The sequence below is a fragment of the Pituophis catenifer genome, unplaced genomic scaffold (assembly GCF_029215685.1).
Source record: "Pituophis catenifer annectens isolate HBS135680 unplaced genomic scaffold, rPitCat1.0.hap2 SCAF_3, whole genome shotgun sequence".
In the NCBI taxonomy this organism is placed as follows: Eukaryota; Metazoa; Chordata; class Lepidosauria; order Squamata; family Colubridae; genus Pituophis; species Pituophis catenifer.
Window position 1 is genome coordinate 209,409,303 of NW_027256883.1, and position 216,642 is coordinate 209,625,944.

General features: G+C 43.5%; 2 protein-coding genes, 4 non-coding genes and 2 pseudogenes across 6 annotated transcripts; 3 read left to right on the forward strand and 5 right to left on the reverse strand.

The window, feature by feature from the left end:
• The first annotated feature begins 10,897 nt into the window (after positions 1–10,897).
• LOC139315476 (zinc finger protein 850-like) lies at positions 10,898–29,610 on the forward strand (annotated as a pseudogene).
• A 5,476-nt stretch (positions 29,611–35,086) lies between these two features.
• LOC139315475 (zinc finger protein 850-like) lies at positions 35,087–58,833 on the forward strand. Its single transcript, XM_070941813.1, has 3 exons — positions 35,087–35,138; positions 42,935–44,899; positions 56,130–58,833. Exons 2-3 carry the CDS (start codon positions 43,063–43,065, stop codon positions 58,193–58,195), a joined length of 3,903 nt encoding a protein of 1,300 aa, XP_070797914.1. The 5' UTR covers positions 35,087–35,138; positions 42,935–43,062; the 3' UTR covers positions 58,196–58,833.
• An 8,942-nt stretch (positions 58,834–67,775) lies between these two features.
• On the forward strand, positions 67,776–79,558 carry LOC139315107 (zinc finger protein 850-like; annotated as a pseudogene).
• Positions 79,559–88,559: 9,001 nt separating this feature from the next.
• On the reverse strand, positions 88,560–213,674 carry LOC139314498 (peroxidasin-like). The gene is made up of 22 exons (XM_070940149.1): positions 213,511–213,674; positions 136,054–136,125; positions 129,426–129,497; positions 126,734–126,805; positions 124,243–124,314; positions 122,784–122,855; positions 117,416–117,585; positions 113,758–113,875; positions 112,253–112,422; positions 109,330–109,602; positions 107,381–107,497; positions 104,734–104,892; positions 103,409–103,521; positions 101,896–102,052; positions 100,707–100,815; positions 99,502–99,659; positions 96,645–98,148; positions 95,918–96,052; positions 93,900–94,108; positions 90,703–90,817; positions 89,332–89,416; positions 88,560–88,869 (listed from the first exon to the last, which is right to left on the reverse strand). Exons 1-22 carry the CDS (start codon positions 213,672–213,674, stop codon positions 88,771–88,773), a joined length of 4,215 nt encoding a protein of 1,404 aa, XP_070796250.1. The 3' UTR covers positions 88,560–88,770.
• Positions 141,962–142,076, reverse strand: LOC139316050 (U5 spliceosomal RNA). Its single transcript, XR_011600309.1, has one exon. It is a non-coding gene; the product is annotated as a U5 spliceosomal RNA (small nuclear RNA).
• On the reverse strand, positions 196,254–196,368 carry LOC139316054 (U5 spliceosomal RNA). The gene has a single exon (XR_011600311.1). It is a non-coding gene; the product is annotated as a U5 spliceosomal RNA (small nuclear RNA).
• LOC139316055 (U5 spliceosomal RNA) lies at positions 199,440–199,554 on the reverse strand. Its single transcript, XR_011600312.1, has one exon. It is a non-coding gene; the product is annotated as a U5 spliceosomal RNA (small nuclear RNA).
• Positions 201,738–201,852, reverse strand: LOC139316056 (U5 spliceosomal RNA). The gene has a single exon (XR_011600313.1). It is a non-coding gene; the product is annotated as a U5 spliceosomal RNA (small nuclear RNA).
• Positions 213,675–216,642: the final 2,968 nt, after the last annotated feature.

Genomic DNA, 216,642 nt, shown 5'->3' on the forward strand with positions numbered 1-216,642 from the left:
GTTAATGGATTAAATTCACCACAAAAGAGGAGGAAAATATTTCATTACCTGAAACAGTATAAAAATGACATTATATGCTTACAAGAGACACTTATTAGAATGCAAGATCAAAAATATTTAATAAATGCAAGATTGGGGACACATTTTGTAGCATCTGCACGGGAAAAGAAAAATGGTATAGTTATATACCTAAAAAAAGGTTTAATAATTAAATTAATTGAAGCAGATGCACAAGGAAGATATATTGCAATTGAAATCTTAATAGAAGGGAAAAAAACATTATTGATTGGAATATATGCCCCAAATCAGGAACAAGAAAGTTTTTATAAGACTTTACATGCTAAGTTAATAGAATGGAATTATAAAACACATATAATGATGGGAGATTGGAATGGAGTTTTGGATATTAAAAAGGACAAAAAGGATCTCTGCAAAATATCCAAACACGTGCTAGATTGCCTAAATCTTTTTTTGATATGATGGAGGATATGGAGCTGAGAGATATTTGGCGTGAGAGGAACGGAGAAGAGAAAGATTTTACTTTTTTTTCTGATAGACGTCATTTTCCAGGATTGACTTTATATTAATTTCTAATGAATTTTTTTCTAGGGTGAAGAAAATGAAAATATGTCCAAGAACATTAACAGATCATAGTCCGGTTTGGATGGAATTAGAATATGAAAAGGGACCCAGGAAGTCCTGGAGGCTAAATGAAAATTTGTTTAGATATGAGGGAAATGTGAAAGAATGTAAACAATTTATGAAAGAATTCTTTGTTATGAATTTGCATAAAGGTACACCTATGGAAACGGTTTGGGACGCAAGTAAAGCATATATGAGAGGTATTTTAATTTATTTTAATAATAAATATAGACGTAAACAGGAAAAGAAACAGAAGGAGTTAGAAGAAATAAAAAATAAAGAGCAAGTATTAATTTTAAACCCAACTGATAAGAAAACAAAAGAAGCAATTAATTTATTGCGAGGACAATTTAATATGTTGATGGCAGACCAGGTGGCAACTAATTTGCAATATGCCAAACATAACTCTTTTTGTAATGCGAACAAACAGGCAGATGGTTGGCATATTTGCTTAGGAAAAAACAAAAGCTACGTACTGTAGAGAAAATAGAATATAAGAGTAAAGAGGTGTATCAGCAAAATATGATTAAAAAAGCATTTTCAGAATTCTGTACGAAGCTGTATACTAGTGATAAGATTCAAGGTACAGATATAGATAGATATTTACAGAGGGAGAATATTTCTATAGTTTCAGAAGAACAAAGGGAAGGTTTGAATCAATTGATAACTGTTGAGGAAATTACTTTAGCAATTAAACAACTGAAGGTGGGAAAAGCCCCTGGGACGGATGGATTGACAGCGGTTTATTATAAAAATTTGCAGGCAGAAATGGTGGAACCACTTAAAGAATTATTTAATAAAATACAAACTGGAGGACAAGTGCCTCCTTCTTGGAGAACAGCATTTATTTCCCTGATCCCAAAGGAGGATCAAGATCATACTCAGCCAAAAAACTATAGGCCTATATCACTGTTAAATACAGATTATAAGATCTTTACTAAAATATTGGCAAACAGGTTGATGCCAGTTATGCAACGAATGATTCACAATGACCAAACTGTTTTCATTAATAGGCGATATATGAAGAGTAATGTAAGACAAATAGTTAATATATTGGAGTATTTGGGAAAAAACAACCAGGTCCCTGCGGTGTTTATATTCTTAGATGCGGAGAAAGTGTTTGATCGACTGAACTGGAATTTTTTATTGAAAATAATTGAAAAGATGCAATTTGGAGAGTACTTTATACAATCTATTAAGGCAATATATCAGCAACAAACGGCACAAGTAATAATGGTAGTTTAATGGAAACTTTCAATATAGAAAAAGGAACAAGACAAGGATGTCCTTTATCTCCATTATTGTTCATTTTGACTCTGGAATTTTTGTGGAATAAAATACGTGGTTCAGATAAAATAAAGGGAATTAAAATTAGGAATGAGGATTACAGGGTACGAGCATTCGCAGATGACCTGGTTGTGACCTTGACCCAACCAATAAATTCGGTTATAGGTTTAATGGAAATAATTAATCAATATGGACAAGTTTCTGGATTTAAAATTAATGCAAGGAAAACAAAGATAATTAAAAATATGGTTACAAGTCAAAAAGAAGAAATTGAAAGAATAACAGGATTTGAATCCATTAAGAAGGTTAAGTATTTAGGAGTTTATATTACGACATCAAATGCGAAACTATATAAGTATAACTATGAATTGTTGTGGCAAAAAATTCAGAAAGAGATGGAAAGTTGGGAAAAATTGCAATTATCATTGCTGGGAAGGATAGCTGCAGTGAAGATGAATATTTTGCCAAAGTTCTTATTTCTTTTCCAAATGATACCAATACTGAAAAAAGATGGAAATTTGAACGAATGGCAGAAGGATATTACTAATTTTGTGTGGAAAGAGACCAAGAATAAAACGAAAAATAATGCAAGATATACGTGAAAGAGGTGGTCTCAAAATGCCTAATTTAAGATTGTATTATGAGGCAGCGGTGCTCTCAGCAATTAGTGATTGGATTAATTTAACAGAAGAGAGAATATTGAACATTTAAGGGTATGATTTGTTATATGGATGGCATGCATATTTACTATATGATAAGGTGGATAAGAATTGTAAAGTCATATATTAAGAAATGCATTATTACGTGTATGGAAAAAGTATCAATATAAATTAAATAATAAACTACCTGTATGGACAATACCTAGACATATGATAGAGAATATAAGTGTGGAACAGAAACAAGGTGTGATTACTTATAAAGAGCTTCTTATTTTGGAAAGAGGTATATTGCAATTAAAGTCTTTAGAGGTATTAAAAGAAGAAAGGAAAATTCAAACTTGGTTTCAGTATGGACAGTTGTATACTAGATGGAAAGAAGATCAGAAAATTGGTATTTTGCAAAATGAAGAAAACTTAATAAAACAAATCAGGGATCAAAGTCCAATGCATATTAAAAGGTTGTATAATGCATTGATAGAAATAGATTCAGAAACCGAGTTAGTGAAGGATTGTATGATAAAATGGGCACAAAACTTTGGGGAATCAATATCCATGGATGTATGGGAGAAAATATGGGTTAGAAATGTGAAGTTTGGGTTAGAAAATATGGGTTAGAAATGTGAAGCCCAAAACCTAAGAGAAAATTTCTACAAAATGTTTTATAAATGGCATTTAGATCCCCAAAAGTTAGCCTGTATGTACCCGAGTTTACAATCTACATGTTGGAGATGTAAATGTGATGATGCAACGTATTTTCATGTATGGACATGTAAGAAAATTAAGGCATTTTGGATTAAGATATGGTGGATTGTACAAAATATTCTTAAAAGGAAGATAAAATTTACTCCACAGTTGTTTTTATTGGGTATAATTGAAGGATGCACAGTTATAGAGACTAATTTGATTTTGAATTTAATAACCGCAACCAGACTTTTGGTGGCGCAATATTGGAAGAAGGAAGAAATACCTACTATGAAGAATGGACATTAAAAGTAGCTAATTTGGTGGAGATGGCTAAAATATTTGAAGGACCGCTCGAATGAAAGATATGTACTGGAATGGAGAAGATGGATTGACTATATACAAAACAAATATGGGACTAAAAAATTGCAAATAGCTTATGAATGAAATATTTAGATGATTTTTCTTTTTACTCTGACATTTTAGTACCTATGGGGGAGTTAAAGAGGGGAAATTAAGAGCTTATAGTTAGTTTGTTTATGTTAGATTATGTTTGCTAAATGCAATAACCTGTATTTTGCTCTGGGAAGTGGGGGGGGAGGGGGGGGAGAAGGGAATGGGTGGGGGGAGGGGGGGGGGAATTTGTAAAACATTTTAAAACTTTTCAATAAAAAAAAATATTGATTACTGACATAATTAAACCTAAAAAGGCAGGTGTGTGGATACTTACACTTCATGGCCATCTCAAATAGTATGTGTCAACGTGAGCAAGGATTGTATCATCAACTCAAAATATTCCAAGGTATATGAATTTTTGAAACATTTTACTGTACTTTCCATAACTAGTCAGTAAATAGTAACCACAGTTAACATGGGTTTTAGTATTGTTTTATTGCTGTTATATAAAAGGAACATTTTACTCTCTCCTTTATTCTTATGGTTTGTTTAGCTGTTTTGCAGTTCTGTGTTACCTCATAGCTTAATTTGAATTATATTACAAATTATTAAGTGTTTTGCCTTTTTCTTACAAATGAGTCCACATCTTGCAGATTGTGCAAGGGATATAAGTGCAACAGTATTCAATTGTACATTCTTATATAACCATTGCAAATTTAATTCAGTAGTGCTGTAGTTTAATATATTACTTAGCAAGGTGGGCCAGAGTCAGTCTTTCCCTTTCAGTAGTAGAGGTTCATGCTGAAGCCAACCTTCAACAGCAACAGCCCCTTTATCTTCTCTTCCTGGCTCTGTAAATATATCCCAAGTATGAACTTCTTGCATCTCAGCCTTTCCATCTTGGCTGGAATACATCTCCCACAGCTGATGGGCAGCAAGCAGAGAAAGCCAGATGTACAGTATGCCACAGTATCCAAAGCTGCTTCCTTTCAGGTATCTTCTCAGTGCCAAATGTAACCCCTCTCTCCAAAGTAGCTTTGTGATCCAGCTTTAGAGACCTTGTTAAGTTTTGCCAATTACTATATTTAAGGCAACAGAAGGAGGAATGTTTGAACACATGACATAAGATAATCTTACTACCTGTAATTGACTTGAAATCACTTAGTAAGCAGGCAAATCTTACTTATTCTTTCACAAAATCATTAAATTAGTGGAGCAGTGAAATGCTGTGGATATAGTATACTTGGATTTCAGTAAGGCATTTGAGAAAGTAGACTACAGCCTACTACTTGATAAATTATAAAAATGTGGGTTAGACAGCATCAATGCCAGCTGGATTCATATCTTTCAGATAAACCACTCTCAAGACCCAGTCCTTAATGGAACTGTATCTATAGAGTGAAATAAGCAGTGGGGTTCCCCACAGTTCTGTCTTAGGCCCAGTACATTTCAACATCTTCATAAACAACTAGATGAGATATAAGAAGAACTCATCAGATTTGCAGATGACACCAAGCTGGCAGCAATAGCCAACACTCCAAATATAGGCTCAGGAACCAGATGGATCTTGATAGTCTTGAACTCTGGGCCCATGTAACAAAATTAAATTTAATTGTAAGAAAAGTTAAGTTTTACTAGAAAAGAAAAAGCAAATGTACAGGTAAGGAGACCAATAGAAAGCATGTCTTAGTGAGCATATACAGCATATACTTTCCATTGGAAAAGTACAATTAAGACAAACATGCTATTAGCTTGGTTAATAAGCCACATCAAGGGAACTATGATAGAAACTAAGGCCTCCTTCAGAAACTGGATTTTGACTAGATGAGGATGAAACAAAAGTGCTAAAGTTAAACAAATAAGTGATGTAAAAAGAAAAAAGAAACTTTAGAGTGTTTCTATGAGCTATTTTGAAAACGTGTGGAAAGGAGGCAAAGAGGTGGAATTGAAAATAAAGTCCAACTTCTTGCTAATAACTCATAAATGAAGCCAGTCAGGACAGGATCTGTGTAAGATCTTCAAGAATCCAAATGGAGAATTGCTTATGATCGGAGCAAGACAAAGGAAAACAAAATCAAACCAGGTCCTGCAACCCAGAAATAAACTGGGAAAATCTCCCAAGGAAACATGATGTCTAAAAATAAAATTTAACATGGGTCAAGGAAGAACTTGTGAGTAATCTACATTCAGGGTTGGAAAACTTTATTAAAGGCAAAGCGTTAATATGGAGAACACTCAAGATGGCTTCTTAAAAGGTTCACTTATCTTTGAGAGCTGGTAAGGTTTATAAGTACTGGAAATCCTCATCTTAAATCTAGGACAGGTGAAAAAGTTAGCTTACTTTTCCACATGACTTTGACTATGCTAGTATTTTGCAATGACAGCTGGTTTGGTGAAGGAGATATTATAGGGAAAATTTGTTTTGGAAAGAACAAGTGTAATGTTCACATTCAAGGTTGTTAGCACCAACTTTCTGTGGAGATTTCCTTATCCCAAGAGCCAAAGGTAACCTCTATCTAAAATATATTATACCGGCCACTGTGAAGCACAACAGAATAAATGTGGTCCTCACTTAATGATGCAGAAACTCCATTGTTAAGCAAATCACCCATAAGTTGAAAATCATGTGACTATGCCACTTAGGGTTGCCTATTACGGCAGTCCCAGTTCCTGTTGTTAAGTGAGGACTGTGTGGTTATTAAGAAAGGACCTTATGTGACCATAACTTCCAATTTCCTGCTGGGTTCCCCATTGGCAAAAAAAAATCCCAGGACAATGGGATGCTGCAATGGTCAGAACTGTGAGCCGGTTGCTGAATGCCTGAAACACAAATGTGACACTGTCAGACTTCCTGCTGGCTTCCCCATTGATTTTGCTTATTTGGAGTGAACAAGCTGAAAATTATGATCACATGATTACTTGAAATTGACAGTCGGAAGTGTGGAGCGTTCACTGAGCTTCCGAAGCACAATTATGTGGCTGCAGAGATATTGCGAAGGCCACAACTTTGCGGATCAGTCATAAGTACCACTCCTTCAGTGCCATTGTCACTGAAGAAGTGGTCATGAAACAAGGACTACCTGTATAGCACCAAAGACTTTCATACCTGGGGTGGGGCTGCAATTCAGTCTTTTATTTTTTAACCTGGTGCCTTAACCATTATGGACTAAAAATTTTGCTTTAACCACTGGCCTAAATCCCTGCTTTTTGACAACAATATAGAGTTTGGATATATAGACTATTAGGGTATTATTTTTTCAACTTCCTCTTTTACACTGGAATTGCTAGGAGACCCAATTTTTACATCAGTAGGTGACGTGGTAAAGAATTAAATTGATGAATAAATAGCATAATTACCCTTTGCAGCAAAAAGAAAAGGAGGGAAAGGGAGGAAACTTTTGACAGTTTGACACTTAAAATGCTAGACCTGAAGCTTTGATGGCCTCTTTAGCCATAGAGCAAGTATGATACGGGTAGTCCTTGAGTTACAACAATTCTTTTAGTGACCATTTGAAGTTACAAGGGCACTTAAAAAGGGATTTGTGTCCATTTTTCACAGTTATGGCCATTGCAGCATCCCCGTGGATGCTTGGCAATTGAATCATATTTATGACAGTTGCAATGTCCTGGGGTCATGTGATCCCTTTTTGCGACCTGACGAGCAAAGTCAGTGGGGAAGCCAGATTCACTTAACAACTATGTTATTAACTTAACTGCAATGATTCACTTAACAATGGCAGGAAATGTCATAAAATGGGGCAAAGCTCACTTAATAACGGTCTTGTTTAGCAACAGAATTTTTGTGGTTGTAAGTTGAGAACGACCTGTATTTAAAGACAAACTTCAGACTGAAGGAATTAAAATTTAAAAAATTGTAGCAATCAATCACCAGCACAGGTTGAAGCAAAATAAGAAGCAGATTTCGCACATGGACTGGTCAAAAAAGTCAAGATGGCAAACCCAACAGTTTAACAAAGGTCGATCTGTGGAGCAGAAATATGTGGTTTCTGTGTGCAATACATTAAATCTGTCTATCTAATCTATCTAATGTCACCTTGCTGTGCCCAGGGGTAGGGCGTTCTCTGTGGGTGCTCCCACCCACTGGAATGAATTACCTACTGATCTCCGGACGGCTCCTGATCTCCGCTCCTTCCGTTGGGACTTGAAGACTTGGCTTTTCAAACAAATAGGCTGAGACTGATTCCGGGCTTTATTATTTACTACTAATTAATTCTTTGGATTAAATTATGATTTTATTGTACTTGTTTCTTGTGTTCGCCGACCTGAGTCCTTCAGGAGAATGGCGGCATATAAATACATGTAATAAATAAATAATACCTATCTATCCTGATAGTCCTTGACTTATGACACAGTTGGGACCCGAGTTTCCATTGCTAAGCAATGCAGTTGTTAAGTGAGTCACCCCAATTTCTCAAGCTTCCTTTGCCTCCTTTTTTCAAGAGGCAACTGGACTTTTATGTTTTTTCTTTGAAGACATTTCCCCTCTCATCCAAGAAGCTTCTTCAGCTCTGACTGGATGGTGGAGACTGGAATTCTTCAGTCAGAGCTGAAGAAGCTTCTTGGATGAGAAGCGAAACGTCTTCAAAAAAACCTCAGAAGGTCCAAATTACCTCTTGGGGAAAAAAAAGAACCTTTGGGACAACCATGGCCGGGATGACTGAGACCATTTGTTAAGCAAATCCTTGCAGTTTTTAAATGAATCGCTCCACGGGGTTCAGCGAATCCAGCTTTCCCTTGGCTGAGAGGCTCCGAGAGCTCTGAGAGGAGGTGATCACGTGACTCGGGGAGGTTACGGCCATCTTAAATAATACACGCCGGCCGCCCAGCGCCCGGATTTTAATGACGTCACTGGGAGGCTATCGCAAGGCGAGGACTGGCCTGAGGGACACCCGGTGCAGGTACGGCGCAGGGGACGCTTTAAGACTACCAGGCAGAGAAGGAAGATGACGGGGAGCCCGAGGCCCGGCCAGAGAAGCGGGGCGGAAGGATTTCCCTTCAGCCTTTTCTTAAGCTCAGCACAGACCGAGAAAAAGGACAGGCGGGAGAAGAAAAAAAACCGCTCCCCATTTTCCTGCTGAGTCTTCAGCGTTGCAATCCTGGGATACGCTGAAGGCTTTTGGGCGGGGAGGGGGGAGGCGACGACTCGGAGGGTCTGGCTGCCTTCGTGGACGCCCGGTGCAGGTAGCGCGCAGAGGACGCTTTAAGAGGCGTCTCCAACCTTGGCAACTTTAAGACTTACGGACTTCAACTCCCAGGATTCCTCACTCAGAAGCAAAGCGGGCTGAGGAATTCTGGGAGTTGAAGTCCACAAGTCTTAAAGTTGCCAAGGTTGGAGATCCCTGCTTTAAGATTCCCGGGCAGGGAAGAAGGGAGGGAGGCTGAGGGGGAGCCCGAGGCCCGGCCTGAAAGATTTGCCCGCCTCCAGCCTGCCTGAGAGGCCCGTAAGAGGCGGTGGCTTCGGCCTTCCTCCCTGGGCGGGCTTGGGACTCCTCGCGGGGGAGAAGAGAACGAAGCCCTGACGCGCCTCTCCTCCTCCTTCGCCCCTTCAGGAGGACCCACGAGCCCGGCTGAGGAAGAAAACGCCGCCGAGAGGAGCAGCCTCGCCCACCTTTACATCAATAGTAGATGTGGGTAATGAGATAAATAGGGAAAGCCTTCTTGAGGGGTTTATATAGCTATGATGCTCTCTCTCTTCCTTCAATTACATCTTACCTCAGCCTGACCAATCTTGCCTGCTACTTAAGGAAAAGGCCCCTAAGCAGCGTAATATTATACATCTTGTTCACCCAAACGTCATTCCTATACTGCCAGTAGGACTTACATCTTATTAAAATGTATGTTCCTCTTTTTTGAAGGTATGCCCTTTAGAGGTGTTTTTACTCCAACAAAGGATAAATCAGAAGAATCTGGGGGTGAAATCTTTGTAGGTAATGGCAATAAAGAACTAAATAATGAATAAATGGCATTATAATTACCCTTTGCAGCAAAAGGAATGAGAGAAAAGGAGGGAAAAGGAGGAGAGGACCCTTTTGACATTTTGACACTTAAAATCCTGAATTTGAAGCTTTGATGGCCACCCTCCTCAGCCATAGATCAAGAATGATACGGGTAGTCCTTGAGTTTCAAAAATTCATTTAGTGACCATTTGAAGTTACAAGGGCACTGAAAAAAGGGACTTGTGTCCGTTTTTCACAGTTATGGCCATGGCAGCATCCCCGTTGTCATGTGATCAAAATTGAGATGCTGGGCAATTGAATCATATTTATGACAGTTGCAATGTCCTGGACTGATGTGATCCCCTCCATCTGTGGAGCAGAAATATGTGGTTTCTGTGTGCAATACATTAAATCTACCTACCCACCTACCTATCCATCCATTCATCCATCCAGGTAGTACTTCACTCATGACATAGTTGGGACCACAATTTCCATTGCTAAGCAATGCAATTGTTAAGTAAGTCACCCCAATTTCTCAACCTTTCTTTGTTAACCCAAAGGTGCTTTTTCAAGAGGCAACTGGACTTTATGATTTTTCTTTGAATATATCTCTTCTCATCCAAGAAGCTTCTTCAACTCTGATTGGACGGGGAGGAGGAGGTGAATTTCTATTTAATTTATAAATTCCACACCTTCCGGTCAGAGCTGAAGAAGCTTCTTGGAACCAAAAAGCCCAGTTGTTTCTTGAAAAAAAGCACCTTTGAGATAACCCATGACCTGGATGACTGAGAGTCTCCATAGACATCTCTATTTGTTAAGCAAATCCTTGCAGTTTTTAAATGAATCACTCCGCGGTTAAGCAATCTAGCTTTCCCTATGGACTTTGCTTGGCTGAGAGTCTCTGAGAGGAGGGATCACGTGATTCCGGGACGTTGCAGCCATCCTAAATAATACATGCCGGTTTCCAAGTGCCCGGATTTTAATGATGTCACTGGGAGGATATCGCACCGTGTCACTGTGCATCTGGATAGGGGGTCTGGCCTAGTGGTCTCCCGGGTAGGAAGGGATGGAGGCTGACATGGATCCCGAGTCCTGCCCAGAAATGAGGGGCGGAAGGATTTGTCTGCTTCCAGCCTGCGTGAAAATTCTGTGAGAGGTAGTATCTTAAGTCTCCCTCCCCGGGCGGGCTTGGGACTTCTCTCGATGGGAAAGGGACAAAGCTCTGATGCACCTCTCCTCCACCTTTGCCCTTTCAGGAGGACGGACGAGCCCGGTACAGGAAGAAAGCACCGGCCAAGAGGACAGGAGCGGCCTCGTGGAGCAGCCCTGCCCACTTCAGGCGCGGCTTCCCCGGGGAGGCGGCGTAGGAAGAAAATCCCAGCCACTCTGTGGCTGCAGAAGAGCCACCCACAAATAGGATGAGCCGCAGCCAAAGAGGACCACGTGAAAAGGGTATGCCCAGAAGGAGAATCGGGCAGAAGGAGGGAACAAGCGGCGTCCCCGAGACGCTTCCGGAGCACGTAGAATCCTTCAGCATAGACGGAAAACGCGGGAATCCCCATAGAAGAAGAACCCACCAGCGAGAAAAGAAACACGAATGCACAGAATGTGAAAAACTCTTCAAAACTAATCAGCAGCTTCAAAACCATCTGAGAACCCACTCAGGAGAAAAACTATATAAATGCCTGTATTGTGGAAAGAGTTTTACTCAGGGTGGACACCTCCGTGAACATCAAAGAATTCACACAGGAGAAAAACCCTATAAATGCCTGGAGTGTGGAAAGAGCTTTATTGTGGGTGGACAACTCCGTCAACATCAAAGAATTGACACAGGGGAAAAACCGTATCAGTGCCAGGAATGTGGAAAGAGCTTCAGTGTGAGGAGAAGACTTGATAATCATCAAAGAATTCACACAGGAGAAAAACCCTACAAATGTCTGGATTGTGGAAAGAGTTTTACTCAGGATGGAAACCTCCGTCAACATCAAAGAATTCACACAGGAGAAAAACCATATAAATGCCTGGAGTGTGGAAAGAGCTTTACTCTAGGTGGACACCTCCATCGACATCAAAGAACTCACACAGAAGAAAAACCCTATAAATGCCTGGAGTGTGGAAAGAGCTTTATTGTGGGTGGACAACTCCGTCAACATCAAAGAATTCACACAGGAGAAAAACCATATCAGTGCCAGGAATGTGGAAAGAGCTTCCGTTTGAGGAGAAGTCTTGATAATCATAAAAGAATTCACACAGGAGAAAAACCGTACAAATGTCTGGATTGTGGAAAGAGTTTTACTCAGGATGGACACCTCCGTGAACATCAAAGAATTCACACAGGAGAAAAACCATATAAATGCCTGGAGTGTGGAAAGAGCTTTACTCTGGATGGAAACCTCCGTCAACATCAAAGAATTCACACAGAAGAAAAACCCTATAAATGTCTGGATTGTGGAAAGAGTTTTACACAGGGTGGACAACTCCGTCAACATCAAAGAATTCACACAGGAGAAAAACCCTATAAATGCCTGGAGTGTGGAAAGAGCTTTACTGTGGGTGGACAACTCCGTCAACATCAAAGAATTCACACAGGAGAAAAACCATATCAGTGCCAGGAATGTGGAAAGAGCTTCAATGTGAGGGGAAATCTTTATAATCATCAAAGAATTCACACAGGAGAAAAACCCTACAAATGCCTAGATTGTGGAAAGAGTTTTGCTCGGGATGGATACCTCCGTCTTCATCAAAAAATTCACACAGGCGAAAAACCATATAAATGCCTAGAGTGTGGAAAGACCTTTACTCTGGGTGGACACCTCCATCGACATCAAAGAATTCACATTGGAGGAAAACCATATAAATGCCTGGAATGTGGAAAGAACTTTACTCAAGGTGGACACCTCCGTCGACATCAAAGAATTCACACAGGAGAAAAACCATATCAGTGCCAGGAATGTGGAAAGAGGTTCAGTGTGAGAGGAAATCTTGATAATCATCAAAGAATTCACACAGGAGAAAAACCCTACAAATGCCTGGATTGTGGAAAAAGTTTTACTCAGAGTGGACACCTCCGTCAACATCAAAGAATTCACACAGGAGAAAAACCCTATAAATGCCTTGAGTGTGGAAAGAGCTTTACCCTGGGCAGACACCTCCGTCTCCATCAAATAATTCACACTGGAGAAAACCCCCAAAAACGCATAGAGTGTGGAAAGACATTTGTTCGGGATGAGCACCTCCGTCAACATCAAAGAATTCACATTGGAGAAAAACCATATAAATGTCTGAAGTGTGGAAAGAGCTTTACTCAGGGTGTTCATCTCCGTCAACATCAAAGAATTCACACAGGAGAAAAACCATACAAATGCCTGGAGTGTGGAAAGAGTTTTACTCAGGGTGGACACCTCCGTGAACATCAAAGAATTCACACAGGAGAAAAACCATATAAATGCCTGGAGTATGGAAAGAGCTTTACGCTTGGTGGACACCTCCGTCAACATCAAAAAATTCACATTGGAGACAAACTTTAGAAATGCCTGAAATGTGGAAAGAGGTTTGCTCGGGACACCTACATCAACGTCAACATCAAAGAATTGACACAGGAGAAAAACCATATACCGTATTTTTCGGAGTATAAGACGCACCTTTTTACCCCCCAAAAGGGGGTGAGAATTGGGTGCATCTTATACACCAAATGTAGCCCTGCCCACTGTTAAGGATATTGTTGTGTTACCAAGCAGCAGAGTAAGTGCACAGAGAAACGGTACTGAGAGCAATGAATACAATACATACAAACTGGTTTAACAAAGCTTTTACTTTGTAGTGAAAAAACAATTGCGTAGTCTTTTAGTCAATCCAAGTCTTTAGCCATTCAAATCAGTCCGAAGTTACAGATATCTTCTTACCATACAAACAGCAGTAGGTAATAAACAGCAATTCAACGCTGGTAAGAAATCACGATGATAGCAGATCCATCCACTTCTTCACACACGACGGTAACAGTTCCAACCAGCAAGTCAAGCAATTCTGACCAACAATGACTATAGTTCGGCTGTCTCCTTATATACAGTTTACACTAGTAATTATCCACTTAAGATAAGTGGAGTCAGCATGCAATGACTCAACAGTACAATTAGGATAATTGCAGTCAGCAGTCAGTTACAATGACTCATCAGTACAATTACTCAGCATTACATCTTAAAGTTACAGAATACATTTAAAGTTATAGCACACATATATTGCCTGGACAACTTGTTAGGCTTACACCATATTCTAACAGCCCCCACCCTTTGGCCTGTGCCTCGTAGCAGTTACCTTCTTGCAAGCAAACAGCAAGAAAAAACAGCCCCTTTCAACTTCAGCATAGGTTAATTAGCACAAGTTGATTAGATTGGCCTCCCGGCTCTCAGCTGATTTGCTCTCAGCTGTTTTCGGAAGGGCTCTGTTGCTAGCTGCAGAGAGTGCTGGAGCAGATTTTTTTTTCCCTAGGTATGCTGAAAAAACGAAATTGAAAGTAAAGCAGGCTCTTTGCTGCAATGTGACAAAATGAGGCAGAGAGAGATTTCTTTTTCTTTTTGCTCACCAAAAAAGGTAGGTGCAAACAATGGGAAATTTAGGGCAAAAGAGAGTTCAAGATTTTAAAACACAAAAGAAAAAAAGCTCTATTTAACTAGGGAATTGTAATAATTGAGATACTATTAATTGTATATTGTGTTGAAAGCAGAAATGGTTAAGTTGTGGTTTGGAGGAATATATGGGGAAAATTATTTGGTTTATTATTGGTAAATATAATTAATTGATTTGCAAAATTGAATTGCATGGAAATAATTGGAATATTCATGTTCATATTGATTAATATACAAACATAGTTATAACTAATTGATTTATATAAAAATGTTGAATTTGTATTAAACAATTATAATATTAAATAATTATCCAATGTGAGGATGGATATAAAAATGGATGACAATGGGAAGGGGTATAATATAGAATAGAAGGGAAAAATTGAATTTGATTAAGATTAGAGATGAGAATGAAGGGTAATATTGGCTTTTTTAAAAGAATAGATGAGGAATAAATATGGCAAAAAGGAAACATAGAAATTGTAAATTTAATTGAAATGACTAAACACTGTTTAAATTTGTGAACCAGCCAAATACTCTGTTCAAAGAAAATACATTGTATGTTTGTATGTGTGTTTGTCTAAAAAATAAAAACTTAAAAAACAACAACCAAAAAAGGTAGGTGCGTCTTATACTCCGGTGCGTCTTATACTCCGAAAAATACTGTATATTCCTGTAGTGTGGAAAGAGTTTTATTGACAGTGGAAACCTCTACCGACATCAAAGGATTAATCATGATTCACCAAGATTCAACCTCTCACAGAGAAGAAAATTTAGAAATGTACGGAGTGGGAAAAATCCTTAGGAACAAATGGAAATAGCCAAAACTATGTAAGAATCTACATGGGAGAGGAACCTTATAAATGGATACAGCATGGCTGACATGTTTCAGTAATCAGCAAAATCAGTTCAGCTGCAGAGAAAGCCAGATGTATGCCACAGTATCCAAAGGTGCTTCCTCTCAGGTGTCGTCTCCGTGCAAAATATAACCCCACTTTCCAACATAGCTTTCTGATCCAGCCTTAGAGACCTGTCTTAGGCCCAGTACATTTCAACATCTTCATAAACAATTAGATGGGATATAAGGAGAACTCATTAGATTTGCAGATGACACCAAGCTGGCAGTAATAGCCAACACTCCAAATATAGTGCTCAGGAACCAGATGGATCTTCATAGTCTTGAATTCTGGACTCATGTAACAAAATTAATTGTGTGAAAAGTTAAGTAAAACTTTTAAGTAAAGCAAATGTACAGGTAAGGAGACCAATAGAAACCATGTCTTAGTAAGTATATGCTGTATTCCATTGGAAAGGTACAATTAAGAAGAACACGTTATTATCTTGGTTAATAAGCCACATCAAGGGAACTATGATGGAAACTAAGGCCTCCTTCAGAAACTGGATTTTGACTAGATGAGGATGAAAGAAAAGTGCTAAAGTTAAATAAGCAATGAAAAAGAAAAAAGAAAATTTAGGGTGTGCCTGTGAGCTATTTTTGAAAACGTGTGGAATGGAGGCCAAGGGGTGGAATTGAAAATAAAGTCCAACTTCTTGCTAATAACTCATACATGAAGCCAGTCAGGACAGGATCTGTGTAAGATCTTCAAGAGTCCAAACAGAGAATTTTTTATTTATTTATTTATATGCTGCCCTTCTCCAGAGACTCAGGGCGTCTTGCAATGCATTAAGCAATAGCCTTCATACTTTTGTATATTTTATACAAAGTCAGCTTATTGCCCCCACAAACCGGGTTCTCATTTTACCTATCTTAGAAAGGATGGAAGGCTGAGTCAACCTTGAGCCTGGTGAGAATTGAACTCACAGTAATTGCAGGCAGCTGGAAGCTAAATACTACCTTTTTAACAGTAGCATTAGTCTGCTGCGCTACTCAGGCTCCTTGCTAATAATAATAATTGCTTATTATTGGAGCAAGACAAAAGAAAACAAAATCAAACCAGGTCCCGCAACCCAGAAATAAACTGGGAAAATCTCCCAAGGAAACATGTCTAAAAATAAAATTTAACATGGATCAAGGAAGAATTTGTGAGTAATCTGCATTCAGGGTTGGAAAGCTTTATTAAAGGCAAAGCGTTAATATGAAGAACACTCAAGATGGCTTCTTAAAAGGTTCACTTATCTTTGAGAGCTGATAAGGTTTATAAGTATTGGAAATCCTCAACTTAAATCTAGGACAGGTGAAAAAGTTAGCCTACCACATTTTTTACTTTTCCACATCACTTTGAGCATGCTTGTATTTTGCAACGACAGCTGGTTTGGTGAAGGAGAGTAATACTTTCCAAATATACAGAAAGAGAGAACTGAATTTTTATGGAGGAAGCCATAGCCAGGAAAAAGGAGGCAGGAGAAATATATGGACCAAAATGTGTTTCAGAAAGAAAACAGCAGCTTTATTAGTAATTTCCCGGAGCAAAATTAGAAACAGATACACTCCCCCACCCCCAAAAAAAATTTGAGGTGAATCTGCTGGATCCAGAGCCATCTGTGGACTGCGGTGGTGCATGACCAGTTGTGTATTGCATGAACACAATGCAAACCCGGCCTTTGTTGAGGAGCAACTTGACAGACGAATTAAAAAGGCGGTCCAGCATTTGAGGAAGAATTAAACATACGGAGCCAGTGTATATCTGCTGAGAAAAAATTAAATTCCCTGCTTGAGATGATCTGAAAATAAGTCTGCATTAGGGGCATGGGTTTTTTCTCCCTCTAGAATAGTGTCTACTTTTTCAAGTCCCATATTTCAAAAACTAGAGTGGAAAATGGAAAGCCTATAAAAGAGTAAGGAGAAAATGATATGTGTGGTGGGTTGATAACCATCTGTCTACACAGTATTTTTCAAACTCAGCAACTCTTAAAATGCTTGGACTTCAATTCCCAGAATTTTCCAACCAGCATGACTCGCTGGGGAATTTTGAGAATTGAAGTCCACACATCTTAAGAGTTCCTGAGTTTGAAAGACACTGCTGTAATAGCAGGAATTTTTTTACCACAGAAAAAGGGAAAAATAGGAAGATGCGTGAAGGGTTATAAAATTATCCCCAAAAATCCACATTTAAACTGCTAGTTTAGAAGAAAAGGATATTTTAAATGGAACCTCTGCAAGATTGTTACTGTCAATCAAAAACCCTATGTGGATTGTAGACAATTTAGCTGAAGAGTCTTTGGAATTTGAAGATTTAGCTACAGACAATTGATCTCTACCTATAGATGGTTTTTCTGTGAATTCTCTTTCAATAATCTTAAATATCAGGTAACAGAAAAGAATTTTTTGCAGGTTCTTGGGCTTCATTAAACTCTGGAAAATATTATAGGGAAAATTTGTTTTGGAAAGAACAAGTGTAATATTCACATTCAAGGTTGTTAGCACCAACTGCCTGTGGAGATTTCCTTATCCCAAGAGCCAAAGGTAACCTCTATCTAAAATATATTATACCGGCCTCTGTGAAGTTCAACAGAATACATGTGGTCCTCACTTAATGATGCTAAGTAGGAACAGAAACTCCATTGTTAAGCAACTCACATTTATTTATTTATTTATTTATTTATTTATTTATTTATTTATTTATTTATTTATTTATTTATAAAATTTGTATGCCGCCCTATCTCCAAGGACTCAGGGTGGCTCACAACAACAATCAACCAAGCAAGTGTTAAAATCAATAAATATACACAAAAATATGAAAAGTTTAAAAATTTGTTTTTAAGTTTTAAGTTTAAAAAGTTTAAGAAGTTGATTCCAAAGGGTGGGGGCACTCACAGAGAAAGCTCTACCCCTGAGGGTCGCCAGCCGACATTGTCCAGCCGACGGCACCCTGAGTAGGCCCTCTTTGTGAGAGCGCACCGGGCGATGGGCACTTGACACTGGTTGCAGGTGGTCCGACAAATAGCCTGGGCCTAAGCCATGAAGGGCTTTATAGGTTAACACCAGTACCTTGAATCTCACTCGGAGGGCAACCAGCAACCAATGCAAGCCGCGCAGGAGAGGTGTAATATGGGAGTATCGGGTCCCTCCCACAACAACCTGCGCTGCCACATTCTGTAGCAGCTGAAGCCCCCAGGTGGTCTTCACGGGCAGCCCCAGGTAGATAGCACTGCAGTAGTCGATCTGGAAGGTGACTACCGCATGAGTGACTATGGGTAGGGCATTTCGGTCCAAGTATGGGCGCAACTGGCGAACCTGGGCAAACGCCCCCCTGGTCACGGCCGTGATATGATCCTCCAAACTCAGCTGTGAATCCAAGAGGATGCCCAAGTTGTGCGCCCTGTCTACGGGGGGCAACACCTCGCCCCCAATAGACAGCATTGGAACGTCTCGCTCAGCCCGAGATGCCGGTATCCACAGCCACTCGGTCTTGGCCGGGTTGAGTCGAAGCCTGTTACTCCCCATCCAGATCCGTACTGCTTCCAGGCACCGGGACATCACATTGAGGGCATCACTGGGCTGGTTCGGGGTGGATATAAAAAGCTGGGTATCATCAGCGTACTGATGATACCCCACTGCAAAACCACGGATGATCACTCCCAGCGGCTTCATGTAAATGTTGAACAGAAGGGGCGAGAGGACCGACCCCTGGGGCACCCCACAAGTGAGGGCCCTCATGGCCGACCTCTGCCCCCCTGCCAACACCACTTGCGTACGACCCGAGAGGTAGAAGGCGAACCACCGTAAAATGAGCCTTGATAGCACAGTGCTCTAAGCACCCTGTTATTAACACAGCTGCCTGCAATTACTGCTGGTTCGAATCTCTCCAAGGCTCAAGGTTGACTCAGCCTTCCATCCTTTCTAAGGTAGGTAAATTGAGGACCCAGTTTGTGGGGGCAATAAGCTGACTTTGTATAAAATATACAAAAGTATGAAGGCTATTGCTTAATGCATTGTAAGCCACCCTGAGTCTCCGCAGAAGGGCGGCATATAAATCAAATTAACAAAAAAAATGGTGTCACCCACTCCCAATCCCTCGAGGCGTCACAGCATGATACCATGGTCGATGGTATCAAAAGCCGCCGAGAGATCTAATAGGACCAGGACCAAGGAATGACCCCTGTCCCGAGCCCTCCAGAGAGCATCCACCAGCGCGACCAATGCCGTCTCCATGCTGTAACCGGGCCTGAAACCTGATTGGCATGGGTCTAGGTAATCTGCTTCATCCAGGGCCACTGGAAACTGACGTGCCACCACGCTCTCAACAAACTTCGCCAAAAAGCGAAGGTTGAAGACCGGACGAAAGCTGCCCAGAATGGTTGGATCCAAGGCAGGTTTCTTAAGGAGGGGCCTAACCACCGCCTCCTTCAAGGCAGCAGGAAAACTCCCTCCATCCAAGGATGCCGTTATCACTGCCTGGATCCAGCTGCGTGTCACCTCCCGAGCTGCATAAACCAGCCAGGAGGGACACGGGTCCAGTATGCAAGTGCACTCAGCTTCCTCATGATCCTGTCCACTTCCTCCGGGGTAACAGGGTCAAACTCTTCCCAGATAACAAGAACCGCCGCCTCCCCACCATCCGACCCTGCCCAATCAGAGTCCAAGCTGTCCCGAATCTGAGCGATCTTGTCCCGCAGATGTTGACTAAACTCCTTGGCTCGCCACTGCAAAGGGTCCTCCCACACTCTCTGATACAGGAGGGAACGGGATACCCTAAACAGGGCAGCCGGGTGATTATCTGCGGATGCGATGAGGGCAGAGAAGTATGTACGCTTTGCCGCCGCCATCGCCTCCAGGTAAGACCGTGTGAACGATCTTAGCTGGGCTCGGTCAGATTCGGAACGCCTAGTTCTCCAACATCTCTCTAGGCCTCTTCTCCTGCGCTTCATCCCCCGGAGCTCCTCAGTATACCAAGGGGCAAGGCGGGGACTGCGCCGGGTCAGAGGCCTCAAAGGCACGACACGGTCGAGAACCCCAGCGGCCGCCCTATCCCAGGCCTCCACCAGTGTCTCGACCGGGGCATGGGAGAGAGAGAGAACGATCATCCCAAGCTCCGTCTGGAACCTCTCCGGGTCCATCAGGAGCCTGGGGCGGAACCAGATGGTCGGTTCCGCATCCCAGCAAGGTGGGGTGGCATTCTGGAAGTCCAACCGGAGGAGATGATGGTCGGTCCATGACAGGGACGAAATGACAAATACCCCCCCCCCACCGAGCATAACATGCCACTGCTCTGAGATAAAAACAAGATCGGGTGTGTGCCCTCCCTCATGAGTCAGTCCCTGAATAATCTGAGTCAAGTCCATGGCCGCCATGGATGCCATGAACTCCCGAGCCACCCACGCCCCCCCACTGAGGGAAGGCAGGTTGAAGTCCCCCAGCACCATAAGTCTGGGGAGCTCCACCACCAACCCCGACAGGGCGTTGAGTAGGCCAGGCAGGGCCGCTGCCATGCAGCTGGGAGATAAGTACGTTATCAGCAGGCCCAACTAACCCTGTGGACCCCATCTCATGAGGAGGGTTTCGCATCTGTCTATCTGCGGAACAGTGACCCCCCGCAGACTAAGGGCTTCCCTTATAACAACCGCCACCCCGCCCCTCCTTCCCTGGGCCCTTGGTTGGTGCAGCACCCGGAAACCTGGTGGGCAAAGTTCAGTCAGAGGGACACCTCCCTGAGCCCAACCAGGTTTCAGTAATGCAAGCCAGGTCTGCGTTTTCCTCCTCAATCAAATCCCAAATGAGGGGAGCTTTGTGAACCACAGACCTGGCATTAAAATAGACCAACCGGAGCCCAGTGTCTCCGTCTCTCAAACCCCCAGGAAGTCGGATGGAAGCAGGAGGGTCGGAGCATGCCACCGCTCGAAGACCGCAGGGGTGAGCTCCCGAGTTTTGATACGGCCCTCCGTTCATCCACCTACTTTTCATAAATTGAAAACCATGTGACTATGCCACTTAGGGTTGCCTATTATGGCAGTCCCAGTTCCGGCTGTGAGGACTGCGTGGTTATTAACAAAGGACTTTATGTGACCATAACTTCCAATTTCCTGCTGGGTTCCCCATTGGCTTTGCAAAAAAAAAAAAAAAAATCCCAGGACAATGGGATGCTGCAATGGTCAGAACTGTGAGCCAGTTGCTGAATGCCTGAAACACAAATGTGACTATGTCAGACTTTCTGCTGGCTTCCCCATTGATTTTGCGTTTGAAGTCAACAAGCTGAAAATTATGATCACATGACTACTTGAAACAGACAGCCAGAAGTGTGGAGTGATCACTGAGCTTTGGAAGCACAATTAGGTGGCTGCAGAGGTATTGCAATGGCCACAACTTGGCGGATCAATCGTAAGTACCATTCTTTCAGTGCCATTGTCACTGAAGTAGTAGTCATGAAGCAAGGACTTCCTGTATAGCACCAAAGACTTTCATACCTGGGGTGGGGGTGGAATTCAGTCTTTTACTTTCTAACCTGGTGCCTTAACCACTATGGACCAAAAATTTTGCTTTAACCACTGGCCCAAATCCCTGCTTTTTGGCAACAATATAGAGTTTGGAGAACTGTACCCTCTTCTACTACTACTATTACTACAATAATTGTTCATACTATTACGATATTTTTTCAACTTCGTCTTTTAAACTGGAATTGCTAGGAGACCCAATTTTACATCAGTAATAGATGTAGTAAAGAACTAAATGATGAATAAATGGCATAATTACCCTTTGCAGCAAAAAGAATGAGAGAAAAGGAGGGAAAGGGAGGAGAGGAAACTTTTGACAGTTTGACACTTAAAATGCTAGACCTGAAGCTTTGATGGCCTCTTTAGCCGTAGATCAAGTATGATATGGGTAGTCCTTGAGTTACAACAATTCTTTTAGTGACCATTTGAAGTTACAAGGACACTGAAAAAAGGGACTTGTGTCTGTTTTTCACAGTTATGGCCATTGCAGCATCCCCCTGGACGCTTGGCAATTGAATCATATTTATCACAGTTGCAATGTCCTGGGGTCATGTGATCCCCTTTTGCGACCTTCTGACAAGCAAAGTCAATGGGGAAGCCAGATTCACTTAACAATCATGTTATTAACTTAACTGCAATGATTCACTTAACAACAATGGCAGGAAATGTCATAAAATGGGGCAAAACTCACTTAAAAACAGAATTTTTGTGGTTGTAGGTTGTAAGTTGTATTTAAAGACAAACTTCAGACTGAAGGAAATAAAATTTAAAAAATTGTTGCAATCATTCACCAGCACAGGTTGAAGCAAGATAAGAAGAAAACAGCAGGTTTCACGCACGGAGTGGTCAAAAAAGTCAACATGGCAATCCCAACAGTGTAACAAAGGTTGATCTGTGGAGCAGAAATACATGCTTTCTGCGTGCAATACATTAAATCTGTATATCTAATCTATCTATCTATCTAGGAAGTCCTTGACTTATCACACAGTTGGGACCCGAGTTTCCATTACTAAGCAATGCAGTTGTTAAGTGAGTCACCCCAATTTCTCAACCTTTCGTTGTTGCTTTTTTTTCAAGAGGCAACTGGACTTTTATGTTTTTTCTTTGAAGACATTTCCCCTCTCATCCAAGAAGCTTCTTCAGCTCTGACTGGATGGTGGGGAACGGAATTCTTCAGTCAGAGCTGAAGAAGCTTGGAAGAGAAGAGAAACGTCTTCAAAGAAAAACCAGAAAGTCCAGTTGCCTCTTTGAAAAAAAAAAAGCACCTTTGGGACAACCATGGCCGGGATGACTGAGAAGTCTCCGATTGTTAAGCAAATCCTTGCAGTTTTTAAATGAATCGCTCCACGGGGTTCAGCGAATCCAGCTTTCCCTTGGCTCTGAGAGGAGGTGATCACGTGACTCGGGGAGGTTACGGCCATCTTAAATAATACACGCCGGCTGCCAAGCGCCCGGATTTTAATGACGTCACTGGGAGGCTATCGCAAGGCGTAAGTGCGAGGACTAGCCTGAGGGACACCCGGGACAGGTACGGCGCAGGGGACGCTTTAAGACTACCAGGCAGAGAAGGAAGATGACGGGGAGCCCGAGGCCCGGCCAGAAAAGCGGGGCGGAAGGATTTCCCTTCAGCCTTTTCTTAAGCTCAGCACAGACCGAGAAAAAGGACAGGCGGGAGAAGAAAAAAAACCACTCCCCATTTTCCTGCTGGATACGCTGAAGGCTTTTGGGCGGGGAGGGAGGAGGCGACCACACGGAGGGTCTGGCTGCCTTCGTGGACGCCCGGTGCAGGTAGCGCGCAGAGGACGCTTTAAGAGGCGTCTCCAACCTTGGCAACTTTAAGACTTACGGACTTCAACTCCCAGGATTCCTCACTCAGAAGCAAAGCGGGCTGAGGAATTCTGGGAATTGAAGTCCACAAGTCTTAAAGTTGCCAAGGTTGGAGATCCCTGCTTTAAGATTCCCGGGCAGGGAAGAAGGGAGGGAGGCTGACGGGGAGCCCGAGGCCCGGCCTGAAAGATTTACCCGCCTCCAGCCTGCCTGAGAGGCCCGTAAGAGGCGGTGGCTTCGGCCTTCCTCCCTGGGCGGGCTTGGGACTCCTCGCGGGGGAGAAGAGAACGAAGCCCTGACGCGCCTCTCCTCCTCCTTCGCCCCTTCAGGAGGACCGACGAGCCCGGCTGAGGAAGAAAACGCCGCCGAGAGGAGCAGCCTCGCCCACCTTTACATCAATAGTAGATGTGGGTAATGAGATAAATAGGGAAAGCCTTCTTGAGGGGTTTATATAGCTATGATGCTCTCTCTCTTCCTTCAATTACATCTTACCTCAGCCTGACCAATCTTGCCTGCTACTTAAGGAAAAGGCCCCTAAGCAGCGTAATATTATACATCTTGTTCACCCTAACGTCATTCCTATACTGCCAGTAGGACTTACATCTTATTAAAATGTATGTTCCTCTTTTTTGAAGGTATGCCCTTTAGAGATGTTCTGACTCCAACAAAGGATAAATCAGAAGAATCTGGGGGCGAAATCTTTGTAGGTAATGGCAATTAAGAACTAAATATTAAATAAATGGCATTATAATTACCCTTTGCAGCAAAAGGAATGAGAGAAAAGGAGGGAAAGGGAGGAGAGGACCCTTTTGACACTTAAAATCCTGAATTTGAAGCTTTGATGGCCACCCTCCAGCCATAGATCAAGAATGATACGGGTAGTCCTTGAGTTTCAAAAATTCATTTAGTGACCATTTGAAGTTACAAGGGCACTGAAAAAAGGGACTTGTGTCTGTTTTTCACAGTTATGGCCATGGCAGCATCTTCGTCATGTGATCAAAATTGAGATGCTGGGCAATTGAATCATATTTATGACAGTTGCAATGACCTGGACTGATGTGATCCCCTCCATCTGTGGAGCAGAAATATGTGGTTTCTGTGTGCAATACATTAAATCTACCTACCCACCTACTTACCCACCCATCCATCCATCCATCTATCCAGGTAGTACTTCACTTATGACATAGTTGGGACCAGAATTTCCATTGCTAAGCAATGCAGTTGTTAAGTAAGTCACCCCAATTTCTCAACCTTTCTTTGTTAACCCAAAGGTGCTTTTTCAAGAGGAAACTGGACTTTATGATTTTTCTTTGAATATATCTTTCCCTTCTCATCCAAGAAGCTTCTTCAACTCTGACTGGATGGGGAGGAGGAGGTGAATTTCTATTTAATTTATAAATTCCACACCTTCCAGTCAGAGCTGAAGAAGCTTCTTGGAACCAGAAAGCCCAGTTGTTTCTTGAAAAAAAGCACCTTTGAGATAACCCATGACTTGGATGACTGAGAGTCTCCGTAGACATCTCTATTTGTTAAGCAAATCCTTTCAGTTTTTAAATAAATCTGCGGTTAAGCGAATCTAGCTTTCCCTATGGACTTTGCTTGGCTGAGAGGCTCTGAGAGGAGGGATCACGTGATTCGGGGACGTTGCAGCCATCCTAAATAATACATGCCGGTTTCCAAGTGCCCGGATTTTAATGATGTCACTGGGAGGATATCGCACCGTGTCACTGTGCATCTGGATAGGGGGTCTGGCCTAGTGGTCTCCCGGGTAGGAAGGGATGGAGGCTGACGTGGATCCCGAGTCCTGCCCAGAAATGTGGGGCGGAAGGATTTTCCTGCTTCCAGCCTGCGTGAAAATTCCATGAGAGGTAGTATTTAAAGTCTCCCTCCCCGGGTGGGCTTTGGACTTCTCTCGGTGGGAAAGGGAAAAAGATCTGACGCACCTCTGCTCCGCCTTTGACCTTTCAGGAGGACGGACGAGCCTGGTACAGGAAGAAAGCACCGGCCGAGAGGACAGGAGCGGCCTCGTGTAGCAGCCCTGCCCACTTCAGGCACGGCTTCCCCGGGGAAGCGGCGTAGGAAGTAAATCCCAGCCACTCTGTGGCTGCAGAAGAGCCGCACACAAATAGGATGAGCCGGAGCCAAAGACGACCACGTGAAATGGGGATGCCCAGAAGGAAAATCGGGGAGAAGGAGGGAACAAGCGGTGCCCTCGAGACGCTTCCGGAGCACGTAGAGTCCTTCAGCACAGATGGCAAATGCGGGAATCCCCATAGAAGAAGAACCCACCAGGGAGAAAAGAAATACGAATGCACAGAATGTGAAAAACTCTTCAAAACTAATCAGCAGCTTCAAAACCATCTGAGAATCCACTCAGGAGAAAAACCATATAAATGCCTGGATTGTGGAAAGAGTTTTACTCAGGGTGGACACCTCCGTGAACATCAAAGAATTCACACAGGAGAAAAACCCTATAAATGCCTGGAGTGTGGTAAGAGCTTTATTGTGGGTGGACAACTCCGGCAACATCAAAGAATTCACACAGGGGAAAAACCATATCAGTGCCAGGAATGTGGAAAGAGCTTCAGTGTGAGGAGAAGACTTGATAATCATCAAAGAATTCACACAGGAGAAAAACCCTACAAATGTCTGGATTGTGGAAAGAGTTTTACTCAGGATGGACACCTCCGTGAACATCAAAGAATTCACACAGGAGAAAAACCATATAAATGCCTGGAGTGTGGAAAGAGCTTTACTCTGGGTGGACACCTCCGTCGACATCAAAGAACTCACACAGAAGAAAAACCCTATAAATGCCTGGAGTGTGGAAAGAGCTTTACTGTGGGTGGAGAACTCCGTCAACATCAGAGAATTCACACAGGAGAAAAACCATATCAGTGCCAGGAATGTGGAAAGAGCTTCAGTGTGAGGGGAAATCTTTATAATCATAAAAGAATTCACACAGGAGAAAAACCCTACAAATGCCTAGATTGTGGAAAGAGTTTTGCTCGGGATGGATACCTCCGTCTTCATCAAAAAATTCACACAGGCGATAAACCATATAAATGCCTAGAGTGTGGAAAGAGCTTTACTCTCGGGGGACACCTCCGTCGACATCAAAGAATTCACATTGGAGGAAAACCATATAAATGCCTAGAGTGTGGAAAGAGCTTTACTCTAGGTGGACAACTCCGCCAACATCAAAGAATTCACACAGGAGAAAAACCATATCAATGCCAGGAATGTGGAAAGAGGTTCAGTGTGAGAGGAAATCTTGATAATCATCAAAGAATTCACACAGGAGAAAAACCCTACAAATGCCTGGATTGTGGAAAGAGTTTTACTCAGGGTGGACATCTCCGTGAACATCAAAGAATTCACACAGGAGAAAAACCATATAAATGCCTGGAGTGTGGAAAGAGCTTTACTCTGGGTGGACACCTCCGTCGACATCAAAGAACTCACACAGAAGAAAAACCCTATAAATGCCTGGAGTGTGGAAAGAGCTTTACTGTGGGTGGAGAACTCCGTCAACATCAGAGAATTCACACAGGAGAAAAACCATATCAGTGCCAGGAATGTGGAAAGAGCTTCAGTGTGAGGGGAAATCTTTATAATCATAAAAGAATTCACACAGGAGAAAAACCCTACAAATGCCTAGATTGTGGAAAGAGTTTTGCTCGGGATGGATACCTCCGTCTTCATCAAAAAATTCACACAGGCGATAAACCATATAAATGCCTAGAGTGTGGAAAGAGCTTTACTCTCGGGGGACACCTCCGTCGACATCAAAGAATTCACATTGGAGGAAAACCATATAAATGCCTAGAGTGTGGAAAGAGCTTTACTCTAGGTGGACAACTCCGCCAACATCAAAGAATTCACACAGGAGAAAAACCATATCAATGCCAGGAATGTGGAAAGAGGTTCAGTGTGAGAGGAAATCTTGATAATCATCAAAGAATTCACACAGGAGAAAAACCCTACAAATGCCTGGATTGTGGAAAGAGTTTTACTCAGGGTGGACATCTCCGTGAACATCAAAGAATTCACACAGGAGAAAAACCATATAAATGCCTGGAGTGTGGAAAGAGCTTTAATCTGGTTGGACACCTCCGTCGACATCAAAGTATTCACATTGGAGGAAAACCATATAAATGCCTGGAGTGTGGAAAGAGCTTTACTCTGGGTGGACAATTCCGTCAACATCAAAGAATTCACATTGGAGGAAAACCATATAAATGCCTGGAGTGTGGAAAGAGCTTTACGTTGGGTGGAGAACTCCGTCAACATCAAAGAATTCACACAGGAGAAAAACCCTATAAATGCCTTGAGTGTGGAAAGAGCTTTACCCTGGGCAGACACCTCCATCTCCATCAAATAATTCACACTGGAGAAAAACCCTACAAATGTCTGGATTGTGGAAAGAGTTTTACCCAGGGTGGACACCTCCGTCAACATCAAAAGATTCATATTGGAGAAAAACCCTACAAATGTGTAGAGTGTGGAAAGACATTTGTTCGGGATGAGCACCTCCGTCAACATCAAAGAATTCACATTGGAGAAAAACCATATAAATGTCTGGAGTGTGGAAAGAGCTTTACTCAGGGTGTTAATCTCCGTCAACATCAAAGAATTCACACAGGAGAAAAACCATATAAATGTATGGAGTGTGGAAAGAGCTTTACTCAGGGTGTTCATCTCCGTCAACATCAAAGAATTCACACAGGAGAAAAACCATACAAATGCCTGGAGTGTGGAAAGAGCTTTACTCAGGGTGTTCATCTCCGTCACCATCAAAGAATTCACACAGGAGAAAAACCATATAAATGCCTGGAGTGTGGAAAGAGTTTTACTCAGGGTGGACACCTCCGTGAACATCAAAGAATTCACACAGGAGAAAAACCATATAAATGCCTGGAGTGTGGAAAGAGCTTTACTCTTGGTGGACACCTCCGTCAACATCAAAAAATTCACACTGGAGACAAACTTTAGAAATGCCTGAAATGTGGAAAGAGGTTTGCTCGGGATGGACACCTACATCAACGTCAAAGAATTGACACAGGAGAAAAACCATATACCGTATTTTTCAGAGTATAAGACACACCTTTTTACCCCCCAAAAGGGGGTGAAAATTTGGGTGCAACTTATATACCAAATGTAGCCTTGCCCACTCACTGGCCCTTGTTAAGGATATTGTTGTGTTACCAAGCAGCAGAGTAAGTGCACAGAGAAACTGTACTGAGAGCAATGAATACAATACATACAAACTGATTTAACAAAGCTTTTACTTTGTAGTGAAAAAAACAATTGCGTAGTCTTTTAGTCAATCCAAGTCTTTAGCCATTCAAATCAGTCCGAAGTTACAGATATCTTCTTACCATACAAACAGCAGTAGGTAATAAACAGCAATTCAACGCTGGTAAGAAATCACGATGATAGCAGATCCATCCACTTCTTCACACACGACGGTAACAGTTCCAACCAGCAAGTCAAGCAATTCTGACCAACAATGACTATAGTTCGGCTGTCTCCTTATATACAGTTTACACTAGTAATTATCCACTTAAGATAAGTGGAGTCAGCATGCAATGACTCAACAGTACAGTTAGGATAATTGCAGTCAGCAGTCAGTCAGCAGTCAGTTACAATGACTCATCAGTACAATTACTCAGCATTACATCTTAAAGTTACAGAATACATTTAAAGTTATAGCACACATATATTGCCTGGACAACTTGTTAGGCTTACACCATATTCTAACAGCCCCCACCCTTTGGCCTGTGCCTCGCAGCAGTTACCTTCTTGCAAGCAAACAGCAAAAAAAAACAGCCCCTTTCAGCTTCAGCATAGGTTAATTAGCACAAGTTGATTAGATTGGCCTCCCGACTCTCAGCTGATTTGCTCTCAGCTGTTTTCGGAAGGGCTCTGTTGCTAGCTGCAGAGAGTGCTGGAGCAGATTTTTTTTCCCCCTAGGTATGCTGAAAAAACGAAATTGAAAGTAAAGCAGGCTCTTTGCTGCAATGTGACAAAATGAGGCAGAGAGAGATTTCTTTTTCTTTTTGCTCACCAAAAAAGGTAGGTGCAAACAATGGGAAATTTAGGGCAAAAGAGGAGAGTTCAAGATTTTAAAACACAAAAGAAAAAAAGCTCTATTTAACTAGGGAATTGTAATAATTGAGATACTATTAATTGTATATTGTGTTGAAAGCAGAAATGGTTAAGTTGTGGTTTGAAGGAATATAGGGAAAATTATTTGGTTTATTATTGGTAAATATAATTAATTGATTTGTAAAATTGAATTGCATGGAAATAATTGGAATATTCATGTTCATATTGATTAATATACAAACAGATAGTTATAACTAATTGATTTATATAAAAATGTTGAATTTGTATTAAACAATTATAATATTAAATAATTATCCAATGTGAGGATGGATATAAAAATGGATGACAATGGGAAGGGGTATAATATAGAATAGAAGGGAAAAATTGAATTTGATTAAGATTAGAGATGAGAATGAAGGGTAATATTGTTTTTTTTAAAAAAATAGATGAATAAATATGGCAAAAAGGAAACATAGAAATTGTAAATTTAATTGAAATGACTAAACACTGTTTAAATTTGTGAACCAGCTAAATACTCTGTTCAAAGAAAATACATTGTATGTTTGTATGTGTGTTTGTCTAAAAAAAAAAAAAAAAAAACTTAAAAAAACAACAACCAAAAAAGGTAGGTGCGTCTTATACTCCGAAAAATACTGTAAATTCCTGTAGTGTGGAAAGAGTTTTATTGACAGTGGAAACCTCTACCGACATCAAAGGATTAATCATGATTCACCAAGATTCAACCTCTCACAGAAAAGAAAATTTAAAAATGTACGGAGTGGGAAAAATCCTTAGGAACAAATGAAAATAACCAAAACTATATAAGAATCTACATGGGAGAGGAACCTTATAAATGGATACAGCATGGCTAACATGTTTCAGTAATCAGCCAAATCAGTTCAGCTGCAGAGAAAGCCAGATGTATGCCACAGTATCCAAAGTTGCTTCCTCTCAGGTGTCGTCTCCGTGCAAAATATAACCCCACTTTCCAACATAGCTTTGTGATCCAGCCTTAGAGACCTATCTTAGGCCCAGTACATTTCAACATCTTCATAAACAATTAGATGGGATATAAGGAGAACTCATTAGATTTGCAGATGACACCAAGCTGGCAGTAATAGCCAACACTCCAAATATAGTGCTCAGGAACCAGATGGATCTTCATAGTCTTGAATTCTGGGCTCATGTAACAAAATTAATTGTGAGAAAAGTTAAGTAAAACTTTTAAGTAAAGCAAATGTACAGGTAAGGAGACCAATAGAAACCATGTCTTAGTAAGTATATGCTGTATTCCATTGGAAAGGTACAATTAAGAAGAACACATTATTATCTTGGTTAATAAGCCACATCAAGGGAACTATGATAGAAACTAAGGCCTCCTTCAGAAACTGGATTTTGACTAGATGAGGATGAAAGAAAAGTGCTAAAGTTAAATAAGCGATGAAAAAGAAAAAAGAAAATTTAGGGTGTGCCTGTGAGCTATTTTTGAAAACTTGTGGAATGGAGGCCAAGGGGTGGAATTGAAAATAAAGTCCAACTTCTTGCTAATAACTCATAAATGAAGCCAGTCAGGACAGGATCTGTGTAAGATCTTCAAGAGTCCAAACAGAATTATTTATTTATTTATTTATATGCTGCCCTTCTCCAGAGACTCAGGGCGTCTTGCAATGCGTTAAGCAATAGCCTTCATACTTTTGTATATTTTATACAAAGTCAGCTTATTGCCCCCACAAACCGGGTCCTCATTTTACCTACCTTAGAAAGGATGGAAGGCTGAGTCAACCTTGAGCCTGGTGAGAATTGAACTCACAGTAATTGCAGGCAGCTGGAAGCTAAATACTACCTTTTTAACAGTAGCATTAGTCTGCTGCGCCACTCAGGCTCCTTGCTAATAATAATAATTGCTTATTATTGCAGCAAGACAAAAGAAAACAAAATCAAACCAGGTCCTGCAACCCAGAAATAAACTGGGAAAATCTCCCAAGGAAACATGTCTAAAAATAAAATTTAACATGGATCAAGGAAGAATTTGTGAGTAATCTGCATTCAGGGTTGGAAAACTTTATTAAAGGCAAAGCGTTAATAGGAAGAACACTTAAGATAGCTTCTTAAAAGATTCACTTATCTTTGAGAGCTGATAAGCACTGGAAATCCTCAACTTAAATCTAGGGCAGGTGAAAAAGTTAGCCTACCACATTTTTTACTTTTCCACATCACTTTGAGCATGCTTGTATTTTGCAATGACAGCTGGTTTGGTGAAGGCGAGTAATACTTTCCAAATAATACAGAAAGAGCTAACTGAATTTTTATGGAGGAAGCCATAGCCAGGAAAAAGGAGGCAGGAGAAATATATGGACCAAAATGTGTTTCAGAAAGAAAACAGCTTTATTAGTAATTTCCTGGAGCAAAATTAGAAACGAATATACTCCCCCCCCCAAAAAAAATTGAGGTGAATCTGCTGGATCCAGAGCCATCTGTGGACTGCGGTGGTGCATGACCAGTTGTGTATTGCATGAATACAATGCAAACCCGGCCTTTGTTGAGGAGCAACTTGACAGGAGTTAAAAAGGCGGTCCAGCATTCGAGGAAGAATTAAACGTACCGAGCCAGTGTATATCTGCTGAGAAAAAATTAAATTCCCTGCTTGAGATGATCCGAAAATAATCTGAAAATAAGTCTGCATTAGGGCATGGGTTTTTTCTCCCAATTACTGTGATCACTCTCTAGAATAGTGTCTACTTTTTCAAGTCCTATATTTCAAAAACTAGAGTGGAAAATGGAAAGCCTATAAAAGAGTAAGGAGAAAATGATAAGTGTGGTGGGTTGATAACCATCTGTCTACACAGTATTTTTCAAACTCAGCAACTCTTTAGATGCTTGGACTTCAATTCCCAGAATTCCCCAACCAGCATGACTTGCTGGAGAATTTTGAGAATTGAAGTCCACACATCTTAAGAGTTGCTGAGTTTGAAAGACACTGCTCTAATAGCAGGAATTTTTTTACCACAGAAAAAGGGAAAAATAGGAAGATGTGTGAAGGGTTATAAAATTATCCCCAAAAATCCACATTTAAACTGCTAGTTTAGAAGAAAAGGATATTTTAATGGAACCTCTGCAATATTGTTACTGTCGATCAAAAACCCTATGTGGATTGTAGACAATTTAGCTGAGGAGTCTTTGGAATTTGAAGATTTAGCTACAGACAATTGATCTCTACTTATAGATGGTTTTTCTGTGAATTCTCTTTTTCAATAATCCTAAATATCTGGTAACAGAAAAGAATTTTTTGCAGGTTCTTGGGCTTCCTTAAATTCTGGAAAATATTATAGGGAAAATTTGTTTTGGAAAGAACAAGTCTAATGTTCACACTCAAGGTTGTTAGCACCAACTGTCTGTGAAGATTTCCTTATCGCAAGAGCCAAAGGTAACCTCTATCTAAAATATATTATACCGGCCACTGTGAAGTACAACAGAATACATGTGGTCCTCACTTAATGATGCTAACTAGGAACAGAAACTCCATTGTTAAGCAACTCACTCATAAATTGAAAACCATGGGACTATGCCATTTAGGATTGCCTATTATGGCAGTCCCAGTTCCTGTTGTTAAGTGAGGACTGCATGGTTATTAACAAAGGACCTTATTTGACCATAACTTCCAATTTCCTGCTGGGTTCCCCATTGGCAAAAAAAAAATCCCAGGACAATGGGATGCTGCAATGGTCAGAACTGTGAGCCGGTTGCTGAGTGCCTGAAACACAAATGTGACACTGTCAGACTTCCTGCTGGCTTCCCCATTGATTTTGCTTATTTGGAGTGAACAAGCTGAAAATTATGATCACATGATTACTTGAAATTGACAGTCGGAAGTGTGGAGCGATAACTGAGCTTCTGAAGCACAATTATGTGGCTGCAGAGGTATTGCAATGGCCACAACTTTGCGGATCAGTCGTAAGTACCGTTGTCACTGAAGGAGAGGTCATGAAGCAAGGACTACCTTTATATACTACTATTACTATACTTTTAATAATATACTATTACTACCTGTTGTTCATACTATTATGGTATTATTTTTTCAACTTCTTTTACACTGGAATTGCTAGGAGACCCAATTTTTACATCAGTAGTAGATGTAGTAAAGAACTAAATGATGAATAAATGGCATAATTATCCTTTGCAGCAAAAAGAATGAGAGAAAAGGAGGGAAAGGGAGGAGAGGAAACTTTTGACAGTGTGACACTTAAAATGCTAGTTCTGAAGCTTTGATGGCCGCTTTAGCCATAGAGCAAGTATGATACGGGTTGAGTTACAAAAATTCATTTAGTGACCATTTGAAGTTACAAGGGCACTGAAAAAAGGGACTTGTGTCCGTTTTTCACAGTTATGGCCATTGCAGCATCCTCGTGGATGCTTGGCAATTGAATCATATTTATGATAGTTGCAATGTCCTGGGGTCATGTGATCCCCTTTTGCGACCTGACAAGCAAAGTCAATGGGGAAGCCAGATTCACTTAACTGTGTCAATGGAGTGGTCAAAAGAGTCAAGATGGTGATCCCAACAGTGTAACAAAGATCAACCTGTGGAGCAGAAATATGTGGTTTCTGTGTGCAATACATTAAATCTATCTAATCTATCTATCTACCTATCTATCAAGATAGTCCTTGACTTATGACACAGTTGGGACTTTAGTTTCCATTGCTAAGCAATGCAGTTGTTAAGTGAGACACCTCAATTTCTCAACCTTTCTTTGTTAACCCAAAGGTGCTTTCTTTGAAGAGGCAAGTGGACTTTATGTTTCTTCTTTCAAGACATTTCCCTTCTCATCCAAGAAGCTTTTTCAGCTCTGACTGGATGGTGGGCAACGGAATTCTTCAATCAGAGCTGAAGAAGCTTCTTGGATGAAAAGCAAAATGTCTTTAAAGAAAAACCAGGAAGACCAGTTGCCTCTTGGGGGAAAAAAAAGCACCTTTGGGACAACCATAGCCGGGATGACTGAGAAGTCTCTATTTCTTTAGGAAATCCTTGCAGTTTTTAAATGAATCGCTCCACAGGGTTCAGCGAATCCAGCTTACCCTTATGGACTTTGCTTGGCTGAGGGGCTCCGATAGAGAGAGTTTGGGGGGGGGGGGGGAAACACGTGACTCGGGCCGTTGCAGCCATCTTAAATAATACAGGCCGGTTGTCAAGCGGCCGGATTTTAATGACGTCACTGGGAGGATATCCCGACGCGTAAGTGCGAGGACTGGCCTGACGGACACCCGGTACAGGTAGGGCGCAGGGGACGCTTTAAGACTACCAGGCAGAGAAGGCGAGAGGGAGGCTGACGGGGAGCCCAAGGCTCCGCCTGAAAGATTTATCCGCCTCCAGCCTCCCTGTGAGGCCCGTGAGAGGAGGCGGCTTCGGCCTTCCTCCCTGGGCGGGCTTGGGACTCCTCGCGGGGGAGAAGAGAACTAAGCCCTGTCGCGCCTCTCCTCCTCCTTCGCCCCTTCAGGAGGACCCACGAGCCCGGCTGAGGAAGAAAACGCCGCCGAGAGGAGCAGCCTCGCCCACCTTTACATCAATAGTAGATGTGGGTAATGAGATAAATAGGGAAAGCCTTCTTGAGGGGTTTATATAGCTATGATGCTCTCTCTCTTCCTTCAATTACATCTTACCTCAGCCTGACCAATCTTGCCTGCTACTTAAGGAAAAGGCCCCTAAGCAGCGTAATATTATACATCTTGTTCACCCAAACGTCATTCCTATACTGCCAGTAGGACTTACATCTTATTAAAATGTATGTTCCTCTTTTTTGAAGGTATGCCCTTTAGAGATGTTTTGACTCCAACAAAGGATAAATCAGAAGAATCTGGGGACGAAATCTTTGTAGGTACTGGCAATAAAGAAGTCAATGATGAATAAATGGCATTATAATGACCTTTTGCAGCAAAAGGAATGAGAGAAAAGGAGAGTAAGGGAGGAGAGGACCCTTTTGACACTTAAAATCCTGAATTTGAAGCTTTGATGGCCACCCTCTTCAGCCATAGAGCAAGAATAATAGTCCTTGAGTTACAACAATTCATTTAGTGACCATTTGAAGTTACAAGGGCACTGAAAAAAGGGACTTGTGTCTGTTTTTCACAGTTATCGCCATTGCAGCATCAGCCTGGACGCTCGGCAATAGAATCATATTTAGGACAGTTGCAATGTTCTGGACTCACATGATCCCCTCCATTTCTGGAGCAGAAATATGTGGTTTCTGTGTGCAATACATTAAATCTACTTACCTACCTACCTACCTACCTATCTATCTATCTATCTATCTATCTATCTATCATCTATCGAGGTAGTCCTTGACTTGTGACACAGTTGGGACCAGAATCTCCATTGCTAAGCAATGCAGTTGTTAAGTAAGTCACCGCAATTTCTCAACCTTTCTTTGTTAACCCAAAGATGCTTTTTCAAGAGGCAACTGGATTTTATGTTTTTTCTTTGAATATATCTTTCCCTTCTCATCCAAGAAGCTTCTTCAGCTCTGACTGGATGGGGAGGAGGAGGTGAATGAAAGGATTTATAAATTCCACATCTTCCAGTCAGAGCTGAAGAAGCTCCTGGAACCAGAAAGCCCAGTTGCTTCTTGAAAAAAAGCACCTGTGAGACAACCATGATCTGGATGACTGAGAGTCTCTGTAGACATCTCTATTTGTTAAGCAAATCCTTGCAGTTTTTAAATGAATCACTCCGCGGTTAAGCGAATCTAGCTTTCCCTATGGCCTTTGCTTGGCTGAGAGGCTCTGAGAGGAGGGATCACGTGATTCGGGGACCTTACAGCCATCCTAAATAATACATGCCGGTTGCCAAACCCCCAGATTTTAATGATGTGACTGGGGGGATATCGCACCACATAAGTGCGATAAGTGCGACATCCTATCTAGATCCGTTCCAGTCGGGTTTCAGGCCTGGGCACAGCACGGAAACGGCATTGGTCGCGTTGGTTGATGATCTCTGGAGGGCTCGGGACAGGGGTTGCTCCTCTGTTCTGGTCCTGTTAGACCTCTCAGCGGCTTTTGATACCATCGACCATGGTATCATGCTGCACCGGTTGGAAGAGTTGGGGATGGGGGGGCACCGTATTATGGTGGTTCTCCTCCTTTCTCTCCAACCGGTCGCAGTTCATGTCAGGGGGGCAGAGGTCGACCTCAAGGCCTCTTATATGTGGAGTGCCTCAGGGGTCGGTCCTCTCGCCCCTCCTGTTCAACATTTATGTGAAGCCGCTGGGCGAGATCATCCGTGGCTTTGGGGTGAGATACCACCAGTACGCTGATGACACCCAGCTGTACATCTCCACCCCAGGCCACCCCAACGATGCCCTTGAAGTGATGTCCCAGTGCCTGGAGGCTGTGCAGATCTGGATGGGGAGGAACAAGCTCAGGCTCAACCCTTCCAAGACTGAGTGGCTATGGCTCCCGGCATCCCGATATAGTCAGTTGACTCCATCACTGACTTTTGGGGGCGAGTCATTGGCCCCCATTGGCTCGCAATCTGGGAGTCCTCCTGGATATGCAGCTGTCCTTGGAGGAACATCTGACGGCTGTAACCAGGGGGACCTTTTGTCAGGTTCGCCTGATTCACCAGTTGCGGCCCTTTCTTGATCGGGATTCCCTGTGCACAGTCACTCATGCCCTCGTCACCTCTCGCCTTGACTACTGCAACGCTCTCTACATTGGGCTCCCCTTGAAGAGCACCAAGAGGCTCCAACTGGTCCAGAACGCAGCAGCGCAGGTAGTGACGGGAGCAGCATGGCGCTCCCATGTAACACCGCTCCTGCGCGAGCTGCACTGGCTCCCAGTGGTCTTCCGGGTGCGCTTCAAGGTGTTGGTTATCACCTTTAAAGCGCTCCATGGCATAGGGCCTAGCTATCTTCGAGACCGCCTGCTGCCACCAATGACCTCCCATCGACCCGTGCGCTCCCACAGAGAGGGCCTCCTCGGGGTGCCATCAGCCAAACAGTGTAGGCTGGTGACCCCCAGGGGAAGGGCCTTCTCTGTGGGGGCACCTACCCTCTGGAATCAACTGCCTCCAGAGATAAGGAGAATCCAAGACCTCAGTGCCTTCCGCCGTGCCCTTAAAACCTTCCTTTTCCAGCAAGCCGGGCTGGCCTAATTTTTTAAGTGTTTTTAAGTGTTTTGTTTATTGTTTTTAATTAACAGGGCCAAATTTATATATGTATATTTTTAACTGTATTTTAATATTTGTACTTGATGTTTTTACTTGGCTGTTCACCACCCTGAGTCCTCAGGGAGAAGGGCGGTATACAAATTCAAAATAAAATAAAATAAATAAAAATAAATAAGTGCGCGTCTGGACAGAGGGTCTGACCTGGCAGACTCCCAGGCAGGGAGGGAGGGAGGCTGACATGGAATCCGAGTCCTGTCCTCAAATGCGGAGCAGGCTTCTCTTCTGCGCATGCTCCAAGATGGCGGCGACCAAATGAGCTCCGTCTCGGGGATGGGAGAGTTGCCGGTCGTCATGGTCTTCAGGAGCCTTCCTGTCCATCTCCGGCTCCAGTCCCAGTGAGGGGAGCATCCGCCCTGCCTGTTGAGGGCTTTTTCGCCCTCCGGAACGTCAGGGCAGGGCTGGACGGCACCGCGGGAGATGGGGCGATGGGCCTGGCTGTGGCAGCTGTTTCCGGTGTCGGAGGGAAGCGGAGGCCAAGGCATCCGGCGGCGTGCGGCGTTTGTGCGGCGGCGGCAGCTTGGAAGTGGCCCCCCTCGCTCTCTATAGCCCTCTGGATCCCTGGGGCGCTCTTTTCCGGTGTTTTTGGGGGCTCCGGTGTGCCTTGGGAGCTTGGGGTGCCTGGTTGCGGGCTGGCGGCGGTGGCGGCGGAGGCAATGGCTGACATGGACCGGCCGGCCAGAGAAACATCCGGGCAGCAGGTTGATGGGGGAGAAGCTGACAGCCTCACCCCTCGGACTACCATCTGGCTCACAGTAGATTTTTACTGTGATGGGGTGTTTTAGAACAAAGCTGTGACTGGGGGTTGTGGAAATTGGGGTTGGAGAGGTGGGAGGCTGACCATGGTTTGGTTGGTTGGTCGCCTCGGGTGGCCTCTCCTCTCCCCCTTTTTCCTCCAGGTATGGGTGGGTGTTGGCCTTAATGGCCAACCACCCCTGGATTGGGCTTTCCTGTCTCGCTACTCCTACTCTCACCTCAAGATCTTGTGCCCGTGGGTCTATTATCATCTTTATTAACATCTTTATTATTACCATCGTTATTAACATCTACACTTTGGACACTTTGGACCCCTTATTAGGCTCCACTCACGCCCTCGCTGGTAGGAGAGACTGTGCACCATTTGAGAGAGCTGAGGGATTTTCCACATCCCAACGGAGAGGATAGAACATTGCTCCCGTTAACTTTGTAAAGGGACCGGCCGTCGTGAGAGGATGGTTGGCCATTAGCCTCTGTTGGAGAAAAAGAACATTGGACCCTCTCCCTGTCGTGAGAGGACAGTGGAGTCCAGCCCTAAAAAATGGATATTTTGTGACCTTTATGCTCAGTTATCCCTTGGACTATGACAGATTCCCGGACTGGCTTTTCTTTTCCCCATCTTTGGCTCGGTTGATGCTCCAAAACACCGACCTTCTTGTGCTGTGAGACTCCCCCCTCTCGCAGGCCTGGCCCTCCACGTTATCGAGGGCCTATCTTGATGACGGGCTTTGGGACCCTGAGAGATGGCATGCAGCAAAGAGGGGGCTGAGGGGTTTTTTAGCTAAATTTTTAAGGAAAATTTTAAGGGGACCCGGGAGGACGGGTGGGGGTTGTAAAAGTGGACCTGGGGGGGTCCAGATAGCGATAGCGACTGCACGGGATGATGGGTTGATTAGCTGCAGCAGAGGGGTCGCGAAAGGAAATTTAACCGGGGGGCAGGGGGACGATAGAAAGGGCTGTGTAATTGAAATCATGAGTGGGAGGGGCAGGTATGACGGGCGCAGGGGGTCATATCAAGTGTCGGGAGTGCGCACGCGCTGTCTCCAAGCGATTGCGCACTCCGGCCCCCAATGCGTGACTCGTGTCCTGGGATGTGTAGAGCCTCAGGCCCAGGGTCCGCGGCTGATGTTATGTAATGCCAGGTCGGTGGTTAATAAGGCCCCCCTCATCTGTGATCTTATTTTGGAGGGGGGTGCAGACCTGGCAGGTATTACGGAGACCTGGTTGGGCCAAGAGGGGGGGGTTCCCCCTCGTAGAGATGTGCCCGCCAGGTTTCCGTGCATTTCATCAGCCAAGGGCCCAGGGGAGGGGTGGGGGAGTGGCGGTGATCATTAGGGAGAGTCTTTGTCCGAGGGAGACCACTGTTCCTCAGATAGCCGGATGTGAGTCCCTTTGTGTGAAGTGGGGCCGTGAGGTGCAGATGGGTTTGCTGACTACGTACCTGGCTCCCTGCCACGTGGCAGCGACCCTGCCCGAGCTACTCGACGTCATTGCCGGGGTGGCGGTCGATACCCCCAGACTTATTGTCATGGGGGATTTCAACTTCCCATCCGCAGGTGAGGCGTCAGAGGTGGCTCGGGAGTTCATGGCTTCCATGACGGCCTTGGACCTGACCCAGTTAGTTCAAGGCCCCACTCACATAGGGGGACACACTCTGGACCTGATTTTTATCTCTGGTCAGTGGTTGAATGATCTTGGTAGAGGGGACCTAGATATTAAACCCTTGTCATGGACAGATCATTCACTCCTTCAACTAGACTTTCCTACCGCCTGCCCCCACCGCAGGGAGACGGAACCGACCAGATGGTTCCGTCCCAGGCGCCTGATGGATCCCGAAAGGTTCCTGACGGAGCTTGGGCCGTTTCCTGAGACTCTAACACACGACTCGACTGAAGAGCTGGTAGCCGCCTGGGAAAGGGCGGTCGCTGGAGCTTTGGACCGTGTCGTGCCTTTGCGGCCTCTGACCCGATGCCGATCTCAATTAGCTCCTTGGTTCTCTGAGGACCTGAGAGAGATGAAGCGTCGGAAAAGACACCTAGAGAGCATTTGGAGGACTAGTCAATCTGATTCCGACCGGACACAGGTGAGGTCTTATATCAAGACCTACCTAGTGGCGATAAAAGTGGCAAAATCTAACCATTTTTCCGCTCTTATCGCATCTGCAGAGAACCGCCCAGCCGCCCTGTTTAGGGTGACCCACTCCCTTCTTCGGGGGGGAGTGCGGGAAGACCCCTTGCAGGGTTGTGCTGAGGATTTTGTGCAATTCCTGCACGATAAAGTCGCTCGGATTCGGGATGGCTTGGACTCCGATTGGATGAGTCCACGGGAGGAGACCGGGGCAGGTCTTGAGAATGTTATCTGGGAGGAGTTTGATCCTGTGACTCCCGAGGATGTGGACAGGGTTCTGGGTAAGATTAGTGCCGCCACGTGTTTATTGGACCCGTGTCCCTCCTGGTTGGTACTGGCCTCCCGGGAGGTTACACAAGGCTGGCTCCAGGGGATTATAGGTGCTTCTCTGAGTGAGGGTGCCTTTCCTGCCGCCTTGAAAGAGGCGGTAGTGAGGCCACTCCTCAAGAAGCCTTCCCTGGACCCGGCTGAATTAGCCAACTATAGTCCAGTCTCCAACCTTTGTTTTGTCGCGAAGGTTGTTGAGAGCGCGGTGGCACGACAACTTCCCCGGCACCTGGATGAAGCTATCTATCTAGACCCGTACCAGTCGGGCTTCAGGCAGGGGTACAGCACAGAAACGGCATTGGTCGCGTTGGTGGATGATCTCTGGAGGGCTCGGGACAGGGGTTGCTCCTCTGTCCTAGTCCTATTAGATCTCTCAGCGGCTTTTGATACCATCGACCATGGTATCATGCTGCAGCGGTTGAGGGGGTTAGGAATAGGGGGCACTGTTTTGCGGTGGTTCTCCTCCTTCCTCTCCGACCGCTCGCAGTTCGTGTTGGCAGGGGGACAGAGGTCGACCTCGAGGCGTCTCGCATGGGGAGTGCCGCAAGGGTCGGTCCTCTCGCCCCTCCTGTTCAACATTTATGTGAAGCCGCTGGGTGAGATCATCCGTGGTTTTGGGCTGAAGTGCCATCTGTACGCTGATGATACTCAGCTGTACATCTCCACCCCAGACCACCCCAACGATGCCCTTGATGTGATGTCTCGCTGCCTGGAGGCCGTGCGGGTCTGGATGGGGAGGAACAGGCTCAGACTCAACCCCTCCAAGACCAAGTGGCTATGGCTTCCGGCGCCCCGATATAGTCAGCAGGTGCCATCGCTGACTATTGGGGGTGAATCTTTGCCCCCCACGGAGAGGGCTCGCAATCTGAGTGTCCTCCTGGACGCACGGCTGTCTTTAGAAGAGCACATGACGGCCGTGGCCAGGGGGGCCTTTTATCAGGTTCGCCTGATTCGCCAGTTGCAGCCCTTTCTGGACCGGGACGCCTTGCGCATGGTCACTCATGCCCTTGTCACCTCCCGGTTGGACTATTGTAATGCTCTCTACATGGGGCTCCCCTTGAAGAGCACTCGGAGGCTCCAACTGGTCCAGAATGCGGCTGCGCGGGTGGTTATGGGCGCAACCCGTTGTGCCCATGTGACACCCCTCCTGCGCGAGCTGCACTGGCTCCCAGTGGTCTTCTGGGTGCGATTCAAGGTGTTGGTTACCACCTTTAAAGCGCTCCATGGCATAGGACCCGGGTACCTCCGAGACCGTCTTCTGCCACCAATAGCCTCCCACCGACCAGTCCGTTCCCACAGAGAGGGTCTCCTCAGGGTGCCATCAGCCAAGTTATGTCAACTGGCGACGCCCAGGGGGAGGGCCTTCTCTGTGGGAGCCCAAGCCCTGTGGAACGAACTGCCCCTGGAAATTCGTAAGATCTCCGACCTCCGGGTGTTTCGCTGCGCATTGAAGACCCTGTTGTTCCGCCAGGCCGGACTATCAACACAATAGTTTTAAATTGGGGTATTTAAATTTATTGGGGGTTTAAATTTGAGCCACTTTATTTAATTATTTTAAATTTTATATTGTTGTTTTGTCTGTGTTTTTAAATAGGCTGTACACTGCCCTGAGTCCTTTGGGAGAAGGGCGGTATAGAAATAAAATAATAATAATAATAATAATTATAATAATAATAATAATAATAATAATAATAATAATTATAATAATAATAATAATAATAATAATAATTATAATAATTATAATAATTATAATAATTATAATAATAATAATAATAATAATAATAATAATAATAATTATTAGGATTTGCCTGCCTCGAGCCTGCGTGAAAGTTTCATGAGAGGTGGTGGCTTAGGTCTCCCTCCCCGGGCGGGCTTGGGACTTCTCTCGGTGGGAAAGGGACAAAGCACTGACGCGCCTCTTCTCTGCCTTTGCCCTTTCAGGAGGACGGACGAGGCCAACGGAGGAAGAAAGCACCGGCTGAGAGGAGCGGCCTTGTGGAGCAGCCCTGCCCACCTCAGGCGTGGCTTCCCCGGAGAGACGGCAGCGGGAAGTAAATCCCAGCCACTCTATGGCTGCAGAAGAGCTGCCCACAAATAGGATGAGCCGGAGCCGAAGGGGACCACATGAAAGGGGGATGCCCAGAGAGAGAATTGGGGAGAAGGAGGGAACAAGCGGCGCCCGCGAGACGCTTCCGGAGGACGTAGAGTCCTTCAGCGTAGATGGAAAACGCGGGAATCCCCGAAGAAGAAGAATCCACCAGGGAGAAAAGAAATATGAATGCACAGAATGTGAAAAACTCTTCAAAACTGATCAGCAGCTTCAAAACCATCTGAGAACCCACTTAGGAGAAAAACCATATCAGTGCCAGGAATGTGGAAAGAGCTTCAGTGTGAGGGGAAAACTTTGTAGACATCAAATAATTCACACCGGAGAAAAACCATATCAATGTGTGGAATGTGGAAAGAGCTTCACTCTGAGGAGAACTCTTGATAATCATCAAAGAATTCACACAGGAGAAAAACCTTATAAATATGGGGAATGTGGAAAGAGCTTTACTCAGGGTGTTCATCTCCATGAACATGAAAGAATTCACACTGGACAAAAACTATATAAATGCCGGGATTGTCAAAAAAGTTTCAATCAGATGGGCAGTTTTAATAAACATCAAAGAATTCACACTGGAGAAAAACCCTACAAATGCCTGGATTGTGGAAAGAGTTTTACTCAGGGTGGACACCTCCGTGAACATCAAAGAATTCACACAGGAGAAAAACCCTATAAATGCCTGGAGTGTGGAAAGAGCTTTACTCAGGCTGTTCACCTCCGTGAACATCAAAGAATTCACACTGGAGAAAAACCATATAAATGCCTGGAGTGTGGAAAGAACTTTACTCTGGGTGGACAACTCCGTCAACATCAAAGAATTCACACAGGAGAAAAACCGTATAAATGCCTGGAGTGTGGAAGGAGCTTTGCTCGGGATGGAAACCTCCGTCTCCATCAAATAATTCACACTGGAGAAAAACCCTACAAATGTCTGGAGTGTGGAAAGAGCTTTACTCTGGGCGGACACCTCCGTCAACATCAAAGAATTCACATTGGAGAAAAACCCTACAAATGCCTGGAGTGTGGAAAGAGCTTTGCTCGGGATGAACACCTCCGTCAACATCAAAGAATTCACACAGGAGAAAAACCATATAAATGTGTGGAATGTGGAAAGAGCTTTACTCAGAGTGGACACCTGTGTGCACATAAAAGAATTCACACAGGAGAAAAACCCTACAAATGCCTGGAGTGTGGAAAGAGCTTTGCTCGGGATGGATACCTCCATCAACATCAAAGAATTCACACAGGAGAAAAACCCTATAAATGCCTGGAGTGTGGAAAGACCTTTTCTGACATTGGAAGCCTCCGTCTCCATCAAAGAATTCACACTGGAGAAAAACCCTACAAATGCCTACAGTGTGGAAAGAGCTTTACTCTGGGTGGACACCTCCATCGACATCAAAGAATTCACATTGGAGGAAAACCCTACAAATGCCTGGAGTGTGGAAAGAACTTTGCTCGGGATGGATACCTTCGTCAACATCAAAGAATTCACACAGGAGAAAAACCATATAAATGTCTGGAGTGTGGAAAGAGTTTTATTCAGGGTGTTCATCTCCGTCAACATCAACGAATTCACACGGGAGAAAAACCATATAAATGTCTGGAGTGTGGAAAGAGCTTTACTCAGGATGTTCACCTCCGTCAACATCAAAGAATTCACACAGGAGAAAAACCCTATAAATGCCTGGAGTGTGGAAAGACCTTTACTGAGGTTGGAAATCTCCATCTCCATCAAAGAATTCACACTGGAGAAAAGCCCTACAAATGCCTTGAGTGTGGAAAGAGCTTTACTCTTGGTGGACACCTCCGTCAACATCAAAAAATTCACATTGGAGACAAACTTTAGAAATGCCTGAAATGTGGAAAGAGCTTTGCTCGGGATGGACACCTTCGTCAACGTCAAAGAATTCACACAGGAGAAAAACCATATAAATCCTGTAGTGTGGAAAGAGTTTTATTGACAGTGGAAACCTCTACCGACATCAAAGGATTAATTATGATTCACTAAGATTCAACCTTTTACAGAGAAGAAAATTTAGAAATGTACGGAGTGGGAAAAATCCTTAGGAACAAATGGAAATAACCAAAACTATGTAAGAATCTACATGGGAGAGGAACCTTATAAATGGCTACAGCATGGTTAACATGTTTCAGTAATCAGCAAAATCAGTTCAGCTGTGGATGAAGTGCTCCAAAGTTTGTCAAGGTATAAGAAATTACTTCAATATTTATTACTAACGTAATTAAACCCAAAAAGGCAGGTGTGTGGAAACTTACACTTCAGGGGTTTTACTATTGTTTTACTGCTGTTATATAAAAGGAACATTTTACTCTCTCCTTTATTCTTTATTCTTATGGTTTGTTTAGCAGTTTTGCAGTTCTATGTTACCTCATAGTGTCAGCGTTTCAGCGCTGACATAGAAAAGGGAGGATGAAGCCTGAACTTTTGTCTGCTAAATCCCTTTGAAGATTCGGTCTCCTTGGAGATGAGGAGGGGGGGGAAACATTCCTGTGAACTGACGGAAAAGGAATCAGGAGAGTGACTTGGAAGATAGCCAATGAGAAGCAGAGAATTGGGGATCAGAAAGGGAGGGATTGGGGGGCAAAGGTCAGTATTGACCGCGAACGAGCCAGGATCCGGTTGCTGTACTCGAATAAAGAGTAAATTTCCTTAAAGATGGGCAGTTTGGAAGTTCATTTATTTTGAGATAGCATCGAAGCTTGACACATAGTTTAATTTGAATTATATTACAAATTATTAAGTGTTTTGCCTCATCACCTTTTTCTTACAAATGAGTCCACATCTTGCAGATTGTGCAAGGGATATGAGTGCAACAGTATTCAATTGTACATACTTATATAATCATTGCAAATTTAATTCAGTGGTGCTGTAGTTTAATATATTACTTAGCAAGGTGGGCCAAGGTCAGTCTTTCCCTTTCAGTAGTAGAGCTTCATGCTGAAGCCAACCTTCAACAGCAACAGCCCCTTTATCTTCTCTTCTTGGCTCTGTAAATATACCCCAAGTATAAACTCCTTGCATCTCAGCCTTTCCATCTTGGCTGGAATACATCTCTCCCAACACAGTTGATGGGCAGCAAGCAGAGAAAGCCAGATGTATGCCACAGTATCCAAAGCTGCTTCCTCTCAGGTGTCAGTCTCAGTGCCAAATGTAACCCCTCTCTCCAAAGTAGCTTTACGATCCAGCTTTAGAGACCTTGTTAAGTTTTGCCAATTACTGACTAGCACTTTTCTTTCATCCTCATCTAAAGTTAAACAAATAAGCGATGTAAAAAGAAAAAAGCAGAAACTTTAGGGTGTTCCTGTGAGCTATGTTGAAAACGTGTGGAATGGAGGCCAAGGCGTGGAATAAAAAATGAAGTCCAACTTCTTGCTAATAAATCATAAATGAAGCCAGTCAGGACAGGATCTGTGTCTTCAAGAATCTTGAATCTTGAATCTTCAAGAATCCAAATGGGGAATTGCTTATTATCGGAGAAAATTGCATGATCACACCCTGCCTTTTTTGAGGAGCAACGTGACAAGAGGAATTAAAATGGCTGTCCAGAGTTCAAGGAAGATTTCAATTAAACACACTGAGCCACTGTATATCTGCTGTGAAAAATTAAATTCCTTGCTTGAGATGATCCCAAAACAAAAGAAAATAAGTCTGCATTAGGGGCATGGGGTTTTTCTCCCAATTACTGTGATCACCCTCTAGAATAGTGTCTACTTTTTCAAGTCCCATATTTCAAAAACTAGAGTGGAAAATGGAAAGCATATAGGCTCAGGAACCAGATGGATCTTGATAGTCTTGAACTCTGGGCCCATGTAACAAAATGAAATTCAATTGTGAGAAAAGTTAAGTTTTACCTAGACAAGAGAAAGCAAATGTACAGGTAAGGAGACCAATAGAAAGCATGTCTTAAGTACAATTAAGAAAAAAATGTTATTAGCTTGTTAATAAGCCACATCAAGGGAACTATGATAGAAACTAAGGCCTCCTTCAGAAACCGGATTTTGACTAGATGAGGATGAAAGAAAAGTGCTAAAGTTAAGCAAACAAACAAATAGGGGATGTTAAAAAGAAAAAAGCAGAAACTTTAGGGTGTCCCTGTGAGCTATTTTGAAAATGTGTGGAATGGAGGCCAAGGAGTGGAATTTAAAATAAAGTCCAACTTCTTGCTAATAGCTCATAAATGAAGCTAGTCAGGACATGATCTGTGTAAGATCTTCAAGAATCCAAATGGAGAATTGCTTATTATTGGAGCAAGACAAAAGAAAACAAAATCAAACCAGGTCCTGCAACCCAGAAATAAACTGGGAAAATCTCCCAAGGAAACATGATATCTAAAAATAAAATTTAACATGGGTCAAGGAAGAACTTGTGAGTAATCTGCATTCAGGTTTGGAAAACTTTATTAAAGGCAAAGCTGGTTTGGTGAAGGAGAGTAATACTTTCCAAATAATACAGAAAGAGCTAACTGAATTTTTATGGAGGAAGCCATAGCCAGGAAAAAGGCAGGAGAAATATATGGACCAAAATGTGTTTCAGAAAGAAAACAGCTTTATTAGTAATTTCCTGGAGCAAAATTAGAAACGAATACACTCCCCCCCCAAAAAAAAAAATTGAGGTGAATCTGCTGGATCCAGAGCAGTCTGTGGACTGCAGTGGTGCATGACCAGTTGTGTATTGCATGAACACAATGCAAACCCAGCCTTTTTGAGGAGCAACGTGACAGAGGAATGTAAAAGACTGACCAGCATTCGAGGAAGAATTAAACATACTGAGCCAGTGTATGTCTGCTGAGAAAAAATTAAATTCTCTGCTTGAAATGATCCCAAAATAAACTGAAAGTAAGTCTGCATTAGGGGCATGGGTTTTTTTCTCCCTCTAGAATAGTGTCTACTTTTTCAAGTCCCATATTTCAAAAACTAGAGTGGAAAATGGAAAACATATAAAAGAGTAAGGAGAAAATGTTAAGTGTGATGGGTTGATAACCATCTGTCTACACAGTATTTTTCAAACTCAGCAACTCTTAAGATGCTTGGACTTCAATTCCCAGAATTCCCCAACTAGCATGACTTGCTGGGGAATTTTGAGAATTGAAGTCCACACATCTTAAGAGTTGCTGAGTTTGGAAGACACTGCTCTAATAGCAGGAATTTTTTTACCACAGAAAAAGGGAAAAATAGGAAGATGTGTGAAGGGTTATAAAATTATCCCCAAAAATCCACATTTAAACTGCTAGTTTAGAAGAAAAGGATATTTTAAATGGAACCTCTGCAAGATTGTTACTGTCGATCAAAAACCCTATGTGGATTGTAGACAATTTAGCTGAAGAGTCTTTGGAATTTGAAGATTTAGCTACAGACAATTGATCTCTACCTATAGATGGTTTCTCTGTGAATTCTCTTTTTCAATAATCCTAAATATCTGGTAATAGAAAAGAATTTTTTGCAGGTTCTTGGACTTCCTTAAACTCTGGAAAATATTATAGAGAAAATTTGTTTTGGAAAGAACAAGTGTAATATTCACATTCAAGGTTGTTAGCACCAACTGCCTGTGGAGATTTCCTTATCCCAAGAGCCAAAGGTAACCTCTATCTAAAATATATTATACCGGCCACTGTGAAGTACAACAGAATACTATATATATATATATATATATATATATATATATATATATATATATATATATATATATATATATATAAAATTTGTATGCCGCCCTATCTCCAAGGACTCAGGGCGGCTCACAACAACAATCAACCAAGCAAGTGTTAAAATCCACAAATATACACAAAAATATGAAAAGTTTAAAATTTTTTAAAACATACTACCCCATCAGTCCAGGCTGGGGGACATAAATAGCCAGGTTTTCAAACCACGGTGGAAGGCGCTTGAGTGTCTGTGTGTAGGGCATCTTGGTCCAAGTATGGGTGCAACTGGCGCACCAGGCGAACCTGGGCAAACGCCCTCCTGGTCACGGCCGTGATATGATCCTCCAAACTCACCTGTGAATCCAAGAGGATGCCCAAGTTGCGCGCCCTGTCTATGGGGGGCAACACCTCGCCCCCCATAGACAGCATTGGAACGTCTCGTTCGGCCCGAGATGCCGGTATCCACAGCCACTCTGTCTATTGGGACATCACGTTGAGGGCATCACTGGGCTGGTTCGGGGTGGATATAAAAAGCTGGGTATCATCAGCGTACTGATGATACCCCACCCCAAAACCACGGATGATCTCTCCCAGCGGCTTCATGTAAATGTTGAACAGAAGGGGCAAGAGGACCGACCCCTGGGGCACCCCACAAGTGAGGGGCCTCATGGCCAACCTCTGCCCCCCAGCCAACACCACTTGCGTACGACCCGAGAGGTAGAAGGCAAACCACTGTAAAACGGTGCCACCCACTCCCAATCCCTCGAGGCGTCACAGCATGATACTATGGTCGATGGTATCAAAAGCCGCCGAGAGATCTAATAGCACCAGGACCAAGGAATGACCCCTGTCCCGAGCCCTCCAGAGAGCATCCACCAGCGCGACCAATGCCGTCTCCATGCTGTAACCGGGCCTGTAGCCCGATTGGCACGGGTCTAGGTAATCTGCTTCATCCAGGGCCACTGGAAACTGACGTGCCACCATGCTCTCAACAAACTTCGCCAAAAAGCGAAGGTTGGAGACTAGACGAAAGTTGCCCAGAATGGTTGGATCCAAGGCAGGTTTCTTAAGGAGGGGCCTAACCACCGCCTCCTTCAAGGCAGCAGGAAAACTCCCTCCATCCAAGGATGCCGTTATCACTGCCTGGATCCAGCTGCGTATCACCTCCCGAGCTGCATAAACCAGCCAGGAGGGACACGGGTCTAGTATGCAAGTGCACTCAGCTTCCTCATGATCCTGTCCACTTCCTCCGGGGTAACAGGGTCAAACTCTTCCCAGATAACAAGAACCGCCGCCTCCCCACCGTCCGACCCTGCCCAGTCAGAGTCCAAGCTGTCCCGAATCTGAGCGATCTTGTCCCGCAGCTGTTGACTAAACTCCTCGGCTCGCCCCTGCAAAGGGTCCTCCCCTGCCCTCTGATACAGGAGGGAGCGGGATACCCTAAACAGGGCAGCCGGGCGATTATCTGCGGATGCAATGAGGGCGGAGAAGTATGTACACTTCGCCGCTGCCATCGCCTCCAGGTAAGACCGTGTGAACGATCTTAGCTGGGCTCGGTCAGATTCGGATCGCCTAGTTCTCCAACAGCTCTCTAGGCCTCTTCTCCTGCACTTCATCCCCCGGAGCTCCTCAGTATACCAAGGGCCAAGCCGGGGACTGCGTCGGGTCAGAGGCCTCAAAGGCACGACACAGTCGAGAGCCCCAGCAGCCGCCCTATCCCAGGCCTCCACCAGGGTCTCGACCGGGGCATGGGAGAGAGAGAGAGGGATCATCCCAAGCTCCGTCTGGAACCTCTCCGGGTCCATCAGGCGCCTGGGGCGGAACCAGATGGTTGGTTCCGCATCCCAGCAAGGTGGGGTGGCATTCTGGAAGTCCAACCGGAGGATATGATGGTCGGTCCATGACAGAGGAGAAACAACAATTACCCCCCCCCCCGAGCATAACATGCCACTGCTCTGAGATAAAAACAAGATCGGGTGTGTACCCTCCCTCATGAGTCGGTCCCTGAATAATCTGAGTCAGGTCCATGGCCGCCATGGATGCCATGAACTCCTGAGCCACCCATGCCCCCCCACCCAGGGAAGGCAGGTTGAAGTCCCCCAGCACCATAAGTCTGGGGAGCTCCACTACCAATCCGACAGGGCGTCGAGTAGGCCAGGCAAGGCCTCTGCCATGCAGCTGGGAGATAAGTACGTGATCAGCAGGCCCAACTGACCCTGTGGACCCCATCTCATGAGGAGGGTTTCGCATCCGTCTATCTGCGGAACAGTGACCTCCCGCGGACTAATGGCTTCCCTTATAACAACCGCCACCCCGTCTCCCCTTCCCTGGGCCCTCTGTTGGTGCAGCACCCGGAAACCTGGTGGGCAAAGTTCAGTCAGAGGGACACCTCCCTCTGAGCCCAACCAGGTTTCCATAATGCAAGCCAGCTCTGCGTTTTCCTCCTCAATCAAATCCCAAATGAGGGGAGCTTTGTGTACCACAGACCTGGCATTAAAATAGACCAACCGGAGCCCAGTGTCCCCGTCTCTCAAACCCCCAGGAAGTCGGATGGAAGCAGGAGGGTCGGAGTATGCCACCACTCGAAGACAGCAGGGGTGCGCTCCCGAGTTTTGATACGGCCCTCCGTTCATCCACCTGCTTTTCATAAATTGAAAACCATGTGACTATGCCACTTAGGGTTGCCTATTATGGCAGTCCCAGTTCCGGTTGTTAAGTGAGGACTTTGTGGTTATTAACAAAGGACCTTATGTGACCATAACTTCCAATTTCCTGCTGGTTCCCCATTGGCTTTGCAAAAAAAAAAATCCCAGGACAATGGGATGCTGCAATGGTCAGAACTGTGAGCCAGTTGCTGAATGCCTGAAACACAAATGTGACTATGTCAGACTTTCTGCTGGCTTCCCCATTGATTTTGCTTGTTTGAAGTCAACAAGCTGAAAATTATGATCACATGACTTCTTGAAACGAACAGCCAGAATTGTGGAGTGATCACTGAGCTTCGGAAGCACAATTAGTTGGCTGCAGAGGTATTGCGATGGCCACAACTTGGCGGATCAATCGTAAGTACCATTCTTTCAGTGCCATTGTCACTGAAGAAGTGGTCATGAAGCAAGGACTTCCTGTATAGCACCAAAGACTTTCATACCTGGGGTGGGGGTGGAATTCAGTCTTTTACTTTCTAAGCTGGTGCCTTAACCACTATGGACCAAAAATTTTGCTTTAAATCTAAATTCCCTCCCTAAAGGAGGGAAAGGGAGGAGAGGAAACTTTTGACAGTTTGACACTTAAAATGCTAGACCTTTAGCCATAGAACAAGTATGATATGGGTAGTCCTTGAGTTACAACAATTCTTTTAGTGACCATTTGAAGTTACAAGGACACTAAAGAAAGGGACTTGTGTCTGTTTTTCACAGTTATGGCCATTGCAGCATCCCCCTGGACGCTTGGCAATTGAATCATATTTATGACAGTTGCAATGTCCTGGGGTCATGTGATCCCCTTTTGCGACCTGACAAGGAAAGTCAATGGGGAAGCCAGATTCACTTAACAACCATGTTATTAACTGCAACGATTCACTTAACAACAATGGCAGGAAATGTCATAAAATGGGGCAAAGCTCACTTAAAAACGGTCTTGTTTAGCAACATAATTTTTGTGGTTGTAAGTTGAGAATGACCTGTATTTAAAGACAAACTTCAGACTGAAGGAAATAAAATTTAAAAAATTGTTGCAATCTTTCACCAGCACAGGTTGAAGCAAGATAAGAAGAAAACAGCATGTTTCACACACGGAGTGGTCAAAAAAGTCAACATGGCAATCCCAACAGTGTAACAAAGGTCGATCTGTGGAGCAGAAATACGTGGTTTCTGTGTGCAATACATTAAATCTATCTATCTATCTATCTATCTATCTATCTATCTATCTATCTATCATCTATCTATCTATCTATCTATTCTATCTATCTATCTATCCAGGTAGTCCTTGACTTATGACACAGTTGGGACCAGAATTTCAGTTCAATGCAATTGTTAAGTGAGTCTTCCCAATATCTCAACCTTTCTTTGTTAACCTAAAGGTGCTTTTTTTCAAGAGGCAACTGGACTTTTATGTTTTTTCTTTGAAGACATTTCCCCTCTCATCCAAGAAGCTTCTTCAGCTCTGACTGGATGGTGGGGAACGGAATTCTTCAGTCAGAGTTGAAGAAGCTTCTTGGATGAGAAGCGAAACGTCTTCAAAGAAAAACCAGAAAGTCCAGTGACCTCTTGGAAAAAAAAAAGCACCTTTGGGACAACCATGGCCGGGATGACTGAGAAGTCTCCGATTGTTAAGCAAATCCTTGCAGTTTTTAAATGAATCGCTCCACGGGGTTCAGCGAATCCAGCTTTCCCTTGGCTGAGAGGCTCCGAGAGCTCTGAGAGGAGGTGATCACGTGACTCGGGGAGGTTACGGCCATCTTAAATAATGCACGCCGTCTGCCAAACGCCCGGATTTTAATGACGTCACTGGGAGGCTATCGCAAGGCGAGGACTGGCCTGAGGGACACCCGGTGCAGGTACGGCGCAGGGGACGCTTTAAGACTACCAGGCAGAGAAGGAAGATGACGGGGAGCCCGAGGCCCGGCCAGAAAACCGGAGCGGAAGGATTTCCCTTCAGCCTTTTCTTAAGCTCAGCACAGACCGAGAAAAAGGACAGGCGGGAGAAGAAAAAAAAACCGCTCCCCATTTTCCTGCTGAGTCTTCAGCGTTGCAATCCTGGGATACGCTGAAGGTTTTTGGGCGGGGAGGGGGGAGGCGACGACACGGAGGGTCTGGCTGCCTTCGTGGACGCCCGGTGCAGGTAGCGCGCAGAGGACGCTTTAAGAGGCGTCTCCAACCTTGGCAACTTTAAGACTTACGGACTTCAACTCCCAGAATTCCTCACTCAGAAGCAAAGCGGGCTGAGGAATTCTGGGAGTTGAAGTCCACAAGTCTTAAAGTTGCCAAGGTTGGAGATCCCTGCTTTAAGATTCCCGGGCAGGGAAGAATGGAGGGAGGCTGACGGGGAGCCCGAGGCCCGGCCTGAAAGATTTACCCGCCTCCAGCCTGCCTGAGAGGCCCGTGAGAGGAGTCGGCTTCGGCCTTCCTCCCTGGGCGGGCTTGGGACTCCTCGCGGGGGAGAAAAGAACGAAGCCCTGACGCGCCTCTCCTCCTCCTTCGCCCCTTCAGGAGGACCGACGAGCCCGGCTGAGGAAGAAAGCGCCAGCCGAGACGAGAGGAGCGGCCTTGCCCACCTTTACATCAATAGTAGATGTGGGTAATGAGATAAATAGGGAAAGCCTTCTTGAGGGGTTTATATAGCTATGATGTTCTCTCTCTTCCTTAATTACATCTTACCTCAGCCTGACCAATCTTGCCTGCTACTTAAGGAAAAGGCCCCTAAGCAGCGTAATATTATACATCTTGTCCACCCAAAAGTCATTCCTATACTGCCAGTAGGACTTACATCTTATTAAAATGTATGTTCCTCTTTTTTGAAGGTATGCCCTTTAGAGATGTTTTGACTCCAACAAAGAATAAATCAGAAGAATCTGGGGACGAAATCTTTGTAGGTACTGGCAATAAAGAAGTCAATGATGAATAAATGGCATTATAATGACCTTTTGCAGCAAAAGGAATGAGAGAAAAGGAGAGTAAGGGAGGAGAGGACCCTTTTGACACTTAAAATCCTGAATTTGAAGCTTTGATGGCCACCCTCTTCAGCCATAGAGCAAGAATAATAGTCCTTGAGTTACAACAATTCATTTAGTGACCATTTGAAGTTACAAGGGCACTGAAAAAAGGGACTTGTGTCTGTTTTTCACAGTTATCGCCATTGCAGCATCCCTGTTGTCATGTGATCAAAATTCAGATGCTGGGCAATTGAATCATATTTATGACAGTTGCAATGTCCTGGACTGATGTGATCCCCTCCATCTGTGGAGCAGAAATATGTGGTTTCTGTGTGCAATACATTAAATCTACCTACCCACCTACCTATCCATCCATCCATCCATCCAGGTTGACTTATGACACAGTTGGGACCAGAATTTCCATTGCTAAGCAATGCAGTTGTTAAGTAAGTCACCCCGATTTCTCAACCTTTCTTTGTTAATCCGAAGGTGCTTTTTCAAGAGGCAACTGGACTTTATGTTTTTTCTTTGAATATATCTTTCCCTTCTCATCCAAGAAGCTTCTTCAGCTCTGACTGGATGGGGAGGAGGAGGGTAATGAAAGGATTTATAAATTCCACACCTTCCAGTCAGAGCTGAAGAAGCTCCTGGAACCAGAAAGCCCAGTTGTTTCTTGAAAAAAAGCACCTTTGAGATAACCATGACCTGGATGACTGAGAGTCTCTGTAGACATCTCTATTTGCAAATCCTTGCAGTTTTTAAATGAATCACTCCACGGTTAAGCGAATCTAGCTTTCCCTATGGACTTTGCTTTGCTGAGAGGCTCTGAGAGGGGGGAATACGTGATTAGGGGACGTTGCAGCCATCCTAAATAATACGTGACAGTTGCAAAGCGCCCGGATTTAAATGACGTCACTGGGAGGATATCGCACCGTGTCACTGTGAGTCTGGATGGGGGTCTGGCCTGGCGGTCTCCCAGGTAGGAAGGGAGGGAGGCTGATGTGGAACCGAGTCCTGCCCTGAAATGAGGGGCGGAAGGATTTGCCTGCTTCCAGCCTGCGTGAAAATTCCGTGAGAAATAGTATCTTAGGTCTCCCTCCCCGGGCGGGCTTTGGACTTTTCTCAGTGCCAAAGGGACAAAGCCCTGACATGCCTCTCCTCCGCCTTTGCCCTTTCAGGAGGAGCCTGGCAGAGGAAGAAAGCACCAGCCGAGAGGACAGGAGCGGCCTCGTGGAGCAGCCCTGCCCACTTCAGGCGCGGCTTCCCCAGGGAGGCGGCAGGGGAAAGAAAATCCTGGCCGCTCTGTGGCTGCAGAAGAGCCGCCCACAAATAGGATGAGCTGGAGCCAAAGAGGACCACGTGAAAGGGGGATGCCCAGAAGGAGAATCGGGGAGAAGGAGAGAAGAAGCAGTGCCCCCGAGACTCTTCCGGAGCATGTAGAGTCCTTCGGCATAGATGGAAAAGGCGGGAATCCCCAAAGAAGAAGAACCCACCAGGAAGAAAAGAAATACGAATGCACAGAATGTGAAAAACTCTTCAAAACTAATCAGCAGCTTCAAAACCATCTGAGAACCCACTCAAGAGAAAAACCATATAAATGCCTGGAGTGTGGAAAGAGCTTTACTCTGGGTGGACACCTCCGTCGACATCAAAGAATTCACATTGGAGGAAAACCATATAAATCCCTGGAATGTGGAAAGAGCTTTACTCTAGGTGGACAACTCCGTCAACATCAACGAATTCACACAGGAGAAAAACCATATCAGTGCCAGGAATGTGGAAAGAGCTTCAGTGTGAGAGGAAATCTTGATAATCATCAAAGAATTCACACAGGAGAAAAACCCTACAAATGCCTGGATTGTGGAAAGAGTTTTACTCAGAGCGGACACCTCCGTGAACATCAAAGAATTCACACAGGAGAAAAACCATATAAATGTCTGGAGTGTGGAAAGAGCTTTACTCTGGGTGGAAACCTCCGTCGACATCAAAGAATTCACATTGGAGGAAAACCATATAAATGCCTGGAGTGTAGAAAGAGCTTTACTCTGGGTGGACAACTCTGTCAACATCAAAGAATTCACATTGGAGGAAAACCATATAAATGCCTGGAGTGTGGAAAGAGCTTTATGCTGGGTGGACAACTCCGTCAACATCAAAGAATTCACACAGGAGAAAAACCCTATCAATGCCTTGAGTGTGGAAAGACATTTGTTCGGGATGAACACCTCCGTCAACATCAAAGAATTCACACTGGAGAAAAACCATATAAATGTCTGGAGTGTGGAAAGAGCTTTACTCGGGGTGTTAATCTCCGTCAACATCAAAGAATTCACACAGGAGAAAAACCATATAAATGTCTGGAGTGTGGAAAGAGCTTTACTCAGGGTGTTAATCTCCGTCAACATCAAAGAATTCACACAGGAGAAAAACCCTATCAATGCCTTGAGTGTGGAAAGACATTTGTTCGGGATGAACACCTCCGTCAACATCAAAGAATTCACACTGGAGAAAAACCATATAAATGTCTGGAGTGTGGAAAGAGCTTTACTCGGGGTGTTAATCTCCGTCAACATCAAAGAATTCACACAGGAGAAAAACCATATAAATGTCTGGAGTGTGGAAAGAGCTTTACTCGGGGTGTTAATCTCCGTCAACATCAAAGAATTCACACAGGAGAAAAACCGTACCAATGCCTGGACTGTGGAAAGAGTTTTACTGTGGGAGGAGAACTCCGTCAACATCAAAGAATTCACACAGGAGAAAAACCATATCAGTGCCAGGAATGTGGAAAGAGCTTCAATGTTAGGGGAAATCTTTATAATCATCAAAGAATTCACACAGGAGAAAAACCATATCAGTGCCAGGAATGTGGAAAGAGCTTCAGTGTGAGGAGAAATCTTGATAATCATCAAAGAATTCACACAGGAGAAAAACCCTACAAATGCCTGGATTGTGAAAAGAGTTTTACTCAGGTTGGACACCTCCGTGATCATCAAAGAATTCACACAGGAGAAAAGCCCTATAAATGCCTGGAGTGTGGAAAGACCTTTACTGTTGGTGGACACCTCCGTCAACATCAAAAGATTCACATTGGAGAAAAACCCTACAAATGCCTGGATTGTGGTAAGAGTTTTACTTGCGGTGGACACCTCCGTGAACATCAAAGAATTCACACAGGAGAAAACCCATATAAATGTCTGGAGTGTGGAAAGAGCTTTACTCAGGGTGTTAATCTCCGTAAACATCAAAGAATTCACACAGGAGAAAAACCATATAAATGTCTGGAGTGTGGAAAGAGCTTTACTCAGGATGTTCATCTCCGTCAACATCAAAGAATTCACACAGGAGAAAAACCATACAAATGCCTGGAGTGTGGAAAGACCTTTACTGTTGGTGGACACCTCCGTAAACATCAAAGAATTCACACAGGAGAAAAACCCTATAAATGCCTGGAGTGTGGAAAAAGCTTTATTGTGGGTGGACAACTCCGTCAACATCAAAGAATTCACACAGGGGAAAAACCATATCAGTGCCAGGAATGTGGAAAGAGCTTCAGTGTGAGGAGAAGTCTTGATAATCATCAAAGAATTCACACAGGAGAAAAACCCTACAAATGCCTGGATTGTGAAAAGAGTTTTACTCAGGTTGGACACCTCCATGAACATCAAAGAATTCACACAGGAGAAAAACCCTATAAATGCCTGGAGTTTGGAAAGACCTTTACTCTTGGTGGACACCTCCGTCAATATCAAAAAATTCACATTGGAGACAAACTTTAGAAATGCCTGAAATGTGGAAAGAGCTTTGCTCGGGATGGACACGTACGTCAACATCAAAGAATTGACACAGGAGAAAAACCATATACGTATTTTTCGGAGTATAAGACGCACCTTTTTACCCCTCAAAAGGGGGTGAAAATTTTGGTGCATCTTATACACCAAATGTAGCCCTGCCCACACACTGGCCCCCACCCTTTGGCCTGTGCCTCGCAGCAGTTACCTTCTTGCAAGCAAACAGCAAGAAAAAACAGCCCCTTTCAGCTTCAGCATAGGTTAATTAGCACATGTTGATTAGATCGGCCTCCTGACTCTCAGCTGTTTCGCGCAGGGCTCTGTTGCTAGCTGCAAAGAGTGCTGGAGTAGATTTTTTTTCCCCTAGCTGTGCTGAAAAAACGAAACTGAAAGTAAAACAGGCTCTTGGCTGCAATGTGACAAAATGAGGCAGAGAGAGATTTCTTTTTCTTTTTACTCACCGAAAAAGGTAGGATTCAAACAATGGGAAATTTAGGGCAAAAGAGGAGAGTTCAAGATTTTAAAACACAAAAGAAAAAAGCTCTATTTAACTAGGAGTTAAGGTTTCAGTGGGGGAGGTAGTACTTTGAGGATAAGTAGATTAATCTAGTTTATGTTTGACTAAATGAAATACCTTGTATTTTGCTCTGGGAAGTCGGGGGGGGGAGGGTGGAATGAAGGGGGGTAAAGGGTGGGGGGAACGGGGGGGGAAATTTTCTCCTTTTTGTAAACTTTTTAATAAAAAAAGAAAAAAAAGCTCTATTTAACTAGGGAATTGTAATAATTGAGATAATATTATTAATTGTATATTGTGTTGAAAGCAGAAATGGTTAAGTTGTCGTTTGGAGGAATATATGGGGAAAATTATTTGGTTTATTATTATTGGTAAATATAATTAATTGATTTGTAAGAAATTGGATTGCATGGAAATAATTGGAATATTCATGTTCATATTGATTAATATACAAAAAGATAGTTATAACTAATTGATTTATATAAAAATGTTGAATTTGTATTAAACAATTGTAATATTAAATAATTAACCAATGTGAGGATGGATATAAAAATAGATGACAATGGGAAGGGGTATAATATAGAATAGAGGGGAAAAATTGAATTTGATTAAGATTAGAGATGAGAATGAAGGGTAATATTGGCTGTTTTAAAAAAATAGATGAGGAATAAATATGGCAAAAAGGAAACATAGAAATTGTAAATTTAATTGAAATGACTAAACACTGTTTAAATTTGTGAACCAGCCAAATACTCTGTTCAAAGAAAATACATTGTATGTTTGTATGTGTGTTTGTCTAAAAAATAAAAAAAAACTTAAAAAAAAACAACCAAAAAAGGTAGGTGCGTCTTATACTCCGGTGCATCTTATACTCTGAAAAATACTGTATATTCCTGTAGTGTGGAAAGAGTTTTATTGACAGTGGAAATCTCTACCGACATCAAAGGATTAATCATGATTCACCAAGATTCAACCTCTCACAAAGAAGAAAATTTAGAAATGTACGGAGTGGGAAAAATCCTTAGGAACAAATGGAAATAACCAAAACTATGTAAGAATCTACATGGGAGAGGAACCTTATACAGCATGGCTAACATGTTTTAGTAATCAGCAAAATCAGTTCAGCTGTGGATGAAGTGCTCCAAAGTTTATCAAGGTATAAGAAACTACTTCAATATTGATTACTGTTGTAATTAAACCTAAAAAGGCAGGTTTCTGGATACTTACACTTCATTGCCATCTCAAATAGTATGTGTTAACGTGAGCAAGGACTGTATCAACTCAAATATTCCAAGGTATATAAATTTCTGAAACATTTTACTGTACTTTCCATAAATAGTCAGTAAATAGTAAACGCAGTTAACATGAGTTTTACTATTGTTTTACTGCTGTTATATAAAAGGAACATTTTACTCTCTCCTTTATTCTTATGGTTTGTTTAGGAGTTTTGCTGTTCTGTGTTACCTCATAGCTTAATTTGAATTATATTACAAATTATTAAGTGCTTTGCCTCATCACCTTTTTTCTTACAAATGAATCCACATCTTGCAGATTGTGCAAGGGATATGAGTGCAAAAGTATTCAATTGTACATTCTTATATAATCATTGCAAATTTAATTCAGTAGTGCTGTAGTTTAATATATTACTTAGCAAGATGGGCCAAGGTCAGTCTTTCATTTCAGTAGTAGAGGTTCATGCTGAAGCCAACCTTCAACAGCAACAGCCCCTTTATCTTCTCTTCCTGGCTCTGTAAATATACCCCAAGTATGAACTTCTTGCATCTCAGCCTTTCCATCTTGGCTGGAATACATCTCCCACAGCTGATGGGCAGCAAGCAGAGAAAGCCAGATGTACAGTATGCCACAGTATCCAAAGCTGCTTCCTCTCAGGTGTCGTCTCTGTGCCAAATGTAACCCCTCTCTCCAACATAGCTTTGTGATCCAGCTTTAGAGACCTTCTGTCTTAGGCCCAGTACATTTCAACATCTTCATAAACAATTAGATAGGATATAAGGAGAACACATCAGATTTGCAGATGACACCAAGCTGGCAGCAATAGCCAACACCCCAAATATAGGCACAGGAACCAGATGGATCTTCATAGTCTTGAATTCTGGGCCCATGTAACAAAATTAAATTTAATTGTGAGAAAAGTTAAGTTTTATCGAGACAAGAAAAAGCAAATGTACAGGTAAGGAGCCCAATGAAAAGCATGTCTTAGTAAGCATATGCTGTATTCCATTGGAAAGATACAATTAAGAACACGTTATTAGCTTGGTTAATAAGCCACATCAAGGGAATTATGATAGAAACTAAGGCCTCCTTCAGAAGCCAGATTTTGACTAGATGAGGATGAAAGAAAAGTGCTAAAGTTAAACAAATAAGGGATGTAAAAAGAAAAAAGAAATTTTAGGGTGTTCCTGTGAGCTATTTTGAAAACGTGTGGAATGGAGGCCAAGGGGTGGAATTGAAAATAAAGTCCAACTTCTTGCTAATAACTCATAAATGAAGCCAGTCAGGACAGGATCTGTGTAAGATCTTCAAGAATCCAAACGGAGAATTGCTTATTGGAGCAAGACAAAAGAAACCAAAATCAAACTAGGTCCTGCAACCCCGAAATAAACTGGGAAAATCTCCCAAGGAAACATGTCTAAAAATAAAATTTAACATGGATCAAGGAAGAACTTGTGAGTAATCCGCATTCAGGGTTGGAAAGCTTTATTAAAGGGAAAGCGTTAATATGAAGAACGCTTAAGATGGCTTCTTAAAAGGTTCACTTATCTTTGAGAGCTGATAAGGTTTATAAGTACTGGAAATCCTCAATTTAAATCTAGGGCAGGTGAAAAAGTTAGGCTACCACATTTTTTACTTTTCCACATCACTTTGAGCATGCTAGTATTTTGCAATGACAGCAGGTTTAGTGAAGGAGAGTAATACTTTCCAAATAATACAGAAAGAGCTAACTGAATTTTTATGGAGGAAGCCATAGCCAGGAAAAAGGAGGCAGGAGAAATATATGGACCAAAATGTGTTTCAGAAAGAAAACAACAGCTTTATTAGCAATTTCCTGGAGCAAAATTAGAAACGAATACACTCCCACTTCCTCCCCCCCCCCCCAAATAAAATTGAGGTGAATCTGCTGGATCCAGAGCCATCTATGGACTGCAGTGGTGCATGACCAATTGTGTATTGCATGAACACAATGCAAACCCGGCCTTTTTTGAGGAGCAACTTGACAGAGGAATTAAAAAGGCTGTCCAACATTCGAGGAAGAATTAAACGTACCGAGCCAGTGTATGTCTGCTGTGAAAAAATTAAATTCCCTGCTTGAGATGATCCGAAAATAATCTGAAAATAAGTCTGCATTAGGGGCATGGGTTTTTTCTCCCCAATTACTGTGATCACCCTCTAGAATAGTGTCTACTTTTTCAAGTCCCATATTTCAAAAATGAGTGGAAAATGGAAAACATATTAAAGAGTAAGGACAAAATGATAAGTGTGGTGGGTTGATAACCACCTGTCTACACAGTATTTTTCAAACTCAGCAACTCTTTAGATGCTTGGACTTCAATTCCCAGAATTCCCCAACCAGCATGACTCGCTGGGGAATTTTGAGAATTGAAGTCCACACATCATAAGAGTTGCTGAGTTTGAAAGACACTGCTCTAATAGCTGGAAGTTTTTTTACCACAGAAAAAGGGAAAAATAGGAAGATGTGTGAAGGGTTATAAAATTATCCCCCAAAATCCACATTTAAGCTGCTAGTTTAGAAGAAAAGGATATTTTAAATGGACCCTCTGCAAGATTGTTACTGTTGATCAAAAACCCTATGTGGATTGTAGACAATTTAGCTGAGGAGTCTTTGGAATTTTAAGATTTAGCTACAGACAATTGATCTACCTATAGATGGTTTTTCTGTGAATTCTCTTTTTCAATAATCCTAAATATCTGGTAACAGAAAAGAATATTTTGCAGGTTCTTGGGCTTCCTTAAACTTTGGAAAATATTATAGAGAAAATTTGTTTTGGAAAGAACAAGTGTAATGTTCACATTCAAGGTTGTTAGCACCAACTGTCTGTGGAGATTTCCTTATCCCAAGAGCCAAAGGTAACCTCTATCTAAAATATATTATACCGGCCACTGTGAAGCACAACAGAATACATGTGGTCCTCACTTAATGATGCTAACTAGGAACAGAAACCATTGTTAAGCAACTCACTCATAAGTTGAAAATCATGTGAGTATGCCACTTAGGATTGCCTATTATGGTAGTCCCAGTTCCTGTTGTTAAGTGAGGACTGCGTGGTTATTAACAAAGGACCTTATGTGACCATAACTTCCAATTTCCTGCTGGGTTCCCCATTGGCTTTGCAAAAAAAAAAAAATCCCATGACAATGGGATGCTGCAATGGTCAGAACTGTGAGCCGGTTGCTGAGTGCCTGAAACACAAATGTGACTGTCAGACTTCCTGCTGGCTTCCCCATTGATTTTGCTTGTTTGAAGTCAACAAGCTGAAAATTATGATCACATGACTTCTTGAAACGGACAGCCAGAAGTGTGGAGTGATCACTGAGCTTCCAAAGCACAATTATGTGGCTGCAGAGGTATTGCGATGGCCACAACTTGGCGGATCAATTGTAACTACTATTCCTTCAATGCCATTGTCACTGAAGTAGTAGTCATGAAGCAAGGACTTCCTGTATAGCACCAAAGACTTTCATACCTGGGGTGGGGGTGGAATTCACAGTCTTTTACTTTCTAACCTGGTGCCTTAACCACTATGGACCAAAAATTTTGCTTTAACCCCCGGCCCAAATCCCTGCTTTGTAGCAGCAATACAGAGCTTGGAGAACTGTACCCTCTAATACTACTATTACTACAACTATTGTTCATACTAATACGGTATTATTTTTTCAACTTCCTCTTTTACACTGGAATTGCTAGGAGACCCAATTTTTACATCAGTAGTAGATGTAGTAAAGAATTAAATGATGAATAAATGGCATAATTACCCTTTGCAGCAAAAAGAAAGAGAGAAAAGGAGGGAAAGGGAGGAGTGGAAACTTTTGACAGTGTGACACTTAAAATGCTAGATCTGAAGCTTTGATGGCCTCTTTAGCTATAGAGCAAGTATGATATAGGTAGTCCTTGAGTTACAACAATTCATTTAGTGACTATTTGAAGTTACAAGGGCACTGAAAAAAGGGACTTGTGTCCGTTTTTCACAGTTATGGCCATTGCAGCATCCCCGTGGATGCTTGGCAATTGAATCATATTTATGACAGTTGCAATGTCCTGGGGTCATGTGATCCCCTTTTGCGACCTTCTGACAAGCAAAGTCAATGGGGAAGCCAGATTCACTTAACAACCATGTTATTAACTTAACTGCAATGATTCACTTAACAACAATGGTAGGAAATGTCATAAAATGGGGCAAAGCTCACTTAATAACGGTCTTGTTTAGCAACAGAATTTTTATGGTTGTAAGTTGAGAACTACCTGTATTTAAAGACAAACTTCAGACCTAAAGAAATAAAATTTAAAAAATTGTTGCAAACATTCACTGACACAGGTTGAAGCAAAATAAGAAGAAAACAGCAGGTTTCGCACATGGAGTGGTCAAAAAAGTCAAGATGGCGATCCCAACAGTGTAACAAAGGTCGATCTGTGGGGCAATCAATCAATCTATCATCTATCTACCTATCTATCTATCTATCTATCTATCTATCTATCTATCTATCTATCTATCTATCTATCTATCCAGGAAGTCCTTGACTTATGACACAGTTGGGGCCTGAGTTTCCATTGCTATGTAATGCAGTTGTTAAGTGAGTCACACCAATTTCTCAACCTTTGTTAACCCAAAGGTTCTTTTTTTCAAGAGACTTTATGTTTTTTCTTTGAAGACATTTCGCTTCTCATCCAAGAAGCTTCTTCAGCTCTGACTGGATAGTGGGAAATGAAAGGATTTATAAATTCGTGGTCATGGTTGTTTCAAAGGTGCTTTTTCAAGAGGGAACTGGACTTTTTGTTTTTTGTTTGAATATACGTTTTGCTATAGGGGGGAACGGAAGGATTTATAAATCCCCCACCATCCAGTCAGAGCTGAAGAAGCTTCTTGGATGAGAAGCGAAACGTCTTCAAAGGAAAACCAGAAAGCCCAGTTGCCTCTTGAAAAAAAGCACCTTTGGGACAACTGGATGACTGAGAGTCTCCGTAGACATCTCTATTTTTAAGCAAATCCTTGCGGTTTTTAAATGAATCACTCCGCGGTTAAGCGAATCTAGCTTTCCCTATGGACTTTGCTTAGCTGAGGGGCTCTGAGGGGGGGAGAGCACGTGACTCAGGGCGTTGCAGCCATCCTAAATACTACATGCCAGTTGCCAAGCGGCCAGATTTTAATGACGTCACTGGGAGGATATCCCGACACGTAAGTGCGAGGACTGGCTTGAGAGACACACGGTGCAGGTAGGGCGCAGGGGACTATTTAAAATTCCCGGGCAGGGAAGAAGGGAGGGAGGCTGACGGAGAGCCCGAGGCCCCGCCTGAAAGATTTTCCCGCCTCCAGCCTGCCTGAGAGGCCCGTGAGAGGAGTCGGCTTCGGCCTTCCTCCCTGGGCGGGCTTGGGACTCCTCGCGGGGGAGAAAAGAACGAAGCCCTGACGCGCCTTTCCGCCTCCTTCGCCCCTTCAGGAGGACCGACGAGCCCGGCTGAGGAAGAAAGCGCCGGCCGAGAGGAGAGGAGCGGCATTTCCCACCTTTACATCAATACTAGATGTGGGTAATGAGATAAATAGGGAAAGCCTTCTTGAGGGGTTTATATAGCTATGATGCTCTCTCTCTTCCTTCAATTACATCTTACCTCAGCCTGACCAATCTTGCCTGATACTTAAGGAAAAGGCCCCTAAGCAGCGTAATATTATACATCTTGTTCACCCAAAAGTCATTCCTATACTGCCATACATCTTATTAAAATGTATGTTCCTCTTTTTTGAAGGTATGCCCTTTAGAGATATTCTGACTCCAACAAAGGGTAAATCCGAAGAATCTGGGTGCGAAATGTTTGTAAGTAATGGCAATAAAGAACTAAATAATGAATAAACGCCATTTTTAATTTATTTTATATCAAATTTATATATCGCCCTTCTCCCTGAGGACTCAGGGCGGTGTACAGCCAAAGTAAAAACATAAACTACAAACATTAAAATACAATTAAAAAGATATATATATATATTTGGCCCCATAATTAAAAAACAATGACAAAACAATTAAAAACATTTTAAAAAGTGTTAGGCCAGCCCAGCTTGCTGAAAAAAGAAAGTTTTAAGGGCACGGTGGATGGCACCGAGGTCTTGGATTCTCCTTATCTCTGGGAGCAGCTGGTTCCAGAGGGTAGGTGCCCCCACAGAGAAGGCCCTCCCCCTGGGGGTCACCAGCCTACATTGTTTGGCTGATGGCACCCCGAGGAGGCCCTCTCTGTGGGAGCGCACAGGTTGGTGGGAGGCCGTTGGTAGCAGCAGGTGGTCTCGAAGATATCTAGGTTCTATGCCATGGAACACCTTGAAGCGCACCCGGAAGACCACTGGGAGCCAGTGCAGCTCACGCAGGAGAGGTGTTGTATGGGGTCGCCATGCAGCTCCCGTAACTACCCGTGCGGCCAGGTAGTTTTGCAGCAAAAGGAATCAGAGAAAAGGAGGGAAAGGGAGGAGAGGAAACTTTTGGCAGTTTAACACTTAAAATCCTGAATTTGAAGCTTTGATGGCCACCCTCTTCAGCCATAGAGCAAGAATGATACGTAGTCTTTGAGTTACAGAAATTCATTTAGTGACCATTTGAAGTTACAAGGGCACTGAAAAAAGGGACTTGTGTCCGTTTTTTCACAGTTATGGCCATTGCAGCATCCCCCTGGACACTTGGCAATTGAATCATATTTATGACAGTTGCAATGTCCTGGAGTCATGGGATCCCCTTCATCCATGGAGCAGAAATATGTGGTTTCTGTGTGCAGTACATAAAATCTACTTACCTACTACCTACCTACCTATCTATCATCTATGTATCTATCTATGTATGTATGTATGTATCCATCCATCCATCCAGATAGTCCTTCACTAATGACACAGTTGGGAGCAGAATTTCCATTGCTAAGCAATGCAGTTGTTAAGTAAGTAACCCCAATTTCTCAACCTTTTTTTGTTAACCCAAAGGTGCTTTTTCAAGAGGCAACTGGACTTTATGTTTTTTCTTTGAATATATCTTTCCCTTCTCATCCAAGAAGCTTCTCCAGCTCTGACTGGATGGTGGGGAATTTATAAATCCTTTCATTCACCTCCTCCTCTCCATCCAGTCAGAGGTGAAGAAGCTTCTTGGAACCAGAAAGCCCAGTTGCTTCTTGAACAAAAGCATCTTTGGGACAATTGGATGACAGAGAGTCTCTGTAGAAAATTTTATTTGTTAAGCAAATCCTTGCAGTTTTTAAATGAATCACTCTGGGGTTAGCAAATCTAGCTTTCCCTACAGACTTTGCTTGGCTGAGAGGCTCTGAGAGGAGAGATCACTTGATTTGGGGACGTTGCAGCCACCCTAAGTAATACATGCCGGTTGCCAAGTGCCCACATTTTAATGATGTGACTGGGAGGATATTGCACCGTGTAAGTGTGCGTCTGGATGGAGGGTCTTGCCTGGCAGACTCTAGGGCAGGAAGGGAGGGAGAGAGGCTCACGTGGAACCCGAGCCCTGTCCTGAAATGCGGGGCAGAAGGATTTGCCTGCCTCCAGCCTGTGTGAAACTTCCATGAGAGGTGGTGGCTTAGGTCTCCCTCCCCGGGCGGACCTGGGACTTTTCTCGGTGGGAAAGGAGCAAAGCCCTGACGCGCCTCTCCTCTGCCTTTGCCCTGTCAGGAGGACGGACGACGCCGGCGGAGGAAGAAAGCACCTCAGGCACGGCTTCCCTGGGGAGGTGAAGGCGGGAAGAAAATATTGGCCGCTCTGTGGCTGCAGAAGAGCCGCTGCAAACAGGATGAGCTGGAGCCAAAGAGGACCACGTGAAAGGGGGATGCCGAGAGTGAAAATCAGGGAGAAGGAGGGAACAAGCAGTGCCCTCAGGATGCTTCCGGAGCACGTAGAGTCCTTCAGTATAGACAGACAACACAGGAATCCCCAAAGAAGAAGAACCCACCAGCGGGAAAAGAAATACGAATGCACAGAATGTGAAAAACTCTTGAAAACTGATCAGCAGTTTCAAAACCATCTGAGAACCCACTCAGCAGAAAAACCATATCAGTGCCAGGAATGTGGAAAGAGCTTCTGTATGAGGGGATATCTTGATAATGATCAAAGAATTCACACAGGAGAAAAACCCTATAAATGCCTAGATTGTGGAAAGAGTTTTACTCAGGGTGGACACCTCCATCAACATCAAAGAATTCACACAGGAGAAAAACCATATCAGTGCCAGGAATGTGGAAAGAGCTTCAGTGTGAGGGGACATCTTGATAATCATCAAAAAATTCACACAGGAGAAAAACCCTACAAATGCCTGGATTGTGGAAAGAGTTTTACTCAGGGTGGACACCTCCGTGAACATCAAAGAATTCACACAGGAGAAAAACCATATAAATGCCTGGAGTGTGGAAAGAGCTTTACTTTGGGTTGGCAACTCCGTCGACATCAAAGAATTCACATTGGAGAAAAACCCTATAAATGCCTGGAGTGTGGAAAGAGCTTTACACTGGGTGAACAACTCCGTCGACATCAAAGAATTCACACTGGAGAAAAACTCTATAAATGCCTGGAGTGTGGAAAGAGCTTTACCCTGGGCAGACACCTCCGTCTCCATCAAATAATTCACACTGGAGAAAAACCTTACAAATGCCTGGAGTGTGGAAAGAGCTTTACCCTGGGCGGACACCTCCATCAACATCAAAGAATTCACATTGGAGAAAAACCATACAAATGCCTGGAGTGTGGAAAGAGCTTTCTTCGGGATGAACACCTCCGTCAACATCAAAGAATTCACACAGGAGAAAAACCCTATAAATGCCTGGAGTGTGGAAATAGCTTTACCCTGGGCAGATACCTCCATCAACATCAAAGAATTCACACTGGAGAAAAACCCTACAAATGCCTGGAGTGTGGAAAGAGCTTTGTTCGGGATGAACACCTCCGTAAACATCAAAGAATTCACACAGGAGAAAAACCATATAAATGTATGGAGTGTGGAAAAAGCTTTACTCAGGGTGTTCATATCCGTCAACATCAAAGAATTCACACTGGAGAAAAACCCTACAAATGCCTGGACTGTGGAAAGAGCTTTACTCTGGGTGGAAGCCTCCGTCAACATCAAAGAATTCACACAGGAGAAAAACCCTATAAATGCGTGGAGTGTGGAAAGAGTTTTACTCAAGGTGGACACCTCCGTGAACATCAAAAAATTCACATTGGAGACAAACTTTAGAAATGCCTGGACTGTGGAAAGAGCTTTACTCTGGGTGGAAGCCTCCGTCAACATCAAAGAATTCACACAGGAGAAAAACCCTATAAATGCCTGGAGTGTGGAAAGAGTTTTACTCAGGGTGGACACCTTCGTCAACATCAAAGAATTCACACAGGAGAAAAACCATGTAACTTCTTGGAGTATGGAAAGAGTTTTATTGACAGCATGGCTAATATGTTTCAGTAATCAGGAAATCAGTTCAGCTGTGGATGAATTGCTCCAAAGTTTATCAAGGTATAAGAAACTACTATTGATTACTGAGGCAACTAAACCTAAAAAGGCAGGTTTCTGGATACTTACACTTCATTGCCATCTCAAATAGTATGTGTCAACCTGAGCAAGGACTGTATCATCAACTCAAATATTCCAAGGTATATAAATTTCTGAAACATTTTACTATACTTTCCATAAGTAGTCAGTAAATAGTAACCACAGTTAACTTGGGTTTTACTATTGTTTTACTGCTGTTATATAAAAGGAACATTTTACTCTCTCCTTTATTCTTATGGTTTGTTTAGCTATTTTGCAGTTCTGTGTTACCTCATAGCTTAATTTGAATTATATTACAAATTATTAAGTGTTTTGCCTCATCACCTTTTTCTTACAAATGAGTCTACATCTTGCAGATTGTGCAAGGGATATGAGTGTAACAGTATTCAATTGTACATACTTATATAATCATTGCAAATTTAATTCAGTGGTGCTGTAGTTTAATATATTACTTAGCAAGGTGGGCCAGAGTCAGTCTTTCCCTTTAAGTAGTAGAGGTTCATGCTGAAGCCAACCTTCAACAGCTACAGCTCCTGGGACTTCCGGTTGGCTCCGCAAGCTTTGAAGACACTCTTTTACGAGCGCCCGATCCCCGGTTCCGTAAAAGCCCCAGAACAGCCGAAAAACAGCTGTCTGGAGGCTTGGGACCCTCTCCCTGGGCAAAGGGGAGAGAGAAGAGTCGACAGGCGGAGGTAGAGCCCCCCAAGTGTGCTAGGAGAAATCCTGGGGCGCAAAGGGTGTGGGCTCCCTATTGAAGCCTGTCAAGCTGCTCCGGACCAGGGACGACTCCGCCAAAGCGGAACTAGAAGCTGCGACCAAAATCTGCTGAAAATCAATGGGGGGACTTTTAACATTTTTACTTTGATCGCAGACAGAGCAAATCAGGAGAAAACAAAAAGGAAAACTTGCAAGTAAAACTTTAACTCCGTTTTAAAATGCAGAAAATGGCGCCTGACGGCGGGAGGAGGAAACTACCAGGGAAAGTGCTTGTTAAGGCTTGTTAACGTTTGCAACAGTGATACAGCTACTGGATTACACCCTAAGAGAAAGTTTTAAAGTGGAAGCGGCCAGGGAAAGAATTTGGTATTGAGGAAAAGAATTTGGTACTGACTTTAACTAAAATCTGGTTTTATACTGTGTGGAAAAGAGTTGAATTGTTGTCCTGATAGCTGGATGAATACAAAGTGGCTGAAATATGGCTGACAACAGGGCTGGTGAATCAGCAAATTCCCAAGCCGTAACTGTTCAGGCTTTTCAAGAACTTTTAGACTCTTTTACTTCTGTCCTGTTGGATACAATTGAAAGGGTTTTTCCAAAAAAACAGCTTGGGAAAATATAAGCAGTTGTTAGAGGGACAGCAGGAAATTATTCAGAGGAATTTGTTTTTGGAAAATCAAGAGATGGACAGGATTAAGAGACAGGCTGGCACAGCTGAAACAAAGGTTTTGGTGGACGTTTCCATTCAAATGACAGAAAAGCAACAAATAGTTTCTTTATTGCAAGCTGACAATCTTTATGGCAACAAATTTTGGTTTATGGACAAAGAAATGGACTGAATGATTATACAAGCAAGAAGAGACGAACTGGGGATTTCAAGTTAGAAAACGCGACCTCAAGAAGAGAGCAAGTATTTCAGAAACATCAACCTCAAATCACCATTTTAAAAGTTTCAAAAATAAAATTGGGGGGACTGTTGAAAGAATTTATAAAAAAAAAGGATTGGAAAAAATATTGAAAGAAGAGAAGAACAGAAGATTAAGAAAGATATCTTCCTGTGGATTTTGAAATTGGCATCGGGCAAATATGTGTTTTAATGGTATTAAGAGATTTTTAAAATGTTTAATATGAGGTTATATTACTTTAAAAGATATATGAGATAAATTGTATAAGCTTTTAAGATGCCTAACCCTTTGAAGCGAAGAGGATTAATGTTAAATTCAGAATTTTATTGCAAAATGATAATTAGTTTTGGATAGTAAAGGGCTGCTCTCTAAAAAGTTAGAAGTATTAAGACGGTTAATTGAAAATTTGAAAGCCATCCTCCTGTAGATTTTGAAATTTATATTTGGTAGATAAGTGTTTCAAAGGTATTAAGAGATTTTTAAAAGGTTTAACATAAGACTATATTATTTTAAAAGATATATGAGATAAAATGTGTAAGATTTTAAGATGAAAAAAATTTCTTTTTTTTTTCTTTCTCTTTGAAGAAAAGAGGATTAATGTTAAACTCAGAATTTCACTAGGGAGTAATGTTCAAAAAGAATGATGTTCGAGGGTATAGAAATGAAATTTATTCATGATTTTTACTGTTTGTAAGACTGCTAAAGTATCGGATTATACATCAAGAAAAGTTTTTTTTTATATAAGTAGGAAGAATGAATTTAATTTAATTGGTTTTGAGAATTTATAAAAGGGAGGTTGATGAATTGGAGCAAAGGGAGTTAAAGAACATGTGGGAGTTTTCAACTCTATAATTTGTTAGTTTATTTTAGCATATATTTGTTAGATGCTATACCCTGTTTTTGCTCTGGGAAGTCGGGGTGGGGTGGGGTGGGGAGGGTGGGATAAGGGATGGGGAGGAAGTGGTGAATAGTGAAATGTTTTAGCAGAAGAAAGTATCCATGAGTAGAATACAGGAGTTGCTCAGACACTAAAGGAGGAAAATATTTCACAGCAAAGAAGTTAGAAAGGAGAGAGGAGGAGGGGGTAGAAAGAGGAGAGGGAGGGTGAGGAATGGAAGAAAGGAGAGGAGGAAGGGAAGGGGACAGGAGTAGGAGTGAAGGTGAGAGTGGGGAAAAGAAGAGAGAAATGGGGGAAAGGTAAAGGAAGTAGGATGAGGTGGGAGAGGAGGCAGGAGAAAGTAGGAGAGAAGAGGAGGGAGGGAAGGGAAAGAAAGGAGAAGAAGAAGGTTTGTTGTGGAATGAGGGAAGAAAGAGAAGAAGAGCAACTCCGAATGTAATTAAAATGTCTTATTTTAATGCTTTCTTTAAGGGAAACATGTATATGTAGGATTTCTTATGTATAAGAAAATGTACAATTTCTATTATGTGGGGAAGGGGAAAGGGGGGGGAGAAAATTGTATTTCTTATAAAACTTTTCAATAAAAATAAATTTTTTAAAAAAACAGCTACAGCTCCTTTATCTTCTCTTCCTGGCTCTGTAAATATACCCCAAGTATGAACTACTTGCACCTCAGCCTTTCCATCTTGGCTGGAATACATCTCTCCCAATACAGTTGATGGGCAGCAAGCAGAGAAAGCCATATGTATGCCACAGTATCCAAAGCTGCTTCCTCTCAGGTGTCGTCTCAGTGCCAAATGTAACCCCTCTCTCCAAAGTAGCTTTGTGATCCAGCTTTAGAGACCATGTTAAGTTTTTCCGATTACTATTTTTAAGGCAAGAGGAGGGGGAATGTTTGAACACATGACATAAGGTAATCTTACTACCTGTAATTGACTTGTAATCACTTAGGAAGCAGGTAAATCTTATTTCATTCTTTGACAAAATCATTAAATTAGTGGACCAGCGAAATGCTGTGGATATAGTATACTTGGATTTCAGTAAGGCATTTGACAAACTAGACCACAGCCTACTGCTTGATAACTTATAAAAATGTGGGTTAGACAAAATCAATGCCAGATGGATTCATAAGAGATAGACAAACCACTCTCAACATGCAGTCCTTAGTGGAACTGTACCTATCTGGAGGAAAATAAGCAGTGGGGTTCCCCACAGTTCTGTCTTAGGCCCAGTGCATTTCAACATCTTCATAAACAATTAGATGGGATATAAGGAGAACTCATCAGATTTGCAGATGACACCAAGCTGGCAGCAATAGCCAACACTCCAAATATAGTGCTCAGGAACCAGATGGATCTTCATAGTCTTGAATTCTGGGCCCATGTAACAAAATGAAATTCAATTGTGAGAAAAGTTAAGTTTTACCTAGACAAGAAAAAGCAAGTGTACAGGTGAGACCAAGAGAAAGCATGTCTTAATGAGTATATGTTGTATTCTATTGGAAAGGTACAATTAAGAAGAACATGTTATTAGCTTGGTTAATAAGCCACATCAAGGGAACTATGATAGAAACTAAGGCCTCCTTCAGAAACCGGATTTTGACTAGATGAGGATGAAAAAAAGTGCTAATGTTAAACAAATAAGCGATGTAAAAAGAAAAAAGCAAAAACTTTAGGGTGTTTCTGTGAGCTATTTTGAAAATGTGTGGAATAGAGGCCAAGGGGCGGAATTGAAAATAAAGTCCAACTTCTTGCTAATAACTCATAAATGAAGCCAGTCAGGACTGGATCTGTGTAACATCTTCAAGAATCTAAACGAAGAATTGCTTATTATTGGAGCAAGACAAAAGAAAACAAAATCAAACCAAGTCCCACAACCCAGAAATAAACTGGGAAAATCACCCAAGGAAACATGATGTCTAAAAATAAAATTTAACATGGATCAAGGAAGAATTTGTGAGTAATCCGCATTCAGGGTTGGAAAGCTTTATTAAAGGCAAAGCGTTAATAGGAAGAACACTCAAGATGGCTTCTTAAAAGATTCACTTATCTTTGAGAGCTGATAAGGTTTATAAGTACTGGAAATCTTCAACTTAAATCTAAGGCAGGTGAAAAAGTTAGGTTACCACATTTTTTACTTTTCCACATCACTTTGAGCATGCTTGTATTTTGCAATGACAGCTGGTTTGGTGAAGGAGAGTAATATTTTCCAAATATACAGAAAGAGAGAACTGAATTTTTATGGAGGAAGCCATAGCCAGGAAAAAGGAGGCAGGAGAAATATATGGACCAAAATGTGTTTCAGAAAGAAAACAACAGCTTTATTAGCAATTTCCTGGAGCAAAATTAGAAACAAATATACTCCCCCCCCAAAAAAAAAATTGAGGTGAATCTGCTGGATCCAGAGCCATCTGTGGCCTGCGGTGGTGCATGACCAGTTGTGTATTGCATGAACACAATGTAAACCCAGCCTTTTTTGAGGAGCAACTTGACAGGAATTAAAAAGGCGGTCCAGCATTCGAGGAAGAATTAAACATACTGAACCAGTGTATGTCTGCTGAGAAAAAATTAAATTCCCTGCTTGAGATGATCCGAAAATAATCTGAAAATAAGTCTGCATTAGGGGCATGGATTTTTTCTCCCAATTACTGTGATCACCCTCTAGAATAGTGTCTACTTTTTCAAGTCCCATATTTCAAAAACTACAGTGGAAAATGGAAAGCATATAAAAGAATAAGGACAAAATGATACGTATGGTGGGTTGAAAACCACCTGTCTACACAGTATTTTTCAAACTCAGCAACTCTTAAAATGCTTAGACTTCAATTCCCAGAATTTTCCAACCAGCATGACTCGCTGGGGAATTTTGAGAATTGAAGTCCACACATCTTAATAGTTGCTGAGTTTGAAAGATACTGCTGTAATAGCAGGAAGTTTTTTACCACCGTAAAAGGGAAAAATAGGAAGATGTGTGAAGGGTTATAAAATTATCCCCAAAAATCCACATTTAAACTGCTAGTTTAGAAGAAAAGGATATTTTAAATGGAACCTCTGCAAGATTGTTACTGTTGATCAAAAACCCTATGTGGATTGTAGACAGTTTAGCTGAGGTGTCTTTGGAATTTGAAGATTTAGCTACAGACAATTGATCTCTACCTATAGATGGCTTTTCTGTGAATTCTCTTTCTCAATAATACTAAATATCTGGTAACAGAAAATAATGTTTTGTAGGTTCTTGGGCTTCCTTAAACTTTGGAAAATATTATAGGGAAAATTTGTTTTGGAAAGAACAAGTGTAATGTTCACATTCAAAGTTGTTAACACCAACTGTCTGTGGAGATTTCCTTATCCCAAGAGCCAAAGGTAACCTCTATCTAAAATATATTATACCAGCCACTGTGAAGTACAACAGAATACATGTGGTCCGCACTTAATGATGCTAACTAGGAACAGAAACCTTGTTAAGCAACTCATTCATAAATTGAAGACCATGTGACTATGCCACTTAGTGTTACCTATTATGGCAGTCCCAGTTCCTGTTAAGTGAGGACTTCCTCTTTTACACTGGAATTGCTAAGAGACCCAATTTTTACATCAGTAGTAGATGTAGTAAAGAACTAAATGATGAATAAATGGCATAATTACCCTTTGCATCAAAAAGAAAGAGAAAAGGAGGGAAAAGGAGGAAACTTTTGACAGTTTGACATTTAAAATGCTAGATCTGAAGCTTTGATGGCCCCTTAGCCATAGAGCAAGTATGATATGGGTAGTCCTTGAATTACAACAATTCTTTTAGTGACCATTTGAAGTTACAAGGGCACTGAAAAAAGGGACTTGTGCCCGTTTTTCACAGTTATGGCCATCGCAGCATCCCCCTGGATGCTTGGCAATTGAATCATATTTATCACAGTTGCAATGTCCTGGAGTCATGTGATCACCTATTGGTACCTTCTGAGAAGCATAGACAATGGAAAAGCCAGATTCACTTAACAACCGTGTTATTAACTTAACAACTGCAATGGTTCAATTAACAACAACGGTAAGAAACATCATAAAATGGGGCAATACTGACTTAAAAACTGTCTTGTTTAGCAACGGAATTGTGGCTGTCTGTTGAGAACTACCTGTATTTAAAGACAAACTTGAGACTGAAGGAAATAATTTTTTTTTAAATGATTGCGGTCATTCACCAGCACAGGCTGAAGAAAAATCAGAAGAAAGGAGCAGGTTTAGCCGCATGAGATGGTCAAAAAAGTCAAGATGGCGATCACAACAGTGTGACAAAAAGTCCACATGTGGAACAGCAATATGTGGTTTCTGTGTGCAATACATTAAATATCTATCTATCTTTCTATCTATCTTTCTATCTATCTATCTATCTATCTATCTATCTATCTATCTATCTATCTATCTAGGTAGTCCTTGACTTATGACACAGTTGAGACCAGAATTTCCATTGCTAAGCAATGCAGTTGTTAAATGAGTCATCCCAATTTCTCAACCTTTCTTTGTTAACCCAAAGGTGCTTTTTCCAAGAGGGAACTGGACTTTATGTTTTTCTTTGAATATATCTTTCCCTTCTCATCCAAGAAGCTTCTTCAGCTCAGACTGGATGGGGAGGAGGAGGTGAATGGAAGGATTTATAAATTCCCCACCATCCAGTCAGAGCTGAAGAAGCATAGTACATAAAATTATCTGCTACAGTGTCCTACCTGTCAATGACTACTTCAGCTTCAACCACAACAATACATGAGCAAATAATAGATACAAACTCAAGGTAAACTGCTCCAAACTTGAGTGCAGAAAATATGACTTCAGTAACAGAGTGGTCAACTACCTGACTCTGTAGTTTCTTCCCCCAAACCTCCAAAACTTTCACCTTAAACTGTCTACTGTTGACCTCACCCCATTCCTAAGAGGTCTGTAAGGGGCGTGCATAAGTGCAGCAGTGTGCCTACCCTCCCTGTCTTAATATTCCTTTTTACTTACGCTTTTCATGTATTCAAATTATGTTTACACTTTTTACCTGAAATCTTATATATGCTTGACAAATAAATAAACTTAAACTTGAACTTCTTGGAACCAGAAAGTCCAGTTGCCTCTTGAAAGAAAAAAAAAAGGCACCCTTGGGACAACCATCACCTTAATGACTGAGAGTCTCGTAGACATCTCTATTTGTTAAGCAAATCCTTGCAATTTTTAAATGGATCACTTCGCGGTTAAGCCAATCCAGCTGTCCTTATGGACTTTGCTTGGCTGGGGGGGGGGGTCTGAGAGGGGGGATCACGTGACTAGGAGACGTTGCAGCCATCCTAAATAATTCATACCGGTTGCCAGGCGCCCGGATTTTAATGACGTCACTGGGAGGCTATCGTGACGCGTAGCTGGACGGAGGGTCTTGCCTGACAGACACCCGGTGCAGGTAGGGTGCAGGGGACGCTTTAAGACTCCCGGGCAAGGAAGGAGGGAGAGGGAAGCTGACGGGGAGCCCGAGTCCTGTCCTGAAAGGCGGATCGTAAGGATTTGCCCGCCTCCAGGCTGCTTGAGAGGCCCATGAAAGGCGGCGGCTTCGGTCTTCTTCCCCGGGCGGGCTTGGAACTCCTCTCGGTGGGAAAGGAACAAAGCCCTGACGCGCTTCTCCTCCTTCTTCGCCCCTTCAGGAGGACTGACGAGCCCGGCGGAGAAAGAAAGCGCCGCCCGAGAGGAGAAGCTCTGCCCACCTCAGGCGCGGCTTCCCCGGGGAGGCGGCGGCGGGAAGAAAATCCCGGCCGCTCCGTGGCTGCAGAAGAGCCGCCCACAAACGGGATGAATCGGAGCCAAAGGGGGAGAATCGGGGAGAGGGAGGGAAAGGCGGGAAGAAGCGGAGCCCCCGAGATGGTCCCGGAGTGCGGAGAGTCCTTCAGCACAGACCGAAAACGCGGGAATCCCCAAAGAAGAAGAAACCACCAGGGAGAAAAGAAACACGAATGTACAGAATGTGAAAAATCCTTCAAAACTAATCAGCAACTTCAAAACCACCTGAGAACCCACTCAGGAGAAAAACCGTATCAGTGCCAGGAATGTGGAAAGAGCTTCAGTGTGAGGGGAAATCTTTGTAGACATCAAATAATTCACACCGGAGAAAAACCATATCAGTGTGTGGAATGTGGAAAGAGCTTCAATCTGAGGAGAACTCTTGATAATCATCAAAGAATTCACACAGGAGAAAAACCTTATAAATGTGTGGAATGTGGAAAGCGCTTCCGACACACCAGTGGTCTTTATATACATCAAAGAATCCACTCAGGAGAAAAGTCTTACAGATGCCTGGAGTGTGGAAAGAGCTTCAATGTGAGGGGAAATTTTTATAATCATCAAAGAATTCACACTGGAGAAAAACCCTACAAATGCATGGAGTGTGGAAAGAGCTTTACTCAGGGTGGACACCTCCGTGAACATCAGAGAATTCACACTGGAGAAAAACCCTACAAATGCCTGGAGTGTGGAAAGAGCTTTGCTCAGGATGGACACCTCCGTCAACATCAGAGAATTCACACAGGAGAAAAACCATATAAATGTCTGGAATGTGGAAAGAGTTTCAATCAGATGGACAGTCTTTATAGGCATCAAAGAATCCACTCAGGAGAAAAATCTTGCAAATGCCTGGAGTGTGGAAAGAGCTTCAATGTGAGTGGAAATTTTTATAATCATCAAAGAATTCACACTGGAGAAAAACCCTACAAATGCATGGAGTGTGGAAAGAGCTTTACTCATAGTGGATCCCTCCATCAACATCAAAGAATTCACACTGGAGAAAAACCTTACAAATGCCTGGAGTGTGGAAAGAGCTTTACTCAGGGTGGACACCTCAGTAAACATCAAAGAATTCACATAGGGGAAAAACCCTACAAATGCCTGGAGTGTGGAAAGAGCTTTACTCAGGGTGGACACCTCCGTGAACATCAAAGAATTCACACAGGAGAAAAACCATATAAATGTCTGGAATGTGGAAAGAGCTTTACTCAGGGTGGATACCTCCGTCAACATCAAAGAATTCACACAGGAGAAAAACCATATAAATGCCAGAATTGTGGAAAGAGCTTCAGTCAGATGGGCAGTTTTTATACACATCAAAGAATCCACTCAGCAGAAAAACCCTACAAATGCCTGGAGTGTGGAAAGAGATTCAATGTCAAGGGAAGTTTTTATAGACATCAAAGAATTCACACCGGAGAAAAACCCTACACATGCCTGGAGTGTGGAAAGAGCTTCAATGTGAGGGGAAATTTTAATAATCATCAAAGAATTCACACTGGAGAAAAACCCTACAGATGCCTGGAGTGTGGAAAGACCTTTACTCAAGTTGGAAACCTCCGTCTCCATCAAAGAATTCACACTGGAGAAAAACCCTATAAATGCCTGCAGTGTGGAAAGAGCTTTGCTCGGGATGGACACCTCCGTCAACATCAAAGAATTCACACAAGAGAAAAACTTTATAAATATCTGGAGTGTGGAAAGAGCTTCACTAACAGGAGAAATCTTTATAAACATCAAAGAAACCATTCAAATAGTTAAGAAAGTTAAATACTTGGGAATATACTTAATAGCAAGATGTGCAATGATAAAAGAAGACAATTATATAAAACTAGCTGGATACCCATTCTCCACTACAAAACTATGTGATCGGGCTTGATGAATCAACACTTACATCTTGAAAATTAATGAGTAGTTACGAACGGCCTCTCCTCTCCCCTTCTCTCCTTCAGGCTGGCCCCACTGATCCTCTCCTATCCCTTTCTCTCCCTCAGGCTGGCCCCATTGATCCTCTCCTATACCCTTCTCTCCCTCAGGCTTGCCCCACAGAGGCCTCTCCTATCTTATCCCGTTCTCTCCCTCAGTCTAACTCCTTAGCATCAGAGCATTTTTCAGGTGGGGAGGGGAAGTAGAACGTCTAAACTCCCAGCCCGCAGGCCAGATCAGTCATTCACTGGCCTTGCCCCCGCCCAAGTGGCAGTTGGAACAGAGTTCTTTTCAGGTGGGGAGGGAGAGTAGACTGTCTAACTCCTTAGCATCATAGCGTGTTAATAATATAAGAAATACTAATGATCTGATGGTCATTTCGAAAAATCCTTTCTTAGCGAGCACCTAGAAGCCAAGAGAAACATATGTGCCAAATTTCAAGTTTATAGGCTTTATGGTTCTGGAGATTTCATGATGATGCATGTGAGTGATATTTCGCTTTAATATATATAGATTACTTAAGCAAATAAAATTAGATTTGGAAAAATGGAAAAATCTACATCATTGTTGGGAAGAATTGCTACAGTAAAAATGAATATTCTACCAAAATTGCTTTTCCTGTTCCGAACAGCACCTATAAAAATTGAAAAGAAATTTTTTTCATGATTTGAATAAATTGATTTTGTTTTACTGCTGTTACATAAAAGGAACATTTTACTCTCTCCTTTATTCTTAAAGTTTGTTATTAGCAGTTTTGTTGTTCTGTATTACCTCATAGTTTAATTTGAATTATATTACAAATTATTAAGTATTTTGCATGATCACGTTTTTCTTATAAACAAGTATATATAAACTTATAAACACAGCTTGCAAATTGTGCAAGGAATATGAGAGCAACAATATTCAATTGTACATTCTTATATAATCATTGAAATTTAATTCAGTCAATCAATCAGTGGTGCTATAGTTTAATATATTACTTAGTAAGGTAGGCCAGAGTCAGTCTTTCTCTTTCAGTAGTAAGGGGTCATGCTGAAGCCAACCTTCAACAGCAACAGCTCCTTTATCTTCACTTCCTGGCTCTGTAAATATACTCCAAGTATAAACTACTTGCATCTCAGCCTTTCCATCTTGGCTGGAATACATCTCTCCCAACACAGATGATGGGCAGCAAGCAGAGAAAGCCAGATGTACGCCACAATATCCAAAGCTGCTTCCTTTCAGGTATCTTCTCGGTGCCAAATGTAACCCCTCTCTCCAAAGTAGCTTTGTCATCCAGCTTTAGAGACCTTTTGTTAAATTTTACCAATTACTATTTTTAAGGCAAGAGGAGGGGGAATGTTTGAACACATGACATAAGGTAATCTTACTACCTGTAATTATTATTATTATTATTATTATTATTATTATTATTATTATTATTAATAATAATAATAATAATAATAATAATAATAATAATAATAATAATTTTATTTCTATACCGCCCTTCTCCCGAAGGACTCAGGGCGGTGTACAGCCAATTTAAAAACACAAGACACAACAATGATTAAAAATTAAAATAATTAAATAGATTTGGCCGGTTTAAAACCCAAAAATTTTAAATACCCCAATTTAAAATTATATTGATAGCCCGGCCTGGCGGAACAACAGGGTCTTCAGTGCGCAGCGAAACACCCGGAGGTCGGTGATCTTACGTATTTCCGGGGGCAGTTCATTCCACAGGGCTGGGGCTCCCACAGAGAAGGCCCTCCCCCTGGGTGTCGCCAGCTGACATAACTTGGCTGATGGCACCCTGAGGAGACCCTCTCTGTGGGAGCGGACTGGTCGGTGGGAGGCTATTGGTGGCAGAAGACGGTCTCGAAGGTACCCGGGTCCTATGCCATGGAGCACTTTAAAGGTGGTAACCAACACCTTGAATTGACTTGTAATCACTTAGTAAGCAGGTAAATCTTATTTCATTCTTTGACAAAATCATTAAATTAGTGGACCAGTGAAATGCTGTGTATATAGTATACTTGGCTTTCAGTAAGGCATTTGACAAAGTAGACCACAGCCTACTACTTGATAACTTATAAAAATGTGGGTTAGACAGCATCAATGCCAGCTGGATTCATATCTTTCAGACAAACCACTCTCAACATGCAGTCCTTAGTGGAACTGTACCTATCTGGAGGAAAATAAGCAGTGGGGTTCCCCACAGTTCTGTCTTAGGCCCAGTACATTTCAACATCTTCATAAACAATTAGATGGGATATAAGGAGAACTCATCAGATTTGCAGATGACACCAAGCTGGCAGCAAAAGCCAACACTCCAAATATAGGCTCAGGAACCAGATGGATCTTGATAGTCTTGAACACTGGGCCCATGTAACAAATGAAATTCAATTGTGAGAAAAATTAAGTTTTACCCAGACAAGAAAAAGGAAATGTACAAGTAAGGAGACCAATAGAAACCATGTCTTAGTGAGTATATGCTGTATTCCATTGGAAAGGTACAATTAAGACACGTTATTAGCTTGGTTAATAAGCCACATCAAGGGAATTATGATAGAAACTAAGGCCTCCTTCAGAAGCCAGATTTTGACTAGATGAGGATGAAAGAAAAGTGTTAAAGTTAAGCAAACAAATAAATAAGGTATGTTAAAAAGAAAAAAACAGAAACTTTAGGCTGTTTCTGTGAGTTATTTTGAAAATGTGTGGAATGGAGGCGAAGAGGTGGAATTGAAAATAAAGTCCAACTTCTTGCTAATAACTCATAAATGAAGCCAGTCAGGACAGGATCTGTGTAAGAGACCTTCAAGAATCCAAATGGAGAACTGCTTATTATCGGAGCAAGACAAAAGAAAACAAAATCAAACCAGGTCCCGTAACCCAGAAATAAACTGGGAAAATCTCCCAAGAAATCATGTTGTTTAAAAATAAAATTTAACATGGATCAAGGAAGAACTTGTGAGTAATCTGCATTCAGGGTTGGAAAACTTTATTAAAGGCAAAGTGTTAATATGAAGAACACTGAACATGGCTTCTTAAAAGGTTCACTTATCTTTGAGAGCTGATAAGGTTTATAAGTATTGGGAATCCTCAACTTAAAAACTAGGGCAGGAAAAAATGTTAGGCTACCATATTTTTTACTTTTCCACATTACTTTGACCATGCTTGTATTTTCAATGACAGCTGGTTTTGTGAAGGAGGGTAATACTTTCCAAATAATACAGAAAGAGAGAACTGAATTTTTATGGAGGAAGCCATAGCCAAGAAAAAGGAGGCAGGATAAATAAATGGACCAAAATGTGTTTCAGAAAGAAAACGACAACTTTATTTGTAATTTCCTGGAGCAAAAATAGAAACTAATAGAATCCATCCCCCCTCCCAAAATTGAGAAGGAGAATCTGCTGGATCCAGAGCCATCTGTGGACTGCGGTGGTGCATGACCAGTTGTGTATTGCATGATCACAATGCACACCCTACTTTTTTTGAGGAGCAACGTGACAGAGGAATTAAAATGGCTGTCCAGAGTTCGAGGAAGATTTCAATTAAACACACCGAGCCAGTGTATATCTGCTGTGAAAAATTAAATTCCCTGCTTGAGATGATCCCAAAATAAATGAAAATAAGTCTGCATTAGGGGCATGGGTTTTTTCTCCCAATTACTGTGATCACCCTCCAGAATAGTGTCTACTTTTTCAAGTCCCATATTTTAAAAAATAGAGTGGAAAATGGAAAACATATTAAAGAGTAAGGACAAAATGATAAGTGTGGTGGGTTGATAACCACCTGTTTACACAGTATTTTTCAAACTCAGCAACTCTTAAGATGCTTGGACTTCAACTCCCAGAATTCCCCAACCAGCATGACTTACTGGGGAATTTTGAGAATTGAAGTCCACACATCTTAAGAGTTCCTGGGTTTGAAAGACACTGCTCTAATAGCAGGAAGTTTTTTACCACAGAAAAAGGGAAAAATAGGAAGATGTGTGAAGGGTTATAAAATTATCCCAAAAAATCCACATTTAAACTGCTAGTATAGAGGAAAAGGATATTTTAAACAGAACCTCTGCAAGATTGTTATTGTTGATCAAAAACCTTATGTGGATTGTAGACAGTTTAACTGAGGAGTCTTTGGAATTTGAAGAATTAGCTAGACAATTGATCTCTACCTATAAATGTTTTTTCTGTGAATTCTCTTTTTCAATAATCCTAAATATCTGGTAACAAAAGAATTTTTTGCAAGTTCTTGGGCTTCCTTAAACTCTGGAATATATTATAGGAAAATTTGTTTTGGAAAGAACAAGTGTAATGTTCACATTCAAGGTTGTTAGCACCAACTGTCTGTGGAGATTTCTTTATCCCAAGAGCCAAAGGTAACCTTTATCTAAAATATATTATACCGGCCACTGCGAAGTTCAACAGAATACATGTGGTCCTCACTTAATGATGCTAACTAGGAACAGAAACTCCATTGTTTAGCAACTCACTTATAAATTGAAAACCATGTGACTATGCCACTTAGGGTTGCCTATTATGGCAGTCCCAGTTCCTGTTGTTAAGTGAGGACTGTACCGGTTATTAACAAAGGACCTTATGTGACCATAACTTCCAATTTCCTGCTGGCTTCCCCATTAATTTGCTCGTTGGAAGCCTGACAATCCCATGACAATCGGATGTGAATCACAATCCCATGACAATCGGATGCTGCAATGGTCAGAAGTGTGAGCTGGTTGCTGAGTACCTGAAACACAAATGTTGCTGCGTCAGATTTCCTGCTGGCTTCCCCATTGATTTTGCTTATTGGAAGCCAACAGGGAAAGCTGAAAATTATGATCATATGACAATTTGAAACTGACAGTCAGAAGTGTGGGCCGGTCACTGAGCTTCTGAAGCACAATTATGTGGCTGCAGAGGTACTGTATGGCCACAACTTTGAGGATCAGTCATAAGTACCACTCCTTCAGTGCCATTGTCACTGCATGAGTGGTCATGAAGCAAGGATGTATAGCATAGCACCACTGAATTTTCTGAAGTATCTCAATGCAATGAAAGAGCATCAGATATCTTAATCTGAAATCAGATTCAAAATAGTTCGGGCTGAAGCGATGGAATAATTCTGCAGTAGATACTACTATAAAGATCTTATTGCTTTGGCTGGCAGTTCAAATATAGGTCCTTGGAGTGATTCTGAATCAACAAGGAGTATCCGTCAGAACAGCTATGCTAGGTGAATTCCAGCTAGGCAACTGGCATTTAGTCTGAACATGTATGAGAACATCTTCCCAGCCTCAGATATTTCTCCAGCCTCGCCTTGTAATTGTCTCATCTCAGCAGCAACAGGCTGTAAGTGATGAGGCATGACATACAGGAAGGCAGGTGAGAACCTGGAGAAGTATCCAAGGACAATGTATAGATAAATGTTCTGATGTCAGTCACCCAAATTTGCAGTTTTGTAGTATGCTTCATGATCTTAGAAACCTGGAGTTAAAGAGATTAGAAATGTCATTTGTGAAAGAGTTTAAGCAGCTAGAGAGATTTCAAGCAGCTTTTGAGGTCACGGCTAGCTTAATATAACAAAGAGAAGTTTCCAACCAGCCTGGTGGTATTTATCTCTGACGTGTTCACAATTAAAGAATGACTGCTCAACAACAACCAAAGGGAATATTCTTGACTTAATCCATGTTCCAGGCATGTTTTTTCTAATACATGCTTATTTCCAGCTAATTAGGTCTTTGCTTGAGTCTTCAGCCATGGTGTCTTACTGGTTAAATACCTGTTGAAGCTTTTCTTGATTTGATTGGTTGATTATTCGGATTTTGTCATCTGTTGGCTTTGCTTGTCCTTTAGATGGATTTAGGGCTTCTGAAACTAAGAAGCAGTGAGCTCTTTGAACCAGGCATTTTGCAGAAGAGAAAGTATATACTGTAGCTGCTAGAGATGGCAACATCTCCACTTGTGAGTTGACTGCTAAAATGAATGGAAAGAGACAGATAAGGCCAGTGCCTTCATAAGGCAGTGTTTTTTTCACCTGACCTATTAATAAATGTCAATGGAGATTCTCAGTCATCCAGGTCATGGTTGTCCCAAAGGTGCTTTGTCAAGAGGCCACTGGGCTTTCTGGTTTTTCTTTAAAGACGTTTCGTTTCTCATTCAAGAAGTTTCTTCAATGAGAGCTGAAGAAGCTTCTTGGATGAGAAGCGAAATGTCTTCAAAGAAAAACCAGAAAGCCCAGTGGCGTTTTGAAAAAGCACCTTTGGGATGATCTATTGATAGTTTTTGCAATGTATGGCTGTGAAAGTTGGACCATAAGAAAGGCTGAGTGCCAAAGAATTGAGGCCTTTGAACTATGGTGCTGGAGAAGACTCCTGCGAGTCCCTTGGATTGCAAGGCGATCAAACCGGTCAGTCCTAAAGGAGATCAACCCTGACTGCTCTTTAGAAGGCCAGATCCTGAAGATGAAACTCAAATACTTTGGCCACCTAATGAGAAGGAAGGACTCACTGGAGAAGAGCCTAATGCTGGGAAAGATTGAGGGCAAAAGAAGAACGGGATGACAGAGAAGGAGATGGCTGGATGGAGTCACTGAAGCAGTAGGCATGAGGACAGCAGTAGGACTCCAGAGGATGGTAGAGGACAGGAAGGCCTGGAGGAACGTTGTCCATGGGGTTGCGATGGGTCAGACACGACTTCGCAACTAACAACAACAACAATTTATAGTTTATCTTTTTGTCCTTTTGTGTTTGAAGAGGTATAAGGGAATATCTTCTGTCTTTTTCTCTCACATGCTTCTCTCTCTTCAAGATGTAGTTTAGGAAGAAACAAGGCCTACCGTTTTACTTCAGTATAATGAATGCCTAATAGAATTCACTGCTAGCTGGGCTAAGCCTATAAGTCCATATTAGAACTGGGGTGACATGATAGCAGTGTTCCAATATTTGAAGGGCTGCCCAAAGAAGAGGAGGTCAACTTATTTTCCAAAGCAGTAGAAAGCAAGACAAAAAAGCAATGGATGGAAACTAACCAAGGAGAAAAGCAACCTAGAACCAAGGAGAAATTTCCTGGCAGTGAGAGTAATCAACCAGTGGAACAGCTTGCCTTTAAAAGTTGTGGCTGCTCCATCACTGGAGGCTTTTAAGAAGACACCCATTTGTCCAGAATGGAATAGGGTCTCCTGCTTGGACAGGAGGTTGGATTAGAAGACCTACAAGGTCCCAACTCTGATGTCTTATATTTTGCACCTGATCACTATGCTATGACTATTTTTATTTTTTCAAGTGGGATACTGTTTCTTAAATACTCAATATTTTTCCAATGCTCTACTTATCTTTCGGAACAGGTGTTCCATCCGGGGCTCTAGCTGAATTCAAAGCTTCAAACTTTAGAATCCATTATTCTGGGTCAAAAGTTGTTAACATGATTTGTAATCCTTGGTGTTTAAGAGATACATTCCTCAGTTCTGGAAGAAAGGTGAAAGCTCAAAACACTCCAGTATCTGATGCAGACAAATCAACTCAGAGATTGAGAATGATGGTCTCTTTTGAAGTCAGCTGGCTTTTCTTGAAGGGAGAAGTAACTGCAAGGTGCATGCAGTTGCTTGAAACAGCCTGGGGAGTAAGAGGTAAGTAAGAGAACATAAGTATTACTAACTGAAGTATGAAAGGTGTTTCTAGGTCTGCTTGTGCAACACAACCTGGGCATATTGCCAGACTCAATTAATGTAGCATGGGAAAAAATGAAATATATTGGGAGTAGAACTACTCAAGAGCATCTAATTTACTAGGACTAGGGGTTGCCACAAAGAAAAGGGAGTCAACCTATTTTCCAAAGCACTTGAAGGCAGAACAAGAAGCAACAGATGGAAACTAATCAAGGAGAAAAGCAACCCAGAACTAAGGAGAAATTTCCTGTCATTGAGAACTGTGGATTAGTGAAACAGCTTGCTTTCAGAAGTTGTAGATGCTCCATCACCGGAGGTTTTTAAGAAGAGATTGGGCAGCCATTTGTCTGAAATTGTAAGATCTTCTGCTTGAGCATGGGGTTGGACTAGAAGACCTCCAAGGTTCCTTCCAAGTATGTCATTCTGTTATTCAGCTTTAATTGGTAGCAACATATGGGCAATCTGATCTATGATTAAAACCTAAATATTGTAAAGTCAGGTCTAATTAGTACTTCAACCTGAGGCCTTCAGAGAAAACCATAACTGTGGACTAAGTAGGAAGTAAATAACCCACATGCTGCAATAGGTCAATGCCAACACAAATTACCTCCATATTGTCACCCAGAAAATAACATGGATGAATCCATGAATCCACCAGGAATCAAGCTTAACTTGAAGGTATCTGAGAAGGTGGAAATCTTTAGTTTGACTTTGGCTGATATCGAAAGGCTGAATAGGGTTAGATATTTTGGACACTTTGATATGACACCATCAAGAAATTCCAGATCTGCAAACTAAAAAGGAAAGCTGAAAAAAATATCCCAGGAGGCCATAGCAAACCACCCCCGTTTGTGACATAGAGAAAACTACATGGACATGTCCATTAAGTCATTGAGGATCAAGATTCACTTGTGGGAGTCTTGACCTTCTTACTTTTCCCCTAAAAACAAAGCTCAGGCTGAAGAAAGACCATCATTGGATCTGCCGGTCATTACTTCTGCTATTTCAACATTGACTACCAATACCATAAAAATTTCTTTCTTTCTTTCTTTTTTTTTTTTTTAGAAAAAGAGATAGGTACATGGCTTAGGAAAGACCAGCTGCTCAGAAGTGAGTCTTACAATCCAAGTAGTACTCTTAAGGACTGATGTCTTTTATAAGCCACAATGACATCAACATGGTGATACAGGAATCCTGATGTCATGCCATCAATGAAGTGATGATGTCCATCGCATCACTGGTTGTTAGAAGTGCATCAGTTGAGTCATTTAATCTCTGGGTCACCATTTGTCCCATTTATGGACACCAATGCTCTTGGCCCTGCTCCAGAAAACATTCCGCAACCCGTCCTTCCTTCTTTCACCCACAGATTGTCCTCTCACTCAAGCAGCACCTAAATGAGGTCATCTTTTTTTCTCCTTTGCTCCATTCTCTTGATGCTGGCCATATTTGTTAGCAAGGATTCTTTGGTGTCTTCTGAGTTGACCTTCCAAGCCATTGACCTGGCAGCAAAGAAAATCAGGAGAGCGATTAATAGATGGGAAGCAATCTATTAATCGCTATTAATCGGAAGCAATCGCTATTGATCGGAAACAATGAACATGGCAGCCATTCTTAATTTAGTGTCCTTCAAAGATGTTAGACCAGGGATGTCAAACTCCGGCCTGCAGACCAGATGCACACGCCGACTCCCGGTTTAGCAAAAGGTGTGATACGTCATGTGATGACATGAGTTTGACACCCCTGTGCTAGACTGTTGCCACAATGTTGCCTGATAGTATTTATGTATTAAATTTATATGCTGCCCCTCTCCTTGATAGAGCAACTCTGGGCTGCTTACAGAAACTTCAGATTCCATAAGCGGTTTTGGATAGCCTTCACAGATGAAACAACAACAATCCCTTACAAATGTCAAGGACTTTGAAACAGAAGGTGATATAACCCAGATCTCCCCACCCAGGTACCTGTTTCCGAAGAGAAAAGATAATTTGTTCAAGTTCCTTCACTAAAGATCTGAGGTCTTCTGGGTTCAAAGGTGATTCCTCCACCCTAACAAGAAGTGAATAAAAGAAAGGCTAGAAGTTTGTTGAAGTGCATGGGTGTGTGTGTGTGTGTGTGTGTGTGTGTTTATGTGGGAGTTTCAGGTAAACTTAGGGGAGAGATAGCACTTAGCAATAGCACTTAGACTTATATACCACTTTACAGTGCTTTACAGTCCTCTCTAAGCGGTTTACAGAGTCAGCCTATTGCTCCCAACAATTTGGGTCCTCATTTTACCGACCTCGGAAGGCTGGAAGGCTGAGTCAACCTTGAGCATGGTGAGATTCGATCTGCCAAACTGCTGGCAGCCGGTGATAAGCAGAAGTAGCCTGCAGCAGTGGTGGGTTGCCCCCAGTTCAGACCCGTTCGCAAGAACTGGTAGTAAAACCGGCAGGAGGCTCTGCCCACTGACCCGGACATCAACAGAAAGTTTCCACACATGCACAGAAGCACGCATGCGCGGGCCTGTTGCAAACCAGTAGTAAAGGTAAGTAGAACCCATCCCTGGCCTGCAGTACTACACTCTAATCACTGCGCCACCACGGCTCTTGATCCTCCTTAGGGCAGCCAAATGAGTATTAGGTGGAAGCAAAGGGTTGAAAAAAATGCTAACCCCTTGCAATTTTAATCTTATTTTTAGATTTTTATCCCTTGTGTGTCTAATCACACTTGGTCAATAATTCTCTTCTTTTCTCTTCTTATTCTATTCTACCCACCTTTCTTATTTTTATAAATAGCTCAAGGCAGCCAACATTCATACTATTACTTCCTCATTCTATTTTCCCCACAAAAAACAACCTGTGAGGTGGGTTGGATTGAGAGAGAAGGATTGGCCCAAAGTCACCCAGCTGGCTTTGATGCCTAAGGTGGGACTAGAACTCACAGTCTCCTGGTTACTAGCCTGGTGCCTTAACTACTAAATCAATAACCACTAGACCAGGGGTCTCCAACCTTGGCAACTTTAAGACTTGTGGACTTCAACTCCCAGAAGTCCACTAGTCTTAAAGTTGCCAAGGTTGGAGACCCCTGCACTAGATCATACTGCAGTCATGTGGAATTTCTCAAACCACATCTAGTAGCCTTAGTCCAATGTTTCTCAAATGGCTTCTTCATCTGATTGGGGAATTCTGGGAGTTGAAGTACACACACAATGTAGCTGAAATTGCCTTAGCCCTTCTATGAATAAATCCAGAAATGCATTGATTGTGCAAAAAATATATAAAGCATGAGCTTTTAAAAAGAGTCCATTAAATCTTAGCTACATAAGTGTAAGAAGAAGAAGCTGAGAAATATACCTTGGTTCTCCTAAGGTGGCCTTGGATGGATTTTCTTCTGGATAGCTGAAGTTGGATGTTCTTTTGCTTCGGAACTGTTGCGAGAGAGCCCTTAGTTGACCCCTTGTGTTGCAATCTAGGGCAAGAAGAAAAATTTGACAATTTTTGAAAAACTCATAAATGCCCGTATCTGTCATCTTAGCTTTCTTCATTCTCCCTGCATGTAGAAGATATATAGGGGAACCAACTAAATGGGTTTTATATAAAAGCATATGTTCACTTCTCTTCCCAAAAAGGTAATCTCAGGTCAGCAACACCCCTTGACATTTTTTTACTGGACAAAACGCATAAGAAACGATCACAAATTTGATATCTGAAAGAACTACATCTAAACATCAACAGAGGAACATTTATGTTCTCCAAAACATTCTCTTATTTAGGATACTAGTGAGACCACACTTGGAATACTACATCCATTTTTGGTCACCCTAATACAGTGATGGCTAACCTTTTTGTTGTTGTGTGCTGACAGCGTGCGCACCTGCACCCATAATGCAATGCACATGCGACCCCTCCACCCCCTGCCCCCCGCACATGTGTCCATGCCTGCCCCCTGCCTCATACATGCACGCACGGACCCCCCATGCTCCCCCACCCCCATTTATGTGCCTTCGCACATTTGCGGCAGAGACCCAAAAATCAGCTGGCCGGTGGGAGGGCGCGCACGCATGCACGGTGGAGCTGAGCTGGGCCAACGGCTCTCATGCCACCAGAGAGGCTGCTGCTTGCCACCTTTGGCACACGTGCCATAGGTTCACCATCAGGACCCTAATACGAAAAAAGATATTGAGACTCTAGAAAATGTGCAGAGAAGAGCAACAAAACTGATAAACATTCTGGAGGGCAGGACAAGAATTAACAGGTGGAAGATCGTAAAAGAGAGATGTTTCCTGACAGTGAAAACAATCAATCAGTGGGACAGCTTGCCTCCAGAACTGGAGGTTTTTTGAAGAACAGACTAGACAGCTGTTTCTCCAGACTGCTGTAGGGACTCCTGCTTGAGCAGGGGGTTGGACCGGAAGACCTCCAAGGTCCGTTCCAATTCTATTATTCTATGTTCTGTTCAATCCTTGAAAAGAGATGCCTCAAAAATACCATTCTCTGGGAGATAGCTAAATTTCAATTCATCAGGAGATTCACCCCCATGAATCCCAAAGAATGAAGTTTCTTAACATGCAGGTATCAACTTGTATTTTTATGCAAGGACTATATCACGCTACCTACGTTGAAGGTCACTACAGATGAATTCTCACTTCTTCTTTTATCATTCCCTTTCTCCACCTTTCAATAAAATTCTTTATGGATGGGTGTGTCTGTGGTTCATACACAACCAGACACACAGAGCCCCCACAGATTTTCCTTAGGATTATAGTCCAGGAATGTTCTCCCTAAGGCAATGGGGGTGAAGTGGGTGAAAGATGAAGGAGAAAGGAAGAGTTGATTATCAATCAATTTTTTTATTACAGTCACAGACCAGAAGTGATTATGAATGGACTCCATCTCCTAAGAAGGAAGATAAATGAACATCAAGATCATCCAGAAACAGCTACTGGTTTGATGGAAATCAGACCTAAAACCCTAAATTATTCTTCTATTGGAACCGATGTTCACCTCCACCTTCTAAAATTAGTTTAAAATAGAATTTTTGTAACTCAGGGTTGAGTTACAAACCAGGAATTGAATTGCACTCAGAAACACAATAGAAGAGAATATCTATAACTCAGGGTTCAACTGGTCTCTGAGCTTTGTTGTTTTTTTACAGACATTTCATTACCCAACTAAGCAACATCATCAGTGCTAGAAGAGTCTGTAACAGCCACTATGTAGGAGAGACACGCAAGAGACTAGCAGAATGCATCCATGAACACCAATTGGCTGTCCGAAGACGTGATGGAAGCTGAAAAAGGAAGCAGAAAGACCAAAATACCTCCTCACCAGCAATCAACAGCCAGTTAAGCAGAGATTAACACCAAGATACACCAACATTAGACCAACAATCAAGCAATAAACGATACCCCAATCAAAAAATTACCAGCAGAAATAAACAGTAAACAACAGTCTAATCAAGGAACAACCAAGACAAAAACAGTATTCCCACCAACACTGACAAGGCAAGTATATATACAGGGAGTAAACCCCAGCCCTTTCCAGCATTGATGATGTTACTTAGTTGGGTCATGAAACGCCTGCAAGAAAGCAATCAAACTCAGAGAGCACCAAGGATTCCACAATTCAACTCTGAGGAATAGATACAGGTAGTCCTCGACTTACAACAGTTCATTTAGGGATAGTTCAAAGTTACAACGGCACTGAAAAATGTGATTTATGACCGTTTTTCACACTTGCAACCATTGCGGCATCCCCTGGATCAAAAATTCAGATGCTTGCCATGTGGTTCTTATTTATGACAGTTTCAGTGTCACAGGATTATGTGATCAGCTTTTGCGACCTTCTGACAAGCAAAATCAATGGGGAATCGAGATTCACTTAACAACCGTGTGAACAACTTAACAACTCTGGCAAGAAAAGTTGGAAAATGGGGGCAAACTCACTTACATGTTTCATTCAGCAACATAAATTTTGGGCTCAATTGTGGTCATAACTCGAGGATTACCTCTATTCTCCTTTATTGGGTTTGAGTGCAATTCCATTCTTGTTTTTTTCTTATAAAGTCCGTGGTTTAGCTACTATATATCATCAGGTCTTCTCCAGGTAGAAGCAGGCCATCTCTTCCATCCTCTGGATGAACATGTATGAATTGTTTCCCACTTTTAAGAGATCAAGGGGAGGGCGGGCCCCAGAAACAGTGGATTTTGGTAACGGATCATTCTTTATGTAACAATCTCTGCCCCCTGTATCCCTCAAGCTAACTGGGGAATAAAATGTCTGCAAGAAAGCAACCAAACTCAGAGAACACCAAGGAACCCACAGTCCTCCCCCTCCTCACAAACCCCACTCCCTTGCAGCCCTGATGATGTTACCTAGTTGGGTAATGAAAGGTCTACAAGAAAATAACTAAACTCAGAGAGCACCCAAGTCCCCACAAAATTAGTTTAAAAAAAAAAAAGGTTTTAGCTTGATAAGAGTGTCTTCTAAGTGGGGAAAGGCGCTTTTTTGACCTATTCCAGCAAAGTGTCACCTTGCTGGGATTTCTTCACCTTCGCAGCAGTCTTTCCACAAGCGCAGATCCACCCGGGGAATTTCACTGCAGTCCACCATGCCTTGAGGGTAGGAGGCCACCTGGAAGACGTCCCTCTGGAGCTGCTGGATGTGGTCGCTGTTGTCACAGATGATGCGGGCCAGGGACCCTTGCTTGATTTGGGTGAGCTGGGCTGAAGTGAGCACACCTGGGTTTTCATACCAAAACCTAACAGAGAGAAGCAAAAAGGTGAGGATATGGAACATCTGGAGAACTCAAAGAGGGAGATTTAATTATGGTCTTAAAGGAACGTCGTTTTTCCTCTCTCTAGCTGTGTCCCAAAGGTGCTTTTTTCAAGGGGCAACTGGACTTTCTGGTTTTTCTTTGAAGACGTTTCACTTCTCATCCAAGAAGCTTCTTCAGCTCTCACTAGATGGTGGGGAACGGAAGGATCACCATCCAGACAGAGCTGAAGAAGCTCCTTGGATGAGAAGTGAAATGTCTTCAAAGAAAAACAAAGAAAATCCAGTTGCCTCTTGAAAAAAAGCACCTTTGGGACAACCATGACCTGGATGACCGAGAACCTCCATAGACTCTCTAGATGTGCTACTCTATAAGAGCCATGGCAATTAGAATGCAGTATTGCATGCTAACTCTGCCAACTGCCAGCAGTTCGATCCTGACTGGCTCAAGGTTGACTCAGCCTTCCACCCTTCCGAGGTCAGTAAAATGAGGATCCAGATTGTGGGGGGCAATAGGCTGACTCTGTAAACCGCCTAGGAAGGGCTGTGAAGCATTATGGGGCGGTATATAAGTCTAAGTGCTATTGCTATATCTAGGCAAGAACAGATGGGAACTCATCAAATAAGAGATGACTAATGTAAAAACACGCTCTTTGCCAGGGCTGGTGAGCCTTGATTAAAACAACAGATTCTGCAAGGAAATGGGAGAAAGGCTAATCTGGTGAAGGGGGTTTAACAATAAATACAAGCACCAAATACTGTGTTTTGTTTATAAATGTTACTCTGGATTGAAAGCCCTTTTCGAGGAGACTATTATCCTGAAAAGTAAGATATAAATAGCTATGACAAATAATAAATGATAAATCACTTCAACAGCAAATTGCTCAGATGAAAGGATGAAGAGCAAACTTCTCCAATCTGACAGAGGAGAGGAGAGGAGAGTTGGAAGGGACATTGGAGGTCTTCTAGTCCAACCCCCTGCTTAGGCAGGAAACCTTACACCGCTTCAGACAAATGGTTATCCAACATCTTCTTAAAAGCTTCCAGTGTTGGAGCATTCACAACTTCTGGAAGCAAGTTGTTCCAGTGATTAATTGTTCTCACTGTCAGGAAATTTCTCCTTAGTTCTAGGTTGCTTCTATTGTTGGATGTCAACTCATCCCTGGAAGCTTTCAAGAAGAGACTGGACTGCCATCTGTCAGAAATGGTGTAGGGTTTCCTGCTTGGGCGTGTGTGTGTGTGTGTCAGCTTTGGAAGCCATATTAGGCCGGAAGCTTCCATGCTGCCACCTTCTCATGTGTGGGAAAGTAGGAGGGGGGATTTAGTAGAAGGGTTGTCTTTAAACATAATAGCATTCTTCCTGTCCGTCAAGGTCAGGCCGATCCTGCATCTGGAGAAGGAATGGTCGTAGTGATGTTGTCTCGAGATGGGACGGATGGTGATTGGAGCATGTGATCATCTGAGGAGTGAGGGGATGGTTTGGGGGTTTTTGATTTACTGAGGAAAAACCCGGACCTCTCGGATTCGGGTTTTCCCAGATGTGCCAGTTTACCTATTCTAGTAAAGAGAACTTTGAAAAATGCTTGCTTCAGAGTTTTGCTTGGAGGCGGGATGGTGTTTCTGGAACGCTGACAGTATGTGCATTGGACTAGATGACCTACAGGGTCTCTTCCAACTCCGTTAATCTGTTAACTAGATCTTTCTGGCAAGGTTGAGGGGGATTGACATATCTGCTGACTGCAAGACTGAAGTAGCTGGCAGGGTGACTTGTTTCTGAGGAAAAATTGAGACTTACCTGTCTCCATCTCGGAGTCTTCTGAACTGGGTCACCAATAAGCACATGAGAGTTGGTCCTACTCTGGTTCCTGGGATAAGATCTTCTACCATCAAGGCTGGAAAGAGGTCGATATTCTTTGTAATTCCATATAAGCTGCAGGAGCGGAGGAGGAAATGGATTAAGAGACGTGGAGCAGATTCAGTGGAGGACAGCAAGGATTTCCATGGGGGTGAAATTTTTATCTTTCAAGGAGAGACAAAGGGAAGGTTTCAGCTTTTAGAAGTGGTAACGGATAAACCTAGCACTATATTGGACAGATATTCTTGCCTATGATATTAGACTGGGAGACAGACATGGGAGAAGCATTGGCCCAACAAGTTGAATGGAGAAGGAGGGAGAGGGAGATAGAGAGGGAGGAGGAGAAGGAGAAGAAAGGAGGTGGAGACATAGAGTGAGAAGGAGAAGGAAGGGAGAGGGAGATAGGAGAGGGAGAAAAGAGGAGATGGAGACACAGAGGGAGAAGGAGAAGGAGAAAGAAGGGAGAGGGAGATAAAGAGGAGAGGGAGATAAAGAGGAGAGGGAGACTGAGAAAGAGAAAGTAGATGGAGATAGAGAGGAGAGAGAGAAGGGAGATGGAGACACAGAGGAAGAAGGAGAAGGAGAAAGAAGGGAGATAGAGGAGAAGGAGAAGGAGAAGGAAGGGAGATGGAGACTTCTCCAGCATCCATTGTCCATGCTCCCATACCTCCTGAGTTTCTCCCTGATCTCCAGATTTTTAATTTCATTCCTGAGGTCATCAAACTCCTGAGCAGAGGTGAGGTTGCAGAAGACTCGGAAGTCATTATAAGGAGGGATGCCGTGATCGCGCCCTCTCTGGATATTGATGGCTGCCAGGTCCAGGGAGACCGAGTGCACCATTGAAAACAGCTTCTCAGTCAGCTCCATATTGAGGAGTTCAGAAGGCACCCGCATTTTCCCAGGCACCCCAAAAAGCCCACGCAGAAGAGGATCAATGCCACCCTCCTGGATGATCCTGAACGGGGAGAAGAACGCCTTGTGAAGCGGGACATGGCCTTGCCGGATGGGCTTGAAAGTTTCATTCAACCGGTAGAGTTGCGGATGGATGAGGGTGTGGCCGAAGCGAAAAGCCGCGGTGGCAAAAACGTTCAGGATGCCAGCATTGGTGGTGGGCTCGTAGCCTTTGTAGTCTCCCATGACCTTCATCCCAGCTTCTCCAAGGATCTTGGGAAGCCAGTGGGAGTAGGTGATATGCTGCATCAGGGCCCCCACAATCTTGCGAGCCTCGTGATAGATGGTGTCCCCATCCCAGTGAGGGTTCAAAGACTGGAGCTCGGCGGCCACCCGGTTATGCTCGCGGAACCACAAGGTGTGCATGGAAGTCAATCCCAGTTGCTCGTTGGCCCGGTGATCCCCAGCCAAGAAACACGGCACTGGACTCTCGCTTTCATCCCGCATGCACTCAGTCGGCGGCCCGGTGGCGAAAGGCAGGAGGGGTTTTCCTGAACTCGGAACCACCTGGCCTGACTTCAGAAACCCATTCTGGTTACTGAGATTCCGCAGTTCGAGGGACTCCTGTTCGGTGCTGCCGTAGACGTTGGAAGCGTCGATGAAGGAGGTGAGGTGGTTGATCTGCTCCCGGGGGTAGACGGAGTTCAACAGCAGGGAGGTCATCCCGCTGCCGCACACGGGGCTGGAACGCACAAAGAACATGCACCGTCCTCGGCGTACCCGGGGGTCATTCTTGGGGATCATAATGGAGAAGCAAGGAGGATCGTTGGTGCACACTTGACTGCATGACGCCCCATCCGAGAAACGCGCCATGCTGATCGCAGCCACCGTCTGGTCCAAGTCGTGATCCAGAAACTGCCCCCATTGCATAAGCATGTGAGTGAAGTGGTCATCCGGGGTGATGGTCTCCGTGCCAATCAGGGCAGTCGAGACCAAGCGAGGCAGAGGAAGGGGGAGATCCCTGGAATCTTCCGCCAAGGAGAAACCCCGAGGGAGGTTGAAGCCGTTTTGGTAAGCGGGCTTCAGCAGCCGTTGGAAGGCTGTGAGGGATGCGCCCCACATGGGGTGCTGGAAGTTATTGCAAGACCCATCGTGGGTCCTATACTTCTTATGGAAGCAGATGTCGGAGCAGTTGGGGGTGCGGCGGTGGGCGGAGCAGCCCGATAAGTTGGCAATCATGTTCAGGTAGTGTGGGGAAACTAGGTCGTTGTAGCGATAGCCTGCAAGACAAGGTTAAAATGTTGGATTGGAGTTAGAATTAGAATCAAAGTGGATGAACTACATTTGTTTGTTCGTTTGTTTCCTGCTTTTATTATTTTTACAAATAACTCAGGGTCATGAACATAGATAACACACCTTATTCTTCCTATTGTCCCCACAACAACAATCCCATGAGATGAATTGGACTGGGGGAGAAGGACTGGCCCAAAGTCACCTAGCTGGCTTTCAAGGCGGGACTAGAACTCACCATCTCTTTGTGATTGGCTTAAAGTCACCTAGCTGGCTTTCATGGCTAAGGCGGGACTAGAACTCACCATCTCTTTACGATTGGCCCAAAGTCACCCAGCTGGCTTTGATAGCTAAGGCAGGACTTGAACTCACGGCCTCCCACTTTCTAGCCTTCTAGATTCTGCAATCTGCTTAACTTTACTGCCAAGACCAGCATTGTTCATTATCTGGCAAAGGGGTGGCTGAGGGAACGGGACGACATTAATGAAGATAATTTCTCAGACAATGAGAAGAGTAAGTCCATGAAGGCAGCATCTCTTTCAGTGATTCGAGGTGTTTCTTCCCAGCTTCCGGGCTGTGTGAGTTCATGAGATGCTACCAAAAGATCCATCTTTTTCCTGATTGTTTATGTCTATTCCAGAGGCATAATTTATCAATTTATGACCACAATTGAGCCAAACATTTCTGTGGCAAAGCAAGACAGTTGTTAAGTGAGCTTTGTTCCATTTTAGAGCCTTTCCAGCCACAGTTGTTAAATGAATCTCTGTAGTTGTTAAGTTACTAACATGGATGTTTCTTTTTTTTTTTTTTTAATTTGATTTATATGCCGTCCTTCTCCGGAGACTCAGGGCGGCTTACAATGCGCTAAGCAATAGTTAAGTGAATGTTAAGTGAATCCAGCTACCCTATTGACTTTGCTTGCCAGAAGATTGTAAAAGAGGATTCCATGACACTGCAAAAATCATAAAGATGAGTCAGTTGCCAAGATTCCAAATTTTGATCACGTGACCATGGGGATGCTGTGACGGGCGTGTGACAAATGGTCATAAGTCACTTTTTTCAGGGCTGTTGTAACTTTGGTCACTAAATTAAGTCAAGGACTACGTGTACTAAGTGTCTAGGAGTTCGGAACACAGCCATTCAATATTAAATGACATAATTTATCTTTTTTTTTTAAATGGCTTTCCAGATCTCATAATGGGAAAATTTAACAATTTAGCCTAAGACTCCAATGAAGGATGCCTAGAAAATAGGAAATGCCAACTGAATTTTGCAGGAAGGTCTGGTGTTCCTCCTAAACCCTTAAGACTAAAAAAAGCAAGGGCAATTTTTTCGCATTATACCTGTTCCATTCATGTCCACGAATAATCCTTGCTGCACGTGATCCTGAATGAGCTGCAAGGTTCTTTCAAAGATTTCTCCAGCCCGAGCGGTTTCGATGGTATAGGGGTCCCGTGGATATCTGAAAAGGGCCAGCAATTCGTTCGGCGTTTTGGGTCTCCTGTTTGGGAGGGATTCTTTTAGTGGCTTGTCATATCCTGCAAACTTCGATTTCTGCATTGTAAATATTTTCCCCCAATTAAATTCCTGACTGGTTGGTTGTTATCAGTAGAAGAAAATATTTGTAGTTCAGTGTTCAAATGTGGAGTCCCTGGTGCTCTCTGAACCTGGTTATTTTCTTGCAGACATTTCATTACCCAACTAGATAACTTCATCAGTGCTAGAAGTGTGTGGTGTTTGCAGAGAGGAGGAGGAGGAGGAGGAGGAGGACTGCAGTGTCCTTGGTGCTCTCTGAGCTTGGTTATTTGCTTGCAGACATTTTATTACCCAACTAGGTAACATCTTCAGTGCTAGAAAGACTGTAACAGCCATTATGTAGGACAGGCAGGCAGAAGACTAACAGACTAACATTGATAAACACCAACTAGCAGTCAGAAGACATGATGAAAACACTTTAATTGCATAACACATGGACAGACGTAACTGGGAAACTGTGAGCAACCTAGATCAAATCAAGTCCAAAAATGTTAAGAGAATTCCTGGAAGCCTGGCACTCTGACCAATCAACCGTCAACAGGCACATAGAGATAAACAACTTCTACATACTTTTCAAAAGAGGCAATCAAAAAACCCCAAAAGGAAACAAAAAGACCAGAATATCTCCTTGCTAGCAATCAACATCCAATGAACAGAGAACACCATGGTTAATACTAGACAAACAAACAGTATACAATTCCACAGTCAAGAAACTACCAACTCAAACAAACAATCAAACAAACATTAAAGACAGCCTAATCAAGGAACCACCAAAAACACTCCCCCCAACACTGTCAGGGCAAGCCAGTTGTATGAAAAACAAGAGACCAAACTCCATACCCTTGAAGCACTGATGATGTTATCTAGTTGGGTAATGAAATGTCTGCAGGAAAACAACGAAGCTCAGAGATCACCAATGACTCCATGGTTGATTGTTACCTGTTGCATCCACCTGATGTTCAGCCTGGCAATAAATCTCATTCAATGGAAAGGAAATTCCTGATAGTCTTACTTGCTGAACAGTTCGGTGCGTGTCGAATTGATGGCGAAGTCCACACTGCTGATGGCTTCCTGGATAGAGGTGGCTACAAAGGTATCCCCGCTCCTTCTGATGTTTGTGGCTTTGTTTTCCCAGTGAGAAAAAGAAAAGAATAAGACCGTAATTAGTTTAATGGATTCATGAAAATTAAGGAAGGGATCATTTGACTAGGATCTCAACAGCTTGTAGATAATACAGTTACACCTTGCTTACTGACTGCTTGGTGCAATGACTGTTCAAAGTTACAACCATCGAATAAAACCAACTTGGCAATCAATTCTTGCATTTATAGCCAATGCAGCATCTCATGGTCACGTGATCTCCCTTTGCGACAATGGAGAAGACAACAGTGAAATTGTAATTCGTATTCATGTGATCTTTCACTTAATGACTTCAGTACTCACTAACATGTTGAGACCAGTGGTGGGATTCAAATTTTTTTACTACCGGTTCTGTAGGCATGGCTTGGTGGGCGTGGCATGCTTGGTGGGCATGGCAGGGGAAGGTTACTGCAAAATCCCCATTTCCTCCTGATCAGCTGGGACTCAGGAGGCAGAGAATAGATGGGGGCGGGGCCAGTCAGAGGTGGTATTTACTGGTTCTCCGAACTACTCAAAATTTCCGCTACCAGTTCTCCAGAACTGGTCAGAACCTGCTGAAACTCACCTCTGGTTGAGACTCTAGAAAGAGTGCAGAAAGAGCAACAAAGATGACTAGGGGACTGAAGGATAAAACATATGAAGAAAGGTTGCAGGAATTGGATATGTATAATTTAATGAAAAGAAGGACTTGGGGCGACAATTTATTTATTTATAATATAATATAATATTTATTTATAATAATATTTTTTTTAATGCTCCCAACACTGGAAGTTTTTAAGAAGAGATTGGATAACCATTTGTCTGAAATGGTGTAGGGTTTCCTGCCTAAGCAGTGGGTTGGACTAGAAGACCTCCAAGGTCCCTTCCAACTCTGTTATTCTATCCTATTCTAACTTTTGCCTCCCCCAAAGCTTGGATACTACATTAATCCTTGACTTTTGAGGCTCTCTTCCTGGCAGGGTGTTACAAGGGTGTTATTAGAAGTCTCCCTCCTACTTTCCCTTCTACGCAAAAACGAAATAAAATCGGTTTTGAAGGAAGAATGTTTCTTTTTCTCTTACCGATGATGGTGAGCAGCATGGCACTGGCGGTTAACCCAGAGCTACTCCTGGCTACGCATTCGTATTGTCCTTGATCTGCCAGACCCAAATCTCGGATGGATAAAGTGCCTTCTTGGCTGATGTGGAACTTGCCACTCTCTGTGATCTGAATCCTGTCCTGGTGTAGAAAAAGGAAAAAATCTGGAGCACGAATAGGATTCTCTCTGGTGGGGAGACCACGATCTGGTTCACAGTCTTCCACCAAGGTCAAAAAAGTCAAAATGGTGTCCACAAGAAGAGCCACAAACTTAATTTAATTTATTAATTTATTGCATCAACCATATATAAATATAGGCAGCCCTCGATTTATGAGGAAAATTGAGCCCAGGATTTCTCTGGTTAAGCCCCACAGTTGTAAAAGTGAGTTTTATTCCATTTTACAACCTTTCTCGCCACAGTTGTTAAGCGAATTATTGCAGTTGTTAAATTAGTAACACGGTTGTGAAGTGAATCTGGCGTCCCAGTTGATTTTGCTTGCCAGAAGGTCACAAAAGGGGATCACGTGACTCCCCCAGGACACAGCAACTGTCATAAATACGAGTCAGTTGCCAAGCGTCCAAACTTTGATCACATGACCACAGCGCACGCTCACATCTGGGAACCAGTAGGGAAAGTGAATGAATACCACCCCTGAACCCACCTGTTCTGCCCCAGCTACGGACCCCAAAGAACGCAGCACACACAAAGTCTGTACAAACCTTAGTTTACTAAATTAAATCAGTCTTTTTCAAACAAAGGCTGTTAATTAAGTTTCTTAACAGCCTACAAGAATCCAAAGAATAAATAATCGTAATCTTACTATGGTTGGGAGAAAGCGCAGAAGCAATTTGCAACTAAGATCAGGACACGAAGGAGAATGAGCGAAGTTGTTCCCTGCAAATTGCCTCAGTCATCATCCTTCCTTAAATAGGCTAAGGGAGTGGCCAATTAGCCCCAAGCCTTACTCTCACAGAGACCTCCTCCTGAGGAACCACTCCTGCCTTTTGGCAGCTCTGCGCACCCGTGCATCGAGAAGAGGCTCCTCCTCTTCTTCCTCTTCACTTAAAGGAGCTTCTGGCGGTTCTGAAGGCCCTGGCTGAATCCCCGCCTCTGGCACCACATCTTCTCCAGCCTCCTCATTGTCCGACTTGAGTGCCAGCTGCACAGGCTGCTGGCGCAGCACCACACCAGCCTCCTCGCTGTCGGAATCAGCTACTAGCTACACAGACCGCTGACGGGCCACAACACCACTTCACAGGATTGTTGTTGGGACGATAGTCCGAAAGAGGAGGATTAGGTATGTTTGCCTCCTTGAGTTGTTTATAAAAGTAATGAAGGCGGGATATAAATTAAAGAAATAAAATAGAGAGGCGAATCGAATCTGCTCCTCCTTCAAAATAAGGCATCTCCATTTTACCTCAGAAGCCCACACCCGATGTCCCCCAGCCCTACACAAAAGGCCATCCTGCTTGTGTTAAGTGATAAACTGTCTGACCTTCGCCCACGTTATCGTTGGCTGTGGGTCCCCTTGGGCGGTACAAGGGATCTCAATGTCTTGGCCGACTTCTGCAACCGTATCTTGAGGTGGATGAAGAAATACGGGCATAACTGTTTAGGAAAGACAAAGGGGTTGTGGGGTGAAAGCACGGAGTCAGGTTTAACCAGTGGAACGACTTGCCTCCAGAAGTTGTGGGTGCTCCATCACTGGAGGCTTTAAAAAGAGATTGGACAGACATTTGTCTGGATAGGGCAGGGATGGTTAACCGAGTGCCGAGTGCCCAAAGCGCATGCGTGCGAATGCACATGTGCGTGCCAGAACTCCCAAAATCCACTGTCCCTGCACATGCATGCGCCACCCCATGTGCCCCACCCCCCCGTGCATGTGTCCCGCCCCCCGCCCCATTTTGGCTTCCAGATTGGTGCAGGCTTTTCAGGCCCAAAACGGGGCACGGAGCCCCTGTTTTGGGCCTGGAAAGCCGCCTGCACAAACCTGGAAGCCAAAATGGGCTGTGAGGCACCGCACGAGCCCTCCCCCGCGACCCATTTTGGGCCTAGAAAGCCTCCTGCACCAACTTGCACCACCCCACGCATGCGCCCCCGCCCCCCGTGGCAGAGATCCGAAGACCAGCTGGCTGCCTGGAGGTGCATGCATGGTGGAGCTGGGCTGGGGCAATGGCTGGCGTGCCCGCAGAGAGGGCTCTGCGTGTGCCATAGGTTCGCCATCACGGGTATAAGGTCTCCTGCCTGAGCAGGGGGTTGGACTAGAAGACTTCTGAGGTCCCTTCCAACTCTGTTATACTATATTCTGCATTTAATTGGGAACAGAAATTAAGGGAAGACGTGTCTTCCAGATGGGTTGGCCAAGAGCATTGAACTCCAAACACTCTGGAAAATATGAGGTTGGGGAAGACCAGCGTCAAGGCCGACTCGGATTCGATCGGTACCTGCAATTCTTCTTGCAGCTCAACAACAGAAACAGACGGGAGGGAGTTGAATTCTTAAGGGAGTTGGGAGGGACTGGGGGAATTCAAGCGAGCCTGAGGTGCCTGAGGAAGTTCCTACACTTCAAGGGCACAATCAGAGAACTTTTTGAACAGCGTGGATTGTTTCTCAAAACACAAAGAACGTGTTGGATTGATGGACGGTGGACAGTGGGTGGGGGGCTAACGGGGAAAAGGGGAATTTACCTATGCTGTTTTCTATTGGAACTTTTAGCAGCTTTGCTTCTTCTGTGCCTATATGGATCTATCAGTAAAGGGTAGAAGGAAACCAACTGGATGGGGAGGATGAGATCAGGAAGAATTTTGTGCGTACACTTACCACGTGGGGTGACCTTGAGGCTCGCCGAAAATCTCTGGGCTCCAACAGCATTGATGGCATGGCACTCATAGTGGCCTTGATCATGAAGGGACACTTGGACCATCTGGAGGGTTCCCGTGGAGAGGACACTGTATCTCCAACTGTTTGGTAATGGACCACCTATCAACAAGAGGACTGTGTGAAAACATGGTGCTCTTGGAGAAATTCTCCCATGAAAGGATAGACAAGGTGCTTTTTCAAAAGGCAACTGGACTTTTCTTCTCATCCATGAAGCTTCTTCAGTTCTGATAGGAAAAACAAAGTCCGGCTGCCTTTTGAAAAAGCACCTTTGAGACAACCATGACCTAGATCACTGATGGCTAACCTTTTTGCCGTCACATGCCAAAAGCGGGGGGAGTGGGGGGGTCGCGGGTGCAGGTGCCCACATCCATAATTCAATGCGCCCCGCCCTCCTGCGCATGCGACCCCCCCACGCTCCCCCCCTGCTTTTGGCACATGATGGCCCGGTGGGCCCGGTATAGGCCTGTTTTTCACCTTCTCCAGGCTCCAGAGCCTTTCTGGGGGCCTGGGGAGGGCAAAAATAGCCTTCCCCAACCCCCCAGAGGCCTTCCAGAGGCCGGAAACAGCCAGTTTCCCGACTTCCAGTGGGACCAGAAGGTCTGAAAATCAGTTGGCCGGTGTGCGCATGAGCGCTGGAGCTGAGCTAGGGCAACACTCGCGTGCCCACCAATATGGCTCCGCGTGCCACAGGTGGCACGCGTGCCATAGTTCGCCATCACGGACCTAGATGACCGAGAATCTCTATAAGATGGACAAGCTTTTCTTGAAAGTAAGAGTTCTATCTACCCAGTTGGGTCCAGTTGATGAAAATAGATTGTTAATTTTGAGGGGTTCACCCTGGATTTCTTCTTGAGGGACATCACGCTGGGTCCTGATGTTGAGCCTGAAAGTCCAATTGTAACTTTCCTTTGATCGTCTTCTCCTAGAAGGACAATATGGAGCAATGGTGCTCTTCCAAGGTTGCAAGACATCTTCTAGGTAAATATGGGTTGGTTGGGGGGGGGTGAAAAGGGAAAAATACCGCAGGTGGTCTTCTGAACTTGAGATAGGGGGAAAGAGAGAGAGAGCAGGAGTGGACTAACAAGTTTTTTGGAACTAGCTACTGGAAATGCCTACTTTAGATCAGGGTTTCCAACCATGGCAACTTTAAGACTTGTGGACTTCAACTTCCAGAGTTCCTCAGACAGCTTAGCTGGCTGAGGAACTCTGGGAAATGAAGTCCACAAGTCTTAAAGTTGCCACAGTTGGAGACCCCTGCTTTAGATGATGCCCTTGTTTGAAAGATAGGAGGCTGGACAAAGTTCCTTGGAGATGGTGGTGGGAATTAAGAGGAGAGATGAAGGGCCCTGAAACTTGAAAACAAGTTCTATAAGGAATCGTTAAAAGGATTATATGAAGCAAAAGGTATATATAACACTTACAGTAGAGTTTCTAAAGTGTATACTAGGGGTAACTTTGGCAACTTTAAGACTTGTGGACTTCAAATTTAAGACTTGTGCACTACAACTTTAAGATTTATGGACTTCAACTTTAAGACTTATAGACTTCAGCTCCCAGAATTCCTCAACCAGCATGGCTGACGGAGGAATGCTGGGAATTGAAGTCCACAAGTCTTAAAGGGACTTGGACACCCTTGGTGATCTTACTTCACTGAGTGTGTAGATCTGTGTGCCTACTTGTTAATTTTGGGGGCCCACCTGTGTGTGCTCAGAAAAGTTTGTCGTATAAAAAGATTTTCCTGGTTTGCTACTTATTTGTGCAGTTTAATTAGTTTAACCTGGTTGCCAATTATCATCTGAAAGAAGTTAAGTGATCTGTGCAAAATTGTATTAGTTTAGCTTGTGATGTACTAGTTTCGGTTGCTTGCAAGTTATACTACTGATTAAAAGGAGAGCCAAAGGCAGTGCAGGCCTAAAATTAGTCTGGAATCTAATTTCTTCCCACATCTTTCCTTTAGAACAACATTTTTCAACCTCGGCATCCTTGAGATGCTGCTATGGGAATTCTAGAAGTTGAAGTCCACCGTGATATAAAAATGATATTGACACTCTAGAAAAAATGCAGAGAAGAGCAACAAAGAGAATTGGCGGGGTGGGGGAGCTAAAACATACGATGAACAGTTGCAGGAATTGGGTATGTCTAGTCTAGTGAAGAGAAGGACTAGGGTGACATGATAGCAGTCTTCCAGTATTTGAGGGGCTGCCACAAAAAAGAGGGGTTCAATTTATTCTTCAAAGCACCTGAAGGCAGGAGAAGAAGCAATGGATGGAAACTAATCAAGGAGAGAAGCAACCTAGAACTAAGGAGAAATTTCCTGACAGAACAATTAATCAGTGGAATGACTTGCCTTGTGAGTGCTCCATCACTGGAGGCTTTCAAGAGATTGGACAACCACTTGTTTGGAATGGTATAAGGTGTCCTGCTTGAGCAGGGGGTTGGACTAGAAGACCTTCAAGGCCCCTTCCAACTCTGTTATTGTTAGCTGAGGTTGAGAAACACAGGTCTAGTCCAATCTTGGAGATCCTTTTCAGCTCATGATTCGATGACTCTTAAGTCCTTACAGAAGACAGCAATGCCAAGAATATACCTTCTTTTGTCCAAGATATGACTGGGCGAGGATGTCCATCTGCAGAGCAGGGCAGATCCACATTTTGACCCTCAGTTACGGTCTGATCAGTGGGAGCTATCAAAAACCTGGGGGTATCTGCACGAGGAGAAGAAAGAAAAGAGACATCTTCTATAAAGATCGTGGGAACATGCAACCTCCTTTCCACCAAGCATCAAATTAACACCCTAGAGAAAGATTGAGAAGACCAGATTAGGACAATGTTTCTCAACCTCAGCCATGAGAAGAGGTGGGGACTTCAACTCCCAGAATTCCCCAGCCAGCATGGCTGGCTGGGGAATTCTGGGGGTTTAAGTCCTCACCTCTTCTCATAGCTGAGGTTGAGAAACATTAAAATATAGTCAAAAATTAGCAAGAGGGGGTAGTCTAGTTGAGGTAAGTATCAGAGAGACTCAGGATGTGGGTTGCATCCACACAATCAAAGGTCCAACCCTTTTATACGTGCAGGGTTGGCACTGGATGCCCTCATCCTGGCCACCATCTTGATTTTTTCGACTCCTCTGGCGTCACCCGTTCTCTGAGGAAATCTTGCTCGTCGTCTTGACTTTTCTTTTGAAAAGAAACGAGACGCTGTTACGGATTGAATCTTTAACAATTAGGTCATGGATGGGCAAAATTTGCAACAAATTCACCGCTGTTCTTTGTCCCCTATCAATATTTGAATCTTCTTTTTTTTTTTGATAAGGAGCCAAGGGAGGAGGGTTTTTTTATTTTAAATAATTTCAGGTAGTCCTGGACTTACAACCATTCGTTTAGAAATCTTTCGAACTTACAACGGCGCTGAAAAACATGACGTACAACTGGTCCTTGCACTTACAACTTGCAACATTCCCCACAGTCACGTGATCAAACTCCAGTCCAGTGATGGGTTGCTACCGGTTCGCCTTGAATCGGGCGAACTGGTAGCAGCGGTGGTGGCGGGAGGCTCCGCCCACCCGCCCAGACACTTCTGTACATGCGCCGAAGAGTCGTGCGCGAGTGAGCGAGCACGCACAAGCGAACTGGTAGCGACAGGTTTTGAGACCCACTACTGCTCCAGTCCATTGGCAAACAACATATATTTACAAAGGCTGCAGTGTCCTGAGGTCATATAATCCCCATTTGTGACTTTCCCAGCTGGCTTGAAACAAGGAAAGTCAATGGGGAAAGCAGGCTTCACTTAACAAAAGCATGATTCACTTAACAACTGCAGTGATTTTTTATTATTATTATTTTTATTAATCATATTTCTATGCCGCCCACTCTCCGAGGACTCTGGGTGGCTTACAACAATCGACAGTATGCTAAATAGCATATTGCCCCCAACAATCTGGGTCCTCATTTTACCCACCTCGGAAGGATGGAAGGCTGAGTCAACCTTGAGCCGGTGAGATTTGATCCGCTGATCTGCTGAATTAGCAGTCAGCTGAAGTGAAAAGGGGTTGGATGACTTTTTCCAGTGCCTTTGTAACTTTGAAACGGTCGCTAATTGAGGACTATGTGTACCCAGCGGTGGCCTGCTGGGAGTTCGCAGGGGTTCAGGAGAAGCTATAGCTAAGATTCTGTGCACTTCGGATAACCCCCAAATCCCACTCCTGGCTGGCCCCGCCCACCCCACCCACCCCAGTTGTCCCACGTGGCCCGTTTGAGGTAAGTGCAGAGGCTTGGGGAGGGTGAAAAACGGGCCTACCGGAAGTTCGGGAAGGCCGGAAAGAGGCCTCCTGGTGGCTCAAGGAAAGACTCTGGAGCCTGGGGAGGGCAAAAATACACCACCACCCCCGCCGTGGTGCAGGAGGCCAACTAGGCCAGCCTACCCAGCAACTGGGCAGAGAACCCCTTGCTAAAATTTTTGAAGCCCATCCCGGTGTGTACCCGACTTTGGTCTAATTTAACGCCTGACTACATTTGGCCGATAATATTCTCACAGCTACCTTGCACAATGATATTTGCCGTTGCCGTGATGGATCCTTCTGTGTTGGTGGCTTTGCAGCTGTATTTGCCTTCATCTGACAAAGTGACATTTTGGATATAGAGGCCGCCGGAGCTGGTGATGTTGAAGCGCGGATTTTGAGGCAGTGGCGACCCTGAGCTCAGCATCCAGACAACGCGAGGCGGGGGCTGTCCTGACACCCCACATTCCAGAGTCACACTTTCCCCCACCAGGACTTCTGTGTTCTGGGGATGGATGACAAATGTAGGTTTGGCTGAAAACATAAAGGGACACAGAAGCGCTTGGTTAATATAAAGAAACTCAGACCATTTCAGTATATTATGATTCGATATAGAATATAGAGTAACAGAGTTGGAAGGGATCTTTGAGGTCTTCTAGTCCAACCCCCTCACGTAGAGTTGCCAGGTGTCCACTATTTGAGCGGACAGTCCGCTTTTTTCACATTATGTTCACTATTTTTTTTCACAAAATAGTGGACATTTTTTTTATTCACAAGCTTTATGATGAAATGGTACGTAATCTAAAGCTGTACAGTCTAAGAGAATAAGGATAGGAGAATCGCGTTTTGTCTTTTTTTTCATAAGTTAGAATGAGACAAAGATCGAATATCCATTGAACTTGATTCTCCAAAAAAATTAATGATGAGATTAAAATAAAAATATATTATAAAATTATGTACAGTTCACATTTTTAAAATGTATTGTAGCTTGTGTCGACTGACCTAAAATGGCGTCGAGTGATGAGAGTGACAGCGGTGAGATTTCGAATTCTTTAAAACGAAAGAGAGGAGTGTGCAAATACACCAAAGACTGGGAAGCTACTTTTCCATGGATTACCAACAACAAAAACGACAGAACAAATACAACGGCCTACTGTACCCCCTGCTCAAGTAGTTGAACCTACACCATTGATTCTCAAGCTTTTCTTCACCATAGGCCCGCCCTTATATACCTTTTGTGGCCACAGACCCCCCAAAACCTAACTCAAGTTTTAAATCATAACGTTTTTTCAAGCCTTGATGGACCCTCTGTGACAACTTCACGGGCCCCCCCAGGGGTCTGCAGCAGTGGTGGGTTTCAATTTTTTTTTTACCCCGGTTCTGTGGGTGTGGCTTGGTGGGCGTGGCAGGGGAAGGATACTGCAAAATCTCCATTCCCACCCCACTCTGGGGCCAGCCAGAGATGGTATTTGCCGGTTCTCTGAACTGTTCAAAATTTCCACTACTGGTTCTCCAGAACCTGTCAGAACCTGCTGGATTTCACCCCTGGTCTGCAGGCCACATCTGGCCTATACCATTCCAGACAACCTCAAGCCACAACTTCTGGAGGCCAGCTGTTATATTGATTCATTGTTCTCACTGTCAGGAAATTTCTCCTTAATTCTAGGTTAAACTTCCCTTTAATAAGTTTTCATCCATTGCTTCTTGTCCTGCCTTCAGGAGCTTTGGAGAATAGGTTGACTCCCTCCTCTTTGTGACAGCCCATCAAATATTGGAAGACTGCTATCAGGCCACCCCCAATCCTTCTCTTTGTTAGGCTAGAAATACCTACTTCCTTCAATTCTTCGTTGTATGATTTAGCCTCCAGACTCCTGGCAATCAATGTCACTCTTCTCTGCATTCTTTCTAGGGTCTCAACATCTTTTTCATATCACAGTGACCAGAAGTGGATGCAGGATTCCAAGTGTGGCCTTACCAAGGCATTATAAAGTGGTATTTACACTTCACATGATCTTGATTCTATCCCTCTGTTTATGCAGCCCAGAACTGTGTTGGCTTTTTTGGCAGCTGCAGCACAAGGCTGGCTCATATTTAAATGGTTGTCCACTAGGACTCCAAAATCCCTCTCACAGTTACTACTATTGAGCCAGGTACCACCTATTCTATACCTGTGCATTTGGCTGAAAATGAATTGAAAAGCACTGTGTTAAACCATAGTGTTTTCTTAAGAGTGCCAGTTTGGTGTGAGTTCTAATCCTGCTTTGGGCATGGAGCCAGCTGGGTGACTTGGGGCCAGTCCTTCTCTCTTAAGCCTTAGGAAAAAGAAGAATAGCGAACCATTTTTTAAAAATGTTGAGAAAACTTGGATGGACTTATTTTGAGCTTGGATATAACATGACATACAAATATCGCAACTTTGTTTGCTTAGTTCAAGTTTAGGATTTTGGCATATTGTGTGAACCTAGCTTGACACCAGTGGTGGGTTGCCCCCAGTTCACACCGGTTCTATAGAACCGGTAGTAAAACTGGTGGGAGGCTCCGCCCACTGACCCTCATCAAAATGCTTCTGCGCAAGCGCAGCAGCCCCATTGCAATCCAATAGTAAAGGTAAGTACAGTCCACTTGTAGCATGAGTGAGGAATCAAAGGCCATGTTGGTTCTTTAAAATCATCTTGAAGGCCACATTTGTAGGAAATAGTGAGCCTTCGGCAAAAAAAGACCAAACAGGTGTCCACTATGAGGAGGTCAAAATAGCCAAGGGGCCAATCACAATTTGTACAATCAAAGCCACCCCACTTTTCAAAAATATGTCATTGATTGATTTGATGGTGCAGCTGTGGTTGCCCTCTTGACTTTCTTAACCAGCCCCTCACGGATGACCCTGAGACAAAGCTCTTGAGATGTTCCTCCTTACCACAGTTCTCCTTGCCACGTCATTCACTCACTCAAAACCCTTTTGGTTTTTCACTCATTTGCATTTTATGGGATGGCAAATCCCACCCATAACAACGGTGAGTTTGCAAAGTTTCCCAAATTGGTCCGGTTTCATCAGCCAATACAGGTAAGACAGGTGAGACGCTACTACCGGATTTCATGGCCCCATCCTAAAACCAACACGCAGAGATTATCCATCTGGTTCTTATAAGCCAAGGGACAAGATCTTCATTTATTTGAAGGACATTACAAGGAATGCCGAAGTAGCGCAGGGCAACCTCAGGAGTCTTCGCTTCGCCCACAATGTTCTTGGCCAGGCACTGATAGATTCCCTTGTCGGATTCTTTCGTGTCTTGGATCATCAACGTGCCATCTTGTAGCAGGTTCAGCCGCCCATCATCCCTCATGTCAATCTCGTTGCTGCAATGCAAAAAAGGAAGATGGCAGCCAGTTTCATTCCTCCTTTGATCTAGGGAAGGATTGGACTACAGCTAGTGTTACCCCCCATATAACAATCCAAACTATCTCTATCTGAGATGGGGAAAGGGCTGCTGTCAACTTATCCAAGGGGGACATAGGGTCACCTTAATCAGCATGAGCCAAGACAATTTAAGATTGTCAAACAAGCGCACAAACATGGGTGTATAAGTAGCCCTCGACTTACGACCACAATTGGCACGAGAATTTCCATTGCTAAGCAAGTCAGGGGTTAAGTGAGTCGTGCCCGATTTTGCGATCTCTTTGTCACAGTCGTTAAGTGAATCACTGCAGTTGTCAAGTGGATCGTGTGGTCGCTAAGTAAATTTGGCTTCCCCAATTGACTTCGCTTGTTGGAAGCCAGGTGGGAAGGTCACATCAGTGACCTTAGATCGTGTAAAGGTATGTGAGAAAGACCTTGAGGGACTGAGGAAAGAGATGCTGCCAAGGGAATGATCAGATAAGAGACAGCATAGCTTGCAGATGAATAATGGGCCAGGTTTGAAGCTCAGAAGAGACATTCCCTAGTTTCTCAGGCTGTAAAGGAGACGGAGAAGTAGAATTCTACTTTCATACTGGCAAGATTCTGTCAATGTAGCTTTACAATCAAGTAGAATGAAGTAGAATGAATGATTAAGTAGAATGAACTCATTTGGTTGTGATTTCTGTCTGCTTTAGCCTGTGAAGTTGATACCAATCTTGTAACTCTGAGAGTACAATCCTCCCACCCAGGGGTGGGCTGCTGGGGGTTCGCAGGGGTTCGGGAGAACCTCTAGCTAAGATTTTCTGCAAAATCCCATTCCTGGCTGGCCCCGCCCACCCCACCCCGCCCCTCCAACATGGCCCATTTTGGATGCAGGTAAGTGCAGGGCGCGCATGGAGGCTCGGGGAGGGTGAAAAACGGGCCTATCAGAAGTTTGTTTCCAGCCTCCGGAGGGCCTCCGGAGCCTGGGGAAGCCGTTTTTGCCCTCCCGGAGGCTTGAAAAAAGCCTCCGGAGCCAGGGAAGGGCAAAAATGCCTTCCCCCCTCCCAGCAACCGGGCAGAGAACCCCTTGCTAAAAGTTTTGAAGCCCACCCCTGCTCCCACTGCTTTACAGCTCAAGAAACTAGGGAGGGTCTCTACTAAGGGTCTCTCCTTTCACTATCCAACTGTGGGCTATGCTATCTCTTTTCTGACCATTTCCTTGGTACTGTCTCTTGGCTCCATCTTCCAAGGTCTTTCCGAGACAGACTGGCATGCTGCTTCTGCCATCTTGCCCTTCGGTCCGTCTTACTTACTTGTTGTGAAGCCAGATAATCTTAGGTTTCGGATTCCCCTCTGCCCGGCAGATGAAATAGACGGTGTTGCCCAGAGTAACGTCGACATCTTGTGGCTCAGTTGTGATGCGAGGGCTCTCTGAAACACACAGACAAACGGAGGACGACCCTTCAAAGGCTGAAGGATGTCATACATGACTTTGGTGTTTTCAATGAGTGTTCCTAACTGTCCCCCTTGAGCCAAAATTCAGATTGACTCATTAAAGGCCTTAGGGTCTAAATTAAGCTGATCTTAAATTGAGCTCTGATCTGTTTTAATTCAGACCCTATATTAGTTTTCTATAGACAGCCTCTGCTCAGGAAGAATAACAGAGTTGGAAAGTGTTAGGGAATGGGGTTGAGGGGTCCCCCGGACCTGGAACCAGCTCATGAGCAAACGCACTAGGACTGAAATAAATCTGACAGAGGAGTCTTGTGTAAAAATATAATTTACTTTAAAATGTTTAAAAAGCACTATGTCTTTAAGAAAGCACATTAAAAACAAAGTCTTATCTTGGTTATGTGAAGCAAGGCTATCTCCCTAGATTCCTCTCCACAATACTGAAACAGTTCACAAGAGAATAAAGCTAACATGAAGATAAGCAGCTTCGGTGTCAATACATCATTGAGGTAGTAGAAGGGCGGCAGCACAAACTTCACAGCTAAAAGTCACCTGAAGTAAAAACAGTTCAAAACAGCAAACATTGCTTGAAGCTTGTGGGAGGAAGAAGGTCCAGCAACAGCAGTCCCGATGATAGCTTGCGTGCTACAAAACAGCAAAAGGCAAGCATCCGTGGGAGTTTCTCTGCAATGGCGTCTGGAGTCCTTATCTGCATTCTTCTCCCATCTGCGGCATTTGCACTTAGCTTCCTGCAGGAGCTGTGCATTTAGGCCTAAACCGGAGTCTAGGCCCGAGTAGCAAGCGAAAAGGTCCTTGCTTATATGGGGAGTTAACCTGAAATTAACTAGGGCGGGGAAGGCTTGCAGGTAATTGCAAACAGGAGATGGCTTGATTAAAACCATACTGTTTGTGAGTAGGCAAGTAGCCACAGCAATCCTGGAAACACTCGTGACAGAAGGTACCTTAGAGGTCTTTAATTTTAATTTGATTTATATGCTGCCTTTCTCTGGAGACTAAGGGCGGCTTACAATGCGTTAAGCAATAGCCTTCATACTTTTGTATATTTATACAAAGTCAGCTTATTGCCCCCACAAACTGGGTCCTCAATTTACCTACCTTAGAAAGGATGGAAGGCTGAGTCAACCTTGAGCCTGGGGAGATTCGAACTTGCAGTAATTGCAGCAGCTGAATGTTAATAACAGGCTATTAGTCTGCTGCGCCACCAGGCTCCTCTATGTCTCCTAGCATAGCGTACTTTTTTCTCTACCTATCCTAACTGAAAGCCCTATCAATTGTGGAGCTGACTGGCGACAGGGAGTCGCGGCAGAGGGATGAAAGAGCCACAGGCGGCTCCAGAGCCGCAGGTTGCTGACTCCTGTTCTAGAGTGTCTTTTTTTAATATCCCGGTAACAACCCTGGATGCAATACTCTAGGCCAGGGGTGGGCAAATGTGGCTCTTTTACAACCTTGGACTTCAACTCCCAGAATTCCTGAGACAGCCAAGCTGTCTGAGGAATTCTGGGAGTTGAAGTCCACAGGTTGTAAAAGAGCCACAATTGCCCACCCCTGCTCTAGGCCGACTCGCCCCAGCCAACTCATCATGGGACAATTCAATGCAGGATAACTCAAGAGAGGGACAAGTGAATTGCAACGGGCCTTGTCTTGCTTTAGGTATGAATTTCTCAAGGCTGGGATGACTTGCAATTCTACTTGAGTTTCTTGAGTTATCCTGCGTTGAGTTATCCTAGGTCAGGGGTCAGCAACCTGCGGCTCTGGAGCCGCATGTGGCTCTTTTACCCCTCTGCTGTGGCTCCCTGTCACTCAAAATATGCATCACAACAGCCAATGTGCGACACCCACTGGCACGTGATTTATTGAGCTTTTCAACCCCCGGTAGGCCAGCCATGGATAAATCCAAGAAAAAAGTTTCAGAAGAAAACAGAATGTTTAATTCAACTACATATGCTAGTTTTGTGGCCGCTCAAGAAATAGTCAGGCACGGGAAGGGTTTTGTGCAGGGGTGAAATCCAGCAGGTTCTAACAGGTTCTGGAGAACCGGTAGAGGAAATTTTGAGTAGTTCGGAGAACCGGCAAATACCACCTCTGGCTGGCCCCAGAGTGGGATGGGAATGGAGATTTTGCAATATCCTTCTCCCAGGAGGGGAGGGAATGAAGATTTTGCAATATCCTTCCCCTGCCACGCCCACCAAGCCACGCCCACAGAACCGGTAGGGAAAAATTTTGGATTTCACCCCTGGTTTTGTGGCTCCTGGTGTTTTCTTTTCTGTGGGAAACAGGTCCAAGTGGCTCTTTGAGTGTTTAAGGTTGCAGACCCCTGTCCTAGGTTCTTGAGTTATCCTGGGTTGAATTTTCCTGTGGTGAGTTGGCCTGTAGCCAGTTGGCCACGGCAAGTTTTCTTGCGGTGAGTTGGCCTGTAGCCAGTTGGCCACGGCAAATTTTCCTGCGGTGAATTGGCTGAGCTGATTTGGCCACAGTGAGATGGCCGGGGCAAGTTGTCCCAATCCGCAGACTGACAGTGCCCTAATTCACTTTTATAAGGAGGAGGAGGAGGGCGGACATTCATTCATTTCTGAAGGCAAGGTGTTCCACTGCCCAACAGTGAACTTAATCAGCTTGCTTTCAGAAATTCTATTCTATTCTATTCTATTCTATTCTATTCTATTCTATTCTATTCTATTCTATTCTATTCTATTCTATTCTATTCCATTCCATTCCATTCCATTCCATTCCATTCCCTTAACTTGCAAGATTGTTATTGTAGTCAATTTCAAGAAAAGTTATTTTTAGCTTCCCATGCAATTGACTTCCGATCTGATCTACCTTGTAGAGTTGACATCAGTCTTGTAACAACCACAAATGTCCTCTAGATGGCACTTTTCCCCTACAATTATTATACTCTCCCTTGTGTCCAAGTCAAACATTCAATGAAAACATCCTATGTGTGAACCTAGAAACTTGCTAATTAAGGGTCAGAGTCAGTTGTGTCTGAACCCAGCCCATAAACCCAGGTCGAGTTCTTGCTGATTTGCTTAACTGCTTCCAGAGATTGTTGGGACATGAATCGAGTCAGGTAGTCCTCGACTTACAACCACAGGATCAGAATTCTTGTTGCTAAGCAAGGTGGTTGTTAAGTGAGTCACATCCTATTTTACATCCTTTTTGCCATGGTTGTTAAGAGAAACACTGCAATTGTTAAGCAAATCACACAATCATTATGCGAATCCAGCTTCCCCCACTGACTAGGCCTGCCGGAAGTTGGCTGGGAAGGTCGCAACTGCCGATCACATGATCCCAGGACATCGCAATCGTCATAAACACATGCCACTTACCTGTTGGATGCAATGGAGTCCTTGGTGCTCTCTGAGCTTGCTTGTTTTCTTGCAGACCTTTCATTACCCAAATAGGTAACATCATCAGTGCTAGTAAGGCATGAAGTTTGCAGTACAGTCTGGAAAAATAGTGAATAAAATAGGCAATGGATCGGATGGCATCACTCACCACAGTTGAATTCTCGGGTGGTCAAGGTGATGACCGAACGACCCAGTAATTCAGGCGGGTTCTCGCAAGTGGCAGCTGCTTGCGTGTTGCCCTGTATGGTATATTTCCTCAGCAGTTCTGCCAGCCACATCAGGTCACAGTCACAGAGCAAAGCGTTGGAATCCAGCCGCCTGGGAGGAAGCAGATGGAGAAGAAAAAGGGTTGACAGTCCTTCCTGTTTAACCACAGATACAGGAAGGTCATCTGCCAGAGAAGCTAAGAGTAAACTACAGGTCAATCAGGGAAACACCAAGGCCGCTCCCACCATGCTCTCTACATGGGGCTCCCCTTGAGGAGCACCCGGAGGCTCCAACTGGCACAGAGTGCGGCCGCGCGGGTGGTTATGGGAGCGACATGGCATTCCCATGTAACACCTCTCCTGCGCGATCTGCACTGGCTCCCGGTGGTCTTCCGTGTGCGCTTCAAGGTCTTGGTTACCACCTTTAGAGCGCTCCATGACTTAGGACCTGGTTATCTACGAGACCGCCTACTGCCACCAGTAACCTCCCACCGGCCGGTACGCTCTCATAGAGAGGGGCTCCTCCGGGTGCCGTCGGCCAAACAATGTCGACTGGCGGCCCCCAGGGGGAGAGCCTTTTCTGTGGGGGCACCTACTATCTGGAATGAGCTCCCCCCGGAGATATGGAGGATCCCGGATCTACGCACCTTCCGCCGCGCTCTTAAAACCTTTTTATTCCATCAAGCTGGCCTGGCCTAATTTTTTCCCTTTTCCCTTTTAAAACACCAATTTTAATTTGTTTTTAATTTATTGGGGTGTTTTTAAATCTGTCTTCGGCCAAATTGTTTAATTCGGTTTTATTCTGCTTTAAATTTTGTATTTATGTCTTTTTATCTTGTGGCTGTTCACCGCCCTGAGTCCTTCGGGAGTAGGGCGGTATACAAATTAAATAAAACAAACAAAACAAACAAACCAACGTTGTCAGGGCAAGCCACTAGGGTATAAAATAACAGCAAACTCCACTTGGTATTCAGCCGGTTTCAGTTGGTTATATCCGGTTCGAGCAAACCAGTAGCGGCGGCTGCAGGAGGCTCTGCCCACCCGTCCGGACGTCATCACGTCCTGTTTTTGATACTCTGTGCATGCGCAGAAGATCCTGCGCGTATGCGGTCCTGTTGCGAACCGGTAGTAAAGGTAAGTAGAACCCACCCCTTCATTGTAGCATCACCATAGCCACATGATCCAAATTCGGATCCTTGGCAACTGGTTCATATTTGTGACGGTTGCAGGGTCCCGGGGTCCCAAAAGTGATCCCCTTTTGCGACCTTTTGACCAGCAGAGTCAAGGGGGGGGCAGCCAGATTCGCTTAAGAGCCCTGTTACTAACTTAACAGCTGCAATGATTCACTTAACAACTGTGGCAAAAAACGTTGCAAAATGGGGCAAAATTCACTTAACAAATGTCTTGCTTAGTAATGGAAATTTGGGGGGGGGGTCAGTTGTGGTCATAAGTCGAGGACTAACTGTAAAAATACAGGAGGAGAGAGAATTCTCTTCTTGTAACCTTAAAATAAAGGTAGTGTAAGTACTCATAGTTTGGGTTTCTTGTCTGGACTACCTCGAGAAGGGCTGACAGAATGCAAGTGTGGGACACCAAGGAGGCTGTAGTAAGCCAATGGTGAGAGGACTCCAAAATGAAACTCCATTCCTCTTTGCTGCCTTAAGGTAAAGGTAAAGGTTCCCCTCACACATATGTGCTAGTCATTCCCAACTCTAGGGGGCGGTGCTCATCTCCGTTTCAAAGCCGAAGAGCCAGCGCTGTCCGAAGACGTCTCCGTGGTCATGTGGCCGGCATGACTCAACGCCAAAGGCGCACGGAATGCTGTTACCTTCCCACCAAAGGTGGTCCCTATTTTTCTACTTGCATTTTTTATGCGCTTTCAAACTGCTAGGTTGGCAGAAGCTGGGACAAGTAACGGGAGCTCACCCTGTTACGCGGCACTAGGGATTCGAACCGCTGAACTGCCGACCTTTCAATCGACAAGTTCAGCATCTTAGCCACTGAGCCACCCTTTTAAAAAATATTTATATATATATTTAAGAAACCTGCATCCATTTGTGAGATGTTTCCCCACTGTGTTCTCCTCCTTGGGAAAAAAAAATCCAAATTTCCATATCTTTCTTTGTGAAATCAAAACAAATAGCTGTGAAGGGCGGGGGAGGAGCACAAAATTGGCACAGCGCTAGAAGTCTGATCAATGCCTGGATCAGAGATTGTTTGAGTTAGTCAATGTTTCTCTGCCATTTGTCTCTTAGGACGTTGCCTGCACAAATATTTATTTTTAGACAATTCTCTGAGGCAAACATGCCATTTTCCGCTCTTTTTATTGAAGCACAATTCTTTTCCAAAATCCGAAAAGCGTTTCAAAAATGCTTTCAAAGAGGTTTTGGCTAAGCAGCCACACAGCTCAACCGGCAACGTTGGTTTATATAGATTGCTTCACGGATCACGTAAACAAATAAGAAGGAATGTCCTTTTGAATAGCTGGAGGATCTGACACAAGATCACGTTTTAAATGCTTCCTCAGCCGAGGCTTACAGAGAGTCCTCGACTTAACGACTGTAACAGAATTTCCTAGAATTTCCATCCTAAGTCATGATGGTCATAAGCTGAGGCAGTCACATGACTGACTTAGTTTGATGACTTTTTGTGGCGATTTTACGGCAGCACAGTCGTAAAGCGAATATGGTGGTCATTGAAGAAATCAATGCGTGCCTTTGTGGGATTTTGGTGGAAAAACGGTCAGTTTCCAGCAAAAAAACATCGCAAATCGTGTCATGTGACAGCAGAATGCTGCACCAGTCATAAAGGGGAGCAGGTTGCCAAGCAACCAAAATATGGTCATGTGACCCATGGAGACGGGTCCTGTCATTGGAACTCTGGAACTGGATCATAAGTATCTTTTGGGGGTCCATTGTAATTTTGAATGGTCACTGACTGGTCATTAATGACCAGTGAGGACTAAGTAAGGACTATTAGAACTTAATAATTCATATTTCGTATTTGTTGTATAGTCATGAGGGATGTGTGAGTTCAGTTTCAGTCTGGGGAATTCTGGGAGTTGAAGTCCACACAGGTTTAAGGCAGGGGTGAAATCTAAAATTTTTCCCTACCGGTTCTGTGGGCGTGGCTTGGTGACGGGGTGGTCCTGTGACTGAGTGGGCGTGGCCAACTCAATGTCACTCACGGCCACGCCCACTCAGTCACAAGACCCCCTTCCACCAAGCCACGCCCACAGAACCCGGTAGGAAAACTTTTTAAATTTCTTTCTCCCGCGGCTGGCTGTCAGGGAAGGCAAGTGCCTGAAAGGTACCAGAGTCGCTCACTCTCATTCTTGAATGAGCTGCTCTGGTCCACGTGCCAGCTGCGCAAGCGCACATCCAACCTGCCGCTGAATTAAATAAATGATGTGCGCTTGCGCAGCCAGCGCGTGGACCAGAGCGGCTCATTCAAGGAGAGTGAGGGACTCCGCTACCTTTCGGGCACTTGCCTTCCCTGACAGCCAGCCGCGGGAGAAAGGTGAGCAGTAGGAGTCCGGGAATGGTGCATTCCCCGAGTCCGGGGTATGGGGTGGGTGGGCGGAGCCTCCAGCTGCCATTGCTACCGGTTCTCTGAACCACCGGCCATCATCGCTACCTACTCGCCTGAGCCGGTCCGAACCGGGAGCATTTCACCCCTGGTTTAAGGGTGTGGATTTCATTGAAGACATGAAAGCAGATTTCCAGTATTTGAGGGGGCTGCCCCAAAGAAGAAGGGTTAACTTATCCTCCAAAGCACCAGAGGGCAGGACAAGAAGCAACGGATGGAAACTAACCAAGAAGAGAAGCAACCTAGAAATAAGGAGAAATTTCCTGACAGTTAGAACAATTCATCAGCGGAACGCCTTGCCTCCAGAAGTTGTGAATGCTCCAACACTCTTGAGTTTTTAAGAAGAGATTGGTCAGTCACTTGTCTGAAACAGTATAGGCCGGTCTCCTGTTTGAGCAGGGGGTTGGACTAGAAGACCTCCAAGTTCCCTTCCAGCTCTATACTGATTCTGATTAAAGTTGCCATGTTTGAGAAACACAGATTTGCACCAATGTGTTTCCTGCCTCTATGATGCACTGAGTCGGGGGGGGGGGGGCGTCACATAATATAACAACCGGTTCGCCCAGCACCAAAAATGTGAGTGTGCGTGCGGCCTTCCGCGCATGCGCGCAGCTTCAGAAACACAGCAATATAGGACGGGATAGTGCCACTTGCAACTACCAGTTCGCCTGAACCTGCAGCAGCAGGTGTGAAATCCAGCAAGTTCTGACAGGTTCTGGAGAACCAGTAGCGGAAATTTTGACCAGTTCAGAGAACCGGCAAATACCACCTCTGGCTGGCCCCAGAGTGGGGTGGGAATGGGGATTTTGCAATATCCTTCCCCCTGGAGTGGGGTGGGGAATGAAGATTTTGCAGTATCCTTCCCCTGCTATGCCCACCAAGCCACACCCACAGAACCTGTAGTAAAAAAATTTGGATTTCACCACTGGGCAGCAGCTTACCTCTGCACTGAGTTAAAAATATAGGGCTTATTGTGACTTTATTATAACCTCAAGGAGCAAAATCCAGCAGCCTCAAAGTGGCCTTTTTCCTGAACAAAATAATGTTATTTTCGAATTGTCTAACGGAGATGAGGGGATGAGAACCCTAAGAAAGCTTTGTTGGAAAAGGACAGGGGTAGCCAGTGACTATTGCAGCATCCCCGAGGGTCACAGGATCAAAATTCAGACAACTTGGTAACTGACCCGCATTTATGACGGTTCCAGTTTCCCCTGGATCATGTGATCACCTTTTGCAACTTTCCGACAATCAAAGTCAATAGGGAAGCCACTTAGCAACCATGTTACGCTAACTTAACCACTGGAGTGATTCACCATGGCAAGAAAGGTTGCAAAATGGGGTAAAACCACAGGTGAAATCCAGCAGGTTCTGACAGGTTCTGGAGAACCGGTAGCGGAAATTTTTAGTATTTCGGAGAACCGGCAAATACCACCTCTGGCTGGCCCCAGAGTGGAGAGGGAATGGAGATTTTGCAATATCCTTCCCCCAGGAGTCAGGAGGGAATGGAGGATTTTGCAGTATCCTTCCCCTGCCACACCCATCAAGCCACACCACACCACGCCCACCAAGCCATGCCCACAGAACCGGTAGTAAAAAAAAATTGGATTTCACCTCTGGGTAAAACTCACTTAACAACTTCCTTGCTTGAGCTTGAATAGAAATTTTGGGGCTCATTTATGGTTGTAAGTTGAGAACTACCTGTAATACCTGCTGTTTACTTACAGGCGTTTGAGAGATTCGAGCTGAGCTATAGCTCCTCGCTGGATCTGTGAAATTCGGTTGTTGTTCAAGAATCTGTGTTGGAGACAACAAAGAGAACATACTTGAGTGACCGTCAAAGACTTGGGGATTAAAGGTAGGCCCATGTAGGTGAGTGTTGGTGGGTCTTCTCTAAGCAAGTTCTCTACATAGTTCATACTATGTAGCTCTGAAGTTCTGAAATTAATGCTGCAAAAACATTCTCACAACAGTGGCTCCTACATACAAAAGCAACAAATAAAGGGGAGAGGTTGACTGGGGATTCCAGGCATATATGAAAAGAGAAGAAGGTCAAAGAACACCAGGCACACCCAGAAGAAGAGAGAAAGACAACATCAAAGACACACCACAACAACTTCAGTTAACCATGGTTGAGGCTGCCAGAAGAGTATGGACCAGAATTTTGTATCTCCCTCAGGATGAGGAGGAGGAGAAGAGAAGGAGGAGAAGGAAGAAAAAAAGAAGAAAGGAGAAGGAAAGAACAGGAGGAGGAGGAGGAGAAAGAGGAAGAAGAGGAAGAAAAGGAAGAGGAGGAGAAGGAAAAAGGAAGAAGGGAGGAGGAAGAGGAGAAGGAGGAAGGAGAAGAGGAGGAGAAGGAGGAGAAGAGAGGAGAAGGAAGAAGGAAGGAAGAAGGAGAGGAGAAGGAAGAAGAAACAAGAAGAAAGGAGGAAGAAGGAAGAAGGAACAGGAGGAGGAAGAGGAGGAAGAGGAAGAAAAGGAAGAGGAAGATGAGGAGAAAGAGAAGGAAAAAGGGAGGAGGGAGGAGGAAGAGGAAGAGGAGAGGAGGAGAAGGAAAAAGGAAGAAAGCAGGAGGAAGAGGAAGAGGAAGAAGAAGAGGAGAAGAAAGGAGAAGAAGGAAGGAAGTAGAACAAGAGGAGGAGGAGAGGAGGAGGAAAAGAGGAGGAGGAGGAAGAAGGAGAGGATGAGAAGAAGGAAAAAGGAAGGAAGCAGAAGGAGGAGAAACAGGAGGAGGAGAAGGAGGAAGAATAGGACGAGGAGGAGGAGGAGGAACAGGAAGAGAAAGAGAAAGAAAAGTTGCTCCTGCTTCAAGCTGAGCCAAAAATGGTCTCAGCTGCAGAAGGGCCATGAAAGACCCTGAGCATTTGGAGGGATCCTGGAGCGGTGCCACCACCATTAACAGAAGGTCTCTTACATGTATGGTGTAAAACAAGTACTATATTGGCGTTCACTTTATTTTTGGCACTGTGGGGAACAAGGAAACAAGGCTTCCTGTTGTAAAATGTTGTACAAACCGTATCAGTTGGGCTTTACTGCAGAAATCATTACTAATAATCTAGATTTCAGGGCACCTGGTGAACCACCTGGCTGCCTTGTTAAAAATCAGAATTTCTTTTGGAATTCATGAATACATGAAATCTGCATGGGCAATTTCCAATTTGTTGTCAATCACTTCACGACTTACAGTCTTTCCAGCTTGGGTAGGTCATTAAAAGTTCCCACTTTCAAACTTTCAAGGTTGTTAAAATGCAGGTAGCTGGTATGAAAAAAAGGGATAAAAAACAAAGAAACAGGACAGATAATTAATTTCCAAAGTTAGGCTGCTTACTAAACCACAAGTTATTTATTTATTTATTTACATTTCATCTTTCTTAACCACCCCCTCTCCCTCGGAGTGGGGATCTGGAGTGGCGTACAATATACAGATAGTCCTCAACTTAACAACGGTTCATTTAGTGACCAATTGAAGTTACAACGGCATTGAAAATGTACGATCGTTTTTTTTTTCACACTTAAAACTGTCGCAATAACCCCATGGTCACATGATCAAAATTCAGACGCTTGGCAACTGGCTCGTATTTATGACGGTTGCAGTGTCCCAGGGTCACATGTGGTCCCGTTTTGCGACCTTCTGATCAGCAAAGTCAATGGAGAAGCCAACAACGGTGTTGTTAACTTAACAATTTGCTTAGCAAGAAAGGTCGTAAAATGGGGAAAAAAATTCACTTAATAGTTGTCTCACTTAGCAATGGTAACTTTGGACTTAATTGTGGTTGTACATCAAGGACTATCTGCATATGGTTGGTTGGAAACTTAATTGGCAACAAGAAAGTCAGAAATTCAAAGCTTTCTCTACTGGTGTAAAAACCCCTTCCTCAAAACAATTTCTCCCTGTCACGTTGCTACTACAAACCATGAAAAAAAAAACACCCAATTGTTTTCTAGCCTCCAATAACTATAAGTTCAGGCTGTCATCTATTATTCTTTCTCTCCTTCCCTGTTGCCTGATTATCCCAGACAGATTCCTTCGATTCCAAAACAATTGTTTAGTTTTTCTAGCCAGGAATGTAACACATCCAGCATTCTGGAGCTTTCTCAGCCCTTCCGATGCATTTGGACATGTGGTAAAGTATTTTAAACCAGATGAGACCGATTAGAATGACCATTCATCGCAGGTTGAGTTGGATGTGTGATAAGAGAGCTGCCGAGCATGACTCACAAACGGGTGGAGGGATTTAGGAAAAACAGCGAGATCGGCGCAAGCGTTTTTCCAGAATCTGATCACCATCCAAAAAGATATTTGAGCCTCCCATTAAGTGGCTCAGTTTTACAAGATGGATTTGGAGCAAAGGGAAGGAGTCTCTTTTAGGATCCGAATCAAAAGCTGTTCCTACAACTGAAAACCAAAAATATCAGAATAGAATAACAGAGTTGGAAGGCACCTCGGTCGTTAAGGGAATCTGGCTTCCCCACTGACTCCTTGAAGGTCGCAAAAGGGCATGCGGCCCTCCCGAGCTCGTTTTCGCTGGCAGAGGGTTGCCGGAGGCTGTCGCAGCTGGAAACGGAGCTTGGGAGCCCGTTTTAACTGGTAGAGCACTCAGGCTGCCACAGGCAACCCCGACATGAGTGACATCCAGAGGTGGTATTCAGCCAGTTCAGACATGTTCGGGTGGACCGGTAGTGACAACCTGTGGGTGGGCCTGCCCACCCGCCCGGGTGCAATCCCGTCCTATATGGCTGTTTTTTTGATGCTGCACGCATGTGCGCCAGCAAATTGCCGTCTTTTGTGATGCCGCACGCATGCGCGGATGGCACGCACGCATATTTCCGGTGCTGACCAAACCGGGTGCTACAGTATGTGAATCCCATGTCTGATGACATCAAGCGAGCCATGCCCGCTCTGGCCACACACAACCCACCCCCCACCCCCCGAGGTCAGACACAACCCTGCTGTGGTCCTCAATGAAATTGAGTTTGACACCCCTGCAGTAGGTGAAATACTACCGGTTCACTCCGGTTCAGGAGAACCGGTAGTGATAAAAACTACCAGTTCAGACGAACCGGTAGTTTAAAAAGCTACCAGTTCGGGCGAACTGGTGGTTAAAAAAAGCTACTGGTTCCTCCGAACCGGTATTTCCGATGATCAGCTGTGCTGCACGGTTGATATTAGCTAGAAAGCAAGAAATCCTGCTTTCTAGCAAAGCTAAATCGCTTGGCACAGCTGATCCCCCCCCTCGCTGTTCTACTTACCTTCCCAAGCCTCCCTTTGGCACGTACCGCACATGTGTGCACTGTGCATGTAGCGTGCATTTGGCACGCAATGCACATGCGCGGCCAGCAAACCAGTAGCAAACCGGTTGAGATTTCACCAGAGGGCCTGCTCTAAAGCGAGGAGACGAGATGAGGGGTAGGTCTCTGCCTTTTTTGCAAAAACAAAAAACAAAAAATACAACCTTTGGTGCTGTTTTATCTTCTCGCAACTAACTCTTGCCAAGACTCACGGTCATCTTGGCAAGCCAAGCATTTTTTTTTTTTTAGAGCAACTTGCATTTGTTGTTTTTGGGAGGGAGGGAGGGAGGCAGGAGAGGTGGGGTTTTGCAATGGCCAAAAAACGCAGGGAGGAAATTCCATCGGTCTCTGTGCAATTTCTAACATAAAGTTTGGCTCCAACTTACAGCTGTTCCAGAGAATGCAGCCCCTCGAAAGCCTGGCTCTGAATGCTTTGGATTTCGTTCTTGTAAAGGTAACTTGGAAAAGAGAGAGAGAGAGAGAAAGGGAAGAATTAGGATGGGGAAATCTTGGGTGGTGTAAACAATATTGTCTGGGTGTATGCAAGTCTTTAAACTAAGGGTGTCACACTCAAGGCCCGGGGGGGCTGGATCCGGCCTGCAGGATGCTTAGATCTGGCCCACAGGACCGCCCTGGAAAAAGTGAAGGACTGGCCCACAGTGCCTCTGCCAGCGAAAACGGAGCTCGGGACGGCTGGGTGCGGCCCTCCCGACCTCCGTTTTCGCTGGCAGAGGGTTGCAGGAGTCCATTGCAGCCGGAAACGGAGCTCAAGATCCCGTTTTCGCTGGCAGAGGGTTGCAGGAGGCCATTGCAGCCGAAAACGGAGCTCAAGATCCCGTTTTCGCTGGCAGAGGGTTGCAGTAGGCCATTGCAGCCGAAAACGGAGCTCAAGATCCCGTTTTCGCTGGCAGAGGGTTGCAGTAGGCCATTGCAGCCGAAAACGGAGCTCAAGATCCCGTTTTCGCTGGCAGAGGGTTGCAGGAGGCCATTGCAGCCGAAAACGGAGCTCAAGATCCCGTTTTCGCTGGCAGAGGGTTGCAGTAGGCCATTGCAGCCGAAAACGGAGCTCAAGATCCCGTTTTCGCTGGCAGAGGGTTGCAGGAGGCCATTGCAGCCGAAAACGGAGCTCAAGATCCCGTTTTCGCTGGCAGAGGGTTGCAGTAGGCCATTGCAGCCGAAAACGGAGCTCAAGATCCCTTTTTCACTGGCAGAGCGCTCGGGCCACCGAAACCACAACCCGACTGACGTCGAGCGGGCCACGCCCTCCCTGGCCTTCCCCACCCCAGCCCCCCAAGGTCAAACACAACCCTGATGTGGCCCTGAATAAAATCGAGTTTGACACCCTTGCTTTAAACAGACAAACAAGCAAAATTATCTCAAAGTTCATGCGCCATTATATAAGTAGTCCTCGACTTACGACCAATAGCTTAGAAACCGTTTGAAGTTTCTACGGCCATTTGTAGTCACGTGGCTGTATTTTACGATTGCCGAAAACCGGCATATACTTCCAGCTTTCAGCAAAATCGGGCTATAGCAAGCCACTTAATGACTGCAGGGTTTGCTTAACGACCGCTGCGAAAAAGGGTCGGTCCTGTATGTGATCCACTTTACGGCCATCACAATTTACAACTGTGATGGCAGGCTCCATTTTGGTCGTAAGTCAACTACAGCATCCCAGATAATAAATTTGTAATTAATGTAACAGCAACGCTTTCCTGGGGCAGCTAAGACTCAAGTACAGGTAATCCTCAACTTACGACCACAATTGACCCCAAAATTTATGTTGATAAGTGAGACCGTTGTTAAATGAGTTTTGCTCCATTTTACGACCTTTCTGTTAAGAGATTCACAGCAGTTGTTAAATTAGGAACATGGTTGCTAAGTGAATCTGGCTGCCTCATTGACTTTGCTTGTCAGAAGGTCGCAAAAGGGGATCACATCAGCCTGGGACCCTGCAACTGTCATAAATACGAGTCAATTGCCAAGTGTCTGAATTTTGATTATGTGACCGTCGGGGTGGTGCAATGGTCATAGGTATAAAAAACGATCGTAAGTCATTTTATTATTTATATATAACTTCGAATGGTCATTAAATGAACCGCTGTAAGTCGAGGACTATCTCTATGCAGAATTAACCAATAATTCTAATAAAAAAGGTTGTATCCACGTTACCTCTGCTATAAATTTTCTGTGGCAAGATTCCTACACTCTTATATGCATAAGATTATAAATTCACTTAGCCAGTCTATGTCGCATGCCAGTAATGTTTCAAGGGCAGGAAATGTTCTACTATATTAAGTATTTATGATATTTATACTGTAGATACATATTGGTATATATTACTGTTTTTAATACAGCACTACAGTACTATTTAATACATACGGAATATAAGTATGGTTTAATAATGCATTTGGGTGTGAAGGTTAGGTTGAACGAACATGCTATACCAAAACATATTTTGAGCTTTTGAATTGGTCTTGACTCCTTCTGACTGGCTGGACCAGTTTATTTATTTATTTTTATTTATTCCACCTTTATAAATAACTCAGGGTGGCAAACACGCCTAATACTCCTTCTTCCTTCTATTTCCCCCCCAACAACAACAACAACCCTGTGAGGTGGGTTGGGCTGAGTGAGAGTGACTGGCCCAAAGTCACTCAGCTGGCTTTCATGCCTAAGGTAAAACTACAACTCACCATCACTTAGGGATTGGCCCAAAGTCACCCAGTCAGCTTCCATGTCTAAGGTGGAACTAGAACTCACAGTTTCCTGGAGACTGGCTCAAAGTCACCCAGGGGGTTTTCATGTCTAAGGTGGTACTAGAACTCACAGTCTCCTGGAGACTGGCTTAAAGTCACCCAGCCAAATTTCATGCCTAATGTGGGACTAGAACTCACCAGCACTCAATCAGCCAACCTTCGTGCCTAACACTTGACTAGAACTCACCATCTCCTGGCGATTGGCCCAGTTGGCTGGGGAATTCTAGGAGTTGCAGTCCACCCATCTTTAAAGCTGCCAAGTTTGAGAAACATTGATTTTTTAGAGCATGTCAGAAACTGTAGAGAAGTCAATACTCACAGGTATTTCAACTTCTTAAGCCCTTCAAAGGAGTTTCGTGCTATGTGCTTCAGTAAGTTGTTGTTCAAAAGCCTGGAAGGGGGAGAAAGAGGTAGATCAAAGCAATGGCCGAATACATTATTTGGAGATTTCGTGCTGAGTTCTGATGTTTTCTGCGTGAACTGATTATCATCCATTTGCTCATCCAAGGATTATTCGAAGACTTCAGAAGTCATACAATCAACTATGAGAACCCAGCAGATTGATTAATAAAAGATGAGTTTCACATTTAACCATCCCCCAATTTATTGGGAATAGGAAAAAAAACAAAAACCAAACTTGGTGAATAAAGATCACCAAACCAAGAGGTGATCTTTATTCAAATCTCTTTAACTCCTGGAGGAGAAAAAATAGGATGTAAATTTTAACAAAAGAGCAACAGTAAAGTCTGGAATTAACTCCATCCATCAGGCAGCATAGCTCTAGTCCCCTGACAGTGACATGGCCTGGGGACTCTTTGGTGTTCTCTGAGCTTGGTTGTTTGTTTGCATTCAGACATTCAGTGAGAACAATTAACCAGTGGAACAACTGGCCTCCAGAAGTTGTGAGTGCTCCAACACTGAAAAGTTTTGAAGAAGAGATTGGATAACCATTCGTCTGAAATGCTATAGGGCAGTGATGGCTAACCCTTTTGCCATTGCGTGCCAAAAGCGGGGGGAGTGCGGGGTAGTTGCGTGCGTGCGTGCCCACATTCATAATTCTATGTGCCCTGCCCCCCCCAATGCATGCACCCCATGCTCCACCCACTTTTGGCATATGATGGCACGGTGGGCTCGGTAGGCCCATTTTTCGCCCTCCCCAGGCTCCAGAGGCTTTCTAGAAGCCTGGGGAGGGCAAAAACAGCCTTCCCCACCATCACCAACGCGGAGGCCCTCCAGAGGCCGGAAACAGCCCATTTGCTGACTTCCAGTGGGCCCAGAAGGCCCAAAAATCAGCTGACCAGCACGTGCATGCGTGCTGGAGCTCAGCTAGGGCAACGCTCAAGTGCTCACCAATATGGCTCCACGTGCCACCTGTGGCATGTGTGCCATAGGTTCGCCATCACGGCTATAGAGCCATGATGGTGAACCTGTGGGCACGCGAGCGTTGCCGTAGCTCAGCTCCAGTGCACCAACTGATTTTCGGGCCTTTCGGGCTCACTAGAAGTCGGGAAACGGGCCATTTTGCGCCTCCGAAGGGCCTACGGGGGGGTGGGGGAGGCTTTTTTCACCCTCCCAAGGCTCCAAGAAAGCCTCTGGAGCCTGGGGAGGGCGAAAAATGGGCCTTCTGGGCCCACCAGTAACCTTTTTGCTGTCGCATGCCAAAAGCATGGGGAGTGTGGGGGGAGGTCATGTGTGCATGCGCCGGGACGCAGGGCACGGGGGACATTGGGTGTGGGCACGCCTGCGTGTGACCCTCCCACGCTCGGCATGCGACGGCAAAAAGATTAGCCATCGGTATAGGGTTTCCTGCTTGAGCAGGAGGTTGGGCCAGAAGACTTCCAAGGTCCCTCTCTTCTCTTCTCTCCTCTCCTCTCCTCTCTTCTCCAACTAAGTAATGTCATCAGTGATAGAAGGGAGTGGGGTTTGCTCTTTAGTAGTTTTACACATCATCTCCACCAGCCAACACCCAGATAAACAGGATTAACACCAGACAAACGATTGAGCAGAAACCACTACCCTAAAGTCAAGGAACACCAAGGAGAAAGCCACAGCCTTACCAAGAATGTGATGGGAAGTTGCTATATACAAACAGGAAAGAAACGTCACTCCCTTCTAGCACTGATGCCATTACCTAGATTGGGTGATGAAACGTCTGCTCAAAAGACAACCAAGCTCACAGAGCACCAAGGGTACCACAATCCTCCCCCCCTCCTCTCCACAAATCTCACTACCTTATAGGACTGATGATGTTACCTATCTAGGTAATGAAATGTCTGCAAGAAAACAACCAAGCTCGGAGACAGCCAAGGACCCCACAGTCCTCCTCCTCCATGGTGATGTTACCTATTTCGGTAAGGAAATGTCTGCAAAAAAACAACAAAGCTGAGAGAGCAGCAATTCCTGGTCAACTCTGAGCTACAGACATTCTCTTCTACCTGCTTTGAAGTGATGCCTCTTCTGTCTAAAGAGGCAAAAATATTTTTTCAGGTAGACTAAAAAATTGATGCAAAAGCCTTTTCCTCCCTCTGTGGCTGGGACATGGAGATGTCCCAGGCTCCAGATCAGGGGTGAAATGCTACCAGTTCGCTCCAATTCAGGCGAATCGGTAGTGATAAAAACTACCGGGTCAGGTGAACTGGTAGTAAAAAAAAAGCTACCAGTTCAGTTGAACCGGTAGTTAAAAAAAGCTGGGCCGCACGATCAGCTGGGCCGCACAGTTTAGCTTTGCTAGAAATCAGGAAATCCTGCTTTCTAGCGAAGTTAAATCATGCAGCACAGCTGATCCCCCCTCTTGCTGTTCTACTTACCTTCCCAAGCCTCCTTTTGGTGCGTGATATGTGCACGCCCATGCGCACTACGCACCAAAAGGAGGCTTGGGAAGGTAAGTAGAACAGCGGGAGGAGGGGAGGTCAGCTGTGCAGCGCGATTTAACTTCGCTAGAAAGCAGGATTTCCTGCTTTCTAGCAAAGCTAAACTGTGCGGCACAGCTGATCCCCCTCCCTCGCTGTTCTACTTACTTTCCCAAGCCTCCTTTTAGAGCGTACTGTTCACATTCGCACGCAGCGCCTGTGTAGTGCGCACTTATGCACAGCCAGCGAGCCAGTAGCAAACCTGTTCAGATTTCACCACTGCTTCAGATGAAGGAAGTTCTCCTCTAGCAGCGATCTTCAAGGGATATGTTGGCTTCGTGTGCAGATAGTCCTTGACTTACAACAGTTCTTTAGTGACCATTCCAAGTTACAATGGCACTGAAAAAAAGTGATCGATGACCATTTTTCACACTTATGACCATTGCAGCATCCTCATGGTCACTGGATAAATTCAGATGCTTGACAACCGACTCACATTTATGACGGTTGCAGTGTCCCGGCTCTCCTGTGATCCAATTTTGCGACCTCCGGATGAACAAAGTCAATGGGGAAGCCAGATTCCCTTAGCAATCATGTTACCAACTTAACAACTGCAGTGACTCACTTAACAGTGGTGGCAAGGAAGGTCGTAAAATGGGGCAAAACTCATTTAACAACTGTTTCGCTTAGCAATGGAAATCTGGGATCTCCGCTGTGGTCGTAAGTCAGGGACAACCTGTATTTTGAGCAATGCTTTGGATGGCGAACATTCAGCCCTATCACAATGATTCATAACAAACCCTCAAAGGGCCGGAAAAGAGAGACTGGAGTGAAGTTTCCACAATCTGCAATTTCCTGAGAGTTTCAGTTTTAGGTCCCCACTTGAAACATCTGCAGATGGTTGCCATGGCCTCCATAAACAGCACCGGTCAAACACATCTGGATGAGCAGCCAAAAGATTTGGCCGTCTGCGTTCTGGCTCCGGTGAGAACAAGCTGCGGTCTGTTTCCACAGAAGGATTTGCATCCAGCAGCATCCGTCAACGTCGCCAGCGTTGGTGATAAGCTTCTTGGCTCAACTTCTTGGCCTGGATTTCCTTGAACCGATCCAGGTTTTTTCCACCCCCCTCCTCACTTTCTTCGGTTCTAATCAGGCTTGGATCCCGAGTTGGAATTGGCTCCTTTTTTTTTTTTTTTTTTAATTGCTTGGCTGTTTTCTGCGGCTTTAGAAAAATCATTTTGGTGTAGCGGTAGGAAAAGGAACCTGGAATTTCCATCGTTATCTCATGATGGCCGTTAAGTGAGGCACCCTCAAGACCAGAGGTCTTCAAACTTGGCAGCTTTAAGACTTGTGGACTTCAGCTCCCAGAATTCTCCAGCCAGCTGGCTGGAGAATTCTGGGAGTTGAAGTCCACAAGTCTTAAAGCTGCCAAGTTTGAAGACCTCTGCTCAAGACTGACTTGTTTTCACAGAATGTTTGCAGTGGTCGTTAAGCGAGCATGGCAGTTGTTCAGCGAATCCATGGCCTACAATGGGCGTTTTTGTTTTTATTTTGCTAGAAAACGGAAGTTCACTTCGTTTGGTGTTGGCTACAACTTCAGATATTGCCTTGTTTCTTTGAGTTGTTCTAGGCTCCGAGTGGTGTCAGATTTGATAGTGTCCATCCACCACGTTCTTTGTTGACATGGTTTCCTTTTACTACTAACTCTTCCAAACATCAATTGCTTTCTCCAGTGGATTTGATATGGCCAAAGAAGTGAGAGACAGTTTCGTGATTTTGCCTTCTAGTGCAGGGATGGCTAACTTTTTTGTCAACGCGTGCCGAAAGTGCTCCCCCCGTGCACACCCACACCCATAATGCAATGCATGTGTGACCCCCCTCCCCCCGTCACGTGCCCAACCACCCTCTCATCCATGCATAATCCCGGTGCTCAGGGATGAAATGCTCCCAGTTCGGACCGCCCGATCCGGCAGCGATGGTGGCGGGTGGTTCGGAGAACCGGTAGCAAAAATCCCTGCACCCCCCCCCCCCCCCGCCCAGCTGAGCTGCACGATCATCAGAGGCTTTTTTTTTTTTTTTTTTACTTTTAAAGCACTTTTTCTACAACCTCTTCCAATGAAAAAATGCTTTTAAAAGTAAAAAAAAAAGCCTCTGATGATTGTGCGGCTCAGCTGGGATCATCAGAGGCTTTTCAAAGTATTTTTTTCTGCAACCTCTTGGCCGAAGAGGTTGTAAAAAAAATGCTTTGAAAGGTCTCTGGCGATCCCAGCTGAATTGCCTGATCAGCAGAGGCTTTTCAAAGCATTTTTTAAAAAGCCTCTCTGACGATCCCAGCTGAGTTGCCTGATCGGCAGAGGCTTTTCAAAACATTAGAAAAAAATGCTTTGAAAAGTTTAAAAAAAAAAAGTTGGCCATGCCCACCCAGTCACATTACCCACCACCACCAAGCCACGCCCACAGAACCGGTAGTAACAGATTTTACATTTCACCCCTGCCCGTGCTCCCTCCACCCGCCCATGCATGCGCACAAGACCCTCCTGCACTCCCACCCCTTGAGCTTCCCCCGCCCCCTGCGTATGCGCGGCAGGGACCTGAAAATCAGCTGGCCGGCAGGAGGCGCATGCGCATGTACAGTGGAGCTGATCTGGGGCGACGGCTCAGGTGCCGTCAGAGGGCGCTGCGTGCCACCTCCGGCACACATGCCATAGGTTCACCATCACGGGTCTAGTGAGTGGCTGGAGTTATGCGCTCCAATACAATTTGCTTGTTAGTCACCTCTACTGTCCAAGGATGAAGGTGACTAGTGTTTTCTCCCATGGCTGGCTGTCAGGGAAGGCAAGCGCCCGAAAGTTACCAGAGTCGCTCACTCTCCTTCTTGAATGAGACGCCACCATCGCCGCTCTGGTCCATGCACCAGCTGCACAAGTGCACACCCTTTATTTAATTCACTCATCAGTGGCAGGTTGGGTGTGCGCTTGCGCAGCCGGTGCATGGACCAGAGCCGCTCATTCAAGAAGGAGAGTGAGCGACTCCAGTAACTTTCGGGCGCTTGCCTTCCCTGACAGCCAGCCATGGGAGAAACGTGAGCAGTAGGATACACCGCGTGGCGAAGGGTGAGCAGGCAGCGGCTCCGCGGCAAGGCCGGAGTCAGGGAATGGTACATTCCCCAACTCCAGAGAATGGGGCGGGTGGTCGGAGCCGCGGGAGAAAGGTAAGGACACACCACTTGGTGATGAGAGAGAGCGGGCAGCGGCTCCGGGGCAAGGCTGGTATCGGGGAATGGTGCATTCCCCGACCTGGTTGAGGCAGGCGGCGGCTCCAGGGCCCCCAGGAAATGGCACATCCCTGGCCCCCAACCCAAAGCAAAGAGAGAGTGTGTGGCAGAATAGAAATTTAAAAAGTGTTCCTACCGGGTTCTGTGGGTGTGGCTTAGTGGGTGGGGGGGGGTCTTGTGACTGAGTGGGCATGGCTGTGAGTGACATCGAGTTGGCCACGCCCACTGAGCCACAGGACACCCACACACACCAAGCCACGCCCACAGAACCGGTAGGGAAAAATTTTAGATTTCATCCCTGCTGCAACCCCCACTCCCTTCTAGCACTGATGAAGTTACCTAGCTGGGTAACGAAACATCTGTAAGAAAACAACCGAGCTCAGGAAGCACCAAAGGGCCTCTATTGTTTCGGTCCTCTGCAACAGTCCCAGTTTTTCTCATGTGGGCCCTGGAGAAAATTAATTGCCCGCCTCTTGTCCTACATATCTCAAGGCTTCCTAGAAACCTATGAAGTTCTGAAGCCCAACTCATGAGCTACGACCTCCTGGCATGCAATAAAACACAGGCCTGTCCAAACAAAACAGAGCAGGTGGTCCTGCCTGCCCAATCTGAGCCAACAAGCCAAGCTACCTTGAAACTCATCCAGCAGACCGTGACCTAACTTAAGTATCGTGCCCCAGCCAAGAAAATCAAAACCATCCATTGCTCAGCGGGGTTATTTCTGCTAGGTTAGGCCAAAAAAAAAAAAAAAAAACCCAGCTTGTGGCTTTTTCCATTTTAGGTAAAGGCGGGTGAAACGAGCAGGGAGCCCACGAGCAACTTACAGCGTGTCGAGATTCTTCAGATTCCTGAAGACACCTGGCTGGATGCTTTTGATGCGGTTGAAGCGCAGATCCCTGGAAAGAATGAGAAAAAGGGTTAGTTAGTCCATCACCCGTGCGTGTTTGGCTCCCCCCGGTCCTCCTGATAATTGACTTTTTGGTAGGTCTGTAAGACATGCTGAGCTAAGAAGCTCAGCTAACAATTGCACACACCTGTCTTATTCCTCCTAAGGCAGCGGTGTCAAACTCAAGGTCCATGGGCCAGATCCAGCCTGTGATGTGGTTGGATATGTTCAATGGGGCTGGCCAGGAAAATGTAAAGGCATGTGGCACTCATCAGGGCCACGCTCTGGAAAAGCTGAACTTCTGGGTTCTAGCACGCATGAGTGCCTGACGATCAGTGGCTGGCACACATGCGCAGGCCGGTTTCGGCACTGCCACATGTGTGAAGAGATCGCACTCCGGAAAAGCCAAACTTCCGGGTTCTGGCGCGCATGTGCACTTGACAATCCGGTGTCTGGCGCACATGCACACACCGGTTTTCAGCACTGCCGCATGCGCAAAGGATAGCTGATCGTCGCATGCACGCCAGAAATCCGGAAGACAAACAGGCAAGGTTACGTGTGCTGGGCGACATGGCTTCGCATGCCGCCTTGGGCACGCGTGCCATAGGTTTACCATGACGAATCTGGACCAGTGGTGAAATCCAAATTTTTTTACTACCAGTTCTGTGGGCGTGGCTTGGTGGGTGTGGCAGGGGAAAGATACTGCAAAATCCCCATTCCCTCCCCACTCCAGGGGAAGGATACTGCAAAATCCCCATTCCCACCCCACTCCTGGGGGAAGGATACTGCAAAATCCCCATTCCCACCCCACTCCAGGGGGAAGGATATTGCAAAATCCCCATTCCCATCCCACTCCAGGGGGAAGGATATTGCAAAATCCCCATTCCCATCCCACTCCTGGGGGAAGGATATTGCAAAATCCCCATTCCCTCCCCATTCCAGGGGAAGGATACTGCAAAATTCCCATTCCCATCCCACTCCTGGGGGAAGGATATTGCAAAATCCCCATTCCCTCCCCACTCCAGGGGGAAGGATATTGCAAAATCCCCATTCCCTCCCCACTCCAGGAAGGATACTGCAAAATCCCCATCCCCACCCCACTCCTGGGGGAAGGATATTGCAAAATCCCATTCCCTCCCCACTCCAGGGGGAAGGATATTGCAAAATCCCCATCCCCACCCCACTTCTGGGGAAAGGATATTGCAAAATCCCATTCCCTCCCCACTCCAGGGGGAAGGATATTGCAATATCCCCATTCCCTCCCCACTCCTGGGGGAAGGATACTGCAAAATCCCCATTCCCATCCCACTCCTGGGGGAAGGATACTGCAAAATCCCCATTCCCTCCCCACTCCTGGGGGAAGGATATTGCAAAATCCCCATTCCCTCCCCACTCCAGGGGAAGGACACTGCAAAATCCCCATTCCCTCCCCACTCCTGGGGGAAGGATACTGCAAAACCCCATCCCCACCCCACTCCTGGGGGAAGGATATTGCAAAATCCCCATTCCCTCCCCATTCCAGGGGAAGGATACTGCAAAATCCCCATTCCCATCCCACTCCTGGGGGAAGGATATTGCAAAATCCCCATCCCCATCCCACTCCAGGGGAAGGACACTGCAAAATCCCCATCCCAACCCCACTCCTGGGGGAAGGATATTGCAAAATCCCCATCCCAACCCCACCCCTGAGGGAAGGATATTGCAAAATCCCCATCCCCACCCCACTCCAGGGGGAAGGATATTGCAAAATCCCCATTCCCTCCCCACTCCTGGGGCCAGCCAGAGGTGGTATTTGCCGGTTCTCTGAACTGCCCAAGATTTCCGCTACCACCCTATGATCTGAGTTTCTATTTTAACTTGGCACTCCAAGCGCCTGTGAGTTAGAGTTAAAAGCATTTATAAAAATTCTTGATGGAAATAAAAGTCAGCACCAGGGTGACCTCTTAAATGGAAACCTGTAGGTCAATGCAAAACGAGTCTCACCACATATAGAAAGAGAAGAATTCCTTCAGCGTTTTCTCCAGCAACCACATGAAATTGTGAAGCTTTGGAAGTGTTTTTGTAAAAATAAATAAATAGGGTATTGCAAGACAAATAGGCATTTTTCAAAATATATGCTTTTCTGTCAAACTGGATGAGAACCTGTAAGGGGAGGGAAAGAGCAAGAAGAAGGTGCAAGATGCTCTTGGCATCTTGAAAATGTTTGGACTTCAGCTCCCAGAATTCTCCATGCTGCCTGGGGAATTCTGGGGGCTGAAGTCCACAGATCTTAAAGGTTAAGAAACACTGCAGTAGATTCCATACTGAGCAGGGAGGAAACTTCCCAGCTGCCTTCCAAATCTATAAGGCCATGGATTTGTCTGGCAGAGCTGAAATGGGTCTGGCAGAACAAGGACAATGTGAGCTGAAAACTTGTCCGCATCCAGCTGTTATTTCTTTCCGTAATTAATGAGTGCGTAAAACTTTCCCCATCCTTGTCAGTTCGATCTGTTTTCTTGCTGGGAGGCACACATGGCAATCCTACAGACTTCGTGAAGTGCAATCCTAATGCAATCCTTGGTTGCATAAACAGAGGGACAGAGTCAAGATCGTGCGAAGTTATGATTACTGCTTTATAACAAACTTAGTTAAGATCACATTTGGAATATTGCATCCAGTTTTGGGTCGCTCACCACATTATAAAAAAAGAGGTTGAGACTCTGGAAAGAGTGCAGAGAAGAGCAACTGAGATGGCTAAGGGCCTGGAGACTAAAACGTACCTAAGAACAGTTGCAGGAATTGGATATGGTTAGTCTAGAGAGAAAAGAAGCATTAGGGGTGACATGATAGCAATATTCCAATATTTGAGAGGTTGCCGCAAAGAAGAGGGAGTCAAATTATTCTCCAAAGTACCAGAAGGCAGGACAAGAAACAATGGATGGAAACTGATCAAGGAGAAAAGCAACCTGGAATTAAGGAGAAACTGCCTAACCGTGAGGACAATTAACCAGTGGAACAGAAGTTGCCTTCAGAAGTTGTGGGTGCTTCATCACTGGAGGCTTTTAAGAAGGGACTGGACAGCCATTGTCTGAAATGTTATAGAGTCTGATGCTTGAGCAGGGGGTTGGACTAGAAGACCTCCGAGGTCCCTTCCGATTCTGTTATTTTGTGTTCTGTATTCTGTTTACTGAAGTGAGGTCCTGAAAACATTTCAGAGGAAGCACAAAGAACAGTAAGCTGATAGGATAAAGGTAGTATCGGAAGTCCTCATTTAGCGACCATAATTGGGACCAGCAATTTGGTCGTTAAACAAAGCACCTGCTAAGTAAAATATAATGATTTTCTGATCTTTTTTTCAGCTTTCCTTTCTTTTAGAGACCTGCAAAGGTCGTGAGAGGGTAGACTGGTTGCAAAGTTACTTTTTCATCACTAACTGCGAACAGTCGTTAAATGAGACAGTCACTAAATGACTACAGGTAGTCCTGGGGTTATAAAGGCAATTGCGATCCCAATTTTTGGTATCCCAATTTTTGATATCCCAATTTTTGTCACTAAGTGATGTCACATCATGTGACCACACTGTTTAGTGAAGACAATCCCACAGTTCCAGTTGCTGTCATAACTCCAGGGCCACACAGGTCATTAAGCAGGAAGAGGTGGGAGCCCCAGGCAAGCCCACTGATTGGTGCACAGGTGCCATAGCCAGGTGCTTTAGAACATGGACAAGTGAAGGGGGATTCTGACAGCAGTAGCTTTGGAGGACTACTGGGTGGAATAGCAAGGGATTAGGAGCAACGTCTGACTGCCTGCTGGCTTCCCCATTGATTTTGCTTGTGGGAAGCCTGCAGGAAACATTGGAAATTGTGATCATGTGAATGCAAGTTGTGGAAAAATTGTAATACCTGGTAACTAAGCAGGCACCGAGTCCTCAAATCATGATTATCTGGCCAGTTAGGCAGTGGTGGGATTCAACATTTTTTACTACTGGTTCTGTGGGTTTGGCTTGGTGGGCGTGGCAGGGGAAGGATACTGTAAAATCTCCATTCCCTCCCCACTCCAGGGGAAGGTTACTGCAAAATCCCCATTTCTTCCTGATCAGCTGGGATTTGGGAGGCAGAGAATAGATGGGGGCAGGGCCAGTCAGAATTTTTACTACCGGTTCTCCGAACTACTCAAAATTTCCGCTACCGGTTCTCCAGAACTGGTCAGAACTTGCTGAAACCCACCTCTGCAGTGAGACCATTGTAAAAGCTGCAATTTTATGGACTGACTGTAAATCCCACTCATTCCACGCCACTGTAACTTTGAATGGTTGCTAAATGAGTGATCATAACTCAAGGACTATCTGTGCCTGTATTAAAATAGGATTAACGGACACCATCACCCAAATAATGTGATTCACATCATGGCACAACATTGCCCCTCTATACGACTGGGTAGATTTGCCAAGTGAGAGAAACATTAATGACTGGAAATAAATATTCCCAGGGCTGGTTGGATTATATATGGTACATCCCAAGGGTGAAATGTAAAATTTGTTACTACCAGTTCTCTGGGCATGGCTGGGGGTGGTGGTGGTGGTGGTGGTAATGTGACTGGGTGGGCGTGGCCAACTTTTTAAAAATAAAACTTTTCAAAGCATTTTTTCTAATGCTTTGAAAAGCCTCTGCTGATCAGGCAACTCAGCTGGAATCGTCAGAGACTTTTCAAGGCATTTTTTTACCACCTCTTCGGCCAAGAGGTTGCAGAAAAAAATGCTTTGAAAAGCCTCTGACGATCCCAGCTGAACCACGCAATCATCAGAGGGTTTTTTTTTTTTTACTTTTAAAAGCATTTTTTTGTCAGAAGAGGTTGTAGAAAAAATGCTTTTAAAAGTAAAAAAAAAAAGCCTCTGATGATCGTGCGGCTCAGCTGGCATGGTGGGGGAAGCGCAGGAATTTTTGCTATCGGTTCTCCGAACCACCCGCCATCGCTACCGGATCGGGCAATCCGATCCGGGAGCATTTCACCCCTGGTACATTCTAAATTGCATTCTTGTAACCCAATTAATCTGGTAATAAACTCCTTTTCTAGGTTTGGACAACCCATTCTCCTTAAATTGAATTAGCAGGCTAGATATGGATGACACTGCCTGCTTCAGATGTCAATCCAGGTTAATCCTAGCCAAAGTCAATTCTGTGAAAATATAGCTGTGAGAGGTGAATCATGCTGTTGGAACACAACCGTAAGACTGAGATTTAAATAATAAAAACCTTCCACCTTTGATCCCTTTTCTCTCAGTGCCAATTATAAAATCTCATGGCTAGACAGCTTTTTTTTGCCTGACACAACATGGACAGGTGCTGCAAAGTTTTTATTAATCAACAATTCTGTTACATGAATATCACACAGGTATAACAATGTAAAATGTACTTGAAGGATATAATTATGATCGCGGCACCAGGCAAAAACCGAATCCAACTCACTGGTGGGTAAAAACTGTCAGGCAATAAGAGAGAGAGAGAGAGAAATTTACCTTGATCTAGTGTGCAATTATAAAAAACCACAGAAAATGTAACCCCATTAAAATCATCCACATATTAATTTTCAATTTTTAAATGCTTTTATTTGGTACCATTTGTCAAAAAAATTGGGAGATTAGAAAAAAGCAGGCTTAACCTTTGATCAACAAACCAGGATCAAATGAACGCACAAAACAGTGCACAATATAACAAAGCACAATTAGAAACCCAGATTTGTGTTGCTAAGCAAGACTTTTAAATGAGTTTCACCCCATGCTGACAACTGTTCTTGCTGTAGCTTTTACTAAATCATTCAAATAACTCACAATGCAGATATTCATTCTATTTTTAGAACCAGGTAAAGGTAGCCCTACCGAAGCAGGGCCTCAAAAAATTAATCGAAACTCATAAATGTTCCTCTCCACGGAAATCTTTAGTAAAAGGCGAAAGATTTATACGATCTGAAGAGAAACCAGAGTATGCTCGCTGCTTTCACCGACCCCGGCCCCTACGCCGGCAATAGACACTGAGGTTACGGCGTCCCCCGCGACCGCGGTCAAATACGTGTCCGTGGGTGAACAAGAAAGGCTTTTTCGACCATTCCCGCCGGTTCCAGAACCGGGACTTTCGCACGAAGCGAAACGGTGCATCCATCGCGGGACAGTCACTTTCTCTTCGCAAAGCATGACGGTTGCAGCCAATGCAAATGAGGCTACTCATCTCCCCGCCTCCCCGCTCAGTTTGAATGAGGTTTAACGCTTTGTTGGCGAGTCAAGATTCTGATCGCCGTTTGAAAGAAAAAGTTACAGCGGCCGCTTCTTTAAAAAAATAAAAAAAAAAAAGTCCACACGTAGGTGACGTCAGTTTTGCAGCCTCCATATTCCAGAGTCGGAGCGAAGCTTCGTCTCCTGCTGGATCTCCCGGGCGTTTCTTCTGGTCTTTGTTGGTGCTCCGCGCATCTCGGTCTCTCGGGAGATGCTTGACTTCCTCTCGGCCCCAAGACACTGGCTGGCCCATGAGATGAGAGACAGAAAGAGAATGAGAGAGAGAGAGAGAATGGGGGGGGGGGGGAGAGAAAGAGAAAATCATAGAATGAAAGAGAATAAGAGAGGGGGAGAAAGAGAGAGAGACAAAGACAGAAACAGAATGAAAATGAGACAGAGAATGAAAGAGACAGAATGAGAAAGATAGAGGGAATGAGAAACAGAGAATGAAAGAGAAAGAAACGGAATGAAAGAGACACCTAGAGAGAAAGAGAGGAGGGAGAGTGCCTGGAGGACTCCATCCCATTACTGGGAGTCCAGGTGCTTCAGCAAGCGGCGTAGGTCGCCTGCTGCAGCTGCCAAAAAAGCAATGAAATCGAGGCCACATAAATTCACACCATCAAGATATTACAATGCAAAAATTGGAACACACACTATCTCTTTAACAACGACAACGTACAACCGAGGTATAATATGGAATTGACAACCTTTACTTTCAGAACCAATTAAAAGTAACCCTACCGAAGGGGCCCCAAAAATTAATTATAGAGTTATTCCTCCCAGCGGAAAAGTCCGCGTACGCTTCCTTCTGCCAGACACCAAGCTCTAGAGTGGCAAAGGACACTGAGGTTAAAGCGTCCCGCGCGACCGCAGCTAAACACGTGTCCTTGGATGAACAAAAAGGCATTTCCGAACATTCCCGCCGGTTCTAGAACCGGGCCTTTCGCCCCAAGCGAAACAGTGCACCCATCACGGTAGAGTCGCGGGTCCTTCCTCTTCGCAAAGCATCACGGTTGAAGCAAATGCAAATGAGGTTACTCATCTCCCCGCCTCCCCGCTCAGTTTGAATGAGGTTTAATGCTTTGTTGGCGAGTCAAGATCGACGTTCAGATCGCCTAAAAGTGGGTGCAGAGTGACGTCAGCTAAACGAGGCTTTTCTCCTTTGATAATGATATGGAGGAAAAGTTACGTTTAAAAAAAAAAAAAGACCTCATGTAGCTGACGTCAGTTTTGCATCCTGATTGTCACTTTAGGCGAGACTCCGCTTTGATCGCCAAGGTTATCGCTAGCACAGCAGCCAACGGAGAACGAACTGAGCAGAGAGGCGGGGCGATGAGTAGCCTCATTTGCATTGGCTTCGACCGTGATGCTTTGCGAGGAGGAAAGACTGCGATTCTCCCGTGATGGGCGCACCGTTTCGCTTCGTGGGAAAGTGCCAGTTCTGGAACCGGCGGAAATATTCGAAAAAGCCTTCTTGTTAACCCAGGGACACGTGTTTAGGCGCGGTCGCGCGGGACGCCTTGCATTCATGGTGGAGCCCGCAGTTGCCAGAAAAGCCACTGGACTCCCAGGCTGCATCAACAGCGAGATAGAATCAAGATCCCGTGAAGCGTTAATACCACTTTCTAATGCCACACTTGGAAAATTGCGACCAGTTTTGGCTGCCACCATGTAAAAACTGTTGTGACCCTAGAAAGAGCACAGAGAAGCGCAACAAGGATGATTAGGATAAATTGTATAATGAATGGTTAAAAGAACTTAGCTATGTCTGGCCTAAGGAAGAAAAGGATTAGGAGTGACACATGATAACTGTCTTCCAGTATTTGAGGGCGTGTCAAAGAAGAGGAGAGTCAACTTATTTCCCAAAGCACCAGAAGGCAGGACAAGAAGCAACGGATGGAAACTAATCAATGAGAAGCAACCTAGAAATAAGGAGAAATTTGGTAGCAAAACAATTAACCAGTGAATATAGAATAGAATAACAAGGTTGGAAGGAATCTTGGAGGTCTTCTAGTCCAAGCCCCTGCTTAGGCAGGAAACCCCATACAATTTCAGACAAATGGTTCTCCAGTCTCTTCTTTAAAATTTCCAGTGTTGGAGAATTCACAGAGGCAAGTCGGTCCACTGGTTAATTGTTCTGTCAGGAAATTTCTCCTTAGTTCTAAGTTGCTTTTCTCCTTGATTAGTTTCCATCCATTGCTTCTTGTCCTGCCTTCAGGTGCTTTGGAGAATAGGTTGATCCCCACTTCTTTGTGGCAGCCCCTCAGATATTGGACCAACTGCTCTCATGTCTCCCCTAGTCCTTCTTTTCATCAAAGTAGACCTACCAATTTCCTGCAACTGTCCATGTTTTAGCCTCCAGTCCCCTAATCATCTTTCTTGCTCTTCTCTCCACTCTTTATAATCTCTCTCAACATCTTTTTTTATACTGTGGTGACCAATGCAGGATTCTAGGTGAGCTCTTACTAAGTCTTTAGAGTGGTATTAATACCTCAACTGGATCTTGATTGTATCCTTCTGTTAATGCAGTTTAGGATTGCATTGGCTTTTTTGGCTGCCACAGCACTCTGTTGGTTATCTTTGCATGCTGCCTGCATTCCGCGAACAGAGGGGTCGCCTACTTGTGCAGCCAGGTTTCTCCCATGCAACAGCCAGATAACCCATTAAGATATTACAATGCGCACGAGCAACAAACGGTAGATACAGAGGCAATCTCTTTCACACAGGTAGGAAAGGAGAGATAAGAGGCAATTGGCGACTTTTTCTCTATTTTTAGAAGCAGATAGAGGTAGCCCTATCGTAGGGCTTCCAAAAATTTACTCAGTCTCAAGACAGAGGACTGAAATAACCCACGCATGGACTCTCAAGCAGCGCAAGAAAATTCGACGTCCGGTTAACATTGACGCTAACCGACACCGAGTCTAGGACGGCAATGGACACTAAGGTTAAAGAGTCCCGCGAGACAGTGGCCAAACACGTGTCCTTGGGTGAACAAAAAGGCATTTTCGAACATTCCCACCGGTTCTAGAACCCGGACTTTCTCACGAAGCCAAACGGTCCATCCATCACGGAAGAATCTCGGATCCTTCCTCTTCGCAAAGCATCACGGTTGAAGCAAATGCAAATGAGGCTACTCATCTCCCCGCCTCCCCGCTCAGTTTGAATGTGCTTTAATGCTTTGTTGGCGAGTCAAGATCGACGTTCAGAGCGCCTAAAAGTGGGTGCAGAGTGACGTCAGCTAAACGAGGCTTTTCTCCTTTGATAACGATGCGGAGGAAGTTACACCCGCTTCAAAAAAAAAAACCAAAAAAACCAAACCTTACGTGGCTGACGTCAGTTTTGCATCCTGATTGTCACTTGTGACTCTGCTTTGCTCACCCAGGTTTATCGCTAGCATAGCAGCCAACCGAGAACGAACTGAGCAGAGAGGCGGGGCGATGAGCAGCCTCATTTGCATTGGCTTCGACCGTGATGCTTTGCGAGGAGGAAAGGCTGCGATTCTGCCGTGATTGGACGCATCGTTTCGCTTCGTGGGAAAGTGCCGGTTCAGGAACCTACACGAATATTCGAAAAAGTCTTGCTAACCCATGGACGCGTGTTTAGGCGCGGTCGCGCGGGACGCCTTGCATTCGTGGTGGAGCCCGCAGTTGGCTGCAGCTGCCAGAAAAGCCACTGGACTCCCAGGCTGCATCAGAGCGAGATAGAATCAAGATCCCATAAAGCGTTGAAGAAAAGAAATTATGAAAAGCAGAAGAAAGATATGAAACATAAAGCAGATGAATAGGAGAAAGTGAAATTACCATGGTTCGGAAGCATTGCAATGATAAAAATGAAAGTTTTGCCAAAAATTAATTTTTTGTTTTGGATGATCCCCATTAAATTTTCGGATGAAAAATTAAAGCAAATACAGAGGTTGCTGGAGGTGTATTGTAAAAGAGCAAGAACAAGTAAAGCATTGTATGAACCTTTAAAAAAGGCTGGGCTGGGTCTTCCAAATGTTAGAAATTATTGGGTAGCTAATCAGTTAAAGGTGGCCCCAGATATTATAGCAGTAACTAGAGATTTAATCTGGAGGGGATATAGAGTTGAAAGAATGAAGGGAAATAGGTGATCCTATAGAAACGTTCCTATAGAAAAGGGATTATGAATCCTCCTAGCAATTTTAAAATATCTTTTTTAATTTTAAAATTGCTAGGAGGATTCATAATCCCTTTTTTAAATTGGATAGAATTATGGAATAAATGGAAATACTGGCTAATGCCAGAAATTTCTCCTTTAAAACCGGTGGTGGAAATGGAGAAATTCCCCAAGATTGAATTGAAAGAATGGATTAGTATACTAAAAGAAAATCAGATATATAAATGGGAAGCCTGGAAGAACAAGTTAAAGCATATAACACAACTAAAGAACATATGATTTGATTACTTGTTCCTTATGTTCCTTAGTGTTGTACCTTATGATTGACAAATGTATGTTTTGTTTTATGTACACCAAGAGCATATGCACCAAGACAAATTCCTTGGGTGTCCAATCACACTTGGCCAATAAAATTCTATTCTACTCTACTCTACTCTACTCTACTCTACTCTACTCTACTCTACTCTACTCTACTCTACTCTACTCCAATTAGAGAAATGGATAAAAGTGGAAGAAAAGTGGAACTGTCTCTCTTTCTCGAGGAGAAAGAGAGACAGTTAACAAAATTTGAAATGATTATAAAAGAATGTGAGGTGCATCTATATATATATGAGCAAAAACCACTCATGCATTAATCACAAAATCTCAACAACTGTAAAGCCTACAAACTTCAAATTCGGAGAGAAAGGGCTAGAAGCTTGAGGGAGAGAAAGGGAGAGGAAAGGATTCATTGCTTCTTGTCCTGCCTTCAGGTGCTTTGGAGAATAGCTTGACTTCCTTTTCTTTGTGGCAGCCCCTGAGATATTGGAAGACTGCTATCATGTCTCCCCTAGTCCTTATTTTCATCAAACTAGACCTACCCAATTCCTGCAACTGTTTTTCATGTTTTAGCCTCCACTCCCCTAATCCTCTTTGTTGCTCTTCTCTGCACTCTTTATAGTCTCTCTCAACATCTTTATAGTGTGGTGACCAATGCAGGATTCTAGGTGTTGTCTTACTTAGGCTTTATAGAGTGGTATTAATACCTCAACTGGATCTTGATTGTATCCCTCTGTTAATGCAGTTTAGGATTGCTTTGTCTTTTTTGGTTGCCACAGCAGTGTTGGGTACTTTTGCACTCTGCCTGCATCCTGCTAACGGGGAACCAGAAGCCATGTGAAAAACGAAGGCAGAAGGATTTTCTTCCATTTAAACCCATCAAGATATTAAAATACGAACAAACAATGACTGACAGACACACTGACTTTCTAACGACATGTGGAAAGGGAAAGACAGGACGAAATTATCGACCTTTTCTCTAACTTTAGAATCAAATAAAGGTAGCCCTACCGAAGGGCCTCCAAAAATTAATTGGACAATTTCACAACAATCAAGAAATCCGCATTGGGTTATTTTCCCCGCCGACAACGAGCTCTAGGACGGCAATGCACACTGAGGTTGAAGTGTCCCTCGGGACCGTGGCCAAATACGTGTCCTTGGATGAACAAAAAGGCATTTCCGAACATTCCCGCCGGTTCTAGAACCCGGACTTTCTCAGGAAGCGAAACGGTGCATCCATCACGGGAGAGTCTCGGGTCCTTCCTCTTCGCAAAGCATCACGGTTGAAGCAGATGCAAATGAGGCTACTCATCTCCTCCCCGCTCAGTTTGAATGAGCTTTAATGCTTTGTTGGTGAGTAAAGACTCAGAGCGCCTAAAAGTGGGTGCAGTGACGTCAGCTAAACGAGGCTTTTCTCCTTTGATAACGATGCGGAGGAAAAGTTATAGCCGCTTCTTTAAAAAAAACAAACCTCACGTAGTTGACGTCAGTTTTGCATCCTGATTGTCACTTTAGGCGAGACTCCGCTTTGATCGCCCAGGTTATCGCTAGCATAGCAGCCAACGGAGAACGAACTGAGCGGGGAGGCGGGGCGATGAGTAGCCTCATTTGCATTGGCTTCGACCGTGATGCTTTGCGAGGAGGAAAGGCTGCGATTCTGCCGAGATGGACGCACCGTTTCGCTTCGTGGGAAAGTCCCGGTTCTGGAGCCGGCGGGAATATTCGAAAAAGCCTTCTTGTTAACCCAGAGACGCGTGTTTAGGCGCGGTCGCGCGGGACGCCTTGCATTCATGGTGGAGCCCGCAGTTGCCAGAAAAGCCACTGGACTCCCAGGCTGCATCAACAGCCAGATAGAATCAAGATCCCGTGAAGCGTTAATACCACTTTCTAATGCCACACTTGGAAAATTGCGGCTGCCACCATGTAAAACTCTGTTGTGACCCTAGAAAGAGCACAGAGAAGCGCAATAAGGATTAGGATAAATTGTATAATGAATGGTTAAAAGAACTTAGCTATGTCTGGCCTAAGGAAGAAAAGGATTAGGAGTGACACATGATAACTGTCTTCCAGTATTTGAGGGAGTGTCAAAGAGGAGAGTCAACCTATTTCCCAAAGCACCAGAAGGTAGGACAAGAAGCAACGGATGGAAACTAATCAAGGAGAAGCAACCTAGAAATAAGGAGAAATTTGGTAACAAAACAATTAACCAGTGAATATAGAATAAAATAACAAGGTTGGAAGGAATCTTGGAGGTCTTCTAGTCCAAGCCCCTGCTTAGGCAGGAAACCCCATACAATTTCAGACAAATGGTTCTCCAATCTCTTCTTTAAAACTTCCAGTGTTGGAGCATTCACAGAGGCAAGTCGTTCCACTGGTTAATTGTTGTCAGGAAATTTCTCCTTAGTTCTAGGTTGTTACTCTCCTTGATTAGTTCCCATCCATTGCTTCTTGTCCTGCCTTCAGGTGCTTTGGAGACTGGTTTGACTCCCTCTTCTTTGTGGCAGCCCCTCAGATATTGGACCAACTGCTATCATGTCTCCCCTAGTCCTTCTTTTCATCAAACTAGACCTACCAATTTCCTTCAACTGTTCATGTTTTAGCCTCCAGTCCCCTAATCATCTTTCTTGCTCTTCTCTCCACTCTTTATAATCTCTCTCAACATCCTTTTTTTATACTGTGGTGACCAATGCAGGATTCTAGGTGAGGTTTTACTAAGTCTTTAGAGTGGTATTAATACCTCAACTGAATCTTGATTGTATCCTTCTGTTAGTGCAGTTTAGGATTGCATTGGCTTTTTTGGCTGCCACAGCACTCTCTTGGTTACCTTTGCATGCTGCCTGCACCCGCGAACAGAGGGGTCGCGTACTTGTGCAGCCACGTTTCTCCCATGGGACATACAAGCCATGCGAAAAAACCGAAGGCAGAAGGAAAGGATTTTCTCCCATTCGAACCGATCAAAATATTACAATGCGAACTAGCAATGACTGGAAGAAACAGAAGCAATCTCTATCAAACCACACGTAAGAAGAGAGAGATAAGAGGCAATTAGCAACCTTTTTTCTGCTTTAAGAACCAGACGAAGGCAGCCCTACCGAAGGGCTTCCAAAAATTCTCTCAGTCGAAGAGAGAAATAACCCAACCATGGATTGCTTCGCAGCGCCCGAAAATTCGACGTCCGGTTAACGTTCATGCTAACCGACATCAAGTCTAGGACGGCAATGGACACTGAGGTTACAGGGTCCCGCGAGACCGTGGCCAAACACGTGTCCTTGGGTGAACAAAAAAAGCTTTTCCGAACATTCCCACCGGTTTTAGAACCGAGACTTTCTCACGAAGCGAAACGGCTCATCTATCACGGGAGAGACTAGGGTCCTTCCTCTTCGCAAAGCATCACGGTTGAAGCAGATGCAAATGAGGCGACTCATCTCCCCGCCTCTCCGCTCAGTTTGAATGAGGTTTAACGCTTTGTTGGCGAGTCAAGATTCAGCTCGCCTAAAAGTGGGTGCAGAGTGACGTCAGCTAAACGAGGCTTTTCCCCTTTGATAACGATGCGGAGGAAAAGTTATGTTTCTAAAAAAAAAAACCTCACGTAGTTGACGTCAGTTTTGCATCCTGATTGTCACTTTAGGCGAGACTCCGCTTTGATCGCCCAGGTTAATAGTTAGCATAGCAGCCAACGGAGAACGAAGTGAACGGGGAGGCGGGGCGATGAGTAGCCTCATTTGCATTGGCTTCGACCGTGATGCTTTGCGAGGAGGAAAGGCTGCGATTCTGCCGTGATGGATGCACCGTATCGCTTAGTGAGAAAGTCCCGGTTCTTCAACCGGCGGGAATGTTCGAAGAAGCCTTCTTGTTAACCCAGGGACACGTGTTTAGGCGCGGTCGCGCGGGACGCCTTGCATTCATGGTGGAGCCCGCATTTGCCAGAAAAGCCACTGGACTCCCAGGCTGCATCAGAGCGAGATAGAAGCGTTGAAGAAAAGAAATTATGAAAAGCAGAAGAAAGATATGAAACATAAAGTTGATGAATAGGAGAAAGTGAAATTATCATGGTTCGGAAGCATTGCAATGATAAAAATGAAAGTTTTGCCAAAAATTAATTTTTTGTTTTGGATGATCCCCATTAAATTTTCGGATGAAGAATTAAAGCAAATACAGAGGTTGCTGGAGGTGTATTGTAAAAGAGCAAGAACAAGTAAAGCATTGTATGAACCGTTAAAAAAGGCTGGGCTGGGTCTTCCAAATGTTAGAAATTATTCAATTAAAAGTGGTCCCAGATATTATAGCAGTTCCTAGATTAAATATTGAGGGATAGAGAGCTGAAAGAATGAAGGGAAATGGGTGATCCTATAGAAATACATTGGTTTAAAAAATATTAAAAAATTGCTAAGAGATTTCATAATCTTTTTTAAATTGTATAGAATTATGGAATAAATGGAGATACTGGCTAATGCCAGGAATTTCTCCTTTAACACCAGTGGTGGAAATGGAGAAATTCCCTAAGATTGAATTGGAAGAATGGATTGGTAAACTAAAAAAAAAAAAGTCAGATATATAAATGGGAAGCCTGGAAGAACAAGTTAAAGCATATAACACAACTAAAGAATGCTTTAGCAGATATGAAATTAAATTGGTTGAATTTATTATTTGAATGTATTCCTAACAGACAGGAAGCAGCAGGTGAAGCTAAGCATCACATCAGATACCTGTACAATTAGCCCAGGCCCCCCCCAAGGCTGTGTGCTCTCTCCCCTTCTCTCTATATATACCAATGACTGCGTCTCTAACAATCCATCTGTTAAACTACTGAAGTTTGAAGGTGACACATCAGTGATCGGTCTCATTCGAGAAATGATGAATCCACATGCAGCCGGGAGTTTGAACAATTAGCCTCGTGATGCAACCGGAACAATCTGGAACTGAACACACTCAAAACTGTAGAAATGGTGGACTTTAGGAGAAACCCTTCCATACTTCCACCTCTCACAATACTAGACAACACAGTATCAACAGTAGAGACCTTCAAATTACTAGGTTCTACCATCTCAAGACCTACAATGGACACCTAGAGGAATTAATGAGACTGTCATCTGAACCTCTATAATTGTCTGGTTTGGTTCTGCAACCCAACAAGACAGACACAGATTTCAGAGGATAATTAGAATTGCAGAAAAAACAATGGCTACCAACATGCCTTCCATGGAGGACCTGTATACTGCCCGAGTCAAAAAGAGGGCTGGGAAAATATTTATAGACCCCTCACATCCTGGATATAAACTATTTCATCACCTACCCTCAAAATGACGCTTTAGAGCACTGCACACCGGAACAACTAGACACAAGGACAGTTTTTTCCTGAATGTCATCACTCTGCTAAACAAATAATTCCCTCAACACCATCAAACTAGTTACTAAGTCTGCATTACTATTAATCTTCTCATCGTTCCTATCTCCTCCCACTTACCACTGTAACCTTGTTGCTGGTATCCTTACAATTTATATTGACTGTTTCCCTAATATGATTTGATTATTTGTTCCCTATGTCTATCATTAAGTGTTGTACCTTATGATTCTTGACGAATGTATCTTTTGTTTTATGTACACCAAGAGCATATGCACCAAGACAAATTCCTTGTGTGTCCAATCACACTTGGCCAATAAAATTCTATTCTATTCTATTCTATTCTATTCTATTCTATTCTATTCTATTCTATTCTATTCTATTCTACTCTACTCTACTCTACTCTACTCTACTCTACTCTACTCTACTCTACTCTATTCCAATTAGAGAAATGGATAAAAGTGGAAGAAAGATTCAAGGAGAAAGACAGACAGTTAACAAAATTTGAAATTATTATAAAAGAATGTGAGGTGAATGAAAAATATATAGGTAAAGGAAGACTTGGGAAAATATATACAATATTAATTGAATTAGAAGAGCAGGCAAAATATTTAAAATTAATTTGGGAATCAGATTTAGGAGAAATAAGTGACGATTGGAAAAATATTTGGAATAACAGAGTATATAAGAATATGTCAGAATTAAGGAAAATGGATATAAAGTGATACAGAAGTGGTACTTATCACCACTTAAACTAAATCAAATAAATGGTAAATAGAGAAATATTTGTTGGAGGTACGGGGAACCAGTCGGAACATATAAACACATGTGGTGGGATTGTAATAGTGCACAAAAATATGGGACATGGTGTTTAGAGGAATTGGAAAGCACTTTTGAATGTAAATTTAGACATGTCTAAATTATTCTATTATTGTTCCTGGTGGAACACCACACATAAATGAAACAAAAAAAGAAATGGTTGTAAATTTGATAATGGCAGCTTCATTAGTGATGGCTAAATATTGGGGACGAAATTGGGATAGTCAAGGAAATGAATGGTATAATGAAATTTGGAGTATGGCAACAAATGATAAATTAACAACAGAAATTAAATTTTAAAAAGGGATGATTAAAGCAAACAATTAAAATGAAATATGGGGGGTGTTGTTGGAAGGAAAGGGAATAAACCTAGTCAAGAATATATGTTGTTTTGGAGGGGATAAGGACAGAATTAGAATATATTGTATATCATTTAGCTGTTACAGAAGAAGAAATATAAGTGGGGGGGGAATGGCCTCCTGGGTTGAGGGTACACGGTATTTGTAATTTTTTATTCTTTTTTTGTATTTAGATTTAGATGTATATGTATATGTTTGTATAGTTTGCATTACTTGTATTTAAAATAAATAAAAAACCAACAAACCAACAAATATCCATGATTGTTCCTTGCACCAATAGGAAAAGCAAATGAGAGGTATTTAAGGACATATTCCTCACCTCACGTATTGACTACTGTAACGCTCTCTACATGGGGCTGCCCTTGAGGGCCACTCGGAGGCTTCAGGTGGTGCAAAATGCAGCCGCGCGGGTTGTGATGGGAGAATCCCAATACTCCCATGTTACACTCCTGCGCAGCTTGCATTGGTTACCGGTTGCCCTCCAGGTGACATTCAAGGTGCTGCTGCTGACTTATAAAGCCCTACATGGTTTAGGCCCAGGATATTTGTAATGCTCTCTACATGGGGCTCCCCTTGAGGAACACCCGGAGGTTCCAGCTGGTCCAGAATGCGGCCGCGCGGGTGGTTATGGAAGCAACGTGGCGCTCCCATGTGACCCCCCCTCCTGCGCGAGCTGCACTGGCTCCTGGTGGACTTCCGGGTGCGCTTCAAGGTTTTGGTTACCACCTTTAGAGCGCTCCATGGCTTAAGACCAGGGTACTTACGGGACTGTCTTCTGCCACCAGTAGCCTCTCATCGACCAGTACGCTCCCATAGAGAGGGGCTCCTCAGGGTGCCGTCGGCCAATGTCGACTGGCGGCCCCTAGGGGGAGAGCCTTCTCTGTGGGGGCACCGGTCATTTGGAATGAGCTCCCCCCGGAGATACGGAGGATCCCAGATTTACGCACTTTCCGCCACACCCTCAAAACATTTTTTATTCCAGCAGGCTGGTCTGGCTTGACTCTCCTTTTAAATCTGTTTTTAGTTTTATACAAATTGGGTGTTTTAAATTCGTCCTTGGGCCTAAATTATTTAATGTATTTTTAAATGGTTTTTTAACTTTTGTATGAATGTATTTTATTTTTTGTGGCTGTTTACCGCCCTGAGTCCTTGGGGAGTAGGGCGGTATAGAAATTGAATAAATAATAATAATAATAATAATAATAATAATAATAATAATAATAATAATAGTAATAATATTTGGCAGACCACCTGCAGCCAGCAACGACATCACATTGCCCGGTCCGCGCCCATAGAGAAGGCCTGCTCAAGGTGCCGTCAGCTAGACAGTGTCGGCTGGTGGCCCCAGGGGTAGAGCCTTCTCTGTGGGAGCGCCCACCCTCTGGAATCAACTCCCTTTGGACCCCAGTTGGCGCCTGACCTTCGCACCTTCCGCCGCGAATTAAAAACTTGGCTATTCAAGTTGTTCGACCTGGACTGATGGGGTTTTAAGGGTTAAATTTTAAATTTTATTAGGTTTTGGATTTTAACCTTGTATTGTGGCTTGTGCATTTTATTATTGTGAGCTGCCCTGAGTCCATTCGGAGATAGGGAGGCATATAAGCCAAATAAATAAATAAATAAATAAATAAATAAATAAATAAAAAATAAATAAATAAATAAATAAATAAATAAATAAATAAAAAAAATATTCCATTGATAAACCTACCCCAGCCAGTGCTCCCCTTTGGGATCCAGCCAAATGCAAAAAGGCAGGACAATGCCTAGATCAGGGGTGCCAAACGCGAGTCCCGTGGGCCAGACCCGGCCAGTGATGTGGGGCCATCCTGGAAAATGTAAGGGGCCGGCCTGTGTTGCTTCTGCCTGTCTACCCAATGCAAAGTGGAAACATGCCAGCAGTTTACGGAGTGGTGTTAAGATGGCCACACCTGCTCGCCTCCCCCCTCCCCATCAACCACAGCCCTGATGTGGTCAATGAAATTAAATGTGACAGCCCTGCCCTAGAATATCTGCCCTAGGTCAGCTGCAGCAGCGGGCCTCAACCATTTGGGCACCAGGCACCAACCGGTTTGTGGACCAGAGGTGGTGTGGTTTTGTGTGCTGCTTGCCTGTAGCTTGTTTGTGTGGCCAGGTGTCGGTCCATAGAGAGGGAGGTCAGGGGGGCCTTTCTCAGCCATCCAGATGTTATAAGGTAAACGAGCAACAAATTAGCACACATGCACCGAAACACTGTCACTCCTAAACGTAGAAAAAAATTTGAAACCCATCCCTGGTTAGTAGGACTTTATACTGCCTTGGGAAGACCACACTTGGAATACTGCGGCCAGTTTTCATTGCCACGATGGAAAAAACAATATTGAGACTCTAGAAAGAGTGCAGAGAAGAGCAACCAAGATGATTAAGGGCTTTGTGGGATAAATTGTATGATGAATGGGTAAAAGAACATCGGTATGTCTAGCCTAATAAGGAAAAGGATTAGGAGTGACATAATTGTCTTCCAGTATTTGAGGGGCTGCCACAAGAGGAGAGGGGGGTCAACCTATTTCCCAAAGCACCTGAAGGCAGGACAAGAAGCACCGGATGGAAACTAATCAAGGAGAGAAGCAACCTAGAAAGAAGGAGAAATTTGGTAACAAAACAATTAACCAGTGAATATAGAATAAAATAACAAGGTTGGAAGGAATCTTGGAGGTCTTCTAGTCCAAGCCCCTGCTTAGGCAGGAAACCCCGTACAATTTCAGACAAATGGTTCTCCAATCTCTTCTTTAAAATTTCCAGTGTTGGAGCATTCAGAGGCAAGGGGTTCCACTGGTTAATTGTTCTGTCAGGAAATTTCTCCTTAGCTCTAGGTTGTTACTCTCCTTGATTAGTTTCCATCCATTGCTTCTTGTCCTGCCTTCAGGTGCTTTGGAGAATAGGTTGATCCCCACTTCTTTGTGGATCAGGGGACATACAAGCCGTGCGAAAAAACCGAAAGCAGAAGGAAAGGATTTTCTCCCACTCGAACCCATCAAGATATTACAATGCGAACAAGCAATAACTGGGAGACACAGAAATAGTCTTTTTCAAACGACACGTAGGAAGGGAGAGATAAGAGAACACTTGAGACCTTTTCTCTACTTTTAGAACCAGATAAAGGGAGCCCTACCGAAGGGCTTCCAAAAATTCGTCAGACTCGATCCACCGGACAGAGTTAACCCAATTATGACCACTGGACCCACGAACAACCAGAAATTCGACGTTCGGTTACCATTGGTGCTAACCGACACCGAGTCTAGGACGGCAATGGACACTAAGGTTAAAGCGCCCCGAAAGACTGTGGCCAACACGGGTCCTTGGGGTAACAAAAAAAGCTTTTCCAAACATTCCCACCGGTTCTAGAACCGACAGTTTCTCAGGAAGCGAAACGGTGCATCCATCACGGGAGAGTCTCGGGTCCTTCCTCTTCGCAAAGCATCACGGTTGAAGCAGATGCAAATGAGGCGACTCATCTCCCCGCCTCCCCGCTCAGTTTGAATGAGGTTTAACGCTTTGTTGGCGAGTCAAGATTCAGCTCGCCTAAAAGTGGGTGCAGAGTGACGTCAGCTAAACGAGGCTTTTCCCCTTTGATAACGATGCGGAGGAAAAGTTATGTTTCAAAAAAAAAAAAAGACCTCACGTAGCTGACGTCAGTTTTGCATCCTGATTGTCACTTTAGGCGTGACTCCGATTTGGTCGCCCAGGTTTATCGCTAGCATAGCAGCCAACGGAGAACGAACTGAGCAGAGAGGCGGGGCGATGAGTAGCCTCATTTGCATTGGCTTCGACCGTGATGCTTTGCGAGGAGGAAAGGCTGCGATTCTGCCGTGATGGATGCACCGTATCGCTTAGTGAGAAAGTCCCGGTTCTTCAACCGGCGGGAATGTTCGAAGAAGCCTTCTTGTTAACCCAGGGACACGTGTTTAGGCGCGGTCACGCGGGACGACTTGAAATCGTGGTAGAGCCCGCAGTTGGCTGCAGCTGCCAAAAATGCCACTGGACTCCCAGGCTGCATCAAAATCCCATGAAGCGTTGAAGAAAAGAAATGATGAAAAGCAGAAGAAAGATATGAAACATAAAATAGATGAATAGGAGAAAGTGAAATTACCATGGTTCGGAAGTATTGCAATGATAAAAATGAAAGTTTTACCAAAAATTAATTTTTTGTTTTGGATGATCCCCATTAAATTTTCGGATAAAGAATTAAAGCAAATACAGAGGTTGCTGGAGGTGTATTGTAAAAGAGCAAGAACAAGTAAAGCATTGTATGAACCGTTAAAAAAGGCTGGGCTGGGTCTTCCAAATGTTAGAAATTATTCAATGAAAGGTGGTCCCAGATATTATAGCAGTTACTAGATTAAATATTGAGGGATAGAGAGCTGAAAAAATGAAGGGAAATAGGTGATCCTATAGAAATATATTGGTTTAAAAAAGATATTTAAAAAATTGTCAGGAGAATTCATAATCCTTTTTTAAAAATTGGATAGAATTATGGAATAAATGGAGATACTGGCTATTGCCAGTAATTTCTCCTTTAACACTGGTGGTGGAAATGAAGAAATTCGCTAAACTGGAATTGAAAGAATGGATTAGTAAACTAAAAAAAAAAATCAAATATATAAATGGGAAGCCTGGAAGAACAAGTTAAAGCATATAACACAACTAAAGAATGCTTTAGCAGATATGAAATTAAATTGGTTGAATTTATTATTTGAATGTATTCCTAACAGAAAGGAAGCAGCAGGTGAAGCTAAGAATAACATCAGATACCTGTACAATTAGCCCAGGGCCCCCCCAAGGCTGTGTCCTCTCTCCCCTTCTCTCTATATATACCAATGACTGCGTCTCTAACAATCCATCTGTTAAACTACTGAAGTTTGAAGATGACACAACAGTGATCGGTCTCATTAGGAAAAGCAAATGAGAGATATTTAAGGACATATTCCATTGATAAACCTACCCCAGCCAGTGCTCCCCTTTGGGATCCAGCCAAATGCAAAGAGGCAGGACAATGCCTAGATCAGGGGTGCCAAATTCGAGTCTGGTGGGCCAGATCCGGCCAGTGATGTGGGGCCATCCTGGAAAATGTAAGGGGCCAGCCTGTGTTGCTTCCGCCTGGTCTACCCAATGCAAAGTGGAAACATGCCAGCAGTTTGTGGAGTGGTGTCAAGATGGCCACGCCCATCCCGTCGGCCACACCTGCTCACCCCCTCCCCACTCCCCATCAACCACAGCCCTGATGTGGTCAATGAAATTAAATTTGACAGCCCTGCCCTAGAATATCTGCCCTAGGTCAGCTGCAGCAGCGGCCCTCAACCATTTGGGCACCAGGCACCAACCGGTTTGTGGACCAGAGGTGGTGTGGTTTTGTGTGCTGCTTGCCTGTAGCTTGTTTGTGTGGCCAGGTGTCGGTCCATAGAGAGGGAGGTCAGGGGGGCCTTTCTCAGCCATCCAGATATTATAAGGTAAACGAGCAACAAATTAGCACACACGCACCAAAACACTGTCACTCCTAAACGTAGTAAAAAAATTTGAAACCCATCCCTGGTTAGTAGGACTTTATACTGCCTTGGGAAGACCACACTTGGAATACTGCGGCGTTTTCGTTGCCACGATGGAAAAAACAATGTTGAGACTCTAGAAAGAGTGCAGAGAAGAGCAACCAAGATGATTAAGGGCTTTGCGGGATAAATTGTATGATAAATGGGTAAAATAACTTCGGTATGTCTAGCCTAATAAGGAAAAGGATTAGGAGTGACATAACTGTCTTCCAGTATTTGAGGGGCTGCCACAAGAGGAGAGGGGGGTCAACCTATTTCCCAAAGCACCTGAAGGCAGGACAAGAAGCACCGGATGGAAACTAATCAAGGAGAGAAGCAACCTAGAAAGAAGGAGAAATTTGGTAACAAAACAATTAACCAGTGAATATAGAATAGAATAACAAGGTTGGAAGGAATCTTGGAGGTCTTCTAGTCCAAGCCCCTGCTTAGGCAGGAAACCCCATACAATTTCAGACAAATGGTTCTCCAATCTCTTCTTTAAAATTTCCAGTGTTGGAGCATTCACAGAGGCAAGTCGGTCCACTGGTTAATTGTTCTGTCAGGAAATTTCTCCTTAGTTGTAGGTTGTTACTCTCCTTGATTAGTTTCCATCCATTGCTTCTTGTCCTGCCTTCAGGTGCTTTGGAGAATAGGTTGATCCCCACTTCTTTGTGGCAGCCCCTCAGATATTGGACCAACTGCTCTCATGTCTCCCCTAGTCCTTCTTTTCATCAAAGTAGACCTACCAATTTCCTACAACTGTTCATGTTTTAGCCTCCAGTCCCTTAATCATCTTTGTTGCTCTTCTCTCCACTCTTTATAATCTCTCTCAACATCCTTTTTTTATACTGTGGTGACCAATGAAGGATTCTAGGTGAGCTCTTATTAAGTCTTTAGAGTGGTATTAATACCTCAACTGGATCTTGATTGTATCCTTCTGTTAAAGCAGTTTAGGATTGCATTGGCTTTTTTGGCTGCCACAGCACTCTGTTGGTTATCTTTGCATGCTGCCTGCATTCCGCGAACAGAGGGGTCGCCTACTTGTGCTGCCAGATTTCTCCCGTGCAACAATCAGGGGACATACAAGCCATGTGAAAAAACCGAAAGCAGAAGGAAAGGATCTACTCCCATTCGAACCCATCAAGATATTACAATGCGAACAAGCAATAAGTGGCAGATACAAAAGCAATAGCTTTCAAGCGACACGTAAGAAAGGAGAAATAACGCAAGTGATAATCTTCTCTCTACTTTTAAAACCAGACAAAGACAGCCCTATCGAAGGGCTTCCAAAAATTAATAGACTCGATCCGACCGAATCAACCCACATCTGACTGACGTTTCCTCCAACAGAGAAAGGTACATTCGGTTACAAACCGACACCGAGTCTAGGACGGCAATGGACACTAAGGTTAAAGGGCCCCGCGAGACAGTGGCCAACACGTGTCCTTGGGGAACAAAAAAATGTTTTCCGAACATTCCCGCCAGACCTAGAACCGAGACTTTCTCATGAAGCGAAACGGTTCATCGATCACGGGAGAGGCACAGATCATCCTCTTCGCAAAGCATCACGGTTGAAGCAAATGCAAATGAGGCTGCTCATCTCCCCGCCTCCCCGCTCAGTTTGAATGAGGTTTAACGCTTTGTTGGCGAGTAAAGACTCAGAGCGCCTAAAAGTGGGTGTGACGTCAGCTAAACGAGGCTTTTCCCCTTTGATAACGATGCGGAGGAAAAGTTATAGCCTCTTCTTTAAAAAAAAAACCTCACGTAGTTGATGTCAGTTTTGCACCCTGATTGTCACTTTAGGCGTGACTCCGCTTTGATCGCCCAGGTTTATCGCTCGCACAGCAGCCAACGGAGAAGGAACTGAGCGGGGAGGCGGGGCGATGAGCAGCCTCATTTGCATTGGCTTCGACCGTGATGCTTTGCGAGGAGGAAAGGCTGCGATTCTCCCGTGATGGATGCACCGTATCGCTTAGGGAGAAAGTCCCGGTTCTGCAACCGGCGGAAATGAAGCGTTGAAGAAAAGAAATTATGAAAAGCAGAAGAAAGAAATGAAACATAAAGTAGATGAATAGGAGAAAGTGAAATTACCATGGTTCGGAAGCATTGCAATGATAAAAATGAAAGTTTTACCAAAAATTAATTTTTTGTTTTGGATGATCCCCATTAAATTTTCGGATGAAGAATTAAAGCAAATACAGAGGCTGCTGGAGGTGTATTGTAAAAGAGCAAGAACAAGTAAAGCATTGTATGAACCGTTAAAAAAGGCTGGGCTGGGTCTTCCAAATGTTAGAAATTATTCAATTAAAGGTGGTCCCAGATATTATAGCAGTTACTAGATTTAATATTGAGGGATAGAGAGCTGAAAGAATGGAGGGAAATAGGTGATCCTGTAGAAACACGTTGGTTTAAAAAAGATATTTAAAAAATTGCCAGGAGGATTCATAATCCTTTTTTAAAAATTGGATAGAATTATGGAATAAATGGAGATACTGGCTAATGCCAGGAATTTCTCCTTTAACACTGGTGGTGGAAACGGAGAAATTCCCTAAGATTGAATTGAAAGAATGGATTGGTAAACTTAAAAAAAAAGTCAGATATATACATGGGAAGCCTGGAAGAACAAGTTAAAGCATATAACACAACTAAAGAATGCTTTAGCAGATATGAAATTAAATTGGTTGAATTTATTATTTGAATGTATTCCTAACAGACAGGAAGCAGCAGGTGAAGCTAAGCATCACATCAGATACCTGTACAATTAGCCCAGGGCCCCCCCAAGGCTGTGTGCTCTCTCCCCTTCTCTCTATATATACCAATGACTGCGTCTCTAACAATCCATCTGTTAAACTACTGAAGTTTGAAGATGACACAACAGTGATCGGTCTCATTCGAGAAATGATGAATCCACATGCAGCCGGGAGTTTGAACAACTAGCCTCGTGATGCAACCGGAACAATCTGGAACTGAACACACTCAAAACTGTAGAAATGGTGGACTTTAGGAGAAACCCTTCCATACTTCCACCTCTCACAATACTAGACAACACAGTATCAACAATAGAGACCTTCAAATTTCTAGGTTCTACCATCACAAGACCTAAAATGGACACCTAACATCAAAAACGTCATCAAAAAAGCACAACAAAGAATGTTTTTTCTGCACCAATTCAGAAAGCTCAAACTGCCCAAGGAGCTGCTGATCCAGTTCTACAGAGGAATTAATGAGACTGTCATCTGAACCTCTATAATTGTGTGGTTTGATTCTGCAACCCAACAAGACAGACACAGACTTCAGAGGATCATTAGAACTGCAGAAAAAATAATGGCTACCAACCTGCCTTCCATGGAGGACCTGTATACTGCCCGAGTCAAAAAGAGGGCTGGGAAAATATTTACAGACCCCTTGCATCCTGGACATAAATTGTTTCAACTCCTACCCTCAAAACGACGCTATATAGGGCACTGCACACCAGAACAACTAGACACAAGGACAGTTTTTTTCTGAATGCCATCACTCAGTTAAACAAATAATTCCCTTATCACTGTCAAACTAGTTACAAAGTGTGCATTGCTATTAATCTTCTCATCGTTCCTATCACCCATCTCCTCGCACTTACCACTGTAACCTTGTTGCTGGTATCCTTACAATTTATATTGACTGTTTCCCTAATATGATTTGATTATTTGTTCCCTATGTCTATCATTAAGTGTTGTACCTTATGATTCTTGACGAATGTATCTTTTCTTTTATGTACACCAAGAGCATATGCACCAAGACAAATTCCTTGTGTGTCCAATCATACTTGGCCAATAAAATTCTATTCTATTCTATTCTATTCTATTCTATTCTATTCTATTCTATTCTATTCTATTCTATTCTATTCTATTGTATTGTATTGTATTGTATTGTATTGTATTCTACTCTACTCTACTCTAGATAGACAATTAACAAAATTTGAAATTATTATAAAAGAATGTGAGGTGAATGAAGAATATATAGGTAAAGGAAGACTTGGGAAAATATATACAATATTAATTGAATTACAAGAGCATATAAACACATGTGGTGGGATTGTAATAGTGCACAAAAATATAGGACATGGTGTTTAGAGAAATTAGAGCACTTTTGAATGTAAATTTAGACATGTCTAAATTATTCTATTATTGTTCCTGATGGAACAACACACATATATGAAACAAAAAAAGAAATGGTTGTAAATTTGATAATGGCAGCTACATTAGTGATGGCTAAATATTGGGGACAAAATTGGGATAGTCAAGAAAATGAATGGTATAATGAAATTTGGAGTATGGCAACAAATGATAAATTAACAACAGAAATTAAATTTAAAAAAGGGATGATTAAAGCAAACAATTAAAATGAAATATGGGGGGTGTTGTTGGAAGGAAAGGGAATAAACCTAGTCAAGAATATATGTTTTGGAGGGGATAAGGGTAGAATTAGAATATATTGTATATCATTGCTGTTACAGAAGAAGAAATATAAGTGGGGGGGAAATGGCCTCCTGGGGTGGGGATACACGGTATTATTTGTAATTTTTTAATTCTTTTTTTGTATTTAGATTTAGATGTATATGTATATGTTTGTATTGTTTGCATTACTTGTATTTAAAATAAATAAAAAACCAACAAACCAACAAATATCCATGATCTTGATTGTATCCTTCTGTTAATGCAGTTTAGGATTGCGTTGGCTTTTTTGGCTGCTACAGCACTGTTGGTTATCTTTGCATGCTGCCTGCATTCCGCGAACAGAGGGGTCGCGTACTTGTGCAGCCAGGTTTCTCCCGTGCAACAATCAGGGGACATACAAGCCGTGCGAAAAAACCGAAAGCAGAAGGAAAGGATTTGCTCCCATTCGAACCCATCAAGATATTACAATGCGAACAAGCAATAAGTGGCAGATACAAAAGCAATAGCTTTCAAGCGACACGTAAGAAAGGAGAAATAACGCAAGTGATAATCTTCTCTCTACTTTTAAAACCAGACAAAGACAGCCCTATCGAAGGGCTTCCAAAAATTAATAGACTCGATCCGACCGAATCAACCCAAATCTGACTGCCGTTTCCTCCAACAGAGAAAGGTACATTCGGCTACAAACCGACACCGAGTCTAGGACGGCAATGGACACTAAGATTAAAGGGTCCCGCGAGACAGTGGCCAACACGTGTCCTTGGGGGAACAAAAAAATGTTTTCCGAACATTCCCGCCGGATCTAGAACGGAGACTTTCTCATGAAGCGAAACGGTTCATCGATCACGGGATCCTTCCTCTTCGCAAAGCATCACGGTTGAAGCAAATGCAAATGAGGCTGCTCATCTCCCCGCCTCCCCGCTCAGTTTGAATGAGGTTTAACGCTTTGTTGACGAGTAAAGACTCAGAGCGCCTAAAAGTGGGTGCAGAGTGACGTCAGCTAAACGAGGCTTTTCTCCTTTGATAACGATGCGGAGGAAAAGTTATGTTTCAAAAAAAAAAAACCTCACGTAGTTGATGTCAGTTTTGCACCCTGATTGTCACTTTAGGCGAGACTCCGCTTTGATCGCCCAGGTTTATCGCTAGCATAGCAGCCAACGGAGAAGGAACTGAGCGGGGAGGCGGGGCGATGAGCAGCCTCATTTGCATTGGCTTCGACCGTGATGCTTTGCGAGGAGGAAAGGCTGCGATTCTCCCGTGATCGATGCACCGTTTCGCTTCGTGGGAAAGTCCTGATTCTGCAACCGGCGGGAATGTTGGAAAAAGCCTTCTTGTTAACCCAGGGACACGTGTTTAGGCGCGGTCGCGCGGGACGCCTTGCATTCATGGTGGAGCCTGCAGCTGCCAGAAAAGCCACTGGACTCCCAGGCTGCATCAGAGCGAGATAGAATCAAGATCCCGTGAAGCGTTGAAGAAAAGAAATTATGAAAAGCAGAAGAAAGATATGAAACATAAAATAGATGAATAGGAGAAAGTGAAATTACCATGGTTCGGAAGCATTGCAATGATAAAAATGAAAGTTTTGCCAAAAATTAATTTTTTGTTTTGGATGATCCCCATTAAATTTTCGGAGAGGTTGCTGCAGGTGTATTGTAAAAGAGCAAGAACAAGTAAAGCATTGTATGAACGGTTAAAAAAGGCTGGGCTGGGTCTTCCAAATGTTAGAAATTATTGGGTAGCTAATCAATGAAAGATGGTCCCAGATCTTATAGCAGTTCCTAGATTTAATATTGAGGGATAGAGAGCTGAAAGAATGAAGGGAAATGGGTGATCCTATAGAAATACATTGGTTTAAAAAAGATATTTAAAAAATTGCCAGGAGGATTCATAATCCTTTTTTAAAAATTGGATAGAATTATGGAATAAATGGAGATACTGGCTAATGCCAGGAATTTCTCCTTTAACACTGGTGGTGGAAATCGAGAAATTCCCTAAGATTGAATTGAAAGAATGGATTGGTAAACTTAAAAAAAAAGTCAGATATATACATGGGAAGCCTGGAAGAACAAGTTAAAGCATAGAACACAACTAAAGAATGCTTTAGCAGATATAAAATTAAATTGGTTGAATTTATTATTTGAATGTATTCCTAACAGACAGGAAGCAGCAGGTGAAGCTAAGAATCACATCAGATACCTGTACAATTAGCCCAGGGCCCCCCCAAGGCTGTGTGCTCTCTCCCCTTCTCTCTATATATACCAATGACTGCGTCTCTAACAATCCATCTGTTAAACTACTGAAGTTTGAAGATGATGAATCCACATGCAGCCGGGAGTTTGAACAACTAGCCTCGTGATGCAACCGGAACAATCTGGAACTGAACACACTCAAAACTGTAGAAATGGTGGACTTTAGGAGAAACCCTTCCATACTTCCACCTCTCACAATACTAGATAACACAGTATCAACAGTCAGGGCCGGATTTTCCTATAGGCTAACTAGGCTTCAGCCTAGGGCCTCAAGATCAAGAGGGGCCTACACAGTGGTGGGATTCTGGGGGTTCTAGTGGGTTCGGCTGAACCCTTTGTTAAATTGCTGGCTTGCCCGCCCCTCGCCTCCCACCCGCGCGGCGCCAGCCTACCGTAGCCAGGGGTGGGCAATTGTGGCTCTTTTACAACCTGTGGCCTTCAACTCCCAGAATTCCTGAGACAGCCTAGCTTAGCTGTCTCAGGAATTCTGGAAGTTGAAGTCCACAGGTTGTAAAAGAGCCACAATTGCCCACCCCTTCCCTAGCCTGAGTTCCGCTGACTGGGATCCACGTGGGCTGCCACGTGGTTCCCCACCGGCTCCGGACGCAAGAGAGCAGGATGGAGAAAGCAGCTTCCACGCCTTCACTCACCCTCACTCTCTGTTCTGTTGGCTCGCCGGCCGTTCGCTTACCCCGCCCACTCCCAATCTATTGCTGCCTCCGATGGCTAGAGGAAAAAAAAACTTCAAATTCTTGCTGCGGGCCGCCCTAGAGCCAGTGGTGCAGCCAAACCCTTTGTTAAATTGCTGGCTTGCCCCGCCCCTCCGCACCACTATTTATTGCCAATAAATAGTGGTGGGCGAGGGGCAGGGGAGCCAGCAATTTAACAAAGGGTTCGGTGTTTTTTTTGTAATTTTATTGGCCCACGGAGCTTCAGCATAGGCTAATTGGCCTCCCGACTCTCAGCTGATTTGCTCTCAGCTGTTTTGCTCAGGGCTCTTCTGCTTCCTTGCAAAGAGTCCTGGAGCTGATTTTTTTTCCCCTAGCTATGCTGAAAAATGAAACTGAAACTGCTTTGCTGTTGCTGCAAGTTGGAAAATTAGGCAGGCAGATTTCTTTTCTTTTTCCTCACCAAAAAAGGTAGGTGCAAACAATGGGAAATTTAGGGAAAAAGAGGAGAGTTCAGGATTTTAAAACACAAAAGAAAAAAAGCTCTATTTAACTAGGGAATTGTAATAATTGAGATACTATTAATTGTATATTTCTGAAAGCAGAAATGGTTAAGTTGTGGTTTGGAGGAATATATGGGGGAAATTATTTGGTTTATTATTATTGGTAAATATAATTAATGGATTTGTAAGAAATTGGATTGCATGGAAATAATTGGAATATTCATGTTCATATTGATTAATATACAAAAAAGGTAGTTATATAATTAATTGATTTATATTAAAATGTTGAATTCATATTAAACAACTAATATTACATAATTAACCAATGTGAGGATGGATATAAAAATAGATGACAATGGGAAGGGGTATAATATAGAATAGAAGGGAAAAATTGAATTTGATTAAGATTAGAGATGAGGATGAAGGATAATATTGGTTTTTTACAAAAATAGATGAGGAATAAATATGGCAAAAAGGAAATATAGAAATTGTAAATTTAATTGAAATGACTAAACACTGTTTAAATTTGTGAACCGGCCAAATACTCTGTTCAAAGAAAATACATTGTATGTTTGTATGTGTGTTTCTAATTATTGCTATTTATTCATATTTGTTCTCTTTTATTCTTTAAAGTTTAACAATTCATTCTTTATCTTAATATCTTTATATTTGTTTGGGGTTGGCTTTCTTCCCTTTCATCTTTTTTATTGTACAGCAATCTTTCTCCTCAAACCTACCACCTCTCTCTTTTCTTTCCTTCTTACTTTCTCTTCCTCCCCCTCTTCGTCTCCTCCCTACTTCCTCTTCCTTTCTCCTTCTCCTCCTCTCTTCCTCCCTCTCTTACCCTCCCTCCTACTCTAATTTCCCTTCCCTTCCTTCATCCCTCTCTATTGCTGTATCCTTTTATGCATATGGACTACTCAGAGGACTGAAAAAGTTATTTCTGACTGGTCCTCGCACTTTTGACCAGTCCTCGAACTTACGACTGTCCTCACATTTTACGTTTTTGCCCTATCTTGTCACCATGGTGAAGAGAAGCAGTTGTGAAATGAGTGACATGGTTGTTAAGAAAGCTGCACGGGCATAAATATGAGGATGGTCATAAGTGTGAGGACCGGTCAAAAGGGCGAGGCCCAGTCAGAAATGGCTTTTTTCAGCCCTCTGAAAAAAGTCTATGCACATAGCCACGCCCACCCAGTCACATGACAAGCTACCTATGCCTACAGTCACGTGAACAGCTAGCCACGCCCACACAGCCACATGATTGCCAAGCCACACCCCCAACTAAGCCACGCCCACAGAACCTGTTGTTAAAAAAATTGAATCCCACCACTGGTGAAAGGGCCTCATAAGTGGAATAGCCTAGGGCCTCTTTTCATCTAAATCCGGCCCTGTCAACAGTAGAGACCTTCAAATTTCTAGGTTCTACCATCACAAGACCTAAAATGGACACCTAACATCAAAAACGTCATCAAAAAAGCACAACAAAGAATGTTCTTTCTGCACCAATTCAGAAAGCTCAAACTGCCCAAGGAGCTGCTGATAAATTAATGAGACTGTCATCTGAACCTCTATAATTGTGTGGTTTGATTCTGCAACCCAACAAGAAAGACACAGACTTCAGAGGATAATTAGAACTGCAGAAAAAACAATGGCTACCAACATGCCTTCCATGGAGGACCTGTATACTGCCCGAGTCAAAAAGAGGGCTGGGAAAATATTTATAGACCCCTCACATCCTGGATATAAACTATTTCATCACCTACCCTCAAAACGACGCTTTAGAGCACTGCACACCGGAACAACTAGACACAAGGACAGTTTTTTCCTGAATGCCATCACTCTGCTAAACAAATAATTCCCTCAACACCGTCAAACTAGTTACTAAGTCTGCATTACTATTAATCTTCTCATCGTTCCTATCTCCTCCCACTTACCACTGTAACCTTGTTGCTGGTATCCTTACAATTTATATTGACTGTTTCCCTAATATGATTTGATTATTTGTTCCCTATGTCTATCATTAAGTGTTGTACCTTATGATTCTTGACGAATGTATCTTTTGTTTTATGTACACCAAGAGCATATGCACCAAGACAAATTCCTTGTGTGTCCAATCACACTTGGCCAATAAAATTCTATTCTATTCTATTCTATTCTATTCTATTCTATTCTATTCTATTCTATTCTATTCTATTCTACTCTACTCTACTCTACTCTACTCTACTCTACTCTACTCTACTCTACTCTACTCTACTCTATTCCAATTAGAGAAATGGATAAAAGTGGAAGAAAGATTCAAGGAGAAAGACAGACAGTTAACAAAATTTGAAATTATTATAAAAGAATGTGAGGTGAATGAAAAATATATAGGTAAAGGAAGACTTGGGAAAATATATACAATATTAATTGAATTAGAAGAGCAGGCAAAATATTTAAAATTAATTTGGGAATCTGCTTTAGGAGAAATAAATGACAATGATTGGAAAAATATGTGGAATAGAAGAGTATATAAGAATATGTCAGAGTTAAGGAAAATGGATATAAAGTGATACAGAAGTGGTACTTATCACCACTTAAACTAAATCAAATAAATGGTAAATAGAGAAATATTTGTTGGAGGTACGGGGAACCAGTCGGAACATATAAACACATGTGGTGGGATTGTAATAGTGCACAAAAATATGGGACATGGTGTTTAGAGGAATTGGAAAGCACTTTTGAATGTAAATTTAGACATGTCTAAATTATTCTATTATTGTTCCTGATGGAACAACACACATAAATGAAACAAAAAAAGAAATGGTTGTAAATTTGATAATGGCAGCTACATTAGTGATGGCTAAATATTGGAAAATATTTATTTATTGGAAAATGAAATATGGGGGGTGTTGGTGGAAGGCAAAGGGAATAAACCTAATCAAGAATATATGTTGTTTTGGAGGGGATAAGGGCAGAATTAGAACATATTGTATATGTTTTAGCTGTTACAGAAGAAGAAATATAAGTAGGGGGGGAAATGGCCTCCTGGGGTGGGGGTCCATGGTATTATTATTCTTTTTTTGTATTTAGATGTATATGTATATGTTTGTATAGTTTGCATTACTTGTATTTAAAATAAATAAAAAACCAACAAACCAACAAATATCCATGATTGTTCCTTGCACCAATAGGAAAAGCAAATGAGAGATATTTAAGGACATATTCCATTGATAAACCTACCCCAGCCAGTGCTCCCCTTTGGGATCCAGCCAAATGCAAAGAGGCAGGACAATGCCTAGATCAGGGGTGCCAAACTTAAGGCCCGGGTGCCAGATCCGGCCAGTGATGTGGGGCCATCCTGGAAAATGTAAGGGGCCGACCCGTGTTGCTTCCGCCTGGTCTACCCAATGCAAAGTGGAAACATGCCAGCAGTTTGGGGAGTGGTGTCAAGATGGCCACGCCTGCTCGCCTCCCCCATCCCCATCAACCACAGCCCTGATGTGGTCAATGAAATTAAATTTGAAAGCCCTGCCCTAGAATATCTGCCCTAGGTCAGCTGCAGCAGCGGCCCTCAACCATTTGGGCACCAGGCACCAACCGGTTTGTGGACCAGAGGTGGTGTGGTTTTGTGTGCTGCTTGCCTGTAGCTTGTTTGTGTGGCCAGGTGTCGGTCCATAGACAGGGAGGTCAGGGGGTCCTTTCTCAGCCATCCAGATATTATAAGGTAGACGAGCAACAAATTAGCACACACGCACCGAAACACTGTCACTCCTAAACGTAGTAAAAAAATTTGAAACCCATCCCTGGTTAGTAGGACAAAACAAAACAATTAACCAGTGAATATAGAATAGAATAACAAGGTTGGAAGGAATCTTGGAGGTCTTCTAGTCCAAGCCCCTGCTTAGGCAGGAAACCCCGTACAATTTCAGACAAATGGTTCTCCAATCTCTTCTTTAAAACTTCCAGTGTTGGAGCATTCAGAGGCAAGTCGTTCCACTGGTTAATTGTTCTGTCAGGAAATTTCTCCTTAGTTCTAGGTTGTTACTCTCCTTGATTAGTTTCCATCCATTGCTTCTTGTCCTGCCTTCAGGTGCTTTGGAGAATAGGTTGATCCCCACTTCTTTGTGGCAGCCCCTCAGATATTGGACCAACTGCTCTCATGTCTCCCCTAGTCCTTCTTTTCATCAAAGTAGACCTACCAATTTCCTACAACTGTTCATGTTTTAGCCTCCAGTCCCCTAATCATCTTTCTTGCTCTTCTCTCCACTCTTTATAATCTCTCTCAACATCCTTTTTTTATACTGTGGTGACCAATGAAGGATTCTAGGTGAGCTCTTACTAAGTCTTTAGAGTGGTATTAATACCTCAACTGGATCTTGATTGTATCCTTCTGTTAATGCAGTTTAGGATTGCATTGGCTTTTTTGGCTGCCACAGCACTCTGTTGGTTATCTTTGCATGCTGCCTGCATTCCGCGAACAGAGGGGTCGCGTACTTGTGCAGCCAGGTTTCTCCCGTGCAACAATCAGGGGACATACAAGCCGTGCGAAAAAACCGAAAGCAGAAGGAAAGGATTTACTCCCATTCGAACCCATCAAGATATTACAATGCGAACAAGCAATAAGTGGCAGATACAAAAGCAATCGCTTTCAAGCGACACGTAAGAAGGGAGAAATAACGCAACTGGTGACCTTCTCCCTACTTTTAGAACCAGATAAAGACAGCCCTACCGAAGGGCTTCCAAAAATTAAATAGACTCGATCCGACCGATAAGTCAACCCATTAGTGACCGCCGTTTCCTCCGACAGAGAAAGGTAGAAGAGATTACAAACAGACACCGAGTCTAGGACGGCAATGGACACTAAGGTTAAAGGGCCCCGCGAGACAGTGGCCAACACGTGTCCTTGGGGGAACAAAAAAATGTTTTCCGAACATTCCCGCCGGATCTAGAACGGAGACTTTCTCATGAAGCGAAACGGTTCATCGATCACGGGAGATGCACAGATCATCCTCTTCGCAAAGCATCACGGTTGAAGCAAATGCAAATGAGGCTGCTCATCTCCCCGCCTCCCCGCTCAGTTTGAATGAGCTTTAATGCTTTGTTGCGAGTAAAGACTCAGAGCGCCTAAAAGTGGGTGCAGAGTGACGTCAGCTAAACGAGGCTTTTCTCCTTTGATAACGATGCGGAGGAAAAGTTATAGCCGCTTCTTTAAAAAAAAAACCTCATGTAGCTGACGTCAGTTTTGCATCCTGATTGTCACTTTAGGCGAGACTCCGCTTTGATCGTCCAGGTTAATAGTTAGCATAGCAGCCAACGGAGAACGAACTGAGCAGGGAGGCGGGGCGATGAGCAGCATCATTTGCATTGGCTTCGACCGTGATGCTTTGCGAGGAGGAAAGGCTGCGATTCTGCCGAGATGGACGCACCTTTTCGCTTCGTGGGAAAGTCCCTGATTCTGCAACCGGCGGGAATGTTGGAAAAAGCCTTCTTGTTAACCCAGGGACACGTGTTTAGGCGCGGTCGCGCGGGACGCCTTGCATTCATGGTGGAGCCCGCAGCTGCCAGAAAAGCCACTGGACTCCCAGGCTGCATCAAAGCGAGATAGAAGCGTTGAAGAAAAGAAATGATGAAAAGCAGAAGAAAGATATGAAACATAAAATAGATGAATAGGAGAAAGTGAAATTATCATGGTTCGGAAGCATTGCAAGGATAAAAATGAAAGTTTTGCCAAAAATTAATTTTTTGTTTTCGATGATCCCCATTAAATTTTCGGATGAAGAATTAAAGCAAATACAGAGGTTGCTGGAGGTGTATTGTAAAAGAGCAAGAACAAGTAAAGCATTGTATGAACCGTTAAAAAAGGCTGGGCTGGGTCTTCCAAATGTTAGAAATTATTCAATGAAAGGTGGTCCCAGATATTATAGCAATTACTAGATTTAATATTGAGGGATAGAGAGCTGAAAGAATGAAGGGGAATGGGTGATCCTATAGAAATACATTGGTTTAAAAAAGATATTTAAAAAATTGCCAGGAGGATTCATAATCCTTTTTTTAAAATTGGATAGAATTATGGAATAAATGAAGATACTGGCTAATGCCAGGAATTTCTCCTTTAACACTGGTGATGGAAATGGAGAAATTCCCTAAGATGGAATTGAAAGAATGGATTGGTAAACTTAAAAAAAAATCAGATATATACATGGGGAGCCTGGAAGAACAAGTTAAAGCATATAACACAACTAAAGAATGCTTTAGCAGATATGAAATTAAATTGGTTGAATTTATTATTTGAATGTATTGCTAACAGACAGGGCCGGATTTAGATTGAAAGAGGCCCTAGGCTATTCCACTTATGAGGCCCTTTCACCAGTGGTGGGATTCAATTTTTTAACAACAGGTTCTGTGGGTGTGGCTTAGTAGGGGGTGTGGCTTGGCAATCATGTGACTGGGTGGGCGTGGCTAGCTCATCACGTGACTGGGTGGGCGTGGGTAGCTCATCATGTGACCGGGTAGGCGTGGCTATGTGCATAGACTTTTTTCAGAGGGCTGAAAAAAGTCATTTCTGACTGGGCCTCGCACTTTTGACCGGTCCTCACACTTATGACCATCCTCACATTTATGCCCGTGCAGCTTTCTTAACAACCATGTCACTCATTTCACAACTGCTTCTCTTCACCATGGTGACAAGATAGGGCAAAAATGTAAAATGTGAGGACAGTCGTAAGTTCGAGGACTGGTCAAAAGTGCGAGGACCAGTCAGAAATAACTTTTTCAGCCCTCTGATAGTCCATATGCATAAAAGGATACAGCAATAGAGAGGGATGAAGGAAGGGAAGGGAAATTAGAGTAGGAGGGAGGGTAAGAGAGGGAGGAAGAGAGGAGGAGAAGGAGAAAGGAAGAGGAAGTAGGGAGGAGAAGAAGAGGGGGAGGAAGAGAAAGTAAGAAGGAAAGAAAAGAGAGGTGGTAGGTTTGAGGAGAAAGATTGCTGTACAATAAAAAAGATGAAAGGGAAGAAAGCCAACCCCAAACAAATATAAAGATATTAAGATAAAGAATGAATTGTTAAACTTTAAAGAATAAAAGAGAACAAATATGAATAAATAACAATAATTAGAAACACACATACAAACATACAATGTATTTTCTTTGAACAGAGTATTTGGCCGGTTCACAAATTTAAACAGTGTTTAGTCATTTCAATTAAATTTACAATTTCTATATTTCCTTTTTGCCATATTTATTCATCTATTTTTGTAAAAAACCAATATTACCCTCATCCTCATCTCTAATCTTAATCAAATTCAATTTTTCCCTTCTATTCTATATTATACCCCTTCCCATTGTCATCTATTTTTATATCCATCCCCACATTGGTTAATTATGTAATATTAGAGTTGTTTAATATGAATTCAACATTTTAATATATATCAATTAGTTATATAACTACCTTTTTTGTATATTAATCAATATGAACATGAATATTCCAATTATTTCCATGCAATCCAATTTCTTACAAATCCATTAATTATATTTACCAATAATAATAAACCAAATAATTTCCCCCATATATTCCTCCAAACCACAACTTAACCATTTCTGCTTTCAACACAATATACAATTAATAGTATCTCAATTATTACAATTCCCTAGTTAAATAGAGCTTTTTTTCTTTTGTGTTTTAAAATCTCCTCTTTTTCCCTAAATTTCCTGTTGTTTGCACCTACCTTTTTTGGTGAGGAAAAAGAAATCTGCCTGCCTAATTTTCCAACGTGCAAAGCCAACAGCCTGATTTACTTTCTCTTTCGTTTTTCAGTATAGCTAGGGGGGAAAAATCAGCACTCTTTGCAAGCAAGGAGCAGATTCGTGAGCAAAACAGCTGAGAGCAAATCAGCTGGGGGTCGGGAACCGATCTAAGCAAGGGCTAATTAGCCTATGCTGAAGCTCCGGGGGCCAATAAAATTACAAAAAAAACACCGAACCCTTTGTTAAATTGCTGGCTCCCCCGCCCCTCGCCCACCACTATTTATTGGCAATAAATAGTGGTGCAGAGGGGCGGGGCAAGCCAGCAATTTAACAAAGGGTTTGGCTGCACCACTGGCTCTAGGGCGGCCCGCAGCAAGAATTTGAAGTTTTTTTTTCCTCTAGCCATCGGAGGCAGCAATAGATTGGGAGTGGGCGGGGTAAGCGAACGGCCGGCGATCCAACAGAACAGAGAGTGAGGGTGAGTGAAGGCATGGAAGCTGCTTTCTCCATCCTGCTCTCTTGCATCCGGAGCCAGTGGGGAACCACGTGGCAGCCCACGTGGATCCCAGGCAGCGGAACTCAGGCTAGGGAAGGGGTGGGCAATTGTGGCTCTTTTACAACCTGTGGCCTTCAACTCCCAGAATTCCTCAGACAGCCAAGCTGTTGCGAGCGTTAACAAGCCCTTTCACTAATGAGTTTCATTTTCCGCACTCAGGCCATTCTTTTTAAATGGAGCTAAAGTACAGTACTTGCATTTCTTTGTTCTCCTGATTTGCTCTGCCAGCATCCAAGATCGAAGTTTCTTATAATCCTTAAAATTGCATTGCTGGTGTGGTCGTGGCGCTTCGTTCTGCATAAAGCAGACTTGTCCCGGTTCCGGAGCACTGAAGGGCTTTCAGGGAGCTCTCACCCTGCAAACCCCAGGCTTAAAAAAAAAAAACCTGGGGGTCTAGGGGAGCTCTACCCAGACCCTTCTGCTCTTCTCTCCACCTTTTTCCCTGGGGGGGGAGTTTCAAGCCGCTAGACAGCTGGTTTTTGCTGTTCTAGCGGCTAATGGAATCACAGGGCTGGAGCTCCTAAAGGGGTGTCCATCGGCGTTCGCGGAGCCACAGGAAGTCCCAATGACTGCATCTCTAACAATCCATCTGTTAAACTACTGAAGTTTGAAGATGACACAACAGTGATCGGTCTCATTCGAGATAATGATGAATCCGCATGCAGGCGGGAGGTTGAACAACTAGCCTCCCGTCTGCATGCGGATTCATCATTATCTCGAATGAGACCGATCACTGTTGTGTCATCTTCAAAGCGACCAGAACAACCTGGCACTGAACACACTCAAAACCGTAGAAATGGTGGTGGACTTTAGGAGAAACCCTTCAAATACTTCTACCTTTTACAATATTAGACAACACAGTATCAACAGTAGAGACCTTCAAATTTCTAGGTTCTACCATCTCAAGACCTAAAATGGACACGTAACATCAAAAACGTCATCAAAAAAGCACAACAAAAATGTTCTTTCTGCACCAACTCAGAAAGCTCAAACTGCCCAAGGAGCTGCTGATAAATTAATGAGACTGTCATCTGAACCTCTATAATTGTGTGGTTTGATTCTGCAACCCAACAAGACAGACACAGACTTCAGAGGATAATTAGAACTGCAGAAAAAACAATGGCTACCAACCTGCCTTCCATGGAGGACCTGTATACTGCACGAGTCAAAAAGAGGGCTGGGAAAATATTAACAGACCCCTCGCAACCTGGACATAAACTATTTCAACTCCTACCCTCAAAAAAACACTATAGGGCACAGCACACCAGAACAACTAGACACAAGGACAGTTTTTTCCTGGATGCCATCATTCTGTTAAACAAATAATTCCCTCAACACTGTCAAACTAGTTACTAAATTTGCATTACTATTAATCTTCTCATCGTTCCTATCACCCATCTCCTCCCACTTACCACTGTAACCTTGTTGCTGGTATCCTTACAATTTATATTGACTGTTTCCCTAATATGATTTGATTATTTGTTCCCTATGTCTATCATTAAGTGTTGTACCTTATGATTCTTGATGAATGTATCTTTTCTTTTATGTACACCAAGAGCATATGCACCAAGACAAATTCCTTGTGTGTCCAATCACACTTGGCCAATAAAATTCTATTCTATTCTATTCTATTCTACTACTCTACTCTACTCTACTCTACTCTACTCTACTCTACTCTACTCTACTCTACTCTACTCTACTCTACTCCAATTAGAGAAATGGATAAAAGTGGAAGAAAGATTCAAGGAGATAGACAATTAACAAAATTTGAAATTATTATAAAAGAATGTAAGGTGAATGAAGAATATATAGGTAAAGGAAGACTTGGGAAAATATATACAATATTAATTGAATTAGAAGAGCAGGCAAAATATTTAAAATTAATTTGGGAATCAGATTTAGGAGAAATAAATGACAATGATTGGAAAAATATTTGGAATAGAAGAGTATATAAGAATATGTCAGAGTTAAGGAAATTGGACATAATGATTGTAAATTTGATAATGGCAGCTACATTAGTGATGGCTAAATATTGGAAAATATTTATTTATTGGAAAATGAAATATGGGGGGTGTTGGTGGAAGGCAAAGGGAATAAACCTAATCAAGAATATATGTTGTTTTGGAGGGGATAAGGGCAGAATTAGAACATATTGTATATGTTTTAGCTGTTACAGAAGAAGAAATATAAGTAGGGGGGGAAATGGCCTCCTGGGGTGGGGGTACATGGTATTATTTGTAATTTTTTTATTCTTTTTTTGTATTTAGATTTAGATGTATATGTATATGTTTGTATTGTTTGCATTACTTGTATTTAAAATAAATAAAAAACCAACAAACCAACAAATATCCATGATTGTTCCTTGCACCAATAGGAAAAGCAAATGGGAGATATTTAAGGACATATTCCATTGATAAACCTGCCCCAGCCAGTGCTCCCCTTTGGGATCCAGCCAAATGCAAAGAGGCAGGACAATGCCTAGATCAGAGGTGCCAAACTTAAGGCCTGGGTGCCAGATCCGGCCAGTGATGTGGGGCCATCCTGGAAAATGTAAGGGGCCGACCCGTGTTGCTTCCGCCTGTCTACCCAATGTAAAGTGGAAACATGCCAGCAGTTTGGGGAGTGGTGTCAAGATGGCCACGCCTGCTCGCCTCCACCATCCCCATCAACCACAGCCCTGATGTGGTCAATGAAATTAAATTTGACAGCCCTGCCCTAGAATATCTGCCCTAGGTCCGCTGCAGCAGCAGCCCTCAACCATTTGGGCACCAGGCACCAACCGGTTTGTGGACCAGAGGTGGTGTGGTTTTGTGTGCTGCTTGCCTGTAGCTTGTTTGTGTGGCCAGGTGTTGGTCCATAGACAGGGAGGTCAGGGGGTCCTTTCTCAGCCATCGATATTATAAGGGAACGAGCAACAAATTAGCACACACGCACCGAAACACTGTCACTCCTAAACGTAGTAAAAAAATTAAAACCCATCCCTGGTTAGTAGGACTTTATACTGCCTTGGGAAGACCACACTTGGAATACTGCGGCCAGTTTTCGTTGCCACGATGGAAAAAACAATGTTGAGACTTTAGAAAGAGTGCAGAGAAGAGCAACCAAGATGATTAAGGGCTTTGCGGGATAAATTGTATGATGAATGTGTAAATCAGATACGCCAGTTGCGCCCCTTTCTGGACCGGGACTCCCTACGCACGGTCACTCAAGCACTCGTCACTTCTCGTCTGGACTATTGTAACGCTTTCTACATGGGGCTCCCCTTGGGGTACACCCGGAGGCTCCAACTGGTGCAGAATGCGGCTGCGCGGGGGATTATGGGAGCGACGGGGCGCTCCCATGTGACTCCTCTCCTGCGCGAGCTGCATTGGCTTCCGGTGGACTTCCGGGTGCGCTTCAAGGTGTTGGTGATCACCTTTAAAGTGCTCCATGGCTTAGGGCCAGGGTACTTACGGGACCGCCTTCTGCCACCAATAGCCTCCCAGCGGCCGGTTCGCTCCCACAGAGAGGGCCTCCTCAGGGTGCCGTCGGCCAGACAATGCCGACTGACGACCCCCAGGAGGAGAGCCTTCTCTGTGGTGGCACCTACCCTCTGGAACAATCTACCCCCAGAGATATGAGTGATCTCCGACCTCCGGACTTTTCGTCGAGCCCTAAAAGCTTATTTTTTTCAGTTAGCCGGTCTGTCTTGATTTTTAGGGTTAGTTTTAAAATTTTAATATTGATTTTAATTGACAAGTTTTAAATCATGGCCCAAATTTATAAATTATTTTAACTTTATTTTTAACTGTGATGTTATGTATAGATGTTTTTATCTTGGCTGTTCACTGCCCTGAGTCCAAAAGGAGAAGGGCGGTATAGAAATTTGAATAATAAATAATAAATAAATAAAAGAACCTCGGTATTTCTAGCCTAATAAGGAAAAGGATTAGGAGTGACATAATTGTCTTCCAGTATTTGAGGGGCTGCCACAAGAGAGGGGGGGGGTGTCAATCTATTTCCCAAAGCACCTGAAGGCAGGACAAGAAGCATCGGATGGAAACTAATCAAGGAGAGAAGCAACCTAGAAATAAGGAGAAATTTGGTAACAAAACAATTAACCAGTGAATATAGAATAGAATAACAAGGCTGGAAGGAATCTTGGAGGTCTTGTAGTCCAAGCCCCGCTTTTTTGGCTGCCACAGCACTCTGTTGGTTATTTTTCCATGCTGCCTGCATTCCGCAAACAAAGGTGTCGCGTACTTGCGCAGCCAGGTTTCTCCCCTGGAACAATCAGGGGACATACAAGCCATGCGAAAAAACCGAAGGCAGACGGAAACGATTTTCTCTAATTCGAACCCATGAAGATGTTACCGTATGAAGAAGCAGTAACTGCGAGACACAGACGCAATGCCTTTCAAACGACACGTAAGATGAAAGAGGAAATTAACGACCTTCCTCTCTACTTTTATAACCAGATAAAGTCAGCCCTACCGAAGGGCTTTCAAAAATTAAACAGACTCGATCCAGAACATAGAGTCATCCCATTCCTGACTGCCGTTTCCGCCGATAGAGAAAGGTGCATCTAGCTACAAACCGACACCGAGTCTAGGACGGCAATGGACACTAAGATTAGAGCGTTCCGCGATACCGTGGCCAACACGTATCCTTGGGAGAACAAAAAAATGTTTTCCGAACATTCCCGCCGGTTCTATAACCGAGACTTTCTCATCAAGAGAAGCGGTTCATCGATCACTGGAGAGTCGGAGGATCCTTCCTCTTCGCAAAGCATCACGGTCGAAGCCAATGCAAATGAGGCTGCTCATCGCCCCGCCTCCCCGCTCAGTTCGTTCTCTGTTGGCTGCTATGCTAGCGATAAACCTGGGCGATCAAAGCGGAGTCACGCCTAAAGTGACAATCAGGATGCAAAACTGACGTCAAGTACGGAGGTTTTTTTTTTAAAGAAGCGGCTATAACTTTTCCTCCGCATCGTTATCAAAGGGGAAAAGCCTCGTTTAGCTGACGTCACTCTGCACCCACTTTTAGGCGCTCTGAGTCTTTACTCGCCAACAAAGCGTTAAACCTCATTCAAACTGAGCGGGGAGGCGGGGCGATGAGCAGCCTCATTTGCATTGGCTTCGACCGTGATGCTTTGCGAGGAGGAAAGGCTGCGATTCTCCCGTGATCGATGCACCGTTTCGCTTCGTGAGAAAGTCCCGATTCTGGAATGTTAGAAAAAGTTTTTTTCTTTGGTACGCCTTGCGTTCATTTGGCTGCAGCTGCCAGAAAAGCCACTGGACTCCCAGGCTGCATCAAAGCGAGAAAGAATCAAGATCCCATGAAGCGTTGAAGAAAAGAAATTATGAAAAGCAGAAGAAAGATATGAAACATAAAATAGATGAATAGGAGAAAGTGAAATTACCATGGTTCGGAAGCATTGCAATGATAAAAATGAAAGTTTTGCCAAAAATTAATTTTTTGTTTTGGATGATCCCCATTAAATTTTCGGATGAAGAATTAAAGCAAATACAGAGGTTGCTGGAGGTGTATTGTAAAAGAGCAAGAACAAGTAAAGCATTGTATGAACCGTTAAAAAAGGCTGGGCTGGGCTGGAAAGGAAAATCAGCAAAAATGTAGAGGACAGAAATTAGGGTAAAGACTTTCACAAGGAGATGAACCCATAAGAAATGTAAATTTGTAGTGAAAAGTTATAACATTGGAATTAGACATTTAATAATTACTCTTTATTAAACTATATAAGCTCAATGACATATATTCTGTTGATGACAAAAGCGTAAATGTAAAATGTTAGGTGGGTTTGTAGGTGGTGGGTTTTTTGTTTGTCTTTGTATTGTATTGTCTTTATATCTGTGTTTATATTTTAATAATAAAAAAAAATTTAAAAAAAAAAAAAGGCTGGGCTGGGTCTCCCAAATGTTAGAAATTATTCAATTAAAAGTGGTCCCAGATATTATAGCAGTTACTAGATTTACTATTGAGGGACAGAGAGCTGAAAGAATGGAGGGAAATAGGTAATCCTGTAGAAACACGTTGGTTTAAAAAAGATATTTAAAAAATTGCTAGGAGAATTCATAATCCTTTTTTAAAAATTGGATAGAATTATGGAATAAATGGAGATACTGGCTAATGCCAGGAATTTCTCCTTTAACACTGGTGGTGGAAATGGAGAAATTCCCTAAGATGGAATTGAAAGAATGGATTGGTAAACTTAAAAAAAAAAAATCAGATATATACATGGGAAGCCTGGAAGAACAAGTTAAAGCATATAACACAACTAAAGAATGCTTTAGCAGATATGAAATTAAATTGGTTGAATTTATTATTTGAATGTATTCCTAACAGACAGGAAGCAGCAGGTGAAGCTAAGAATCACATCAGATACCTGTACAATTAGCCCAGGGCCCCCCCAAGGCTGTGTGCTCTCTCCCCTTCTCTCTATATATACCAATGACTGCGTCTCTTTTTTTTTTTATTGAAAAGTTTTATAAAATTTTACACATATTTCCCCCCCTCCCTCCCATTCCAACCCTCCCTCCCCACCCCCTTCCCAGAGCATATACAGGATATAACATTTAACAAATATAAAAAGAAAAACATACACTACCTATCTATAAATTTATCTCCCTCTTGCACTTTAACTCCCCTTGTTCATATCTAAATATAATTATTTAAACCAATTCTTAGTTGAAAATAGTCCAACTTTGTTCTTGTCCATTCCTCAATAATAAGCAAATCTTCCTTCTTCCAGTATTACACAATCAGATTCCAATTACAATTAACCATCCTATCTCCAACCCTTACCTATATTAACACATTAACATACTATTTCAGCCAATCTCCAGTAAAATGCATTGTAAGAACTTTGTTTTGCTTTTTACCCCCATAACTGACATTAATTTCCCTTATAAAATTCTAAATTAAACATTTAACATTTCATCACATATACCTTTTAAAAATACTATAATACTATAATCTTAAATTTAAACATTTTTAAAATCTCTTCACACATCAATAGGGCATTCTTCAAAATATAAGTTTCAAAACTTTTAATAAACTATCTATTAAATTTTTAGTTAACCACCTTAAAACTTCAATAAGTTTAAAAGAGAAAAAAACCCTATCCAACTTTAATTAAACCTTTTTACTTCAATAAAACATTCTTCAGAGTATAACCTTAAAAATACTGTTAATCCATTGGGTTAAATTCTTTCTAAATCTTGAGTTCATTCTTCAAAGTATAAATTTCAAAACTTTCAGGAAGCTATACATTAAATTTTAAATTAACCATTTAATACCTCAATAACTTTTAAAAAGCTATCCATTTTTAGTTAAACATTTTTACTTCAATAAAACATTCTTCAAAATATAACCCTCAAAAGGCTATCCCTTAAATTATATCCAAAACTAAATATAATAAAACACTTCCTTTATGTCATTATCTTAGGATAAACTTAAAGGGTACTAATTCCAGTAAGCTTTTCGGATTTATTACTAAAATACTCCCCCCCAGAAAAAAGAAAAAATTATTCTTCCATTCTTCCTTTCTTTCTATATTTTTTCCAGTCCTTCTTCAATAATACTTTCTTCTTCAGCCTTGCTCCTCCCCCTGCTTTTATTTTCGAGAATTTTTGAATTTGGATTTGAGGTTGATGTATCTTTAAAATTCGTTCTCTTCTTAAAATTATTTCCTTTAATTTGGAACCCCCATTTCAACTCCTCCTGCTTATATAATCGGTCAGTTCATTCCTTAAATATTGATTCTGTCTGTAAAGCCAAAAATTGTCACGGTATTTATCAATCTTCAGTGAAGAGTCTACTTGCTGCTTTTCAGTTGATTGCATGGAAGCCTCTACCAAAATTTCTGTTTGCAGTGTGCTAACCTCCATCTTAATCCTGACAGCCTCTTCTTTGTCCTCCAAAATCACATTAGCCTGGTTAATTTCTTCCTCTTTTCCAGCCAGCAAATCATTGTTATTCTCCAATTTATGATTTTGAACAACCCCTGTAATTGATTCTAATATAGCAGAAGTATAAAAATTTAAAAGTTCTTGAAAAGCCTTTACAGTCACAACTTGTGAATTTGCTGACTCATATAATAATGATCATCCTTGATGTCAGCCATATTTCAATTTTCACTTTGTATTTATTCAGCTATCAGCTCAATAAGTCCAATTATTTTCCACACAATTTAAGAGTGTAAATTAGTTAAAATCAGTACCATACTCTTTTCCATTCCACTTCCATTTTAAATCTTTCTCTTAGTATATAATCCAGTAGCTTTAACAATGTTGCGAGCGTTAACAAGCCCTTTCACTAATGAGTTTCATTTTCCGCCCTCAGGCCATTATTTTTAAACGGAGCTAAAGTACAGTACTTACATTTCTTTGTTCTCCTGATTTGCTCTGCATCCAAGATCAAGCATCCAAGATCAAAGTTTCTTATAATCCTTAAAATTGCATTGCTGGTGTGGTCGTGGCGCTTCGTTCTGCATAAAGCAGACTTGTCCCGGTTCCGGAGCACTGAAGGGCTTTCAGGGAGCTCTCACCCTGCAAACCCCAGGCTTAAAAAAAAAAACCTGGGGGTCTAGGGGAGCTCTACCCAGACCCTTCTGCTCTTCTCTCCACCTTTTTCCCTGGGGGGGGGGAGTTTCAAGCCGCTAGACAGCTGGTTTTTGCTGTTCTAGCGGCTAATGGAATCACAGGGCTGGAGCTCCTAAAGGGGTGTCCATCGGCGTTCGCGGAGCCACAGGAAGTCCCAATGACTGCATCTCTAACAATCCATCTGTTAAATTATTGAAGTTTGAAGATGACACAACAGTGATCGGTCTCATTCGAGATAATGATGAATCCGCATGCAGGCGGGAGGTTGAACAACTAGCCTCCCGTCTGCATGCGGATTCATCATTATCTCGAATGAGACCGATCACTGTTGTGTCATCTTCAAAACAACCAGAACAACCTGGCACTGAACACACTCAAAACCGTAGAAATGGTGGTGGACTTTAGGAGAAACCCTTCAAATACTTCTACCTTTTACAATATTAGACAACACAGTATCAACAGTAGAGACCTTCAAATTTCTAGGTTCTACCATCTCAAGACCTAAAATGGACACCTAACATCAAAAACGTCATCAAAAAAGCACAACAAAAATGTTCTTTCTGCACCAACTCAGAAAGCTCAAACTGCCCAAGGAGCTGCTGATAAATTAATGAGACTGTCATCTGAACCTCTATAATTGTGTGGTTTGATTCTGCAACCCAACAAGACAGACATAGACTTCAGAGGATAATTAGAACTGCAGAAAAAACAATGGCTACCAACATGCCTTACATGGAGGACCTGTATACTGCACGAGTCAAAAAGAGGGCTGGGAAAATATTTACAGACCCCTCGCATCCTGGATATAAAATGCTTCAACTCCTATCCTCAAAACGACACTATAGGGCACTTCACACCAGAACAACTAGACACAAGGACAGTTTTTTCCTGAATGCCATCACTCTGCTAAACAAATAATTCCCTCAACACTGTCAAACTAGTTACTAAGTCTGCATTACTATTAATCTTCTCATCGTTCCTATCACCCATCTCCTCCCACTTACCACTGTAACCTTGTTGCTGGTATCCTTACAATTTATATTGACTGTTTCCCTAATATAATTTGATTGTTTATTTGTTCCCTATGTCTATCATTAAGTGTTGTACCTTATGATTCTTGACGAATGTATCTTTTATTTTATGTACACCAAGAGCATATGTACCAAGACAAATTCCTTGTGTGTCCAATCACACTTGGCCAATAAAATTCTATTCTATTCTATTCTATTCTATTCTATTCTATTCTATTCTATTCTATTATTCTATTCTATTCTATTCTATTCTATTCTATTCTATTCTATTCTATTCTATTCTATTCTACTCTACTCTACTCTACTCTACTCTACTCTACTCTACTCTACTCTACTCTACTCTACTCCAATTAGAGAAATGGATAAAAGTGGAAGAAAGATTCAAGGAGATAGACAATTAACAAAATTTGAAATTATTATAAAAGAATGTGAGGTGAATGAAGAATATATAGGTAAAGGAAGACTTGGGAAAATATATAGAATATTAACTGAATTAGAAGAGCAGGCAAAATGTTTAAAATTAATTTGAGAATCAGATTTAGGAGAAATAAATGACAATGATTGGAAAAATATTTTGAATAGAAGAGTATATAAGTATGTCAGAGTTAAGGAAAATGGATATAGAAGTGATATGGAGGTGGTACTTATCACCACTTAAACTAAATCAAATAAATGGTAAATATACAAATATTTGTTGGCGGTGCAAGAAACAAGTCGCAACATATAAACATATGTGGTGGGATTGTAATAGTGCACAAAAATATGGGACATGGTGTTTAGAGAAATTAGAGCACTTTTGAATGTAAATGTAGACATGTCTAAATTATTCTATTATTGTTCCTGATGGAACAACACACATAAATGAAACAAAAAAAGAAATGGTTGTAAATTTGATAATGGCAGCTACATTAGTGATGGCTAAATATTGGGGACGAAATTGGGATAGTCAAGGAAATGAATGGTATAATGAAATATGGAGTACAGCAAGAAATGATAAATTAACAGAAATTAAATTTAAAAAAGGGATGATTAAAGCAAACAATTAAAATGAAATATGGGGCGTGTTGGTGGAAGGCAAAGGGAATAAACCTAGTCAAGAATATATGTTGTTTTGGAGGGGATAAGGGCAGAATTAGAATATATTGTATATCTTTTAGCTGTTACAGAAGAAGAAATATAAGGGGGGGGAATGGCCTCCTAGGGTGGGGGTACACGGTATTATTTGTAATTTTTTTATCCTTTTTTTTAAAAAATAGATTTAGATGTATATATATATATGTTCGTATTGTTTGCATTACTTGTATTTAAAATAAAGAATGGGGAGTGCCGCAAGGGTCGGTCCTCACATGGGGAGTGCCACAAGGGTCGGTCCTCTCGCCCCTTCTGTTCAACATTTATGTGAAGCCGCTGGGTTAGATCATCCGTGGTTTTGGGGTGAGAGTCCATCTGTACGCTTATGATACTCAGCTGTACATCTCCATCCCAAACCACCCCAACGATGCCCTTGATGTGATGTCTCGCTGCCTGGAGGCCGTGCGGGTCTGGATGGGGAGAAATAGGCTCAGATTCAACCCTTCCAAGACTGAGTGGCTGTGGCTTCTGGCGTCACGATATAGTCAGCTGGTGCCATCGCTGACTATTGGGGGTGAATCCTTGCCCCCCACAGAGAGGGCTTGCAATCTGGGCGTCCTCCTGGACGTACGGCTGTCTTTAGAAGAGCATATGACGGCCGTGGCCAGGGGGGCTTTTTATCAGGTTCACCTGATCCGCCAGTTGCAGCCCTTTCTGGATCGTGACGCCTTGCGCATGGTCACTCATGCCCTTGTCACCTCCTGACTGGACTATTGTAATGCTCTCTACATGGGGCTCCCCTTGAAGAGCACCCGGAGGCTCCAACTGGTCCCGAATGCGGCCCGTGATTATGGGCGCAACCCGTTGTGCCCATGTAACATCCCTCCTGCGCGAGCTACACTGGCTCCCAGTGGTCTTCCGGGTGCGATTCAAGGTGTGGTTACCACCTTTAAAGTGCTCCATGGCATAGGACCTGGGTACCTGACCGACTTCTGCCACCAGTAGCCTCCCACCGGCCAGTCCGCTCCCACAGAGAGGGTCTCCTCAGGGTGCCATTGGCCAAGTTATGTCAGCTGGTGGCACCCAGGGGAAGGGCCTTCTTTGTGGGAGCCCCTGCCCTTTGGAATGAACTGCCCCCGGAAATGCGTAAGATCTCCGACCTCCGTGTATTTCACTGTGCCCTCAAAACCTTGTTGTTCCGCCAGGCTGGGTTATCAATGTAATGATTTTAACTGGACATTTTAAATTTGGGGTTTTAAATTTGGGGTTTTATACTTAGCTGAAATTATTTAATAATATTATTTTTAATTTAATTTATGTCTCTCTTTGTGCTTTTAATAGGCTGTACACCGCCCTGAGTCCTTCTTGAAAAGGGCGGTATAGAATTATTATTATTATTATTATTATTATTATTATTATTATTATTATTATTATTATTATTATTATTATTATTATTATTATTAAAATAAATAAAAAACCAACAAACCAACAAATATCCATGATTGTTCCTTGCACCAATAGGAAAAGCAAATGGGAGATATTTAAGGACATATTCCATTGATAAACCGGCCCCAGCCAGTGCCCCCCTTTGGGATCCAGCCAAATGCAAAGAGGCAGGACAATGCCTAGATCAGGGGTGCCAAACGCGAGTCCCGTGGGCCAGATCCGGCCAGTGATGTGGGGCCATCCTGGAAAATGTAAGGGGCCGACCCGTGTTGCTTCCGCCTGGTCTACCCAATACAAAGTGGAAACATGCCAGCAGTTTGGGGAGCGGTGTCAAGATGGCCACACCTGCTCGCCTCCCCGTCCCCATCAACCACAGCCCTGATGTGGTCAATGAAATTAAATTTGACAGCCCTGCCCTAGAATATCTGCCCTAGGTCAGCTGCAGCAGCGGCCCTCAACCTTTTGGGCACCAGGCACCAACCGGTTTGTGGACCAGAGGTGGTGTGGTTTTGTGTGCTGCTTGCCTGTAGCTTGTTTGTGTGGCCAGGTGTCGGTCCATAGACAGGGAGGTCAGGGGGTCCTTTCTCAGCCATCCAGATATTATAAGGTAAATGAGCAACAAATTAGCACACACGCACCGAAACCCTGTCACTCCTAAACGTAGTAAAAAAATTTGAAACCCATCCCTGGTTAGTAGGACTTTATACTGCCTTGGGAAGACCACACTTGGAATACTGCGGCCAGTTTTCGTTGCCACGATGGAAAAAACAATGTTGAGATTCTAGAAAGTGTGCAGAGAAGAGCAACCAAGATGATTAAGGGCTTTGCGGGATAAATTGTATGATAAATGGGTAAAATAACTTCGGTATGTCTAGCCTAATAAGGAAAAGGATTAGGAGTGACATAACTGTCTTCCAGTATTTGAGGGGCTGCCACAAGGGGGGGGGGGTCAACCTATTTCCCAAAGCACCTGAAGGCAGGACAAGAAGCACCGGATGGAAACTAATCAAGGAGAGAAGCAACCTAGAAATAAGGAGAAATTTGGTAACAAAACAATTAACCAGTGAATATAGAATAGAATAACAAGGTTGGAAGGAATCTTGGAGGTCTTCTAGTCCAAGCCCCTGCTTAGGCAGGAAACCCCATACAATTTCAGACAAATGGTTCTCCAATCTCTTCTTTAAAACTTCCAGTGTTGGAGCATTCAGAGGCAAGTCGTTCCACTGGTTAATTGTTCTGTCAGGAAATTTCTCCTTAGTTCTAGGTTGTTACTCTCCTTGATTAGTTTCCATCCATTGCTTCTTGTCCTGCCTTCAGGTGCTTTGGAGAATAGGTTGATCCCCACTTCTTTGTGGCAGCCCCTGAGATATTGGACCAACTGCTCTCATGTCTCCCCTAGTCCTTCTTTTCATCAAACTAGACCTAGCAATTTCCTACAACTGTTTTTCATGTTTTAGCGTCCAGTCCCTTAATCATCTTCGTTGCTCTTCTCTCCACTCTTTATGATGTCTCTCAACATCTATTTTTATACTGTGGTGACCAATGCAGGATTCTAGGTGAGCTCTTACTAAGTTTTTAGAGTGGTATTAATACCTCAACTTGACCTTGATTGTATCCTTCTGTTAATGCAGTTTAGGATTGCATTGGCTTTTTTGGCTGCCACAGCACTCTGTTGGTTATTTTTGCATGCTGCCTGCATCCCGCGAACAGAGAGGTCGCGTACTTGTGCAGCCAGGTTTCTTCCATGGGACATATAAGCCATGCGAAAAAACCGAAGGCAGAAGGAAAGGATTTTCTCCCATTCGAACCCAGCGAGATATTATAATGCGAACGAGCAATAACTGGGAGAAACAGAAGCAACCCCTATGAAACCACACGTAGGAAGAGAGAGAGATAAGAGGAAATTGGCGGCCTCTTTTCTATTTTTAGAACCAGACAAAGGCAGCCCTACCGAAGGGCTTCCAAAAATTTCACTCAGTCTAACCAAAAGAGGAAAAACCCAGACTGGAATGTCGCACAGCGCCCGAAAATTCGACGTCCGGTTAACATTCATGCTAACCGACACCAAGTCTAGGACGGCAATGGACACTGAGGTTAAAGGGTTCCGCGAGACCGTGGCCAACACGTGTCCTTGGGTGAACAAAAAGGCATTTCCGAACATTTCCACCGGTTCTAGAACCGAGACTTTCTCATGAAGCGAAACGGTGCATTCATCACGTGAGAGTCTCGGGTCCTTCCTCTTCGCAAAGCATCACGGTTGAAGCAGATGCAAATGAGGCTACTGATCTCCCCGCCTCCCCGCTCAGTTTGAATGAGGTTTAATGCTTTGTTGGCGAGTCAAGATTCAGCTCGCCTAAAAGTGGCTGCAGAGTGACGTCAGCTAAACGAGGCTTTTCTCCTTTGATAACGACGCGGAGGAAAAATTTCACCCGCTTCTAAAAAAAAAAAAAAGACCTCACGTGGCAGACGGGAGACTGCCCCGATTGTCACTTTAGGCGTGACTCCGCTTTGATCGCCCAGGTTTATCGCTAGCATAGCAGCCAACGGAGAAGGAACTGAGCAGAGAGGCGGGGCGATGAGTAGCCTCATTTGCATTGGCTTCGACCGTGATCCTTTGCGAGGAGGAAAGGCTGCGATTCTGCCGTGATCGATGCACCGTTTCGCTTCGCGCGAAAGTCCCGGTTCTGGAACCGGCGGGAATATTCGAAAAAGCCTTCTTGTTAACCCAGGGTGTTTAGGCGCAGTCATGCGGGACTTATTGCATTCGCAGTGAAGCGTTAATACCACTTTCTAATGTCACACTTGGAAAATTGCGGTCAGTTTTGGTTGCCACGATGTAAAACGATGCTGAGACCTTAGAAAGAGTGCAGAGAAGAGCAACCAAGATGATTAAGGGCTTTGCGGGATAAATTGTATGATGAATGGGTAAAAGAACCTCGGTATGTCTAGCCTAATAAAGAAAAGGATTAGGAGTGACATAACTGTCTTCCAGTATTTGAGGGGCTGCCACAAGAGGAGAGGGGGGTCAACCTATTTCCCAAAGCACCTGAAGGCAGGACAAGAAGCACCGGATGGAAACTAATCAAGGAGAGAAGCAACCTAGAAATAAGGAGAAATTTGGTAACAAAACAATTAACCAGTGAATATAGAATAGAATAACAAGGCTGGAAGGAATCTTGGAGGTCTTCTAGTCCAAGCCCCTGCTTAGGCAGGAAACCCCATACAATTTCAGACAAATGGTTCTCCAATCTCTTCTTTAAAACTTCCAGTGTTGGAGAATTCAGAACTTCCAGAGGCAAGTCGTTCCCCTGGGTTAATTGTTCTGTCAGGAAATTTCTCCTTAGTCCTAAATTGCTTTTCTCCTTGATTAGTTTCCACCCATTGCTTCTTGTCCTGCCTTCAGGTGCTTTGGAGAATAGCTGACTCCCTCTTCTTTGTGGCAGCCCCTCAGATATTGGACCAACTGCTCTCATGTCTCCCCTAGTCCTTCTTTTCATCAAACTAGACCTACCAATTTCCTGCAACTGTTTTTCATGTTTTAGCCTCCAGTCCCTTAATCATCTTTGTTGCTCTTCTCTCCACTCTTTATAATGTCTCTCAACATCCTTTTTCTATACTGTGGTGACCAATGCAGGATTCTAGGTGAGGTTTTACTAAGTCTTTAGAGTGGCATTAATACCTCAACTGGATCTTGATTGTATCCTTCTGTTAGTGCAGTTTAGGATTGCATTAGTTTTTTTGGCTGCCACAGCACTCTGTTGGTTATTTTTGCATGCTGCCTGCATCCCCCGAACAGAGGCATCGCGTACTTGTGCAGCCAGGTTTCTTCCATAGGACATACAAGCCATGCGAAAAAACCGAAGGCAGAAGGAACGGATTTTCTCCCATTCGAACCCATCAAGATATAATAATGCGAACAAGCAATAACTGGTAGAAATAGAAGCAATCCCTATGAAACCACACGTAGGAAGAGAAAGATAAGAGGCAATTGGCAGCCTCTTTTCTATTTCTAGAACCAGATAAAGGCAGCCCTACCGAAGGGCTTCCAAAAATTTCACTCAGTCTAACCAAAAGAGGAAAAACCCAAGTAAGGAGTGTCTTCGCAGCGAGAAAAATTTATTCCAACCGACACCAAGTCTAGGACGGCAATGGACACTGAGGTTAAAGGGTCCCACGAGACCGTGGCCAACACGTGTCCTTGGGTGAACAAAAAGGCATTTCCGAACAATTTCCACCGTTCTAGAACCGAGACCTTCTCATGAAGCGAAACGGTGCATCCATCACGGGAGAGTCTCGGGTCCTTCCTCTTCGCAAAGCATCACGGTTGAAGCAGATGCAAATGAGGCGACTCATCTCCCCGCCTTCCCGCTCAGTTTGAATGAGGTTTAATGCTTTGTTGGCGAGTCAAGATTCAGCTCGCCTAAAAGTGGGTGCAGAGTGACGTCAGCTAAACGAGGCTTTTCTCCTTTGATAACGATGCGGAGGAAAAATTTCACCCGCTTGTAAAAAAAAAAAGACCTCACGTAGTTGACGTCAGTTTTGCATCCTGACTCTAGGCGTGACTCTGCTCGCCCAGGTTTATCGCTAGCATAGCAGCCAACGGAGAACGAAGTGAACGGGGAGGCGGGGCGATGAGTAGCCTCATTTGCATTGGCTTCGACCGTGATGCTTTGCGAGGAGGAAAGGCTGCGATTCTCCCGTGATCGATGCACCGTTTCGCTTCGTGGGAAAGTCCCGGTTCTGGAACCGGCGGGAATGTTCGAAAAAGCCTTCTTGTTAACCCAGGGACACGTGTTTAGGCGCGGTCGCGCGGGACGCCTTGCATTCATGGTGGAGCCCGCAGCTGCCAGAAAAGCCACTGGACTCCCAGGCTGCATCAAAATCCCATGAAGCGTTGAAGAAAAGAAATTATGAAAAGCAGAAGAAAGATATGAAACATAAAGTAGATGAATAGGAGAAAGTGAAATTACCATGGTTCGGAAGCATTGCAATGATAAAAATGAAAGTTTTACCAAAAATTAATTTTTTGTTTTGGATGATCCCCATTAAATTTTCGGATGAAGAATTAAAGCAAATACAGAGGCTGCTGGAGGTGTATTGTAAAAGAGCAAGAACAAGTAAAGCATTGTATGAACCGTTAAAAAAGGCTGGGCTGGGTCTTCCAAATGTTAGAAATTATTCAATTAAAGGTGGTCCCAGATATTATAGCAATTACTAGATTTAATATTGAGGGATAGAGAGTTGAAAGAATGAAGGGAAATAGGTGATCCTATAGAAACATTGTTTAAAAAAGATATTAAAAAATTGCTAGGAGAATTCATAATCTTTTTTAAATTGTATAGAATTATGGAATAAATAGAAATACTGGCTAATGTCAGGAATTTCTCCTTTAACACCGGTGGTGGAAATGGAGAAATTCCATAAGATTGAATTGAAAGAATGGATTAGTAAACTAAAAGAAAATCAGATATATAAATGGGAAGCCTGGAAGACCAAGATAAAGCATATACCATAACTAAAGAACATTTTAGCACATATTAAATTAAATTGGTTGAATTTATTATTTGAATTTATTCCTAAGAGACAGGAAGCAGCAGGTGAAGCTAAGAAGAATCACATCAGATACCTGTACAATTAGCCCAGGGCCCCCACAAGGCTGTGCCCTCTCTCCACTTCTCTCTATATACTGAAGGGAAACAATAATAAGGATATAATAAATAATACTAGGATATGATATACTGGTATACTAGAATCTGTAACCATTAGGTTCCTGTAATACACATATTATGCCCTTATATTTGTATCTCCTGTAACAAACATATTCTGTTATTAGGCCTGTAATGTATCTGGTATTTGTTAAACATATGTCCCTGCCATTTGACCTGAACCCATATCAATCTTCTCCCTGTTTTTTTCTTGTGCCATCTAAGAGCATGGTACATATCTCCAAGGCATAATTTACACCTCAGTCTTAATTCATGTTGATCTGGATAGACTCCTACTCAAGGGGCCTAAGTGGCCAATTGAGTAAACAAAGAAATGCTCAAGATGACTAATTGGGAAGTTTCTATTCCCCCTTGCAGGGCAACAAGGAATGCACGGGCCTGGATTGGTACGCCAGAGTTGGGTACTAGCTGACGTCTCTGAGGGTATAAAAGGACGCCATACCTTCCCCAAGGTGTGGCTATCTCCTCACATGCATTGTACCTGTATGTTCTGGATGTAGTTCCACCCAGTATTTTGTTTTTGGCCATAAATAAAATCTGGTTTTTTTGCAAGCCTCGTCTTGAGTCTCTCTCTTTGGCATTCTGGTGACTCAAGTGTATTTTGGGACCTTACAATACCAATGACTGCATCTCAAACGATCCACCTGTTAAACTACTGAAGTTCACAGATGACACAACAGTGATTGGTCTCATTCAAGATAATGATGAATCCGCATGCAGATGGGAGGTTGAACAACTAGCCTCGTGATGCAACCGGAACAATCTGGAACTGAATACACTCAAAACTGTAGAAATGGTGGACTTTAGGAGAAATACTTCCACCTCTCACAATACTAGACAACACAGTATCAACAGTAGAGACCTTCAAATGTCTAGGTTCTACCATCTCAAGACCTAAAATGGACACCTAACATCAAAAAGTCATCAAAAAAGCACAACAAAGAATGTTCTTTCTGCGCCAATTCAGAAAGGTCAAACTGCCCAAGGAGCTGCTGATACACTTCTACAGAGGAATTAATGAGACTGTCATCTGAACCTCTATAATTGTCTGGTTTGTTCTGCAACCCAACAAGACAGACACAGACTTCAGAGGATAATTAGAACTGCAGAAAAAACAATGGCTACCAACATGCCTTCCATGGAGGACCTGTATACTGCCCGAGTCAAAAAGAGGGCTGGGAAAATATTTACAGACCCCTCGCATCCTGGACATAAACTGTTTCAACTCCTACCCTCAAAACGACGCTATAGAGCACTGCACACCAGAACAACTAGACACAAGGACAGTTTTTTCCCGAACGCCATCACTCTGCTAAACAACTAATTCCCTCAACACTGTCAAACTAGTTACTAAGTCTGCACTACTATTAATCTTCTCATCATTCCTATCACCCATCTCCTTCCACTTATGATTAACTGTAACCCTGTTGCTGGTATCCTTACGATTTATATTGACTGTTTCCCTAATATGATTTGATTGTTTATTTGTTCCCTATGTCTGTCATTAAGTGTTGTACCTTATCATGTGATTCTTGACAAATGTATCTTTTCTTTTATGTACACCGAGAGCATATGCAAGACAGATTCCTTGTGTGTCCAATCACACTTGGCTAATAAAATTCTATTCTATTCTATTCTATTCTATTCTATTCTATTCTATTCTATTCTATTCTATTCTATTCTATTCTATTCTATTCTATTATTCTATTCTATTCTATTCCAATTAGAAAAATGGATAAAAGTGGAAGAAAGATTTGAGGAGAAAGATAAGACAGTTAACAAAATTTGAAATGATTATAAAAGAATGTGAGGTGAATGAAGAATATATAGGTAAAGGAAGAATTGGGAAAATATATAGAATATTAACTGAATTAGAAGAGCAGGCAAAAGGTTTAAAATTAATTTGGGAATCAGATTTCGGAGAAATAAATGCCAATGATTGGAAAAATATTTGGAATAGAAGAGTATATAAGAATATGTCAGAGTTAAGGAAAGTGGATATAAAGTGATATGGAGGTGGTACTTATCACCACTTAAACTAAATCAAATAAATGGTAAATATACAAATATTTGTTGGAGGTGCAAGAAACAAATCAGAACATAGTGCAGAAAAACATGGGACATGGTGTTTAGAGAAATTGGAGCACTTTTGAATGTAAATTTAGACATGTCTAAATTATTCTATTATTGTTCCTGATGGAACACCACACATAAACGAAACAAAAAAAGAAATGGTTGTAAATTTGATAATGGCAGCTACATTAGTGATGGCAAAATATTGGGGACGAAATTGGGATAGTCAAGAAAATGAATGGTACAATGAAATTTGGAGTATGGCAACAAATGATAAATTAAGAACAGAAATTAAATTTTAAAAAGGGATGATTAAAGCAAACAATTAAAATGAAATATGGGTGTTGGGGGTGTTGGTGGAAGGCAAAGGGAATAAATCTAGTCAAGAATATATGTTTTGGAGGGGATAAGGACAGAATTAGAATATATTGTATATCTTTTAGCTGTTACAGAAAAAGAAATATAAGGGGGGGGAATGGCCTCCTGGGGTGGGGATACATGGTATTATTTGTAATTTTTTTCTTATTCTTTTTTTGTATTTAGATTTAGATGTATATGTTTGTATAGTTTGCATTACTTGTATTTAAAATCAATAAAAAACCAACAAATAATCCATGATTGTTCCTTGCACCAATAGGAAAAGCAAATGAGAGGTATTTAAGGACATATTCCATTGATGAACCTACCCCAGGCAGTGCCCCCCTTTAGGGATCCATCCAAATGCAAAGATGCAAGAAAATGCCTAGATCAAGGGTGCCAAATTTAAGGCCTGGGTGCCCAATCCGGCCAGTGATGTGGGGCCATCCTGGAAAATATAAGGGCCGGCCTGTGTCGCTTCGGCCTGGTCTACTCAATCAATGCGCAGTGGAAACATGCCAGCAGTTTGGAGAGGAACGTAAAGATGGCCACGCCCACTCAGTCGGCCACGCCCACTCCCCTCCCCCCCCCTCAGCCCTGATGCAGCCAATGAAATTGAATTTGACACCACTGCCCTAGGTCAGCTGCAGCAGCCGCCCTCAACCATTTGGGCGCCAGGTGCCAAACGGTTTGTGGAGCAGAGTTGTTTTGTGTGCTGCTTGCATGTATCTTAATTGTGCGGGCCGGTGTGCGTCCATAGAAGGGTGGGGTGGTCCTTTCTCAGCTATCCAGATATAATGCAAATGAGAAAGAATTGGCAGCCACACGCCAAAACACTGTGACTCTTAAACTACAAATTAAAGAGGAAAACTCTATAGGCAATTTTTAAATATTTTTCTGTTTTTGAAACCAGGTAAAGGTAGCCCTACCGAAGCAAGGCCTCAAAAAATTAATCGAAACTCATAAATGTTCCTCTCCACGGAAATCTTTAGTAAAAGGCGAAAGATTTATACGATCTGAAGAGAAACCAGAGTATAGTGTTTACTTCCACCGACACCGAGCCCTACGGCGACGATGGACACCAAGGTTATATCGTCCCGCGAGACCGCGGCTCAACACGTGTTCTTGGGTGAAGAAAGAGGCTTTTTCTAACATTCCCGCCGGTTCTAGAAACGGGACTTTCGCACCAAGCGAAACGGAGCATCCATCACGGGAGAATCGCGGGTCCTTCCTCTTCGCAAAGCATCACGGTTGAAGCAAATGCAAATGAAGTTACTCATCTCCCCGCCTCCCCGCTCAGTTTGAATGAGGGTTAACGCTTTGTTGGCGAGTCAAGATTCTGATCGCCTAAAAGTGGGTGCAGAGTGACGTCAGCTAAACGAGGCTTTTCTCCTTTGATAACGATGCGGAGGAAAAGTTATGTTTCAAAAAAAAAAAAAAGATCTCACGTAGCTGACGTCAGTTTTGCATCCTGATTGTCACTTGAGGCGTGACTCCGCTTTGATCGCCCAGGTTTATCGCTAGCATAGCAGCCAACGGAGAACGAACTGAGCGGGGAGGCGGGGCGATGAGCAGCCTCATTTGCATTGGCTTCGACCGTGATGCTTTGCGAGGAGGAAAGGCTGCGATTCGGCCGTGATGGACGCACCGTTTCGCTTCGTGGGAAAGTGCCAGTTCTGCAACCGGCGGGAATATTCGAAAAAGCCTCTTGTTAACCCAGGGACACGTGTTTAGGCGCGGTCGCGCGGGACGCCTTGCATTCATGGTGGAGCCCGCAGTTGCCAGAAAAGCCACTGGACTCCCAGGCTGCATCAACAGCGAGATAGAATCAAGATCCCGTGAAGCGTTAATACCACTTTCTAATGCCACACTTGGAAAACTGCGGCCAAGTTTTGGTTGCCAGGATGTAAAAATGATGCTGAGACCCTAGAAAGAATGCAGAGAAGAGCAACCAAGATGATTCAAGGGTCCGCAGGGTAAATTGTATGATGAATGGTTAAAAGAGTTTAGCTATGTCTGGCCCAAGGAAGAAAAGGATTAGGAGTGATACATGATAGCAGTCTTCCAGTATTTGAGGGGGTGTCACAAATCATCTTTCTTGCTCTTCTCTGCACTCTTTATAGTCTCTCTCAACATCTTTTTTATAGCGTGGTGACCAGTGCAGGATTCTTGGTGTGATCTTACTAAGGCTTTAGAGAGTGGTATTAATACCTCACTTGATCTTGATTGTATCCTTGTTAATGCAGTTTAGGATTGCTTTGGCTTTTTTGGCTGCCACCGCAGAGCGTTGGGTAGTTATGCACTCTGCCTGCATCGGGGACCCACGAGCCATTCGAAAAAAACGAAGGGAGAAGGAAACGATTTTGCTCCCATTCGGACCCAAGAAGATATTACAATGCGAACGAGCTATAATTGGCAGACAGAAACTATCTCTTTCAAAATACACGTAGGAAGAGAGAAAAAAGAGGCAAGTTTCGCCTTCGCTATTTTTACAACCAGGTGAAGGGAGCCCTACCAACGGGCCTCCAAAAATTCCTTGAACCACTCCGCATCCAAAGAGAAATTCACGTCCGGTTGCCATTAAAACTAACCGACACCGAACTCTAGGACAGCAATGGACACTGAGATTATAGTGACCCACAAGACGGCGGCCAAACACGTGTCCATGGGTGAACAAAAAGGCATTTCCGAACGTTCCCGTCGGTTCTAGAACCGAGACCTTCGCACGAAGCGAAACCGAGCATCCATCACGGAAGAGTCTCGGGTCCTTACTCTTCCCAAAGCATCACGGTTGAAGCAAATGCAAATGAGACTACTCATCTCCCCGCCTCCGCGCTCAGTTTGAATGAGGGTTAATGCTTTGTTGGCGAGTAAAGATCGGCGTTCAGATCGCCTAAAAGTGGGTGCAGAGTGACCTCAGCTAAACGAGGCTTTTCTCCTTTGATAACGATGCGGAGGAAAAGAAAGATATGAAAGATAAAGTTGATTAATAGGAGGAAGTAAAATTATCATGGTTCGGAAGCATTGCAATGATAAAAATGAAAGTTTTGCCAAAAATTAATTTTTTGTTTTGGATGTTGCCCATTAAATTTTTGGATGAAGAATTAAAGCAAATACAGAGGTTGCTGGAGGTGTATTGTAAAAGAGAAAGAATAAGTAAAGCATTGTGGTATCGCCCGTTCAAAAAGGGTATAAAGTGATATGGAGGTGGTACTTAATACCACTTAAAACTAAATCATATAGCTGGTAAATATACAAATATTTGCTGGAGGTGCAAGAAAGAGGTCGGAACATATAAACACCTGTGGTGGGATTGTGATGTGCACAAAAAGTATGGTTAGAGAAATTAGAGCACTTTTGAATGTAAATTTAGATATGTCCAAGTTATTTTATTATTGTTGCTGGTGGAACAACGGATATAAAGGAAACAAAAAAAGATTGTAAATTTGATAATGGCAGCTAGATTAGTGATGGCTAAATATTGGGGACGAAATGAATAAAGAAATTTGGAGTATGGCAACAAATGATAAATTAACAACAGAAACTAAATTTTAAAAAGGGATGATTAAAGCAAACAATTATAATGAAATATGGGGGGATTTTATAAAATCAGTGTTGATGGAAGGCAAAGGGAATAAACCTATTCAAGGATATATGTTGTTTTGCAGTGGATAAGGGCACAATTAGAATATATTATATATCTTAGCTGTTATAGAAATCATAAGGGGGGGGAATGGTGTTGAGATGGGGTTGCGATGGCCACGCCGATCCAGTCACCCACGCCTGTTCACCCCCCTCCTATCTCAGGGCTGATGTGGCCCTCAATGAAACTGAATGACACCCCTGCCCTAGATCAGCTGCAGCAGTGGCTGTCAATTCGTGGAGCAGGTGGTGTGGTTTTGTGTACTAGGTACGTGTACTTCTTTGTGTGGCCCAGTGTCGGTTTATTGCAAGGTGAGGGGTTTCTTTTCTCAGCCATCCAGATATTATAAAGAAAATGAGCAGCAATTGGCACGCACCAGTCAAAATACCTCACTCCTAAAGAGAAGGAAGGTCCGTATCCGATTCGTAAGTTTTTCCTCTCTATTTTTGGAACCAGGCAAAGGTAGCCCTACCGAAGCAAGGCCTCAAAAAATTAATCGAAACTCATAAATGTTCCTCTCCACGGAAATCTTTAGTAAAAGGCGAAAGATTTATACGATCTGAAGAGAAACCAGAGTATGCTTTGTGGTGTCACTGACACCAAGCCCTACGGCGGCTATGAACACTGAAGTTACAGCGTCCCGCGCGACCGCGGCCAAATACGTGTCCGTGGGTTAACAAAAAGGCATTTTTGAAGATTTCCGCCGGTTCTAGAACCGAAACTTTCGCACGAAGTGAAACGGTGCAGCCAAAGGCGGCAGAATCGCAGCCTTTCCTCCTCGCAAAGCATCACGGTAGAAGCAAATGCAAATGAGGCTACTCATCTCCCCGCCTCCCCGCTCAGTTTGAATGAGGTTTAATGCTTTGCTGGCGAGCAAAGATCGGCGTTCAGACCGCCTAAAGGTGGGTGCAGAGTGACGTCAGCTAAACGAGGCTTTTCTCCTTTGATAACGATGCGGAGGAAAAGTTACACCCGCTTCAAAAAAAAAAAAAAAAGACCTCACGTAGTTGACGTCAGTTTTGCATCCTGATTGTCACTTTTTTGATTGATTGGCGTCCGATCTGAACGCCGAACTTTACTCGCCAACAAAGCATTAAACCTCATCCAAACTGAGCGGGGAGGCGGGGAGATGAGTGGCCTCATTTGCATTGGCTTCGACCAATTTTGGTTGCCACGACAACTTTGGATGCCACGATGTAGAAACGATGCTGAGACTCTAGAAAGAGTGCAGAGAAGAGCAACCAAGATGATTGAGGGCTTTGCAGGATAAATTGTATAATGAATGGTTAAAAGAACTTAGGTTATGTCTGGCCCAAAGAAGAAAAGGGTTAGGAATGACATGATAACTCGGAGGTCTTCAAACTTGGCAGCTTTACAGTATAGCTGTATACATTGTATACAAACAGTATAGCTGGCTGGACAATTCTGAGAGTTGAAGTCCACAAGTGGTAAACCTGACAAGTTTGAAGACCTCTGTGATAACTGATTTCCAGTATTTGAGGAGATTCCACAAGAGGGGGGGGGTCAACCTATTTCTCAAAGCACCAGAAGGCAGGATAAGAAGCAACAGATGGACATTAATCAAGGTGAGAAACAACCTAGAAATAAGGAGAAATTTGCTGACAGAACAATTAACCAGTGGGCCCTCCGGTCTTCAGAAGTTGGAAGTGCTACATTGCAGGAGATTTTCGAGAAAAGATTGGGCATCCATATTTTATGGGATGGTATGACCCCCTCCTACCTTGGGCAAGGGATTGGACAGTGTCCCCAATCCGTGGGCCACAGTCTGGTACCAGACGGCGGCCCGTTGGCACCCAGGTGTCAAAGCTGCAGGCTAACCCATGAAGCTCCATTTGTGTAAGCAACGGGCGTGTGCCCAAAACCATCCCCTCCCCCACCCCCGCTGCCAGTCCACAGAGCCGGAAAGGGTTGGGGGCCTCTGGACTGGAAGATCTCCAAGGTCTCTTTCCAGCCCTATGGTCCTATATACGTTTTACAAACCAACCAACAAATATCCATTATTATTCCTTGAACCAATAAGAAAAGCAATTGAGAGGTATTTAAGGACCTATTCCATTGAGAAACCTACCGTTCCATTGAGAAACCTACCCCAGCCAGCCCCCCCACCCCTTTGGGATCCGGCCAAATGCAAAGATGCAAGATAATGCCTAGATCAGGGGTGTCAAACTTGAGGTCTTTGGGCCAGATCCAGCCAGCAACGTGGGGCCATCCTGGAAAATGTCCTTCGTCCCGGTCTACCCAATGCAAAGTGGAAACATGCCAGCAGTTTGGAGAGTGGTGTCAAGATGATCACGCCCACTCATCTGGCCATGCCCACCCAGTCAGCCATGTCCTCTCACCCCCTTCCTCCAGGTCAACCACAGCCCTGATATGGCCCTCAATGAAATTGAATTTGATACGCCTGCCCTGGTTATCTGGTAGGTCAGCTGCAGCAGTGGCCCTCAACCACTTGGGCACCAGGCACCAACCAGTTCGTGGACTAGGGCTGGTGTGGTTTTGTGGGCTGCCTGAATCTAGCTTGCTTATGCTGCAGAGTGTCAGGTCCATAGATCAGAAATTGGGAATCCAACAAGCCATGGAAGTTAACGCCGAAAGAAAATATTTCTCAGTTATATAGACATTGCAATGTAATTGAGCAATAAATGACGCGCAGAAAAACACTCTGTGAAACGAAGAGCTAGAAAGAGGAAGTGTAAAGCCCACTCATAATTTTCTCTCTATTTTTGGAACCAGGCAAAGGTAGCCCTACCGAAGCAAGGCCTCAAAAAATTAATCGAAACTCATAAATGTTCCTCTCCACGGAAATCTTTAGTAAAAGGCGAAAGATTTATACGATCTGAAGAGAAACCAGAGTATGACTTTTCAGCCTCTCCGACGCGAACCGCTACGGTGGCGAGCGCTACAAACGTTACGGCGACAAAAGAGCCCTTCTTAAAACACGTGTCATCCCGTAGAGACAAATACCTTTGCAACCGTTCCCGTCGGTTTTAATAACCGCGCCTTTCACACGAAAGGATAAATTGCAAAAAATGACGGGGAGCCGCGCGGATTGTGCCTCGCAAAGCATCACGGTCGCACTGAATGCAAATGAGGCTGCTTTATCTCCCCGCCCAGCTCAGTTTGATCGTATTCAAATCGGAGTCACGCCGAGTCGCATTCAGAGGGCAGAGTGACGTTACGTCAACGCGGTTTCAGGAGGGACCCGTGCTTTTTTTTTTTAAACCTGCATTCTCACAACCTTGCAAACGTGGATTTTGTGCTTGTCCAAGGATCTTTCCCTGTCTGATGTTACGATTGCAGCCGTCGTTTGCTTCGGATTAAAGCACCGTTCCTCATTTCCTGCAAAACTGGGAAAACCTTGGGCAGGGTCGCCTCCCCTTTCCTTGCAGGATCATAAGCATATGCTCTGAAGTGGGGAAAATCCTTGGTGCAAGTGGAGCGCTCGGCCCATGCTCAGAGGTCCCCTTGCCCTAATCTTCAAATTGCAAGACCAGGTTCAAAATAAAAGAGCCTCCAAGCCTGAAGGAGACCCGATTCGGATTAAAAATTGATCAGCCTCTCAATGGCAGCGGCCTGCAAAGTTTGGAAAATGCACCCCTGCCCAGGTGCAATGTGCATTGCACTGTCTTAAATTGTACAAAGTTTCTTAACTTCCATCTTGCAAGGAAATGCTGACAATAAGCAAAACGACTCGCTTTTGTGATTGGCTACCAGTAATCCTCTATTTACGACCAGGATAGAGCCTCCCCCCCATTTCTGTTGCTAAGCGAGACATCTGTTAAGTGAATTTTGCAGCATTTTACGACCATTTATTGCTGTGTTAAGTGAATCATGGTGGTTGTTAAGCGAGTAACACGGTTGTTAAGCGAATCCGGGCTTCTCCATTGACTGTGCTTGTCAGAAGGTTGCAAAAGGGGATCACATGACCCTGGGACATTGCCACCGTCATATATATGAGTCAGTTGCCGAGCATCTGAATTTTGTCCACCTGACCATGGGGAAGTGTGCCAACCAATCATAAGTCACTTTTTTTCAGTGCCATGGTCACTTTGGTCACTAAACGAACTGTTGTTAAGTCGAGGACTACCTGTGATGTGGATTTTGTCAATGTGGGTGGTGTTGCAGTGGTGTTCCAGATGTTTTGGGATTGCACCCAAGGCGCCTATAATTATTGGTGCTGCCTTTGCTTTCGTCTGCCTTAGTCATTCTATTTCTATTTGCAGGTCTTTGCATTCCGCCCCACCCCCATTTCTTTCCCCTCTATTTTGCTGTCTCCAGATAGTGCAACACCCACAATCCAGAGTTATTATTGTATGTTTAACAGTGTTGCCAGTTCTTTAGCTGGTGTCGGCCTTCATTCGCATTAGGTTCTCCCAGGGGTGAAATGTAAAATGTGTTACTACCGGTTCTGTGGGCGTGGCTTGGTGGTGGCGGGTAATGTGACTGAGTAGGCGTGGCCAACTTTTTTTTTTTTTAACTTTTCAAAGCATTTTTTCTAATGCTTTGAAAAGCCTCTGCCGATCAGGCAACTCAGCTGGGATCGTCAGAGACTTTTCAAAGCATTTTTTTAACCACTTCTTCAGCCAAGAGGTTGCAGAAAAAAATGCTTTGAAAAGCCTCTGGTGATCCCAGCTGAGCCGCACGATCATCAGAGGCTTTTTTTTTTTACTTTTAAAAGCATTTTTTCGTAGGAAGAGGTAGTAGAAAAAATGCTTTTAAAAGAAAAAAAAAACCCTCTGATGATCCTGCGGCTCAGCTGAGCAAGGGGGGGGGGGCGCAGGGATTTTTGCTACCGGTTCTCCGACCACCACCCGCCATCACTACCGGATCAGGTGATCCGGTCCGAACCGAGAGCATTTCACCCCTGATTGAGCCCAACATTTCTGTCGTTGAGTGAGAATTCGTTGAGGGAGTTTTGACTCATTTTTTGACTCGTTTTTCTTGCCACAGCTGTTAAGTGTATCATTGCAGTTGTTAAGTTAGCAACCTGGTTGTTAAGTGAATCTGGCATCCCCTTTGATTTTGCTTGTTAGAAGGTTGCAAAAGGAGATCATATGACTCCGGGATTGGGCAACCATCACAAATATGAACCAGTTGCCAAGCATCCGAATTCTGATCACGCGACCATGGGGATGCTGCAAAGGTCATAAGTGTGAAAAACGGTCCTAAGTCACTTTGTTCAGCGCTGTTGTAACTTTGAACGGTCTCTAAATGAACTGTTGTAAGTTGAGGACTAGCTGCACAATCTCCTAATATTGCCACCTCAATTACCCACACTTTCTTTTGTTCAAAAGCAATTCAATATGCCGTTTTGTGAGTCAAGTTTCTACAAGTGACTTATGACCTGTTTCTCACATTTAATGTCCATTGCAGCAACCCCGTGGTCACGTGATCAAAATTCAGGTGCTTGGCAACCGGCTCATATTTATGACGGTTCTAGCGCCCCGGGATCACCTAATCCCCTTTTGCGCCCTTCTGACCAACGAAATCAACGGGGAACCCAGATTCAGTTTACAACGGTGTTGTTATTCACTTAACAATACAGCGATTTACTTAAAACAGCAGTCAGCAACCTGCAGCTCCAGAGCTGCATGTGGCTCTTTCATCCTTCTGCTGCGGCTCCCTGTTGCTGGTCGGCACCACAATTTTGAGAGGAGCTTCCGGTTTGGGGAGGGGGAAGCATGGCGTGCCAGGAGGAGACTCTATGAACGGTTTTAATGTAGTCGGCTCCACAATTGATAGGGCTTTTGGTTAGGACAGGTAGAGGAAAAAGGACACCGCACTAGGAGGAGACTCTATGGTGGGGGAACTGGACTTCCGGTCGGCTCCAGAATTGAATGGGCGGCTTCCGGTTAGGACCTCTGTGGCTCTTTGAGGGTTTGAGGTTGCTGACCCCTGACTTAAAAACAACTGTGGCAAGGGAGATCATGAAAATGGGCTTAAAATTGACTCAACAGATGTCTCACTTAGCGACATAATTTTTTTGGGGGGGTGTCAGTTGTGGTCGTGAGTTGAGGACTACCTGTATCGGAAAATCTCACAACCTTTTAACCTGTTCGTGTTTAACATATTTTCATCCCTTATAATTCCCACCCGTTTTCAGGACCGGCGCAGGATAATTTTTACAGATGTTCGAGTGACTCATTTTGGCCTCGGTGTGAGGGGTTGTTTTGTAATCAGCTTTTGCGATCTTTTTGCACGAGCAGCTGAGTCTGTGATCTACTGTTTCTTCTGCTTCTTTTGCACTGTCTGTACTCGCAGCCCGCCTGAACATCTGGCTGGATGGTCAAAGGCAGCTAAAACTTTTGCTAAAAGGCCTCAGGGATATTTCTTTCTTTCTTTGCCCCTCCCTACAAATACTTTTTATCTTGATCTGGCTCTGTTTAATATTCAGATTGCACAGCAGGAAAGAAACTTTTTAATTCAATCCCGTCTCCAAGATAAACAAGGGGCCAGATCTTGGAAGAAACCCAATGCCAGTTCGCAAACATTGAGTCTGCAACTAGGAACAGATTAGGTCAAAAGAAAACTCTGGCTAGCTAGAGAAATAAAAGTGGATTTAAAAGAAAAGCATTGGAAATGGCTTGTTTTGCAGAAATCACCTCTTTCAAATCCAGACTTTCTAGCAAAATTGTCTCCTGTCTTGAAGGCTACTTATTAGCTCTACGGGTAGTCCTCAATTTACGACAACAATTGAGCCCAAAACTTCTGTTGCTGAGCAAGACAATTAAGCGAGTTTTGCCCCCATTTTATAACCTTTCTTGCCCCGGTTGTTAAGTGAATCACTGCACTTGTTAACATTAGTAACCCAGTTGTTAAATGAATTTGGGTCCCCCATTTGATTTTGTGTGTCAGAAGGTCGCAAAAAGGGATCACACGATTGTGGGACACTGCAACCGTCATAAATACGAGTCAGTCTAAGTCTTGATCGTGTGACCATGGGGATGCTGCAATGGTCGTTAAGTGTGAAAAATGGTCACAAATCCCTTTTTTCAGTGCTGTTGTAACTTTGGTCACTAAACGAACGGTTGTAAATTGAGGATTACCTGTATTGAAAAGGCTCTAATAAAAAGATGAATCGGTGAAGTGGGAATACAGGTAATCCTCGAGTTATGACCATAATGGAGTACATAAATTGTAAAGATCCTAAAAACCACCATGGTTTTAGGACTTTCTTTTGCAGTGGTCATTAAGCGAACACCAAGGCAGTGGTGGGTTTCAAATTTTTTTACTACCGGTTCTGTGGGTGTGGCTTGGTGGGGCGTGGCGTTGCAGGGGAAGGATACTGCAAAATCTCCATTCCCACCCCACTCCAGGGGAAGGTTACTGCAAAATCCCCATTTCCTCCCAATCAGCTGGGACTCGGGAGGCATGGAATAGATGGGGGCGGGGCCAGTCAGAATTTTTACTACCGGTTCTCCGAACTACTCAAAATTTCCGCTATCGGTTCTCTAGAATTGGTCAGAACCTGCTGAAACCCACCTCTGCACCAAGGTGATTAAGTGGCATGGTTTTGCTAAAATAAAGGAAGCATATGCCAGTTTTCACCAAAACCATCATGACTGTCAGGTGACAGCAGACTGCTGCAAAGAGCCGTAAATGAGGCCGTGTTACGGAGCTCACAAAAATATGGTCATGTGATCTAGTCCCTTAGGCATGAAAGCCAGCTGAGTGACTTTGAGCCACTCACCAGGGGACTGTGAGTTCCAGTCCTGCCTTAGCTACAAAAGCGAGCTGGAAGATTTTGGGCCAATCACCAAGAGACGGTGAGTTTTAGTCCTGCCCTAGGCATAAAAGGTGGCTGGGTGACTGAGCTAATCACCAAGAGACGGTGAGTTCTAGTCCCGCCTTAGGCATGAAAGCCAGCTGGGTGACTTTGGGCCAGTTACTGTCTCTCCACCCAACCCACCTCATAGAGTTATTGTGGGGAAAATAGGAAGAGGAAGGAATATTAAGTACACTTGCTGCCTTGAGTTATTTATAAAAATAATAAAAAGAAGATAAAAAAAGTCAGAAAGGAAGAAAAATGAAGGAACAATAAAAAGGAAAGAAAAAAGAACAAAAAGAAAGGGAAGATAAGGAAAAAGGAAAGGAAGAAAGGAAGGGAGGAAAAAGGAAAGAAGATAGAAAGAAGGAAGAAGAAAGGAAAAGGAAAGGAAGAAGGAAAGAAAAGGAAGGGGACAGTGGTGAAATGTAAAATTTGTTACTACCAGTTCTGTGGGCGTGGCTTGGTGGGGGGGGGTAATGTGACTGTGGGCGTGGCCAACTTTTTTTTTTTTTTTTACTTTTAAAAGCATTTTTTGTACAACCTCTTTGGCCGAAGAGGTTGTAGAAAAAATGCTTTTAAAAATAAAAAAAAGTGCCTCTGATGATTGCGCGGCTCAGCTGGGCATGGGGGGGGCGCAGGGATTTTTGCTACTGGTTCTCTGAACTACCCGCCGCCATTGCTACCGGATCGGGCGATCCGGTCTGAACCGGGAGCATTTCACCCCTGAAAGGGGAGAAGAAAAAAAGAGAAAAAAGAAGGAAGGAAGGAAAAAAGAAAGGAAAGAAAGAAAGGAAGGAAAGAAAGAAAGAAAGGAAAGAAAGAAGAAAGAAAGAAAGAAAGAAAGAAAGAAAGGAAGGAAGGAAGGAAGGAAGGAAGGAAGGAAGGGAAGAAAGAAAGAAAGAGAAAGAAAGAAAGAAAGAAAGAAAGAAAGAAGAAAGAAAGAAAGAAAGAAAGAAAGAAAGAAGAAGAAAGAAAGAAAGAAAGAAAGAAAGAAAGAAAGAAAGAAAGAAGAAAGAAAAAGAAAGAAAGAAAGAAAAAGGAAAGCAGTGAAACAGATGCTCTGCTTTGAAATCCACATCTTGGCAAGACAACATTTGAGTCAATTAGCTGACCCCACCTGTGGGTTCTGCACCGCTGAGTTGCCAATGCACCTCAAGCCAACCGTGACCCCCTTTTCCACGAAACCCAAGCATAAGCCAGCCCCCCTCCCCATTCCACCACCCCCCATCGACTCTGCAAGCTGCAATTCAGTTTTTTTTTCTGGACCGATGCTGAGTTCCTTTCCACGCAGTTGACCTTGGACTTCAAACGGACGCCGTGGAACAAACCAGCCACGGATCTAATTGGGTTTGAAAATTGCAGAGCACAAATGGCCCACAGCTGTTGTTCGCCTTGGAACCCGTTCAGCCCTTCACATTTGGGGCCTCCAAAGCTCCCAGCAGCAGAAGAAGTGCCAAAAAGACAGTTTTGGTCATTCATCCAGCAGGCTGTTTTTCAGAAGAGCTGCGTTTCCTGTGCATTTGCTTCTCTTTGCTGGCCGAATTTGGGGAAGAAGCAGGAGGGGGGGGAGGGAGAAATGCATGGCTTGCTTTAGGGAAAGTTAGGATAATCTGAGGTATTTTCTGCGAGGCAGCAAAGTGGCCTTTGATTAAAAACATGGAACAGATCCCTTGTTCTTTGTTACGAGATGGAAACGGTTCAAGGAGCACATGTTGAAATAAATAAAAATAAATGTAAATGGGATTTTTAAAAAATTATCGGAATATCAGGCGGGTAGTTGAGGCTTTTCAAATATACAAAATGGTGGGCCTAAGCCAGAGGTCTTCAAACTTGGCAGCTTTAAGACTTGTGGACTTCAACTCCCAGAATTCTCCAGCTGGAGAATTCTGGGAGTTGAAGTCCACAAGTCTTAAAGCTGCCAAGTTTGAAGACCTCTGGCCTAAGCAGTGTTTCTGAAACATGACTACTTTTAAGATGGGTGGACTTCAATCCCAGAATTCCCCAGCCAGCCATGCTGACTGGGGAATTCTGGGAGTTGAAGTCCACCCATCTTAAAGTGGTCAAGTTTCAGAAACACTGATTGAAGGGAAAGGAAACCTACTTATTTATCTTTGATGAATATCAGCCAAGATAAAATTTCATTTTTGTTTTCTCTCTACTTTGGTTTTTTTTTTCATTTACACCTCAGCTGCATAGTGGCTAGCTATCCTCCTTTCCTCTTTTAAGTTCTCCAATTAGAGACAAGCACACATCATATATTTTCCACTAGCTCTCTCTCCTCTCAGTTCTTCTGAAGACTCAAATTACAGCAAACCTTGAGGAATATTTTAAATCTAGGCAACCTGATATATCTCTGGTGGATTTTTTTTCCCTAACAAAGATTATTCATTTTGTCCTAATATGTTCTCAAAATGCTCTCTTTAAAAATACAGCCATGCTTCTCATACTTTTAATTATCTTAAATATCAAGATCCTTGAATTACGACCACAAATGACCCCAAAATGTCTGTTGCTAAGTGAGACAGTTGTTCAGGGAATTTTGCTCCATTTTGCGACCTTCTTGCCACATTTGTTGAAATGAATCACCGCGGTTGTTAAATTAGTATATATTTAGGACGGTCGCAACGTCCTGAGGTCATGTGACCCCCCTTTTGCGACCTTCTGACAAGCAGTGTCAATGGGAAAGCCAGATTCACTTAACAACCGTGTTACTTACTTAACAACTGCAGTGATTAACTTAACGGTGGCAAGAAAAGTCGTAAAATGGGGCAAAACTCAACTTCACAATCATCTTACTTAGCAGAAGAAATTTTGAGCTCAATTTTGGCTGTAAGTCGAGGACTACCTGGATAGAGCCCAGCCCAGTCAGGTGGAAACTGTTACCGCCTTCTGAAAATTATATTCTTCTAACGGGTGCAGACAGAGAATGTGCAGCCTACTCCTCTAAAACATGTGGGAATCCTATGTTTACTTTTCCTACCAGTTGCACACTTGATGCTGCTTGCTCTTTTTCACTTCCCATCTGAGCAGAAAAGTTTGACAGACAGAATGCCACGAATAGATGCATGTTTTTCAATCAATCGAAATAGAGTCGGATGGGACCTTGGAGGTCTTCTAGTCCAACCCCCTTCTCAAGCAGGAAACCCTATACCATTTCAGACAAGTGGCAGTCCAGTCTCTTCTTAAAAACCTCCAGGGATGAAGGACCCACAACTTCTGGTGGCAAGCTGTTCCACTGGTTGATTGTCCTCACTGTTAGGCAGTTTCTCCTCAATTCCAGGTTGCTTCTCTCCTTGATGAGTTTCCATTCATTGTTTCTTGTCCTGCCATCTGGTGCTTTGGAGAATAGATTGACTCCCTCTTCTTTGTGGCAACCCTTTAAATACTGGAATATCATGTCCCGCCCTAGTCCTTCTTTTCTCTACTCTGGCCATACCCAATTCCTGCAACCGCTCTTCATATGTTTTAGTTTCCAGGCCCTTAATGCACGAGTGCACGCAATAAATATACGTTTATTAAACATAAACATAAACATAAGTGCACCAGCATGCCTACCGTCCCTGTCCTAATGTTCCTTTTTACTCTTTTCATGTATTCAAATTATGTTTATGCTTTTACCTGTTACCTTATATATGCTTGACAAATAAATAAATAAAATAAATAAATAAATCCCCCAATTCACACAAAACCAGGGGTGAAATCCAGCAGGTTCTGATAGGTTCTAGAGAACCGGTAGCGGAAATTTTGAGTAGTAAAGAAAACTGGCAAATACCACCTCTGGCTGGTCCCAGAGTGTTTTTTTTTTTAAATTTATTTATTTATTTTTATATGCCGCCCTTCTCCAGAGACTCAGGGCGGCTTACAATGCGTTAAGCAATAGCCTTCATACTTTTGTATATTTATACAAAGTCAGCTTATTGCCTCCACAAACTGGGTCCTCATTTCACCTACCTTAGAAAGGATGGAAGGCTGAGTCGACCTTGAGCCTGGTGAGAATTGAACTCGCAGTAATTGCAGGCAGCTGGATGTTAAATGCTGCCTTAGTAGGAGGCATTAGCCTCCTACGCCACTCAGGCTCCCCTCAGAGTGGGGAGGGAATGGGGATTTTCCAAATATCCTTCCCCCAGGAGTGGGGAGGGAATGGGGATTTTGCAGTATTCTTCCCCCAGGACTGGGGAGGGAATGGAGATTTTGCAGTATCCTTCCCCTGCCACGCCCACCAAGCCACACCACGCCCACCAAGCCACACCCACAGAACCAATAATAAAAACATTTTGATTTCACCACTGCACAAAACCCAGAAGGCTTATTACTATGGAATCAAGCTTCGGAAGCGATGCTACGGGACCTGCCCCAACCAGCCTGCGCAAAAAATCATGTTTCCACCTCATTTGGGGAAACGCCCCACAAACCTGTGATAAGGCTGTAACTGTTGGAACGGTTCGAAAAGGAACATTTCCTACGTGCTGTCCCAGGTACTCACATCTCCCTCGCAGCCGTTTGCGAAAGCTCTATCCCTGGATCACCAATTCTCCATCGCACAAAGTTTTCATTCATCCCTTCTGGCCTTTGCAAGATGCCCTCAGGGACAAGGAAACACATCCATATGAATTCTTTTAAAACAAGCTTGCTGTGTTTCTAGAACATACTGTACGAGCTGGAAGGGACCTTGGAGGTCTACTAGTCCAACCCCTTGCTCGAGCAGAGAGACCCTCCCTATACCAGAGGTCTCCAACTATACCAGAGGTCTCCAAACACGGTAACTTTAAGACTTGTGGACTTCAACATGGCTGGCTGGGGAATTCTGGGAGTTGAAGTCCACAAGTCTTAAGTTGCCATGTTTGGAAACCCCTGCCATGTATTAAACTGTCTTTGCATGGAAGTTTCTTGCCATGAACGGTTCTCCTTCTGCTGATCGAAAGTACAGTTGAACCCAAAGAATATGTCTTGACTGAATGGGTGTACATAAAAGGAAACAAGGTGTCCCAAATATCAAAGAAATAGAAAAACATATAGAATCCACCCCGGGCTGGAAGCTGAAATAAAGAGAAAGCAATACATTCTTCTCCCCATTTAGAAATATCTACATCTACATCTACACATACACAGAATGGAATGGAATGGAATGGAATGGAATGGAACAGGATAGGATAGGATAGGATAGGATAGGATAGGATAGGATAGGATAGGATATGGAATGGAATGGAATGGAATGGAATGGAATGGAATGGAATGGAATAGAATAGAATAGAATAGAATAGAATAGAATAGAATAGAATAGGAATAAGGAATAAGGAATAAGGAATAAGGAATAAGGAATAAAAATAGAATAAGGTTAAGACTAAGACTAAGACTAAGACTTAATAGAATAGTATAGAAATAAGGAATAAGAATAGAATAGAATAGAATAGAAATAAGAATAGAACAGAACAGAACAGAATAGAATAGAATAGAATAGAATAGAATAGAATAGAATAGAATAGAATAGAATAGAATAGAATAGAATAGAATTAAGGAAAAAGGAAAAAGGAATAAGGAATAACAATAGAATAAGGCTAAGACTAAGACTAAGACTTAATAAAATAGAATAGAATAGAATAGAAATAAGGAATAAGAATAGAATGAGAATGAGTAGAATAAAATAGAAATAAGGAATAAGAGTAGAATAGAATAGAATAGAATAGAATAGAATAGAATAGAATAGAATAGAATAGAATAGAATAGAATAGGAATAGGAATAGGAATAGGAATAGGAATAGGAATAGGAATAGGAATAGGAATAGGAATAGGATGGAATATTGGCCAAGTGTTATTCAACAAACAAGGAATTTGTTTTTGGTACGTAAACTGTCAGGGTACATAAAAATCAAGAATCATAAGATACATAGTGATAATGATAGGATGCTAAATAAGCAATCAAATCATACTAGGAAACTAAATATAAATCGTAAAACAATATAAGTATAAAACAATATAAGTCGTAAAGATACAAGCAACAAGTTTATAGTCATAAGTAGGAGATAGGTAACAGGAAGGATGAGAAGAATAATAGTAATACAGCCTTAGTAAATAGTTTGACAGTGTTGTGGGAATTAGTTGTTTAGTGATGGCATGCGGGAAAAAACTGTCCTTGTGTCTAGTTGTCCTGATGTTCTGTCTGTCTGTCTGTCTGTCTGTCTGTCTGTCTGTCTGTCTGTCTGTCTGTCTATCTATCCATCCATCCATCATCTATCTATCTATCTATCTATCTATCTATCTATCTATCTATCTATCTATCTATCTATCATCTATCTATCTATCTAACGTGTTTTCCCGAAAATTAGAGCCTGTCTTAAATTTTTTTGATCCCTGAAATAAACGCTTGGCCTTATTGCCATGCGCTCAAAAGCCGGATTGGGTTCATTATCAGGGGATGTCTTATTTTGGGGGAAACAGGATATCTATTTATCCATTCTAGCCATCTAGCTATCTGTCTGGGTAAAACACTTCTGGCTGCTGCTCAAAAGTTTGCCGTTAGAACAGCCCTGAAAAGTATCTTGCTCTTATTCCCCTGCTATTAAAAAAAGAAGAAGAAGCAAATCATTCATTTTTTGCAATCCTAACTATCACATCTGCCACAAGAAGCCTGCTGAAGCCTAGCCAGGTTTCCCTCTCTAGGCTAAACTGGCTCGGAAAAGCTTCGCGTGCCACAGTTTGATTTGAGAAGCGAACCCAGGATTGTAACCCCAAGTAAAACAATTACTTACAGGACGTTTGTGTGCGGTGAGACTTCGGGAACGCTCTCCAGCATCAGATGCATACATCTCACTGTCGTCCTGAAACACAAACATCGGCTGGGACAGAAACTGGCCAAGAGAGGTGTGGAGAGGACAAGCCAAATACTTAAAAAGGCTACAATTGTGCTCAGCATGGTATTTGCTGGAAGGGGGACTCTTCTGCGATTTTCGATCTGCAAAAAAAAAAGAGGCAGGCAGGAATTTCCCAGCTTTAAGAGCGAGCAGGGAGGAGGAGGAGAAGGAGAATACACACACACACACACACACACACACACACACACACACACACACACATGCAGAGAGACACACAAACATATGTTTCCTATTAAGTTTGACAAGCCCCCCCCCTCCCACCCTCCCGGCTTAAGATGCTCATATAACATCTGAGAATGCAATGAGCGACCCTAGTTGGCCTTCGTAATCCATTGCAGTTGGTGGTTAATTTCGCCCTCGGCTCTCTGCCACGACACCAGCAGGGAATGCACTTTCCCTTGGTCACTGGGAGATGTTGACTGTACGTTTCAATCAAACAATGGTGCGTTGCAAAGAGAGGTTGCAGGATTTGGGCAAGGCTAGTCTGTAGAGAAAAGGAGTAGGGGGTGGCAGGATAGCTGTGTTCCCATATATGAGGGGCTGCCACGAAAAAGAGGAGTGGGCCAACTTATTCTCTATAGCAGGAGTCAGCAACCTGTGGCTCTGGAGCCGCATGTGGCTCTTTCACCCCTCTGCTGTGGCTCCCTATCATTCATAATATGCGTCACAACTGCCAATGTGCGACATCCGCCGGCACACGATTTATTGAGCTTTTCAACTCCCGGTAGGCCAATCATGGATAAATCCAAGAAAAGAAAAGTTTCAGAAGAAAACAGAACGTTTACTTCAACTACATATGCTAGTTTTGTGGCCGCTCGAGAAATAGTCCGGCACGGGAAGGGTTTTGTGGCTCCCGGTGTTTTCTTTTCTGTGGGAAACGGGTCCAAATGGCTCTTTGAGTGTTTAAGGTTGCAGACCCCTGCTCTAAAGCACCAGAAGGCAGGATAAGAAACAACGGATGGAAATTGATCAAGGAGAGAAGCAACCTGGAGTTAAGGAGAAACTTCCTAACAGTGAGGACAATTAACCAGTGGAACAACTTGCCTCCAGAAGTTGTAGGTGCTCCAACACTGGAGGGTTTGAAGAGATTGGATAACCATTTGTCTGAAATGGTATAAGGTCCCCGGGGTTGGACTAGAAGACCTCCAAGTTCCCTTCCAGCTTAATTCTGATTCTGATTCTGAAAGTGTGGAAAATAGATGGCTCTTTTGCACTATTCAAGGTGACCCTGAGGACACAACAAACCTCCAGGTGGCCTCAATGTCTCTCTAAAAGAATGCAAATGACCAGCTGTCTGCAAGGAGTATCAATCCTTCCATTCATCGTCGTTCAGTCAGAGCTGAAGAAGCTTCTTGGATGAGAAGCGAAACGTCTTCAAAGAAAAAACAAGAAAGTCCACTTGCCTCTTGAAAAAAAGCACCTTCAGGACAGCCAGGAACTGGATGACTGAGAATCTCTACAGACTTTTAGCTACGCAATTTGGGACGAGCACCCTTTGAACGGTGTGGAAGTAGGAATGGATTTCCAGAGGAAAAAATTGCAGACTACAGGAACCAGGAGCACCACTCAGGTGACCCTGAGGAGACAGATAAACCTCCAAGTGTCTTCAACGGCTCTCTAAAAGAATGCAAATGACCAACTGTCTGCAAGGAGTATCAATCCTTCCATTCATCATCATTCAGTCAGAGCTGAAGAAGCTTCTTGGATGAGAAGCGAAACATCTTCAAAGAAAAAACAAGAAAGTCCACTTGCCTTTTGCAAAAAGCACTTTTGGGACAGCCAGGAACTGGATGACTGAGAATCTTCATAGATATTAAGCGAAATGCTTGTTCGTTAAAGAGCACATTTTGCTGAAAAACGGAAATGCATTTGGGTTCCTGGCAAAGCTCTTCCTAGATTGTGGTTATGTGGTTGTGGGACGCTGCAAATGGTGGTAAATGCAAACCGATTACAGAGCACCCAAAATGCGACCACATGTCCAAAGGGAGGGACACTTCCTTGCATCGGCCCTCTTTGAAAACGGGTTTCAAAATAGCATTACAGGAGCATCCGTCGCAATTTGAAATGGCTGCTAGGTGACTTATTGTAAATTGATTTCCTGTACATAGCGAACTGTTCGAAGTTATGCTGTGTGACTTGCAACTGGTCCTCGCGCTTACGACCATCGCGGCATTCCTCGTGGGCAGTTGGCAACTGAGATGCATTTTATGACCCTTGAGGGCACGCGATCACCTTGTGTGATCCCTTCCACCCGGCTTCCGACAAAGTCAATGGTTTGCTTAACGATGGCATGATTCACTTTACAACCATAACGGTTCGTTTAACAACCAGCGTGAAAAAGGTCATAAAATGGGGTGTAACGCACTTGCCATCCATCTTGCTTAGCAATGGAAATTAGACCCAATTGTGTGTCTAACAGAAACTACGACCCAATTGTGGTCATAAGTCGAGGACTGTTAGGTACTAATGTAGATATTACATTATCCTTGGATTTTCTGCAGAGTTTCTCAGCCCTTGTTTACCAACTCTAAGGCGTCCATCTTTCCCCCTTCCTCAGCAGCAACGGATGGAAACTAATCAAGGAGAGAAGCAACCTAGAACTAAGGAGAAATTCCCTGACATTTATTTATTTATTTATTTATTTATTTATTTATTTATTTATTTATTTATTTATTTATTTATTTGTTCGATTTATATGCCGCCCTTTCGCCTGAGACTCAGGACGGCTTACAATGTGTTAAGCAATAGCCTTCATACTTTTGTATATACCTGCTTAGTAGGGCTTTCGGCCCCCCCAAGCGGTGTTCTTTTTTTATACAAAGTCAGTTTATTGCCCCCACAATCCGGGTCCTCATTTTACCTACCTCGGAAGGATGGAAGGCTGAGTCAACCTTGAGCCTGGGGAGATTTGAACTCGCAATAATTGCAGGCAGCTGGTGCTACTTAACAGCATTTTAGTTTGCTGCGCCACCAAGGCTCTTAATTAGAACAATTAATCAATGGATCATC

What these genes read in the sequence shown, in the direction of transcription:
- LOC139315475 (XM_070941813.1), top strand. Translation starts at nt 43,063, where the DNA reads ATGGCTGCAGAAGAGCTGCCCACAAATAGGATGAGCCGGAGCCGAAGG. An exon ending in TGGAAAGAGCTTTACTCTTG is followed by an intron (nt 44,900 to 56,129) that starts GTGGACACCTCC and finishes GCTTTACTCTAG; the next exon opens with GTGGACAACTCCGTCAACAT.
- LOC139314498 (XM_070940149.1), bottom strand. Translation starts at nt 213,674, where the DNA reads ATGCTGAGCACAATTGTAGCCTTTTTAAGTATTTGGCTTGTCCTCTCC. An exon ending in CTGCATTCTCTGGAACAGCT is followed by an intron (nt 124,315 to 126,733) that starts GTAAGTTGGAGC and finishes TTTTCATACCAG; the next exon opens with CTACCTGCATTTTAACAACC. An exon ending in GTGGAAAGACTGCTGCGAAG is followed by an intron (nt 90,818 to 93,899) that starts GTGAAGAAATCC and finishes TTCTTGCCCTAG; the next exon opens with ATTGCAACACAAGGGGTCAA.